Raw genomic sequence first — 288,358 nt, 5'->3', positions numbered from 1 at the left:
CTGTTTTAGAACGGCATTTAGCTCTTCTCAGGGCTTCGTCCGTGTAAGGTCTGGAGAGTATCTACGGCCTAGTTTGCAGGGCTCAATGCAAAATGAAAAGATGTGGCTCATTATTTAAAAATTATGAAGACTTCTCAGACGATGACAGCAACTCATTAAGCCAGTCTCATGGCCCTTCTAACCATGGGGTCCTGGGCTGCACAGGTCGCATATCCACAAGGCTGTTGAGATAGAAAGTGTGAGTCCACATTATACTGTGTGTCAAAATGCATTCACAGACTACACAAACGTTGTTTTTATGGGAATTGTCTTTGAAAATACTTTGCTTTTAAACTCAGGTGGCTGCAAGTCACGTGTTTATTTTGTGAGAGGCTCTGATAGAGCTATAAATAGCGTTCTGTGTGTGTTTTGGAATTCGTGGACAGTGAGAAAATCAGACCTTTCAAGTCACCTTCAAAGCTAACAAACTTTATGAGTACAACAATGGGCAATGAATGAGGCGTCATGCTACTTTGTGTAAGTATTTAGTCAAACAGCTATAATCCATGATTATGATTTTCTTTTGATATTTTGAAACTGACGCTTTATTGAATCCATGTATTTCCACTGGTATTTGAAACATTAATGGGGTCCGTGTGGTGTAATGAGAGCACTTACTGGGGGAAAACACAGCACTAAGCCACGTCTCCCATTCCGACGCATCCTCTCCCAAGAGAAGACAATGCCACTCGCCTGTCATACGAGGAAAGGGTCATTGACAAAGCACATCAGACCACCAAGCTCTGTTCAGTCAAGGGAGAATTTGGGTCTTGCTTTTTCTTCTTTTTATAACTGAAACTCAGAACTGAGTATCTTGGTATCTAGGGAAAGTTTGTTTCCTTTATGCTGTGAGCTATGACAGGCTGGAACCATCACAGATTCTAATGAGATATGGTACAGCATTACGTGGGTACAGATGGTTCAGTCAGCTTCCTCACCATCAGTCGGTCTCATTAGAATCTCAATCAGACTTGATCCGTGGAGTACAGACTTGTACACATGGCGTCTGTGATGGCTGAGACTCTGATGGTAAAGGAGAAGGTGGTGAGGCCTGTGATAAGAAGGGTTTAGTAGAAGAAAACTTCCCAAGCATCCCGTGGAAGGGGATACGGGGACTCTTGCTTCCTGCGGCCATGAAGCAGTAATATTTCCCCCACTGAGTACATCTCCAACAGACCCAAAAACAACAGGGCTGAGCAACATGAACTACAAACCTGAAACCCTGAGCCCAAACAAACATTTCCTCTGCTTAAGTTGCCTCAGCCTTTTGTCATAGTGAAGAAAACCAACAGGCCATCACGCTTGGGTTTCTAAACAGCAGTTCACAGCGGAGACGAAGACACGCGGAAGAGGGGAAGAATCACCTTTGAGCCAAGTGGACATGTGGGTATTTTTTTAAGATTTAATGTACATGTTTGTATGTATGCGTACCACATGCATGCCGGTGCCCTCAGAGGTCAAAAGAGGGCCACCATATGGGTGCTGGGAACCAAACTCAGATTCTCTGCAAGAGCAGCCAGTGCTCTTAACCACTGAGCCATCTTACCAGGTCAAGGGGACATGTCTTAATTTGAATTTAGACACTGTATTTGCTCTTTGTGGTTAAGTTCCTCTTTTAAAACATTTCCTTACTTGTCAAGTGGGGAATTAATATGTACTTTATAAAACTGTCATGAGAATTAAAAAAAATTAAATACATGTGTAGATATCTACACATATAATCGTGTATGTATAGCTACATGTGCACACACACACATGTAAAATTTGGCCCATTGACACTAAGTAAATGGCAGTTTTTAATAATATTTATTTGTTTATTTATTTAAAATTGTTCAGCACAGTCTCAGACTGTGTTCATGACAGTCACAGACTGGTCATGCTCCTGTCTCAGCTCCTCAAGTGCTAGGATTATAAGTATATATCATCATACCTAGCTATAATTTGTATTATTACTAACTATTCAAGCAAGAAATTTGCAAGACAGCCTCCTTGATAGGAAAAGAAACAAAGAAAACTCTACACAGCATTAAGTTACTTATAATATCTCTATAAAATTAGATTTGAGGACAAAGAGAAACATCTAAAAACAAGTAGAAAATAATAAGCTCCAGTGTGTGTCTGACTACTAATTAAATGTCATTAATTTGCATTCTGTTTTCTCTCTCTCTCTCTCTCTCTCTCTCTCTCTCTCTCTCTCTCTCTCTGTCTCTGTCTCGCCAGCCCTCCCTCCCTCTCCCTGTCTTTATCCTTCTCCCTCTTCTCCCACTCAGAGCTCTTATATCTGCTAAGCACAAGTTCTACCACTGAGCTATACCCCGGACTTCTATGATTTAATGAAGATGTTAACATAGACAGTTGTATAAAATAGGCACGCACACCACTCTGCTAAGGGAGTTTGTGGCTGCGGGGAAGGCTCAGCAATAGAACACTTACTTCACATACACAAGGTCTTAGGTTCAACGTCTAGCATTGTAAAAAAACAAAAGTACATGATTTTAGCAGCTTATTGAGCCCATTCCAAAGATGATTTTGTTTGTATCTACCAAACGGAGACAGTGAGGTGTGATGGTTTGAAAGAAAGTGGCCTCCATAGGGAGTGGCACTATTAGGAGGTGTGGCCTTTGAGGAAGTGTGTCACTGTGGGGGTGGGCTTTGAGGTCTCCTGTGCTCAAGCTACACCCAGCGTGAAACACAGCCTCCTTCTGCTGCCTGCAGATCCAGATGTAGAACTCTCAGCTCCTTCTCTAGCACCGTGTCTGTCTGTACTCTACCATGTCCCACCATGACAATAATGGACTAAACCTCTGAAACTGTAAGCCAGCCCCAATTAAATGTTTTCCTTTATAAGAGTTGTTGTGGTCATGATGTGTCTTTACAGCAATAAAAACCTTAAGATATGAATATCCTTGTATAAGATTGGTACTTTTGGCTACATATTACTCTATCTCAATTAATTGACCCTAACACAATAAAGTATATTCTCTCCAAAGGCATACTTATTATAAAGGTAGTTCAATTGTTGGGGATCCAGGTCCTTTCTATACATCTGCCCTGACATCTTTGGAATGTTAATCATTTTGTCTCCCAGTAATGATGTGGCTCAAAAGCTTCAAACACTGCATCCTCCCATAGAACCTATGAAAAGGCTGAAAATAATCAAAGAAAAGGAAAGAATAGAAAAACCCTATCTCTAACTTGTGGCTTAAGAACAAAAGAATAAACTTTCCTCAGAAGTGTCCTCATAACAGATTCATCATATCTCATTAGTTAAAGTCAGATCACATGTTCATTCCTAAGCCACTCACTGACAAGTAGTATAGATTCAGCTTTTGAAGAGGCTGGAGCTACCTCTGCAGAAACATAGGGCTCCATAGAGTTTAGATACTAGAAGAAAGTCAGAGATGGGACCAGGGGACAAGAAGGTGACATCTAGCAGTGTTTGCTTACCACTCTAGTCTTCCTGTGAAAATGAGTGAAATAATTCACTGGAAAAGCTTTAATCCCCTAACAATGGGCACTGCTCTGGACAGCTGCCATCAAACATAACATTTAATCAGAGGGATATGATTACGCACTGGAACTGTCAACAAGATTGGGCCTACTGATGCTGTCTCATGGAAGGGGGTGTGAGTGGAGCCATTGGGCACTCTCTGAAGCTGCAGTCACTTCCTCTTGTGCCTGCCTCTGCTACCATTGCTGGAGATCTGGCCAGATGTTTCCAGATTCTTGGCCTCTTATCCAAGGAACTGAAAGTAAGGGCTCACACAGATTTGCAAAAGAAGCAAAATCTCTTTATTTAAAGCAAAGAGATAGTACAGATTAAAGAGGGATACACTGTCAAGATTGATAGCAGGCCAGATGAGTGACAATACTTGAGGGCCTCAGCCTACAGCCTGGGATCTCTTTATGGGATATAAAGGAAGGAGTTGGTTACTATGGGGTGCACTTTCAGTGGTTCCCTGCTGTGATTGACAAGTGAGATCATGCATTCTTTTTTCCTACTGCCCATGTCCCTTCCCATAATGCATCTGATTTTAATAATATGCATGTCCAATTATGCATAGATGTAAGATAGTGTGATGGTCCAATTAGCAATGTTCCCCACAGGCTTGTGTATTTGAACTCTGGGTCCCCGGCTGTTTGGGATGTTATGGAACCTTTAGAAAGTGGAACCTTGGTAGAGGAAGTACATCACTGGAGGTGGGCTTTATAGCCTGGGTCCACTTCCTGTCCTCACTTTCTGCTTCCTGTGCACTGATGAAAAGTAGTTTCTCTGCTTCCTGACTACAAGACTGTCCTCACACCCTGCCGCCTTTTCTACCGTGATGGACTATGTCTCCTCCAGAACCGGAAGCTAGGATAACACCTTTCCTCCCATAAATTGCTTTTGGTCATTGTATTTTATCACAGCAACAGAAAAGTAAATGATGTGGATAATAAATGGGAAATTCTCCTAAAAATGTAGTAGACATAGTTTTGCCTCATTGCATATGCACCCCAAACCAGTTCAGGTTGGATGACCCTCTGTTCTTTATATCGTGATACATTGGGAATATACATGAATAGATACTGTCTAAATTTGAGTTGTTATTAGAAGTGGGAAACCTACACTCTTGCTCAGAGACGGGAGTAGCTCAATGTGGGGGCGAGGGGGGCATTGAGGGTGTTCTGAGGTTTTTCAGGTGTATTGTTTGGAGAGAAAGACATGTGTGCACAGTACATGCAGGTGAAGTAACTAGACAGCCAACAGCACTAATGGAAGAGAGGTTGTGAATAACCCCAAATAAGCAGAGTCATGCCTGCCTCTCCACCCCTCACCTGTACATAATTCTGTCCCTGCCGTACATGATCGTGGATGGCTGCTAGAGTACAGAGGATATGGAAAGTTACCTGAAGGGAGGTCTCTATCTGTGGAGAAGCCATCGTCCATTTGAGGGTGGAAGCTTTCCACAGTGTAGCAGTTTGGGGGTCACCCATATTGTTGTAAGTAACCACCATATTTATGTAAATAAACCCTATAGACTCATTGGTCCATCAAGCTGAGTTGGGTGGAATCATTCCTTTGGTCTTTCCTTGGTGCCATATCTAGGGTGAACATGCATTTGTTCAGGTTGCACCAGGAAAAATTAAAGTGACAGATACATGGAAATAGTCCTTCACTTTGAAAATTTGTAATTCCTAGCTGGGCAGTGGTGGCTCATGACTTTAACCCCAGCACTCAGGAGGCAGAGACCAGCCTGGTTTACAAAGTGAGTTCCAGAACAGCCAAGGCTACACAGAGAAATCCTGTCTCAAAAAACCAAAAGAGAAAGAAAGAGAGAGAGAGAGAGAGAGAGAGAGAGAGAGAGAGAGAGAGAGAGAGAGAGAGAGAGAGAAAAGAAAGTTTGTTATTGTAATTCCTGCATCCACACCAGGCAGTTCACAATTGCCTGTTACTCCAGTTCCAGAGGTAGCAGCAGTCATGAATACATACCCACACCCAGAAACATAATTAAAATAAACCTTTTTAAAAAGAAACCAATAAATCAAACAACATTCTCTCTCTCTCTCTCTCTCTCTCTCTCTCTCTCTCTCGCACGCACGCACGCGCACACACACACACACACACACACACACACCCCTAACCAGATTGACGCAAAGCCCAGAATTATCCTTCCATCTTGTCTTTCCCAGAGTTCCCATCAGCAGAGGCCTGTCTGTCCTCCCCCATGATGTAGGCGGCTCTGACATGGCCCTTGTGGTCCTGCCCCATCTCACTGCTTCCCTTGGCTGTAGGCTGGACTTGGTCATTTGTTTTTGTCAAACAGAACAGCAAATTTCTGGGATACAGTGTCCAAGCTGAGGTAATACAAGACCATGACTTTCATCTTGCTTGACTGCTTTGACTCATTTATTACATTTCAGTGAAGGAAGATACTGTGTGGGGAGAGGCCCCGTGGCAAGGAGCTGAGTGGCCTTCTGCCAAGCTGTGTGAGGAACTAAGTCCTTCCAACAACGACAAGAGGGTTTGGAAGTGCCTCATTCTCCCGCTGAGCTTTGAGAGAGACTGCTGTGCCAGCGGGTGCCTTGACAACAGCCCGTGAGAGGCCAAAAAGGTGAATGTTGGACCCAGCGCTGCTGGTTCCTGGTCCATGAGTATTATGGGATGAGACACGCTGTTTCAAGCTACTTCAGTTGGAAGTCATTGTGTGGGTTCGCTTTGTGAGCTAACATGAGTAGGTTAAAGGATACCTAGGTAGCCAGTAAATGCATTCTGAGTGTGTTTCCTGAAGAGATGAATGTGTGAAGATGTGTCTTTGGCTCTGTGAGCAGGTGTCATCCAATCTACCCTCAGACACAGACTGGGATGGCCCCTCCAGTTTCCCTGACTCTCTGGCTTGTGAGACCACTCAGCTTCCATAGTTGCGTGATCTGTGACATTTGATTTCTTTGATAAATCTCCATATATGCATATACATATGCAACCCACCCCCACCCCTGGTGCTAGAATTATAGACATGTGGACAATGTTATTCAGGGCTAAGTGTGGAACCCAGAGCTTCATGCATGCTAGGCACATACTACCAACTGAGATACATCTCCAAACCTCAACTATTACACTCTTTAAGAGAACAAAAAAAATCCAGCTGCATGTGACGGCACACAGCACTGATCCCAGCTGTGGCAAGAGGACTGAGAGTTCCAGACCAGCCTGGGCTGCAGAATGAGGCTCTGTCATGAAATTTCAGGAAGGGACAGAAGTACGATTGGACTCAGATGTGGCTTTACTTGAGAAGAACAGATACTAGCTGATCCTACTGTGTGCTGATTTTGTGCTGGGCGCTATTTGAAGTGCTGTAGATACAGCAGCTTGCTATAGCAACCTCACGAGATGGGTGCTGCATTCTCTCCACATAAATGAAATAACTGTAGCACCAACAGATTAGGGAATGTGTCTAATGTTACATATTGAGCTACAGGGTTTGACTCCTGTCCAGCTCCCTAATTATTCCTAGCTTTGTTGTTGTTATTGTTATTGTTGCTGTTTGTTGTTTTGTTTTGATATGTGATTTTTCTGTGTTGTCCAGGCTGGCCTCAAACTCCTGGATCTCAGTGATCCTCCCACCTCAGCCTGAAGAGTAGTTGAGCCTCTAGGTACATGCCACTGCGCTCACCTTATTGGTGTCGAGTGTGAACAAAGGAGCAAGAAATCTAAGCAAAGCACACAAGCACAGCACATAATTTAGGCTGGAATCCTATTTGGATTTGGTCATATACACCTAAGCCCCTTGTAACAGAGCACTTGGCATACCAATCCCTTCACCTGCATGTACTGTGTGCACACACCTCTCTCCAAAGCACTGCACCCAGCAACCTCAAAACCCGCTGGACCCCGTCCCCTACATCTGCATCGAGCTACATGTACTCCCATCTAAGCAATAGTGTGAGCTTTCTTATCCATAGTAACAACCAGATTTAGGCACTTTCTACTCAAGTACATTCCCAACATATTATGATTTAAAGAATAGAAGGGCAGATGTATAGTGAACTGGCTTTCTTTTGATTTTATTAGTAAATTTCGTTTTCTCAACATTTTACACATATACTGTAGTTTCTGGTTACACCCCCTATACCCTCTTGTGGTAGTTTGAAAGAAAACAGCCCCCAAAGGGAGTGGCACTAATAAGAGGTGTGGCCTTCTTGGGGAGGAAGTTTGTCATTGTAGAGGAGGGCTTTGAGGTCTCCTATATTCAAGCTATACCCAGTGAGACAGACCACTTCCTGTTGCCTTCGAGTCAAGATGTAGGACTCTCAGCTACTTCTCCAGCACCATGTCCACCTGCATGCCACCATGTTACACCATGGTAATGGACTGAACCTCTGTAAATGTAAGCCACCCCAATGAAATGTTTTACAAGAGTTGCTGTAATCATAGTGTCTCTTCACAGCAATAGAAACCCTAATTAAGACACCCTCCTATTTCCTTCCCACACTACAAGAACTCGTACTCCTTACAAATCTCTTTCCCACAAAATTTGAGCAGGGTCATCGGTTTGACCCCACATTTAGAAGTAACTATAACAGCCTGGTGAGCTCACCTGTGGGTACACAACTGAATACTATGCCTCCAGAACCTGTTGGTTGCCAGCAGATCAGCAGAAAATGACAGAGTCCTGGAAGTCCATTCCCTCTCATAGCTGACTATTAGGAGGTCCCAATTTCTATGAACCCAATGTCAGTATACACAGTGCTGTAAGTCTGTGGCTGCCATGACCTTATCATGCTTTGAAGATGGTATTTTACAGCCTCGATCCCCTACAGCTCTTACATCCTTTGCACACCCTTTTCATCAATGTTTCTTGAGCCTTAAATGATGGTGTAAATATTTTGTCTTAGGCTAAGCCTTGTCTGGAATCAACCATCCTTCTTGTACCATAATGGGTCTTTGCATTTATCTCTGTTCACTACAAGGAGAAATATCTCTGTGTAAGACTGAGAGTAGCCTTTGTCTGTGGGTATAAACAGATAGTTAAGAGGCGATTTAATGCTATGTCAATCTTGCTAATCAGACATTTGAGGTCCCCCTCACCTTCACCCCCAGGGCCTGAGACCTCTTCAAACACCAGCTTTGGACCAATTTTACAGAGTGAACCTTCAATCCAATTTGCAAGCAGTTGATTGTCCCCATAACAGTAATGCCACCATTGCACCAATGGGCACGTCTTTCTAGACAGCTGAGTCCTACAGTTTGTAGAGTTTCCATCTGTGTTGGACTATTGGTACTTTTACCTACAAAAGCCTCCATGGGACCATCTGGCACTATAAGAGCCAGCTGGCAAGAAGGAATCTTCCAACCCAGCTGAACTGGTTGGGATATGCACTGTATCCTTTAGTAAAGGTTTAGGTGAAACCCCTATTTACCATCTTAAGCTTATGAATAACTGGGCATGCATATGACTGAAGTCAGATGCATTAAGGGAAGAGATGTGTGCAATAAGAAAAATAAACATGACCTAATGTATCAAAGTGGGGAACTATCCAAACTATGCCTCTTAGTATCTAGCCACTGCTTTTGAATCTCATAAAAGAAGGCCCAAACAACAATTGGGGACCTTGAGTCCTCTTCCTCATGTGGCCCTCTTTCGATCTTGATGGCATATCTCTTTCTCTGAATAAAATTGTCTTGTTACTTTTGTAAATCTATGTGAGCCCTTAGTTCTAATTCTTTGGACATAGGGCCTGGAAACATCTGGCCCAACACCCAACCACCAGTACTATAGGAAATTCTTTCTTGGAGCAATGACCACAGCTCCAATGGACACTCTGGGTTAATCTCTGCAGCTAAGGGGTGCAGGCCATAAGATGTATGCTATATTTGTTCATGGCTACCATGTCATTCTGGCCTTTGGGAAAACACGGTTAAAGTTAGCATGCTTTTCCAAAAAATAGGATAAGATATACACAATCTAAAAATCTATCATTTTAAACCATTTTTCAGTGCTCATCTTGGTGGCATTAAGAGCACTCTCAGTGAAGGCTGGAGATGTAGCTGTTGGTAGAATGCTTGCTTAGCATGCATGGAGCCCTGGGCTTACTCCCCAACACTGAGGAAAACTGGGCTGTAAGGAAGATCAGAAGTTTAAGGTCATCTTTGGCTACATAGCAACTTTGAGGCCAGACTGGGATATGTGAGATCCTGTTCCCTACCTCTACTCCTCCCACCACCAAAGAAAGAGAGCTGGAGAGATGGCTGTGTCAGTAAAGTGCCTGCCATGCAAGCCTGAGGACCTGAGTTCAGATCCCCAGCACCTGTGTAGAAGTCAAGGGTATCAGCACACCTCACATCTGTCACCCTTAGCTGGGGAAGAACAGAGATGGGCAGATCCCTGGAGCTTCTGACCAGCCAGTCTAGTTATCAGTGATCTCTAGGTTGAGTGAGAGACCTTGTCTCACAACGAGCAGACCTCTGGCCTCCATAATTACATGTATATACATGCATGTTCCTTGCATGCACACACACATGAACATACACTTCAGGTACCCACACATACACAAAATTTTAGAAAGAATATTACTAATGTTATACAATTATCACCATCATCCATTACATAATTAAATATGCCAAGAAAGTGTGTCCAGTCCTCAAAATGCTGCCTGGAGCTTTCTGGCTAACTAATGTTAGGCTATTTTGAAAGGACTGCCAGGTGGTGGTGGCTTACACCTTTAATCCCAGCACATAGGAGGCAGAGGAAAGTGGATCAGAGAGTTCGAGGCCAGCCTGATTTACAGAGCGATTTCCAGGACAGCCAGAGCTACACAGAGAAATCCTGTCTTGAAAAAACAAAAATTAAAAAAAGAGGCAAAGAATCAAGTTGCTTTTTCTTGTAGTTAGAGACAGAGATTGAACATACCTACCCCAAAAAGGAGGCAATAGTTTGCCTTACCTTTATTCACTTGAGTGAGTGACAGGAACGGCTTTTGCTGTTCTGATTGGCCACTTAGCATCTGTCTTAGTTAGGGTTTCTATGTCTATGAAGAGGTCCCATGACCATGGCACTCTTTTAAAAGAAAACATTTAATTGAGGTGGTGGCTTACAGTTTCAGAGGTTCAGTACAGCATCATCATGGTGGGGAGCATGGTGGTATGCAGGCAGATGTGGTGCTGGAGGAGTAGCTGAGAGTCCTAAATCCTGCAGGCAACAGGAAGTCAACTGAGACAGTAGGCAGTATCCTGAGCATAGGAAACCTCAAATCCTGCCCCCACAGTGACACACTTCCTCCAACAAGGCCAAACCCACTCCAATAAAGCCACTCCTCTTAATGGTGCCACTCCCTATGAGATTATGGGGTCCAATTACCAAACTACCACAGCATTAAAGTCCATTATCCTGTGTAAAGGTCTGGGCTGAGGAGAAGCAGGGGCAGCCTTCCTAAATAGGAACTTGATGGATGCTCCCCTGACTCCAACTTCCTTTGCAGCTAAGACACACTCCTCCCCAGACTCTGCCATCTGGACTCACTCACATGGAGTTTTGACTCAGGATCTCACGATGCAAAGAGGCAATACTTGGCTGGAATCCAATCTAGTATAGGTAGCAAACACTAGGACAGCCATCTTCAGAGTATGGACTAGCATTTCTCACCATGGTGTTCTGAGAACAATCCCCAAAGACACAGCATCTGTGCTTATGACAGCAGCAAAGGACATCTCCACAGGCCCAGCTTGGTGGCAGAATCTTGGATGTTTTCCTGTAGGCATGACTTCCAATCCTGGCTTTCTCTGATTCTGAACATGCTGAGAATTACTCAAAGGCCTTTTGTAGACCTGGTGTTGTGACACATGCCATTAGTACCAGCACAGAGTCGGACTTTTGTAACCGAATTGATCATCACTCTATCCTTCTGACAGAGGTAAGGAACAGCATCTCACTGCTACCTGTGAGAAGGTCATGTAGAACTTAGGTGACCAGATGGGAACTTTATTTCCATGATACTATTTCATAGCTTGATAGACAGCTCTGACATCTGCTTGGGTCACCCAAAACTGAACTCAGAAGCCTCAACAGAGGAACTTTGATTTGACCCTGGAAAGGAGGAAGTGGCCTCTGGCTCTGAGCATGAATTCCTCCTGGATATGTAAATCCCTTACCTCTCCTTTGAGTGGCCTCAGGGATCTTTCCTGGGATGTGAGAGGTAGAGAGGTTCAGTACTGGAAGTGAATGTTCCTCAATGGCCAAGGGCAAAGATGAGCATTTCTTATTTCATAATACAGCCCAGTTCCCCACTCCACTTTTATCTACTCAGCAAAACTAAGATGAGTGACTGGAGATGGGGACTAGGCATTAGACAGACTCCCTGGTAGGCAGACAGAGAGGGAGAGGCAGACTGTGCACCTCCAAGGTGGCTGGCTTCTTCCTCTTCTTCAGACCTGAAACAAAGGCCTTGTGGGCTTTTTCTGCTGCTGATGGACTGACTGGCTCTACAAGCTCCAGACTGGATCAGGACATGTTTACACAGTTGTGGGTCAATCAACCATCCTGTCTTTCTTCAAATTGACTAACCCTAAATTAAGGGGAGGAAGACCCTTCAAAGACTTTTAAAATTCAGAGCCCTCAAATAGAAGCGGGACTTTGGCTCTCTGAGTACCACCACCACCACCACCACCACAACCACCACCACCACCACCACCACCACCACCACCATCACCACCACCACCACCACAACCACCACTACCACCACCACCACCACCACAACCACCTACTCCTCTGCTTTGTGGAGGGTCTTTACCTCTGTATGTCTGCTGTACATGTGTGTTTCCTTAACCCTAGTGAAAGCCTTTCTTCAACTGCTGACCCTGTTTGTTGTGTTTGAGATCTCCCTGGCTAGTACCTGTCACACTGGAGATTTTTTCCCTTTAAATTCTTTAACTAGCAGAGAAAACGAACCCAATCAAGACCCAGAACCATAACGGGAGCATCTCAGGATGTGATTAATTACTTTGGATGCTGTTGATGCAGGCTGAAGATAATGTTGTACTGATAACAGCAGTATGAAAGTCTACTGACTGATGGCATTCATCTTCAAGAATTATGAGTTACAGTCTTGTTCTCCAGTGATACTGAGTGACTGTCATGAGTATGACACAACCACTTACTACACCCATAAAGAGATGCCCATGTGGAATGGTCACATGGACCCCAAAAAATGCACAGAGCACCTAAACATTGTTGGCACCTGGAGGTGAATATGGAACATCCTGTGGTTATGCAGGGCAGGTGTGCTTGTACATGTTGTAAGGGCAGAGTCCTGGGTCTGCTTCTTTCCTAGACCAGTTCCCCATTACTGCTGCACTGTTTATCCATTGAAGTAACCCAAGCATGGCACAAATCCCCTACTCCTCTGTTGGCATGATGCCTGGTGCTCAGCGGCTGTGTCTTCTCCTGATCCACAGGAGCAGTGTGCAAAAACAGCTGTGAAACTGTAGAAGTCTCAGGCTCACTCCCTGAGTAAACTGTTTAAAGCTGCTGTCAAGTATGGACATGAGGCAAAGATTTATTTTGGAACTTGGAGTCCCAGAAGTGTTCTCATTCTTCATACAACCACTTTTAAAGCCATAACCAAGGAAGAACCACGGAACCACATCGGGGAAGTAAAGTCTAGCAAACCTGTGGCTAGCACTAATACATCCTTGACATCAGATGTAAGGCAGAGTGTTTGTTCTTTTGCTGATGAACTGGCAGAGAAGCTTAGAAATCTCCCTCTAAACTAGAAGCCATTTCCTTTCCCTTATATATTTATTGGTCTGCAGGGTGCAGATTGAACCCAGGTCTACCTGCACACAAAACAAGCGGGTCACTGTTCCACAGTACCCCAGACCCTTTCGTTTCTCACTCTATCAGGATGCGCAGGAACCGTGAACCCTTCCTGCTTCCCTTGTTCCCGTTCTAAATTCGCTTTCTACAGTCCCCAAGCAACGTGAGCCTGTGTCCTGGCGTCATGTGCCCGGCCAGCTGAGGGTGCCTTCAGAATCACTCTCTCATGGTTTATGATTGAGAGATTTTTATTTAACCGAAATTTTAGAATTCAAGGGTAGTGCTCATTTGTATTGCTTGTGATGTTCCAGAGAGTTCTAACAAATAATCATGTGAGATGAGAGATATCATCAGAATGAATAGGAACAAAAACAAAACAGAGTCAAGTTTGCATGGTAGCAGGTGTTCATAGCTCCAGCCATCTAGGGCCTGAGGCAAGAGGTTTTCATGAGCTCAGGAATTTGAAGCTAGCCTGAGTAATGAGACCAGGTGTAAAAAAATAAATTTGAGTTTCAGAGAAGATACTTAATTTGCTGGGGCCACACAGTAAGACAGGGATAGTGACAGAGCTGGGCATATGCCCACATTTTCTGACTCAATCCTCTTGGCTTTTGACCAGTCAATAGGCTCTTCTCCACTGATATGTGATTGCCTCAGTAGGGTGGGTTTCAAGACTACTCACAACTCCAACAGCCTTTTGTGAGTAGCTCTTTACATGTGCTGTTTCTTCTAGTTCACTGTTTTGGTGTTGTGATACAACGCACTGACCCAGTATCTGTGGACCATTGATGGCCCAGTTGGCAATGGTCTCTGTCATAACCCAGTGTCTATGGATCATCTATGACCTGACATCTTGGCCTCAGCCCGGCTTCTTCAATTTGTAGTGACATCCATGTCTTGAAATGCAGCTGTCATATGAGCAATGATGACATATAAAGCTAAAGATGCAGCTAATTACCAGAAACTATTTTGTTTTTCTGGAATGTACCCCACTCTCATGCACAGCAACCCTGCTTTCTTTTTAGTGTCAGAATAGCTTCTGACACTAAAGTTCTGTGTCTAGCTTACAGCCACCCACCCTCACCTTATGTAGCTTATTAAAGTTATAATTTTCCCACACCCCCACACCCTTATGCTACTCTCAAGTAATCTCAGAATTGTCATTTTTCTTCACATTGAACACTAGGAAACAAAAAAATGACCTGCCATTGATAATTCTTTCAATACAAATTAAAAGTATTTATCTAGAAGATATAAATTATATGAAATTCAAAACAAAAATTGTATTTGTTTCTTTGTGTGCTTACTTACATATTCAGTTATTTTGAGACAGGATCTTGTTCTACAGCCCTTGCTAGCCTAGAACTCACTCATGTAGAACAGGTCGACCTTCAACTTGCAGCAAATCCTCCTGCCTCAGCCTCCCAAGTGCTGGAATTGCAGGCCTATCTGAAATAGCTGCAGGGTCAGCGAGATCAGGTGTCTCAAAAAACAACATAAGGTGGCAGAGATTGAAAAAGACACCCAACATCACCCTCTGGTACACATGCGTACACACACACACACACACACATACACACACACACACACTATTAAATTTCTAATGGTAAGAAAATGATATTTTTTAAATTGCATTGAGCTTGACAGTTTTGAACACGTGCCTGGATTGTCTTGGTACCTTGTTACAACACTGGTCCAGATCTAGTGTGTCTGGAAATCTGTTTTCTTCCATTCTCCCCATGTTACTGGTCCACAGACCACATGCACTATGGATAACTTTGCCTACCTTTAAATGTTAGCCTAGCCAGGGTGTGGTGTTGAATGCTTTCAATCCCAGTACCCAGGAGGTAGAGGCAGACAGATCTCTGTGAGTTCAAGGCCAGCCTGAATTCACATAGTGAATTCCAGGAATAGCCAGGGCTGCATAGAGAGATTCTGTCTCAAAAAGCAAACAATAAAAATAAAAATTAATTAATTAATGTTATCTCAAATGATTTTTGTGAAACTCCAAAAATTAAAATAATGACTACCAATGTTTCCCCTTGCTAAGAGGTCTTATTTTGTTATACGTTAAATATTTTATTTTCTCTGCATAGTTATAATTTTAACTAATAGTACTTATTAGCATAGGAAAATGGGGATTTTTAGATGATGTGATGAAGAGAACCTTTGTTTACTTAATGTTCAGAAATCAGGACAGTGTCCAGCATTTCTAAAGTAGGGTTAGGTCTCCATGGAAATGTCATAGCATTGGCAGTCCTGCTGCTAGGCAGGCTAGGAAAACCCCAGAATGAATACACATGCCAGGCAACTTCTGGTTTTTGTTTTGTTTTTCTGTTCCTCCATGTCCAGCCTGGCAAGATGCAACAGCACACAAACACTGGGTTTGCATACTCATTGGCCGCATGTGTGTGTGTGTGTGTGTGTGTGTGTGTGTGTGTGTGTGTGTGTGATTCCTTCTCTCCCCTAACAGTTTCTGATGTGATTGTCTGCCCCCTTGAAGAACTCCTAAAGGTCTCAAGCCGTTGTCTGATCCCGTGTGTTACACACTGAGCTGTATCACACTATCACTCTTTTTCAAGCACGATGCGATTGCCCTGGTTCAGTGCTTCGTTGTTTACATAACAGCATCATGCCATTTTTCACGTCCCATGGATGACTTTCTTACCTGGTCACTCTTTCTCCTTTGCTCCTTGGCATGGAAGACGTAGAAGTCCATACTAAAGGGTAGGGCTCAGCGCTCGACTAGCAGTCATGAAGTCCTGGGTTCCATCGCCAGCATCACAAAACCTGTCACCCCCAAACCCAGAAGGTGGAGGCAGGAGGACCAGGAGTTTAAGGTCATCCCTGAAAACAGAACATAACACCAACCTGGGATACCTGAGATCCTATCTAAAAAAAAAAAAAAGTGCTGAAATGAAGAGGGGGTAGGATTCCTGGATATTCCTTTGAAAGGCAATGGTGTCAGCACATACAGTAAAGCTTTTAGCCAAGCAAATTTTCCTCCACAAGAGAAAATACTAAAACTTTCCCCAAATGGAGAAGAACATGGCATCTTCATTTGTGATTACAGTCCTCCAGGAGAGAAATAATCACTGGAACCTGAATGGTTGAGGTGGAGCTGGGCTTAAGTGTGTAGCATCTGAGCAATGCGGAGATAGCTGGAATGATTTATCTATGTGGGAGGGGCCATCACAACGGTCCAGACCTCAACTCTCCTCATAACTTCCCTCCTTCAACACTCTACCTGCTTAAAAAAACAGACAAAAACAACCAAACAAACAAAAACCTCATTCATTTTCACTCTTCTTGGCTTATTGATGCAACATTCATAAGAAGTCTAGTCAGTCTTACTGTGCTCTAGGTTACCATAAAAGTGTTAAGTTCACAGTTCAGAGAAGGATGGGATTGACTGAACGGCAGTTCTTTTCTTTGGGATCAGAATGTTGCCATCTTTCCACTGAAGAGCAGCCATTAGTTTTCAGGCTCATTTTGCATGAAAGAAATCTAGAGAATTGCAGAGCAAACCATCTGTGATGACTATAGAGAAGGACCTCTGGAATACACTCACCTAAAGTACTGCCCATGCGCCCTGTGCCATCCCCTCTCTGCAGAAGCTGGCTGGTTCTGCTCCATCAAAGAGTACCTTCTCTGGTTTATACAAAAAGAAGAATAATTCAGTATCCCCTGACTATCTGCAAGGAAGTATTGTAGAGAACTGTGAGTTCCCAACCCTAAAACACTTGGAATTCACCCAATGAAAGGTCCTGCCCTTATTTCTCCATCTACACTAGGGAATGCAGTTTTTGTAAGAAAGGAAAAAGGTTGTGTTCTCTGCCTGCCTATGAAAGAAAAATAGGGACTGTAGCTCCTTTCAAGTCAAAGTTTTATTCTTAGGTCAAAGGCACCTCAGGAGCCTCCTGCCAAATGCATTGAAAGGCTTTGTTTGGTTATCTGAAGCCATCAAAGGTCATGAAGGTCATCGTTTCACCCATGCTGGGTTTGAGAAATGTGGCCTTTCACCGCTTCTAATGTGCAGCAGAAATGAATGCTCAATGTTCACTTCATTACCCAGTCCTTGCTTTTTCTCTTCCGACTTGATGAATATCATCACCCAAAAGATAGTCGTGTTGTGGCCTCTAGCTTACCTTAAAAGTCTTGTTGTTAAGTCATGACAATGCAACCTTGTCCAGACTTAGAGAACAATGGGAGAAGCTGAAATGTTTTTCTCCAAGGTCAAGACACCTTTCCGGGGCCTGCTGGTTTCTCTCCTGGATAAAGGTGACCTCAAATCACAGACAGACCAGCCAGCCAGCAACAGGGAACCAGGGAGCCTGTTTTCAACAACACTCAGGAAACCCTTCTTTCTTCATGGTAAATACCAGTTAACGACTGAGAGGTAACAGAAAACTTAAAATTGCCTAAAGCAAACATCAGAAATAAAGATTGCAGACTGAGTGTAGATACAGACATTAGTGGATCAAAGTACAAAGAGGACATTATCATAGACTCAAAATGTATTCCACAAGGCTAAATCCAAAGGGGAAATATTAAATAGACAGTGGAGAAATCTGTGATGTAGCTGATATCACCATGATCAAAAGATGTCAACATTATCTATCTCCTTGCATGGTATGCCTGCCAAAGACATAGCATCATTTCTGTGGTTGGTTGTTCTCTTTTTGTTTGTTTGTTCCAGGGTGTCAGATGACCCAGGGTGGCCTCAAACTTACTGTGTAGTCAAGAACATGGCCTTGAACTGAACCTTCTGACCCTGCTTCCTGAGAACTGGCATTCCAGGTATAGACTGCTATGTCGGACAGTTCTGAAGTCTTGTCCAAAATGTATGACCTTGATTTTAATCATGAGAAAACATTAGACATGGCTTTGATGTCATCAATTTCAGCAGTCATTCCTCATTCTGGGTTACACTCAACCTGCCTGCTCAGTGTGATAGGCAACACGCCTGCTTAGTGTGACTTGAGCATCTATTCTTAACTCCTTTTTTTTTTTTTTTTTTTTGGTTTTTAGTTTTTTGAGACAGGGTCTCTCTGTGTAGCCTGGGCTATCCTGGAACTAGCTCTGTAGACAAGGCTGGCCTTAAACTCACAAAGATCTGATTGCTTCTGCCTCCCTGGATTAACGGTGTGCGTCACCACCCACCAGGATCCTAACTCTGTTCTTTTGTTCCCTGGGGCAGACTTTTCTTTTGACACTTTTACCTTACGGGATGTTTCTTCTTACCCATGTGCTGTGGGATGTTCTGTATGGCAAATGTGTTGCTGATTGGTCAATAAATAAAACACTGATTGGCCATTGGCTAGGCAGGAAGTATAGGCGGGACAAGGAGGAGAATAAAGCTGGGAAGTGGAAGGCTGAGTCAGAGAGACACTGCCAGCCGCCACGATGACAAACAGCATGTGAAGATGTCGGTAAGCCACGAGCCATGTGGCAAGGTATAGATTAATGGAAATGGATTAATTTAAGCTGTAAGAAAAGTTAGCAAGAAGCCTGCCATGGCCATACAGTTTGTAACCAGTATAAGTCTCTGTGTTTACTTGGTTGGGTCTGAGAGGCTGTGGGACTGGCGGGTGAGAGAGATTTGTCCTGACTGTGGACCAAGCAGGAAAACTCAAGCTACATGAGAGTGAGAGAGAAAGACATCCAGTGTCCTTCTCTGGCCTCCATATTCATGTCCACATACATGCACTCCCCCGCACACAAGAAGAAAGAACGGCTATGCATCACATTATCCTATGTCCAGTCATGCACCACTTTTTCTCTGGGTCCATCTGACTCCCTCCGTTGTTGCTTATTGTTTCCAGTGCCTGCTTTCTTTGTAACTTAGCACACAGTCAGCTCTCTTAGAGCTGAGAGTACCTATGCCATTGAATACTCACAACAGAATGTGAGTAGATCAGTGGGCCAGGCTGGGGGTGTAGCTCAGCTGGGAATGCAAGGAACCCCGGGGTTAGAACCGCAGTACCACAGAAGCTGCACATAGTAGCATACACCTGAAGTCACAGCACGTGGATGGTACAGGCAGGGGAATCATGAGTTCAAGGTCACGTGTGGCTACATGGTGAGTTTGAGGCCAGCAGGTGAAATAAGATTGACACGCTGATATTTAAGGTATGTGGTCTTGGGCCTTGGTGTTTTCCTAAGTTTCTGATTCCAACCCATAACCAAGAAGCAGAAGAGTGGGTGAGATCACTTTGGGGCACCACACAAATGATGGGAAGTGCCACAGCTGGGAAGATGGGAATAAAACTGAGGCATGGGTGTAGCTAGAGTTTTCCTGCCTGGCCCACAGTCAGGACAAATCTCTCTCACCTGCCAGTCCTACAGCCGCTCAGATCCGACCAAGTAAACACAGAGACTTATATTGGTTTCAAACTGTATGGCCGTGGCAGGCTTCTTGCTAACTGTTCTTACAGCTTAAATTAATCCATTTCTATAAGTCTGTACCTTGCCACATGGCTCGTGGCTTACCGACATCTTCACATGCTGTTTCTCATCATGGCGGCTGGCAGTGTCTCTCTGACTCAGCCTTCCACTTCCCAGCTTTATTCTCCTCCTTGTCCCGCCTATACTTCCTGCCTAGCCAATGGCCAATCAGTGTTTTATTTATTGACTAATTAGCAACACATTTGCCATACAGAACATCCCACAGCACTCTCACCCTTACCCTCTTGAGACAGGGCCGGTTACTGAACCGGAAGCTCATTGTTTCGGCTAGGCCTACTTCTAGCAAGTTCCTGGGATCTGCCCGTCTCTGCTCCATAGTGCTAGGGTTACAGACACATGTAGCCATGATCTGGTTTTGTTGTTGTTGTTTGTTTAGTGTAGGTGCCAGGGATTTGAACTCAGGTCCTCCTGCTTGAACAGAAAGCACTCTTACTTAACGAGCCATCTCCCCAGCTCTGTGATAGTTAAACTTGATTTTCTATACTAAACACACACAGAATAACAATAGAAACCAAACCTTTACTTATGTGTGCCCATATTTTTAGATAATAAAATTTAGGGAAAAAAGACTTAGAGAAGTGGGGTAAAGGTATCTCTTTACTGAAAAAAAAAAAAAAGCACAGAGCAATGAAGGAAATATCTTATTTTCCACTTTTATCTGATGATGTAATGGAATTGCAATAAAACCAGTAAGATACACATTAACAGAAGACTCAACTTTCATAAGTCAGGTGACTTTGCTCCATTTTACAAAGTATCATGAGTATCATGAGTACAAAGCTCATGCTGCTTTCTCAGTAAGTGCTTGACCATTGAATGGCGGAATCTAGACCATGGCTTACAGGTGTACAACCTAAGTGATCAGGCACTGGGTGCTTTCCAATTAGTACCTTAGAACATAAACCTCAGTGAATCAGCAGGAAGATGTTGTGCTTCTAAGTACTGTGGGCTAATCTGTCCCTCTTCCTCAGAAAAACTACTCCCTTCACTAATGAGGTCTAGGAGGGGAGTGCTTCTGTCAGTTTGAATCTGAGGAGACAGACACAGGCACCATCCATGCACCTTCTATAGAACTGTCAGTAGTAAAGTTAGGCTTTTGTGAATGACTTAGTTGATGTTTTTTAGTAGTATCCTGCATGTCCTAAGAAACAAAGTATTTTTTCTTTCTTACTAAATAAAAAAAGCTCCATAATATGTGTGGTGGTTTGAATGAAAATGGCTCCCATAGACTCATAGGAAGTGGCACTATCAGGAGGTGTGGCCTTGTTGGAGGAAGTGTGTCACTGGGAGTGGGCTTAGATGTTTCAAATGCTCAAGTCAGGCCCAGTGTCACTCTCTTGCCCTGCTGCCTGCTGATCAGGATGTAGAACTCTTGGCTCCTTCTCCAGGACCACATCTGCCTGTGTGCCACCATGCTTCCTGCCATGACAACAGTAGACTAGACCACTTACCTGTAAGCCAGCCCCCATTAAATGCTTTGCTTTATAAGAGTTGCCATGGTCGGGAGTTAAAGGGATTTTACACTCTTGAGGTTAGGCCTTGAGGAAAGTCAGAGGAATTTTTACAATCTTGAGTTTGGGGCTGGAGTTACAATACATTCCGAGATTTACAACTTTTGACTACAGAGTATTTGCGAAAGCCTGTGGCTATCTTGACACAGCTGCTTCCCCTGTAGCTGCAAGAAATGCAGGGCAAAGGGTCACCTAGAAGCAACTGTTAAAGGTTAACCTTTGTCTGAAACAGTTGTCAGCTCCAATATCCCTGGAATATGTGTGCAGGCTATGGGCATACTATTTTTCACATTCCCACCTTGAGGTATACCAGAATCAGTCTTTTTTTAATTTCTAGATTTTTTAAATTTTATTTTATAATTAATTTAATTTTACATTTCAGCCATGGATTCCTCTGTCCTCCCTCCTCCCACCCCCCAGCCTTCCCCCCAACCCACCCCTCCATCAAAGTCTTGATTCTTCTGAGTCTATATATGAACCCGAGTCTGAGTCTGAATTTTCAACAGTTGCATATTGTGAGCAAAGAATCAAGAGTTCTACTGAAGAAATGTGGTCTTTTACAAATCTAATCAGCACATTAAACACACATGGACCGATCATTTAAGAGTATCAAAAGAATAAGTCCATCAATGGAGGGCAATAGTGTTGTCAGCCGAAGGGACCAATTAAAGAGCTTATGGAACCAGGAAAGTGATTGCTGTCTTTCTTTTTGTCTTTCTAGGAGAATCACTTTGAGTTCTTGAGTGTTTTTTAACAACACCTGAGTGGTTAGCATAGAAACAACAGGATTCACCCAAGGCAGCACATAGCCCTCCTTGCTTCAAGAGTAGTAAGTCTTATTCCCTTCTGTTTTGTATAACCATTTCTGCTAAAGAGTCTACCTGATTTTCAAGGTATGCACTTGCTGCCTGGATGCAGAATAGGTCTTTTTCCATGGCCTCAGAGAGGCTATTGTAACTGACTCAGCTAATGATCAGTGCTGCTGCTCCTAGGGTGGCAGAACCCACAATCCCTACTCCCACCATTATGGGGACAAGAATTGGGTTTCCTCTTTAATGTCATAGCTCCAAGGAAGAGTCCAAATGCTGCCTGCCAGCCAGACAATCATAAAAATATATTTGTGGGACAGTTTGTACTAAGACACAGAGTTCAGGTTGGTTTCCCATGGTATAAAGGCTACTTAATATACAGGGACATAAATCCATGGGGCGGGCATACCAAAACCCTCATGGGGTGACCAGTTGATAAGAGTTGTTTAGGTTAAGAGTATTGGAAGGCCTTGAGAAAATATATTTTTTTGCATATTGATGAATAGGCAGTTTTGTCTAAGGGATAATTATATGAGCAGAAGCAGATGGCATCTCTTTGAATGTCTCCTAGGGTAAGAGGGACAAGCTGTTCTGTTGGTTAGGGACACAGTCCTAAGTGTTATAGATGGCTGTGTAACAAGAAGACCTAATCCTATATAAAAAGGCAATCTAGGATCTAGACACAACCAGTAGTCATAAGCGATATTGGTATTGGTAGAATTAAGGAGGAAGTAGGTGGCCAGGACCATTTCAAAGAATGTCCATAGGCACTGGTGGTTCAATCTGGTTTATTATTTTCTTAGTTATAGTTAACACGTTGATTGACATTCTGGACTATCTGGATGGTGCTGGGATGAGTTGTGAGGACCTGAATGGGAATCAGGAGAGACCTAAAGAGGTCATGTAAAGATTCTATGGGGACAACAGGAGTCCTAATCTGTGGTTGCTATATGATAAATGCAACCATGGTCATTACCACACTCCTATAGCTTAAATCCCCAAGATCTTCCTGAATCCTAGGAGCTACAAGTTTATGGGTGTGTAGTATCCCATCTCTTAACTTGGATAGTAATAAGGTTACAGAATATGGGTCTTGTGCAAGAACTATTAACAGAAGCTGATATTGTTACTAAGGGCTCATTGTCAACATTCCAAGAAGGAGCCCAAGTTTCACATCCCCAAAATGGACACCAGAACTTATTTTGACTGGAGAAGCCTGAGTAGAGATAGCCAGACAAACATTGTAGATTTTCCTTGAAATTTTCCTAAGAGACATTTAGTTAAGGTTAGAGATTTGCATGCTTTTCTAGGGTGAGAACCAAGTTGATCAGATCTCTCAGTTATCTGATTGAATACTAGGTCTGGCATTAGATGACATAAATCAGTCATAAAGATTGGGGCTGCCTCGAAATCTGTTTGGAACACCTCAGATGTTAGTCATCCTGTCCAGAATTCTGTAAGTCTCCAAATAAAAGTAACAGGAGAAGGTATTGGGAGGTTCCCAAGAGTCCCAGAAACTAGACATGAGTAAATCAGAAGAGTCATGATAGCTTGAGAGCTCTTAGTCTTATCTTTAACAGGTCCTCTGGGTGTGCGAAGGCTCTCCACTGGGCATCCGAATTGTCTGATCTTCCGTCAGGAACAGGCTTGAAATGAGAGTGGTGAATCCATGTCCTGATCCCATCAACTTTCACAGCAGTCGGGATAGTCAGGATCACTCTGTGTGGCCCCTTCCAGCGTGGTCCAAGGGGCTTTTTGTGATGTCTCCAGACGAGGTCTGCCAGTTTATGGTTATGTAGCTTGGCATGTGGCAGCTCATAGATATCTCTCAGAACTGGAAAAATGTTGTCCTGTACCACCTGGAGTGCCTGGATAGACTTAAGCAACTTGTATTCAAACATCTTTGTAGTCAGAAGTTTTCCTGTGTCCAACCCAGCTCTATGGTTCCTCAGCTACTTATAAAATAATCATTCAGAGGCTTAATATTATTTACAACTGTATGGCCTATGGCAGGCTTATTGCTAGCTAGCTCTTATAACTTAACCTATTTCTATTAATCTGTGTATCTCCACATGTTCCATGGCTTTACTGGTCTGCTGCATCTTGCTGCTCCTTCAGTGGCAGCTGGCCATGACTTCTGAAGGGGGCTTGGGAACCAGAGGAGGGAGCCTGCCAAATGTGGATTTCATAGGGAGTGTTCCATATCTGGAACAGGGCAAAGGGTAGGAGAGCTGTTCAGTCATCTCCAGTGTCTAGGGTTAATTTAGTTAAGGTCTCTTTTAGGGTCTGATTCATTCCTTCTGTCTGTCCTGAACTCTGGGGTTGGTATGTACAATGCAATTTCCAATTAATTCCCAATATTTAACTAAATCTTGTGTTACCTTAGAGATGAAAGTTGGTCTATTGTCTGACCCTATTACAGAAGTGTGGTGATACATTGTGTACCCTAATAAAATTTGCCTGAAGATTAGAGAGACAAAGGAACAAGCCACTGCCATGTCTTACCTCTAGGACTCCTCAGCCTGAAAAGCCTCCAGTTCCTGTCTCCTCATGCCTTATATACCGTTCTCCACCCAGTCATCACTTCCTGGGATTAAAGGTATATGTGCTTCCCAAGCAAAATCATGAGATCGTGACACCACTGCCTGGCTCTGTTTCTCTCCGAGACTGAGTCAATCTCATGTAGTCTAGGGTGGCTTTGAGATCCAAATGGATCTCTGCTTCCTGAGTGCTAGGATTAAAGCTATGTGCCACCACCACTGCCTGACATCTATGCTTAATCTAGTGACTTGTTCTGTTCTCTAATCTTCTAGCAAATTTTAATAGGGTACACAATGTACCACATAGAAGAAAGTCTATATCCTGGGATGAATTCATTGATGATCTTCTTGACTACTGTGGATGCTGTCTCTTTTGTAGTGGAGAGGGCTTTTGTCCAATCTGAAAAAGTACCTATAAAGACTAGGAGATATTTATACCCATATTTGCCTGGTTTACCTTGGTGAAATCTACCTCCCAGTGGACTTCGGGGAAGTTCCTCTTTCCTTCTTGCTTTGAGAGGGCTCTTTATTTTGTGGGTTAGTAGCCTGGCAGGGGAAGCATTCAGTCACACAGTCCTCCACTAACTGATTTATGTTGAAATTTTTGAATTTTGAGTGGCCTAGGAATTCTTTTAATTTTCTTTGGCCTAAATGTGTCCTGTGGATTTGGTAGATCAGGGACTTGGCCAGTGCAGTTGGCAGGATGAGTCTTTCATCTGTGGTGTACAACCATCTGTTTTTAACCTGGGTGTTTGCCATCTTGGGCAGAAGAATCTGGCATCTTGGACAACATGTTGTCTGGTATTGTTATCAGTAAATTGATGGTGGCCAGGGCAGCCTCCTTGGCTGCATGGTCTGCTCTCTATTGCCCTGGGCTTCACAAAAGTTTTCTTTCTGATATCCTGGGAAATGGATGATGGCCAGTCTTTTTGGGAGCCAGAGAGTAGACAGTAAGTCTAGTATCTCTTGTTTATTATTAATAGTTTTCCCTTCAACAGTTAGCAAGCCTCTTTCTCTGTAGATGACAATGGACATGTGCTGTGGTGTAGACATAAGTTTCTGTCCCACCCGGTCCCACAACTGTTCAGTCCCAAATAAACACACAGAGGCTTGTATTAATTATAAATTGTTTGGCCTATTGCTCAGTCTTATAACTAACTAACTCTCACACTTAAATTAACCCATAATTCTTGTCTAGGTTTAGCCACGTGGCTTGGTACCTTTTCTCAGGCCAGCATTCTCGTCTCACTTCTTCTGCTTCTGGCTGGTGACTCCCTCTCTGCCTTTCCTCTTCCCAGCCTTCTCCTCATCTGGTCACCCCACCTACACTTCCTGCCTGGCTACCAGTCAATCAGTGTTTTATTAAACCAATACGAGTGACAAGTCTTTACAGTGCACAAGAGCATTATCCCACAGCATTTTCCCTTTTTTTCTTTTCAAAACAAAAACCCTGAATCTAATCTTTGTTTAGCTTTTTCCTGATCATTATTCATAACAATTTGTAACCAACATTTTAAACAAAGACAAACATCCATAACCCACCAAATAACCAAAGACCACCCACACCCCCCAACTCTTGGGAATGTGGGCATAGTTTTCTCCATACTGCTTCCTGTTGGCCATATGCGAAGGCATCCCAGGAGTCCCTGAGAAAATTTTGAGGTAATGACCAAGTCCTCTGAAGACCATCAGTAATTTTTGTTGATAGGTATCACCTGTCAAGTTTCAGGAGGTCTCCCTTGACCATATCTGATCCATATTAACCTGGAACGAATCCACAACCTCTTGTTTCCTGTAGAAACAAAAGCAAAACCGCTTCTCCAAAGCAATGTATCTTTCAAGGATGCTGCAACCCGCCCAGAGGAGCAAGATGTAATAGAATACAAGTAAAGCCACAAGACACATGGCGATACATAGATTAATAGAAATAGGTTAATTTAAGATGAAAAACCTAGGTATCAAGAAGACTGAGCCATAGACCAAACAGTTTTATAACTAATATAAGTCTCTAAATAATTATTTTGTAAGTGGTTGTGGGACCACAAGTGGGAGAGATTCGTCTGGACTGCTGGGCTGGGCAGGACAGAGAAACTTCCACCTACACCATGGCAAAAGCATACAGCAGTCTGTTTAAGCACTGATAGTTTTGTCTTTTCCTAATTGTCTTGGTTAGGACAGTCAGTTCAGCCTTTTGTGCTGAGGTGAAAGAGGGCAAGTCTGTGGCCCAGATAGTCTCTGAGAATGCCACTATTACCACTCCTGCATACCTGGTTCCTTCCTGGATGAAACTGCTGCCATCCCTGAAGTATGTGAGGTCTGGATCCAGCCAGGGGATGTTAGTCAATTCTGGTCAGATTCCATGTACTTGCTGCAGTATCTCTGTGCAGTCATGGATGATGCCTGAATCTGGGTTAGGCAGCAAGGTCACTAGGTTGAGAGAAGTGCTTGGGAGAAACCTAATGCAACGGGGTTGAGGAGCAAGGCCTGGTAATAAGTCAACTGGGCATTGGTCATCCACCAGTCAGGGGTGTAGATGTAACCAACTGACTTATTAAATAAGAAACACAGAGCCAATTCAGAGATGAAAGCCAAGAGGTCAGAGCAATAGCTAAGAGCTAAAAACCTTACCCTTCACAGTCACTGTTGCCCTACCACTCCAAAAGAGACCTACTTCCTGTGTGTCTGTCTTTTTATAGTGTTTCTGTTCTGCCTTCTCATTGATTGTAAACCCAACCACATGACCTCCTAGTCACTGCCTGTCTGTACAGACCTCCAGGTCTTCTATGGCTGGTATTGAGATTAAAGGCTTGTGTCTCCATGCTGGCTGTATCCTTGAACACACACAGATCTGCCTAGCTCTGCCTCCCAAGAGTTGGGATTAAAGGCTCTTGGTGCACCACCACCACCCAGCTTCTGCTAAGGCTTGCTATTAGCTCTGACCCCCGGGCAACTTTATTTATTAACATACAAATAAAATCACATTTCAGTACAAATAAAATATCACCATACAGGGGGATTATTGAGAACCCCCTCTATCAAGTGGGGAGTAGTTATGGTTAGAGGTTGCCCCAGAGTCAATTTGTCAGCATCCTTGACCAAGAGGGTTGTAGCTGCGATGATACACAGGTGGCTGGGCCATCCAGAGGCCACAGGATCCAACCATTTGGATAAATAGGCCACAGGCTACTTCCAGGGTCCAAGGTACTGAGTCAGTACCCCACTGCTAGCCCCACTCTCTCATCTACAAATAGTTGGAAGTGCTTATTTATGTCTGGCATAACAAGGTAGGGGCCTTTAGCAGAGTTTTCCTTTATGGCTTTAAAAGCCCTTTCTTGAGCCTCAGTCTAGAGGAAGGATTCCTCTGTCCCACAAGGGGCCTCATATAGTGGTTTGACCATTTTAGCAAATCCTGGTATCCAGAGTTGGCAGAATCCAACTCTGAGCCTAGAAATTCTCAGATTTGCCTTCAGGTCTTAGGGGCTGGGATATCCAGGATAGTCTGCTTCCAGGCAGGTAATAGTTCTTACTTCTTTTAAAAAGAATGTATCCTAGGTACATGACTTCTGAGAGGCAGATTTGGGCCTTTTTAGCTGACACTTTATATCCTAGATTACCTAAGTCTTGCTTAAGTCTCTAGTTGCCTGTAAGCAAGAGTCCTGGTCCTTGGAAGCAATCAAGAGGTCATCTACATATTGAAGGGGGCTTACCTCAGGGTGTGAGGCCCACTATTCCTTCATATCTCAATGAAGGACCTCATCAAAGATGGTTGGGAGTTTTTGAATCCTTAGGGTAGGCAGGTCCTGGTGAGCTGCCCACTGAAGCCCTGGTCTGGGTCATGCCATTTGAAGGCAAAGATGGGCTGGCTCTTGGCCTCCAGGATTAGGCTGAAGAAGGCGTCTTTATGAACTAGGACCAAATAAACGTGGCGCTCTAGAGAGAGGGCGCTTAAGAGGGTATAGGGGTTGTATATAACTGGATGAATATCTTCAACCCATTTGTGGGTTTCCCTGAGGTTCTGCACTGGATGATAATCATTGATCCCTGGCTTTTTGACAAGCAGAAGTAGGGTGTTCCATGGTATCACAGTCTGGGGGAGGCCAGCTCTCGAGAACTGCTCCAGGGTTGTGAATAGAAGACCTCAGAGTAGCGAGGACTTAGGAAACTTTTTTAAAGGTATTTAGAAATAACTTTCTATCTATCTTACAGGTAAATAAGGAAACACACCTGCTCTCTGAAGGTAACTTTCTCTTTTACTTCATCTTAAAAATGTTCTCTCACTCTTTTCATCTCCACACAGTTACAAATCTCCATACAGCCATAGCTATGCATCTCATTTACACAGCTTTCTCACCGTATAATATTTTACACAGTTCCTTCACACTCTCATACAGCTCTTTACACAGTCCTTATACATAGCAGCAGCTCTTTCACACAGCTTTCTTTCTTACATATTCATTCACACACATATATTTCTTCTATATCATTCATTCACTCTTTGCTCATTCATTCTCTCACATTTTCCTCACCTTCTCTAATGCTTCTTCTTCTTCTTCTTCTTCATCTCTCACTCAGCACACATACATTTCACTCACATTCTGTATAGCTGCCTTCTCTACATTGCTATTGCTGCTGTCATAGCCAAACTCTGGACAATATATGTTACATTTTCAGGGGTCTGACACAATCTCATAATACATGATAAGATAAGTCACACAGGTTTTCTCAGGCCAGGAAGGTCATGCTGACTGGTGAGTTGTGCTTGGCTAAACACATAGCCCTTTCCCAGACAGAAAGTGACATTGAAATTTAGGACTTACAATAGCAGTAGCAGACTGAACCTTGAGTAGTAGGGGTATGTGCTGAAAGAGAATTATGGGAGTTATATCTACCAAAGTTGTTTCAGTTCTGACCTTGATTCATCAACAAACAACACCTGGGATCTTGTTTTTGTGTATTTTCTGCAGGAGTAGTTTAGTCTGCTTTGAATTTGTTCTAAAGTCTAAAATTAGCTGTTTTTTTGAGACTGAAAATACTGTAACTTTCTTGAGTTATTAAAGAAAAATAATCTGGTATTATTTCTATACATCAGAATTATACAGCTTAAACATAAATCATCTTCCTGACCATTCACAGCTAAGTGTGCCCAAAGATGTAAAACACACTACCAATGAGCTGTGGAAGGAACCCCACAGCTGTTCTTTTTAGGGAGTATAGTAGTGGCACATGAGAAAGTTATAGAGAGAAAACAACCATTTTCCATAGCCAGTGACCCCATGGCCTTGCCAGGTGGGGCTCCCCAACAGGAAGTTATACATCTGGTGAGTGGACTTGTCAAACACTAGCTGTCGCCTTCTGTATACCCCCACAGCCCTCAGCACCATGGAGACTGGCAAGGCACTAGAATTCCATGCTCCAGGAGCTGGTTCATATTCTCAGTGATGCCCAATTTGACTTGGGAGTCATGGGGTACTGCCTTACCCAGATTGGTTGGGCACTTGCTTCTAAGATAACTGAGACTGGGGGCTGCTGGATTGCTACCTCTGGGAGGTTGGTCTCTGTCCATATTCCAGGGATGGAATGTTGGAGTTTGAGCATCAAAGGAAACACACTTAAAGTAAGCATCTGTGGGAAAAGCCTGTATTATTCTTCTAGGTACAGACATAAGGCATAGACTTAGGGTCATGGGTAGATCATCACCCTTTTCCCAGTAAAATGAATTTGAACTTTCATCTTGGTCAACAAGTGTCTTCCCAAGAGGGGGTAGGGGCATTCAGGGATAACCATGAAGAAGCGTGTACCTTTTTCCTTTCCAGGTCCACAGTTTGTTTTGTAGTCCATGGATGTAGGCAGTCCCTGTAGTCCCTTGAGCGATGTTTGTTTGTTTGACAGAGGCCCTAGTGGGGTTTTTAACACGGAATGGTGAGTTCCGGTGTCGACTAGGAAGTCAGCAGTTTGCCACTCCACTTGTAGGGTTACCTAAGGCTCAAGGAAGGGCCTCAAGCCTCAACCCTTCAGTCATTTAGGCCTGCCAGTTTGAGAACCTTTTGGCCATTTTTTAGGTCTTTTTTGTCCTTTCTTTCTCTGGGGACATTCCCTCTCCCGTGGTCCATTTCCTTGTAGTATGCACATTGATTCTTTTTGAGACAGGGTGCTTGGGGTTCTCATTATATCCTTGCCCATTGTTTATTTGGAACAGCTGTTGGTCACTGAGTTCAGTGTACCACCAGCTCCTGTCTGCTGCCAATAAGAACTTAGCCAACCCTTAATGTTTGTCTATCTTTGGGTGCTCCTCTGTTACTATAAACTTTTGTGGCTATAGTTACTAATTCAGACAAATTTTTACCTTCGAATCCATCAAGCCACTGAAGTTTGCCTTTAATATCTGGAGCTGCTTGATTAATGAAAGCCTGATTGATTACCATCTGATTCTCTGGTACCTCAGGATCCAATGGAGTGTAGGTATGATAGGTGTTCAACAGGCATTCAAGAAATGCACCCAGTAGCTTATTCTTCTTCTGTACTACCTGACTCACCTTTGGCAAATTTGTGAGCTGTCTAGCAGCTGCTCAGAGGCCCCCCCATAAGAATCGGGTGACAGACCTTTAGGTGCTCCCTACCTTCAGCTGTGTTTTAGTCCCATCCCTTGTCATGTCAGGAAGTGGGGAAGGTGGTATTAATAGTTGTCTCATCATCCATGGGGCAACCATCTTGCCCTGGGACCAACTTGCAGCATTCTCATCAGACTCTATCTCTTATAGAACCTGGAGGAGCTGTTGGTAATTATCACAAGTCGGCTGATGGGTGAACAAAACAGAATCAAGAAGAACTATTAGCACTCATGGCTTCTCAGTAAAAGAGGGAGTTTGGAGCTTACGGCTGTATCAGTCACTAGTAGCAAAGAGAAAATAGGATAGGCAAGCTTTGCCATCCACACTGGGTGGCCCCCTGGTGCAGAGGGGAAGAGCAGTAGAGGCCTAACCTATTTTCTCTTTGTGGTGTTCCTGAGGGAGTATGGAGGTGTCTTGGCCCAGGTGGTGAATGGAAAGAGGGAGAGGAGAAGGAGGGGCTCTGGGAAGGGCAGAAGGTTTAGGAGAAGGTAAAGTAGTAGGGAAGCCAGTAGCCGTGCTATTCCCCATTTCAGAAGAATTCCACATTTGCCTATGGGGTCAGGGGTTATAAGGGGGTGGGGAGTCATCCAGCTCAGGATCAGAAGGGAAAGGTAAGTCTGCAGGAGTACTGGACAGGTTAGACTTTGTAGTGGGTAGCCATTCCAGCTTTGATCTGGAAGCTCCAACCCCCATTGAGACTTCGGCAACTGTCATGCCTACAAGGCGGGGCCAAGGGAGGCACCTGGGGACCTGAGAGCTGGATTGGCGGGTGCTCTCTCCATTCCGGGACCCTGGATAGTGGAGGTGGACCGAGCAGAACTCCAGAGAACACCGCTGGACTGTGATACACCTTCCCCAGACCCCGCGACCTACCTATCCCTTAATTTGTAAGTTATGCCATTAAATAAATCTCCTTTTAACTACGTGGAGTGGCCTTAATAATTTCACCAATAGACTTCCTTTTTGATTTCTTTGGTTGGATGGGAAGAATGGCAGTCTCATTCTCTGAGGAAAGAATCAGGGGTTTTAGCCAGGATGGGGTTTGACTAGGAGATAGCACCAGGCCACAATGTAGGGGACCTGGTCTGGGTAGCCTGGATGGCTAAAAATGATGTCCTGCACACTAAGAATAAGTTTAAGATCAAAAGAACCTTCAGGAGGCCATGCATCTCAGAAGGCTGGCAATTCTAGTGGAAAAAAAAGATTCTAAGAGACTGCTGCTGCATCCCCAAAGTCCTGGAAACGAGGAAGTACAAGGTCCAAGGGGACTAAGGTTTAGAGGATGCTGGGCCCGTGGTGGGAATTAATTCACAAGCAAGTACAGTGAGGAGACCAAACGCAAACAAGACAACAAGTAAACGAAAGCTGGGAGACAAGAACCTGGCAGACACAGACAGAAGAATGTTGCACAACGAGCCATGTGGTCCTGCACCAGTCCCGAAACGCCACAAATGAACAACCCAATGGCCAGAAGAGGGGTTGAGGCATCCCTCATTCCCCTCTGGATCAGAAGTCAACAGCATGTCCTCCTGCTCTTTATTGAGCCCCAGTTTGCCTGAACACCAGATACGGAAACCAGAGCAAAACTTACCAATCAGCCAGAACCAGGTTAAAATTGCCAGAGACTGGGGTGTCCTTGCAGAATCCTGCAATCCCAGATGATCTCCCAAAATGTTGGGTCCTAGGGTTGTGCAAATAATGGGGGCCAGACCACTGAAGTTCGTTAACCAGAAGCAAGGGTACCAAAACTTCTAGCTAGCTAGAGCCACAGGCAGAATTTGGGATTCTGATACTCTGACCATGAGAAGGTTCCACAAGTGTCTTTTTATAGTAAAAGACCACACAGCAGGTGGGAAATTAAAGGGATTTTACAGTCTTGAGGTTAGGCCTTGAGGAAAGTCAGAGGAATTTTTACAATCTTGAGTTTGGGCCTTGAGTCACAGTACATTCTGGGATCTACAACTTTTGATTACAGGGTTTTGGTGAAAGCCCAAGGCTATCTTGACACAGCTGCTTTCCCCCATAGCTGAAAGGAATGTAAGGCAAAGGGCCATGTAGAAGCAACTCTTAAAGGTTAACCTTTGTCTAAAGCAGCTGTCAGCTCCAAATTCCATAGAATATGTGTGTAGGCTACAGGTGTCATGATGCAGCAGGCAGGGCCTTTGGAGAGTTGGGAGCCAAGGTGCCCCATGGTGGGTGAGGCAGGCATGCCATGTAGATGTGGTGGTGGGCTGTAGACTGGCACGTTGGAAAATCACTCACACCCCAGGCACAGCATCTACATGCAAAGAGTTTATTATAGAAAAAGAGAGAGAGAGAGAGAAGAAGAGAGGAAAAGAGGGACAGAAGAGAAAGGGAGGGAAAGGGGAAGTGGAGATGTGTACACCTCATAGTGGAGAAGGGAGGACAGGAGGAAGCAGAGAAAGTGGAAGGGAGGGGTTTTCTTTTTTAAAGGGGACCTTATGTCAGGACGCAGGGTGGGTCCCCAAGGGGCAGGCCAGAATACCAACAATAGGCATACAATTTTTCACATTCCTGGGCTCTTCGCCATCTTGTGGAGTGGGTCTTAAGTCAAATCAGGTATTTATTTGCTACTCCCACGAGTTCTGTGCCACCCATTGCCTTAGCATATTTTACAGGCAGGAGAGATTGTAGGTCAAAGGTTTTGTGGCTGGGTTGGTGTTAACATTTCTCTTTTGGTAGCCTGCAGAGTATCTACCCACACCAAAGGCACTAGAATGTAAGGATGAAGGCTCGATGTAGGCACCAGCTTGACTTCTCCATCTTTGAGTTGTGAAGGTGTTGTCCTTGGCAATGGAGCCCTGAAGTCTGTTTTCAGAGAGCAACCCATTGCAACAGCCTGGGTGTTTCGAGGATTTCCCTAGGACCCCCTTGGCCAACAACTCAATTGAATGCCACCTAGTCCTGTTATTGGAAGCCTCATTTGGTGACAACAGATAGCCAGATGAGACTCCATACCTCCCATTATTAGGAGACCTCATTAGGATCATTGTCCTTCATGTATTTTAGGAAGTTTCCACTGCACTAGGTTTCCATATCATCTCTCAAATGCCCCTCAATTCCAGCTGGCTCTCCTTGAATTCCCTCCCTCAACCCTATCTCTCCTCCCCCTCCCTACCCAATCCTCCTGTTCCCATCCTCAACCGCCCCCAGTCCACCCATAAAATCTATTATTAGCTGCTGTTAAGTAAATGATAACCAAGTTATAATCCATAGACCCAGAGGTATTAGGTATAGAGGAAGCATCTGGGGTGGAGAGAATGACACATGGATCTCCCTAGGAGACTGACCTTGATTTTCAATTTGACAGGATTTAGAAACACCTAGAAAACAAACACTCAAGAGTGTGTTTCCAAAAGAGGAAACTGAGGTAGGAAGATCCACACAGGATATAAGTCATGGCACTCATCTCCCTCTGCTTCCTGAATACAGGTAGCATGTGACCAGCTGCCTCACATCCCAGATGCCATGCCTTTACCACCATGTTAGACTATGCCTTCAAACCACAAGCCGAACCAGTCCTCTCCCTCTTATGGGGCTTTTGTCCGGCATCATATGCCACAATACTGGGGAAAGCATCTGATGTCAATGGTAACTCTAACTATTACTATTTTAAGTAAGATCCATCTCTATGATAAGACCAGCATGCTGTTGTTCCTGAGCTGACTGGTTGGTTATCTCTCACCTAATCAACAGAAAACATAAAAGGCAGGGTCTTAGGTAGCCCAGGTTGGCCACAAATTCACTATGTAGAAAAGGGAGATCTTGAATTTCTGATCCTCCTGCCTCCACTTCTTGAAGTATTACAGACATGTACCACCATGACTTTCTGATGTAGTGCTTGGGCCAAAACCCAGGTCTCCTGAATGCTAAGAAACTGAGCTATGTCCCTAGCCCATGATTTGTTCTTAACTGACAAAGACATGTTTCCTTTTATAACTCAATAGAGGATGGCAAGTTTTTGGTGCCATGGTTTAGTCTGCAGAGACTTTTTATCCCCTCATGATATATGAGGTATTGGTCTGGTCCACCACACATATGTAATATTGTACTCACAGGACCCGGAGGAGAGGGAGAGTACGTTGTGCAAAGATTCTTCTATGGGAAGAAGTGAACTGCTGTGCTGCTATCAGCCACACCAGGGATAGAAATGAGAGAGTTCATAAGAAAGCTTCCTCATAGGGGCAGGAAGAAGAGTAAAAGCAAAGCATTCGCCATCTTTCCTAGAAAGCTTGGCCTAAGGCAAACACCTACGTCATTTCCTTCCCTCCTTCCTGTTCCTTCTTCCCTCCTCTCCCCCTTCTTTGTCTTTCTAGTTAGCCTCCTTGCCTCCATCAAGACTAGAATTTGAGCCAGATCATAGGACTTAATGTTTGAAAGATTTATAACAAATAATAGGGAAGAGATGGATGGATGGATGGATGGATGGATGGTCAGACACACCGGTAGGCATAGTCCCATAGTGAGACAATACCTTTGTCCCATATGAATAGTCACTCCTGCATTGTTGAGGATATTTTCAAATCAAGTATTCCCAAGCTACTTTGAGGCATGCACACTGATTTCAGAAATCAAGTTACAGTGATATCAGGGCTTGAAGCCATGTGTAGGCTCAGAGATGTCTGTTCTCTCAGATACTAACTAAGGCATCTGGGTGCTGTTACTACTGAGTATCCTGTTTGCCCATAGCAGCCCAGTCCTGAAGCCTGAGTATAGTACCACACTTTGAGGAACAGCCAGAAATTCTGCGGTATGTATTTGTGCTCAAAGGAAAAGATACGGTCTTCATTTGATTTGTGTTCCCTATGTCCTATATTTCTGTCAGCCCTGCCATCTCTGGAACTTACTGAATAACTATCAAGGCTCCTACTCTAGAATCTGTTCTGATCAGGAAACCACTGAGAGCAAAAGGAGTGACACAGAGTCATAACCAAGTGCTTCAGAGGAAATGGTGAAAAACAGCAGACATTTAGTTTCTCAAAATTCTGTATGAAAACCAAGTCTTTGGAAAACATCTCCCAACATCCTAGCTTTGTAGTTATCTACAAGCTTTTGGATTCTTCCTGTGTCTCTTTCACAGGTCCATCTTCTCTGAGAGTCTGTGGATTTCTTCATTGGATTTCTGACTATCCTAATCACATTGATCATACTGAAAAGACTTTGTTTCTGAATGAGGTCACAGTTACAGACAGTGTGAGGGAATTAGGACTTCAGCATCTTTGGTGGCCCTATAATTTCAGAACTCAGGAAGCTGAAGCAGGAGAAACATTTGAGCCCAGTAGTCTTAAACCAACCTTGGCAACATAATGAGGCAATCATTTCCTAAGAGAAAAAAATAAAAGACAATTCATCCCACAACAAAGACTGGGAAAGAGGTGTATCTGTAGATGATAGGGAAATTATAAGCCAAATGGTAAGCCAGATCACTCAATTCTATCATAGATCTAATGGGGTTCATAAACAACTCCAGGGTGAGCTAATACATTTTCACAGTCAAGAGAGAAACTTCTGTTTGGTACACCATGTGCTAGAAATTGACAAATCAATATTATTTAAGATGTGTGGACAGAAATATTTTGTACACAATATTGCACACATCCTGCAGACTACACCTCATAAGAATTGGGCATCAGCAAAATGTTGAAAGATGTCCATCTTCTTCTTTGGGGGTGGGTCTTGGAGTGTGGTTCTGAAAGGTCCTATATGTCTGTTTTTGATTTCTGCCTCTAAATGAACTGGTCTCACACCCACCTCACAAATGAGGGGTGGTCAGAGCCCATAGGAGTACAGAGAGCTTGTACTTCTTGGAGTTTGTAGACTAGGTCCTGGGAATGGTCTTCATGCCTGTTTGTTTGCTCATAAATACTTGCCTAACAAGCTGCTCTGTGTGTGGCAGAACTCCAAACGTAACACCCTGGTATAATCTACTAACTAGATTGTGGAGAGGCAGTTAGTTCCCTTCTATGTATTAACTTCCAGCATTCTTAGAAGCTACTGGGAAAGACCTAATTGTTGCCCATGAGCAAACTGCACTGGTCAGTTCTGTTCCATGGGAACACTGTAAACCACACAGCATGGATAGTCAATCACAGGGACTTCCCGGTCTCTGAGCCCAACCTCTATCCTTAATTCCCTTCTTCGCCTGGTCTGACCTTTGTTTCTGAGCTTACCCTGAACCAGATTTCCTACTTCTTCTGGATGTTTTGATCAATGCCTGAAGACTACACTGTCGTCCCTTCCGTCTACTTCAGTGTCCTTCCAGATGTTGCCTCTGGGCACATCCTTGGCTCCAGGTGCTACTGTTGAAATGTTGTCCTTACACCCAGTGGTCACCCAGGTCCCCAGAATTCTACCTGAGACTCATGCCTCAACTTCTCCACTCTGAACATTTTGATTTATTTTTTCTCTCAACAGAGCTTCAGGGACCAGTAAGTCTCCTCCATGCCCATTTGAGCAACTAGATATCCATGTCAGCACTGTAGCGTGACACCTATTTTCTTGTGTTTCAGCTTGCATGGAGAAAACCAAGACACTCTGCCCAAGCGTGCATGCTCCAGCCTAGCCCTCACCCTCATCCATTCAACTGCAGAAGTCCACACTTCCATGCTTTGACTTTGCCCTCCTTGGAATTTGGAAACAAACAGAGTTGGAGATAGTAGAAAAGGGCCTACTGCAGCAAAACCAACATTGGGTTCTCCTGGAAAAGTTCAATGTAAGAATGACTTAGCAAAATCTTTGTTTTTCGCCGGGCGGTGGTGGCGCACGCCTTTAATCCCAGCACTCGGGAGGCAGAGCCAGGCGGATCTCTGTGAGTTCGAGGCCAGCCTGGGCTACCAAGTGAGTTCCAGGAAAAGGTGCAAAGCTACACAGAGAAACCCTGTCTCGAAAAAAACAAAAAAAAAAAAATCTTTGTTTTTCTAGTTTATGGCCTCCTCCTCTTCCTCCTCCTCTCCTTCCTCCTCTTTTCTTCTGTTTGTAGCAGTGACCATGACATAGCACATTCACAGTTTTAAGTTAGTGTCCTTGAAAAATCTCAGCAAAAAGTCAATCTTACTTAAATCAGGATTTTTTCCCCTCTTTCTTCTTGTTTCTCTCTTTTGAGACACAGTCATTACAGCCCAGACTAGTCTATGACTCAATATATAGCCAAGGATGACTTTGGACTTCCAATTTTCTTGCCTCCACATCTGAAGTGCTAAGGATTACAAGCATGGACCATCATGCCCAGTTTTTATGATCCTGGGAATCAAACCCAGGACTTTAGGAATGCTAGACAAGCACTCCACAAACGGAGCTACATCCCTAGTTCCCTAGAGGAGGCAATTTCAAATATTCAGCTGGGGTTGCTTTCAAATACATACTTTCAAAAACTATAATATAAGATAGGAAGAGCATTGCCTGCTGCTCCCACTACCATGCTTTGCCATCGTGATGGACCATCCTGCCAAGTCACAACAAAGTCACCTTCCTCCTCCAAGCTGCTTCAGGTCAGACGCTTTGTCACCACAACAGGAAACATAACTACCACTTCTTCTATTAGGAGCTGGACCAAGGACAACAAAGCTTTCCTCGAGTGTCTAGATGCCATCACAGCACACCTGAGGGATGTCCCCGGTGTCAGCAGCTGTCTGTTGGCCACAGGAGGAGAGCCAATGTTGGAGTAAAGATGCTGCTGCCCTCGACACCCTCGGGAGCTTGGGGGCAAAGCAAGAGTTCCCCTGGTTTAACTGATGGGAGCTGGGTCAAGATAGCTACCTGGTTTCCTTGGCCTTACCACCAAGGGGATAGAACTTAAAAAACAAATCCTTCTTAGCTATGTGAGGCTTGAGTCCCTGGCTTGCTTTCTTCTCTCTCGGTTTCATTTTCTATCTCTACGGGGGAACCCATGGCTCTGTGGCAATAGGGCTCTAAGATTGGGGAAACTGGAGGAGCAGCTCTAAGAAGGCTGCAAGGGAACATGTCTCTATGGCTGGTCATGACACAATCCCTTCAGGAAAGCCAGAGATGAGGATGTGAATGAGATTAGCCTACCAGGAGATTCAGCTGTAGCTGTCAATTCCTTTGTATTTAAATCTGAACTACAGGGAGAATACTGGAGAGTCTCCTTGTCACAGATGTCTAATCCTAAAGTGTTTTTTTTTTTTTTTTACCATCAAACTGTAGGCCATTCTTCTCCCTCTGCTTTTTCCTCCTCCTCCTCCTCCTCCTTCTCTTCTTCTTTTGAATCAGGCAGGCCTTGAACTCAGTGTGTAGAGGATGACCTTCAGTGTCTGAACCTCCTGTCTCTATTCCTGAGTGCTGATTTTTACAGGCATGGGCCACCAGGCCCAGTTTATGGATGGGACCGAGGACTCCACGCAGGTTAGACAAGCACTCTACTGACTGACTTTTTACAACAGCCCCCGGGCCGTTCTTGACGAGACTTTTCTCTTTTCCTCTCTAGCCTGGGTCTTGAAGTAGGAGACTTTGACCCATATTCTCCCTTCTCCTTAGGTTCCTGGAGCATGTGGTTTATTTATTCCCTTTGCAAGTCCTTATATCATACTCTCACCACATCCTTCTCACTTGGTGTGCCATGTTCAGTGTGAAGGATGCTAGGAAACCATGAACCCACTCCCTATGATCCAGATGACACTGGTGGATAAACCTACGTGGTGTTGGTGACATTCACTGACTGACCTGGCTAGACAGTTTTTGCTTAGGCTTAATTTGGTTTGGTTTTTCTCTTAAGGCCAATGCTTTGATGGAATGCTACCAGACATTATCAGCCCTATTCTCAGTGAAGTAATCCCCAACAAGGATTCAAAATCTCTACAAACACACACCCATACTACAACTCAAGCAACAATCTAAGACCGTACAAAAATTAGCTCATGGGCTGTAGAATCAGTTCGTGGACTCGGTAACATAATGTTTGCCTCAAATGCACAAGGTCTTGGGTTTAGTCCCCAACATTGCAAAAGTAAAACAAGTAAAAAGGTTGCTTTGGTGGGCTGATTGCCCTTCCTTATAGCTCCAGAAGCAGAAACCTCAGCCACTCTCATCCACCACCCCCAGGAAGTGCCTGAGACCTCCACCACTGCCCAGTTGTGCAAAAATCAAGAGCAGGAGAATCCTGGGAGCTCAGAGATGCTCTGGCTTGGAGGACACTGTTAGCTTGACCTTGGCTGAGCTAATTCAGTTTTCTCTCATCTTCAGACACAAACCCAGATCTGCTTCATTGCATTGGTTTGAGAATAAAATATGCTGACACTTGAACTTAAAAATCTGTTTTCTTCTAAACACCTAAATCATTAATCTGTACTTTTAAGACTAATGGGTACTGGAGTGCTAAACCCTATCTCAAAGGTTAATATTAAACACTTGTATTGCTTTTGCCCTCTTAGAAGTTGAGCAATGGAAACTGTTCATGTGTTGACTTATCAAATGCAAGCAGAGCACTGGAAGACCAGCTGAACAACAATCATTATCAACAATAAATATAGAAAGCAGGCAAGGACTGAGGCGCTTCCTTCCCTAACAGAAAACTCTTATCATGGGACTTCAGTAATCCCATTACAGCTAATCTCTGCTAATCATTCACTATTGCATCATTCACTATTGCGTGACTTCTGCTCCTTTGGTTATTTTGAATAGAATTGCAGTTCTTTGAGGTGAAATGGGCTAGCCAATGAGGTGAATGATTTACCTTTTTGTTATCCCTTCAGGCATCACTGCCCTTTAAGGTTTAAGGCCTAGAAAACGAAGTAATACATACTTCTTGTTTTCAGAGTTTGAAATTCCATTGGGAGGAAAAGACAGTTTACGAGAAAAGCAAGCATGTTGGAGCTGAGAAGGTGGCCCAGTCAGTAAAATACCCGCCATCTGAGTTTGATGCCTAACATCTATGTATTAACGATGTGTGGGCAGTGTATGCCAGTCATCTCAACACTGGGGAGATGGAGCCAGGAGGATCCCTGGGGCGTGCTAGTTAACTAGTGTAGAAGAATCAGTGAGTTCCAGGTTCAGTGAGAGACCGTATCTCAAAAAAAATAGCATGTAAAGTGAGTGATTAAGGGACACACCTGGCCTCCACATTGATTTACACACCGACACATAAATGTGTTAAATACCAAGGGCTTGAAGAGACAGACGAGCAGAATAATTTGCATGAAGAAGCTCTCAGCTCTTAGTGTAGGAGACAAATAAAGCCATAAGGAGGACCTGTTTCCTGTAGTCAAAGCACAGAGGCAGTCATCTCAGCTCCATATGTCCAACAGAACATGTGACCGGCCACACACTCCACTAACTGAAGACCCAGTGTGCTCCCGCTTACTAGGGCATCTTCACACACTGTCCTGGCAGCTCCTGCTGAAGTGTATAAGAAGCCTGAGGTCTCAGTATCACTCAGTGCATGTGAATGGTTTGAAATATAGAGTCAGGTTTTCCTGGACTGAGTACTGACTGATGGTACCAAACATCAGAATGAAACAAAGAAGGACTCTTGAAATCCACTCTAAAGATCTGGGGAGAGATCTCAGCTGGTAGAGTACTTCTGATGCAAGCATGGGAACCTGAATTCTAGCCCAAGTATCCTCATAAAAGCCAGGTATGTGTGCTAATCCCTGAGAAAGGAGAGAAGGGAGGACTCCTAATTCTGATAGCCAGCCAGTCTAATCAGCTATATTGTCTTAGAAACAGGGTAGATGGCTCTACAGGAATGACAGTGTAGGCTGACCTCTGACCTCTACGGCATATGCACTTGCCCCCTATACACACATAAGATGGAAAATAAAGTTGGTCATCAAGTCTGGAATATATAAATATATAAGTATAAATAAAATCAGTCATCAGGCTGGAATATAGTGATAGCCTATTAGCAAATGAAAAAATGGTGTATGGAAAGTATATGGTATGTAGCAAACAATGGGTATCTAAATTATGGTCATAGTTCCTTAAAATGAAGTGCTTCTTGAAGACAAGGCTTTGGGACATCCAACATCTGCTCTAGTTAACATTTATGCTGGGAACGATGATCCAAAAATCACAAGGATGGTTGGTGCTTCTCACTACCTTCAAAGAACCTCACACAAAGAAGGAAAAACAACAATAACAACAAAAACCAACCACCATGTTGTAAAACAGCAGGAGAGAGGCTTTGGTGGGTGGAGCCAAGGTGCCTCATGTTGGGTGAGGGAGACATGCCATGCAGACAAGGCGGGCAGCAGGTAAGGAGGCACAGCGGAAATTCACTCACACCATGCAGACATGGCACCCACGTGGAAAGTTTTATTAAGAGGGAAAGGGAGAGGGGAAGAGAGAGAAAACAGGCAGGGTCTGAGGAGAGGAGAAGAAGAAGAGGAAAAGGTGGGAGGAGGTGTGTGCTGCCTCATGGCAAGAGAGGAAGGGAGAGAGAGAGAGAGAGAGGAGGGGGAGGGGTCTTCTTTTAAAGAGGACTTTATGTGAGATGACATTGTCAGGGCACTGGGCGGGCCAGGGGTGGGTCTGAATGCTAACACTTGTGGCTTTGATTAAGAACGCCTCGGGGCAATCCAGAAACCAGTAAACTACAGTTGTCCTAAAAGAGCCTGGTTTCTTTTAGCCATGGGATTGATAAAGTCCCTAATTTGGGGATTTGGGTTGCAGTATTGCAGGACAAGCTGCTTTAGAAGCTTCTCCGTTTCTTTTTTTTGTTTGTTTGTTTTTTTTGTTTTTCGAGACAGGGTTTCTCTGTGTAGCTTTGCGCCTTTCCTGGAACTCGCTTTGGAGACCAGGCTGGCCTCGAACTCACAGAGATCCGCCTGCCTCTGAGTGCTGGGATTAAAGGCGTGCGCCACCACCGCCCGGCAGCTTCTCCGTTTCTTACAGGGGTGTGAACTGGGAAGTGGAACCATGAGAACTGGAATGGGATGTGTGGATTGAGATGAATACAACAATCTTCAAACTCCAAGGCTTTTAGTCTCCATTGCAATGGAATCTCTCTCTCTCTCTCCTCACCTGCTGTTTTACAGATTTATGCTTTGAACCAGCAAGAGATAAGCCCCTCCCACGGATGCAGGGGTGAAGCAGGAGAGCACACAGTAACTCAACTCCTGTCATTCTAGACTCTGTAGTGCTGAATTTGCTACCTTTTACATCTGTGCTGACTTACAGGTCAGTCTTTACTTCTAAGAGAAGAGTGCTTCCCCTGGGGAATCCACCAATAGTTCCAAGGAAACTGACTATTGGCCATTTCTCTTGTCAATGAACAGATTACGGCAAAGGAAACTTGAATATTGAATATTACTAACTTGAATAACTCAATGATTAGGGGAAACAGGTTGTCACTACACAGAGTAACAAGGACAGACCAAGTCAAACAGAGCTCAGTTCTCTGGAGTGACTCTTCATACCTCCAAGTCTAGTACCAGTATTTTTAAAAATGACTGCATCAAGCCAATGAAGGCTGGATAAACAAGGACTCCGATCCTTCTTACATGGAGACGTTGGTCACTCTTTTAGGTAAACAATTGTGCTCACCAAGTATCCTGGAGAAGATCAAAGGGGAAATGGAAAAGGGAGTGGAAAAAAATTCAACTACAGCCTGATTGTGCTGCATCATAGAAATGAGGATTATGGGAGAGGAATCATTTCTACTTTGAATTATTATGACTTGACTAATATCTATCACTCTAATATAATACTCAAGATAATCAATGTGAAGAGGAATGGTTTATTTTAGTCAGGGTTCCAGAGGTGTCAGCTTAGTGGACTGGTCCCATGATTTTTGAGACTAGGACAAAGCCGTACGTTATGGTAAGAGTATGTAGCAGAGCAAGCTGCTCACCTCCCGGTGGTCAGAACGCAGAGAGAAAGGGAAAGAGAGGCAGAAAGGAGTTAAAGCTGAGAGGCGGGAAGAGAGAAGGAAGGGTATCTGGGTGCCAGTGTCCCCTTCAAGGTCATGTTCTGACTTCTTCTAAGCAGGTTCCACCATTTCCCAAGAGCCACAAGCGGAGGAGCAAGCCATAAACATTCAGGACATTCCAGATCCAAACTACAGCAGTATTCACTGTGTACATATGGTCAGCGTTCTAGTTTATGTTTAAAGACGTCCACTTAGGATTAGACCTTTTATGACCGTCTTCTGTCTCTCTTTCCTCTCTCTCCAGGTCTCCTGTAGCCAAGGCTGGCCTCAAATTCTCTATGGAGCTGAAAATGCCTTTCAACTATTTATCCTCCTAAACACCCTACTACTTGTACTTCCGTCTCCAGAATCTTGAGATTACAAGGAGGTCCCAGCTTGCCCAGCTTATGTGGTGCTGGGAACCGAACCCAGACTTAGTACACACACACACACACCCCACATTTAGAATTATCCAGTTGAAGTTTGTTTAGATGATGCTAATCTTGATGGTAACATCACAACTTACCAGGAGCTGATGGGGCTGGACCTGCCTCTTGCTGTCTGTGAACCAGGCTTCCCCAGGGTGCTGGCTGTTGCTCCTGTGTCACAGAGCTTCCTCCCCATCTGTTTCATCTAGCTCCTGTTGGCCTTGACCGCCACAGCGAGCAGCAGTGTGTTGTCATCGGTCTTCCTCGTGGTAGATTTGGTGATTAGGAGAACTTGACAGCAAAGTAGGGGCCGGGTTTCTTTCTCCTAGGGGCTCGGTTCCAAAATTATACAGGATCTGTCCAGAACCACAAGGTCTTTGGCTGCCAGAATGTAGGTGACGTGCAGGTCTTCCTTACTGGGGCTGTAGAAACCTCTAATGACTGTCCCCCTGATCTTCTTGACCTTTGGTTTAATCTTTGAGAAGGACAGGGATGCCCTATGCATTCAAAGCCATCTTGGTGGAAAGGGTGCTATAAGGATGGTAGATGGTGCTTTAATTTATAGTGCACACCTGTGTAAAGAACTGGAAAACAATTTACATGAATCGGTGATGTGCTGGGTTCTGGTAAATAAATTCAGAGTTTTTATTTCAACATCAAGATGAATAAGTTCAGAAGTGGTGTTGTGCCAAGAGCATTAAGTGCAACTTAGTGACACTAAACCAGCTCAATAAAATGGTAAATTTTATTTTAAGTGCATTTTACTGCAATGTTCTCTAATGAACAAAACTATTCTTACTGAAGGACCCCCCCCCCCCGCCCCCGTTTCCCATTGTGCTGTTCTCTAATACTTACGTCAATAAGCTTCAGGTGTGTAGAAACAGGACAAATTCCAAATATGCCTCCCAAAGGACAGGGTTGGGAGTGCTACAAGATTAAAAAACAGGTGACTAGCTGTGGTGATACATACGTGTAATCTCGACATTGGGAGGCTGAGGTGAAGGCTGAGGCAGAGGACCATAAGTTTGAGCCCAGCCTGAGCTATGTAGTGAAACCCTGTTTCCAAACACAGAATCTGGGAGGTTGTAGTTTACTGGTATAGCACGTGCCTACCATGTACAAAGCTCTGGGTTCAATCCCTAGCACAGCAAGAAGAAAGGTAATCTCAGGCATGAAGAAAGATGAAGGTCGGGGGTTGGGAGGGGGTGACACAATTGTTGGTCTGCACATGTAACTCAAACTGCACGGCTCTTCACAGGAAGCATTTTCAGAAAATGGAGGCATTGCAGAGATCTAGCAGTGAAGACCTCCTGCATCAAAAGTCACCCACGGGACATCTACCTGTACCCCAGTGAAGAGTCGGTGGTTATAGCCAGTTTGATAGACTAAGGCAGCCTTGAAGGTCTTGAAAAACAATTTGGTCACCATCACTACTGTGTCCCCTGTGTCAAAGGATGTCACAGCAGAAGTGGAGGTACCCTGCCAAGCTGTGTGGCCTCTAAACTTACTAACAAAAGCAAGTAGCTAATAGCCATGGCAGGAGAGGGTCTGTTCATGCTTCTCTCCATTGTCATTGTCGAGACCAGAGGTCCCTGCACACACAAGAGGGTACAGAGTAGCCACAGGAGCAGCAATGCACTTGGTCATCCATGTTGCCTGCCCCAAACACACCCTTTAGTAGGCTCTAGACTCCTGAGGCCAGGACTCTCTAGAGTACATATCCCAGATGAGCTTGCTGGCTTGTTTCCTGGGTGTTTTGTTTGTCAGCAGGGTGCACCATAGAAAGACTACAGAAGGTTCCAGGAGGGAAATGGAGAATTCACTCTGGCGTCCATCAGCCTTCCTCTGGCTTCTTGGGTCAAAGCCATTATCACCACCGTGCACCCTGCTAACACTAAGAGCAGCCAGCAGTTCCAGCCCAGGGGAGCTGACTCTTTGATTAGATCTCCTCAGGGGGTCTACGTAGCTCTTAGCCACCCACGTCCCTTCTCCCATGCTCTGGGCAGTGGTTGTGTGGAAACCTGGCTGGTGGCTAAGTCACTGCCAAGCTCTAAGTTGCTCCATGCTGGGTGACAGTGGTTCTCAGGCTGAGTCTTGCCCCGGGTGAGTCTGTTTCGAGTGAAAAATGCAGAGGCAGGATGACTCTACAGCTCTTTTGTACATGTAGACACCACCGCCCACCCAGCCCCAGCCATGAGCAAACTGATGAATAGCTTACTCCTGCAGATAAAAACGTATGGAGTGAGGGTCCGTAGGCACGAGGGCAGGATAGCTTTTGACACACCATGCTGCCCCTTCATATGATGGTTAATGCTCCTTCAAAATCAGTTTTTGTTGCAGCTTAAAATAATCCTCTGCCACCCCCGCAACCAGAATCATATAATGAACCAACCAAAATTGACAAGTAACTCTGACTCAGCTTTTTAGGTGACTTAGAATGAATTATCTGCAAGAAGCGTTTTGTTGTTCTTTTGTTTTGTTTTGCTTTTACATGTGGCCTATGACCTCAAATTGCACATGTTGGGAAATGTTGCCATCTCCCGAGATGATGATCAGTTTTCACAGTAGAGTAGGTCCTAATTTCCTTCATCAGACCTGCTATCTTAGTTCACAGAGCTCAGCTTTGCAAACCTGTGCAGTAACTCTTTACCTGCTCTAGGAAACATTCTCTCAGGCTTTATCTCCTGGTGGTGCATCCCAACTTGCTATCCATCAGGGGCGGGTGCCCATTGCATCTGAAGAGGACTGCTGATGAGAAGCCTGTCTCCACTGAAAACCATTACAATGCTCAGAATCTCAGTGACCAGATTAAATAGCACTTTGGACACAGCCAACAAGTGAATCAGAGCCTTGGAAAAGAAGAAAGGGACTGGTCTGTTTACACCACAGAGAAATGAAGGAATGGAAAATAGTGAAGACGATAGACAGAAATGGAGGGTGGAATGTACATGTCATGAGAAAGCTTTGCAAGAACAGATGAACACATGTGTGCCTTCCCATGACATCAAAATTTATTGAGTAACAGTAAAAGTGTGTTATGGCAGGTGAGCAGATGGACCTTAGTCTAGTATTCCCCATGTCCTTGGAAGCCCTGGCTAAGACCAGCACAGGCCCGTTCATTCTAATCGTTTTTTAATATTTAACCCACTTTTAATTGTGTGGGGGGGGATGGGGGGAGTTACAGAGTAGCTAAAAAGGGTTTAAAAGGCCACAGCAGAGTTCAAGAGGTTTCAGAGGCCTGATAGGCAAGAGCAGAAGTTGATGTAGATACAGAAACTGTCTTTGCAGAATAAGATAATAAACCAGCTGGAGGTCTAACTGCCACTATTGCCACCACCACCACCACCACCACCACCACCACCACCACCACCACCATCACCACCACCACCACCACCACCACCATCACCATCACCACCACCACCACCACCACCACCACCACCACCACCACCACCACCACCATCACCACCACCACCACCATCACTATTGCCACAACCACCAATGCCACCATCATCACCACCACCACCACCATTATCACTACCACTACAACCACCATCACCACTACCATCACCACAATCACCATCACCACCACCACCACCACCACCATCATCGCCATAGGGTCAAGCTGCATATCAGAGTTGAGTTCCAAGAGTGGGTTTCACTGGAGACTGAATGACAGCAGACAGATGGACAGCAAGTCCAGACAGATAAATGGACAGATGGGCAGATGGCATTTTAAGCAGGCTACATTAATGGGGGTGGGTCATGCTGAGCTGACCTCTTGGGTCAGTAGGGAGTTCCCTGATTGTTAGTGTCTTGACACACAAGCCAGGTGACACACGAGGAGCTTGAGAATTTGGTGGGAACTTTGCTACCACAGTGTCAAGTGCCCCTCTCTTTGTGGTCTAGGTGAGAAAACGGCACCCTTCCTCAGTCTGATGTGTCCAGTGAGTTCTTGGGCCTGGCTTCCCTGATGTCATTTTACTGTACTGTGTAAATTCACAGTCCCATTTACTTTGTACATTTATAGCATGGGTCTGCATGCGTGGGGCCCTTTCCACTTCCAGGAATGTGTTAGCTGTCAGCCTGGGTCAGCCTGGGTCTGCATGTGTCGGGCCCTTTCCACTTCCAGGAAAGTGTTAGCTGTCAGCCTGGGTCAGCCTGGGTCTGCATGTGTGGGGCCCTTTCCACTTCCAGGAAAGTGTTAGCTGTCAGCCTGGGTCAGCCTGGGTCTGCATGTGTGGGGCCCTTTCCACTTCCAGGAATGTGTTAGCTGTCAGCCTGGGTCTTTGGGGTGTGCAGGATAGATGGGTCTGTTCACCTGCCCACCAGGTGTGCAGGCATCCTCCATCTTCAGCATGGAGGCAAAAGCTACCCATAAAGGAGAGTCTCTCAGAGCAGGATACAACCTGATCACAGATGAAGAAAATTAGGAGCATACATCTCAAATAAGATTTAAAAACTGGCAATAAGTTATGAAAAATAGAAAATAAATGTGCACATAGACCTTGGTGGCTTGTCTTTGTGCAGTGCTGAGACCCGAACCCAGGGCCTCAAGCACTCTGTGTGCAAATCCTCTGTCACTGAGCTATGGCCCTCATCCTTTAGCATTTTCAAATATGATAAATACAAAATGCTGTGTATGGCATTGCCTTGCATATTATATATATATATATATACATATATATATATATATATTGCATAACAGGTTCTTAATTTTTAATTGCATAAAGTGCAATCTAAGTATGTTATTGCTAAGAAAGTCATACAAATGGAAACTTCAAAAAATCTTTAAATTGAATAAAAATGATATTTTAAGAAAAATATCTTTCTATAGAAAAGTGAGAGCAACAGGGTTGGACACTGTAAACTGGATATTTGCTGTCTGCTCCATTCAGATGTTGAAGCCCTAAACCTCAGTCTGACTGTGTTCTGCAATACGGTCATTGTAGAAAAAAGGACCATAAAATGAGAACACAAAAAATAGGCTCTGAAAACACGTCTTCTGGACATAACAGAACTGCCTCACTCACAAACTCATAATAGCTGCGGTTACCAGCACTAGATCAAGCCAGTCAGCATTCCAGCATGGAGTGGAGAGGACTCCTGTCCCTCACTGTGAACAGCTTCCTGGTGAGGGAAAGCCTGTCTTCCTTGGGATGTACTTCCTGGAGGGTGGACCACATCCCCCTGGATGACCTCACACCCAGAAGTGCACATGGACAGCACAAACAAACAGATACAGAATTGGGGGCAGTGTGGGTGACTCTGGGAGGACTTACGCAGAGGTGTTGGGGATGAGAATGATCAAAGCACATCGTGTGAAATTCTCAAAGAAGTGAATAAAGTGTTTAAAAGCGGAAGTGGGCTCAGTTTGATGGAATGCACTTACAATGCCTCTTCTTCCCTGTGAGCATGAGGCCAGTGCCATCCTCTCTCCCAGCTCCCGCCAAAAAGCCTTCTGAAAACATGGAAAGAGAACAAGCCGCTGTCGAAGCGGAAGGAAGGACTCCAGAATCGGGCGCTGACACACCCAGCCCAGATGTGGAATGAGAGGGCCAGGCAAATATCATGACAGGCCCCAATAACTCAGCCAAGAACTAGGCCTCAGTTCACAAGCAAAGGGCAATCAGTCACCGAGGCCCTGACAGTGGATGAGGAGAATTACACATATGCCTGTGTAATTCTCATGGGCCAACTCCCCTTTCCCCTCTGGGACTGGTCCTGACTTGTCCAAGAATGGAAAAGCTATAGCCTTAGCCCACCCCTGCTAGCCCTAACCAGTTGGAAACATACTAATATGATTGCCACCTGGGTAAGCCAATCCTGGTAGAATGATCACACTGCTTTTAGAATTCCTTCAGCTGTGCTTACAAGGAGGCTGCGAGCTTCCCCCAGGGTCACCATTTTGCCTTTTTGTTGGATGTGTGGCCCCAGTATACTGACTGGTACCTTTACTCTTGAGATAATAAATGCTCTTGTTGATTGCATCATGACTGGTGGTCTTTTATGGGACTTCTCATGGACCTAACACAGAAAACAGGCGATCTATGGTTCAAGCTGCCCCATGCTGGGGACTTTGTTACAGCAGCCCAAGCTGCCCAACATATTAATAATGGATAACATCTACTACATGATCAATAAAATAAAACATAGCTTGTTTAAATCACAGAGAGTTTAAACAACACCAAATTTGCACATAGTAATTTAGCATTGTGTAATCTGAAAGAACATGAAATCAAATGATCATTTCATAAATCAATAGTCATGAGAAATTTCACTGTGATTCACTTAGTAATACTAGATTAAATATAAAATCAATATAGATATAAAATCAGTAACTTTAGCCTGTCCCCTAGTATCCTGTGCCTAAGTGCAGATGAATCATTTTAATTTTTTCATTAATTTTTATTTGTGTGTTTGTGTGTGTGTGTGTGTGTGTGTGTGTGTGTGTGTGTGTGTGTGTGTGTACATGTGCATGTAAGTGTAAGCACCCATGGAGCCCAGAAGAAAGCATCAAATCCACTGGAACTGGAGTTACAGAGGGTGCTGAGAACCAAGCGCAGACCGGAAGAGTAACACACACTTTTAAGTGCTAAGGTGTCTCTCCAGCCACCAGATGGATAATTTTACTGAATTTATAAAACTGTAACATTTTTTGTCGCTTTTGAGACAAAAGTTAAAAATGAAACTCAACTGTGCCATGTATTGTGGTGGATACATGAGCTGACTTAATTACAGGACCATTTCACAATTTATGCAGACAGAAAAATCATCCTGGCCAGGCTGTGGTGGCCCACACCTTTAATCCCAGCACTTGGGAGACGGAGGTAGGCCCATCTCTGACTTTGAGTCTAGCCTGATCTACAGAGCTAGAGCTAGTTCCAGAAAGGCCAAGGCTGCACAGAGAAACCCTGTGTCAAAAAACAAAAAGAAAAAAACAGAAAAGAAAAAGGGGAGGTGGTGGTGGTCATGAAGTTTGGTAGCTAAAGAGGTGGGGGTGGGTCTGGGAGGAATTGGGGTAGGTAGCAGTGAATATGGTCAAAATATTTTGTATGAAATTCTCCAAAAATAAATAAAAAATATTTTATCCTGTTTGTATACATATATAATTTTTATTTGTCAATTACACCAATAAAATAATCCCAAAGACATATAGATATATATTTGGAAACTAGAGCTGATTTTTTGAAAAATATAATAGCATAGACAAAAATCTGGCAAAATTAATTAATGAGAGAGAGAAAGAGATTGAGAGAGATTATTAAATTTTAAGGTGGAAAGAGAATTTTTTAAGGTTATAATAGAGAGATTAAATTTTAAGGTGGAAAGGGAATTTTTTAATGTTATAACAGAACACTGAAAACAAATTGATGCTAATGAAACTCAATGATATATTTTAACACAAAATAGAAAGCAGCTTTCTTACCTCAACAATTCAAAGGTGGTTTGCTAAAAATTACAGGAGGCTGGAGTTGGGTAGCCTCCATGTTAAAGCACGGACTTAGCATTCTGGAGGCCCTGGGGTCAAGCCCTGGCACTAAAATAAACAAGTAAACAACAGATTACAAGAAGTCATTTTTGGGGATTAAGCTTTTGTAATGAGATCCAACAGGAAGTCAAAATGGAGTTATTTCTGTTTATCAGGATTGGAGCCACAGTTTGATTTCCACAGCAGGCCTGCCTTGAGGGGAATGATAATTTCCTTCTCCTGAACCATAGCGCTTTATTTTAAAGAAAGGAAGAAAGTAGTATTGACTCTGATGGCTTAACATTACACCTGTAGCTCAGTGCATCTCTCAGCCCTCATCAGAGAAGCTTCTTCCTGCAGTAGACGGTGATTTAAAATTTGTCAACACACAGAGGATAAGGACCTGCAGGGTGCTTAGCCCTAAATGGGACATCTGTGTCCCACCCCTTCCCCAAGGCTCAAGAATCATCAAGGAAGAGCGAGCAGAAAGTTTCTAAGACCCGAGATGGTGGATGGCCACAAGGAAAGAGTGCTTTCTGAACACAGAGAACAGTTCACGTGAACACAGTGCTGTGAAAGACCTGTTCAAGACCAAGCCAGGCATAACTTCAGCACCAAAAGGGTAAGTGGGCCCAAGTCCCACCTCTAACTGAGGAGCCATTGTGGATTGACCAGTGCTGGGAGAGGCAGGGTGTAATCCTGGTAGGCTGACCACACTCCAGGGGAGAGTCCACACCCAAGAGGATTTGGGCATCACAAATCGGACTCAGTGGCTTGCAAAGAAAAGAAGTGGGGGATCACGAAGTTTGGTAGCTAGGGATGCGGGGTGGATCGGGAGGAATCGGGGTAGGGGTGAATATGGTCAAAGCATTTTGTATGAAATTCTCAAAAATTAATAAAAATATATTTTAGGAAGGAAAGGGAGGAGGGGGGAGGGGGAGGAGGAAGGAAACATTAAGTGGCCTGACGTCGTCTGTCAGTTACTTTCAGCGCTCTCTCTGTCTTCGCCGTGTGAAGATGTAATTCGCAAGCGAACAGTGTGATTTCTGGTATTGTCTCTCTCTCTAACTCTTCCCGTTCTAAAACTTGTAAAATAGAGATAAAGCTTCATATATCAATAGATTGTAAAATCACTGAGCTATAATCAATATCAACCCACACTTCAGTCTCCCAACCACCTAAGAACATAGACTACAATTAAGAAGAAAAAAATCCCTTAACCTATTAAAAGGAACCTACAGGAAAAGTCCATCAAACATGAGAGGTGCTGGTTAAAATCAGGAGGCACCGTGGCAAAACCAGGAGCTGCTGGCATCCCAGGGTTCCTGTGTAGAGCCAAAGTCTCCGAGGTCTTTAACATAGAGAAGGCTTATTATTTCCTGAACACACACACACACACACACACACACACACACACACACACACACACACAGCTGAGACTGAACCACAAATACAATTTGATGAGAGAAAAAAAAATGGGTCCAAAAGGAAACCGTGGGATTCAAGAAGCAGCAATGGTCAATTTGGAAATGCAAATTTTTAGAAATTTTGGAAATGTGGTTGGGGACACACTCATACTACAATTTCAATGCTTAGGGGAATTATTTCAGGGTTTGTTTTTTTTTGTATTTGACAAATATTCGCTCATGTCCTATGATCTAAAGTATTTATTATTTATTATGGATATTTTCAAACAAATAGAGCCAGAAGCAGAGAGAGTGGGACCATCAACTTTTATGGTGTGAACTTTAGCATGTATATTTTATCCACTTTGTTTTATTGTCCACTTTTGCTGGAGTGACTCATAATTCACCCAGATACACACACTAGCGTCAGAGTGGGGTCCAGATGACATCTCATATGGCCAGGCTGGCCTCCACAGACTGTGTATTGAGGCTGGTCCTGAATTCCTGGCTTCCTGTCTCCACTTCCTGAATGCTGAGGTTACAGATGTGAACCACTATACCCTTCAATGTGGATCTCCAGGAAACAACTGAAACACACATCGTATCATTATCTCATCTAATAATCATTTTAACATCCTGGCGCTAAGGTGGGTGGAGACTGCTTGTATCTGTCTGCCTTTAACATGGAGATACTCCCATCGATCTTCAATGCGGTATTTCTGGAAAAATGCTTTACTTTTAGATGTCCAGGAAAACAACTTCAGTCTGATTTTGATACCACTCCGTTTGTCATTACTGGACAATAATTTAATCAAATATCCTTCCACCCAGCACTTGAAGTTAAACAGAAGTATTTTTGACTGCAAGTGTGAACCTACTGAATGCCTGAAGTGGGCAGTGTAGCCCACTAGATGCCTGCAGGGGTAGCGTGAGTTCCAAATGAAAGACTACCACAGAAGCAGCTCTTGAGCCTGTAACTGAATGGAATACGTTAGTATCTTGGTCAGTGCAAAGATACCAAACAAGCATGGCCAAGAAATTAAAGACTGGAGAGAGATGTATTACAGTATTACAGTAGACACTGTTTCCAAAGCAACGCCCTCCTTAAGCACAGGAACCCTGGGGATTTCATTTAGGGAGCCTATGCAGTCTCATTCAGGAAAACATGCTGGGGGATGGCGCATTCCTGAGCATGCTCAGTTTAAAGTCATAGTTCAAGAATGAAAGATGACAGAACTATCTGGGGACTTTCCGAGCGCAAGCTTACGGAGCTCTGGAATATTCAAAACGGGCAGGAACATGGGCATGCTAAGTTTTCATTGTAGAGTTGGCAGGCAGGAATTCTGGGCATGCACAGCTTTTATCGTGAAATTTTAGCTGTGGGAGAGGGTGGACAAAAGGATGTTTTGAAGGTACCGGAACATAAGCATTTGACTTTAAATTTGCCTACCTGTTCAGCCTCATACTAGCTGCCACACTGTGGGGCTCCTAGTTCTGGTGCAAATGCAGTGCTGTTTGTGTGTGCTGTGTGTGCTGTGCCCAGTGTAGCTCAGTTTAAAGGCAGAGAGGAGGTCAAACCTATCTCTGTTGGATTAGTGTATCCTCTTCATTTCTGCCTTCCTGCTTTCACTCGCACTTGTCTCTATAGTGGCTACTGCTCTGCTACTCTGATCTTTCAGCTTTTATTAAGACCAATCAGAATTCATGCTACAGAGACATCTGAAGAAAAGGGACAAATCATCCACAGAAAATGTCCCAAGAAAAAGAGTAAATTGGCCTAATGGTATATAGCACACTTCCAACAAGATAGAATTCTATGCATCTTCCCAAATGTTTGTTTCTGCTGTTCTCTACAGACATAAAAGGCAAATGGTCTTTTTGTAGTCCCAGTTCAATTAAAAATTAAAGCTGGCTTTGGAGTTGGAGCATGGCTCACTCCTTCTCTAAACCCAAGCATGCTTGTTAAAGGAAAATTGGAAGTCTCTGTCTCATGTCAGAAGAGCCACCTGATATGGGACAGAAGAAAAACCAAAATTAGGGACTGTTCTATTGCCACTAATCTCAAAATTCTTTGGTTTTATTTCGACACTAAAACTTTTCTTAAGGTATAAATATTATCTCAAAATTTATAAGATTATTATATATCTATATATTAACTTTCTATTGTGATATTAATAGTCATATAGAATACTAACTAATTCTAGAAATAAGCTTTATCTGGCTTCCTGTATGTGATTTCAGACTTGAGTCGGAAGCAGATAACTAGGAACTAAGTTTGTGTACCCTGGATGTCTTTAACAGAGTGTGGTCCTTTAACCTCTCAGACATCTGCTGCACATGACATTTACAATGTTTAAATTTTCTGCAGTGAACCATGAACATTCCTAGCAGTGACCTTTGAGGTCTCCAAGAAGATGATGGGGCCTGCAGTGAATCCGCCTGGGCTGTGATAATGCCACTAAGCTGACAAATACCATCCAAAGATCAGCTTCAGACTACAAACTGCTCAGGACAACTTCCAAGTGGTTAGCTAAGATGGTCCAGCCTCACAGACTACTCCAACCAGGACTTCAGATAAGCCCTGCACTTTCCCATTGCACACGAATGAACAACAGCCAGCTCTCCCAGAGCTTGACCATTGTCTCAATTTCCTCAGGGTCCCCTAAAGATGCCATTGACCCCAGACAGCAGGAAGTAATTTTAAGAACACAGCACCACATTCCCAAGAGGTGAGAGGGTGGGTTTTGGCCTTTCAGTGGATTATGGATGTTTATCATTGTTTAGCTGGGTTGGCTGCAAGCTGTCATTGGTCATGGTCAGGAAGAAAACTAAGCAAAGGAGGTTTGATTCAGGGATCTTCTTCTGAAAAGATAAAAAGGGGGATGTAGGAATGATAGGATAAAAGGGTAGATTATTGAATCTACTTTTAAACTAAAAAGTAACTACTAGTCTCAAATGTTTTATATTGGTATGGATTTTTGCATATTGATACAAATTTAAGGTTGTTTTTGTTGTAATATTTTATATATATATATAAAACATGTATGTATATATATATGTTTCTACTCTTGTTCAAGGTATTGTACCTATACAACTCATCTAACAATGTATTGTAAATCTCTAGTCCTTGAAAGTTATTATTACAAACTATTTAAGATAATTAAGAAATGCAGGTTAGTAGTTAGTCATCTATAACAATCAAACTTGTAGTCATGCTAGGTATGTTTTCAAGGTCAAACAGATATATTTTAGATAGACAGGTCATCTTAGAACACTTCAGAGATTTGCAGAATATGGCATTTAAGATGTTTTAATAACATAAGGCTTTTCATGACAGTGAGACATGTCTGCTCCTGGCAGCACCAATCTACTTCAGAGAAAATTATGAGCACCAAAGAAACTCCATATGGAGTTTGCTTTCACTTATGGCAAAGTTAGCCACTGGGCAAGAAACTGCCCTCACCTCAACTGCTGACAATATGCTGTTCAAATTGGACAAGCAGGACAAAAAGAAGACAACTGCCATACTTTGTCATGACAAGGTAGGACAGTCCTTCAAAAGTCCTGCTTCATGGAATGGAAGGCCTGGAGGCTAAAGATGGATGCCCCAGAGCTGCAGAGGGAACTTGGGTGACTGTCCAGGCAGCTAGATGCCGCTCATTTCCATAGTTTGGGAACTTGCTTCCTCTGCACTCCCTGTTTACTCAGGTAATATTTGTCCTTCTCAGGTCTCTGATAGGGCTGAGGATTAGAGAGTTATTTCGTTTTCTTTGTTACCAAATTCAGAAAAGAAACTTACAAAAGAAATGTAAAGTTCATAAGGTTGGGAGACATAAAAGTTTAAGTTATTCATATAGAAACTGTTTTAAGGTTTAAAATGATATTTTTAGGATGATAATACAAGTTAAGGCGGAAAGTGGTTTAGGTATAAAACTTTGGACTCATCAAGATAGGTTAGATAATAGAGTAATTTCTCCAAATCTGTCAAATACAAATGGACTGGACATTGTGAATGTAATTCTTAACTGATAATTGTTCTTATTGTATACAGTTTTACTGTGTTAGAGTTCAAACCTTTCCTTTTTATTCAGACAAAAAAGGTGGAAATGTTGTAGTATATTTGGTTGTACTGTAGCATTCCAAGGCTGTTAATAAAGTTAACCTTGAATCAGAGGGCAGAGTCAATGACTAGCTGACTGGAATTAGTCATAGAGATTTTGGAGGATCCAGGATGTGGTATGATAGAGAGGCACAGGAAAGAGTAGGGAGGGCCTTAGAAAGATTTGTGGGCCTTTCTGATCTGGGAAGGTAGAGAGAGAGGGTCAGCTGTTTGTTCCTCCACTGCTTTCTTGATCTATCAAGATTTTACCCCAAAATCTGACTCCTGAGTTTTTATTAATAATAGAACAATTTAGATGACTGCTTCTGCTCCCCACTCTTCCAGAGGCCCAGAGTTCAGTTCCTCGCACTCACATCAAGTGGATCACAAACTCCGGCTCAGGGGGACTCCAACCCCCTCCTCTGGCCCTAGACGGTTTAATCTCCAGAGTTACTCCCCTGAAATCTCTTTCTCTCAAGTTTTCAGATTCTTCCTTTTACCGAGATTCTCCCTATTAGCACACGGACGCACAGCTTTCCCTCTTAACAGACAGTAATAGTGCTCTCCGGTTGCTGCCTCACATTATTTGTTTGTTTTCTCAGAAGGCCTTTTAAAAAAAATTGTCTTCACTCACTTTTTCAAACCCACGCCTTTCTGTAAGCCACAGCAGGATGCATCCAGCTGTGACTCAGAGCATGATCAACACTATTCAGAGCCATGGTAGCCGAGGCCAGTTTCAGATTACCTTTAAAAGGTAAAAGATGATCGATCAATGAATGATCCATGCAGCAAGGCCCATCGCTTCTGTGTGTCTGTGAATATTTTAAAGGGAGCAAAACGCAGTGTCCCGCCGGGTGGGACGCGGGAACTCTTCTCCTTCGCCTCCCTCTTCTGCATGATCAACCTCTCGTTAGACTGATAGCTTGCTGTATAAAGCCGGGACAGATGGAGCAGCTGTCCTCAAGCAACCGCCTGTTCCTTTGCACAGAACCACCGAGAGGCACGCTGGCTGCGGGTGCGGGCAATGACCTGTCTTTAGGACACAGACTCATTTGTCATCTCGGCAGAACTGTTGCCTTTGATATTCCTGACCCTGGAAGGTCAGCCCACAAGCACAGAGAACTGGAGCTTTCTGTGAACGGGCTTTGTGTAAGTCTATGAAATGGCCGGTAAAGTTTTCAGTCTCCTTTCTACAAAACGAGGAACAGAGGTAACAGAGCTAAATGACCCTCGATGTGTAGAAGGCCTCGTTTGCAATTAATTCTCAACAACATGATATTAAGTTTCTATGGCGTTCCAGTGCCTCCAGAGTACTGTGTGCTTAGTGTTTATGTGGTGCTGTGCTTGGTGCTCAGTAACTTCCTTCCAATCAGATGACTCACATCTTTCTCTGTAAGAAAATTAAAACTAAACTGCATGAGACTGGGAAGCTAGAAGATTAGAAGAGCTAAGGTTGGAAGTAAGTAATCAGTCTTGCTCTACGTTTTCTGCCTTCATTTACGTCCTCGGGTTCATCACCGCGGGGTTCTAGTCTTCTGACCCTTCTACCTTCTGAGCAGGGCAGCCTCAAACAGTCGCCAGTGTCTCACTGGTGTGTGGCTGCCACCTGCTGGCAAAGTCATGCAACTGCAAGCGTGAACATGCTGTGTGGCCCGCCAGAAGCAGCCAAGTTCCCTAGCAAAGCACAGGTGTCCACAGCGATTCGGGTTCCTCGCTCTCCCAGGAAAGGCCACAAGAGGCCCGAATCATGGTAGGAGCAAAAAATGCTCAGGCTAAAAGATAAAGGAGTAAGAGAATGGTGGCAAAAGGTGACGGATTTCGACATCATTCAGAGGTCCTGGTGTGCAATCATGCACAGTGCACCGTGGCAGCACCACCCTCCACAAATACACAACGTTGTGAAAGCCGCCCTCCCCTGAATGGGAGTGTGAACGTCACACCCAAACCCTGCTACACATTTGCTGGCCCTTATTAATGTGTCTGTCAGTGCGCGGTGATTCCTGTGCAGCAGATATGTCATCTGTATGATTCTGGACAATGGTAAGGTGTTTTCTTTTTGTTTTCCCCGTAACTAAGTTATGAAATACAGTAAAACTAAGAGGGTGTGCTCAGCATAGCTAATAGGTGAGTCTTCCGTGGGCCATGTCGGGATAACGAGAATAAAGAGTGTAGGAGCCAGCGAGATGGGCGGGTGGGCAAGGGCGCTTGCCACCAAGCCTTACAACTCCTGGGACCCACGTAGTGGGAGGAGAGATTCCGTCCTTCAAGTTGTCCTCTGACCTCCACACACTGTGGTACATACTCCTCTCCCAAGGAAAAAAAATGTAATAATTTTTCAGAAGTTTAAAAATCTGGAGACATAAAGAGCAAGTAACAATGCTTTTCCATGAATAGGAAGGTGGAAACGGCAAGCTGGGTGGGGCGGTGGTGGCGTTTGCCTTTAATCCCAGCACTGAGGTGGGGGGGGGGGGAGGCGGATCTCTGTGAGTTTGAGGTCAGCCCGCTCTGCTCTGCTCTATAGAGTGAGTTCCAGGACAGCTAAAGCTACACAGAGAAACTCTGTCTCAATAAACAAAAAACCCCTAAACAAACAAAAGAGGAAAATCTCAAGTCCTCACCCTCCCATCATGGCACAATCAACCACACCTTAGTGACACCAGGACATCCACTTCTGGACCCAGACAAGGGGCTGAGCCTGAAGCTTCCCAGCAGGCAGCCCTGTGGTCTGTAGGCACCTGCCATCTCTTGACCAACCTTCAATCTCATGTTCAGGCTACCTTGAAGGCTGATGTGGCTGAGAGAATCAGAACATACAATCTCAGGGTGACTCAGGATTCAGGCCCTGTGACCCTTGTCTATCCTACATGTACTGTCTTCTAAGCCTGTGATCTGTACATCTTTCCTGCCCCGTGAACTGGGATGGCTCACCTCAGAGCTACCACTGCATCTGGTAAATACAGACAAACACAAATAATAGTTAAGTTGTTGGGGTGCCAGAATTTCTATGGCGGGGGGCTTAGGAACAGCAATTTGGTGGGAAAGAGGCTGGGGGCTGCCTTGTGGCCCCGTTTGCAATTTGGGCTCCCCTAACCAAGTCACCACTGGTTTCTCATGAGAGAGAGCAAGCAAGGGTGTGGATCTGAGTGGGTGGGGAGGAGTTAGCAGAGGAAAACCATAATTAGAGTATGCTGTATGAAAAACATCTTTTCCCAGTTAAAAAAAATTAAAAAACAAAAAACAAAATGACAACCACCACCACCACCACCACCACCACCACCACCACCACCACCACCACCACCCCCTCACACACACACACACACACACACACACACACACACACACACACACACACACACACACACGAGAGGCAGCGTAGGGCTGAAAAGTCAGCTTTGGCTCACAACTCCAGTCCGCAGTCCTTCATTAAAGGAAGTCAAGGCAGGAATTCAGGGGCAGGAACATGGAAGCAGGGTCGGTTGCTGTTCTACACAGCATTACCTACAACCAAGGAACTCGCTTCACAACCAGAGGAGTGCAGCAGGAGCCGTGGAGGATCCTGCTTGCTGTCTGGAAGGCTTATGCTCAGCTAGCTTTAAAAAGCTATTAATTATTTCTTTAATTTTTGAGATTATAACATAATTACATCAGTTCCTCTTTCCCTTTCCTCACTCTAAACCCTCCACATACCCCACCTTATCCTCTTTCAAATCCATGGCCTCTTTAAATTGTCGTTGCATACGTATGTGTATGTGTATGTGTGTGTGTATGTGTGTGTATATGCGTATGTGTGTGTGTATGTGTATGTGTATGTGTGTATGTGTATGTGTATGTGTATGTGTGTCTGTATGTGTATGTGTGTGTATGTGTATGTGTGTGTATGTGTATGTGTGTGTATGTGTATGTGTGTGTATGTGTATGTGTGTGTATGTGTGTGTATGTGTGTGTGTATGTGTGTGTATGTGTGTGTATGTGTGTGTATGTGTGTGTATGTGTGTGTGTGTGTGTGTATGTGTGTGGGATGGAATAGAAATGGCTTCCATGAACTCACATATTTGTGTGCATAGACCCCAGCTGGTAAAGAGTTAGGAGGGGTGACCTTGTTGGAGGAGGTGTATTACTGGGGTTGGGCTTTGACGTTTCAAAAGCCCACATCAGGCCCAGCGTCTGTCTGTCTGTCTGTCTGTCTGCCTGTGGATTGGGATCTAAAGCTCTCACCCACTCCTCCAGCACCATGCTTGCCTGCTTCCTGCTGTGATCATGGACTAAAGAGTTGCCTTGGTCATGGTGTCTCTTCACAACAGTAGAATCCTAACACAGTGTGGTGCGTATATTCTTAAATAAGAAAAGCCTGCTCAGTCTATATAAAGTTTTGTGTGTACGCACATTTTCAGGGCTGACCGTCTGATAGTGAATAACCAGTTGGTGTGCACTTCCCTGAGCAAGACTATCTCTCTCACTCTCAGTGTTCTTTACTTAGCTGTAGTTTTCTTTCTGTAGAGTTGAGGCCTTGTGGGCTTTTCCTGTCTGCTTCGGCATGTCCATTGGTGTTGTCTTTGTTCAGCTCCTGTTTATATAGTTGTGATAGTAAGACTTTATGGTTGTGGATTCCAGCATTACTAGGAGACACAATCTCCCAGCAAGCTCCCTGATCCTCTGGCTCCTACAGTCTTCCCACCCCATCTTCACAGTGATCCCTAAGCCTTTGGTAAGGGAGGGTTTGTAGATACACCCATTGACGCTAGCCTCCACAGCTCTGCATTTTGATTAACTGTGGTTTTCTGTAGTGGTCTCTATCTGTTGCAAGGAGAAGTTTCCTTGATGAAGAGTGAAGACTACGCCTATCTGTGATAATGTCGAGTATTTAGAATGTTAGTGATTGTGCTGGTTTAGGAAAGTGGCGATTGTAGGTTCTCCGTTACTAGCCCTGGGCAGTTGGCTAGTTTTCCTGTATCAGGCACAGTTTCCCTCTTGTTGATCAGGTCTTAAGTCCATTAAAGAGCTGTTGGTTACCACACAACGTGTGCCACTCTTACACCCTGGGCTCATGTGCTGTGCTGAGTGTTATTGTACTTCATGTGTCATGGCTAGGGAAGGGTTGTTGGTTGCTTCCCTGCTTTGGGAGTTTGCTTGGTACCTACTGATGCCATGAAAGATAGTCCCCAGGAAGGAGGTGTTCAGGTCAGTTCTAGATCAGGGATCTCTGAATCCTGTGTCTGAAAGTATGGTGACTTCAGTAGTAGGGATTTACTTTCCATTTCTAGGGGTAACCAACCCTAACCAACAGTTCAAAAGAGGGCTTCTCATGCCTGGTGTTGGGTTTTAATAGGTGATCTGGGGCTCCTGGAGAAAACACTGTCATCCCAGATGGGAAACTTTCATTTAAACTATATTGTATATTTATACACAGACTTAGGTATATTATAGGTATTTTTAGATAGACAGTTAATAGTATGGTTCCTTTTTTATCATTTTCTATAACACAAATTCTAAAATAGTCTTTTAATAACTAACCCATAGCCAGATATTGGAGGTAAGTGCTAAAAGATCAGAGAAACAAAGGAACAAGCCACTGCCACATCTTACCTCTAGGACTCCTCAGCCTGAAAAAGCCTTTAGTTCCTGTCTCTTTGAGCCTTATATACCTTTCTCTGCCCAGCCATCACTTCCTGGGATTAAAGGCACTATTAGGAGGTCTGGCCTTGTTGGAGTAGGTGTGGTCTTGTTGGAGGAAGTGTGTCACTGTGGAGGCAGGCTTTAAGGTCTCACATATGCCCATGCCATGCCTGGTGAGACAGACCACTTTCTTTTGCCTGTGACTCAGGATGCAAGGACTTTCAGCTCCAGCACCATGTCTGCCTGCATGCTGCCTTGCTTCCCACCATAAGAACAATGGGCTAAATCTCTGAACTGTAAGTGAGCCACCACAATTAAATGTTTTCCTTTATAAGAGTGGGTGTGATTATGGTATCTCTTCACAGCAATAGAAACCCTAAGGCAGAAGTTAATACCATGAGTGGGGTATTTCTGTGACAGGCCTGACCATGGTTTTGTTTGAAGGAATATGGACCTTGGGACTGTGGATTTGAAAAGCTATTGAATGCTTTAAGAGCTGCCAGGCATGTGTCCAGGGTGTCTCTGAATGGAGACCTTGAGAGATCATTTCATGAAGCTATGAGATTGAAGCCTGGATTGCCTTGGAGACCCCAAGATGCTAAAGATGCCAGAGTCATGGGATACCTGCCAAGGAGAGCTGCTGACAGGGAGTGGAACCAGCCCAAGAGAAAGAAGTGTGTTGCAGTCAACAAAGCTGAAAGGAGTTGAAGATCTGAAGAGCTTTTTGACATCAGACATGGAGACGTTGAGTTTGGAATTTTCTCAGCTGGTTTTCAGTCTTGCTTTGGTCCAGTATTTCATCACTATGCTCCCTTCCCTATATTTTGAAACAGTAATGCATATCCTGTGCTATTCATTATATGTTGGAAGTATGTGAACTATTTTTTTAAATTTGGATTTTATAGGGGATTACAGTTAAGAGATTGCATGATTCTCAGAAGAGACTTTAAACTTCAGACTTTAAAACATTGTTTAGACTGTGATAGACTATGGGGACCTTTAAAATTGGACTGAATGCACCTTTGCATTATGATTTGGCTACAAGTCTTTGGGAACCAGGGAGTAAAATATGGTGGTTTGAAAGAAAATAGCCCCCAAAGGGAGTGGCACTGTCAGGAGGTATGGCCTTGCTGGAGGAAGTGTGTTGCAGATATTTGATCACAGTGTGAACCCTGGGTGTGCATTATTTACTGGAAAAACCTATTTCTAGGTGTGGTGTGGCTCAGCCCTAGCACACATCTTTAATCCAAGAGCTTTCTGCTTGAATATTGTAAACAGGTTAAACAAAGTCAACCATAGGTCAAGAAGAGGTGAAAGCAACCAGTTGACAGTGAACATAATAAACCATAGAGAGTAAGAGGAAGTCACATAGATGGATAGAGACTCTCACAGGAAGTAGAGGGGTGGGACATTCAGTTTGGAAGTTCCTTTTGGTTTGAGATGTCACAGGAGGAGGAGGATGATTCTGGGATGATGGCAGGGGAGGAAGGTCAGCTGGGTGCTTTTCTCTGCCTCTCTGAGCTAGCGGGCTTTCGCCCCAGCATCTGGCTCCCGAGTCTTTATTGATAAAGTCTAATGACAGAGACTTAGTTAAAAACAACATTTAGTGCTCCAACCTGTGGCATGACCACATGGTCAGAGAAATCATGCCAGAGGTGAACAAACTAAGAAGTCATCAGATTTGGTAAGACATCTAGGAAGCTCTTAAGGAGAAAGTAATACAGTTAAGTAATATTAAAATGAAAAATCTTTCCCACATTAAGGATGAGAAATATCACAATGCAGAGAGTTAGGACCCTGTGTAGTGCTACTTTAGATGGCTTGAAAATAGAAGCAGAAAATGAAAAGATAAATGACTTAACTGAGATTGACAAAATACCACTTATATTTACTATCAGTCTGGTAATTCATATTTTATCCTTAGTAGTCACAGTGTTTTTTTTGTAGTTTGATAACTGTGCCAACTATAAAAAGTGGACTGATAAGACACAAGCCTTAGAAAGACTTATAAATGAAAATAAGAAAAATATTCAGACACAGACAGGAATTTAGACAGAGCTTACCATGCCACTACATGATGAAACTGAAGAGGGGTAGCCCAAGGTTGTGAGAAAACCAACCTTAGTTTATCCAGTTACTGTACAAGAACTACCAGGAGATGACAGATACCCTCAAGGTTATCAAGAAGTTAAATGGAATCCTATAGGAATATTAGATTTGAGGAGATTTAAGGAAGAGGTCATTTCACATGGTATGCATTCATCCTATATGAAGCAGATATTAAATTCATGGACGACTCAGAACAGAATTATCCCCCAAGACTGGAAAGATTCAGCTACAGCAATATTGGAAGCTGGTCTTCAGTTACAATGGAGGACATGGTGGAAAGAGGAAGCTAGGGTCATAGAACAATGAAATTGGGCTAGAGGGATTAATATTTTCCAAGATCAATTTCTGGGTGAATGCCATTATGCTGAATTACAAAGAAAGTGTGAATGTGATGATCACATCTTGGCCCTGTGTCATTTAGCGGCTTTAAATGCTTGGGATAAGGTTGAAGAAACAGGTCTGAGTCATTTACTAAAATTAGACAAGGCCCAAAAGAAGACTTCACTGATTTTTTTTTAACAAGATTGACTTCAGCTATAAATAGAATAGTATAAGATTAAGAAGTAAGACAAATATTAATTGAATCATTGGCTTTTGAAAATGCTAATTCAGAATGCAAAAGGGTGATTAGGTCTTTAAAGACAAGGTCAGCACCAGTAAATGAATGGATTAGAAATAAAGCTGACGTTGAAACTCACATTTATGATGCTGCTTTGATAGGAGAAGTAATTTCTAAAAGTTTTAAGAAAAATAAAAATGTCAGATGTTTTAATTGTGGTAAGCTAGGTCATTTGAAAAGGGATTGTAGTTCCTAGAAACAATGTTTTTTCTAGAGATAATCCAAAAAGAAGGCCCCAGCCTTCTGGGGTATGTAGAAGGTGTAACAAAGGTCTACACTGGACTAAAGAATGCAGACCAACAAGGGACAGTCAAGGCAACACTTTGCCATTGCCAAACACCTTATGAGGCCTCCCACAGACCCCAGTATCAAATTTGATTCAATCATTCCCTGTCAGTGTCGGAGAAACTCATCCACAGAGCAATTAAAAGATTTAATGACTGTTGTTAAAAACAACACTGCTCTGGATATAATCAAGGACAGAACAGTTTCAGTAAATAAAAACTTCAGGAGAGACCATAAAACAAGTATTTTGGCAAACTGCTATAAATGGTCATAGACCAAAGCTAAAAATACAAATAAATGGCAGTGAAATTGAAGGTTTAGTAGACACACAGGCATATGCAACAATAATTTCACCCAAATCTTGGCATCCACATTGGCCTCTTCAGGAGGCAAATATTCAGATAAAGATTTGAACTTTACCTCAGGTAAAACAAAGTGCAAGATGGATTGAGGATATAGGGCCAGAAGGACAAATAAGAAAATTAAAGCCACATGTGGTTAATATAGCCATGAATGTATGGAGATGTGATTTGTTGCAGCAATGGAAAACACAGATGAACACCCTCCAATCTCAGAACAAATCATAAAATAAAGAATGCTTCTAAGAAAAATATTAAAAGGTATTATTAAGAACAGCCACAGACCATTCAGGTTGTACATAAGCAGGACACAATAGCTGTTGGTTTTTTAAAGCTACCAACAGCCCTACCTTTAAAATGGTTAACTAACAAATACATGTGGGTGGAACAATGGCCTTTGACATTAAAAAAAAATTCAGGCCTTAGAACATCTGGTACAGGAGCAGCTAAATGCTCACCATATTGAAGAATCAACCAGTTCTTGGAGTTCTCCTACATTTGTCATTAAAAAGAAATCTGGGCCGGGCGGTGGTGGCGCACGCCTTTAATCCCAGCACTCGGGAGGCAGAGCCAGGCGGATCTCTGTGAGTTCGAGGCCATCCTGGTCTCCAAAGCGAGTTCCAGGAAAGGCGCAAAGCTACACAGAGAAACCCTGTCTCAAAAAACCAAAAAAAAAAAAAAGAAATCTGGAAAATGGAGAACGTTAACAGATTTAAGAGTCATAAATAAGGTGATGCAGTCAACGGGCTCTTTACAGCCTAGAATTCTCTTGCCTTCTTTATTACCTAAGGGATGCTCTATTATAATGATTAACTTAAAATACTGCTTTTTTACTACACCTTTACAAGAACAAGATTCTAACAGGAGAGACCTCTTGAATTAGGAGAGACGATAGTCCATCAGACAGCTTGGTCACTCAAACTAAATTATAAAGACTAACAAATGACATTCATTTGATCAGGCATGAAAACATAAAAATAAAAAATAATATTTTCATGATAATTTATCAAAGGCACACTTGCCTTACTGGCATGAAAGGAAAAGTGAGGTTTTTTACACCAATGTCTTAATTCCATGTTTGAATGTTAGTCTGTAGATTGTCACGTGGCCCAGGCCATTTGGAACATCAACTTTTTTTTTTTTTTTTTTTTTTTACATGTCAGGACTTAATTTATTTTGTGATTACCTTGAATTTTTTTGGTTCTGCATACATTTTTTTTATTTCTTTTTTTTTTATTAATTTATTTTGCAATACAATTCAGTTCTACATATCAACCACGGATTCCCTTGTTCTCCCCCCTCCCGTCCCCCTCACCTTCCCCCCAACCGCCCCCCCATTCCCATCTCCTCCAGGGCAAAGCCTGGAACATCAACTTTTGAGCTTTCTTCTTAAATATATAGGACATTTTTGTCATTTGATATTGAAAACATAGTTAAGACATTTAAAATGTTTTAAGTAAATTCAAAGTGTTACTGCAGTTCAAATTTGTTTTCTAAATCTCTAAGAGTTGGAGTGATATAGAGCTAAGATAAAATATTTGAGCAGGACAATGATAGTCCATGCCTTTGATCCCAGCAGAGACAGCTGGATTTCTATAAGTCAGCTGTTTTCCAAATCCTAGAGTTACATAAACAAGGTGGTGGTGGTACATGCCTTCAATCCCACCACCCTGGACAAAACTCAGACACAGCTTCTAACCAGTATGTTTGCATATCATATTTACAGGTCATTAAAAAAAAAAAAAAAAAAAAAAAAAAAAAAACCTCTACAGGGTTACTAGAAAGGCAGCTAATTTCCAACAGGGACAGGAAGGAAGAGCAACTTTTGCAACTGATGGTAAGCTCTTCTCCATGCATACAACCCTGACTAATATTGAACCAAAGAATATCCTAATTATGGATATAATATTTATTGGTAAATTGGCTTCATAAAAGCAAAAAAGAGTCCACCAACATTTGCCTGTTGGCGTCTATTGAAAAATGCTCTTCATACACAGAGAACAAATATTCTCTGAGAAACAAATCTGGACAATTTACGAGGCTTGGAGAACCTTACACTCAGTCATTGTCAATCACCCAAAGCCATGGAAGGAAAGGGATTAGAGTGGAACTGGTACCTGTCTGAATTCCTTCGTGACCAGGATGTGGTAGCAAAGGGGCCTGTGCCTTCCTGCACTGAGAAAATAGCTCATTTGTCTAAACCCCTCCCCCAAGAGAGGCACTATTGAACAGTGGAAACCAATGGAATGGTCACCGTATTTGGCTAATGCAAGGTTTACTGATGGTTCATCAACCACTGACGGAACCAAACTAGTGGAAAGCAGCAGGCTACAGACAAGGGGACGCAATGGCCAGTCCTGAGGGAGGAACCACAAAATCAGCGCAGCACTATCAACTATAAGACAAACAACTAGGAAAGCAAAAGGAAAATCTCTGTCACCTCCCGTTTGTTGTGCGTGTGCCGTGGTACAGCTACACGGTCATCGACATGGAAAACCACTGACTGGCAGACAAATGACAAAGATATCTGGTCGTAGGAGGCATGAACAGAAACGGCAAAACCCAGCAAAACTTAGCAAAGATGTCAAATTTTATGTATCTCGTACAGGCAAGACAGACAAAACGCCTGAAAATAATGAAATAGTGGACAAATTAGCTTCATGTTTAGTTAAGACTAGCATATTAAAACTTGCCAGGGAACAAATTCAGAATAAATCAGCAGGAATGATAGATTATACATTAGGAAAACTTGGAAGTTTACCCCAACACTAAAAAATAAGGGGAAATGGAGAACCAAATTAAACCAGCATAACCCTATGAGAAGAACTACTCTAGCAAGGAGGTGGTTCACACCTTTAATCTCAGCACTTGGGAGACAGAGGCAGGCACATAAGAATTACAGTGATTTAAACTTAAAAGCCTCTTGCAAAAGGCAGGCTGAAATTCAAAGTGAATGTCCTTTGTGATCTAAAAATAAATACACTTAAGCCTTGAATTTATATATATAAAGAGAAAGGAGAACATAGGTATATTACCCACACATACTAAGGTATATTTAGTTTCAAATTTTCAAAAGAATTTGAAAGAATATTTTTCTGTTGAAAGAATTGAAAAATTGAAAGAATACTTTTTCTGTTGCCAAAATACATTGTGCCCTAGGAAAGATATAACCTACCAAAAAAGGAACCCCCCAGAGTTAGGGTTTCAGCAGGGTTTTGCTTTTATCTTTCCAAGAGAATAAAAGCATCCAACTAAGGAATCCAGAGACCACTGGACAAGTTAAACATCTGAAGAAAAGGGATAGATCATCAAGAGAAAGTGTCCCAAGAAAAAGAGTAAATTGGCCAGGCGGTATCGCCCACTTCCCGATGACTGGCCTGAAATGCCAGCTCAGAGCCCCAGCCTAGTACCAGCTCCATGCCACCATCTTAACCAAGTGGCTGCCCCTTCCCACCAGGAACCCACCCGAGGTTCTCTGCAAACAGTGGACACCTTTGGGTTGACTGCCGTATTCTACGTAGCCAGGATTGCCACAAAATTGACAAACACCACCCAAAGGTCAGCTTCAGACTACCAACTGCTCAGGACATTCAAATTGCTGCATTCATATGAGACGGACACTAACATCTTACAGAACTTTGAACTCAAAAATACTTAATTCTAAAACTGCCAAATACAACCAAACTGGATGTCGTGGGAAACTAGGCAGGAATAGCTTCATTATTATAAATAGTTTTACTGAGTTAGAATTAAAACCTGTCCTTTTTAATTAGACAAAAAGGGGGAAATATTGCAGGATATTCGATCACACTGTGATCCCCTAGATTGTGTTATTTACTGGAAAAACCTCTTTCTAGTTGTGGATTGGCTCAGCCCTAGCATACACCTTTAGTCTAAGAGCTTTCTGCCTGAATATTGTAAACAAGATTAAATAAAGTCAATCATAGGTCAAGAGGCAGAGCAAGCAACCAGTCAGCAGGAAGTGGACAAGAAAAAAACAGAGACAGTAAGAGGAAGTCAGGAGAACAGAGAGAGACTCACAGGAAGTAGAAAGGAGGGGCATTCAGTTTGGGAGTTCCTTCTGGTTTGAGATGTCACAGGAGGAGGAGGCTTCTGGGATGATGGCAGGGGAGGAAGGTCAGCTGGGTGCTTTTCTCTGCCTCTCTGAGCTAGCGGGCATTCACCCCAGCATCTGGTTCTCGAGTCTTTATTGGCAAAACCGAATGATTAAGATTTTGTTAAAAACAACAGAAGTGTGTCACTGTGGAGGCGGGCTTTGAAGTCTCATATATGTTCGAGCCATGCTCAGTGAGACAGATCACTTCCTGTTGCCTGAAAGTCAAGATAGGACACTCAGCTACTTCTCTATCACCATGTCTGTCTGCACGCTGCCTTGCTTCCAGCCGTGACAATAATGGACTAAACCTCTGAAACTGTAAGCCACCATAATTAAATGTTTTCCTTAATAAGAGTTGCTGTGATCATGGTGTCTCTTCACAGCAACAGAAACCCTAACTAAGACAGCTAGTGTGCACAAGAAAATAACCATTTGGAGGTGAGGGGTCAAAGGAGATAAAGTCAAGTTACATAAAATGATAAGTAAGCTCTGGAAAACGGGGTTCCACAAGGGGCCTACAGCTAACAGTATGGTGTATAATTCAGCTTTGCTGAGAGGGTAGATCACATGTTGTTGTTCTTACCATAGTAATAATAATGCATGGGAGAAACCTCGGGGAGATGACAGATTCATTTACGGCCTTGATAGTGATATGTTTTCACGAGTATGTGCATACCCTCGAACTTAACAATTTGGATACATTAGTTGTGTCCATCCAGTTTATGCCACTTACATGCCAATAAATGGTTTTAAGTTTTTAAAAGAATTTTGTTATACTTATTTCTGTTTCTTGCATGCCTACATATGTGGTTGCATGTTCCATGACATGCATGTTGAGGTCAGAGGACAACTTGTAGGAGTCAGTGACTCCTCCGTGTGGGGCCCAAAGACAGAACTTAGGTTGCTAGGCTGAGCCGTTCTGCCAGCCTGCTTTTAAGGTTGTTTGTTTCTAAAAACAGTCTGGAACCCATTGTGGAACTGGAAGTCAAAGGCATACACAGAGCTGGCAGGGCAGTAGGTTGGGAATGTAGTACTAGTCATTAGACTACTGGGCAGTAGACTAGTGAAGGCTAGAACAAAGTGGGCCTCAGAGTGAGGACAGCCGGACTGCTCTCAGTGAACAGGACATCCACGCAGGGCAGTGTTGGACATTATGTCTCAGATATTCCCCCACACGTGTGCGATGTTTCACAACAAAGAAAGGATGTGTATTAGCCTGAGGAGCAGGCGCAGGAGGGTTTCTGGCTGCTTCCCACAGTTCGCCCTGCTGAGTCCGATCTCGACCATGCCGCAGTTTGGGAAGGTTAATTTGATTGTCAACTTGACAGGATTAGAATCATCTAAAAGACAAGCCTCTGATCACAGCTGTGAGGGAGTTCCCACAGTGGGTTAGACTGGGAAAGCTCACCCACTGAGACAGTGCCACGCCATGGGCTGAGTTTCCAGACGGAGCACAGGAGAAAGTGGGCAGCCAACACTGCTCATCTCTGTGTGTGTGTGCAGATGTAGTGTGTGCAGGTGCAGTGCGGCCGGATGCAGTGTGTGCAGGTGCAGTGTGTGCAGGTGCAGTGCGGCCGGATGCAGTGCGGCCGGATGCAGTGCGGCCGGATGCCACTCCAGTTCCCTCTGCTGCGATGTCCCCACCCTGAGGGACTGTGCGCTCAAATTGTGAGTTAAATAAATCTTTAAGTTGTTCCGTGTTTCACCGCAGCAGCAGGAGCTTAGGGTGAATGCTGGCTGCCAGCCTGTCACGCCTCCTCTGAATTTGCAGGTGGTGGTGTTGAAGCTGTGGTTTGCACACAGATACCTAATGTGTCAGCAAAGCTCCTGGCTCCCATCCACCCTGTGAACATACACGAAGAAATATACCCGAGTACGTGAAAAGGATGCCGCATCATGCATTCCAGGGCAGATTGGGCAACACCACACGTTGAGAGAACAGTGGAGTTCGCACTTGTCTGGGCCTCATGGAAGACCTTGCCTGACATTTTGGCTAACAAGACTGCTTAAAACAACTGTTTGTTTAAGTAGAAAGGCCCAAGGGGGTCTCAGGTAGCTGCTGTAATCCTAGACCTCAGAATTTCTGCAGTGAACGGAGCAAAGACAAAAATATGCTAGGTTGGCTTTAATCGCTTCCGCCACCAAATGAGTTTGGGGTTGTGCTGGTCTCACTACTTTGACCAAATGCCTGACTAAAGCAACTTAGGAAGGGAGCCGCTATTTGGGTCTGTGGTTCCAGGGAATCAGTTCTTCACAGTAGGGAGAGCAGGGGCAGCCGGCCTATGTCAATAATCAGGAAGTGAGACTGACGTGTGTTCTCTGCTCACTTTCTCCTTTTTATCCAGAGACCGGCTACAGGACAGTAGCCTGAACCATGGTGAGCCTGTGACCAGGTGCTGTCTGATTGGAAAACAGCAAAACAGTTTCCTTCACACCCCCGACCCCGCAAAACCCTGAAAAGGTGAGGGCCCGGTGCCTGCCTGTGGGAGGGGGTCCCCACTGCAGGCACTCAGCGGAAACCTGGACTGTCCTGGCCACACTGATCTCAGTGTCCTCATGGTGACACGTGGTATTTATTTAGCACATGTTCCATCCTCCACAGGCTGGTATGTATTTATAATTCATACTATAATATAAACGGATATTTGTGACATGATAAAGTGGTTTTTAATTTTTGAGGTGCTAGAGAGATGGCTTAGCAGTTAAGAGAGTATACTGCCTACAGAGAACCCAAGTTTGGATCCCAGCACCGACACAGGCAGCTCACAACCACCTGTAACTCCAGTTTCAGGGGGACTCCTTCCACATGTACCTGTACATACACACACACACACACACACACACACACACACACACACACACACACACACTCCCCAACACACACGCCTATATATGATTACAAAACAAAATAATTTTTTTTCTGAAAACGTTTTGTTGAGATGTCATCTCATGCAACCCAAACTGGTCTTGAACTCACAGCACACAAGGATGACTTCAAACTCCTCATCCTCCTGCCTCTACTTCCTGGGTGCTTGGATTACAAGTATGAAACCCCACCCCCACCCCAGTTTATTCATTGCTGGGGCTGAACACAAGGCTTCATTAGTTCCATGCAAGTAGTCTACCAACTCAGCTATAGCCCCTGCCCCTGAAATTGTGTGCGTGTGTGTGTGCACGTGTGCGTGTGTGTGCGTGTGTGTGTGTACACACATGTGCATGCATGTGTGTGCGTGTGCGTGCATGTGTCTGTGTGTGCGTGTGTGTGCGCGCGCGCGCGTGTGTGTGTGTGTGTGTGTGTGTGTGTGTGTGTGTGTGTATGTGTGTGTGTCCATGTCCGTGTGTGAGAGATGGGACCTTTCTTGCCATAGTTGTGACTGACCTAAGGACCTAAGATCCTGGACACTCCGAGTCACTGAAGATCAACCTGGGACAGTGCCTCTCAGGTTCACTGTCTCACACCAGAAAGAGTGAAAATGCACACACTTGTAGACATAACCAAACAGAAGCAAGCTTTGCTGGGGAGAACGATAAAAACTTCAGAGAACAGCAAGGCCTTCCAATAGAGGGAGGAGCCTTGGAACTTTCTTGTCTAGAGGTTTCTACATGGCTGTGGCAGAAACCAGAGAGGCGGAGGTGAGTGCCGTGAGACCGGTTCTTTCCCTGGGCTAACGGACCCAGCCACTGCAGGGCCCACACCCTCTATTCCTGCCTTCTTGCCCACCCAGGGAACCGGCATCCTCTGTCCACGTGCTGCCCTCCCGTCTGACTCTAGCTTTGTTAGTGATTGACTTCGACTGTCTGCTAGCTGTTAGTGACTCAGCCGGCCTCTGACCCGGCAAGTGTCTCCAGTGCTATTAATTAACTAAGTTGTCTTTGTTGTCACAGCTACTGAGAAGTAGCTTCAGTCTTCGTTAGTTAGCTCCTTGTCTGGGCATGCTCTGGGGTCTCTTTCCTAAAGTCGGAAAGCCGTCTTTACATTGTTTATGACTAGCAGCACCAGGAGCAAGGACGTATGAAGGAGACTGAGCCTCACACATGTGTGTTTGAGGGCTTTCGGGGGGCCCTGTCCTCTCATGTTTAGCTTGGCCGTCTTGGTTCTTTGTTATTCCCAATTGCTCCCAGCCTCCCCAGTTTAAACCTAACGTTCTCACTGCAACACATCTGAGCAGCTTGTAGCTCTCACCAGGGACGCCTCTCCATTATCACCTACGGAAGCTGCCTTCTGCCTCAGCTTCATGGAGCCCAGGCTGGCCTGAAGCTTGCTACAGCTGAAGATGACCTCAAACTGCTGCTCCTCCTGCCTCTACCTTCCAGGGGCTAGTACCGCAGGTGTGCGTCACCCCCCCACACACCCCCAGTGCTTCTTTTTATTTTAGCCAGCACGGCGTGATTGTATATATTTACCGGGCATGGTGTGATGATGTGGAAATTAGATTAGGTTAATTGGTACATCCTTCACCTCAGACATTCATTATTTCTTTGTTGTGATACAATAAAGTGTATTAACCCGGAAAAGCTCACCGATTTTCCCATCCTTCAGAGGAAGCCTGTAATTAAATTATGGTTCCCTCCAGCCCCCACTGCAAATTTAGAGCACTGTGTTCTGTAATTTAAACATTAAAATGTAATGTTCTTCCTGTGCTTAATTCTTTCCCTTTCATTTTATTTTATTTTTTTCTGTGATTAAAGACCAATTGATTGCCCCACATTTACCTTCTGAAATCCAGGAAACTGGATAGGGCATCAAAAATACATTTTAAATTTGATCTTTTAATAATTTTCACACTGAGATGGTGAACAAAGTTTGGCTGAATCCTACTGGAGAAGTGATTTCATCCCCCGACACTACCCCAGTAAAAGGTGAACAAAGAAAGTGGCCCTGGGCTTGGATGTTTGGAGACTCACCCACCGGGCACCTTTTCAGCTTTTTGTCTCAGTGTCTGAATCTTCACAAAAGAAATGAGCTTTTGGTGCTGGGGAAATGGTTTGGTAGGTCCCTGCCATACAAACACAAGGACTTGAGTTTGGGTCCCGGAGCACCCATGTAAAAGCAGAAGGTGGCGGTGTGTGGTCACGGCTGGAGTAACAGGCAATCCTGGGGGTGTGCTGGCCACCAGCCTAGCCCAAACTGCAAGGCGGTAGGCTATGAAGCTCTATGGATTCCTGGTCATGATCACAGATGGTCTGAGAACTCCTAAAGGAAGCATACCTGCAGAGTCGGGGCTGTACAGGGCTGGAGGCTGGAGCAAGACTTCATGCAGCTGCTTCATCACAGGACAAAGATCACAGTAGGAGGCATTGAAGTGAGGCTTTGTCGTCCCCATAACTATTGTCACCACTGTCCTTCTGAGTAAGGATAGGATTCCTGTCTCAGTCTTGGGTCTGAGAAGATAAGAGGTACCTGAGAATCCCCACCAGGAAGCAGACAGGTACTCTGGGTTAGGACCAGAATTCACATTAGTTACATGGTAGACAAAACTGAGGTTTTGTGGCTCAAGAGTCCCCCTACATATCAGGTATGTGGGTAAGTGTCTGAAACCCCAGCAACAGGAAACTTAGGATCATGAGTTCAAGGCCACCCTGGACTGCAGAGTGAGCCCCTTTCTCAAAACAAAACAGATCTGGGGGGAAATGTTACAACTTCAATCGCCAGCAGACTAAACATAGCTAAAAAGAAAATCAATACACTAGAATGTATATCTGAAAAACTTCCCAGAATGCTCCATGGAAAGACGAAGGATTGGAAAATACTGAAAAGGGGCTGAAGTGTAAGACCAGAGAACAGATCTTAGCAGAGTTACAGGAAAAGTTAGAGAGAGGCTAATGATTGTCACAAGTGAAAGACAGGAACCCTAAGTTAAGGGAGTACAATGAATTCCAAATAAACAAGCAAATCGACGCTTAGGAATGAAAGTGTAGCCAGACATGACGGCTCACATGCCTGCGATAGCGGCATCCGGAGGCTGAGGCAAGGACCGCAACCTGAAGGCCAGCCTGAGCTATGGAGAAAGACTTTAGGCTAGCCTGGGATACAAAGTAAAACTTTCAGAGAGAGACAGAGACAGAGACAGAGAATGAAGAAATGTAAATTTACCATTTTAAGGAAGTACTAAGAAGTTTCTGTGAATTAAACTGCAGGATTATTAAATGATGGAGCAATCTTGTTTCTAGGATTTGATTTTAAAAGTTGATTTTAGAGTTTCCATTCCAACAACTGGCCTCATTCACTCTAGCATGGAGTACATCTCTCCTATCAGTGAGTCACTAAGATCAGAGGGCATGAAATCAGTGAAAAAGATACATATTGGGATTTTCACCAAGGACCTTATAACTCTTGGAAGCTGCTTTTCCCAATTATTCAGGGCGCTTCAGTTAAACTGCATTTAAACACGCCCACAATTCCATCCCAGGTGGAAGAAGAGACCTGATTTCCAAAAAGTTGTCCTCTATCCTCTGTACAGACGCTGTGACATGAGCACACACCCTCACACACACACACACACACACACACACACACACACACACACACACACAGAGAGAGAGAGAGACACACACACACAAATACACATGTGCAAATATATAAATAGGAATACATCATTAAATAAAAAAGATGAGTTAAATAAACAGATGTGTATTGTTTATGAAAAAGTGATCCAATTTTACAGTATTTTCTTCGAATTGATGAACAGATACAGATAATCAACAAGTGTGCATAACTTGATATATCCACCTTAAGAAACAGGAGACTGGCAAAGAGTACTTGGAAAAAAAGAACAAGGTAAGATGCTCACCAGGAAACTCAAGCATATTTGTCAAATCTGAGTAGTTAGGGAGGGAGGCATAGCGAATGCTGGGGAACGACCAAGAAGAGAAAGGAGAAAAAGTGGAGACAAAAGCAGGCCATACAAACATTAGGACCAGAAATGACAGAGGTATGCTGCAATCCATGGTGAAGCAGGGACTGCTTGACAAAAAAAAACCTTTAGAATTCTCGTTCATTATCAAGAAGTAAAATACCTTGTAAACTACAAGACAGAAAGAAGCAATCAACTTTATTTAAGAATGCAGATGTGAAAACTAGAACTTTTTAAAGTATAGGAGAGGGAAACTCTACTCTCCAGGATCTACAACATAGCCTGATAGTGGGTCAATTAATGAGAGAAACCCTGAAGCTTTTTTAAGAGTGTGGAAGCACCATGCACAAAAAGGACGAATGTCCTAAGATCCACTGGGACCTAGATGAGTATAGACCTTCTCCATAGGAGAGAGAGCACACGGAAAATTTGGAGGAGAGTAAATTATTTGGAGAGAATGTGGATGGGACCTCAGAACACTAGACTGTACCCCTGTCCAGGGTGAATGTCCCAGGTGGTGAGTGCTGTGGTTCCTTTTCCTGTTGCTGTGAGAAAATACCCCGAACAAAGGCAACTTAAGGGAGAAATGTTCGTTTGGCTCATAATCTCAGGCGGCAGTCCATCATCGCAGGCGGCAGGAACATGGCACCCACAGCCAGGAACAGAGAGCAGTGAGCTAATGTGTGCTCGCTAGTGCTCAGCTTGCTTGCTCCACAACTGTACAATCTGGAGTCCCCTGCCTAGGGAGTGATGCCACTTACAGTGGGTGAGTCTTCCCACCACAGCTCAAGTAATGAAGGTAATTCCTCATACACGCACACACACACACACACACACACACACACACACACACACACACACGCACACACACACACAGGCGTTGAGGCAATCCTTCCTTCCTTCCTTCCTCCCTCCCTCCCTCCCTTCCTTCCCTGAGAACTGAATCCAGAACCCTGTGCATGGTAGACAAATACTCTACCACTGACCTACATCCCTAGCCCCTAAGATCTCAAAAGTACGATTTAAAAGAAATTTTGATTAAAGTGACCATATTAAGATGAAATTGCTAGGGAAATGGTGTACGGCTAAAATTCATGCCTGAGGACTGGAGTCATTATCCTCAGAACCCACATAGATGCCTAGTGGATGTGTGGTCTATCTGTAATTTCAGTGCTCAGTCCCCCAGGGAAGCTGGCTAGCCAGATTAGTCACGGCAGTGAGCTCTGGGGGAAGAACAACCTCGGAGAATTCTCAGTGTCAACTCTGGTCCTCCACACGCTTGCACATGTGTGTGTACAAACATAGATGCTCACACATATGCATGTACACCATACTTAAAAAATAAAGAAAATGAAATCTTTAGGGTTGAGGAGATGGCTCAGAGGGTAAAGGCATTTGCTGTGTAAGTGTGAAAACATGAATTTGAATCCCCAAAAGTCATGTAGAGCCTAGCACAAGACGGGAGACAGAAGCAGGAGCATCCAGATGAGCTCACAGGCAAGCTAGTCTGGTGTGTGCTGTAGCAAAGCAGCAACAGACCCACAAGGTGGAAAATGAAGACCGACACTACAGTTGCCCTCCACATACAGCACACACATACACACACACACACACACACACACACACACACACACACACACACACACAGATTTTAAAAGTAAAGACTTTCTCAAATGGCCACCTAAAGATAATCCACAAACCAGAAAGAAATTTATAGCATAACATTAAAAGACTATTATCCCAAACACATTACATTTATAGAATTAAAAATCAATTGAACAGCTCAAACAATGCAACAGATTAACAAGCAAACATTTCATGACAGACAAAAACCACGGTTAATCATTGATCTCACAAACGTGCTCCAGCCTCCTTCTTAGTGACAAATATAAATTAGTGATCATGTTTTTTAAATCTCCATCAAGTTGTCTAGAATTTTAAAATTCTCAGCTCCACAGTGTCAAGTATTAGGAACTAGAACAATGAGGACTTATTCATCGTGAGGACGACAGATGTGTGCTGGATTTACACAGGGAGTAATTCAGAATCATCTAGGAAGATGGTGTTCTAAGCTCTACCCTGGGGAGCCTCACTCAGGTTCACAGGGGAAAAGGTACAGTAGCATCAGTGCTTGGCTAACCATTACTGAGGAGGGAAATGGGAACGATATTCATCTCAAAGAGAGTGGATGAATTGTGGCCTATGCATTTATTGAAATAATATATCCAGCTGTCAGAGGAGTGATAGCTACACTCGTGGCCACCGATAAATCTCATATACACAATACTGTGCTTAAGAAGGTTACAGGAGAACCTGTATAGCATGTACATGTACATGGCTCCACATACGTAAAGGCTCAAAACCGTGTAAACTTAAAGAAATTGGTCAAATAAAGAGGTTTTAAATGTTACTGTATAATCTGTACTTTGTAATATCTGATCATTGCATGGTTCACTAACCTCCAAGCTAACAGAAAATTAAGCATTAACTTTGGTGCTAACAAAAAATATCTGCTGTACCAAAACCTTTAAAATTCATCTACAGAATTTTGGTATCTGAATAGAGAATTAGAAAGATTATTCTAGGCTGTCTCTGAGATGCCGTTAGTGAGTCATACTTTGTTCTAAGTTCCTGCACTTCCAGCCATTGGAGCATGAAGCACTGTCACCTACCCACACGGGCTGGCTGTAACTTTTGTGGAAGTTCTGTCCGGCGGCTGCATGCCTAGACCACCAAAGCATTCTGTCTGGGCTGTAACAGCAGGCAAGGCTGAGCGACATGTCCAGGGCGCAGATCTCGGCTCTGGTGTGCGGTGTTGGAGGGTTTGGTGCTCTTGTGGCTGCCACTACATCCAATGAGTGGAAAGTGACCACCCGTGCATCCTCTGTGATAACCGCCACTTGGGTTTACCAGGGTCTGTGGATGAACTGCGCAGGTAACGCCTTGGGCTCCTTCCACTGCCGGCCGCATTTTACTATCTTCAAAGTAGAAGGTAAATATTAGAGCTGTGTTTGGAGCTGGAGCAGAATGTTACCTTCAGAGCTGTGTCAGCCAGCTGTTGACAGCTGCCTGCTTGGTTGGATGCGTTCATGACGCATTTTGTGTATGGTAGATGGGGGCTCTATTGGCTAAAAGAATTAAATGATTGATTTAGACAAAGGAAAATTAAGAATAACCTTGTGGATCTTGTAGACCTGGCTGGTGTCAGGAATAGACTCCAACGGAAAGGGTGGAAACATCTGTGATGGCTTAAGACCTGGTTTTAACATCCGATGAGTCAGAGAGAAATCTTCACAGCAGTTCTATCCTGTGTTGAAAGATCTTTCATTGACTTAGAACCTCCCACCTGAAGGATAACACTGAATGAAGGAAACAATTCAAACGTCAGGATAGTTCCCATGTTTTCTTTTCTAGAACCATGTTTAGTGATAAAGCAACAATACCATAATGTTCATTAATTGGAAGAGCATGCCGTGAGTGACCCCTTTGGTTTTCATACGTGTGTAGTCTTCCCCTTCCAAACTCTGGATCTGAAAGAGGACAGTTTTGTTTGGTTGGCTCTTTGGTTTTAAAGACATTTTTGCACTCTACAAGCCTCCAGGGAAACAACTGTCATTTACTTTATAACTTTTTAATAATCTCCATCTGCCTCCCCCTTGCTGAAAAGTATATACTTCTGCAAATATGCTCATGATGTAAGCTCACTGTGTTAAAAACTCTGCCCAAGTTTTAAGATACAGACTTCACAATCAAGTGACAAACTTGACAACTGTACCTTGGCCTTGGTTAGAAAAAAAAAAGAAAAGAAAAAAAGATGGAAAAAATTAACTACAAGTTACTAAAGCATAATATTTTACAAGGCTTTGTGTCAGGTCTGCACATTATTAGTCCCAGTGAGTGTCAAGGGGTAAAGATAGACTACTTCAATAAAGCCAGGAGATCGCTTATGACAAGCCGTGGGTATGCCCAAGTGTGGTTAGCCCAGGCAAGCCCTTGGGTAGCATGTGCTTTCCTAGAATCTGTTAGAGGAATCACTATTGTCTTCCTAGCCAGTCCTGACTTCCTCGGTAGAAAACTTCCCTTGGAGCGGAGAGGAAAAGGAGAGTGTGTAGACGTGACTGCTCTGCACACCTCTGTGAACCATTCTTTTTCCAGACTTCTTAGCCAATCTCTACCTTGAGCAGCATGTGGGTAGCTCTGTTTCTTTGTTCTTAACTAAATATGTACTTTTAAAGAAACATTTCATCTTATTGTGCCTTATTCTATATGCCTAAATGAAATCTAGTTATTGAGAAAAATATATGCTCAATCTTGGCTCCAAAGTGGCTTAAAGAACCATGACAGATTTCTTTATGACTTCAGTGGCTCTTTCCCAAATGCACCTTAGAAAACACACAGCTAGGAATGTTATTACTAAGCAGGGTTGACAGTGATCCAAATAATAGTCTACACTTAAAACTTACTTTTAAATTTTTGAAACATTTATCATCATCATCATTGTGTATATACACAATGCGTGTGTATATGTGTGTGTGTGCACACACACACATATACACACACATACACAGCTACACACATGCCAAAGCACATGTGTGAGGTCAAAGAAATCTTTACCAAGTCAGTTCACTCAATCCTCCTTTACTTTGGTTTTGGGGACCTAAGATAGGGTGCCAGCCTTCTACAGCAAACAGCTTTACCTGCCAAGACTTCTCATGGGCCCCTGAAACTTTATTTTTAAGTTGCTCTTCTTCCTGATAATGAAAATAACATATTCTAGATCTGCTGTATTCCTTTTGCACAGAGGTGGTTTGAACTTTTGGCTCACAGTGTTCTCATCAGAATACATAAGGCGACAAGTGGGGTAACTCAGGCCTATAATCCCAGCACTCAGGAGGCTGAGGCAGGAAGATTATCATGAGCTACACCATGAGAGCTTGTCTCAAAAATTCAGTTCTTTATACCCATAGAATAGTGCATCTCTCAACTCTCAGAGGAGAAGCTCTTCCTGAGTCACAGGAAATGGTGACTAATTCAGAGACCAGCAACAGGTCAATGTCAAGAGAGTAAGTAGGACTTATGCCCAGCTCTAACAGGACCTCTATAGCACACCCACTCTACCTCAAGGCTCAGGGATCATGGCAGAAGAGGGAATTGAAAGGTTGTAAGGGCCTGAAGGAGTGAATGTATTGAAACAGTAGTTGCTGGATGTTGCAGCTCAGTGGTGCACATAAACACACAATGGCTGGGACTGTATGCACAAGATCAAGTCACTCAAAATGCCAGCATGGATGGGGAAAGGACCTGTGAAGTCCCACCCCTATCTGAGTGGCTATCAGTAGTTGATGTCTGCTGGGAAAGAGACTGTCAGTCTTCCTCAGGGATGCAGGCCTTGAGAGGATGCACATGTTCCAATAGATGGTCTCACAGCCATGAACATACAGGTCTCACTAAATGGACTCAGTGAGTATTAAATTGAGAGAGAGAGGGAGGGAGGGAGAGAGAGAGAGAGAGAGAGAGAGAGAGAGAGAGAGAGAGAGAGAGAGAGCCTGAGCCTACAAACCTACAAACACATATAGTTGGGGTGGAGAAGAGGGGATAGGGGAGAAACTGGAGGGGAAGGAATGGGGGTAGATAGGATCCAAACATGTGATTGTATGAACACTAAATAAATAAAAATTCAGTTACTGCAGAAAACTATTTTCAACATCAGGATTATTGTAATCTACCAGTGATTCGAGGTTCACAGGAAGATGCACATACATGTGCCATATGCAAATACTGTGCCCTTTATATAAGGGATCTGTGCATTCCCAGGTTGTAGTGTTGATTCCTATTTCTGAAGTGTCATCACAGTGTTTGAGGGAATTGTTTAGCTCTGTTGTGATTCCATCCTGTAAAAATGTAATGCAAAAATCTATAGCTTTGAAGGTGTGGCCAATCTTTGGATGTGGAGCATACATAGTTATTTTAAAGAGTATGGGCCATTTCCAACAACAGTCTTGAAAAAATACACACACATAATTAATATAAGCTTCCGAGTGATTATTTTATAAGTGGATGCGGGGTCCGTGGGGCTGGCCAAGACCAGAGAAAACTTCAGCTGCACTTGAGCAACAACCCTTTGAAACTCATCTATAATTTTCTCTTCCATAAATTGGGAGGACTGAACTCTGATAGTCTCTCAATGCAAATCTCAACCAAAGCCCAATTCAAGAGCGTCACAGCGCTTCATTGCTGGTGTCCTCCATCCTCTCTGGCTCTTATGCTCTTGCTGTTTTCTCTTCCACAGGGTTCCCTGACCTCTGAGGGGAGGGTTTTGATAAGACAGAATGGTAATTCAGGGCTGACTATTCCAAGGACTCTCTCTCCATGTAATGTCTGGCTGCAGGTCTCTGCATCTGTTTCTATCTGCTGCAGAGGGATCTTTTCTGCTGATGACTAATCTGTGAGTATAGCAGAATATCATTAGAAGTTATTTCATTGATGGTTTTTTTTCAAGACTGGTAGTGTTTGCTTTTACCCTGGGTCTCTTGGCTATCTAGTCTCTGGTTCTTGGTCACCTGAGCAGTGTCAAGTATGAGTTCCATCTTGTGGAGTGTGTAGCAGGAATCTTAGAGAGTCTTATTAATAAAATCAAACCTGAGGCCAGTTATTGGGGTCAATGCTGGTAGATCAGAGAGACAGAACAAGCCACAGCTATTTCACATTTCCAATTCCTCAGCTGGTCCTGTTTCCTCAGACTGGAAGCCTCTGAGTCCTCATCCAGAATGAATCTCAGCTGAACTGTGTTGCTCCAAAGCCTGAAAGCTTAACCAGCCAAATGCTTAACCAGGCCAAATGCTTAACCAGGCCATATGCTTCTAGTTTCTGGTCCTCACGCCTTATGTACCTTCCTGCTTTCTACCACCACTCCCTGGGATTAAAGGCTTGCTTTCTGGGATTAAAGGCATGATGAGTCACCATGCCTGTCTGTATCCTTGAACACATGGATTTCTGCCTCTGGAATGCTAGGATTAAAGGCGTGTGCTACCACTGCCTATCCTTTATGTTTAATATTGTGGCTGCTCTGTCTCTGACCCCAGATAAGTTTATTAGCATGCACAATATTTGGGGGAATACAATACCACATTTCCTCTCTTTTTGTCTAAAATTTAAAAAAGCTTATAACTAATACAAGAAAAATTATATCCAGTAAGTATATACAATATACACAGTCAAGATTACATTAACAATGTCTAGTCTGTTAACATTTGACAGATTCAGATAAAAACTCCATTATATATATTAACAATGTCCAGTCCCGTAACATCTGATAAACTCAGACCAAAAAATTTTCATTACTTATCTTATTTAAAACAAGTAGTTCCTTTTTAAAACTAGATTCCATAATCTCCCTTTTTATCTTATCATATCCATATTCTCTCTTTTTTCTTTTCATAATACATTCATTAGTCTACCTTTTGTCATTTTTATATCTTCCCCCTTTTCTTTTCAGTGTAGATTCAGTGATCTACCTATTTATCCTATTATTTCTTTATCATTTTTCTCAGAGTGGGCCTTAAGTCAAATCAGATACTGGTTGTCTACTCCCACAAGTTCTGTTTCACCATTGCCTTAGCATATTTCACAGGCAGGAGATTGTAGGTCAAAGGTTTTGTGGCTGGGTTGGTGTTTTCATTTCTCTTTTGGTAGCCCGCAGAGTACCTACCCACACTAAAGGCACTAGAATGTAAGGATGAAGGCTCCATGTAGGCACCAGCTTGACTTCTCCATCTTCAATGGCTTGTGTAAGTGTTGTCCTCAGCAATGGGACCCTACTGTCAGTTTGCAGAGAGCAACTTGTTGTCTTAGTAACAGCCTGGGTTGTTTGGAGATTTCCACTGGGTTCCCTTGGCCAAGAACTCAATTGAATGCAACCCAGTCCTGCTACTGGAAGCCTCATTTTGTGACAAGAGACGGCCAGTTGGCACTGAGTGAGATTTCCAACATTTAACCTATGTAGTAGCAATCTCTGTTCATGTCACCAAGCCTTGGCAAAGAGGCTGGAGTCCCAGGAAATGCTTAGGAAACAGAAGAACATGTGTAATGCAGGAGAAGGAAATCTACAGATTACTGATAATGAATCTATTTATTACGGGGTTGTCTGGGGCATCAACTCACTGATTCGGGATATGGCAATTTCAGCCACACAGTCCCTGAAAGGCTGAGAACCAGTATCACGCTGTTTCATGCTGCCTGGCCCGGTCTTTACCATCTAAGAGTGAGAGAGAGAAGGGGCCTGCGTATCTGCTCCTCAGGTCTTAAGCTAACCAAGAGGCTATGCCCTAGAGGCTGGTACACCAAGGTCACAGGTTGAATGAATACCCACTACATTTCCCCTTTTTGTCTAAATAAGAAAGTTCTAAACCTAATAGAAAACTATATACAATAAGAATGATTATCAAATATTGTCTAGGAGAAAGAAAAGGTAATAACAAACAAAAAACAAAACTGGAACTACAACTAACAAGAACAACGTCAAGTAAGAAATGCACTAAATGTCCATATCATAGGTAAATGGCAAATTGTGGAGATTACTCCAAAACCTGTCCTATTCAGAAGAATTTGAGTGTATTACCTAATATGCTCTTAGCTAACATATGAGAAGATTGTGACTATAACTATCTAGTCTTCAACCCCATCAAAGACCTGGGAAGGGAAATAATATTACCTGAGTAAACAGGAAGTACAGGTGAGAAACTTCCAAAAATTGCAAGAAATGACAGAGACAGCTGGCAGCCTGGACAGTCACCCAGTGGATAAACAGCACCTATATCCCCTGGGAACTTTCTAGGAATACACAATCTCAAGATCTAAAGGATCTCTGGGGCTCTTACACATTAGAAGTTTTAGAAAACCCCCGTTATCAGGGGTTTTTGTTTTTGTTTTGTGTGTGTGTGTGTGTGTGTGTGTGTGTGTGTGTGTGTGTGTGTGTGTATGTGCACGCATGCATGCATGTGTGTACACCCAAGCATGTGCATGCATTCTTGTGTGTGAGTGCAGGCATGCACATATGGCATGCATGTGGCGGTCAAAGGATAGGGCTGAGGTGTCAGTTCTCACCTCCTGCCTTGAGCAAAGCTCTCTTTGTGGGTTTTTTTTTTTCCTGCTGCATACACCAGGCAAGCTGCCTCCTGAGCTTCTGAGGAGCCTCCTGCCTCCATTTCCCAACTCCCTGTAGGAATGCTGGTATTACAGACACAAGCATGGCACCTCTGGCTTCTCCGTGAGTTCTGGGGATTCAAGCTCGGGTCTTTACACCTACACACAAGCACTTTTACTCACTGGCCCATCTTCCCAGCCTTCAGGATTCTTCTTATATGGTAATTACTTGACACAACTCAGGCAAGAGACACTGTTACTCTGCCTGACACCAAGACAGTTCCCCATAAGTAGCAGCAATTGCCTCTATGAATACCTCTTTAGTTCTTTGAAACTCCACATCTCAACTGGAAGAAGGTGTTTCCAACCAAGGCTTTAGTAGCTGATTTTTGGACCTCAAAGCCACAGGGAAGCATGCCTCTGGTTCCTGCAGCACGTCTTGTAGGGAAGACTGAGGCAAGGGTTCCTATTATATGACATAGTCACATAATGCAGTTTTAAATGTCCTGGGATTGTTTTAATCAGCCATGGTAAGACACTTGACACGCAAATGCCTGTGATGTGTAGTGGGAAGGCTTTTCATGCTCACAGACCTCAAGAATGCAGGAGGCAGGCATACCTGCAAGGCCTTATGGGGAAGTATGAGATTAATGAGCAGGCAGGAGAGGGGAGCCGTGTATGGACCTGTGTCTCCTCAGGAAAGAACTGTGCTGGACAGAGTCATTGGCTTGGACACATTTTATATTGACTAGTTTAAAAGATTTTAGCAAGCTCTCAGGGTGGGGGCTGTCTAGTTCCTGGCAATTAGGAGCTTGGGTGTGAGAGTTGGATGAGGAGCAACGGGGGATGGTTTTGACTGGCTGGTCTGTAAGGCATGCCTGCAGATTCATGCACTGTGTCTGAGAGTTAGCTAGCTCTGGGGAAGAGGGTTCTTCACCTAGCCAGTGGAGCTCTCAGGTCACTACAATATAGAGAACACAGAAACCGAGAAATACAGACAAAACTGTCAACACCAGACCCTGGGTCTTTGCACAGGTATCAGCTGGGTAGAGGCTCACTGTCCCATCCCACCTTGAGGATTAACACACACATCTCACTTGCAGCAGTTCTTTGCTGGCAAATTATTTTGTGTACGGAAAGCTCCTGTTTAACTTTCCTGGGGTTCCTCACTCCTTGTGCATTGACCGGTCACCTCGAATGAGTGTGTACTGCACAATCCTGCCACCTAACCCACCACAGACAAAGTCTCATCATAAAGAGAAGATACTCAAAAGATAACTTTTCAAAATATTTTTGTGTGTATGTGCCAGTATGTGTGTGCCTGCTCATGCATGTGTAAGAGCACATTTGTATGTAAGAGCAGATGTATGTGAGGGTCAGAGGTCAACAGCAAGTCCCAAGGATCCTCCTGCCTCTGTCTCCCAGCCCCAGGCTTACAAGTGCATGCTACCACACACTTACTCAGACACTGGGAGTCAGGCTCCGTCCTCACACCTGCACAGCAAGCATTCCTGGCTGAGCCATCTCCCCATCTCCTCAAAGGAAGTTTTCCAAGGAAACATTGCGTTCGTTCAGTCTCAGACTTCTCACGTCTATGCATTTTGAGATATGAGATACTTATTACAGAAAATTGCATCATTCTTAATTGAGCTTGAGGTAATTAGCCAGCTGGTCTACAATTAAGCTTTTGTTAGATTTTTTTTTGTATTATAGGTAAATTTGATTACCAAAGGTTGACAATTGGCAAGTGGCTATGTTGCCATGTTACAGATGCAAAACGATCTTATGGGATTTAATTTGTTGATTCGTCTTGACATCAAAGCAATCACTAGACCTGTCATAGACTGTTTACTCTCTTTCACTGGACAACAGGACATGGACCTGTCTGAGGATGTGTAGCACAGAGTGAGGTGGATATTCATCAAATATCAGCCTAGAATGGTTAGAGCTACAGGACAATTAGGTACAGGGGACACAGAATTCCCAGAAGAGCTGATGCTGGAATGGTCTGGAAAAAGGACAGAAGCCTGGGAGGGCAAGAGAGGAGGCATCTCAGGCTAAGGCACCTACCTACCCAGTCCCACAATTTATTAACTGCATGACTTGGGGCAGAATGCTGAGAACTTGAGCTCCCTGGTTTGTAGAATGGGAGTGTTATCTACTTCAGGGATGGCACTGAGTTCGTGTGTTGGTGACATGCAGAGCAATGCCTGGCACCTACAAGCAAAGGCCTAAAAACAGGAAAGAACCACATGTCCCAGAGAGCAGACCAGGCACATCTGTAAGACTGAAGACTGGGCTGTAGGCATAACTAAAGAGGAAACTGCCAGGGACATTTAAACTCTAAGAAGGAACAGACTTCACTCGGCATTGGAAGGCTATGAGAACTGGGCAAGCCTTGAATTCTTGATGGTATTTGGCTATGGGAAGATTGTCAGGGTTTCCTATTAGAGCCTGAACAAAAATAGCAGTGAGACTCTAGGCCGACTTCTGGAGGTAGAACTGATGTGTGATAGTGACTTCTGAGAAACTACAGGGTCTGTGAAGATTCCTGCTGGGAGTTTGGTGGCTGGTGAGAGAGAGAGAGAGAGAGAGAGAGAGAGAGAGAGAGAGAGAGAGAGAGAGAGAGAGAGCTGGTCACATAGCTCACCCCCAACCCAATCTCTTGTCGTTGACCTTGTACAGTTCTTCCTAGCACATGCCATGATTTCAAGTTCTCCAATTCTTTCTTCTTTTTAAAATACTCTAATTTATTCTTTGACAACTGCCTACATGTACAACATTACTTTGACTGCATTATTATAGATTAACTCCCCCATTAACCTCTCTTACCCGAGCCCATTCATCTTATATTAGTCACTTTTCTATTGCTGTGACAAAACACCATGACCAAGACCACTTTAAGAAGGAGGAGTTTGCTTCCTTCTTCAATAATCATCTCATATCTCAAAATGCATAGACGTGAGAAGTCTGAGACTGAATGAACGCAATGTTTCCTTGGAAAACTTCCTTTGAGGAGATGGGGGAGATGGCTCAGCCAGAAGAATGCTTGCTGTGCAGGTGTGAGGACGGAGCCTGACTCCCAGTGTCTGAGTAAGTGTGTGGTAGCATGCACTTGTAAGCCTGGGGCTGGGAGACAGAGGCAGGAGGATCCTTGGGACTTGCTGTTGACCTCTGACCCTCACATACATCTGCTCTTACAAATCAAACACTATGATGGCAGAGCAGAAGCACAGCCATGGAAACAGGAAGCTGAGGGCTCACAAGAGAGAGAAAACTAAACATAGCATGAGCAGCAAGGCCTGCCTCCAGTGACAGACCTCCCACAAGGCCACACCTCCTAAGTCTCCCCAAATAGCACCAAATGGGACCAAGTATTCAAATACCCAAGACTTTAGGTGGCACTTCATCCCAACCACCACACTCCTGGGCTCCTTCAAAATTCCTTCTACTTCCAATCCTGTTTTGTGTGTATGACCTACTGAGTTTAATTAGGACTGATTGTGTAACCACAGGAGGTTATTTACTGGGTCATAGCTCTACCACTGAAGAAAAGGACTCTCCCTACCCGGCAACTCTGAACTGCTCAGGGAGGATTGGGTGTCTCGAACCCCTTTCCCGTGGTGGTGGATGGCCGACTGGCCCTATCTTGTGTGGGTCTTGTGCAGGTACCTGCACTGCATTCCTGACGGCCACAGTCTGTCACATCCAGGCACGGCTCCTCCCCATCCTCCAGCTCTTCCGTTATTTCTGACCCCCTCATCTTCCACAATGTTCCTTGAGCCTTGAAGGACAAGGTATGGATGTTCTGTTTAGGACCACACTCACCAGCCAGCTATACTAAATACTTGGACAACTCGTGAGTCTCTGCACTTACCGCCACCCATCACAAAAAGACATTCCTAACTTCATGTTTAGTTTTGGGAAATCAGCTGTGTGGGATGAGACAGAATAGTCTGAGTGGATTTGATTTTTTATGTAAAAAACTGTACACTTTAGAAGTTTAGTGTAGACTGTGAGGAAAATGGAGTAGTAATAGAGATGAACGCAACCTTAGGCTGCCACTGTTAGCTGAGGAATTAGCAAAATAATGAGAGAAACGAAATAGCCCCGTGTTCTATAACAAATTATATTCTACTTCAATAGACATGAACATAAGTGATATTCACTCATCCAGAAGATCTAACCAGGAGCATGAGCTAGGCCTTGGAATAACCTCATTTAGTGTTTTATATGAGGAAAAGGAAAACATGTGAAAAATGTAAGGGGTGGAAAGAAGAAACATGGGATTTGGGGGTAGATGTTACAAAGAAGTTAGATTTAGGATTACCTGGAGAAGTAATTTCTACCAGAGTGCCCCTCCGTGGACTGGGTTACTACGAGGAAACGGCTGCAGGTGCCCTGAAAACACCATCTAGTGTAGCGTACATGGTGTGCCAATGTCCTGGTTAAGGCCAGATGTTAATGTATGTCAGCATCAATGTAAGAAGTAATAGTTCTCAAGGCATAATTTTGCATTTTGGGGTTCCTAAGAAACCCACAGTGTGTGCCACCTGACCTTTGCTGGGGAACAGAGACTGTCCCCAAATCCAGGCGCAGGACTAAGCCATGGGGCGGGGGATACAAACAGCTGAGTCCTGCTTTTTGATGAATTGCTGTTGGTTGACATTTATTTATATATAACAAATATAAAGCACGGATAAAACCAGACCGACTATCCTGTAAGGAGGATGATTTTCTCCAGAACATGAACTGTAGAGTTTGGGTGAAGCAGGCACTGGGGGTTGCTTTCTTCTTCGCCAATCAGCTGTTCTTTTACATGCCCAGCAATCCCAAGCGGTTCCTGTCTTGAGATTCCTGTCCCGACAGAACTGGCTCATCAGCGTGGTTAAGAACTGGAGATCAGCTGATGCCCATTCTCCTGTCTGAAGCTGGCCTCAGACTCTATGCTGTCTGTCTGGGTTTCAGGCAGGAGATCAATCACATGACTGTCAAATTGCCTGATGCCAGCCAGTCTGGTGGCCACCTCCTGACCCAGTACCTGCTCTGAATTCTATGATTAACCAACCTGCCTGGTCACCACATTTCTTCAGCCTGCTTAGTTCTCTCTCACACTACAATTTAATTTTTCTCGATGGTGCCATGGGAAGAGCTATTGGAGGGTATAAGTGGTGAGAATGTTGGGGGAGATGGGCATGGGTAGTCAGGACATTGTGAGAGAGAGAAGCAGAGAGAGGGAGGGAGAGAGAGAGAGAGAGAGAGAGAGAGAGAGAGAGAGAGAGAGAGAGAGGAGAGAGTGCGCGCACACACGCATGTGCTAGTCATTTATGTGATCCATTCATTTGAATAGTGCTCGTGAGCCTGTAGTGACCCCTACCACCCAGCTTGATCCTGGATGCCCGTGACAACAGTACTAGCGAGGTGCCCTGCTGAAGTGATCTTCCCAGGTCTGCTGCAATTCCAAAACTGACCCTCAGAGGTGGCTCACAAGTTCTCAGAGGCACGTCCTTAATTGCTCCTCTGCACCTCTGCTGTCTGTCCTTCAGAGACACCGACAGGGAGTGGCTGCCCTTACTCAGTGGTAATCTGACCAGCTTTCACTCCAAGTCTACTTAGAATTACGAACACACACAAATTCACTGTAGACTTTCCACATGGTGCATGAGCATCTCGTGCATTTTCTTACCATGCAGCACCCCCACACACACACACCACTTGTCTCGTAGCATGTCACATGTGTTATATAGTTAATCTCAGGTGGAAAGACAGAATTAGAAATCAAAGGTAACACTGGCGCTTGCTGCTCACCCTAGTCAGTGATCCACATGGAACAGGGATCAGAACGGAAAACACAGCTTCTTTGTGTTTTCAACCCGACCATCTTTGTCAACCCGACCATCCAGCACACCATCACCTTGATCTACCAGGACATACGAGGACATATTTGAAATCATTTTACCTGCCTCCAGGCCACCCAGATTCGTCAGTACTATCTTTGGTACAATCTGGCATCTGGCATACCCCACCCCTCTCTCCTTTCCCTCCTGGGTTACTAGCTGTATGACCCTTTCCCCCATTGCTTATGCTACTTCTTACAGGAGGATTGGGCCAATAACCGTCAGTTACCTTCCTTGCTGTTTGCTCCAACTCACAGTAGCCTTTCAGGACGCTTCCACACTTGGCCCATTCATCTTCATATCATCAGTTTAGGAGTGTGTAAGGCCTTCTACGTATTCCACATGGTCTCTGTGGGATTCTTCCAGCATCTCCACCTCTGTATCTTGATCTCCCAAGCCAGAAGTATGATGCCCATATCTCTCCTCGATGGCTTGCCCATCCTGCTGGTCCCAGGCTCCACCATACTGCCCTCTTTATCCTGGCCTCATCACTGTGTATCCTTCTCACAGCACTCCCCAGCTCCCCTACTTCTCAACTCCTCTGGTTATCCAGACCTGAATTCCCACAATGCCTCCTTCCTTTTCAGGCTGATATCTGACCTGCTACAGAATGAGCCTGAGAGTTCCTCTCACTCCCCTGGAAGATCCTCCATGTCTCAGGCATAGGTGACTGCTCATCCAGGCTCAGCCTCTGGGCTCTCTCTGCTGACCTAGATTTGGAAAAAAAATTGATTTTTCTACTCATTCTGAGCAAGGACATATGGCACAGTGAGGAATAACTTCCAAAGGCAGAGCTTCCTAGTTAAACTTCAGTCTTCCTTTGTGGAGAGCAGCCCCCCACACCCTGTTCCTATGTAATGTCCTTGTATACTGTAAAGATTTGTCACTCAAATTGGTTTAATAAAACACTAATTGGCCAGTAGCCAGGCAAAAACTACAGGCTGCCAACCAGACCAGGAGAATTCTGGGAAAAGGAAGAGCAGAGTCAGAAGTCATCAGCCACAGACAGAGGAAGCAAGATGAGAATGCTGCACTAAGAAAAGGTACCAAGCCACGTGGCTAAACATAGGTAAGAATTATGGGTTAATTTAAGTGTAAGAGCTAGTTAGTAATAAGCCTGAGCTACCAGCCAAGCATCTATAAGTAATATGGAGTCTCAGAGTCAGTTATTTGGGAAGTGGCTGCTGGGTATTTGGGAACAGGCAGGTGGGAGAAAAACTTGTGCCAACACCTTGTACCACTGCACAGATTCTCTCCCTGGTCCCCACACTGGCTTTTCAATATTGGATGCTATGATCATACTTGTTTTACAGACACAGTAGCTCGAGTTTGGTGAAGAGACATAATCTCATCACACACACAAAGGTGTGGTGGGACTGTTTTCATGACTGAGCTCAAGCCCTCCATGATCCACTCGTCAAGGGCTCCCCAACAGCAGCTAATTCTCAATAAGAAAGATCAGTCACCCTCTATCTCTCTCCTGCATCAGTCTCCACCCCCAATGCCACCTCCCAAGCACAGCCTTTTAATATCTTCCTGCATGACCCCATTCCTATATCACTTGGCACTTGCTTTATGGTTTTGCTAATCTGGCTCCTACTGTAGCTGCTTCCATATTTTCTGTCTCTTGGCACTGGATTTTTAGCTCCATTAGGATAACAATTTCTGCCTGGCCCTTGCCTAGACCATTCTGCACAAAATCCATGCTCTTCTGTTTTTGAGACAGGGACTAACTCTATAGATCTGGAGTAACTCATACTCACTATGCTGCCTGGGATGCCCTCAAATTTGCAGCAATCCTCTTGCCTCTGCCTCACAAGTGCTAGAATTACAGCCAAGTGCTAACCCAGCCAGATAAAATCCATGCTCTATAAGTGTTGAATTAATGAATGAAGGCAGGACCTGGATCATGGGGCATAGAGATTTCTTTTCCAACAAATGCTGTCTATTTTATTTCATTTTGTATTGCTGTAACAGAATACAGGATAGCTGTAATGTGTATACCACAATACAAAGAAAAGAGATTCAGTACCTCACAATTTGAGAAGCTAAAACCCAAGATAAGACAGATCCATTTTTTTTTTTCAATGTGTTGCCTACTCTGTCCTTAAACTTGGAGTGGTCCTCCTGTCTCAGCCTCTGGAGTACTGAAATTACAGTTGTGAGCCACCACACTTAGCTAGGAAGCCCAGCACATTCAGCCTCTGGTGAGGGCTACCTTGTAATTTGTGGGAAACCAGAAATGGAACCAGCTGTGGGCAGAGCAATTCCTACAGTGAGGACGGAAGTGAGAGGCCAGAGAGGGGCCTGGCTTACTCTTCTTATAACAACCGGCTTCCTCCTTTGAGGCCCAGCCCTCTCTACCAGTGATGAGGATGGACCCTCCAAAGACCTAATGACCTTTCACACACACTCTTAAAGGTGTCAGCACCACCCCATGGGAACCAAAGCATCTTTGGGGATACACTCAAACCTTATCCAAACCACAGCTCCTACAGTAGCATTATTGAACCTCTCCAGACAGGTGTAGTTCCACATCCACCCTCCTGTGCAAAAGCAGGACATGGTAGACGTGAGGCACTCAAGTTCACTTAGCAGAAGAGAAAGTGTCCTGTCCACACGTGCCTCAGTGGGACCTTTGCTTCTGGGCTCAGACGTCATTTCTGTAATCATCTATTGTGGAACACAACTGGGATTTGCTGCTGACAACAATCTCTGAAATGTAGCCTATAAGTACCTGTGACGCCTCATTGGCCCCTGGTCTCCTTTCAGGTCTTCATTTTATTGGACTTTTCATTCAGACATTAGCATGAAAATCTCAGATTGATCCACACTGTTCCTTCTGGGCAGCAGAAAACCCACTGAAAAAATCTAGATGTGATTCTAATGATAAAGACGGTAGCTAGCTAGACTAACTGATTACCTAGGCAGAATGAGTCTAAGCCCTTCTCTTCTGGAGGGACTCTGGACTAAGTCCCTCTCCTGGTAATTAATGGTTCTCAGATATGGACATGATGATTGGTCTCGTCCATAAATCATGCAGCCATGCATGACCACTATCAGCAGAAAATGGGCTCCCTGGCTTCTCTTCTGCGGGATTTCAGAGAGGCCAGGCCACGTGGACATTTCTATGAGGGCTCGAGTTCCTGAAGGCTAGGAGCACAACTGCAGAGTGCAAGGTAAACATCAGGTGCCATTCACTGCCCGCAGACCAATTTCTAGCTGTGGGTTTCTCCAGACAGATAGGACCAACTAGGTTATCTCTGTCACAGCACGTGGCTGAGCATGACTGGCTGGGAAATGGAATTCTTTCTTGCTTTCCAACTCTGGTGGGTGAGATGGGAAGGGGAAATAATTTTCCAACAATAAGCTGTTTCCTCTCTGGGGTTGCTTCCTCTCAGGATTTTTGTAACTACTCTTTTCCTTCCTTAATTACACAGACTCACCAACTCGCCTTCAGCTTTGTAGAAGACCTGTAAATAGCTTTCACTATTAATCTCAATTCATGGATCCTCCCCACCTGCTTACAAACGTTGGTTCTTAATCTGCCTGCAATGCTTTTTTGACCTTTTAACCTCTCTTACATGTCACTTTTCTTTCTCCTGTGTGCAAAAGTGTGCCATCAACTGAAGTAGTCTCCGGGGGCACTGCTGTCAGTTTTACATTTATGTCCAGGTTCTGATGGAGTCTTGGGGGAAGCTGCAGGCTTTCCCAGGGGTCCCCCCATCTCTGAGCTTCCCGGGCGATACCTCATGAACTCCCAGCTGCTACCTATCTATCGGGGGGAAGCCAGACTTTCTGCTCGGTTGGGCTATAGCTTGGCTTTCGTTCTAACAATGGTGCCACCAGGTCTGGTTAAACACACGAGAGTAAACACTTTGTTTTATGCATGTCCTGCATCTGGTCAGTCCCTGACATACCTCTCCCAGCAACACTGCTGTGTGCAAGCTCTTCCCACTGAGGATTTGCCACACTGTCCCCTCAAAGTCTTGTTTTACCCTGCTGGCCTCTGGTCGCCTCTCCATCCCTTGCCTCACCCCATCCCCTGCTCCCGCCATCTTCTCTTTCTTGTCCCTACCCCTCCCTTGTTCCTCCACTAGGTTGACTGCAGACAGACTTTTCTCAAGGGTCTTAAGAGTGGTAACGCATTTGATTCATCTGTGAGTAGGTGTTTGCTGTAAGGTATCATCCAAAGCCATGATGACTAAGTCAGGGCAAATGGGTAGGACGTTGGGCCAGAAGCCTATATCTGCCCTCCCCCCCCCCCCCCCAGCAACTGAGAGATTTCAGTGCGGGCCTGGGAATGATCACTAATGCAGGCTACTCTCCTCCCTCCCCACCTAATGTATTAGTCTGAAGAAAAGTATTGTCTACATTTTGACCTCAACTTGGAAGCTCATGGGGGATGGTGGTGATCAAGGTGCCACATTTGGGAAGGATGGATAGAGGCAGGAAGAAGGGAGAATGCCAACATCCTGGACCCTTTCAGGAAATGACTCATGAAAATGTGTGAATCTGAAGAGATACTAATGCAAAGTACTACTGAACTCCATGAGCAGCTTGTGATTTTTAGACACTGAAAAATATTCTGTGGAGGTGTGATGTGTGCTTCCAATCCTCTTCACATTTAGGTTCTCATTTGAAGGCTGTAAGACCAGTAAATTAAAGTTTTGTGCAGAAATTCCCTGGTGGTTGATCATATCTGTTAGGGGTATCTCTCTGTCCCCACTACGCTGGGTTCTGTAAGGGCCCAGATCCTGTCATCCTGCAGATCATTCCAATTCTGGAGGTTTTAAGGATTGCAAGTACTCTGAATGCTGAGCTATCGCTCCAACCCATCCCCACTTCTTACATCTAGGAAACAAAATGGGAAAACTATGTGCTGATGTACAGCATCTGCTAATTTCTGTGGTGTCAATAGTCCCTGAAGCTACCAGTGTTACATCACATGTCACTGAACTGGCATCAGGAGGAGATACACAGGAACAAATCAATGCACAGATATAATAAGCCCAGACTCCTTAGGAGTAGAGGTAAGAATTTAAGCAGCTATAAGTTCGTTTCTTTAAATGGCTGCATTTCAAAACTTAGCTGGGCCCAGCCAGGGCAAGCTAGTCCCAGCGCATCACTGGCTCTGGGTGCGCACATTGGATGTCCTCTGCTAGACCTCAGGTCTATGAGGACAGAATCCAACCTCTAGTTACATTTGTTTTCCCCACAGAATTTCACACACTTCACACACAACAATGTGGGAGGAAGGGGCTGAGCATGAGTGAACCCTCTCCTCTTCCATGTGCCCTTCCCGGAGCACTCTGCTTTCCCAGCAGACCCACTCACGTATCAGCTCCTTATAGCTCGGAACTCAGTCTTATTCACGTTATTCAATTCCATCCACTGAGGAGTCTGACTAGAACAGCCTGACCTTTTAACAGTGGACAATTGCCTTTGGTCAAGAAATAATTTACCTCATTTTTTCCCCTCTATAATTCCTGCCTATTCAGAAAAGTGGTGATTTTATTTTCCATATTTGAGATGGTTCTGTTCCCTTCTTCCTCCCTTTCCTCAGAACCCTGTCTGAGAACTGAGATCATGAGTTCCTCAGCAATGCATGCCTTACCCTTTTCTCTTTATATACCTAATAAATCGGAGTATCAGGCAAACAGGAGACATTCAGTGAAAGATGCTGGCTGGGTGGGTAGATGCAAGGCTGGGTGGGTAGATGCAGGGCTGGGTGGACAGATGCAGGGCTGGGTGGATAGATGCAGGGCTGGGTGGATAGATGCAGGGCTGGATGGATAGATGCAGGGCTGGGTGGATAGATGCAGGGTTGGGTGGGTAGATGCAGGGCTGGGTGGGTAGATGCAGGGCTGGGTGGACAGATACAGGGCTGGGTGGATAGATGCTGGCTGGTGGATAGATGCAGGGCTGGGTGGGTGGGTGGATGGGTTGGAGGGAAGTCAGGGGTTACAGCAGTCATTGATGGAGCAACATATTGCTTTCACTGGTCTTGAGCAGAAGACGCAGCATTTCTCCTACTGGGTGCATTATGATACCCATTTCATCTATTAAGAAAGCATACATTGAGACCACCCCCACAGTACTCAATACTCTAGGTGTGGGGCAGAAAACAAGTCACAGTTCCTGCCTCATCAAACTTAGGTTCTAGTGAGATCAGTAATGGTGAGGCAGGGATATTGGGAAAGGCCTTGTACGCAGCCAAGAGCAAGCATCAGCCCGTCTACATAAATGTTAATTAGCTTCCCTTTATCCCTGTTAGAAATACTCTATAATGGTACCCTGTCCATTTCCATACTTTGTTTCACTGAATCTTTTTTATTTGTCTGTCTGTTTGTTTTGGCTTTTCAAGACAGAGTTTCTCCGTGTAGCCTGGCTGCCCTGGAACCCACTCGCTCTGTAGACCAGGCTGGCCTAAAACCCAGAGATCTACCTGCCTCCGCCTCCTGAGTGCTGAGATTAAAGGTATAGGCCAGCTGGGCCTGGCTAGTTTCACTGAGTCACAAAGAATTAAAGTTTGACCACCAAAGAGTCAAAGCTGGGATATGGATAGACCACCAGGGAATATTCTCAACGTGTATGCTTCTTTCATCTGTGAAGGCTTGGTTTTTCTCATCAACTACTGTTGGTAGCTAATCTCTCCGAAACTACAAAAATTTATAGGCTGCTCAAGGAAAAAAGCACACATGATACAATGCATGGAAGTTTGTTTCCAATAACCCCAAACAGAAAATTTAATTTAAAAATTATTTTTTCTGCAGCCCAGTGGTTCTGGCCACAGGATTCTGTCTGACCCATAATTTTTTTAGTATTTTCCCAAAGAAAATATTTCATATCTTCTCTTTAAAAATATTTTAGCTGGGCACGGTGGCTCACAGCTTCAATCCCAGCAATTGGGAGGCAGAGGCAAGCTGATCTCTGTAGGTTCAAAGCAGTCCTGCTACAGAGCAAGTTCCAGGCCAGCCAGGGCCACATAGAGAGAGACCCTGTCTCAAGAAAACAAATAAGTTTAATTGCATATTTTTACTGTGTGTGCACATGCATGTGCATGCCCACATGCCATGTATGTGGAGGTCAGGGAACAACTTGGGGGAGTTAGTTCTCTCCTTCTACTGTGAGGATCTCTGGGATCGACTTCCTCAGGTCATCAGGCTTGGTGCAAATGTTTACCTGCTGAAGCACCTCACCAACCCTAGTCCATGTCTTCTGAAAGTGCAAAGAAACTGCTCTGGACTTACTTTAGAAGTTTTTGATGACATACATTGAATTTAAATTATTTAATTGGTATTTTATATAAAAATAAATTAAATTCAAAATTCTTCCAAAACAGAAACACTTACTTATGTTTCCTTCTATATTGCATAATAACCCAGTGACTAGCAAAAATAAGGGCTCTGTGAGTTCATTTGTTGGATGGATGAATTTATTTATTCATGAATATATTTTTTATTCATGAGTGAACATATTTATTCACTCATTACACTGCTTCCTCTTCTTGCATTTTATCTGCCATTTTCTTTATTCTTTGGACTTAGCAACACTTTTCATATCATTTTCAATAAAGGAGTTGAATAAATGCATATTGACTTGAATTGAAAAGAGAAATGGAAGCAGACAGAAAATCTCTAGCAAATTGGACCAAAAATCTCCCAGTGTGTTGCAAATTAATCCAGCCAATGCTCCGGATGTTTTGGATGAGGGAGTTCTACCCCAGACAGGTCACAGCGTCTTACTAACCTGGATTTGCTTGAAGGAAGATTCCTCTAATCCAAAGCTTCCTGGGGTTTAATTTAATTACTAAACAACACACAGTGCAAGCAAAGTTTGATTTCAAGATGACTTAGCAGGCAGTCTCTGGCGCGATCATAAAAACAGACACTGCATAGCCCAGTGAAGAGACTGCGATGGACCTAATGGGGATGGGTGCAAACGAGCTGGGGTAGGCTTTCACTTACTGTGGGAACAGAGCAATAAAATGTGTAAACTGGGGGTTACTTTTTTCTTTTAAAAAAAATGTGAGGGACTAGAGAGATGGCCCAGTGGTTAAGAGCAGCGGCTGTTCTTGCAAAGGACCCAGGTTCTGTTCTCAATACCAAATGGTGGTTCATACGGGTCTGTAACTCCAGTTCTAGGGGATCTCACGCTTTCTTCTGGCCTCCATAGGCACTGTACTCATGAGGCAATCTTAAGTACATGTAGGCAAATGTTCATAAACAGAAAAAGCTAACTAATTAAAATTTCAAAGTAGTTATTGTGTGGTGGGTGATGTGTGTGTGGATGCACAGACCAGGGCACATGCATGGAGGTCAGAGGACACGATTGTGTGGTTTGTTCTCTCCCCTCAAACTTGGGTCACCTGGCTTGTGTGGTAAGCACCTTTACCCATGGAGCCATCTCACCTTCCCTGGAGAGTTAAAGTTTAATTCTGCTCCCTTTAAATATAAACTGCACTTGCTGTTGCCACTCCAAGGAGATTAGCCTGGGTCTTTTTCTGCCCGTCCTTGTCTCTTCACTCAGCTTGCTGCAGGGATCTTCGCTGCCTCTGTCTATCTTTATCCCCACGCATCTGCCCACTCCTTTCCCCCTGCCTGCTCCTGCCCTGCTACAGTCCTCTAAGGAACCTCAGGAATGCCAGGGACATGAGCCCCTGAACAGCCATGCACCCACATACAGCACGGATTAAGCATCTTCTACATGCATTAAGGTTGTTCTTGATCCTGGGTGCAGATCAACAGAGAGAAAGCCACTGCTCCTGGGCTGTTGCTGTCTTGTTTTTAAGATTCAAATCTGAAGTCAGGATAGAAGCAGAGGGGTCAGAAGAAAGATAGAGTATGCCCATATATATGCACATATACCCACACTATATATGCACACTGTATATGTATGTATTATGCATATATGAGACAAATGGTGTCCCAACATCTCAGCATGGTTCAGCCACATAAACATCCCTTTTCCAAGGTGGTTAGGAGCCTTGCAAAGGAAGCACAGAGTGAATGTCTGTAGTTTTCTTTTTCTGTGATGTCCATACGATTTTCATTTCTGGACAACATTGGTCTGGGAACGTGGATTGAAAAGTATTTCTTGTCTTTTATTAATTGAAAGAGGGTCTGATGTTAGAGAAAGGACCTTGAGTGTGGTAGGCCCCAATTGTCAAAATGTGTAACTAAATATCTAGACAGCCCAAAGGCCCACTCAAACCGAGACAAATCTGGCACAGTACAGTGTATTTCCTTTGACCTCACAACTAAATACAGAGGCTTGTTGGACCAGATTTCAGTCTGCTGCTTTTTTTTTCCCACATGAATTGTTCATGTGTGACATGTACTTCCTAGTGCATCCCAGAAGAAGGCTTAGGAGGCCTGATTTCTTTTTTTCCATTAAAAATCATTGGTGGGTTGAGATGTCCTAGCTTGGATCATTCATTATAAAATTCCGTCAGTGTTTAATCCTCCAGCAGGCACTGAAACCCATTTGTGATCCAGTATTTTATTAGAAGTTGTAAAACAGTGCGAGTCTCATTCCATTGTTCCTTCTGCATTTCTTACCTTGAATTCTTCTAAAGAGAGAAATTTGTTTCATAAACTATTGACTAGCACTCAATAATAACTTCAGTGCAGTTCTGCAGAGGACAGGTGTTAACACATGATTATTTATGTTCATTTTCCAATTTTCAGAATACTGAAGTGGATCCTAGCTTCCTTTAAATGCCTAGGGTGATGTGAAGATCTAGGGAGCTAAGTGGATAAAACGTTTGCTGTGCAACCAGGAGGACCAGAGTTTGGGTTCCCCAGATCCCCACGAAAAGCCCTGTGAGCATGGTGGCCAGTCTGTATGCCAGTGCCTGCACGCAGAGGCAGGGCATCACCCAGGCTACACTGGGTGACAACATGCAATGCCAACCCGCCTCTTCATGTACATGCAGACATGTACACACACTCAAATCCACACATGTTCCAACACCCATACAATACATGCCATACACATATACACACATTTAAAAAGGTGTGTAAGTGTGTGTTGGGGGGGGTTAATTATTGGGAGAAAATGTAGGAACTCAGACTTTGTTTAGGGGTCTTTTTGTTTTCTTTTATTCTTTTTTTTAATTTTATAATTAATTTAATTTTACATATCAGCCACAGATTCCCCTATCCTCCCTCCTCCTGCCCCCGTCTCCCCAACCCACCCCCCCATTCCCATCTCCTCCAGGGCAAGGACTCCCCTGGGGATTCAGCTCAGCCTGGTAGATTCAGTTGAGGCAGGTCCAGTCCCCTCCTCCCTTCACCCAGGCTGAGCAAAGTGTCCCAGCATAGGCCCTAGGTTCCAAAAAGCCAGCTCATGAACTAAGAACAGGTCCCGGTCCCACTGCCTGGGGGCCTCCCAAACAGTTCAAGCTAATTGACTGTCTCACTTATCCAGAGGGCCTAGTCCAGTACCATGGGGGCTCCTCAGCCATTGGTTCATAGTTCATGTGTTTCCACTAGTTTGGCTATTTGTCCCTGTGCTTTTTCCAATCATGGTCTCAACATCTCTTGCTCATACAATCCCTCCTCTCTCTCATCGATTGGACTCCCAGAGCTCTGCCTGGGACCTGGCCATGGATCTCTGCATCTGCTTCCATCAGTCACTGGATGAGAGTTCTATCACGACAGTTAGGGTGTTCGGTCTTATTAATAAAAACAAGCTAGAACCAGGTATTGGGGTGAATGCTGCAAGATCAGAGAAGCAGAACAAGCTACAGCTACCTCACCTTGCCAATTCCTCAGCTGATCCTTTTTCTTCAGACTGGAAGCCTCTGAGTCCTCATCCAGATGGATCTCAGCTGAACTGCTGCTAAAAGTCTAAAAGCTTAACCAGGCTCTAGTTCCTGGTCCTCACGTCTTATATACCTTTTTGCTTTCTGCCATCATTTCCTGGGATTAAAGGCATGTGTCACCATACCTGGCTGTTTCCAGTGTGGCTTTGAACTCACAGAGATCGGATGGATCTCTGCCTTTGGAATGCTAGGATTAAAGATGTGTGTGCCACCATTTTCTGGCCTCTATATCTAATGGTTGTTCTGTTCTCTGACCCCAGATAAGTTTATTTGGGTGCACAATATATTGGGGAACACAATATTACCACATACTACCATAGTAGAGAGAAATTTTTAATATTTTTAATACATTTTAAAATAGTCTTTGCAGTTACTATTCATTTGTGTTCCTGTCGTTGATAAGTGGGTATATTGATTAGTTTTAAATGTCGACTTGCCACAATCTAGCGTTACCTGTGAAGAGAATCTTACCTGAGGAGTTCTCTAGATCAGGTGGGCCTGTCTTGGGGGATTGTTTTAATTGTGGATTCAGCCTACTATGGGCTGTACCGTTTCATGGACTGGGCTCTAAACTGTTTAAAAGTGAAGAAAGCTAGCTGAGTATAAGCAACTTACAATGTGTGTGTGTGTGTGTGTGTGTGTGCGTGTGCGTGTGCGCGTGCGTGTGCGTGTGCGTGTGCGTGTGCGTGTGACCAAGGATCCATCTGTTTATGTTCCTGGCTATGGGTGTGGTGTGATTAGCTGCCGGGGTTCTCTCCTTGGCTCGCCCTCAGTGATGGACTGTAACTTGGAAACTGCAATCCAGATAATCCAAAGACTTTCCTCCCCTGAGCTGTTTGCAGTCAGGTCACGTTACAGCAACAGCTTGTACATGTGACAAGGTGGTCCTGCCTCATCCCTCATATTGAAGCAGACGTTTCTGCATGGAGCCCTGCTCCTGATAGCGGGGAATAGTGTTTGTGAGACATTGTGGTGCAAGATGGGATGGGGTGTGTTCTTTGATGTGATGTTTTTATCTCTTTCTTGCACTGAAAATGTTGCTTTCTAAATGAGAGAATAACTTTTTCTGATAAAAATACTGTGGTTTCATGAACACTTTAAAATAAATCAGGGGGAAATCATGCAAAAAAGATAATTACTAAGAAAAAAGCTGATTTCTTTACAGCTTTTTAAGATTCATTTTCTTTTCTTTTATCCACCCCCCTGCCTTGGCATGAACCCCACTCTGACTGTCCAAAACCATTATGTGGTTTAAAAATAGAAGCACACCAAAAGTCCAGAGTCAGATGATCCATGGGAACTTTGGCCAACATTGAAAGCAGTGGTGATGTATCCTGCAAGGTCATGACCAACAGCAGCTGGCGTTATAGCCAACTATTCATTAACTCTCATCTCTGCTAATTCAGAGGAGGTTATATACATAGCTGCCCTGCAGTATGGGCTTCAGCTCAAACTTCTATATTTAGCGAGCGAGAGCTTCCCCCTTGCTAATGATCAATCACACAGCGGGCAGGGAGCGCATTTCACTCCTGAGGGTTGGATGTGTAAGAGGAAAGTGCAAAGTGCTGGAGTTATGGATGGGTAGAGGGGACCTGGACCTTGGAGGCCACCCGCTTTGGTCACCCCTGCTTGGTGTCAACACTGAAGGGCATGGCCTGGTTCAGTGGCAAGGGGGCAATTCTGACACATTGATCCCAAGACTCAGCTGACTTGGGAAATGCTTGTGGGGCATTTGGTCAGTCATGTGGGAAGTATTTGGTGATTGGCTGAGTGTATAGCAAGATATTTTTATTGTCTTTTTAAGTATCCAGATGAAATGTGAGCCAGGACATGTAACTGGGACAATATAAAAACTAGAGACTCTAAGATTTTAAGGAAATCATATTATCATCGCTCATTTAAAATAACAGCCATGCTCTCCTAATTGTTATGTCCTCTGTGTCCATTTCTCTAATTCAGTAAACTCCTGTCTCACACTAGGGACTGACCTACAGGATGTCCTTGTTAGGGTTTGCTGTGGTAAAACACCATGACAAAAAGCAACTTGGGGGAAAAAGGCTTATTTGGCTTCTGTATCCCAAATCATACATAGTCCACTGAGGGAGCCCAGGTAGGAACTCAGTCTAGGAGGGAACCTGGAGGCAGGAGCTGACAAAGAGGTCACGGAGGAGTGCTGCATGCTGGCTTGTTCCTCATGGCTTCCTCAGCCTGCTGTATCACACCCAGGACCACCTGCCCAAGGGTGACACCAATGGACTGGGCCCTCCCACATCAATCACTAATTAAGAAAATGCCCTACAGGCTTGCCTATTGCCTAGTCTTATAGAAGCAATTTCTCAGTTGCAGCTCCCTCCTCTCAGATGACTCTAGACTCTATCAAGCTGACATAAAACTAGCCAGCACAGGAGGTTTTCCAACAGTTATCTCCAATGGATACAGAGGTGACTGCCTCACAAGTTAGCAGAGGAGAACCGAAGGCTAGAGAATGCTGACCAAAATCCATCCAGGGGAATCCTGCAGAGGTTGAATGAGGAGCTCAAGGTCATTGCTGTGATTTGCAAGCCTGAGATTGGATGAGACGTTGGTTCCATTATTTGTGTGATGTACCAGTTAATGTGGCTTGTTTGGGGCAGAGTGGCCACCAAATATTCTTCTATGAAGATACATAACCTATAATCCATATGTCCTCCAAGTCAGGGTTTGGCTCCTACTTATAACATTGTCTGCAGAGGCTTGATGCAGCAGGCAATTAGCCAGAGCAAGCCCCGAGAGAAGTCTCCACAGTGTGCCATCTCAGGGATGCTCCTCCCCAGGGACACGCAGACTCTGTAGGAATTACAGCTTCCCATTGGCCATGCCCTTCTCCCTCTGTCATGTTCTTTGACTTTCCTTCCCCTTTTCTCTTTGTAGCCATCTTTTCTCTGAAATGTGCTCATCCCTTTTGTTGATACACTCTTCCCATTCAAGGTATTGAGTTCTTAGTCCATGCAGCCAAAGAAATGCAAGAGAACAAATTTGCAATTTGGAAAGTTGCTCACTTCAGTGTGGTGAGGTGGTTCATCCAAAGCTAGCTGACTGACACTCGAGCCCCATGTTGGCCAGCCTCTGAGAGGGGTGCTGGAGAGCAAAGGGGTCACAGAGAAGAAGGTGACCAAAGTCACAGGAAGGACAGGGTAAAGCCCCAACCTCAGGCAGAAGGGAAGTCTTCCCCACAAAGTGACACTTCCTGCAGACCTGCTGGATGAGTAAGTTAGACAGGAGAAGAGGGGATGGGAATTTTCAGGTCAGGGAAAGACAGGTCAAAGAGTCTAACTGAAAAGACAATTTGGTAAATTCAAGAGCAAGAAAGAGAAAGACATGCTGGAGCACAGGTTGAAGATAAGAATCTTAGATGAAGCAGGAGAGGAAGGTAGGAATCCAGGTGACTGGCTTGTCACAGCACTTGCAAGAACTTTTGATACGGCATAAGGGTATGTAGTTTCCAGTCCTAAAGGAAACAAACGAGGACTTCTTAAATGGCCTTTCACAGATTTTCTCTGAGTGAAGAGAACTCATCATTTGTTGAGTGCCAATGAAGACCAGGCATGGTAAAAAAGAAAATCCATCAATACCAAGTAGCCCTCCCACCAAATAAGGCTCTGTCGTCTTCTCCTCCTCCTCCTCCTCCTCCTCCTCCTATTCTTTTTAAGACAGGGGCATACTGAGTAGTCCTAGCTGCTCTGAAACTTACTACGTAGATGTGGAGGTTTAAAAGAAAATGGCCCCCAAGGGAGTGGCACTATTAGGAGGTGTGGCTTTGTTGGAGGAAGTCTGTCACTGTGGGCGCGGGCTTTGATGTTTCCTATGCTCAGGACACCACCCGTGTGTCAGTCAACTTCTTGTTGCCTGAAAGGTGTAGGACTCTCAGCTACCTCTCCTGCGTGTCTGCCTGCACACTGCCATGTTCCCCACCATGATAGACTGAATCTCTGAAACTGTGAGCCGTCCCAATTAAATGTTTTCATTTATAAGTGTTGCCATGGCCAGGTTGTCTCTTTACAGCAATAAAAACCTTAACTAAGACAATAGACCAGGCTGGCCTTGAACTCAGAGATCCATTTGCCTCTGCCTCTCAAGTGCTGGGGTTAAAGATATGTGCCACCATACTGTCTTTCTTTTTGAGACACTAGATCCCAATAGCAAGAAACATATCCAAGAGCTGAGGACTAAAAAAATCAACCAATCAAAGGCTCCCGAGATTCTCAACTTTAGAGGAGGACACTTCCCACTACAAGGAAGAAAATGACTCTTAAGCACTCAGGGGTTAATTCCCTTGGCAACTGTTCTCAACTTGAGACTGTGGGATGAGAAGCAGGTATCAGAACAACAGAGTTCATCCTGAATGCCCCAACTGTGGTACTTGGAAAATCAAGGTCTCTCTCTGCTCATTGGGTTTCTCCTCAGGTTATAAACTGAAACTTCCATATTAGGAATTATTCAATACCCCAGGAGCTAAGAGGGGCAGAGGGTGCACATCCCCCACAATCTGCATGCTGAGTGACAAGGTCAGGAGCCACACGAGGGCTCTATTCTCAGCAGATAATCAACCCAGCAATTCAGTCCGTGGCAAAGAACAGCAAATCCCATTATGTCATATTTATTTAGTTCTCATTTGTTTCTGTCAGCCAATCTTTGATTGAACATGCTTCAGGACTGTCTACAGTGCTTGAGAAAACAGTCTCTTGCTTTGTTCCTAGGGCTCTGACTAGGCGGGCTAGGCTGAGGCCATACATTTGGTGTGCCAAGTTTCCCAGGTGACGCCAACACTGGTGGTCCAGGGACTCAACTTGGAAAAGCACTGGTGAACCCAAAAGATGTTCAAGGGCCCGCCCATACCCTCCCCCTTGGTGAGAATGGAAACAAAAACTAAAGCATTAGAAAGCAATAGAACACGGGTTCTAAGCAGATAGAAGAGGTTGCTATAAGCATGGAGAACAGCCTAATTGCCCCCAACAGCTTAAGGCACATGAAAAATAGGAGGAATGAGGGGAACAGGCCCAAGAGGAAGGAGCCACATGCTCAGAACAGGCGGGAAGGCTCCTGTCTCTCTGGGACTGAGGAGGAAGTTACATGCAGCAAGTGACAGAGGGGGTAAGAGGACCAAAGAGCAGAGGATGACAAGGCGGTGGAAGCTGGTGTAATAAACCATTTGGATTTGTCTTTTGGATTGATCATTTAGGGATAGAGAGAACAATGGTTGGATGGATGGTGGGACCAGCAGTGACTCAAGTGAGAGCTGATATCACCTTGAGCTTGTCAGGGCCAGGCTGGTGGAGAAGGGGCGAGGCTTCAGAGACGGTGAAGGAGGTCCTATTTGCAAAGGAGTCAAGGCATACACCACTGCTGTCACACAGGGAGGGGGCACACACGAGCAGGGCAGCGGGAGCACACGTTTGATGACCAGCTTAGATCAGAACATAACTCTTCAGGCCCAGTGTTTACGAACCCTCTCTGACCCCTGATTCCCCGTGTTCTACACATTTGTAGGAATGAGAGGCAGGAAACAGTCTTGTGACTATGGAAGCTCTCTGGGAGGAGAAATGGCCGTCATTTAAAGGTAAAGCATGAGAACCCAGGATCTATAACAAGTGTATCTGGGGATGTGACCAGGGCAGCCTCTCAGTCAACCATGCTAGGGCCTGGTCCTCTTGTTTCCCCAGCTCCAAGGCCACCCATGCAGGCCAGAGTCCCCTAGAACCCTTTCAGCTTCTGCCCCTCAGGACTGGAACACTGTGGGCGTTCTGTGACGGGACCTGGAATGACAGCTTTCCCTGGAGCATGCCAACGGTCTCTGCTTGTCTCCAGTCTCTGCCCGTGTGTTCCATAGCATCCCTGAGATCACCTCTTTCCTCCCGCTGTGCCCTCCTCCTGCGAGCTGAAGGCAAGAGGAAAGACGAAGGAAATGGATGGCTTGGGAGGCGTGAGATGTGAGGAACCTGACTGCTGGCCTGTTAAATGTGACCTTGGATAGGTTGACAAGGTGGAGATGTCCTATAAGCATTTAGTCAGACTTATCTGGAGCTCAGGGGGGAGTCTCAGCTGGCTTTTTAGTCTGTTCAAACAAAATCCTAGAGTGGATAACTCACAAACAGAAATGCATCTCTCACAGTGTGGAAATCTAATCCAAGGCTAGCAGACTCAGCTTTCCCACTGCGTCCTGGTGTGGTAGAGAGATGAGGAAACTCTCTGGAGTGCTCTTCACAGGGATGCTGATCTTATTCATAAGAGTTCCAGCCTCATGATCTAATCAGTCCTAAGGTCCCATCTCACAGCATCATCCCTTTGACGTTGGGGTGGCAGCCTAAGCATTTTGGTGGGATATAAACATTCAGACCACAGAGGTTGGCACAGGAGATGTACAGTCTCCAAAGTAAATGGGACTCCATGGGGTGTGCGAGGAGCAGGGTGGGTCCCAGCACAGGTGACAAACTGATGGCAGAGGAAGGTGTTGCTGTGGTCATGAGAAGAATTTTCACTTACACTGGCTCATAGTGAAACTCCACAGGAGAGAAGCTGAGCCTCTGGCCTCATCATTGGGTCAAGTTCTCACAGTGGGAGGAGGCGGACCCAGGACAGGATTCCGAATTCGGAGCTTCCTCTCCACTTTCATTCATTTTCTCACTTATCAGTCCTTGGCCGAGCTCTCTTTTGTATGCAGCAGGCACTGGATGGGACCCGGATGCGAGTTGGGGTACAGGAGAGTCAGGGTACAGCCAGTCTTCCCATTGTGGTAGGAACGTTGTCTCTCCAGATTGCAGTGTTACTTGGGTGTGCCGAGGCTGACCCATTAGGAGATGACCGCCATTGAGATCTTGTTGTAGACCCCAGGTAGGCTGCATGTCATCACAGAGGCCACATGTAGAGGCACCAGCAAGGGCATGTAAAGACGCAGGTGACGTGACGACCAGAGCCATTACTGATTCCCACCGTATCCTGGGCTCCTTCCGTCACTGTGATGAAAATACCCTGACAGAAAGCGACTTAGCAGAAGGATTTATTGATCTCCAGTTCCAGGTTACAGCCCATTACTGCGGGAAAGTCAAGGTAGGAACCTAAGCATCGCATTCACAGTCAGAGCAGAGAGGCTCACGTGCACGCATGCTGCCTGCTTATGTTCTTGCTGGTGCTCATCACTAACACAGTTCAGGGCCCAGCATGAGGCAGGGGCTGCCCATGATGGGCTGGGTCTTCCCATAACAATTAACAGTCGAGATAATCCCCCACAGATACACCCATGGGCCAACCTGATCCAGATACTTCCTTATTGAAACTCTCTTCCCAGGTGATCCTGGGTTGTGTCAAGTTGTTAAAGCTAAGCAATGCATGTGGGAAGGAAGGGGTGAGACAGGATAGACATGTTTAGGATTGCCTAGTTTACATCATTTCGTCAGGCCTAGCCACCTGGCCCCTGAGGTTACTAAAGGCGGGACATTAGTGGTCCAGAATGAAAGAACAGGTAAAATATTGGGAGTGTGCAGTCGGGGTTGGTTGATGGTGTTTGAAAAGCAACCCTCAGGAGGGGGAGGGCTCCCAGAGAGAGAGAGGCCATGAAGATGGCAGGATGCCTGGGTACATAATGAAGGTATATTATTGCCAAGTTGTGCAGAGCAAGGTGTAGTTGGCATATGCCTTCAGGGCAGATGGTAAGGCTTTTTTTTTTTTTTCCAGCAGTTAGAAGAACAGTAATATTAAATAAGGAAAGAAATCCAAAGGAGCTAGAGAATGCAAAGGAAGCATAACACCTGCAATCTGCCGGTGTGACATCTGTGATCAAAATATGGTCACTTGCCCTGCCTCCGCCCATTAGTCAAACAGTGTCTTAGGAGTGCCACCAGGTGGGCTGAGTATGTCAACACAGGCAGAGAGCTGGGCGGAGGAAGAAGATGCTATCCGTGAGGGAGGCTTCTCGGAGGAACCATCCGCAATGAAATCCAGACTCAGTTTAGGGAGAAAAATGGCCTTTTCCCTAAAGCCTAAGTGGGAATCGCCTGTGTTGAGCCCTGCGGAACGGCGCAGGGGAGACAGACGCAGCCGAGTTTGAGAACACTGCATTTTGTCTTATGAGAAACTCCGGAACAAAGTAGAAGAACCAGGTTTGAGAGCAAGAGCGTGTGCACATGTGTGGGTGGGAGGCAGACAGGGAGGCTGCACATGGAGTCCCTCCTGCCTGATTTTTGGCTGGGGGAGCCACACAAGCAACTTTTTCTGCCAGTCTCTCAAGGATACTTGTATTCTGCTACCCCCTCGTGGCGAGTTTTGGTATGGCATGACTGTCACAGGAGGGACTTTTTTGTTTTGTTTTTCGAGTTTGGCTGTATGGTGGTGGTCCAGGTCGGGACACCCTTAGAAATGCGACAGGCACAGCTGGGGCTTGTGACTTCAGGAGTCTCTCCTTTGCAGATGCTCTCAGGGGAACTTAAAAGTCACTGGCCACACGTGGCTCTGGCACGGAGATGCAGCCGCCGCCTACGTGGCTTCCTGTGCCTGAGGGTTAAGGACACCCAGTTCGTCTCACTTCCCATGAGATCAAACACAAGATGTGTCACAGTAGACAGTGGCAAGGCGGCTATTGCTTGGTCCTCATTCTAACACAAGCTTAGACAGTAGCAGAAAACCCATTTTACTAATAAGATAACCACTCTTGAGGGTCTATCCCGTGATCAATAAGCTGGCTACCAAACCAAGTTTTAAACCCAGAGCCGTGAGGCCGCACAGTCTACACCCTCTGCAAGACTCCAGGGGTCTCACCTGCCCCAGGCTCTGCAGGAACTTTAGCCTGACCGCATATTGAGCGCCTGTGGTCCCTGCAGCTCCCCGGAGGTTTTTGCCCTCAATTTCACACTACTTGAACACACCCAATCTGAAGGGCAGCCCCAAAAAACCCCCACACTTGGTGGAAGGGTGCCTAAGTCCAGTTGCCCTATTATTGCCCAGGCAAAGAGTTTCCCTAAAGCCAATTCCCAGGCCCTGCCGAGCCCAGACGGTGCAGAAAGCTGCATTGCGTGTGTTCCCAGGCTCCTCCCCTATCCTAGCTGGCTCCCTTGTCTCTTTCCGGAAGATCCCGCCCACTGTGGAAAGCTTATTTCTGTCCACTCTACCTCCGTCTTTAGTTACTTTTCTTCTGATGTGATAAGACACCACGACTAAGGCAACTTATAAACGGAAGCGTTTACTTGGGGCTTACAGCTTCAGCGGGTCAGTTAGACTCCCCGATGGCAGAGCAAAGGTACGAAGAAGGGAAAGCCGAGAGTTCACGCGCGGATCCACCCACGGGAAGAAGCAGGGAGACACTGGGCACAGCACTCGTCTTTGGAAGCCGTCCCCAGTGGCACGCAAAGCCCAAACAGTCCCACCAACTGGGAATCAAATATTCAAACCTATGAGCCTGTGGGTTGAGAGTATTCTCATTCAAACCACCGTGCCCAGTTACAAGTGTTCCTGGAGTTCTGGTGTGGATCGAGACTGCCAGGAGAAACCCTGGACTGTGAATTCTGATTCCAAGAGATAGCCGGTGGGATATGTGGGACCTGCTGCTAACATTCATGAGCCTGGACCAAGACTGTGGATGAAGGCTCATACTCTGTGTTTAAACATTAAAAAGCTAAGAAGCGAGCAGTGAATGAATGGTCATATATACTCACAGGCCTAGCTGGCAGGTGAGGATCCCTGGCCTGTGGTACTTTGAGATGGAGAGAGCCGACCTCCTTGCTCCCTTCTCCTCCTTCTGCTGAGCCAGGGGATTAGCCATAATGGTCTCAGTGGCCTAGCCCCTCCCTCTTTTCTTACCTGTTCATCTCAGAATAGTTGTAAAATATGTGCAAAATCACTAAACAGCAAAATTGTCCCGGCCTCTGCTCCTGTCCCTTTCGGACAATGTGCAGCATGCTAACCCAGCCATCACCTGTGGTCCTGGGATGGAGAATTCCGAGAGGAGCAGTTTTCAGTGTACAGACAGGACTCTGTCTATCCTGGGCCTCTCTCCTGAGCCGGGAGAACGAGTTGTGGGAGTTGGTTCTCCCTTTTCACCTGGAGGGTCCTGGGGTTTGAACTCACTCTTCACTATCAGCAGCAAATGTGGCTTCACCCACTGAACCATTGCTCTGGCTGGAGAATTTTACAGATAGAAAAATAAGGACAAATATAAGTTCTGGGGTGTTTGTGACCACTCTTGTAATATCTGTACTCCAAGCCACTGTGGTTATAATTTTTCATTGCTATAGAATATACATAGCATTTCCCATTTTAGAGTGCATATTTCAGTAGCATTAAACACACACTCATAGTTTATAACCACCACCCTCACCCATCTCTAGGACTTGAAGTTTAAGACTCTGTACCTGGTAACAAGTGCAGCCCCCTGCTTCTCCAGATACCCAGATCCTAGCAGCTTCCATTCCACTATCTGTCTCCATGAATCTGACGCTGCCTGGTTCTTCATGCAAATGGGAATACTCAGTATCTGGCTCCCTGTGTCCAGTTATTTTGCTTAGTATGTGGCATCAAAGTTCATCTGTGCTGTAGTATGCACCCAAAACTGTCACTATAGATCCCTAAAACAGAAGGGCATATGTGGATTTACCACTGCTCTTCAACCTGGCTTGCCATGAAGCCTGATGGCCTGATTCCCGGGCCCCACAGGGTGAAAGGGAAGCGCCAACTCCCGCAATTTGTCCTCTCGCCGCCTTAATCGAACCATGCACGGCACAAAGACATAAACAACTAAGCGGAACAAAGGGAGGGGAAATTAACCTGTTCTCAACACTCTCCCTCCCCAAGGTAGCTGAATCTTGCCCACGACCAGTGTGACACTGTCATGCTACATTTTACCTATAGATGGCACTAGGGATCAACTGCTAAATTCACTTGGTGTTTAGAGAGCACCTTTTGTGTGCTGTTGGCAATTATAGGTCAGTGTAGAAACTCAGAAATGTGCTGTTTGCTCTGGGTAGCATGCGTAAAGCCTCATGCATTCCAATTCAAATCGATAATTATTGGCATCAGACAAGTTTGTAATGTTTACTAAATAGAAAGCATCCGAAGTTCGTTTCTCCATATGGAGGTTTTCCTATAAAAATTCACACTATTGTTGTTAAATGATTGAGGCTACTTATGCTTATGTATTCTTCTGCTTAACAAAAATAATTGTGCAAGTGATTTACGGGCTAAATGCCCACTGCTAATGTATTGTCTGAATAAAACAAAAAATTCCCCAAACTTCCTTCAGCATGAATGAAGACTCTTAAAGTGGCAGATGTGGCTGGGATCTTTCTTAAAGATTTATTTTTATCATTTTTAATTATGTGGGCATGTGTGTGAGAGATGTGTGTGTGTGTGTGTGTGTGTGTGTGTGTGCGCGTGCGCGCGCGCGCGCGCGCACGCGTGCACATGCACATATCAACACTGGTAACAGCAAAGCCAGCAAAGGGTGCTGGATCCTGTCCTCACTAGCTTTCTATCTATGTGGTAAGCACCATAACCAAAAGTAATTTGGAAAGGAAAGGGTTGATCTCATCTTACAACTTCTAGCCCATCAAAGTCAGGGCAGGAACAGAAGGCAGAACAGAAACAGAGACCATGAGAGATGCTGCTTCCTGGCTTGCTCTTGGGTTCACATTCAGCTGCTTTCTTACCTGTCTCAGTACCGCGCCCCGAGATGGGACGACCTCCTGTGAGCTGCTTCCCTCCCCATAGCGATCATCAATCAAGAAATGGCCCTTTCAGGCTTACCTACAGGGCAACCCGAGGGAGATTCTTTCTCAGTCGAGGTATCCTCTTCCCACGTGACCCTAACTTGACTAAAAGCTAACTCCTAGAGGTCCTCAGTTGTGAGCTGGAACCAAACTCTGTAAGAGCACCACGGGCTTCCAGCCCCAGAGCCATCTCTCCGTAGAGTCAACTCTTCCATCCACCCAGAACAAACCCCAAACCCTGCTCTTTAAAAGCTAACTCCCACCATACTTAGTCCAAGGACAGCCCCTGATAGCTTTCCCTTGACCTGTGTTCTCTGGCTGTTGAGTATTCCTGGGCTTTTCTCTTCCCTTTAACAGTGCTTGCCCCTAACCTTTTGAGACAGCTTATGCCTATCTTTCTCAGGATCTATATGCATTGCTCTCTCTCTCCTCTTGATCTCAGCTACCAAGCCTTCATATCTTCTACCTTCTCACTCTACGGGTATTTACACCCCACTAGAAAGCAAGCACTCAGTCACACAGAGTCACCCGTGTACATAGATGCTAACTACACTCAGGTGAAGCCCTGGAATCTGAATGCTAGAACCAAAAGCCAACAAACAAAAACCAGACTACCAAATGCAGCCCCCTGCTGCCCCTCTTCCAGCTCCCCTGTTTCTGCACGCCAGTTTCATTTTTTTCCTCAGCAGGAAAAATAGAATAATAAGAGTGCTGCACGCGCAGGGGCAGAGTACTACAAGGTAAGACAGAGCTAGCTCAAGTAGTGTTAGCTGTGATTATGAAACGTACGCATTTAATAACTGTGGAGTTAACTTGCAGATTCAGTTATTAGTAAACATATTCACCATGAGTAACAGTATCTGACAAGATTTACTTTCTGTGGCTGGCATAGTGGATGTCAGATTCATGTCAGTGTCCAGCCTGATTTTAAGTCACAGGCTCCTAGGCTAACATGAAGAGAAAACCCCAAAACAGACATAGCAAATGTGTACAAGAATTGGAAGCAGTGTGGCCAAACTGAAGGGACAAGGGGTTACTGACCTCAGGACTCCATGCCAGCCCCACAGCCCAGGCCAAGAGCAGAGCTGGTATTTTGGAAGACCTGCACAAGGAGAGGAGCTGGCTGTCCATCTCCCCTGTGCTGTCCTCACATTGAGACTCATGGCAGATGTCATGAGTGAGCATGGCAATGACACTCCCATGTCTGCCTCACCAACAACTCCCAGAGCAATGAAAGCTGCATGAAATGTCCCCCGCAAGTTCTGGGGTTTGAGGGCTCCCTTTGTTTAACCAGCAAGGGACTGGGGCCAGCCAGGAAATCCAACAGATTTCTGTTTGGTACTTTCACAACCAAAGAATAAGTTGCCAGTTTTCTCTCAAAAGAAAGCAGTCAGTTAAGTACTAGAAAGAGAAATTCAGAAAAAAAGCAAACAGGAGGGAAGGAAATCTTAAAAAAAAAATGCTGCTGTGACTCCTCAAGATTAAGAAAATGGAGGTGATGTCAAATGTGAATGGGTGTGCTTTTAAAACCAGGAGAGAAAAGACCAGAATTCAAGATGATTTTCAAAATGCCATCCAGGGCCCAATTTTTCCAGCCTATTAACTTCAATGGAGGGGGAACAAAAACCACAGCTCCTTTGTTGCAGGTCCTGGAGCACTTGAAGAGTGATGGAGGCAGGTCTTTTCTGAGAAATTGTCTGAAAGGTCAAAGCCATGGCCAGAGGCAGCCCTTCCGAGAAGTGCTCTTGACCCTGGCATCACCAGTGCCTTCTTGTTACGATTTCATGGAATTCACCTGGGAGCCACAGTGCCAAACTCCACCTGCTCATTACCTCACATACTCAGTATCCTCATTACCTCAAATTCCCTTCAAGCAACAATTCAGTAGAAAATACTTCAGGAGAATAAGAACTTAGGAGCTTCCTGAATAGATGGAGACATAGTATAAAAGGGGGACATGAATTCTTTTCTTTGTATAAAAAAATTAATTGTAATGAAATTAAAAACAAGTAATGTAAAATTTACCATTTAGGGCCTTAGCTTCACTGTGAACTTGACTGCATTTGGAGTCACCTAGAAGACATACGTAGGAGTGCACATATGGGGGTGTCTCCAGAAATGTTTAGCTGAAGAGGGGAGACCCACCCCAAATGGAAGCAGTAGCACCCCATGGGTTGGGGTCTTAAACTGAATGAACAGGAGGAAGTGAGCTGAGCACCTTCTTTCATCTGTCTCTGCTTCCTGGTGACAGGCATATGACCAGCCTCCTTACATCCTGGAGCCTTCCCTGCCATGATAAACTGTACCCCTTGAACTTCTTAAGTTGCTGCTACTCAGGTCTTTGGTTACAGCAACAAGCAAGGTAACTAATGCATCATAGCAACCAGTTTGGGCTTTAGAGCGTGAAGGATTTCACACTTCTGTGCAACCAATCTCCAGAAGATTTTACCTCACAAAACAGAAACTCTGATCCCATGAAAACCTCCCCAGATCCACTGCCATTTTTCTTTCTGCCTCCATGACTTTGCCTAGTCTACTTATGCCATAACAATGGGACCACACACTATTTGTCCTGCTGTGAATGACTTTTCCCATAGCATAATGTCCTCAAGGGTCATTCAACTTCTATTAGATGTCAGAACTTTTTTTCCTCTTTAAAGTCCATGATATGCAAATGCCACATTTGGTCTACCCTTCATCTATGGGTGCTGGGTGGAACATTTTAAGAAGTCTTTGGTAGAGGCTGGAGAGATAGCTTAGTGGTTAAGAGCACTGGCTACTCTTCCAGAGGTCCCAGGTTCAATTCCCAGCATCCAAATGGCATCTCATAACTGTCTGTAACTCTAATTCCAAAGGACCCAACACCTGATTTGGTCTTCATGGGCACCAGGCATACAAGTTGGTACACAGATACATGCAAGCAAAATATCCACACATATTAATTTAAATTAAAGTTTAAAAATAAGTCTTTGGAAATGTGTGGGGTGTGTATGAAAGGATGTCACCAATCACAATTAACAATTATTGAGGCCTTCTGTTTGGCCAGCACTGAAAATAGGATCTGCATAATCACTGCTAACCATTGGAAATTCTTACTAGTCAAGGCCCCCAAAACTAGATTTTCATCTGCTTTGTTAGTACTATTTTTATTGTCATTTTAAAATAGATAAACCTATTTTACTGAATAATGGTAAAAATTGTGTAAGATTGCAAGTGTGAAGTGTCTAGCACATCCTGAACTAACGAATGTTTATCAGCTTTAGTGGCAGCTTCCTGTCTCTCTGTACTAGCCATGTTGCTTTCCTGAAGAGCCTGATCTGTGGCCACCCTTAGCATCCTTGTCAAGTGTAGCCACCTTCACTCTGCATCACCTCTCCTCACCAGCAGTGTTGTTAAGATGGCCTGCCCCAAACTATTTCATCTTCATCTTTCAAGTCCCTACACCTTTGAGACACACAGTAAAAAGACAAATACATGCTATATTACTTTCCATAATATATGCAATGCCTGTGTTCTTAAGCTATAGCAGACCCCAGCTATAAAGGACAATCACTACACAGCAAACAACTGTTCAAATATTAACATACATCAAGCTTCGATGAAATGATATGCGAAGGAGACAGAGGATCAAAGAGGGCGCTGTTTCTGCTCTATAGTGAGGGAAGCAGATGGGTACCCAACTGTATGCCCAAGTTGTAATTGACATTCACTGAGGAGCAACTGGAGCAAATGAAGGAGAGAAGAGGGAGGATGTCTGCATTGACTTTGTGCCATGGGAGACTTCCTTTCAAAGTTGATTTGGAGCTGAATTCCAAGAGCTGACAAGGAACAACCAGGTCGTAGAGGTGGGCAGTTAGAGGGGACAGGTGAGATCCCAGTCTGTGGGCACAGAGTACACAAATGCATCAAAGCATGACTTGTCTGGTCTCTCAAAGGGCTGGGGGCTAGGGAAGACCAAAAATCCAGAGAGTTCCGTGTCATGAGGACTTGTAGACTGAGGTGAAGAGCATGAAATTTATCATGTAAATTTTGGACAAATTTTGATAGAACAGGGAAGGGACACAACCACATTTGTGGTTTTAAAGGGACTCTAATATGAAACATATATTAAAGGATGGTGAAGCTAAAGGCACAAACCTGAGATAATATGGATGTTTTGCAGGAATCTAGAGGGAAAATGTTGAGTACCTAATTCATGGCACTACAATGACAACTAGGGATACACACTAAAGATGTGGAGTTGAGTGATCACATGGGAGTGAAAAAAGTAGAGAAACCAGAGATGGTTCCCATTTTTAAATTCTTGGTAAGAACTTAGAGGATGGACAAGATTTGGGATGGAGAGGAAAAGCATTGAGTGACAAGATCATGAACACTGTAGGCTCCAGATTGTCTCCCAATGACAAGTATATGAAGTTCAGCCTCCAGTCAAGGCTGAGTCTACATACTTTAACAGGGGACTGTGCCAGGAGGCTGGACCTGGCACCTTGCATGGAAATTTATTATAAAGAGGTCATCATTGATATTCTAATTCTGAAGTAAAAAGTAGGAGTGTCTGCCAGCTGGTCCAAAATTCTACAAGTGTCATTTTGAACATGCTCCAAGAACAGAGAATTAAGATTGATCAAATAGCAAAAGTATGATCATTTTGGTTTGATAATGTAAAGGGGGAACCAGATTTTTTTAAATTATTTTATGTATATGAATATGCATCATGAGTGCTTGGGGATGTCAGATGGTTGTGTGGTACTGGGACTCAAACCCAGGTCCTCTGTAAGTGCAACAAGTACTCTCAGCCTCTGAACCATCTCTCCAGCTCCAATAACCAGATGTTTAGTATCTTAATTTGAGACTCAGATAGCTCTAAGCAACACTACTTTCTCCTAAAGATACAAATGAGGTGATTTGGGGTATCTCTACAAATCTCCTTCACATAGGGTCCTGGATGACTGCGGGCCCTTCTTGACGGTCAGAGCTGTTTCCTGCATTGTCTCTGCTGATTTATCTGTAGTTACCTGTCCTTTTTCCACACGTACAGTCAACCTTTCTCACATGCAAACTATCACCATGGTTCCATTAGTATCCAGTGCCAATCTTCCAGGTGAGCTGATAAACGTTTTGTGACTAGTAAGTGGGTAACCATGGGGGGACATGTTTGTCTCAGGTGATTCCAAACTGCCAACATACTTTTAATTGCATCTCAAAACTGACAGTGGGGAAAAGTTTAAGCTTTTCTGTATGCAGGTTGTGGCGTGATGGAGATTAGCCTCATTTGATGACATGCCCCCCCTTCCCCTGGCTTACATCCTGTTGTTGGTCGGTCTTTGGTCTTTTGGGGGGCCCGCCACCCAGCTCCCAAATAAATCACACACAGAGGCTTATTCTTAATTATGAATGCCTGGCCTTAGCTTGGCTTGCTTCTTGCCAGCTTTCTTTAAATTATCTCATTTACCTTTTCCCTCCGGGCTTTTTCCTTTTTTCACTTCTGTCTAGGTTACTCTTACTCCACAACTCTCTGTGTAGGTGTGTGGCAGGCTCCTTCTCCTCCTTTTTTCACAGACTTCTCCCTCTATATATTTTCTCTGTCTGCCAGCCCTGCCTGTCCTTTCTCCTGTCTTGCTATTGGCCAGTTCTTTATTAGACCATCAGGTGTTTTACACAGGCACAGTAACACAGCTTCACAGAGTTAAACAAAAGTAATACACCTTAAAATAACATTTCCCAACACATCCTAGGATACTTTACAGAGGAGGAAATTGGGCATCTCTACCTGTGAGATTTGCCTGGTCACTCTTCCCCTTACCTGTCAACACACACAGCCACCAGCATCAGACTTAACATACCTCCTCTCAGGAAGCCTGTGACGGTCCTGAGTCCTCTGAGCTCACTTTAGTATTTGTGAACTCATTTCTTACTTCCCCTTTTTGTACACCTTTATACTTGGGCATGACCTCTAGACTAGTGCAAATTACACTGCTCTGTTAAGAATCTTGTCTCAATTCTCTCTCTCTCTCTCTCTCTCTCTCTCTCTCTCTCTCTCTCTCTCTCTCTCTCCCCCCCCCCCCTCACTATGTAGCCCTGACTGGCCTGGAGCACACTATGAAGACCCAGCTGGCCTGGAGCTTGGGGCAACCTCCCCACTTCTGCCTCCCTAGTACATCACGGGCATGCATCACCATGACTTGATTCTTGAGTATTTGATTGTCTGTCTATTCATTAAACTCTTACTCAGTTTTCCTTGACAACAAAGCAATCTTTCAGGGCAGGTAACTCATAAAATGTATTGTCTCCCATCCAAGTACTAACCAGGCCTGATGCTGCTCAGCTTCCAAGATCAGACAAGATTAGTTCAGGGTGGTGTGGCCATAGACCTAAAATGTACTGTAAACTGTGTAAGTGGCTCATGGGAGACTACCTCCGTTTTTTACTTCCCTGCTATCTGAAGCCAATTATTCAGGCCTCAGTCCCCCAGGTATGAACCAATGGCAATAAGACCCAAAGAATTTAAAGTACCTAAACATTAAAAAATACTCTGAGTAAATATACTTGTCAGGTATAGGAATTTTCTAGAAAATAAACATTCATTACATTGCTGTAACCTTTTTTTTTTTTTTTTAATCTCAAAGGTTCTTGGAACATCTACAGAATTTAAGATTTGACAACCAGTTTTACAAGAACCTTGTCCAATCTTCTCATATATCCAACAGTCGGACAGCTCTAAGAACCAAAGCCTGCAGTCAGTAGAGGCAACACTATAAACACAGATTAGTATCATTTACCGAAGCTTTTGTGGGATTTCCTTTAGGTGAAAAGCAAACTCTATGATAGAATGGCAGAGAGCAAATGAAAGAGATACACAGTGCCAGAGCCGAACCTATGCCTGCTCCCAACAGCAGCCGTGGCAGGTCCCGGGTGACCCCAACAGCAGCCGTGGCAGGTCCTGGGTGACGTGAATGGAGCTGGTTCCATACAAGTGCTGCTTTGTGAAGAAATGTTCCACAGTGGGCGGAAGGGAGGGGAAGGGGTGGAGGCCTCCTCTTAACACTTCAGACTGAGACCAACATGCAGCTAGGAAAAGGCTTATGTCAAGACCACTCTTCAGGCCAGGGAGACAGTCAGCTCAGCTGGTAAAGTGCTTGCTATACAAGCAGACAGGCCTGAGTTCAACCCCAGGAATCTATTTTGAAAAAAATCTGGGCTGGGCCTGATTGCTTATATTCCCAGCCCTGTGGATATGGAGACATGGGGATATTTGGGGCTTGATGATGTCAGCTTGAGTTGGTTAGCTTGTAAAAATGAGAGACTGTTAAAAAAAAAAAAAAGAAAGCCCGTGCAGGGTGGGGGAGGGGTTAGATGGTCCCTGAGAACTCTGGTCTTTACATTAGCATAGAAGGCACCTACCTGGCTGATCTGTTTCCCTAGATCCACTTCGGATTTCTAAATTAATACTTCTCAGTCTTAGGGCTTCTGTCGCTCCAGTGACACACCAGGACCAGAAGCGAGTTGGGAAGGGAAGGGTTTATTCGGCTCACACTTCCACAGCAGTGATCATCATCAAAGGAAGTCAAGACAGGAACTCAAACAGGGCAGGAACCTGAGGCAGGAGCTGATGCAGAGGCTACGGAGGGGTTACCTCCCCTCCATGCTTACTGGCATGCTCCCCATGGCTTGTTCAGCCTGCTTTTTCTATAGAACCCAGGACCACCAACCCAGGGATGGCCCCACCCACAATGGTTTGGCCCCCATTGAAGACTAATTAAGAAAATGCTAATTACAGGCATGCCTACAGCCAGATCTTATGGAGGCATTTTCTCAGTTGAGGTTCCTTCCTTTCAGATAAACCTGGCTCGTGTCAAGTTGACATTGAACTATGCAGCACAATTAACCCCTTGTCACCTTGACACACAAACACATCACTTAAACCACAACCTTTCCTTTCTTGTTCATCCCAAGATTATATATTAATAGCCATCTCAACATAAAACATTTTATAAACTTAAAAAGTCCCACATCCTTACAAATTCAAACACTTTAAAAGTTGCCTCTTTAAGAATATTGTTTCTTTTAAAATCCAAATGCTCTGTAAAACCCCAAAATCTTTTTTAAAAGTTTGAAGTCTCTCAACTATGGGATCCTGTAAAACCAAAAATAAATTAAGTACTTTCTTAGTTTAAGAAGGAAGAGCCAGAGCAGTCACAATCTGACAAAAGCAAAACAAAGTATAAATAAGTTAATGCCTTGTATCTGGAATTCACTCACCGTCTTCTGGACTCCTCCAAAGGGTTTGGGTCGCTTCTCTGGCTCCGCCCTCTGCAGCACACACAGCTTGTCTTCCAGGCTCCAGCTGGCTCCACGCCACTGCTGCTGCTGTTCTTGGTGGTCATCCCATGGCATCACCAAAACTGCTAAGGGTCTTCTCCTGCAACAGGGCTGCACTTTCACCCACAGCCTCTCATAGGCTGTGTTCATGGTGCTAAGCCTCAACTTCTTTGCATGACTCCCTCATTCCTGGGCCTTCAACTGCCACTGAGGCTGCACCCTCACCACTGGCCTCTCCTGACCTCTCACAGTGCCAAGGCTCAGCTGCTCTCCATGACCCTGTCATGCTTTCAAAACCAGCACCACCTGGGTGACTCTGACACACTATCAAGTCCAGCTGTCAGCACGAGGTACAGCCTTAGCTGTCTCTGGAACATAGCTTCTCTGTGCTCTCAGGAAACACTTCCCAGAAGATATCACCTCAGTGATGCTGGTCTCCTCATAAGCACCACTAATTTCTTAGCTCCAGCCAACCAGCATCAGGTATCCCAGCAAAACAAAGGTTTCACTTTAGTAGTTCTGGTATCTTGTTGATCACAGCTGATTCTTCAGCTCCAGCTAACCAGAACCACAGAATCTTAATTCAAAATAACTTGTGGCCCCGATAGAGTTTAAATTTCACTCTGAAACTTCACAGGCCAGGCCTCCATCATCTGCATTGCTTCCAATATTTTTCCCTTCCAAGCTCCTTCAGAACAGCTCACCAAGCATGGAATACTCAATGTATTTTGAGTATTTTCTTGTATTTGAATACTTTCTTGCACAAAGTTCCAAAGTCTTTCCACAGTCCTCCCCAAAACAACATGGTCAGGTCTATCAATGCAATCCCCCACTATCCTGGTACCGATTTGTCTTATTTAGGGTTTCTGTCCCTCCAGTGAAACGCCATGACCAAAAGCAAGTTGTGAAGGGGAGGGTTTATTTGGCTTACATTTCCACAGCACTGTTCATCACTGAACAAAGTCAGGATAGGAACTCGAGAAGGGCAGGAACCTGGTGGCAGGAGCTGATGCAGAGGCCATGGAGGGTGCTGCTTAGTGGCTTGCTCAGCCTCCTTTCTTGTAAAATCCTGGACCACCAGACCAGGGATGGCACCACCCACCATGGGCTGGGTCCCCCATCAAACACTAATTAAGAAAATGCCCTGCATCTGGATCTTATGGAGGCATTTTCTCAATTGAGGTTCCCTCCTTTCAGATAACTCCAGCTTGTGTCAAGTTGAAATAAAAATATCCAGCACACTCATATGTATCTGATGTTTATAAACTTGAATTTGGAGCTATGATGACATTTTAGAATGACCTTTATAATTCACAATCAAGATCTTCTCCGCTACTTTTACTCACCAAATGATCTGTGTTCTTACTCTCTGTCAGGCTTAGGGATGAAGGAGGGATTTTACACTTTGTTTAGCAAAAGTCAGGATGTGTGCTGGGATGAATAAAGATACATAAAATTTCTCTTGCGGGATTCAAACTACACGTGCACTCCACTTCCCAGCATATGATGCCTCACATACTTCTAGTACACTTTCCTTCCATGCCTTTCTTACAAGATGCCCACCCTCCTTGCTTGACTTTCTGGCTTTTTATTTATTTATTTATTTATTTATTTATTTATTTATTTATTTATTTATTTTTTTGGTTTTTTCAAGACAGGGTTTCTCTGTGTAGCTTTGCGCCTTTCCTGGAACTCGCTTTGGAGACCAGGCTGGCCTCGAACTCACAGAGATCCGCCTGCCTCTGCCTCCCGAGTGCTGGGATTAAAGGCGTGCGCCACCACCGCCCGGCGACTTTCTGGCTTTTAAAAGCAGTAAAATACGGGAGTCTCCCTTCATCCCCCACCCACCCCCCTCCTCACTGCCAAAATAAGATTTTTTTCCCCCATTTAAGGAGGCTAAGAAAATGAAAAGGCTGTTCTTGGAATAAACTGTTAACATTAATAGGTAAATGTTTACTGGATAACTACTGTGTTGATTAGAAATAACCTTCCCACTTATGTGCACTAAAGACAAGGGCCTAAATACACAGATGGACAGCATCCATGGGAGCCGCAGAGAGAGAGAGTTGCACATGAATTCGGGCTCTGTCTTGCATTAGGTCTCAGGAGCTGGTGGTCATACTTCAGAAACCCTGCCAAGCAGTGGGCTTCAGTTTGGAAGCTTCTTTACCTCACAGAAATAAGCTCATGTAAGCAACCTCTACCTACTCTACCCCCTAATCCTATCCCCAAAAGCCAGTGGCCAAAACAATCTATCGGCACACCACTGATAAAGGGGCCCAAGACTTGAGCCACTGTGCCTGGATATTTACTTCGGTGTTGAGGGTTGAACTTAGTACTCTTGGTCTTGGGCAGGAATTCAAGGATCAGCTATGTCCTATCATTTTAATAACATGTTAGGAGGAGACCAGAGTAAACACATGTCTGAAGTCCATCTTCTCTTTGGGGTTGCAGCCTAAGAAACAAGTCTGTGATGGATGCACATCAGCTTGTGGCCAGTTGTACTCTGTGTACCCAGGGGCAATGCAAGCTTCAGTCAGTGTTAGCTCCAGCCACTCATTCCAACGGAATGGTGGCCTTTGTGGGGGAAGTGGCTAATTCATGCTGCAGTGGAATTGGATGTGTCCTGAGCTACTGACCCTTGAAGTCCACAGCCACCCGGAGATGATATGATTGCAATATCTACCTGCTGCTGGAATCTGGAAGAACGCTTCCTAGTGAATTTACAGCCGATCCCATATTTTGACCAAGCCATTTCCTTTCTCTGTGTGACTGTATCTCTGCAACACCAAGATTTACAAGTGGATCACGTACTGCGGTGTTGAGTAGTGTTGGCTTTCACATGCAATACAGCAAACAAAGATCAGTATTGGCTGGAGGAAGCAAGAACTAGGTAAATCAACTAACCGCCTCCCCCAAAAAAATTTCAAATGAGATACTAATAATAGGTAAAGTCAACTATAGAGGCTTTCCAAAAGACTGACAGTGATATTGAACGATGCTAACTGAAGACAGGACCATCCCCACCCATCCAGGGTAGAGCTCATGGTAGCAGAATCAAGGGCAGATGCCATAAGAAAGCCACAGGGGCTGTGAACCTGTACTAATAGCACATTTTATTAAATGGGTGGTTGACAAGAAAAATGAGTTTGTTTAATGCACTATCAGCACTGAGTTAGAGACAACACTAAGACACCACCCTCAGTGACATGTCGAGCCAGAACACAGCACAGAGGGATTTGCTCAGGGATGCGGACACGCTGCCAGCACATGGAAACAGTGAAGGGTCACCAAAGGCGGCTGGTTTCTTTTTGAAACAAAACTGCACATGAAGGGTTTTATTTGTTTGTTTGTTTGCCTGTTTGTTTTTAAGGGTAGAACTAGTCAGGTGTGTAGGACACTACTTCCTACAACTAGGTTTTGTTTTTCCTTATTATTATGTGATTAGTAGATGAATGCCATCATCTATAAATTTTTAAATTAAAAAAGGTAAGTCCACAAAATAACGAGGAAGGGCTGGGGATGTGGGTCAGTCAGTAGAGCACTTGCCCAGCCTGATATAAAACTGGCCATGGTGACACACCTGGAATCCCACCACTGAGAGACGGAGGCAGAGGAGCCAGGAGTGTGGAGTCACCGTTGCCTGGGCAGGAGGTTGGAGGTGCGCATGGCTTATATGAGACCCTTGTCTTGAAAAAGGTCAGAAGAAAAATTCACAGAAACTCCCCAGCTCCCGTCTTGCTGTGCTGACTGACTTCTCTTGGGCCAGAAAGTTAACAATGCTTTCTTTCCCTCGATAAACAGTTTCTACCAGGTCTCATGGAATATTTCTCACAGGAAGTGAGATTTCCAGCTAACTGAAATGACTAAACATGCTTTCTTCAAAAGAATGTGCCATGTAACATAGAAAACAGGGTTTGGGAGGAATTCTGCGTCGCTGGCCTTATTAAGATGCGATTCTGTGTGTGCAGTCAAGGGCATCGGGAACTCCAGTCCTTCCAAGTCTTTAACATCCACACAAGTCTGCCTCCAGGCTGGAATAACTTAGTCACCTGACTTTCCCGTAACTTTTATTATGTTTGGCTTCATGAGGTGCATTCATGCACACATGGGTCCTTTTCCATTTTCCAAAAGCCTTTTGTAGGACACCAATAACCCCCTTTCTTACCCAGCTCCTCTCTGACACCACACTAATCCTCTTCGAAGAAAGCACAGGGCATCTCCAGAGTTTATAGACAAACTCAGTTTATGTCCACTCCGATTACAATTCACTTCTACAATAATTTCAACTGACCCCAAGTTTAATATTATTGCTTGGCTTGGTAGTTTATAGTTTTCCCTCAAAACTAACTTAGAGATACAATTGATTTGGGACAGCAAAATGGCTCAGTAGAAGTCACGTGCCAGCAGTTCCTTGCCATTGAGTCCAACCCTGGGACCCCACAAGGTGGAAAGAGAACGCTGACCCCTGCATGCTGTTCTATGACCTACATACATGTGCTGTGGTGAGTGTGTGCACACATAAATTTGCAAATAAATCAATTTTTTAAAGATCTGGATGGTTGGTATTGCTTTTAATAATAATGGCGGATCACAAGTTTGAGGCCAGGTTGGACTGTAAAGAGGGTACTCCAGGGAAAAAAAAGATAGTGAAGAAAATCTTGTTAATTATCCTAGCCGCAAACTCAATGCTGCTGTTATGGAAGGTCACTTTTCATTATTTAAAACATAGAGTTGGGGGTTGGAGAGATGGCTCAGCGGTTAAGAACACTGGCTGCTCTTCCAGAGGACCGGGGTTCAGTTCCCAGCACCCACATGGCAGCTCACAACTGTCTGTAACTCAAGTTTCAGGGGATCTGACACCTTCACACCGATGCACATAAAATAAAGTTAAATAAATTATTTAAAACAGAGTTGACCACCATTGACTTGGTATTAGTGGTCAATAAATCCTGCGTACTAGACATTCAGCGATTTGCACATAATGATTTTTAGTGCTCACCCACACCAACCAGAAAGTGTGCAATCAGGTTCACAATTCCAGGTAACCTGTTGTTCTTTCTTCTGTTTGTGGGATGAGGGGGGGGGGGGGGGGGGGCTGCCGGAAGTTGCCACAGAGAAAGGAATGAATGGTTGCAGTCGGTTTCACAGAACCCACGTCCTGTGCTCTGAATTCTCTTTGACATTTCCGAAGCTGCTGTTTATTTGGGGATACGAGAGAGATGTGAAAGCTCTTTGTTTAAATCACGGTATTTGTGAGTGGCATGAGACAAAGACGCAGGGCACCTCTTAGGCGGTCATGCGATCTCTACCGGAAGGAAATAGAGTGTTGAATTACGGAGAGTCAAGCAGGCAAATTCACCCAAGAGGGCCAGCTTGGGGAAGCTGCCAGGATGGACCCATAGCCACTTTCCCCCATCTGCCTGAGTACACCCAGGCCAAAGGAAGGCACACTGCTCTCTGGCTTCATTCTAGCAAAGGGAACACAGAAATTGCATGAAAGATAATGGGATTTTACACAGAAGTTGACAGCTGCTACACACATTAAAAACAAACAAACAAAATCCTTGGGTATACCAACTGTCTCCTGCAAGTGTTTTCTTTATTTGTTTATCCACTGAAGTATTTCCCTAACATACACCGAGTTTTACAATGGCCTATTATAATAGGAAGAGCCAAAGAATTATTTTTCTGTTTTCTCAAATGAAACATACAGGAAGCTAAGTTCATATACTAAATCCTTAGAAAAGGTCTTTGCTTACTCAGCTGTACTAGAAACCAGTAAGAGGAAATGGACCATCATTCTTAAACAACAATTATAACAACGAAATATAGAGGATTTAACTTGGGATTCAATAGCAGTGGTGCAGTTATTTTGCGATTTAGGCCCCTCCTTAACTTTCAGTTGAGGGTTGCGGTGTGTTTAGTTAACAATATGGAAGTTGAATCCCTGGAATAGAAAATGTTTCATATTTTAAGGGCTCAGACTCTTGATTTTCCCAGGAAACAGACAGTCGCTCCCGCCTTGTGCTGTGGGGTGAGGTGTGAGCTCTCCACATTCTGCTCCAGCTGCTGTCACATCTGTTTGCTGCCATGCCTCCTCGCCATCACAGACTCACCTTGGGAACCATAAGCCCAAATAAACTCCTTTTGCCTATAAGTAGCCTTGGCCATGATGTTTTATCAAAGTAACAGAAAAGTGCTTCATTCAGAGAAGAATGGCAGAGGTTTAGTTTGTTTCTGTTTTCTTTTCTTTTTTTTTTTTTTTTTTAGGTTTTTCGAGACAGGGTTTCTCTGTGCAGCTTTGCGCCTTTCCTGGATCTCGCTCTCTAGACCAGGCTGGCCTCGAACTCACAAAGATCCGCCTGCCTCTGCCTCCCAAGTGCTGGGATTAAAGGCGTGCGCCACCACAGCCCGGCTCTGTTTTCTTTTTAAAGAGAAATAACTGTTTTTTTGGATTACATAACTCTCTGTGCAGTACTCAAAATTGCTTTAGACTGAGGCTTGACAGCAAATCCTGAATTTATTGTTTTCATTGAAGGATACATTAAGCTAGTGTTCTTCTTCTAGTAATTGTAGCAGCATAAGAAGGTAGAGAAAACAATCCTTGGGTCATATGAATTACACAGTCCCTGTATGTGCTCGGTTCGCCTGTAGGCGATAAAGACATTCCAGCCTTAGGTTTTACAGGAGAGACCACACTTCTCATTGAATAGCCGCCAAAGACAGACAGAGAACTGAAGCATGGTTCAGGCTCGTGGGTGAGGCGCCCACAGTGCAAGCAGCTACCCTGGCCTAACCTCTCCCCAACTCTTTTCTCTTACTTTCTGCATAGGTCCCTCCCTCATTACTGATTCTACTTACCAGGCAGGCTCTCTTCTGCACTACGCTGAAGTAGGAGCCGCAACTTGCGTCTGTTTCTGAAAGGACGTACACACGGAACAAGAGCAGATAGGGTTCTTTGTTCCACACCTTCAGAGGACAGTAGCTCTATTCTGTGAGAGCAGTAGATCCAGCCCATAATTACCTGGTCAACCAGACGGGTCATTTGGGTACTGGGCCTCTTGGGTAGGATTTAGTCAGTAGGTTCTATTTAATTTTCCTAGTCTTGGTTTCCTTTTACATGCCTTGCCTCATCTGTTCATGCCAATGCTAAAATAGCATTTGTAGAGCTGGCTGGTGGCACACACCTGTAACTATCAGTGGGAGGTGGAGGTAGGAGGTTCAGGAGCTCAAGGACATTCTAGAATACATAAAATAGCAAGTTTGAGGCCAGCCTCAGTTAATAGAACCCCATCCCCCAAAAATGAAAGTGAAAATACATAAAATAAAAAGTTCAAGCATTTGAAAGACTATGAAGTTAGAAAATATATACAGAATATAAAGGGAAATAAAAATAAAGGACCATAGAAGCTTCATGGAAGTATTTCATGAAGGAGGAATGGAGTAGCTGGATCAAAAAGGTGCAGCAAGGACACCCAAGAGACAAGGAAGAGCCCACTGAGCAAGAACACAAGCCACTGCGTGGTTGGTGTCACCGGGCGGTGTCCTGATGGGAGAGCAGCCAGGAGCCCGACAGGCTGTGGGAGAGCCTGCTGGCAGACAATGCCATTGTGCTTGGAAAAGAACACTAAAGAACTTTCTTTGCAGCGTGCCCCAGGATGTTCTAAATGCATTTGTGTAGTCTCCTAAGCCCCCAAACCAGCCCATACCATGTGCTGTACACAAGCAGAAAGATCAGCCAAGGCAGTCCCCTCGCTACCGTGACAAAAGTTACAGCCTTGAGGTGAAGGTTCGTTTGGGGTATTTTATTGCTTTCTTTTTAAGCCATCGTTTTCTAGAGACCATTGACCCCGGCAAACACTATCATTTAACACTGGATACAATTCCCTAAACCCGTTTAGTCAGCACCTCCGAACTGTGATTCGAGACCCTTCACCTCGCTCTTTTTGCTTTGTCAGCGTCTTCGCCCATCAGCCCTGCGAACCCGGTCTTACGTCACTCACACCTGTTCTTTCTCCTCCTTTCCCACGGCTTTACAGTAAACAGTGTTTATCTTCAGCCATTGAGTTCATTTTTTAAAACCACATTTAAATGTCTTAGCATTCTTTAGCCAATAGAGGGCATAAATATCTCATGAGAAAAATAGTAACAGCATTTCACAAAATTTTGTTGCTCTTGACAGTGTTTAAACTCTGTAGCTGCTATAATTCAGTGCAGTCGTGTGCGGCACATGCATGAAAACTCATTCCTGTATGTGAGTGAGAGTTAAAAGCCCTTCACTTCTTTAGAATGGATTCAGAAGGAACTGGGATAGAGATACAGGGTGAAGTTTAGGGGTTTCTGTTTGGGACAACCAATGCAAACTAAGATAAACTGCTTTAACATGAAACACTAAACGGGAAAACAAAAGCAAAAACAAAAACCAGAAAAACCAGTTGTGTACTATCTCCTGACTTCTGGCTGTTTCCACTGTAGCACAACTTACATGAAGTGATCAAGTTTAGACTTTGTATAAGATAGTTAGAGCTAAATCAGGTATTTTCAGGGGTGGGCTTGCTGGTATCTCCCCCCAACACACGACTGTGTGTGTGTGTGTGTGTGTGTGTGTGTGTGTGTGTGTGTGTGTGTGTGTATCATCACTAGGATTGTTCATATCTCAGGGAAAATACAGGAAGTAGTGTGACTGGTACAAAGGAGGAAATTTGGATTCCATGCTCAGCTGTGCTTCATGACTTGTACACATTTTGTCAGGGTGATGTCACGACATAAGTGCAGCTCACGGACCTGGGAGGACATACAAAGGGAAACCATGCTTCACGACAGCAATGCACTATAACCATCCCTTACTCAGCAGAAATTCATCTTACCAAATCCTGTACACAAGTCTACGAATTAAGGTAAAAATTTACTCCACAGAACAGCAGTTCCAAATCCAAAGGTCCTGGGTTTCTGTTGTTCTTTTTGTTTTGTTTTGTTTTTTTGTTTGTTGGTTTGGTTTGACTTGGCTTTTTTTTTTTTTAACCTGATTCTCCCTTCTTTCTGTAACTGGTTTGAATTCTGAATTCAGGCTTCTCCACCTAGTATGCATGCCTGGCTGGCATAGGAACACAATGGACACTCATCCAGGGGAGTAAACCGTTTTGATTGGCTTCCCACTCCAGTGAATGAAACCAACTGCATGTAGGGTTTCACTGAAACATTATCTGTTGACTGGCGCTGCCGCCCTCAACTCAGACCCAAACAACCCTCTTCAGCAAGAGAATAGAATGCTTGCTTCTTCTTAATGTACAGGTCTATGAATATGGATACAGTTTGGGTGGGAATTAACAGGACAGCAATCTAGAGACGTGACTCTATTGAGACATTTCACAGTCAAACCGCATTCTCTGAAATATAAGAAAAAAGGTAAAACAAATGCGACATGCTGGCCAGTGACTGATAGGTGAGAAAGGATGCTGGGTGTGGTGGCACACAGCTGTAGTCCCCACACACAGCTGCAGTCCCCCACACACAGCTGCAGTACCCTCACTCAGGAGGCCCAGGCAGGAAGACTGTCATGAGTTTGAGGTCTGCTTGAGCTACATAAGGAGGACCATCCCAGACAGGACTACAGAGTAAGACCCTGCCTCTAAAAATGAAAATTAAAAAGAACAAAAGTAAAGGGCTGAGAGTGGAGCTCTTGGTTGGTGCTACCAGGCATAGTGTCTCAACACTCAGACCATCCTTAACTAAATAGCGAGTTTGACCTGTGTGAGACCCTGTCTAAAGAGAAAGAGGAGAGGGAGGTGGGGGGGAGGGAGGTGTTCTTAAAGGGGGTGCTTTTCTTATCTGCGAAACCCGATCCTGCCACGGCTGTAGTCTTAACACCCACTGTTCCGTGTGTGGCTGGGTCGCTTGCTTTAGAATACGAATGCATGTACTTTAGATATGGTGAGAGCGGGGCGAATTTTGATTGGCAGCAGGGGTGGGGTGGATATTGTTTTTTCTGCTGACGTCAACACCACCGACTTCTTACTCCTCTGTGACACTCTTTTGATTATAACTAAGAGGGTTGGGTAGTAGTTTTTAAGTTGCAAGGCTTGGGTGTTTGGTTCTTTTGTACGTGTCATGCTTAATAAAACTTCTTCACAACAATGGACTTAGGAAGGTCCCTGCCATTGACAAGTGTGTGATTTGGAACACCAGGCACATTGGCCACGTGGCCGGTAGCCCAGGGCCAGCCACACTGAGAAGTCAGCAGCTGTGCATGCTAAATCGAGCTCTGCCATTAACCCGCTGAGGGACCTTCTAAAAAGTGCTTAATTCCAACCATGAAAATCAAGAGAGGTGCCAGGGCCCTAGAATAAAGTAAAGAAAACTGGGCCGCATGCATAAAGTAACCCACTCCCTCCACTCTGCATCTCCTTCTTGTTAGAGGGCAGGGGACTTGAGTGACAGGTTGCGTTCCTGCTCTAAACTTTAAACACTGTACGGAGCTGTGAGGTTTCTCCAGGACTCCAGCTCTTGTGCCTGTTCGTGTGTGCTCAGACACCATCATTCTCTGACCAGCCTCTCTCCCCTCCCTTCTCCTTGTCTTCCCCCATCCTGTCCTGTTTTCCTTTGTTGGCACCGAGGAGGAGAGGAAGCAGTCTGCTCTCACAGTTTACTTCCTCCCTCACTTAAGCTCGCTGGAGTTGTAGACTCCGTTCAGTTCACTCTGTCTCTCCTCCCACTCCTGCTTAGGAAAGGGAACACGGGCCCAAGCAGCTGTGGGTTCATAACAAGGCAGGGAAAGGGGTGGATAGATTTCAGGTCCATTAAATTCCAGTCCTGCGAAGGACTGTCTAGATTAAGTTTAGCATCTGATAATGATTTTGAGTGATTGCCCTGATTAAGTTAATTGATGCAAGACGACCCAATTAATTGTGGTTAGGACCACTCTCTGAGCAGGGGAGCCTGGAGTATATAGAAGGAGAGGTCAAACTGAGCTAGCACACGCCAATTCACTGCTCTTCTTACTTTGGACTTAATGGAACTGAGACCAGCTCCCTCAAATTCCTGCCACCTGACCCCCTGTCGTGAGTGGCTGGTACTCTGACTCACTGTTGTGATTGACTGGAACCAGACTGACTCCCTGTCGTGATTGGCTGTAACCTGACTGACTCTTGTCGTGATTGGCTGCAACCTGATTGACTCCCTGTCATGATTGGCTGTAGCGTGGATTGTGAGTCACACAAACCCTTTCTCTGGTAAATTGCTTTTGTCAGGTATTTACAGGAACAAGAAAAAAACTAGGAGAGCACACAAGCACAAGGACTTGAGTTCAGATCCCTACGCCCCTCTCAAATGCCGGGTGCTATCATCTGAATGCATCCCAGAGCCGAAGGATAGAGACACGCGGATCCCTAGAGCTCAGTGGCCAGCCACTGGAGCCAAACTAATGAGTTCCAGGTTCAGTGAGAGACCCTATCTCAAAAAATAAGATGGAGAGCAATCTAGGAAGATGCCTAGATGGACCTCTGTCCACCACACATGTCCATACACGTGCATACCCATGTGCACATTTGCATACACGAATGTGTACAACACACACACACACACACACACACCCCTAAACTAAAAATAATTCCAGTTCAGTGCTGTTTCCACTCATTATGCCAAAGTTTAATTAGTTTTAAAATAATCCTTTAAAATAATTATTTGTATTGTTTATTTATTTTACATCCCACTGGCAGTTTCTCCTCCCTCCTCTCCTTCCAGTCCCTCCCCCATCCCCCAAAGTTTAATTATGTAAAAATACTCCCATTTATCTTATTTTTTTCATGTGTCAAAATGGGATTGATGGTTGTTTCTTTACTACAGGAGCACATGAAAGATGTCTGCATATTACACTCCACTGTTTTCATGCATGCAAGGATCATTTGCATTAGAATATGAATGCACACACTTCAAAAATCAGTGTGATTTTGAAACATAGTCAAGTGTGGTTCATCTTCACCCTAGTTTTACTAGAATTTAAATATTGTACTGGAAGTATGTATGCTGCACTCATTAAATAATACAAAGAAACTAGAGGCCATGGTCACAGTCATAGTCATGGCCGTTAAAATAAGAAAGCATGGTTGTAAGGAATCATATTCATGTTTGTCCAGGAGTGGCAAAGCAAACATTCACATGCATGGGACTCTGAAAGCCATTGTCTCAGGAAATCCTCTGCAGGGCTGGGATGCACTCAGTCTGTAGAGCACTTGCCTAGCATTCACAAAGCCCTGGGTTCAGTCCCCAGCACTGTAGAAGTGACTGTCTTATTAAATAAGAAACACAGAGCCAATGCAGAGATGAAAGCCCAAGAGGTCAGAGCTAAGAGCCTTACCCTTCACTCTGCAGCTCTCCTCTTCAGCCAAGAGATCTACTTCCTGTGTGTTTGTCTTTATATAGAATTTCTGTTCTGCCTTCTCATTGGTTGTAAACCCAACCACATGACCGCCTCATCACTGCCTGTCTGTACAGACTTCCAGGTCTTCTATGGTTGGTATTGAGATTAAAGGCGTGTGTCTCCATGCTGGCTGTATCCTTGAACACACAGAGATCCGCCTAGCTCTGCCTCCCAAGAGCTGAGATTAAAGGCGTGCACCACCACTGCCCAGCTTCTGCTATGGCTTGCTATTAGCTCTGACCCCCAGGCAACTTTATTTATTAACACACAGGGCTGGAGAGATGGCTCAGCCGTTAAAGGCTAGGCTCACAACCAAAAATATTTATTAACACACAAATAAAATCACATTTCAGTACAAATAAAATATCACCACACAGCACCGCATAGGTCAGGTGTGGTTGTGCATGCCCATAACCCTAGTGCTTGGAGGATCAGAGGTGTAAGGTTATCTTCAGCTACATAGCGAGTTTGAGGCCAGCCTGAGCTATGTGAGACCCTGACCCCCCAAACCCTCTCCTCCTAAAAACCAAAACCAAAACAAAACCAAAAACTTCTGCCTCGAGACCAAGAGTCATCCAGGACTTTCCAGGTGCTCTGGAGAGCAGGTCAATGACATTACTGCTTAGGTGTAATTGTGGACATGCATAATACTGGCCACTTAGCTTGATTTTTTCTTACACAAATGGAGTATTACATAAGTGTCTTGAAAGCTAAAAAATCACTAGGAAAGGATGTACAAGAAGCTGCAACCCCAATACTCACAACCCTAATCTGTAAGGGAAGGTCCCACATAGCTGTTTCTGACAGATTCTAAGTAGCAATTTCCAAAAATACCTCCCTGTCTTCCTAATTTCATACTATGTGATTCCAAGACATCACCAGAGAACACAAGGCTCTCTCCTGCAGGATCTCAGTCTTGTGACTAAAAGAATTAAAAATAAAACAACAACAGCAATAAAAAAGACTCAAGGACAATCTCATTGGACTGACAGAGCAGGCATGCTGGAGCTCTCAGCAGGCAGGAGGAGGAGAAGGCCATGCTCTCTAGGTAGAGGTAAGGCAGACTCAACAAGGAAAGTCTGCAGGTAACTATGTGTGTGTGTCGGGGGACATGGGGGTGTCTTCTGGAGAAGAGGTCAGAGAGAAAATTCCCAGAGATCAGGGCGAGCAGGTTTAGAACTTAGATCCATGTTGGAAACACAGAGATACAAAGAGGAAAAAGAACAAGTTACCTTTCCGGCCTGGCAAGATGGTTACTGCGCTTGCTGCCCAGCATGGCCGTCTAGTTTCCATCCATGGGAAACACCACATGGCTGACAGAGAGAAATGACTCCCACAAGCTGTTTTCTGAACTCCCAACTCTGTGCCATGGCATGTATGTGCCCCCAATAAATAAATAAGCAAATAAATGTAAGTAATTTTTTTCAAGAGAAAAGAAAAGCTATACTTTCTGAGTTAGAAGTATATTTGAAGTATAAATGATAAAACATCATTTTCACAATAAGATTATAGATTAAAGATGGTTATTCATAGAAGATTTATTTACAAAGAATAAAGAGGAGACAATTACAGGAGTTTTTTGAGAGTTTACACTTAATGCTCCATCCAATATTTTGTCATTTGTCCTTTTGATTAATACATTAAGTTCAGCAACTATTTATCAAATGCTATAATATGCCCATTTATCTAGTATCCATATGTGGCGATATTTTATTTGTGCACTCCAATAAAGCATATCTGGGGATCAGAGGACAAAGACAGCCACTATAGTAAACACAGAGGTCAGGCAATGGTAGCATATACCTTTAATCCTAGCATTCAGGAGGCAGAGATCCTTGTGAATTCAAGGCCACACTGGGAACAGAGCCAGGCACACACCTTTAATCCCAGCACTAGTTAACCATAGAGGTCTGGAGGTTTGTACAGAGAGACAGGAAGTGATAGAGCTGGCCGGAAAGAGGAAGTGATGTAGCTGGGAGGAGAGAGGAAGTAAAATGACAGGGCATAGAAAGGTTTATAGGCGTGAGTATACAGGAAGCAGCTCTCTCTTGGGCTGAGGATTTCCTATTGGTAAGAACTTGGTGGCTTCTTTCTACTTCTGTGATCTCTCAGTTTTCACCCCAATATCTGGCTCTGGGTTTTATTTTTTTATTTTTATTATTTTTGTTTGTTTGTCTTTTTCGAGACAGAGTTTCTTTGCATAGCTTTGGAGCCTATCCTGGAACTCGCTCTGTAGTGCAGGCTGGCCTCGAACTCAGAGATTCGTCTGCCTCTGCCTTCCAAGTGCTGGGATTGAAGGCGTGAGCCACCACCGACTGGCTTGGCTCTGTTTTTTTTTTTAATTAATAAGACCATTTAGCAATTTGTCTTACATCCATATTTTGATTTTTTTTTTACTCCTCTGGAAGTGGACATGAAATAGCAGAATTCTGTTCTATGCTTTTCTTCTGTATAGTATGGAAACTCTAGAAATTGGAGGGCAAACAGAACGTCATACAGGCTGCTTAACCAACTTTCCTGGGCTACTGTATTGGCTGTGCCAAAAGAATTACAATATAATCTTTCATATAGTGTTCTTAGTGGTGCAAAAAAGCCATTGTAAACAACAGAGGGTTACACAGACGGACAAACTTCATGTCAGGAAGTTGCTGGCACAGGACGTATTTGTTGGGAGGACTAATCCCCCCGTGTCCTAGGGGTGTGGTGCTCATAATAACCACCGGTAAAAACATGACATCAGCTTTGTTCTTTAGATCTTTTCCTTAACACTTCACAGAAACAGCCATTGATGGAACCACGGAGGGAGGAGTGTCTCTTCGCTACTGTGTTTTTATTGATGTTATTTCCCTTTCCCTTTCCCTTTCAAAGTCACTCACCGAGTCAGCTCTGAGTCTACACGAAGGAGCCACACATCCTCCTATGGACCTCTGGGGTAGGTCCTCACCTCTTTGAAACAGTCTCTGTTCACTGCTGTGTGTGCTAGGCTAACCAGAGCACGAGCTTCCCAGGGTTCCAGTCTCTGCCTCCTGTTTTGACTTAGATACTGTCTTAGTTAAGGTTACTATTACTGTGATAAAACACCATGACCAAAGCAACCTGGGGAGGGAAGGGTTTATTTGACTTATGCTTTCACATCACTGTTCATCACGGAAGGAAGTCAGGACAGTATTGCAGCTTCTTTTATTGTTTTGTTAATAAACAAAGCTCGGGAGTCAAATATTAGGGAATAAACCTGATTGATCCAAGGAACGATGGAGAAACCATCACCTGACCCTCTTCTCCACCTTCCCCAATGGAAAAGACTGAGCATCTTTAAGCCCCTCCTTATTATCTCTGTGCTCCTCTATCTTCCTCTGAGTCAGCCAGAAAACTCTATGCTCCACTCCATTGGCGGTCTCATAGCAACAACACAAACAAATCTCCCCAAACAGGACAGGAACTCAAAACAAGGCAGGATCCTGGAGGCAGGAGCTGATGCAGAGGCCATGGAAGGGCAATGCTTACTGGTTTGCTCAGCCTGCTTTCTTATAGAACCCAGGACCACCAACCCAGGGATGGCCTCACCTACAGTGGGCTATGCCCTCCCCATCAACCACACATTAAGAAAATGCCCTACAGTCCAATCTTATGGAGGCATCTTCTCAATTGAGGTTCCCTCCTCTCAGATGACTTTAGTTTATGTCACGGTGACATAAAACTAACCAGGACAGGTGAGATCACAGGCTACATCTTGCTTTACTTACGGTCTGCGGATCCAAACTGAGATCCTCACACTTATACCATAAGTGCTCTACTCACTGAACCGTTTCTTAACCCCATGCTCATAAATATTTTATCAGCAGAATTATATTTGGGAGAAGTATGATAGCTTTCAACTTTTAAATGTTACTCAAGTCTTGCTTATGGTGATTCTAATTTTTTTAGCGTTGAACTCAGAGAAGTTTTCAAATCATGCCTTTTGAAAGAACAGACATATATAAATGTTGCTCAAATTGATATAATATTCCAATATATATTTTATGATATAATACACATTAAGAAGTTGCTTTTAGATTCTAGTTTCCTCATCTGAAAATACTAAATTAAGAGTATTTTCTAACCCTAGCATTCTAGAACAATAAAATGTATGTCTTATTATTTTTAAATGACATCAAATTAAAGTATCCTAGTGCAAAGTTAAGTGAACAAAATTTTAGAAGAAAAAGCGGTGTCTGAACTATTTTCCACCAGGAGCTAAAGTGTGTGTCAGTTTTCTGTAGGAGACAGATGGAGCAGTTCCAGGGTCATGGCCAACAGTGGTCCCTGCCCTTAGGAGCCTGACCTCCTGTCTCCAGGCTATACGCTCTCGGGTAGGAGATAAAAGACATCTTTTTAAAAATTAATACAAAGACATTATTGAATAGCAGAGGCCCTCACCTATTTCTTACACACACACACACACACACACACACACACACACACACACACACACACACACACACAGTAGGGGGGGTGTCTTACTTTGGGGTTTCTATTGCTGTGAAGAGACATCATGAACACGGTAACTCTTATAAGGAAAACATTTAATTGGGGCTTGCTTACAGTTTTAGAGGTTCAGTCCATTTTCATCACGGCAGGGTGCATGGCAGCACGCAGGCAGATGTGGTGCTGCAGAAGTAGCTGAGAGTCCTACATTTTGTAGGACAGGAAATTGACCATGGCACTGAGTAAAAGAGAACCCAAAGCCCACCTTCACAGTGACACACTTCCTACAACAAGGCCACACCCACTCTATCAAGACCACACCTTTCAATACCACCACTGCCTTTGGGGGCCATTTTCTTTCAAGCCAACACACACACACACACACACACACACACACACACACACACGCACAAGCTTTCCACAACCCCACTGTACCTTCCACACTCCAAATCTTTTTTTTTGTTTCCAGACAGGGTTTCTCTATGTAACAGCGTTGGCTGTCCTAGAACTCACTCTGTAGACCATGCTGGCCTTGAACTTAGAGATCCTCCTGTCTCTGCCCAAAGTGCTGAGATTAAGGGCATGCATCCCCACCACCTGGCCACATTGCAAATCTTTTACTTCTCCCCTTTAAAAAGAGTCATTTCCTCCTGTAGCCAGAAGTTTCTCCATGTCCAGTCCTGCGGTCAGGACGTATCTCTCCTACCTGCGTCCTGCAGCCACTTATAAAATAATCACTCAGAGGCTTAATATTAATTGCAAATTATATGGCCTGTGGGTCAGGCTTCTTGTTAGCTAGCTCTTACAATTTAACTCAACCCATTTCTATTAATCTATGTTGCTGCCTGGCCGTGGCATTACTGGTCTACTGACATCTTGTTGCTCCTTGGGTGGTGGACTGGTGTCTCCTGTCACTCTCCTTTCTTCTCCTGTCTCTTCAGTTTGAATGTCCCACCTGACCTCATTCTGCCCTGCCATTGGCCAAAGAGCTTTATTTATCAACCAGTCAAAGAAACACATATTCACAGTGTACAGAAAGACATCCCACAGCATCCTCCTTCCACGTGCTCTATTTCTGTGAGCTATTCACAGAGGGACCACCCCAGCCTCTCTCTTGAGACAGCTTTCGTCAAGGTCAGTTGTGAACTGTATGGTATTCTCTTCCTTCACAGATGTGTGTCCCTCTCCATGGAGCTAGGCACAACAATGGTCCCACATGTCCTTAGACTTTGTTCCTCACATGGTCCCAGGATTCCTACCCTGGGCTTTCTCCTGCCCAGATACTCTGCCCCCTCACTGTTTTCTGCCAGTTCCTCCTGTCTTCTTGGCTGTGAGATGGGAGATGGACGTGGGCCTTCTCTTCTCTACTTCATCCAGCCCTGGAATATCTGGCTTGCCAGGGATTCACACCAACCACAGGCATCCCGAATGTGCCTTTCTAACCTGTGTTCTTTTTCCAGTTGTTCACTTGGAGGTTCACCCTACACCTCGGCGTTTCCTCTCATGTCTCCCAGGAGCTCACACTCTGTTGGTCTGAAGCTCACCTCCTCTGATGTCACTGAGACCTGCTCCTCTAGAGGACTTACCCTCTTCAAAACAGTGCCATCCCTCCCAAGGCTGACACCAAACTCTATGGTCTTTCTTCACTCATCTCAAATGTCACAGCTACTGGCAAATCTTGTCAGCTCTACCCTCAAAACACCCAAAGTCAAACCTAGACCTTTTCCTCCCCACCCCACTATCCAGCTGATAAGTTTTAGTTGGATTATTGCAGCAGGCTCTCTGTCCCTTTGTCTGTAAGTCTATACTACCCCCCTTCAGGGAACTTTTGGGTAGTTGCAAAACACACCAGACATCCCCCCATCTCAAAAGTTGTCAAAGTCTCTCTGTCACACTCCGAATGAGAGATAAAGGTGTGTTTAGGGTTTACAGGGCTGTGTATAAGCTGCTCAAGCTTGTATATACACACACCATACACGTGCACAGACATGAACACATAGACAGACATACAGGCAGACACCACATGACATATGCACAGAGACATATGGTAACAGGTAAACAACACAAGAACAGTACCGATATGGACACACAGACATATAGATACAAGCAGATGCACAGACGTGATGCATGCTTATACACATACAAACACAGACACATAGACAGATCATCAGTACGCAGACACACATACATACTGCAACCACCTCGTTTTTGTTTCTTCTCTGTCCCCATCTCGCACACTACCATTCATTCTCCGTTATACTCTAGTCCCTTCAGTGGAAACTCCTGTATCGTTCACACAAGTGCAATATGCCCCTTCTCTAGAATGCTCTGCCTGAAGAGATCTATGGACATTTGGCCTTCATTTCTTTCAGTCTTTACCCAAAGTCATCTGGGATGGCTTCCGCAGCCACTGGAGATTTTAAAGCCACCACGCTCCTTCTCCACACACATGCGTCATAGCTCTGTGCCCACCAGTTTTTTCTCTCTTTAGCATATATGAACTAATAGTTCATGAATAGTTCTGAATTTTTGTTATTTTAGCTGTTCCTTCTTTTCCCCAGCGGAATGGGAGCTGCATTTAGGCAGGGGGTTGTCTGTTTTCCTCACCTCTAATGTGGAAGGATGCTGGAGCTGTAGACACACAATGAACACATGTTGGGTTGGTTCAATGGATGACTGGTGCTGTTTCAAATGTGGGAGCCAAAGTCAAACAAAATTCAGGGTTTTTTAAATGTTGTCCTCACAGAGAGGAATCCCAACATCTTCAGCCTCCAGAAGTCACCACCAGACTACAAATTTCATGCCATTGTCCTCTTCTGCCTGGTCAGTCTCCCCACCTCCCAGTCCCACTGTGGCTCAGCAGTCTCTGGTTGCCTGTCTTCTCCATCAACCATTTCTGTACACACCTCTAGCACATGTGGGACAGCTGCAGCTGTCTGCAAGGACACAGCTGACCAGACACAAGCAGAATCAAGTGGGCCAAGAGACTGGCATTGAACTTCTGAATGTGTCCATTCTTGTTTGGTTTTGGTATGTCTCAGTCAGCTAATATAAGTCAAAATTTCAGCTGGGTGTGATGGCACATGCCTTTAGTCTAGCATTAGGGAGGCAGAGGCAGGCAGATCTCTGAGTTCTAGGCCAGCCTGGGCTACACAGAGAAACTCTGTCTTGGAAAAAAAAATCCCCTGTAGCCAGCCCCCATATAATGACATGGAGACTTATTATTACTTATGAAAGCTTGGCCTTTGCTTAGACTTGTTCCCAACTAGCTCTTAAAGCTTAAATTAACCCATTTCTATTCATCTATGTTCTGCCAGGTGGCTCTTTACCTCTCCTCCATTCTATATGTCTGACTACCTCGAGTCTGGCTGGCTAATTCTGCCTCTCTTCTTCCCAGAGTTTCTCTCTCTCCCTAATCTCACCTATTCCCTCCTACCTAACTACTGGCCATTCAGATCTTCATTAAACCAATCAGAAGGCACCTTGGCAAAGGCATGTACAAAAAGATATCCACAACTATCCTCAGGAAGCAACATGAGAAGGAGAGTTCATAGCATAGTGAACAAGACCCACTACAGAATGGTACCTTCCAGATAGCAGGTAGGAGGGCAGGTCTCACGGGCTAAGCAGCCCACTTCATGTCAGCTGTGTTAGCTGAGAGAGTGGCCAGAACTCAAAGCAGGAAGACACAGAATAGCTGAAAGAACTTCTAGCATGCGTGCGTGCGTGCATGCATGCATGTGTGTACACTCACAAGAGTGTTCCCACTCTGAACTCTGACATAGTAGGGAAGCATAGGGAACTCATGATGAAGTACACTAGTGAACTTCAGTTCACCTGTTGCAAAATCTACTCAATGTGCTGAAATTAAGTAGGGATACTGGGCACCTGTTCAAATACTTATGAAAACAGTTTTCCTGAAAAATAAGTCTAAGCCCAGTTAGCTGGGATTGATTTAATTCGGGTTCTGTGTGTTTGCTTGTTTGTTTGTTTGTTCTTACACTTAGTACGTGTAGAATGAACTACTCAATATGAGTTAGAGAGTTGTCTTGGTAGGAGGCAATTTCTCAGTAACAAGAGTAAACTATAGAACTGAGCTGGCCATGAATAGCTTCTCTCTCTCTCTCTCTCTCTCTCTCTCTCTCTCTCTCTCTCTCTCTCTCTCTCTCTCTCACACACACACACACACACACACACACACACACACACACACACACACACTCACACACCCCTATCACTTCAAAAGAATTAATTATAACATGGAAAACCCAGGGCTGTGAAAATACTCTCCTCTCTTCCCATTAACTCCCACCCACAGGATTTCCACTCTCCTTTGAACTGCTTTTCTGCCTCACTTCACCTTACTTCCTTCAGCTCCTCCCTTGGCCCCACCCACTTGCTTCCTGGGTCTCTTTCTTCTCTAGCTCTGGGCACTAACCTCTTCTTTATTGGCAGTTCAACACTTTTTGCATTTCAGTTTAGAATTTTCAAAAGATTTCATCCATATTCACTTACTGTCAGTCTACTTTCAATCAATACCATTTTTTTTCCATTTTTTGACCAGGGTCTGGTGGGTGACTCGGCCATCATGCCAGGGTTTTTTTTGTTTTTTTGTTTTTTGATGCTACGGATTGACTCCAGGGATCCAGGCAAACACTCCACCCACTGAGCCTCAACTCCAGCTCTGAGCAGCACTGTTTTTATAGAAAATTTACTCCTATACTTTCAGAGAGGAAAGCCTATGAAACCATCCAGACAAGATCAGGCACATTCGGATGCTATGGCCATACTCATGCATGCATCCATTATTTGTGTCTATAACACCCCAGACCTTTGTGTAGATTGTGTTTAATCTTCACAAGCCTCTGAAAGAAATCATTTTTCATTCCCGTTATATAGTTTAAAAAGTGTTGCTGAGCAAGATAAAGTGAGAGATGGAATTTCCACTTAGGTTCATAATCTGTCCTCTGTTCACCACATCACCTACTTTTATAAGTGCTTATTACCATGCTTTCTTGTATATCCAATTTTAAGAAAAGAGAACCTAAGACTAGATATATAGTTTTTTAAAAACATTTTCCTCATGCATCTCCATCTATAAACACAGCTTCCTTTAAGTATATGGGTGGGGGGCCAGAAAACGAAGTGCTGAGGATGCCAATAGGAGCTCTGGGTCCTTTTCCTGTTGATTTTGTCCAGATATAATCAGATCAAAGCCTGGGAGGCTTGTAGACTTGGAAGTGGTCCTGGGAGTGATCCTAGAAAAAATCCTTTGCTTTATAAATGAAGAGGTTGTAACTCAGAAAAATAAAATAACTTGTGCAGAAAAATAAACACTGATTTGAGTATGCACCCAACCTGGGTAAGTGGATTGAGCTAAAACTCGGCTGATGCTCACAGACCGACAGAACTCATCTTGTCCACCTACATGTTTAGGAGTTTCTAGTATCCCAGAATGAGAGGCATTTCCAGCTGGAAGTGTATTGAGCTATGAGCTGCTGAATCCAAATGTTCCCAAGGTGTCTCATAATTGGGAATGAGGGTTTCAAGTGAAGGCCTGAAGAGCAGCTCTCAGGGTAAAGGCAACACCTTCAGCAGGCCCATGGAAACATCTGATGAGTGGGTCCACCCTCGGAGATTGAAAACAAAGTAAGGCAACTGTTGGTGTGCTTACAACTTGCAACAAAGTAAAAATGAGTGCAGATGTATATGTGCAATCGTATATGTACCTGAATGTACAGTGATGGACACATACGTATGTATAGTGATGTGTCGATAAAAGTGTTCATTCCCTGGGTACTCTTGCCACTTTGTAGTTTTTATACTAAGTAGATTCCATATGTCATAGAACTTGCGTAGAATACTGAGAGTGACTAGCATTAGGGAGAAGAACACAGATATGCTATTTTAATGACAAGTTTTGGCATTAGTGCCTTTGTTAACAGATACTTGTAACAATATTTGGTTGCTAAGTGGTTGTTTTGATAACACCGTCTTATTTAGGGCTTCCATTCTGCCCAGCTGATTAACAGCATGCTACCTCACTGGAATCTAGGAAGGAGCTAATGCATACTGAAACCAAACGTGATGCTTAGAAAATCCGTGAGCTGTGTTGAAAGGCACACCTGTGTTCTTTGGCAGGTGAACTGAATCTCAAGTAAAGAATTTCTGCAAATCTTCCGTTCAGTTGGCCAAACTGGTTTTCACTCCTATTGAACACCTGGGGCTGGGGCTGGGGATGAGAGTGGAGGGGGTCCTTTGTTTTTCCTTAATGACCACAGTAATACCACACAAATAACTTTTAATGCTAACGTGTCAGAAGTGGAAAGGATGACGCATTTCAGGGCATAAAGTATTTTCCAGCAGATTTGTGATTTCTCCATTGATTAGTGCTTCTCATAGTAGGAAAGGGTCCTTTGTAATGAACAAGTCATGATTAAGATGTTACAGTGGATAAATTAGAAAAGACTATTTTCTTGATGGTTTTGTTTTTACACTTAAGAATAGTGTGTTATGAATAGTTAAGTGAAAGTGTCGACGAGCTGAGTCCTAAGGAAAATAAGGAAGTGTTTATCAGTTGGAAGCACTCTGTAAACTGCTTTGCAGATTAACTGCAAAGGTTATTTGGGACTACATAATCTCAAATCGAAACAAGACATTTATCTTCCTTTTTAAATATCCTCTGTGTGGTCCCTTTTCATTTTCTGCACATCTTTTATGTTAGATGACACAGTACTTTGTAATATCTTCAGCATTCTTCTGACTACATTGTTTTTAAGCTTTCAAAACAAAAGACATCTAAACTGAATGCTTGATTCATTCCATACTTGTCTTTAGACATTAAAGAAAGCATTTTTTTCCATTCTTGTAGGCTCAAAAATATAACTTCTTACAATACACATGTAATGTGGTCTAGGGAGCTTAACATTGTCAAACTTCAAAGAAAGGGCAGAGAATAGAAGAGAAAGAAAGGTCAATGAAGTCCACAGGTGTGAGGACCCTGGCTAAGGCACTAACAGCACCGCCATCCAGGCCTCAAGTGATGTTTGCTTCACTCCCACTTGTTGTAAGTTGAAACTATGTGTTACAATCTCTACAATAATAGAATATTTCTATTTTTACCTTTTCAACACTGAGATTCATCTTTCTCTCGCTAGTTCACACCATCTGTTATGTTACACTGTCTGTGTACATATTCATGAGTCTCTGCCCTCTGGAGCTGCAGTCTCAAGAGTGCCTCACACTGGGAGCTTGGAAAGTCCTGCTGCCTGGCTGGCCACCCTGGAGAATTTGGCTTCATTAGTGGGTGATACCGTAAAGCAGGGCCAGAGGCTACATGGAGTTCTTCCTTAGAATTCAGAATGTCTTGCTTCTGGAAGCTATGATTGCATAGCTCATGGCCAGGGGATCGTCCCCCACCCCCCGAAAATGTACATTACATAGGAAGAAGTACATTATACTTTACACTTTTAGAGAGAAAACAAAGAGCCTTTTTTTCACAGTTATGTCTTTAAAACAGTGTGCCTTGGGATCCAAAGAGTGGGATTTACAACCATTCACTTGGTAAGCATAAACCTACTGGAGGTCTAATGACCACAACTCCAAACGTATTTTTGTATCAAAAGTCAGTATTCTATCAAGTAAAAACAAGAAATAGTTAACAAATTAGCAAGACACAGCAAAGAGCCTGTGAACAAGGACAAAGTAATAATTTGGATAATACTATTTCACCAACTTCATAGAGAGTGTGCAGGCCTAAAATACGAAATTAAAATTAGATCAGGAATGGGGTTCAGAATTTTGACATGAAACTCTGACAAAAGATGGGAGTACTTCATGGCAGGTGATAGAAAAGAACAAGAAGACACGTTGCAGTCACTACTTGGGGGGAGCTGATGTGAGTAGATGGGAGATGACAAGGAATGGACTCCCCAAACTTTGCTATTAGGTTTGACCCACCAGCGACCCCATACTGACACACAGGATAAGTTAGGATCAAGACCAGAGCAGGAGGTAACCGTGTCTGCCTCTCACTGGCCAAGTGGTGCTCACCCTCAGGTCCGTTTCCACCACTACCCAGTCACTTCAGACTTGAATGTGTTTCATGTGGTTAAAAAATAAAAAATGGAGGGGAAAAAAAAGGTAACAAGGTGGTTACATTCTTCACAATGGGCCAGAAGTAGCTCTGGTGGAGATTGTGAAACTCAGCTAGAAACTTGCTTGTCTGCAGCTGACGGATTTTATGTTTTAGACCTTTGGTTACTTTTGGCAAGAGTTGGATCCTGAAAGGTCACATGAAGAACTACAAGAACTTTTAGTGGACAATAATAAGCCCATAATGGAGCCAGTGTCTTTGTCCTCTCATTTATGCCCAGATTTGCGACCTCAGGAGCTGGAAGGACGCCTTGGTCTTTGTGTTTATCTTGAGACAGTGGAGAAAAGATGAATGAATGCGTTCATTCTTCAATTCAGGCGGGAAAGGTGGAGGAGCTGGTGGGGGTTGGGGAGAGGGCTCAGTCGGAGCAGGAGGCCCTGAGTTCCGATCTTAGCACCCCTGTAAGAGCTGAGCATAATGATGTGCATCTTAAACCCCAGCACTCGGGTGGGGGAGCAGAGAACTGGCTGCTCAGAGCTCACCGGCCAACCAGTTTACAAAACGGTGAGCAGGAGTTTAGTGACGGACCCTGTCTCAGAAAATAAGGTGGACAGCCATAGAAGCTGATATCTAGTGTCCACCTCTGGCCTACATGCACTCACATGCAAGCACACACAGGTGCACACACACACATACAGGTGCACACATGCACACACGCGCACATGCACACATGCATACACACACACACACACACACACACACACACACACACACACAAGCAAGACGGAAACAAAAGTTGACGAGGACGATAGCACAATCAGCAAAGCCGTTGCTATCCAAACCTGAGGACCTGAGTTCAGACCCCCAGTCTCTACCTAAGAGGCTGAGGGTGGTGTGGGGCTGCGGAGAGAGGCAGACAAAAGTGGATCCCTGAGCCTCATTGGTCAGCCGCCTAGCACAATCTGAAAGCCTTGGGCCCTTGTGAGAGAGATCCTGTCTCAAAAAACAAAGTAGACAGCACCCAGGGGTTGCTCTCTGGCTACCACACTCATAGACGTGTACACACACACACACACACACACACACACACACACAGTTGAGCAAGATGCATAGACGTCTCTCCCTTGTTTCAGAACCCTCACTTTACAGACTGGACTCCCCAACCTGAGAGCCGGTAGCTCTGGGGGAAATGAGTCCAGTGGCGACCCCGCCTCGCGCCTTAGTTAGCACAGACCCTCCCTGGGCTCTCTGGTCATCTGCTGGCTTGGAACTGAGCCGGAGCTACAGACTCTTGATTATTACTTTCCGCATACCACTAGGCCAAAAAGAACTGCAGAATTTTGAGGGCAAGGCCAGTTTCAGTCTCCGTCCTCCCTCCTTAACTAGCCAAACAGGGTCACTCAAACAAGCGTGGCACACTGGCCTTTAGCGTTCAGCAAAGCGAGGCTGCGTTACCGTACCGTGTCCTTTCAGGGCACACCAAAGCTGTTGCTGCTCTGCTTTTACAAGGTACCCAGTGAGCCAAGCTATTTGCCATGGGTAGGGCTGGGTCGGGGGTGGCTCGGTGGGAGGCGCCGCAGGCTGTCCACATCTGGTTGTCCCTGGACAGCTCCAATAAAAGAGCCGTTTTCCGCGGCTGGTCTGTGGGAGATTTGGGGACCTCGGGCCCAGGAGCGCGCTGGCTTGAGTGCTTTACAAGTGCGGGCAACCAAGCCAGCTGCTGGGAGGAACCCAGGAGGTCGAGCCCAAAATCGCCCTGCGCGCCCTGGGTGCCCAGGCAGGCGGTGGTGTGAGTGCGGGTCCGCTCGCGCCCCCTAGTGCCCAGTGGGCGGGGCGGAGGCGGTGACGGGGGCGGAGCCTCGGGGCTGGGTGCGCGGGGGTCGCCAAGCCGAGTAGGAGCCAGCGCGAGAGCGGCTGCAGGCGGCGGTATGGCAAGCACGGCCTTGGAGATCATCGCCTTCACCGTCTCCATCTCGGGCTGGGTACTGGTGTCCTCCACACTGCCCACCGACTACTGGAAGGTGTCCACCATCGACGGCACTGTCATCACCACCGCCACCTATTTTGCCAACCTATGGAAGATGTGCGTTACTGATTCCACCGGTGTCGCCAACTGCAAGGACTTCCCCTCCATGCTGGCGCTGGATGGTCTGCATCCCTTCGAGCCCCCATCCCCATTTCTGCCCCTCACTGGCTTTCCTGGCTGGCGCGTCCTCTTAGGAACCCGCCGTGGGACCCCCGGGAGGGAGGCCGGGCCCCACTCTGTCCCCGGGAGGGTCTGCGATACCCGCTGTCCGGTGGGGCGCCTTCTGAACCTGGGAACTCTTGGTAGGGACGCATAGGATCATTTCAGGCGGTTGGCGAGCGACAAGGCTATTCCCGAGTCTGTCTGGGACTTTTGGGACGTAGAAGCTTGCCACCTCACCACCAAAATCTGATTCTCATTAAAATGACACCACTGAGATCCATGAATGAATGGCCATGAGATCCCTTTAGCCGGTTCATTGAGTCTTTGTAAAGCCAGGCACTGAGGAGGGGAGAAAGAACCATAGTGAAGTTTTTTGTTCTTTTTCTTAAAATCCCTCCTACATACTTGATGGCTTGAGGTTAATGCTTCCTCTAAGTTTCAGGAAAATAAATAGCCCTTGTGGCTGCAGCTGGCAGGAGGTGTTGGCCAGCACGAGTCCACAGGACAAGTGAGCACACTTCCAAGCTTTGTGCGTGCATTCTGGGTCTTCCTTGCTTGGTTTGTTTTGTTTTGAGATAGATATTGACGTAGAATTGATTCAGCACCAGCACAATGCTTGCTCAAGTTCTAGGCTCTTCCCAGGATTTTACAAGCGACTAAAAGGACTCTGGCAGAAATTTAAGAAGAGCCGTTTGCATTGCTTCTAGGTTCTTGAGGTGTTTTCCTTTCCTTTATTATTCCTCTTGCAATTTTTATTTGCATAGCTGGGTAAATAGAAGACTTGATTCCCCTAAGACAGTGCTTGCCACAAAAAGCAAACTGTTGCTTAATTCAGTGTTTGATGGAAGCTGTAGAAGGGTGGCACCAGGGGCTGGGCCCTGGTGTCTAAAATAAGTAGCTGGAACACTGTTTATTGCATGCATTGCCGTTGAGTTTCCTGTGCTCAGGAGAGCACACATTCAGGAGACAACAGGCAGGCTCTTGTTTCTGTGGTTTACATTCAGGAACACGGGAATCACAATATGTTCTAGGACTATTCTGCTTGTAACTCTGTTGTTGCCTGAGATAGCCTGCTAGATAAGTATGCTTCCTTCTTCGGGGCAGTTGGGGGGCAAGGAAGAGGAAAGAAATACTCCTTCAAGCTTGGAGTATAGAACAGTGGGATTTCCCTGTTGTGTGTCTGCTGTGAAGGTGGAGATGCTCTGTGGTGTAGGGTGGGTACTGAGGAGGACGCGAGACTCAGTCCTCATTATCAAGAACTTGAGTTGGGCAGGCGTTGAGTAAAGGGAGTTATATGCCACCCATATAGGTGTAAATGCAAAATGGGCATGCTCATGTGATAGAAAATGATATTTTAAAAAAGCAGAAGTGACATGTCCCACAATGTTTTTAAATTAACAACATCTTTGAAGTTGGTACAGATAGAAAAAACTTTTGAGCTGCTGCATGGTTCACTTAAGCCATTGACCCCTGGTGGACACTGGACCCTTTCCAACTTTCCCCTGCTATTAGTGCCTTACTGAAATTCTTTATATTCACCTCTTCGTGTGCATGTATATTTCTGTACACTGTTCCATCGCCAGATCAGAAGAGCGTGCATTTTAATACCCAGCTCACACGGCCAGATTGCATTCCACTAAGAGTGCAAGGACAGCTGCTGTGCTTCTCGCCGCTGTTCCCACCGGAGTCAGACATCACAGCTGCGTCTCACCGCCATTTTACACGGCGTTCTCAGCATGACTCTGACCACTTAACTGACCTACTGACCATTGCCTTTTCCTTTTTTCTATTTGCAGTTTATGACAGTAGTTGTATTGTTTCTTCAGGTTTTTTGTATGGGAATCCTTGATTCCTTGGTGCTTGCTATCTGAACCCACTGCTTGTCTAAATTTATTATATCATTTTTCCGCACTGAACTTTGAAAATGATGACGTAATCACAACTATCAGTCTTTCCTTTGGTGACGTCACCCTCTGTGGTGCACTAGGACATTTTCAACTGTAAAAGACACACATAACTTCTGCATCTCCCAGGAGGGTTCAGCCACAGCTAGTTTTTCAAGTGAAAGGGAGTTGATCTCCCCTCCCCCAGACTCAAGTGGAACTTTCCAGAACAGCACCCTCCCCCCAAACTCCAACCCTGCCTTCTCTCTATCTTGGATTTCCAGGGCAGTTATGTTGGGTGCTGGGCCTGATATCTGAAGTGGAAGGAGAAAGCCACCTGACTGTTGTCTCTAGTGTCTACAGACCGGAACAGCCCTGTTTCCCCTGCTTAAGCCAGGCATAGGCTCCTGTGGGAAACACCAAGAGAGAAGGCCGGAGACTCTGGCTGTCTTGTGTTATGGTAAATAGAATTTCCTATTTGAAGTCAGATCTCTGATTTCTCGTCCTCTGGAGGAATCTCTGTTACTCCTATATTTCCCTTTGGGAAACACGAGGTGTGGCAAACCTAGCATCCCGTGAGGGCTCTGTCCTGTTGGCAGGCACTCACATCTGCCTACAATCAGTCTTCGGTGGTAGAAGGAATTCTTTGGTGGTTTCTTACTCGCGTGCCATTCACCTGTGACTGTTCCTGTTTTCCAGATGAGAAACGGAGATGCAGAGAGAGCCTTAGGTAATGAAGGTCGCCCTGTATGTGAATGGGAGTGTGAGAGTTGACAGTCAGTGTCCTGCCTGCCCTCGTCACTCTTCTTTGCACAAATACGCCACGCTCCTAGTACTGCAAAAGCTTGCGTTCTTTCCAATTAAACACAGCAACTAACTATGCTGCCGATTTGAAACTGGAAGTAAAAGACATATCATTAAGAAGACACTTATCTTTTAAGGGTTACCTGGAAGGTTTTCCGCCACAGAATTCATTTGGTCCAAGTTACCATTTGAAAATTTCGCAGTGGAAGGAACTGGTGATTCCTGTTTATTGCTAACCCGTATTCCTTTCAAAGGGCACTTGAACTTCTTTTCACTTGTTTTACCATGTGCCATCCATTTTTGCTAATGGGGTGTTTGCCATTTCTTGCAGGAGAACTATAAATTATACCTTGAGAACTTCTAAGTAAATACATTCATGCCTCAGCACTTTAATGTGTTAATTAGCTATTAACGGTGTCAGTAAATTAGACCTGTCAGAAATAATGGCCTCCTTGACCAGGTTTTTACTACCACCTCCCTGGATGGTGAACTTCTAAGTCTGCCCTCGGGAGCTGTTAAAAAGCTAGGGTGTAGAGCTCTGCCCTGCAGAAAGATAAACTCTGAAAGTCTGCTGGAACTCACTACAGCCTGAGATTCTGAGTGCTCACAAACCTCAGGCTAATTAACGAACACCACAACCAGTTCCTTTCATGGCTGGTAGGGGAGTTTTCCCTTGTCTTGGCTCCCCATTACAGAAAAATCAGGCCAACTATTGTCTTTAGTGCATGTAGAAAGTTAGCAAGTTATTGTTAGTGTTCTGGAGCCAGGGTGAAGTGCTCTGGACACCAGCTTTCTGGGTAGCACTGAAGAAGGAACACAGCTAGATAGGATGAGAACCTCCTTGTTCCCCTTCTCTCTGGCGTCTGTGCCTAGTGGTCAGGGAAGGTCAGAGAGAGGGGACTTTAGAATGAGAGATTCTGGAAAAATGATTGTTTCTGAAGAGTAATGACTACTGTTATTTTCCCTGCCTTGCAAGCTGACTGGGTTGGACTGGCATTCTAACCACTGTTTACCACGCACAGAAACTCACTCCCTGTTCTAGACTGTAGAACTTAGCCGTTGGTATATTCCAGACCATCTCTCTGCCTGTGATAAAGCCAGTAAGGTAGAGGATGCAACCGCAGATTATGGTTCACAATAAAGGAATGCTTGATTCTGTCTTTTTCTAAATATACATTACACACAGAAGTCTCCCATTTCCCATGGTTTTTCTTTCTTGGGTTCCAATGGCCTATGGTCAACTATAGCCCAAAAATATTAAATGAAAAATTCCAAAATTAAATAATCTAGAAGTTTTGAATATGTTTTATTCAAATAAGCTGTTAATTATTCTGTTTTACCTAATTGTTTTTCTTCTTTTTTTGAAACAGTGTCTCACTCTGGAGCCCAGGCTAATTTTGAACTTACCACCCTCCTAGCTCATCATCAGAGTTCTGGGATTATAGGCCTGTGATTCCCAAGCCCAGCTTTATAGTTGCTATTAATTTTTTCTGTACTTAATCTGTAATTTTTTCATGTATTTACAGCAAAATTGGTGTATATATAGAGTTCAGTATTTGTGGTTTCATGAGAGTTTTGAAACAAAACATATCCCACACTGATAAAGGATATTACTGCATTTGTTTGTGCGTGTCTGTGTCGGGGTGTGTGTGTGTGTGTGTGTGTGTGTGTGTGTGTGTGTGTGTGTGTGTGTGTGTATCCTTCTACTTCTGTTGTTCATTGCTTGCATTCAGAGCAAGCTAAATGCGACCTTCTTTGCTGCCTGTGGTGAACAGGGGACCACTTCTGATTATCCTTGCAGACACTTTGACTTTGTAAGGGGTGATGAGAGCTCTTGCTTCTGCTCGCGCAGTGGCTAGAGGACTCATGGGCTAGAGTTTAAAATAGAGTTGATTCAGTATTTAGTATCAGAGACCCAGCCAGCTCTGAAGCACCATTATCGTTAACAAAAGAATTCGCCATTATCCCAAATCACTAAAAATAAGTTTCTTTTCTGGTTTTGGTAACCTCCACATCAGTGAAATTAATTTCACACCATAAAATTGAAAGACATTGTCGTGGCAGTCTGTGTTTCCGGGGTTCAGGGTGTTTTACCTTGAGTAGAAAGAACAGCCCCCTTCTGCTTTGCAACATGGATCTTAGTAACTGTATTCACACTTTAAACTCCATTCTTCTCCAGAGACATATGGGACTGGAGGCCACCAACACTTACTCCACAAATTTATAACTATTAGCTTACAACTATTAATTATCCTTGACTTTGCTTAAATACTAAATAATGATAGATGACTGTTCCTTATGTTGGCACTTAAGCAGGTGTTTTTTGTTCTTTTGTTTTTATTAGAAGGCTCACATCCCAAAGTGAACCTTGTGTGTGTTCATTTGTTTATTGTATTTGCCTACAAGTGGTGACGCCCCTCTCGCCGCATCAGACCGAAATGTGCTGTTTCAAATGCCATGAGGTGGCTTGTATGGGAATGGTGTATCACTTTGAATTCTGTCCATTTAGAGCGGGTCGGTGCCTGGCCAAAAGCCCTGCTGAAGTTTATTATCACCCCAGCTATGCAAATAAGATACGTGCCTGTGAACACGAGTGGTTCAGTAAGAACAAGCTCACTGACACAAGGCACTCATTTACATGCAAACAGTTGACTTCATTATAAATTATTCTTCTTTTTTATATGCACCTGAACAATGGCACGGTGTCACTAAAATAATTCTTAGACTCACTGTGGGTCCCTCACTCATGCCAGTTAGACTCACTTATAAACTTCCATTGATATCAGGAGACATCTTGCTTCCCAGTTATAAACATCCTAATTTCATAGTTCCAGACTCGCCTCAGTGTCTGTTGAGAAGGTGGGTGCACTAAGGAGTTAGAATGAGAAGCTGTGAGGCATGAACTTAACAAACCTTTCCAGGGTGGGATCCTCTCTACCATGTACTAACTCATCTGCAGCAAATCACAGCACCTCTGCATGCCTCAGTTTCCTCCTCAGTAAACACAGGGATAACTTAAAGATCTACTCAGAGGCTATGCATAAGGTTAACCTTAAAGTGTATGACATAGAATAGGCATTGAGATAGACTTACTTGCTTTCCTGGTCTGCTTTATCACATGAGTTAACCATTGTGTCGCCCCCACCCCAGGACAGTATAATGCCCTTCCCAAGTGGCAATGCAAAGTGAGGTTTTCTCTCTGGAGAGCTGCACATCCAATGTTAACATGAATGACCTGCTCTAATTACAGGTTATATCCAGGCATGTAGAGGACTCATGATTGCTGCTGTCAGCCTGGGCTTTTTTGGGTCCATTTTTGCGCTCTTTGGAATGAAGTGTACCAAAGTCGGAGGCTCAGATAAAGCCAAAGCTAAAATTGCCTGCTTGGCTGGGATTGTATTCATATTGTCAGGTAAATAGTAACTTCTACCAAACATGGTACTTCGGGGTGCTAATAACACGGAGCTGACTGCAGTACTTGCCTGCTGGTATTTTTCAGGTCTGTGTTCCATGACAGGCTGTTCCCTGTATGCAAACAAAATCACAACAGAATTCTTTGATCCTCTCTTTATGGAGCAAAAGTAAGTGTTGTTTTTAGTCTATATGTTTCTAGCTCACAGAAAAATTATACAAATAAATATCTTAGATGAGGACATAGATTTCCCGTATCGCTTTTGAAAATGAAGTTTGTTGGTAAGTGGTACTCTCTGTCATCAAGTTTATGGGTTGTCTTGATAAAAGATGCATTCAGACTTCACTAGCATTGTATATTATCTTTAAATACCTCAAAGCATAGGATTTAGAACAAAAAACTCATCCATTTTCCATCACAAAACTGAAGGGAAATTCAGGAGAAGTTGGAGTGAAGTAAGATGGGAGGAGAGAGTGTTCAGTTGTAAAGATGGAACATCAAAAGGCCTGGACTGTTCGTTCAGAACACTGTTTGCTAAATATTGGGCCTTCTGTGTCTGCTCCGCCTAGCCAGCCTTTATGAAGAAACTGCACACAGTGAAGTTTCTCAACAATGCTGTAGGAGCAAGGTACCCGTCCCTCCCTCCCATCACCACCCCACCCACCCACCCACCCACCCACCCACCCCATCAGTGTGGCTGCTCCTATCCACAGGTGAGTGCCTTGGGACTAACATCATTTGGTTGGTTATTGTTTCTAAGTTGCTGCTTTTTATAGTGGCCCTAGGCTTATTTCCTTGAATTGGGAAAATCCCAGGGATACCAAATGAAAAACAGTCAAGCATATATCAAATCTATTTTTTTTGTCTTCATGAAACTATGCTTACATACTTCTATAGGAAGTTGTGTGTGTACGTGTATGCATGTGCGTGCGTGTGTTCATGCGTGTGTGTGTGTGTGTGTGTGTGTGTGTGTGTGTGTGTGTGTGTGTAGGTGTTTTTGCTATCAAATAGGCTGACAATTGTATTTTAGACTTGAGATAAGTATTATAAATTTTTTTAAAGGTCTAGTATAGAAATAATTGGTCAAGTGGGCATGGCTTTTTCCTAGTGCATTAAGAAGTCTTCAGGCCAGCGGTGGTGGCGCACGCCTTTAATCCCAGCACTCGGGAGGCAGAGGCAGGCGGATCTCTGTGAGTTCGAGGCCAGCCTGGGCTACAGAGTGAGTTCCAGGAAAGGCACCAAAGCTACACAGAGAAACCCTGTCTTGAAAGAAAAAAAAAAAAGATGTCTTCAAAAAATTGCTTTCCTGAGTCTCTCTTTAATATAGTTAATGCATATGGCAGAATAGGTGGAGCTGTAATATTTAGTGGAAATTATGTTAACACATGTCAGTCCCTTCATGGGCCAAGCACAGCATAGCACGGATTCTATCGAATTATTTTACTTCTTCAATGCCCTCATGAAGCAGGATTCTCTCTTGAGATTCTCTTTCTTGGATTGAGGCAAGAAGGGCAAGTCAATGCTGACAGAAACTTGAGCTAAACTCCTCTACACTTCAAACAGGTGGAGTTCTGTACAACACATGCCTCAAAATGTGCAGCTTATAATAATAATTTCATAATTTTTGAAACTAGATGCTACATGTGCTTTTTTATTACAGAGTTTCTGTCATACATTTATTTTACAATAGCTTCCACTAAGAAATTTTATTAAGTAGGAAACAAAAAAAATTGTCCTTGGACCCAATATAATTTTTAACTCTTCTATCCATGTTAGAAAAACATATCTTGATTTTTTAATGTTCTCACTTTTTTTCTGTTGTGTTTTGTGTTTTTGAGATACAGTCTTGTTCTGTAGCCCAAGCTAGTCATAACCTATAATCCTCCTGCCTCAGTGTCCTGAATGCCAGGATTATAAGGGCTTAGCTTCTTGTTTAATTTTGAAAATTCGATTTGCACAGATGTACATGATACCAAACACCGAGGTGAAGATTGGGCCCTCATAATCTCAATGAGGCTAGTTAGCTCAAGGAATGATTAGATCTGAGAATTACAAATTACCATCACATTCTAATTAAAGAGGGGTGACAGGAATCCAGTCTTCATTGAAACAGTGTGTTTTCAAACACTAACCAGTTGAGGATCATGATTTCATCTGGTGTTTTATTTTTTAATCAGCACTTTCTTGGAGGGGGGGGCATTGACTCCCAACACAGAATTAAACTGGTTCATTCCACAGGTCTTGAAAAGTCATCTTTAAAGCAAGACTTTGACCTGGTTTCTTGAGGGAACAGAACATTCTCAGTTGGCTTTGCTAGAATTTAGTAATTCCTGTGTGGGGGTTGGGGATTTAGCTCAGTGGTAGAGCGCTTGTCTAGCAAGCGCAAGGCCCTGGGTTTGGTCCTCAGGTCTGGAAAATAATAATAATAATAATAATAATAATAATAATAATAATAATAATAATAATAATAATAATTCCTGTCTAATTTCAAGTTTATTTGTACTTGAATATGTGTGGGAGTCACAGCTCCTGGCTCTGCCCACATGGGTGAACAGAGGTTTGGAGGAGGCCACTATAGGAAGGTTCTAGCTGTTTCTGATGTCTTAATAGACTGGATTATGTAAGTTTCTTGAGGTCAGAAAGCATCTCTTTCAATTCCACCTACCACAGTGCCTCCAAGTGACCTTCACTGGAGAGAACTGGTCCTTTCAGACCTGTGAAAAGCCTCCTGCTGTGTCTGCAGTATGAGGAGGCAAGATTCTGAGGATGGAGGTGGGAGGCACTAACAAGTTCCTCTTCCCATAAATGCCACACACGGAGCTATACAGCTATCTGTAGTCAGAAAGTTTCTCAGGTCCCACTCAGCCCTGCAGCCACTTATAAAATAATCACTCAGAGGCTTAATATTATTTTCAGACTGTACGGCCCATGGCAGGCCTCTTGCTAGCTAGCTCTTTCATCTTAAATTAACTCATTTCTGCTGGCATCTTGCTGCTCCTTCTTCCACGGCTGGCATCTCCCCCTCCTCTCTTTTCTTCTCTCCGTATCTCTGCTTTGATTTCCTGCCTGCCTCTAAACTGCCCTGCCATAGGCCAATGCAACTTTATTTATCAACCAATCAGAGCAACACATATTCACAGCAAACAGAAAGACATCCACAGCAGTTATCACCAAGTGCCTTCTCCCCAGGGGTTGCCCCAAAAGGTGTGACAGTAAATAGTGTGACTCCCGAGTTCAGTCCTTGGGCAAAGCACAGGAAGACAGCTGTTGGCCACAGGTTCTGGTTTGAATTGTACTCTTGGTACTCTTGTACCCAAACCCCAAAATGTGCTAGAAGCCAGGTCAGGCCTTGGAATGTGGTTCCCTCTTACTGGTTTGTTGATGCTGTTGACTTTCACAGTACTTCTCTCCAGCGTTAGACCTTTGCAGATCTCCACACCATCCCTCTTTCATGTACACCTTGGCTGCCTAAGTTAGGAAAAGCAAATAAGCTCACCAACAAATTCCCACTGTGTGCAAGGAACCCAGTTGCAGCTTTATGCATGATGAAAACATGAGTGGCTTCACGTCTAGAGCTGGGGTCGAGAATCTAGTAGCCTCATGGCCGAGCAGTCTAGTCAGTGCTGGCTGGTCTAGAACACCAGCCTGCACAGTGTCCTTCCACCTGACTTTGGACAGAGGCACAGCACTCACCAGCTCCCTGGCGCTGGTGCCGGTTCCCCTTTCTGTCTTTTTCATCCATGTGAAGATTCTGTTCGGACAACTCCAACATGGGCATTTACGGAGCCGTGAAAACAACCCCTTCTCTTTCCTTTAGGATATTTCAAACCAACTTCCCTCCTTTTATTAAAACAAAATGTAATAAATCCAAAAGAAAGAAAAAAAACCTGCCCTCCTACAAGCTTATGCTAATAGATAACCCAAGGCAAGATTCACAGCCCACATGATGACATTATTCTTACCCTTGCTTTGTTGTCCAAACCATTAACTTCCTGAATGTCTTGTTTTATTTTCTTAAACTGTTCCGAGTTACAACTGATCAGCAGAAAGAAACTGCTTTTCAAATCATTCCTGTAGCCTGTAACCATGACCCATGCAAAGAAACAGAAGAGCGTGCTCTGAGACTCTCTGCTATGTGAGATGTGTCTCTGATGCTTGGCCTCTGAGTCTCATGCTTGGGTCTTGCCCTGGAGGCTTTTCTGTTTTCAGTGTCACTGTGGAATACTCCTCATTCCTGGCATATCTGATTTGATACTTTAGGATTTAGACCATATGAAGGTAAAATCTTTTCACTATTGTGTCTATTCAGTAGTTAGAAATTAATGCTTGCCAGGCTGGGGATATGGCTCAATGGTAGATCCTGTGCTTAATATGAAAATGGTCTAGCTTCAACCCCCAGCAGAGAAGAGAAAGGCATGGGGTGGGGGGTGGAAAGAAAGGAGAGGGGAGGGGAAGAGGGTGGGAGAGAAGGAGGGAGGAGAGAAGAGCTACTTTCAGATAAAGTCTCTCGTTCTGGTTTCTGGTTGAATACCAGCCTTACAGGTACACAAGTGACCTTGCCAGGCTGTTTAACATGTCTTCCACCTTCATCATCAAGTACCGCTGTATGGATGCTCACAAGGTTATTTGGAAAGTGAACTGACGTTGATAAAGAGCCCACAGAGTTCTGGGTAGGAGACATTGTGGAAGTGTTAAGTACTGAGAACAAAACAAACGGTTACATATTAAGAAGGCGTGATTCTGTGACTTCACTTTGTTCAGAGTGACACAGGTCACCTCTGCTTACTGGAATCCCCCGGATGCTTTTGTTAGGCTAGCAAGCCTTTAAACAGCAACCAGGATAGCAAATGTTTGCCAGCTCCTATTTCATTTTACTGACTAGCCTGTGGTGTAATTGTCAGCTTACCCTGAGCTCTGGCAATTCAGTTCCTATCCCTCCATACTCCGGTCAGCCTTCCCAACTTGCCTCCTGACAGAGGTACACCTCTGGGGGATTCCCTCTGCTATGTGCCCACATTCTAGCCCTACTGGTAGCTCCTGCTTGCTGGTTTATTAATTTGTCTCCTAGACCAGACAGGGAGCATCATGAAACAGAATGCAGGCTAATTGTTGGACTTCTTATAGCTAGTCTGAGTTGCAGAACAGCGAGGGTGACAATACAGTGAGGGTCTGTGTCTCTGCATAAGGGACGGACATTTGCTTATGAGATAAGGGTAAGCAGGTGAGGAGAGAGAGGATCCCGGGACTGGAGAGACGACTTGTCTTTAAAGGCTAGGCTCACAACCAAAATGTCAGGAAGGGTCCTGAGTCCAAGCTGCCTGGTGTAGACTCAGCTCTGCTTCCTGATGGCCATCCTTGAAGTTTCACAGCATTCCTGTGTTTTTGTGCTTTGAATCTATAGAACGAGGATAAGACGTTGCAATGGTTAGGTGTGATGGCATAGTTCAGCTGTTTACAATTCTATCTGATGGTGCATATCAAATACTACAAAATGTTAGCTCTTGTTTTGAAAGGTAGTGGTCCTCACATGTATGTTCACACAGCAGAACATCTTCTCTTACAGCATTTTGAGATTAGCAGTAGAGAAACGTTTGCTGGAATGTTAGAGCCCTAATAAAAAAGACAATTGCCTCATCACAGTAACACAGATGGACAGTGTTATAAAGATTAAGGAAAATAACATGATATGATGATACTTGGCCTTCAAGTAAGAGGAAGGTTGAAAAGGGATCTAATGTCAGTCTTTAGGAGAACCCACACAAGGAAGGCAGAATAATGCCCAGTAGTTTCTGGCCCCCTGTGTCACCGCCCTGAGACATGCAGCACCGTATCACACACAGTAAGATGTTACAGGACACTGTCAATTGGACAGGGACTGTGAGACTCTTCTACTAGAACATATCCCACGAGTCTCCTGAAACACCTGCTTTGGCTCTCCATTGTTTTCCAGCACGCTGCTGAGGATTCTGAATGAATGTTAGACGCATTTTAATTGTTGAAGTTTTTTTTTTCTCCTGCTGGTCCGTCTGTTCCTATTCACTTCAGTACAAATGAACTCACCTGCTGGTGCCCACAGAGACTTCAGCACAGGCTCAGCCGTACAGTCGACCCTGAAGGGTCTCAGGGCAGTATTTGCTGTTAGGAATTTCCAAATTTAAAGGACAGCCCTGTCCACAGGGTCAGTTTATTCAGACTTCAGAGTTGCTTGTAAACATGTCACTGAACTTTCTGTGAGCACCGTGACTCAGCACACCATTCCCACTTCAGAGCAGGTAAACCCCAATTATCCACACTGCTGGAGGAGATCAATGGCACTGATGTTACTAAGTAATGGATTTGTTATTGAAATGAATGGTGTAACTCAAGACATGAGATATTTCTACTAAATTATAATTTACCTTGGCTAACATGACATTTAGTTCCACAGTAGATGGCTTCTAAGTTTCCATGAGTAACTGGCAAGTGTCTTGAAAGACACACACTGATCACCTGGTGCAGTGTGAGCCATAAAAGCACTCGGAGACAGGTCGGTCTTGAGAGTCTGGAGCCTGAAAAATCTCGACTCTTTGGGATCTTAGATTAATTCAACTGCCTCATCACAGTAACACAGATGGACAGTGTTATAAAGATTAAGGAAAATAACATACTGGGAAAATGTTAGTCAAAGCTACCAAATTTTATTCATTTTACATCTATTGGTGAATTCACATCGGCATTCTTGACTGCTTATTTTTTTTTTTAACAATACCTTGGAATAATTTCTAACACTCATCTGCTTTCTTATTTTTTTAATGAGTTAAAGAAAATCTTTGCAATGTGTTTTTATCTTTAAAAAAAATGGAGGTGGAAGCAGTTGCCGCCGCACACAGGAAGAAATCAAACAAGGTTCCTGCCGTTACCACCGTTCGGAGGGTTCTAAACTACCTAGTGGCAAGTCACAACACGCTGTAATAATGTGTACTTCATACCTGTCATGATCCACAACTCAGAACTGACACCAGAGGAAGAAAATTAAAAAGTCCATTTTTGTTTTAGTTTTTCAAATTTGAGAATTCCCCATGAAGTCGTCATGACATGGAATTTAAATTTTCTTGTCCTGTTCTTGCTGATGGTTGGGTGCTGCCACTGTTCTGTAAATGTTGGGGATGCCAGACCGTGGGAGGGAACTGTTAACAGAAGAGATGGCATCTTACAGAAGGGAGGTGGACTGTGGCAACCACAGGGTGGGCGGGCGCTAAACATCCCACTCTACATCAGCAACTTGGAGTGTGCAGTATTGGGAGTAAACGTACTTATGCATAATCCCTAGAGAGTACCCATTTACACAAATGTATCCTTGCATTTTTATGGACCTTAGAATATATAGAGGTGTTTACATCAGACAATCATGCCGAAAAGGCTGACTTAGCAATGGAATTCAGTTTTGAAGTATCCATGTGGATAACATGTAAATGTACTTTCTAAATTTTTAACATTTTTTCCTAAAACATATTGTTTTGCATTAAGGCAGCTGGCATATTTATTTTGGTTATTACCAGTCTTAATTAAAACAAGGGCATTGTACTCTCAAATGACCTGTGACCTTCATTAAGGTCACTTCAGTTTTCTGTGGGCCCTGAAAGGATGATCTGTTTTCATTTGTTACAGCCACTTTATTTTTGGAGGGGCTGCTCAGCATGCCCTGGTTAATGACTCCTCACCTTTTGTGGGGGTTGGAGGAAAAGACAGCCCCAGGGCATTTGGAAAAAATTCCACACCCCACAGTTCTGGAGCCACTGAGAACTTAATGAGCCAGGGAGGGAGAGAACCTTTCTGAAATGGGAACTAAAAGCAGGTTTCACTGACTGGATTTAAAAATATTCATAAACTCATTTACAGTGGGAGCAACGGTTAAGAGCCCAGGTTTGGAATCACAGTTCAAGGTTTTAAATATGGGTTCTACCATTTGCTTAGCTGAAATATGGGACAAGTAATCTAATCTTGCGGAGCCTCAATTTCCTCGTTTGCAAAATGAAGATATTTATACCCATACCTCGGAATTGTATGAGGGTAGAGTGGCAGTGTGTGTTAAGAAGAAAAGCACAAGCCCTGAGAGAAAGGGCATGCTGCTTCCGTGTCCTTACTCAAACCACATGTGTTTGTATCTGGGAGGGCTGAGGTCACCTGTGTTTGCACAGACATGCTCTTTGGATTCCATTGTTAGATTCATCACGCTGTACCATAATTATTTGCTTAATGTCTCACCAGCCCCACTACACCACAGGGTCTGTGGGAGGAGCTGCTGGGCTGATTCCCATCATGAACATGCTGAGTAGTGCAGGATGTGGCTTGGATGTCTGTGGAGGAAAGGAAGGAGATCCCCAAGAATCCTTCGTCAAATCAAGTCAGAAATGGAGAGTTGGGTGCAATGTCAGGATGTGAAAATAAGTGGTCCCAGTCCCTTTCCTTAGGGGGGCTGTGTAGGTTAAAGGGCTAAACTATGACCAGAAGTGTGCATTGTGCTCAGTCAGCGTCACCACGGGACTCCAACCCTCTCATGGAATGAAGGCCACAAGCGCAAGCCTTATATAGCTTGAGACACACCAGGGAGAGGATAGGAATTTTTGATTTTTAATTTTTCTGATAGAAGTAAATTCATCTCCTAGTCTCGGTTTGCTAAAGTCACATTCTCTGATAGAAATGTGTTTAAGCTCCACAGGGGCAACAGTCAGATAAGTACTGTCATTGGGCATACACTAAAAACAGTTCATCGCTAAACCAGCTTCTGGCCTCACCCTGGCAGTTATGGATGTGTCTGGAGTGGAGCGTATTTATTCTTCCAGAATAAGGAGGAAACTGTGGTGATGTGAACAAAGAGGCCACACTGTGAGTGAAAGAACTGGCTTGGGGACAAGAGGACACTGCTAACAAAAAACATTCAGCAGATAATTTGAAATTTGGATAATCTTCCTGAAGTGTTGAAATCAGTTTCTTAGCATTACCAAAAGTCAAGAAATACTTCCAGGCAGAGGTGAGGGAGACGTGCCTTGGAAACAGATCCTGGTGGGTGTTGTACTGTCCTTTCTCTCAATGCTGCCTTTGAATGATCCCAGTCAGTGTTTGCCAGATGACATGCACTGATAGGTGTGAACTGAAGTCACTGTTGAGGGAGACTGGGACATGTGTCTCTCGACAGAACGAAGAAAAAATCTTAGGAAGAATCAATCACAAAAACCATCACATCAGAATTGTTTTAAAAAAATAATAATAAGGGTGATGTAGGGTCTCTAAAGACAACTCCAGATACTGCTTTGATGTGTTTGGCAAGATTTACAATGGAAGCCAAGTGGGAAAAATTCTCTTGAAAGTGATCCTACATACATGAACAGTAAAATATATTAAAGAAATGGAATGAGGGTCTAGGGATGTAGACCTCAGTTTGTAGAGTGCTGGTGTAGCATGCATGAGGCCCTGGGTTCTATCCAGGATAATACATAAGCCATCCAAGGTGGTCCACTTGTAATCCCATCACTCTAGAGGTTGAGAGTCAAAAGTTCAAGGTCATCCTCTGCTACACAGCAAATGTGAAGTCCTCCTGAGACCCATTAGTCCTGTCCCTGTCTCAAAATTTAAAAAATGGAATAAAAGAGCCAGTTATTGTTATACACTAAGATCATCATCCCCAAATCCCTTTGGTAAGTTTCCAGATGGTTTGAGTTAATGAAGATACAACGCTGAGGTTTGCTACACAGTTTGTGCTTGTCATGTTCCTTTTGGGAAGGTCATGTCTCGGAATGTGTGGCTCATGGCCTCTATGAAATTTGTTCCTCACTGACCAACCATTCTTAAGAGCTGGAGACGCTTGCCTAATCACCAAGGCAGCTGGAACTGACATCCTCCTTCAGTAAAACCCACGACTGAAAGGAGGCCGGGGGCTCTTTGAGGGTGTATGTCCACTACGCGGTTGAAGGAGAGATGACCTCCAGGGGTAGAGAAAGACGGGTGATGAGGTTTGGTCCCTGTGGGAATGGCCTCCACGGGACGTGTTGTCCTGAGCTGGCCCCTTCCTCTGTGCAGCTGCCACAGGGTGAGTCTGGAAGGATCTGAAGCCAGTTCACTCCTGGACCTCAGGAGTTTAAAGGGGTCAAATGCCATGCACCTGCAATGAGGCACATCTCTGCATCTTTGCATCTCACGAAAACAATAGAAAAGGGGGCAGACATGAGAATCTTCAGACGTGAAATTTTCAGATGTACAGCATGAGGATTTGTCAGTTTCTTTTCTAAGGAATGCCACGCCCCCCCTCGCCGCCATTGCTCCTGATCTGGCCATATCTCTTCTCTGATGTGCGCTTCACTCTTGGTCCTCTGGTGCATGTGTGCACACGTGCAGCCGCGCTCTTCTCCATTTACACCGACTTTCTGTTTCTGCCATTGCCACCCCAGAAGCCTCGAGGTCTGTGGGCTTCCTGAAGCAGATGAAGGGTTAACCCCTACCTGTTCTGTCACAGCTGTTCCTTGCCCCAATCTGTCCCCTGATTCCCCAAGGATGTAAGTACAAGAGAGAAGAGAAAGGATCACATGACAAAGTATGCTTAACTCCATCCCAGATGGGGGGAAAAAGTCCCTGATGCTTTGTAAGCATCATTTCCTACCTGCTAGTGGTCCAGGCTCCAGTAACTCCTACAACTACACAGACCACCATGGAAAGCCTGTATTGGGGTATAAGGGTGCAGAGATCCCCCCTACACAGCTCCTGCCAGCTGCTCTCCACAGCTGTGTGGCTTCCACACCAAGCCAAAGGCAGGCTCTCTCACTTTATGTCTTGTCCATGTCAGAAGCAAGTGGTAATCTGGAACCCCGTCTTCTCTTGACATTGGACTCTCCTGAGATTATCTCTGCGTGGATCTGTGTGACCAAAACACACTCTGGGTTCGTTTTATACTGAAATGCACCAGTAGAGCTTTTTTCCAGTCTTGCAGTGTGTGTGTGTGTGTGTGTGTGTGTGTGTGTGTGTGTGTGTGTGTGTGTGTGTGTGTATGGAGCAAAAGTGAGATGCCTTTTCATAGAAGAAAACAATTCTGCAGGAAGAGGGAATAGGCACACACAACACGAAAGCCCCTGAGGTTTTACAATCCTCATTCCTTTGGGGGGGGGGGCTGTGACTGTTCCTCACCTGTCTAACAAGTGACTTCATTTTCGAAGGCCCTACCTTTAAGATGGTGGCCTTTTCATCTGGGGAAAGGCCTGTCTCATTTATGTCTGCATTCACTTTGGTCATGTAGGGAGTACTGTGGCCTGCTATCTAGAAGCTTGGTCACGGGTTACCTCTAAATGTCCCCACTAGACCGCAGTGATGATGCTCTTGTCTGTCCCTTGCCCTTTTTGCACAGACATCTTTCACCTTCATTTATTTGCACACCAGCAGGTATCTGACATATACTGAACTAACTGGAACAGACGTAGAGGGAGACTTCCTTTTCCTAACTGTGGAGTATCTAAACAATTTGGCCCGTGGAACAAAAGAGATGAATGGAAAGTTTGGAAAGTGAAGGCAGAGAATGGAAGAAAAGTGCTCATGAGTCAGTCAGGTGACCCCGTCTTTGACCTGGCCCGGCCTCCGCACCCTTGCTTCCTGTCAGGAAGTTGGAGAGGCTAAAAACACTTCGAGAAGAGTTCAAAGCACTGACACAAACATGTTACTACTTCCTTTAAAAGTTTACAGAAAGAAAGTGTGAGCATTTAGTAAACCTTGGTCAGCAGGGCTGCGCGGCCCCAGGTGAGCTGGCTGTAACGCCCATGTCATTTTCTCACAGGTATGAACTGGGAGCGGCTCTCTTTATCGGATGGGCAGGGGCCTCTCTGTGCATCATTGGCGGCGTCATATTTTGCTTTTCAATATCTGACAACAACAAAACACCCAGGTAGGAAAGAGAGACAAAAACACCCTGTTGGAAAAAGCGCTCTACCTGTGCCTCTCAGCCTTCCTGAGGCTGCCTCCCTTTACACAGCTGCTCATGCTGTGTGACCCCCAAACTTAAAAGTATTTCATTCCTACTCCATAACTGTAATTCGGCTGTTTATGAATCATAGTGTAAATATTTTTTGGAGACAGAGGTTTGCCAAAGGGGTCTCAACCCACTGCACTCTATTATTCCAAATCATTACACGTGGGACAAGTCACACACAATTCGTGTGACTCTTAGAAATTGGAAGTAACAATGGAAAAGGGTTAGGGACAATTATTATCTTGAAAGATCTCACTGCTGTGTTCTAAAGCTGTTTCTGTAACTGGGAGGCCAAGCCCAAGGGTAAAGGCGCGTTTTCCATGTCGACTTTACTGTGATTTTCACATAGGCAGGAATCCGTGACGGTCTCTACTAAACCCCAGTTTCAGGAAAACAAGCATTAGAAACTAGTTGTGAGAAAGAATATTAGAACAAATAATGAGTTCCCTCGACAGAGAGTCTTTCACCACGCAGGCTATGTGGACAGAGAGGGATGAGCGCTAACCGGCGGAGGAGGAGGAGTCAACCACTGACGGCAATGGTTCCGTCCATTTCTCCTTTGCCCTGCGTGTAGAACAGAATCAACCCAGTATGTTTTACCTTTCAGAATGGGCTACACATACAATGGACCCACGTCCGTCATGTCTTCTCGGACCAAGTATCACGGTGGAGAAGGAGATTTTAAAACCACAAGCCCTTCCAAACAGTTTGATAAAAATGCTTATGTCTAAGAGAGCTCCTGGCAAGCTGTGTCTTGAGTGTGCTGTGAAATTGAACTGTTCACACAACGACCCTTCCAAGGCCCTCCTGTAACTACCGCTTCAGCTTGTTTTTTAAAATACGAATTTGAAGACTGTTGATTGGACGGATGTAAATGTTCTTATAAAGGTTATATACTGATCACTTTCTGTTGTGCCTTCCTATAAGGAAAATAAACAGGTTATTTACAGGATCTGTATTTTTATACACATAGAACACATGGACGCTCTTAGTTCAAAGGCTCAGGAAATGTTGGGGTGACAGTCACTTTGATCTTCAGTATGCGGAGAGCTCCCCTCATTTCATGCACGTGTTAGACAGAAGTGTGTAGGCAATGATGTCTTGTGAATGGGAACGGGGGTAGTTTGAGACTATTCCTCACCAGGTGTGCAAGCTAAACATTCCCATTGTTATCTGCCATGTGGAGTTGCCGTCTAGTTTCTTAGACCTGCCTGACAGGACTGTCACTCACGATGACGGCTCAAGAAAAAGGTGACGTGGCCCTGTATGTGGATCATAAGCCACACAGGTTTGTCTGACTCAGAACGCTCATTACCATCAGGTGAGCTGGGCAATGGCAGTGACCGACTCCAAAGCCAGCTAAGGAAGTTCTGGGGCCTGCGTGGTGCCTCTGCTGCATTTGCTGGGTGACTCAGGGGGTCTGCGCATAGAACTCTCCAGGTCACTGCGACACTGGCCATTTTTCAAGACATGGAACTTGATGAGGTGACTTCTGAACAAAGATGCAGATTTATTCCTGAGGCTGGCCCTGCACATCACTCTCCCACAGAGGCAGTAACTGTTTCCACTACCACACAACTCTGTGCCCCAGCTCATTCATTCTTACCGTGCCCTTGATGGTAGGCAGGGACTTTCCTGTATGTACAGCAAAGAATGTGGAGAGTTGAAGTAACCAGCCCTTTAGTGACGGTGCCAGGACACAAGCTGGGAGGGTCTAGGGTAAAATATATACGGTATCAGTTGTAAGAATCCGTACCTGTGGCAAGTGCTACAAATTGTCCGGGATGAATCACATGGGTGACTACATGACTTTCCCCAAGAGTGAATGGCTGAAAAGGAAAAATACCTTTTTGCAGGTACTTAATGGAAAGAAAAAGAAATTTAAAAAATGTTTTTAAAAATACAATTAAAAATTTAAAAATACCATACCTTGTTAATACTTGAATTTTTTTTTTTTTAAAATAAAGGTGGGTTAAGAGGCAGAGTGCTGGGGAGGCCCTCAGGAATCCACAAGAATGACCCCACCTTGATCTGCTGGCAGTGGTCCAGAGGGTACCTGGACCGGTCTACTCTGGTGACCAGCCTAGCAAACAACCTAGCTGTCATCATACAGCCTTTGTCCAGTGACAGATGGAGGCAGATACAGAGATCCACGGCCAGGCTGAGCTCTGGGAATCCAATTGATGAGAGAGAGGAGGGATTCTGCAGGCGAGGGGCATCGAGATCATGATGGGAGGACATGCAGAGATGACGGACCATACTAATGGAAGCCCATGAACTGTGGACTGGTGACTGTGGAGCCCCCATGGGACTGGACTAGGCCCTCTGGACACGGAAGATGGTTGTTTGGCTCGAACTGTTTGGGGGGCACCCAGGCAGGGGGATCGGGATCTGTCCCTGGTCTATGGGCAGGCTTCTGGAACCCGGTGCCTATGGTTTGACACCTTGCACAGTCTTGGTGCAGTGGAAAGGGGTTGGACCTGCCTAGGCTCAGTGTGCTGGGCTCTGCTGACTCCCCATAGGAGACCTCGATTTGGGGGATGTGGGGATGTAGGGTGGCTTGGGAAAGAGGGCTAGGAGGTGGGAGGAGGGAGGAGGGGGGGTCTGTGGATAGCATGAGGAGTGAGTAGAAAATTTCTTAATAAAGAAAAATAAAGTAAGCCGGGCGGTGGTGGCGCACGCCTTTAATCCCAGCACTCGGGAGGCAGAGCCAGGCGGATCTCTGTGAGTTCGAGGCCAGCCTGGTCTACAAAGCGAGTTCCAGGAAAGGCGCAAAGCTACACAGAGAAACCCTGTCTCGAAAAACCAAAAAAAAAAAAAAAAAGAAAAATAAAGTAAATAAATAAATTAAAAAAAATAATAAAGGTGGGTTAAGTACCGCAGACCAGTGTGGAAACAGCATTGTGTAGGCAAACATTTTTTTGTTTGTTTGTTTTTGTTTTTTTCGAGACAGGGTTTCTCAGTGTAGCTTTGCACCTTTCCTGGAACTCACTTGGTAGCCCAGGCTGGCCTCGAACTCAGAGATCTGCCATAGGCAAACATTTAAAATGATTGTTTTTCTTCAACTGAACTGGTGAAGACAGCAGTCAGACAGGATGTAGGGAGAGCAGGGGATGAGGGTATGGACGGCATCAGGGAGGGGCCATCTACGGTCTGTCTACAGAAGAAGATTCTGTCTACAGTCAAACAGAGTGGGGAAAGGAGAAAACCCAAACGGATAAGTTAAAGGACTGAGTTTTGTGACGCACATATACCAACTTAATTCATCCGCTGGGTTTAAGCAGAGGACACTTCCCCAGTCCCAGACAGGAAACTGTGCACAGGACCTGGGGCAGGCTTACTGTAAAGCTGGCTTTTGTTACGTTCTGGTTGTTTGTTACGTTCTGGTTGTGCATCCTTCGGCCAGAGACTTAACTCTTGATTCCTAATATCTTCATGATCACAAAAAGAGCATATCTCAAAACTCTAACTGAACGAAGGCCTGAGTCACACCCAGCCCAGAAGGGAGGCCAGATGGCTCAGCCAGGGCGTGGTGCACCCCTTTAATCTCAGCCCTTGGGAGGGAGAGGCAGGTGGATCTCTGAGTTCAAGGCTGGGGTCTGTAACAGGTTGAGTTTCAAGTCAGCTGCAGCTACATAGTTGAGAAAAACAAAACAAAGAAACAAAACAAAACACCACGTGGCTCGATAAAAATCTGCTGAGGAAGTGAGTGATGTGTAGGGTGTTTATCTCTGTCCACACATCGTAGTCTGACTGTCCCACACTGAGTTTTAGAAGCCTACATACAAAGTGAGCTTTTTTGCACACAGTGGCCCCTGTGGGAAGGTGGAAGGATTTTTTGTTCATGGTTTGGAATGGGTACACATAGGTTTTGGGATGGTAGCCACAGTAACCACAGAGATTTATTCCAAGATCAGGGTGTTAGAAGCCATGGCTTTGTAAAAGCCCCTTCATAAACTCAGCCAAGACATCATCTCTAATGATCAGGCACACTCACAGGGTGTAATGGAGGACTTTACTGGCATTGTTGATGGTTGACAGGAGACCCCAAATCACAAGCTATTAAAATGTTACCTTTTCTTTTTTTTGAGATAGAGTCCTAATAGTACCACAAAGTGTAAAAACTACTTTTAAAAAAAAAAGGAAAAAAATTTAAAAAGAAACGAAAAACAAACAGTTTATATATAAATTTTCTGATCATTGCCGAGATCATTGTTCAAGAATATAAATTAGTTCTGAGGTATTTTATAATGGGCTGAGCACTGAAAAACAGAGGAACTACACACGTGTGACTCGGGAATGGCTCATCTTCTTCTAATGATCATCTCATAAAACTCAATTGGCATTTAGAACAGTTGCACATTATTCATAAAATATCCAAGATAAAGATTACACTGCACAAAAGCACTGGTCAGTAACAACATGCTAACAGGGCCTCGCAGCTCAGGGGACAGAGGTACTCCAGGAGAGTGCGTTTACCACGGCCTGGCTAATTGTCACCATTCTAGACTTACTTCTAGATGGAAAACAACTGAAGTCACTGAGGTCACTAATTCAAATTTGAAGAGACTTAACAGAATTTTATAACATAGAAACTACCAATGTGACAGTACATACTTATTTTAAAAAGCTACAATGACTCAAACCAAAGCCTACTATCAGTCAAAAAAAAAAAAAAAACACTTAAAAGTCAGTTGAAAAAAAATACATTTAACACTAGAGTACCGTTGTGAAGAAAACTTTTTATGACTGAAAGGACATCTTGTTGTACACAGTGGGCCAGCTGACAGATTTCAGTACTGTGTTCCGAGTTGTTAGAGACGCCCTTGCTCTGAGTGGGCTTCCTTGTGAGCTGGGAAACACTAGGGAACGTTAGAACCCGATAGGCTGCTGGCCGAAATGCTGCTGGAACAGTTCTCTTGTAACTTGTAGTTACACATCCAAATCGTCACTCCAGTCAGTCACCGTTACCAAGCTGCTTTTCAGTGTGCTCGATTCGTTTTCTTGAAGTCCTGGACAGGGAGCAGGAGGAAGAGAGGGGACCTGTGGTTAATCACAGTCCCCAGACTACAGTCTTTGCTCACCCAACATCTGAATCTTCCAGGCTTTCGGGGAGGTTGTTAGAAAACGCAGCCACAGGTGGGGAACGTTTCTCCATGTCCTCACAGGACATGTCCCAGAAGCTCCTAGGCAGCAGGGCCTGTATCCTGCTTCTCCTCCCTGTGGTGTTCAGCGTGGTGCCTGGATGTTGAGTTCTCAGTGTGTTTGTGCTGTGTTATTAACTATGAGCAAATAGAAACCGGGCAAGAAAGGAACGTAAACCCTACACATCAATGCAAATCTAGTTTAATATTTAGAGGTAAGTGTTAAACATGGATTTGCTGGGGTAGAAGAACTTAAATTCGAAGTTAATTAAAAAGAGCCATGATTTTGAGCCATGGGAATAGCACACTGTGGAGAGTTCCACTCTAGTTTGACTCTAGAATGTTCTCCAAGGAACGCAGGGTCCTGGCATTGAAGCACCCTCTCAGTTCCTTACGAGGCAATGTTTCTCAAACATTGTCTTTGGTTTTTATGAATCCTTAGCAGAGATAACTTCATAATGGCTATGTTACAGCCATGTTATCATGTCACAGTAAGTGCACAGCTGACATATTGGAAGGGAGAAAAGGGACAGAGCTGAGAATGCCCAGAGCGGGGACAAGAAGACCTGCTGAAGCCAGGGGACAGGACAATGGAATCTATAGGCACAAATTCATGCAAAGGAGCGCAAGAGGTGCAGAGCATGATGGAGAGGATCCTCCACCCCCACTTCCGCCATCTCAGAAGAGCATCGGTAGCTAACATCTGAAGTTGTCAAATCAAGAAGCAGGGTTGAGGGGGCTGGAGAGATGGCTCAGGGGTTAAGAACACCGACTGCTCTTCCAGAGGACACGGGTTCAATTCCCAGCACCCACATGGCAGCTGACAACTGTCTGTAACTCCAAGACCTGACACCTTCACATAGACATAGATGCAGGCAAAAGTACCAATGCAAATAAAATAAAAATAAATTATTAAAAAAAAAGAAAAAAAAAAGAAGCAGGGTTGAGTCCATTACTGAGAGATGCGGGAACGGTTCACCAGATACTAAAGACGGTGAGACGTATCATGGAGGAGCCCTTACATCTTCTCATTTACCATGTACAAGGATTACTTTGATTTAAAACATATAAATAAATTATAGATGGGCATGGTGGTGTAACTGGTGTGGAAGAAGTGAAGATATTCTCAAGAGATACTTGTGTCATTCAATACGACTATCAGGCCTTTGAAACAATGGATTTCAAAGAAATGAGAATTCCCCCAGGAATCTCATGGTGGGAGAAGGAAAAGGCCCTACCCCAGAATGAGATGTTACAGTTCTTACAAGTCAGATCATCTTACAGGCTAAGACTAAATCCCAAGCAATGATGGCTCAGGGTGGGCGGGACCGACTGCTCAGCTGTAGATATTCTTGGCCCTCTCAACTTTGACTTGGGGTGGTCACTGAACATCTTTGTTCCTCTTCCCAATGCAGCCACATTGAATAAATCTCCTTTGTCTGCTTCCCACTGTCAATTTGGCTCTTTTAATTGGGGATGGGTGGCTGGATCTGACTTGGTACACAAGTTGTGACCACCCCAAATTTGATAACAGCTGGCACATCTGTAATCTTGGTACTCAAAATGCTGATGTGAAAAGACTGAATGTTCAGGGCCAGCCCTGGGCCACACAGTAACACAGTTGAAATCTTGTCTCAAAAAGCCAAATAAGCAAAATAAACAAAATATACATATGTACACACACACACACACAATGATTGTGAATTTAGAAATTAGGCCTATTGAGAGTTCCATGACTCCCTGAGTTCCATCCAGGTTCTCGGGTGGACAGGAAGTGTTCCAACGTACAATGTCACTTATGATCCGTTCCACTGACTATAATGCTATTAAGAAAAAAACCTCCCTTGGAAGAAAGCAAAGGAAAATACTTATTAGGCAATAAAGGAGTACTGGAAGGTTGCAAAAAGAATGTTCTCATCCATGTTTAAGCCCAGAGAGTTTAATATCTGGGGGCATCTATGTGAAGAGAATATCTCCGTGGCCATTATAAGAAATAACATTAAAATGTTGAATGAAACACTACAGCAAAAATTAAAATGATTTATACATATGCGAAGTAAGTTATCAATATTCACATATGCCTTATAATAATGAAATCAAGGTCTTGGGTATAACGGTTGTGCTATTTGGTTTTGGCTAAGTGCTCTACCACTGAGCTACGACCCTCGCTTCTGCCTGATCGTATAAAAGTGTGACTAAAAGCAGATATTTACAAAGTTGAAACACTTGGGACTGAAGAGCTAGTTTGATTGGTGCAGTGCTTGCAGATCAGTCATGAGGAATTTGATCCCCAGAACTCACACTTTAAAAAGGCCACGAGTTAGGGCACCCACTGTTTCCCCGGCACTGAGAAAGCAGGAACAGACCTGGGACTCTGGCCGGCCAGCCAGCCAGTCTAACGGGCTTGGTGAGCACCAGGCCAGTGAGAGACCCTGACTCAAAACACAGGGTAGTCTGCTTCTCAGGAACGATACCAATGACTTCTGCCTCCACATGCATGTACATAAATGTGCACCCATATGAACACACACACACACACACACACACACACACACACACACACACGCCTCCACATGCATGTACATAAATGTGCACCCATATCAACACACACACACACACTCCAGAAACACAACCCATCAATATATAAGAGTGAAAACTGCTGAATGGACAACTTTCAGAAAAAAAAGGAAAAGAAAACAAAACAAGCCATTCAAAAAAAGGACACTATAGATTAATTTAACTGGGAAAATGGGTGATTGACAGAGACCATTTCCCTGACACTGTATTATACACATGCTAATACTTTAACTTAATTTTTTTTTTTTTTACTTCTACATTTTATCAAATGAGACCTGTGTTGTTGATTTCTAATTCAGTATGTTCTGCATACAGGAAATATGCAGCCAAATCCATCAAATCAAACCATTTTATCTGGAGTTTGGTACAGGTTTTAATTCTCAATTCTGTATAAAAAAATAAATACTATTGAACTTCCAAAAAAAAAAGAGTGAAAACTTCGAACCTTCTTCCTTGAATTCCCGAGGGTTCACTGGGCCCCAGGCCCTTGGCACGTGACTGGAATTTAGATCTCTCTTCCCAGGTGGAGGAGCTTCCCTCAGCTCTATCTTTTTCTCCAGTGACTTATCTTCCTCTAAGGATGATATGTCCCAGTCATCAGCATCTGCATCTGCGCACTAAGAGAAACCCAGAGAATAACTTGCATTTCCTAAAGAAACGGTGCGTCCGGTTCACTTTGTGGCGCAGGTTGAGCACATGACACTGAGGCCTCGAGGAGGCTGGAATGACTCAGGGGACCCAAAAGGAGCCTTCTTTGCAGAGCTGCGAAGCGAATCTGAAAACCCGCATCTTGAAATTTACAGATTTTGTTTTTTCACGATGTGGATTTTTTTCTTTATCAATTGTGAATTTAGAAAATTCTAGAACAGAAGGATCACAGGTGGAGGAAACTCTAAAAGTCAGGGTGAGATATGTCACCCGGGAGCCCTGCAGAATGAGCCCCCCTAGAAGGAGCACATTCCCATCAAGTCTTTTCCAAAGAGAGCCATGTCATCTTGAACTGACACAGCATTTTGACATTCTGTTTGTTTGTTTGTGTTAACACAAAAAAGCAATAACTAATGAAGAAAGCTCAACGGGATGCTTTGAGTCCCGTGGATGACTGGAGGGTGGGAGGTGGTTAGGTGGGAGGCTATCTACAGAACTGAAAAGAAGGACTAGTGCTGGAGGGCGCAGTCTACACAACCAGCTGACCGGAACCTTCCAGGCCTCTCCAATGACTCTGACCCTCAGGTGGGGCCAACCCTTAAAAGTCCCGATTTTACTTCCAGGTATCAGAAAAGTCCTTGTAGCAGATGTGGAAGCTCCAGTTCTAGCTCACTGCACTGCTGTGGTCAAAGCATCTGATGTCTGCAGGTGTGACGGACGGAATTGTGAACATCTGTGCAATGTGATACCCAAATATCAATGCACTGTAGGTTTAATAGCCATAACTGAAAAGACTGGGCCAGACAGAACTGTTTCAGATTAGATAGATAGGGTTTGGGGCTTGGGAACTGTTTCAAATTAGATAGGGTTTGGGGCCAGACAGAACTGTTTCAAATTAGATAGGGTTTGGGGCTTGGGAATATTTTCAGACATTTTATTGGGTGTCAATATCTCTAATCTGAACATTCCAAATCCAGTATGACCCAAAATCAGAAACTTTGAGATTGAACCTAGGGCCTCCTGCAGGCTCCACTACGCTACATCTCAGATCTCAAAATCTGAGAATTTTTGAGTCGATGCCAATGTTTAAAAAGTTTAGCACTTTGGGACGTTTCAGATTTCAGACCGTTCGATCCATACCTCCTCTCAGACAGCAGCAGATCATCTATGGAATGGTTAAAAAATGCAATACTAAGAACAAATCAAGACAAAACATCAGCCTTTACTATATTAACTAGTCACATCTGACTTACATTTCACTATAAAATACATTTACTAATGACTTCATGGAGAGATGAATTAGTTAGCAAGCGGCCTCACCTTTAACTCTTGCAGTTCTTCCTTTCTGATGAGTGTCTCAACAGTGTTCATCCCCGTAACTGGTTTATCCCCAATCCCCTGCTGTGAGACCACGTTCTCAACAGTGTCGGTTTGGATCTGAATGGAGGTTCCTATGGGAGCAACAGAACACAGTCAAGAAAAGGGTTGGAAAAACTGTATCACCATCAGTTCCAAATAACTCCACTGTCAGCTTTGAAGGAGTTTTAGCTTCACACATAACTATTTATCACTCAAATAAAACTAATTGAGATGTTTTGGGTTTGGGGAAAAAATGGGTTTGGAGAGACGATGGCTCAGGGGTCCACAGGCCCTGCTGTTCCTCCAGATAACAGGTTCAGTTCCTAGTACCCACAACACAAAGCTCACACACACCTGGAACTCCAGTTCCGGGGGATCTGATGCCCTCTTCTGGCCTCCATAGGCATCTGAACACACACACACACACACACACACACACACACACACACACACACACACAGTTTAAAAAAATTTAAAAAGCTAAATACTTATAATTCCCTTAAAAGAAGAAATCATAGTTTCCCAGGCATAAAGCTACATAGTTTTCACTCACAATAACAAGTGGGTGGTCTCATTCAAGTACGTGATATTTAATGGATATTTACAAAATAGTGTGAGTTATTTTTAAATGTACTCATTTCATTTTCCTAAACTATATAATTACATATTATATACAAATTATATGTAATATAGTTAAACCAGATATATTTAAAATCTATAATTTTAAAATTACACTAAAACATCTATTGGCTCCCCTTCCTTTGGCAAGTTACAGGAAATCTCACACAGGAGGCTTGTCTGTCCTTCAAATCACCCTGTGAAAAGCACAGTGATTAGGACAGCTGTTCTCAGTCATCCAAGATGAATGGATTGAGGTTTGTCCCTTCAGACCCACATGCTGGGGTTCTCACCCCTGCTGTCTTAGAACTTAATTCTAGTTGGAGGTAAAGAGATAATTAAGTTAAAGGGAGGTCCTTAAGAGTGGACCCATGGGGCTATGGAGACGGCTTAGTCAGACAGATGCTTGCACACAGCATGAGGACCTGAGTTCAATCCCCGGCAGCTACATAAACCCCCAGGTAGGCCGGCATGTGCTTATAATCACAGTGCTGGGGAGGTGGAGACGAGAACATTCCTCGAGCTGGACAGCCAGCTAGTCTTGCCAAAGCAGTGAGCTCTGGGTTGAGTAAGAGACCTTGTCTTAAAAAAAGAAAAAAAAGAAAAAAGATACCCAACATCGACCTCTGTCCTTTATACATGTGCACGCGCGCGCACGCACACACACACACACACACACACACACACACACACACACACACACATTTAAAGAGCGGTCCATGATCTATGTGAACAGTCCTTATAAAAGCTGGAAACCAGGACTGAAATGAACTCACAGGGGTAAGATGACATGAGGATAGACAGGGAGAGGAGAACCAGCCCAGAGACGCAGAACACATCTTCCCTTCCTCTTAAGGAAAGGACCTGGCCAACACCTTGAATTTGTTCATCCAGCTTACAGAAGATTGACACAAACAATTTCTGTTGCTTCAGGTATTCAGCTTACAGTATTTTATTAAAGCAGCTGCAGGAAGCCCACACACTCAGGATCCTCAACCGGTTCTTCCCCTTCTGTTTGAAGATGGGCGGGTCTCTGGCAGCCCTCGGACGAGCCCCATAATCCTCACACACAATACCAGCTCAGACGTCTGGTGCCTGGTGCCCCTGGGTGGGGGACCACTGTCCTAAATCAACCTGAATGGGGTTTTCAGAGGTCGAAGCTCACCTGTGGGCCTTGGGGAGACATCTGAGTCCTCCATCTCACTTCCCCCTGTCCAGTCCGGCTCACTTTTGACAGCGCTCTTTCCGAAGTTACCCATGATATTTTTAGATGGCTGTAGGGTAAATAAGTCTGGGGATACGTATGTCTGGATGAAGTCCTCTTCCTCAAGATCCTCCTCTGAGCTGAAGGGAGGCGTCCTGTGTAAGTCAGAACCAAAACAGGGCTGTAGGGGTCATCAGGACCAAAATGGGGGAACGGGGTAGAACGAGAACGGGGCTGTAAGGTGCCGTCAGAACCAGAACGGGGTGTACGGTTGCTGTCAGAAAAAAACAGGGGTAAAGGGGTGTGGTTTCTCCATTTCAGAATTTACTAACCAGGTGTGTCTTCTTTTTTCTTTTTAAAAATCAGTTCTTTTAATTAGCACACAATTGGCTTTATTCTGAATTTTCATACATTGTTTTCGCTGCTTTCTCCCTCCTCTCCTTCCACCTCCTCTCCCTCCCCCTCCTCCTCTTCCTCCACCTCCTCCTCTTCCTCCACCTCCTCTTCCTCCCCCTCCTCCTCTCCCTCCCCCTCCTCCTCTTCCTCCCCCTCCTCCTCTCCCTCCCCCTCCTCTCCCTCCCCCTCCACCTCCTCTCCCTCCTCCCTCCCCACACTGGACTTCTGTTTTCTTGTCACATACATCCTGTTCCCCTCTTTTTATTTCTCTATTTTCCTTAATCCTCTTTTCCCATTCATGGACCCCTCTAGTTTTATGACTAATGTATCACCCCCACATATATACATAAAAATTAAAACCTAGGCTCTACATATGAGAGAAAACATTTAATGTTTGTCTTTCTGAGTATGGAATATTTTGCTTAAAAGTAATTTCTAGTTCTACGCATTTTCCTGAATAAAATGGCAATTTGTACATGTACCACATTTCCTTCTCCAGTCATCTCTTGATGGACATTTCTTAGCTATGTTGAAGAGTGAAGAAAGAAACATGTATATGTGGATATCTCTCTATGATGATACTTAGAGTCCTTTGGGAGCATGCCCAGAAGTGGGACAGCTGGGTTCTATGGAAGTTCTATTTTTAGTTTCTTGAGAATCCTCCATATTAACTTCATGTGTTTGCCTTATAAGGTGATACAGGTAATTCCCAGAAGTATAACAAAGGTCACTCCCCTGTACCCACAGACAAGGACGCAGTGAAGCCATAGCCATGCGCAAAACTGAGGGGTCCTAAAGACTCAGATCTGCCAATCATGACACAGTTACAAAAACGGACTAAAGTTCCCCTAAACCTGGATGTGTACCATCCCAGTATTCTTAAAACCCTTCTCAGCGAATGAAAAACATATCTACACTCAAACTGCTCTATCTTTTAAAATCCTGTTACTTCTGACTCATGGATTGCCACCCCAAGTTAGGGACAGCACTGTCCATTTGAAAAACACCTTTAGAAAGCCTGAGTTCCATGTACATGGGCCTGTACACACTTGTTCAGTCACACATGAGACAGCTCTTCTCGTGAGGTGTGCTCACGAGAAGAGGAAACATTATGTGTCTCTACACGATGGTGTTATCTCTAGACTCAGGCAACGACAATAACATTCAACCGAGAGAAAATGAGTATCATTTAGAACAAATAACAAAAACAGACAGGTAATTTACTGAGTGCCCACAAGTGCCAAAACTCTTATGTATGTTCTCATTTAATTTGTAAAATGACCCAAAGCCTTTGGTACCCCACGCCTTTAATCCCAGTACTTAGGAGGCAGGGGCAGGAGCATCTCTGTGACGTCAAGGCCAGTGTAGCCAGAACGTGTTCCAGGCCAGCCTGAGCTACACAGTAAGACCTCGTCTGAAAAACAGACCATCATCAAAAACAGTATTCTATGAACAAGAAAGCGTCACATTTACAGAAAAAAATTTTTTCAATTAGGCTCAGAAGAAGCACATGATGAATGTCAGCTGATGCATGAACAAAGATTCTTATCTCCTGAGGCACCCCAGCGGAAGGCAGTCTAGTCTTCATCAGCCCTGACGAGGGGTCACAGTGCCCAAACATCACCTGACACCTGTGTGATCATGGACCCAGGCACCGAAACACCATCCGTCCTATTGAAATGTGCTTGTTAAAAATATCTCACTGGGAAGGCTGTATAAGAACCACTCAGGGGTGGTCCTTTTTCTTAATGGAGGCCATGTTGTGGTGAAATGCTAATGAGTGACAGGGTAACTGAAGAAGACATGTCACAAATAATAAGCCACAAAGGACTCAAAAAGTAATCCTGATGAATAACCACTGAGTCTTTACTTAATCACAGTGAGTCCCCACTTCACCACGAGAGGAATGCCCAGAAACTTTATATCCATTCCACTCACCCCCAGAACCTCTCCAGTACTCACTTGGTAGATGAAAACTTTCTGAGAAAATGACTTTCTTTGGTATTTTTCTTAAATCTAAAAAAAAAAATTAGAGGAAGACAAAAAATATTTCTAAAGCACATAAGTAAATAACATAGTTGACGCAATGTCTGTGGAAAACACAAGAGTCTTGGTTATCACCAGAGACTACATGGAAGTTGTGAATATGATTCGCTGCTCCTGACTCAATGTTTGTAAGCCACCAGACCTGTAGTGTGGTGACATCTGGAGGCAGGACTTTAGAGAGTTCTGGACTAAATGGAGTCAAAGGGTCGGGTCCCCATGATGGAATTACTGCCTGTGGTGGTCTGAATGAAAATGGCTCCTGTAAGCTCAAATGTTTGACATGGTCCCCACTGGGCCTGTTTGGGAAGACTAGGAGGTGTGAGATATGGCCTTCTTGGAGGAGGTATGTCATTGGAGACAGGCTTTGAGGTTTCAATGACCCATCTTTTTTCAGTTAGCTCTCTCTGCCTTGTGCTTGTGGATTGAGATGTTAGCTCTCGATTACAGCTCCATGGCTGCCTGGCTGCTGCCATGCTCCCACCATGATGGTCTTTGACTCTAACCCTCCGGAACCATGAGCCCCCAGGTTAAATGCTTTCTTTTATAAGTTGCTTTGGTCATAGTGCTTTGTGACAGCAACTGAAAAGCAGCTAAGACTTCCTTTAAAAGAGGAAGAGACCAGGGCTTGTTCGCTGTGTGAACTGTGACAAGAGAACTTGACCTTTGACACCTTGATTCTGAACTTCCAGCCTCCAAAATAAATTCCTGCTCTCTCAGTGACCCAGTCTGTTGCTGTGGAATGGTCTGTATGTCAAATGTGTTGCTCTGATTGATCAATAAATAAAACACTGATTGGCCAGTGGCCAGGCAGGAAGTATAGGTGGGACTAAGAGAGAGGAGAACTGAGAGAACAGGAAGGTGGGAGGAGACACTGCCAGCCGTCGCCATGACAAGCAGCATGTGAAGATGCCGGTAAGCCACAAGCCACGTGGCAAAGTATAGATTTATGGAAATGGATAAATTTAAGCTATAAGAGCAGTTAGCAAGAAGCCTGCCACGGCCATACAGTTTGTAAATAATATAAGCGTCTGTGTGTTTATATTATAAGTGGGCTGTCGGACTGCCGGGGCTTGGTGGGAGCTGGAGAGAAATTCTCCAGCCACAGTCTGTGATGTATTGTTATAGCAACTTCAGTTGGCTAAGACAAACAATACTTTTTTTTTTTTTAAGTTGAAAATACTCACTTTGGGACAGCCACCTTATCAGTAAACACAGTCCTCTGTCTGACCAATGGCCTGCTTTGTGGGGGAAGTTGGGTGGCTTTGGGTACTTCTTCAGCTGGGAAGGTGGTCATGGGAGGGATATTGTGCCTATCTGGAAGGGAAACATCATTCATGAGTCTCCATTGCCTCTGTGGTAAAGTGAAAAGTCAAAGTAAATGGCACAATGCTTTCCAGGGTGTCACCAAAAGGAACAAGCCTCCCAGGCTGGGATCCTGACTCAGGGCTTCTTATTATTGTTTGTTTGTTCTTGGGTTTTTTTTTTTTTTTTTTTGAGACAGAATCTCTTGTAGCCCAGGTGGCCTTGAATATGCTATATAGCTAAGAAGGATTCTGAACTCCTGTTCCAACTGCCCTTACCTCCTGAGTGCTAGGATTATAGGTATATATCCACCCCAAAGTGTGAGTTAGGGCTTCTCAAAATAAAAGTATAACCCAAGGCCCAGCATTTCAAGTAAGACAGTAAGAAAGTTGCCAGGGCCCAAGTTTGCAAACATTTAAAATTATAAAAAGGCTGTTAAATTTAGCTCCCATTTGTAGCAATGAAATACCAGGAGGTGGCAGCAGCTTACCCGAAGACAGCGACACTTTCTCCTCCATTTTACAGATGAGCTGATGTTCAAGGGATTCTCGAATTTGCTGAATGTCAGGCATTTGTTTTGCCAGATCATGTCTGGCTAATTGCATGGCTTTAAGTGAACTATTCAAGACGTCACATGGAATACCATGTATATCCTGAAGGAATAAGATGTTGTATCACTCTGTTATCATTATCCTTGGATGGTTTTCATTTGTAGACATATGTCGGCATTAACTCTGTTCTACTGGTCTACCAAGTGAGTTCCAGGACAACCAGGGCTACACAGAGTAACCCTGTCTTGAAAAAACTAAAAACTAACTAACCAGCTAACTAACTAACTAACCAATAAACATAGTAAAGTAACTGAAGGTCCAAAGCAGATCCAAATACACACAAGCAGTTTCCACATAATAAAAGCACTATTTCAAATGAATGGGAAAGGTGGATCACAGGACCAACGGTATCAGAACAACTGCTTCAAATGGAAATAAAGTTAAGCTTTTCTAATTCTGAACACACACCCCAAAACCCCCAAACTAGGAAACAAACAAAAATGTCTCCAAACACTAGGAGAAAAATCATAGATGAGGCTCTGATTAAAATTAAAATCCCCGAAACTCATAGAGACAGCAAACATGAAAATCTAGTCTCAGGAGCATCTGCATGGGAACCGTGGACACTGCATGGATGTTTCTTGGTTTCCACCGCCCCAGTGCAGCTAAAAACCCACACAGAGAGTCTAAGGAGTCACACACAGAGAGTCTAAGGAGTTACACACAGAGAGTCAGGGTGCGTGGGGATCAGAACACTTGAGAAAACACTCAGGAGCAGCTATGAGATAAACGTGTCTGCCTCTTGACCCAGCAACGTCATTCCTGGATACACCTCCAGAAGAAAGACACCTATCTTGATGTTCTAGGCTCACATCAAGGAACACGCACAAAACTCAGCTAAAGAGCGCATGCGGGAACCTTGCACATTTATCCATTTTCAGGAGAGATAAAACTGCACGGTATTCAGACAACTCGATGCCACAGTAGAGTAAATAAAGAACAAACTACTGGTGTGTGAGACAGACACGAACCCCACAGACTAGAGCATCATCAAAAGAGGCAAGCTGCAGAACAGCACACAGCACATGACTCCACTTCTCTGGGGCCCAAGAACGAGGAAAATTCAGTCACAACACCCGTCACCCCTCGTTGGAGAGCAGCTGTGACAGGCAGGCACGAAGTCAAGGGGACCTTATAGGGCACTAGAAATGTTCAATGTTACCACCGGATGCTGGTTGCAATTCTCTCACACAAACCCATCCACATACCTATAAATACACACATATATAAACATACAAACATGGAGGTACACAGTGTATCCATATGCTTACTCAAATATATGTGTATACATGTACATGTATGAACAAATAGTTGCATGCAAATGTGTATGTACATAAACACACAGCTATATCCATACATATGTCTACCCACAAACACCTGAGACATGCAGCAATATACACATGTGCACATCTACATACACATACATACTGTACCCATCTATCACGCAGAAGCATGCCTCTGGGTATAATGTACATTCATGCTTACATACATGTGTTCACATGTGTATATGTTTACATGCATTTGCATATAATACATACATACATTCATACATATATAGCCATGTATTTACCAGCACACAAATAAATTCATCAAATTGTTAGGATTTATATACTTACTGTATTCTAATAAAGAATTTTAAAAGCACAAAGGGTTTATATGTAAGATGTGATACTAAGATAATTCAATTTGGCTTCAAAATGAAACCTAATTCAGCTGCCCATTTACTCAACATTTACGAAGTGCTGATTCTGTAATGAGCAGTGGTATGAGGTGAATATCAAAATGTATTATTCTGAATGTATCAATGCACTATAACCACCCAGACAGACTCTGGCTCTCTCATTACTACCTATGTAATCTAGTCAAGTCACCTACTCTTTATATAAAACAAGTAATAATGCATTTTAGCCCACATTTTATTCCCGTTTATAAATAAGTTTGTATTTGTTAATATCTTAGCAAATGCTACCCAGAGTTCTGCTAATCCAAGTTTAATCAGCATCCAATCTTTAAATTCGGAGACTTTCTTCTCCTCTCTCATGGGTCCTGATACAGGAAATGGGACATAACAAGGAAATGAGTCAACGTACTTCGTCAATCCCAAAGCTCCTCAGTTTCCTTCCCAGCGCCTTCTCCAAGTTCGTCCTCAGCCCCTTAGAGGAGGAGCTGCCCTTCAAAGCCTTCCTTACATACGTCTTCTTATTTAATTTCTGTTCATTTTCTCGTCCTGAATTAAGGTTTTATGAAAAAGCAGATTTAAAGAGAATTATAGAAATACATTCGGAGTGGAAAACAGCAACATACAACTTTAAGACAAAGTAAACATCTGTGAGAGTTTAAAGTTTGGAGATTTTATAAGCATATCTTAACTTCTAAAACTGATTTAAGTCTGCCTCCGAACTTAGTGACTTCTAAGACTACTGACTGCTTACCCAAATTGCAGTTAGTCAACTTAAGAAATAGGTTATATATTTCTTTAATGTTTAATGTTTTATCAGTGGGAGTATTTCCCCAAAAGTTCATCTCTAAGCCTAGTTAGAATTTATCTTATGAAGAGAAAAAGTCCAGTTTATTTAAATTTTAAGCACTGCACTCACATGCATACCCCCACTTACATACACACATAATTACAATTTTAAAAAAAAAAGAACATTTTTTGAAGTTTACATATTGGAATACATATTTTTCACCTCTCTTCATGACAGAAATAGTTAATAATGGAACCCTTATATTTATTACCAAATAGTTTTCCACTTAAGAAATGACGCATGGGGGCTGGAGTGTTGGCTCAGCAGGTAAGAGCATTGACAGCTCTTCCAGAGGAAAAGTTCAATTTCCAGTACCCACGTGGTAGCTCACAACTATCTGTAACTCCAGTTCCAGGGGATCTGACAGCTTCACACAGACATACATGCAGGCAAAACACCAATGCACATAACAAATAAAAATAAATTTTAAAAAAATTTATAAGAAAAAAGGAGTGATACATGGTGAAGCATTGTTATTGATAAGGAAAAATCACAAGAAACTGATTGAAGCAAGTTTTCAGAATGTATGTCTGACATTAGAAAAGACTCCTTATGAAGCTGAGTGTTCCCAGCACTCGGGAGGTAGAGGCGGGAGGATCTCTGTGAGTTCAAGGCCAGCCTGGTCTAGAGAGAGAGGACAGCCAGGGCTACACAGAGAAACCTTGTCTTGAAAAACACAAAAACCAAACCAACCCCCTCCCCGAGCATTATGGCACACAGTCACAGTCACTGCACTTGGGAGGGAAGGGCAGGGAGACCCAGACTTGAAGCCCAGCTGGACTATGTGAAATCCTGCCTCAAATGCACATTTTTAAAAAGAAAAGACAATTACACAATTTTTCATAAACTTCAGAAATATGTAAAAGCAATTTTTAGAAATGCCAAATGGAATATATTAGCAATAATGATTTACCAGCTCCACTGTAACAGCTCCCACATCCTACCACGGAGTCCTATTTTTCTCTAACTATTTCATATCCAGTGCTTAGATTCTGGTTTCTTTTTTGACATTGAGAGTAATTTGGGGACTGGGGCTATGGTTCCCAGGCAGAACCCTTGCTGAGCATGTGCAAGGCCCTGAGTTTGATCCCCAGCACTGGAAAACACAGTAATTTGGAAATGGACACTTTACTCATTCATTTCAGGCTAACACTGTGAGAAACCACTGTGACACAAACATACTGTTTTGCTATTTCATCTGGTCAGCATATCTGTACTGAAATAAAAAATTTTTGTTTTTAAGTTTCCCGACATAGAAAATTTCTTATTAATTTCCCTGCAGGAAGAAAAAAAAAACCACAATAAAGCAGAGGCTATAGGAACGTTAGGGGAACTAGATAACAAATGCTGATATCCTATCAGTGGAAATGGCATTCAAATCTAGACGCCTTTCTTGTTTTCGATACGGCATGGTACGCAGCACGGACTTGGACTCTCAGCTCCAGATTTGAGCAAATGAGGAATGCTGGTGCTTTGTTACCTTTTTCTTCCTCTGAAGAAAGTTCTTCTATCGGCTCCAGGACGTGTGACGAGAACGCCTGCTCTGTTCCTGAGGACAGAGAGGAGTAATGCGAATGTTTGCTTCCTCCCAAATAGTTTACAGACGTACATATGTATATACAAACCACTGTGTGTGTGTGTGTGTGTGTGTGTGTGTGTGTGTGTGTGTGTGTGCATACATACATACATACACATATCCACAGACATATTCTGCCAAAATAGCAAAGATCTACTGGGATAATATTGAGGGAGACACTTTTGATTTTATTATTTTATTTATATATTCTTTTTTTTTAAAAAGTAGGGTCTTATGTAGCTGAGGCTAGCCTTGAACTCTCTATGTAGCAAACAATGACCTTGAACCTTGATCTTGATTCCACCTCCTAAATGACTGAATTATAAGGATTGAGCTACCATGCCTGGCTGAGGCAACTACAATTGGTCACTTTCCCAGGAACTCTTCAATTTCTAGGTATTTTCTATTAACTTCAAATATAATTTTAAAACTATATATTTTAAGTACTTAAATGAAAACTTCTCATTCATTAATCTCTTGCCTGACACCTGGGGTATAACGTCAAAAAGCCTTTCCAATGAGCCATCTATCTAAAATAGAATACCAGAAATAAATAGAGTACCCTTAAATAAAACAGAAGCCAGACCTTCCAAGGGGATGTATTGGGCCTGGATAGCTTGCACCCATGCCTGGCCACCTGTCAACCCTCTGAACTGTTGGCTAGCAGTGCGCCAAGATGAAGAACTAGCAAAGCATGAGCGTGAGACAGAGGCGGGTAAGCAACAATAAGGAGACCCATTCTTAAAGACATCCACATCCCCAGACTCCCGTTCTATGCTTGAGAGCCCCAGGTGAGGCTACAGGCTAGAGAAGAGCCCCGCCCATTGCTGGGTGAGGTGAAGTTTACCCCAGAACTCAGATGGAGACTGGGAAATGACATCTCTGGTTGACTTTTAGCCGGGACGTGCTATCCACCTGCACCAAGAAATCTGCCAGGAGCTCAATCAAACCAAGCCCCGTCCTGGGAAAGAAGGAAAACGCTTTCATGGGGAAGGTGCAGTGTTAGCATTCAGGATGTAGGCATGGCAACACCCAACCATCAACGCTGGCTTACACGATGCATGGCTCAAACACCTGCAGCTCAGAGATGACAAAGAGCACTTCTCCACTTCACACTTTCACCTTGAGGGGAAAGCCATTTCTTTCTGTCTTAGCCTCCAGAATGGTGTTGTGTAACAGTTTCCTCCAAGATTGAAACATTCTATCCTGCAGGAATCTCCTTAAGCAGGAAGGTAAACAATTAAAATAGCTCCAGGAAGTCCCTGAAGCTGAGCAGACTCACTAGGCCCCTCCCTGCCAGAGTAAATAAAAGCTGAGTCCCTCTCAGACAGAGTTAAGTTGCAAAGAAGACTCTCAGATAAGCCAAAGTCGCAAAGACTCAGAGCAGACCAGCTGCCTGGGAGAAGCAGAAACCAGCTTCCTGGAAGAGGGGCAGTCTCTAACCTGATGAGCTGCCTGCAGGCTGTGCAGTGTGCTCCAGGGTCCCAGTAAGCCATCACCCATGCTGGGGCGGGCCTTGGTGATGCAGCTGACTCGGCCATTTCTGCTCCTGGACGTGACCCTTCCCCCATATCCTTGTAAGTGACCCCAATGAAACCCACTGGTTCACCAAGTAGGAGTTTTGAGTTTGGTGGTGTCGGTACTTTGATCTGTTGTGGGCTCCCTACAGAGGGTGAGCAGACATGTATGTTGCATCTCTCCCCAAGAAAAGTCTGTCTCACAACACACAGGGAGTGGGCCACCAGTTACTGAGTGTTCACCAGGCAGCCAGGCAAGGATCTGAGTTGTTACACACCTAACACTTGGGAAGTCTGGCTTTTATTAATGGGTATTTCCAGGACACTAATTTGAATGGATGTGTGGCTGCGTGAACAAATGAACTTACACATGTATATATACTATGTATATATGTATGTGTATATATATATATATATATATATATATATATATATGAGAAAAAAATATAAGAATCAACTCTTGTTGCTTTGCCAGAAAGCCAGTCAATCTACTGCCTGTCATCTTTTTTTTTTCTTTTTTGGTTTTTCAAGACAGGGTCTTTCTGTGTAGCCCTGGCTGTCTTGGAGCTCGCTTTATAGACTAGGCTGGCCTTGAACTCACAGAGATCTGTCTGCCTCCAGAGTGCTGGGATTAAAGGTGTGCCACCACCACCACCCAGCTTTAAATGATATTCAAATAAACTTTGGAACACAGTCTATTTCTAGGTAGGGTACAGGAGGGTACAACTTTAAATTTGAAATGGACCCACAGCTCCTTGGAGGGGAATTTAAGTTCATCAGGTACCACAAAAATTTTTCAAAATTGTGATTCAGCATTGATATTTTAAGATTATTTCTAGCTTCAAATACAGAAATGAAAGACCTAAGGATGACAACTAATTTCATAGTTAAAAAATAAGTTTTTTTCCATTTTGTTTTTCTGTATATAGAGGTTTTGACTGCCATGTATGTCTGTGTACTCTGTGTGCAGTGCCCACAGAAGCCAGAAGAGGGCACCAGATCCCCAGGAAAGGAGTTGTGCATTGCCCACGTGGGTGCAGGGAATTGAACCTGGGTCCTCTGGAACAACAGCTAGTGCTGTTAATATCTCAGCCATCTCTCCAGTCTCAATTTAAGTTTTTAAAAAGTTACACAGTAGCCAGGTGAGTCTCCTAGCCAAGGGGCCACCCCCCTGGGGAGGCAGGCTCACCTTAAACCATGCTAATGCAATAGATGGGGTGACTGACTCCTTCTACTGAGGGCTAACTCAGGATCATTGAGTCAGCAGCTGCTAATGGGCACTCCCTCTTTTTGCAGTTTCCTACTCCAAAACAGGGCAGAAAAAGTTTGAAGAAAAGACTGTTTTAAAAGAACAGGGATTTGTAAGACAAATTACACATGAGCCTTTTCTATCAAATGCTAAAAAACTTGAGCATAGGACAAGGAATTCAAGACCCATACCACCACACCCATGTCTACTTTTCTTTCAATGAAAAACAAAAACACTGATTCATTGATTGATCAATTGGCTCACGTGCGTGCATGCATGTGTGCGTGCGTGCGTCAGTGTGGGTCTGGGAGCACCATGGCATGCATATGAAGTCGGTGGAACATGAGTCTCAGTCCTCGTCGCCCACTGTGCTCACGGCTTTGTGTGCGGGGCTGCTGGCTTGGATTTCCCGGGACTCTCATGTTTCTGCCTCCCATTCACCTCAGTAGCACTGGGATTCCAGATGTGGGTTCTGGGGATCCAAACTCTAATCCCCATACTTGTGTGGCAAGTGCTATATCTACTGAGCCGTATAGGCTACTACTCAGCCAACGTCTGTTCTTTTAAGGGTCAAAACCCAAAGTGGAAGGAGGTAATCATTAGATTCTAAATCATCTGTAGACAGGACAGGAATGAAGCAGTCCCCCTGCCTTAATTCTTTGTAACACACAGCAGCTGTGTTTTGTTAGCTATCACATACGCATGTTTCCTGTAACATACAGGAAAACACATAACGAGCAGGGGATAGACACTGAAAGAACCCCAATTCCATAGACGAGAAATACAGCTGCAAATAGTCATCCATCTACCCGACAGATGTCCTGTTCGCACCCACTGTCCTGTCTGAGGAGTCGGTTCTGGCAGAGATTTCCTCCCTAGCGCCTTGTGCAGTTTATTGCCTTTGGTTTCTCTTTTTTCTACATCTTCCTGACCAATCGTTGAGACCATTTGTTTAAAAGAGGTGACTAGCCACCACACTGAAAGTTATAAAAACAAACAGAAATGCCCTGGGGCATGTGCTGGTTGGCTGGCCTTCCTCGGGACCTATCCCTCCGCCAAGATCATAAATAAATGAAGTACCAAAGTTAAAAGTGCTGTGGGTAGGCCCAACAACACACCCACACACTGCACGCTTTATGGTGTCGGCAGCATGTTTGGTTTTCAGTCATGTAATCTGTGAAGACACAGGTTTTACTAACTGCTTTGTAGTTACTAAAGTGTTTCCTGTTTTATATAATCGAACCCCGCTGGCAATCTGGGTTAATGAATTATCTAACTCGGGGTGAAAACTGCACCCCAAACATCAAGGCTGTTGTTGAAACCTACCATGTACCATGGTCAGGCTGGGTGGGCCATCCAGAGTCTGTGTGGCTGAGGCACTCACTGAAACAGAACAAAAGGACAAGCTCACTGGCCTGGCCGTGACGGCCTAAGCATCTGACCACACACCCTCCAAAAAGATACAGACAGCCCACAGGAAGCACATGCCGCAGACAACAGGTGCTAGCCGGCTGGCTTAATTTGATTTTTTACAATATTTTTTTAAATTATTATAAGCCTTCGAAAATAACTTTACCAAGAAATAATTACTTGTGTGTGTGTGTGTGTGTGTGTGTGTGTGTGTGTGTGTGTGTGTGTGTGTGTGTGAGAGAGAGAGAGAGAGAGAGAGAGAGAGAGAGAGAGAGAGAGAGAGAGTAGTTTTTAGGATATTCACAGAACTATGTGACCACAATCACTACCTAATCTTAGAGCTTTATGAATCTTCCTTAAATGCCGATATCTGTTAGCTGTTGTGGCTCCCTTCCTACCCACCTCTTCAGCCTCTAGAACAAGTACTGCCATCTGTGTGTCTGTGACTTGACTGAGTATTTCACACATACAGAACTACACACTGTGTTCTGGCTTCCTCCAGTCAGCGTGTTTTCACTGTGTAATATGTCACAATCAGCATTATTTTTATGCACTGTGTAATATGTCACAGTTAGCATTATTTTTATGGTCCAGTATATAACTAGACCCCAACTGTCTATTACTTAATGGACATTTATATTGTTTCCATTTAGGAAGAATGAGTTCTGAAAAATATCCCAAGCATGAGGCTAGATGTGAAGGAATTATTAATTCAGGCACAACTTGAGACAGAGGGAACCTGACTCAGTCAACACTAAATGCTATTTTTAATTTCCCTAGAAAGGTAAATCCTTCAGCCTCCTTTCTAAGATTTCACAAGTCCTATCTGAGAGTCCTTGGAGTATCTAATTACTCAGGATTTTTTCTCCCCATTAAACAACTTACCTACTAGTTTACTATTTCTTTCTCTAGTTCATCTTTAGTCCTAACTCTACCTTAAAAATATTGGTCATAACCTTGTTACCGCTGTATGCTTACTTTTTTTTTTTTTTAACAAAAAATACTGGCAAAAGCATTCCACTCATAACTGTCCTTAAGTTACTAGAAAAGTAGAAAATAGGACTTCTGGACTCTTGGCAACTTGTGTAGTCTAGATCAAGTTTTTGCCAACTACAGTCTGTGAGAAATATGGAGCCTGCTGATGTTTCTGTAAATAAAGTTTTATTGAAACATGGCCAAGTTCATTGTTTTACTGTCTACAGCTAGTTTTGTAATGTTACACAACTATATAGTTTTAGAAGAGCATCTTGCCATGTAACTTCAAGTAGTTACTCTCTCAATATACTCTTTACAGGAAAAAAAACACCGAAAAAACAAAAACAAAAACTGATCTAGGTGTTATTCCAGCTTTAAAGTCAAAAGATGCTGCTGTGTTAGAACTGATCTTCTCCCAGTGCACCTCGGAGGAGAGTCACAGAGCACTCTCCTCCATGATGGAAGGCACTAACGGGACTGAAATGAAGAAGGTCAAACCTCATCACACCAGACTCTTCCTGAGCTCCACACCAGACTCCTCCTGAGCTCCACACCAGACTCCTCCTGAGCTCCACACCAGACTCCTCCTGAGCTCTCCACACCAGACTCTTCCTGAGCTCCACACCAGACTCCTCTTGAGCTCTCCACACCAGACTCCTCCTGAGCTCTCCACACCAGACTCCTCCTGAGCTCCACACCAGACTCCTCCTGAGCTCCACACCAGACTCCTCCTGAGCTCCACACCAGACTCCTCCTGAGCTCTCCACACCAGACTCTTCCTGAGCTCCACACCAGACTCTTCCTGAGCTCTCCACACCAGACTCTTCCTGAGCTCCACACCAGACTCCTCCTGAGCTCTCCACACCAGACTCCTCCTGAGCTCCACACCAGACTCCTCCTGAGCTCTCCACACCAGGCTCCTCCTGAGCTCCACACCAGACTCCTCCTGAGCTCCACACCAGACTCCTCCTGAGCTCTCCACACCAGACTCCTCCTGAGCTCCACACCAGACTCTTCCTGAGCTCCACACCAGACTCCTCCTGAGCTCTCCACACCAGGCTCCTCCTGAGCTCCACACCAGACTCTTCCTGAGCTCTCCACACCAGACTCCTCCTGAGCTCCACACCAGACTCCTCCTGAGCTCCACACCAGACTCCTCCTGAGCTCCACACCAGACTCCTCCTGAGCTCCACACCAGGCTCCTCCTGAGCTCTCCACACCAGACTCCTCCTGAGCTCTCCACACCAGGCTCCTCCTGAGCTCCACACCAGACTCCTCCTGAGCTCCACACCAGACTCCTCCTGAGCTCTCCACACCAGACTCCTCCTGAGCTCTCCACACCAGGCTCTTCCTGAGCTCCACACCAGACTCTTCCTGAGCTCTCCACACCAGGCTCCTCCTGAGCTCTCCACACCAGGCTCCTCCTGAGCTCCACACCAGGTTCCTCCTGAGCTCCACACCAGGCTCCTCCTGAGCTCCACACCAGACTCCTCCTGAGCTCCACACCAGACTCCTCCTGAGCTCTCCACACCAGACTCCTCCTGAGCTCTCCACACCAGACTCTTCCTGAGCTCCACACCAGACTCTTCCTGAGCTCCACACCAGACTCCTCCTGAGCTCTCCACACCAGACTCCTCCTGAGCTCCACACCAGGCTCCTCCTGAGCTCTCCACACCAGACTCCTCCTGAGCTCTCCACACCAGACTCCTCCTGAGCTCCACACCAGGCTCCTCCTGAGCTCTCCACACCAGACTCCTCCTGAGCTCTCCACACCAGACTCCTCCTGAGCTCCACACCAGACTCCTCCTGAGCTCTCCACACCAGGCTCCTCCTGAGCTCCACACCAGGCTCCTCCTGAGCTCTCCACACCAGGCTCCTCCTGAGCTCCACACCAGGCTCTTCCTGAGCTCTCCACACCAGGCTCTTCCTGAGCTCTCCACACCAGGCTCCTCCTGAGCTCTCCACACCAGACTCCTCCTGAGCTCTCCACACCAGACTCCTCCTGAGCTCCACACCAGGCTCCTCCTGAGCTCTCCACACCAGGCTCCTCCTGAGCTCCACACCAGGCTCTTCCTGAGCTCCACACCAGGCTCTTCCTGAGCTCCACACCAGACTCCACCTGAGCTCTCCACACCAGGCTCCTCCTGAGCTCTCCACACCAGGCTCCTCCTGAGCTCTCCACACCAGGCTCCTCCTGAGCTCCACACCAGACTCCTCCTGAGCTCTCCACACCAGGCTCCTCCTGAGCTCCACACCAGGCTCCTCCTGAGCTCCACACCAGACTCCTCCTGAGCTCCACACCAGACTCTTCCTGAGCTCTCCACACCAGACTCTTCCTGAGCTCTCCACACCAGACTCTTCCTGAGCTCTCCACACCAGACTCCTCCTGAGCTCCACACCAGGCTCCTCCTGAGCTCTCCACACCAGACTCTTCCTGAGCTCCACACCAGGCTCCTCCTGAGCTCTCCACACCAGACTCCTCCTGAGCTCTCCACACCAGACTCCTCCTGAGCTCTCCACACCAGACTCCTCCTGAGCTCTCCACACCAGACTCTTCCTGAGCTCCACACCAGGCTCTTCCTGAGCTCTCCACACCAGGCTCTTCCTGAGAAGAGCTGCACACTTCACTCCCAGATGGCAGCGGCAAAGTCAGTCCATCCCAGATGACTGACCTCAGTCTGCATCGCTAAGAAGCACACTGGCAGTCCACAGGTTTGACCACGTCCACCGTATGCACTGGGCACTAGAAAGCCTCCATCTTGCCAGGAATGGATCAGATTTATTGATCATGTCACTCCAGTGCTGACCTTTCCATTAGTATTTGGATCTTTCTATCTGAAACTTGAGGGTAAGTTCTCGAAGAGAACTTCCCTGTCATCCCTAGAACCTGGGACTTTTAGATCTTTCTCCAAGCCAGAGGAGGGGTTGGGGATTGGGGATGAGTAAACCGCCCTTAAGGGACCCCTAAATATGGGCTATGGACTTGCCTCCACCTCCCCTAACCCCAGTGACATCAGTACTTTTTCTTACCATATGTACCACAGGGGCAATTTACACATTCTTCTTTATGTTAATTTGCACAAACAACCATACAAACATCATGTACATTTTAAAACATAAAAATATTTGAAAAACTGAAGAATGAATTATTTACTATATCAAAATCTTAATAACTGATTTCTCATATCCCATTAGATCTGGTTGCCTACCCCAGACCGTCTGGACAGTCCACTTGGAGAAAATCACTCCCAACACAGCTTGCTGCTGGTTTTTCTTTTCTTCACTGTTTCTCTATTCGGTGATATTTCCTTTGTTAGTTTTCTTTTAACGTTCCCCGCTTCCCTGAAGTGTGTTTTTTATTTCCCGAATCCGGGTCCTCCTCTTAGCACTGAGCACGGCTGCCCCTCCCCCTGCCCCCCCCACTTCTAATCTCTCTGGCTTTAAGAGGCAACTGAGGCTTCACAAGAAGCGCCCCCGCAAAGACAGCGATGGAAACTATCAGTAGATTTCCCAGACACACCACTAACAACGTGCTTCGTCACTCCGCAGTCCTGGTGCCGGCCCGGTGAGTGGTGTCAGTACCGTGCCGTCTCAGGCCTGAGCCCACTAGTGCTCCAAAGCCCTGTGTACACAGCGCACCTGACTGTCCCTCACAAGTATCACCTGCTTTCCGACTTCCTCTACCCAGAGTTCTTTTCTTCTCCTTTCAGAAATAAAACATATTTAAATTATTTGAAAAAAAAAAGTATGAGACAACCACATCTTTGTTTGTGTGTGCACACATGTCCGTGTGTGTGTGTGTGTGTGTGTGTGTGTGTGTGTGTGTGTGTGCAACTATGGAAGGTGAGGATCATTGTCAGGTGTCTTCCTCAATTGATCTCCGTTTTATTATTACCAGATTTATTTTATTTATTTATGTCTGTATGTATTTGTGTCTGGGAATAGGTGTGACAAGGGTATGCATACTTGTGTATGCAGGGGCCAGATGAGGGCAATTGATCTCTCAGAGCTCAAATAACAGGTGTTTATAGAATGCCTGGCTTCTTACGTAAGTGTCTGGATCTGAATTCCAGTCCTCATAACTGCTCTTAACCTCTGAGCTAGCTCTCTGGCTTATCTTTGGTTTGTTTTTTGAGACAGGGTTTCTCTGTGTAGTCCTGCCTGTCCTGGAACTCATTCTGTAGACCAGGCTGGCCTCAAACTCAGAGATCCCCTGCCTCTGTTTCCCGAGTGCTGGGATTAAAGGCATGCACCACCACGCCAGCTATCCACTGTATCTTTTAAGAAAGATTTCTGACTGAACCCAGAGCTTGCAGATTTGGCTAGACTGGCTACTAACAAGTCCCAGAGATTCCTGTCTCCACCTCCTAGTACGGGGATTATAGACATGTGCTACTGGGCCCAGCTTATATCTTGCTTGTCCCTGAGTGCTGGGGACCAAACTCAGGTCCCCACACTTGCATAGCAAAGATTTTTACTGCCTCAGCACTCTCCCCGTCCCCAGATTTGATCTTGCTGGTTTACAACTGCATCTTGACAAATCCAGGCCCCAGATCAGATGCCCATGCTGAACACAAGGGACAGGGGACCTGTTAAAGCCCTCAGCATGGAGACTCAGTCATGTCAGTGGCCTTGGCCACTAACCATGCTCTTCCCAGGGTCCCTCGGGAAATCTCAAAATGTGAACTTGCGTGATGCCAAAATTTTTACTCATTCCTTTATAAATCAAATTGCCAAATAATAACTAAGCAAAATCTACAAGATCTACAGCCTTGGATTACAGAGCTAAGTCAAAGCCAGAACCAAAATGGATCACATGTCATCACCAAATATATTGTCTCCAAGAAAAAAAGTCTCTAAAAAATTAAGTAAGCAAGAAAAAGTGAGCAAAAAGCTATTTTAGACCTTGAATCTACACAGATACTTACTGGGTGCAGCAGGGCCAGCTGATCTAGAGTCCAGTGCTTGCCAGGTTAGAGAATTCCCTGAAATGACAAAAATATAAGTTAAAAATGAAAACCGTAAGACAGAAGCAAGTTTTGGCAGCAAATCATCCTAAATTCTGCCACCAGTAAAACAACCAAAGAACCTCTGCAACACAGAGTGAGGGCTGAGGGCTCTGTGGAGTATGCTTGACTCAAGTTCTTTTAAAGCTCATTTTTTTTTTTTTTGGAATGACGTCAACTGCCTATATTTAAATAAGCATTAATTTATATCTCTTCTCCCTTGAACTCTTATTATTCTAAGAGGGAGTCATGAACTTAGTCCCTCTTCTTTGCCAAACATTTATGCCATAAAAAGATGGAAGGGAATCCAGCTTGTGTGTCCCATTACCAGTCCAGCTAGTGTCCCTCAAGTAAGCAAAATTCCTTAACGGTCTGAGCTGCCCCGGCCAAGCCTGGGATCTCTGGGCAGAAGTCTAGCTTTTAGCTCCACTTTCCCTTCTGATTCAGATCGCGAGTGGTGGAGATGGCCAGGCCACTGCTGCAGTCGGTCGTAAGTACTGCCAGCACGCCTAGAATCAGGCTCTAACCCTCGACAGCTGCAGGGAGGGATGCAGGCACCCCTACGGTGTTTTAGGACTGTCTGATGTCGGTCCTAACAGCCAGCGCCAGGAGTGCCACTGCTGTACTTCCAGTGAGTTCTTCCATTCCATCCTTGTGTCAAAGCTTTAGCTAAGTTACTACTGGATCCCCAGTGTTAGAGATGAAGAAACTGAACGCAGACTCACAAAGACATGCCGTGCCAGAGACGGGGGTTGAACTCAAACTCTTGCTAGGCCCTGTGTTTTTAACTCTGTCTTATGTGTACGAACCGAGAGATAAAGGGCAGGACTGGAAAGATGGTTCAGTGGTTAGGAGTATTTGCTGCTCTTGCAGAGGACCTGGGTTTAGTTCCCAGCACTCACATGGCAGCTCACAACTATCTGTCACTCCAGTACTGTCCAGAGGATCTGATGCCCTCTTCTGGCCTCCACATTGGTCTTGCATGCTCATGGTACACATACATACATGCAGGCAAAAACACTCATACACATAACAATTTGAAAAATTTTAAAGAGGCAAATGACCACTCACCAGCACTGTGCACACAATTGCTGACTGAGTTATATATAAGATAGTAAATGGGAGTTTAGATTTTTTTAGTTCTTCAACAGATCTCTCAAATATTAAAAATAACATGAGGACATATATCCCAAATAAAAATACCAAGTAGAATGGTGCTTTAGTAGACACAAATCAGCAGGCCCAGATTTTCTGTACCCAATGCTGTCAAGCAAGGCACTCTGCTCTATCACAGGGATCCTGTGCACTTACCTTTCAGCTCACCAACACTGATGTATGGTTTACTGGTAAATTCTCTGATCTATGAAAGAGAAAACAGTCGGCTAGCCATTCGTATTCTAAACTAGAGACGGACAGATCGAACAAAGCCCGTTACGGTCATTGGTACATTAACTTTTTCACTGAATCACCCCACATGTGCTTCCTGACAGAGGAAGGAGTTGTAGAAAGGTAACACTCACGGATCTGGCTATTTCTCCAAGTGATCATGGGCAAAGGCTCACCTACCTTCAAATGTACAGTCTGAGGCATTTCTGTGTCTAAAGTAGCTTTGGGGACAATTTACTTTAATGCATTTACTGTTGCAAGCAATCTCAGGGAGCAAAGAGTCGACTTCTATCATCTTCAACCTAAGATGCCATAACCGAAACCACTGTCCTCAGACCAACTGTGCGGCTCCTCCAGGCATACCTGCTGCCTCTGGCTGAGGATCAGCTCATTCTGCTCCTGCACTTTCTGGCCTAGTTCTTCTATCCGCCTCTTGTAGAAAACGTTATGTGCACTTAGATCGTCCATCATCGAGGTTCGAAGCTTCTCGATATTCGACAGGAGCTGGAACAACAATTGGGAAGCGTGTTAGTCTGCAAGGTACATGCACGATCTCTTTTTTTGCAGATTTTATGTGCTTGTCTTGACTTCTCTGCTGGCTTTTTGCAGTCTCTCTGCATTGAGTCATTCAGAAAATCTTCATTCCATGCATGCCAAGGCCCTGGCTGTGCTAGACTTCATCCCTTCCCAGGAGTTTATGGTCTGAGACAGAAAAAGCTGATCAGGCGGGCAATGAGTCAACTTGAGCATATTCTATCAAGTAACACACAGCTGCTTGGTGACTGAGGACAAGGGTCTTTCCTGGGGGTCTCACCTCCAGGATGAACTTTACATACAGCCCTGTGCCCTGCCCTCATATCCACACGTAACATGCCAGCTCAATTGGGCTGTCATGGGCCAGAGAGTTCATTTGATTCATTTTATACCCCAGCGATCAGCATAATCACTGGTCCATACATGTAGGAGCTTCAGGAACAGAGGGAGAAGGGAGGTGTGAATGGAGGGAAAGGGAGGCAAAATGCACACAGATTCATCTTTAGAGACTATGACGGTTAATCTCTCCTTTTTACTTGTATATACATATGGTCTCAGTGTGTATGTGTGTGGGTGCACATGCACGCGAGTACACACACGTGTACCCATGTCCATGTGGAAGTCCAAGGTTAACATTGACATCCTCCTCAATCACTCCTTATCTTCCTCAGGCAGAACCTCTCAATCCAACCCCAAACTGGCTGATATGGCTAATCCTGATTGCCTTCTGAGGCTGAAATTATAGATGGGCTACCAAGTCCGCTAAGCATTTTCACAGGGTGTGGGAACCTGATCGCTTGTCCTCTTGTTTGTGTGGCAAGCTTTTTAACTGCTGAGCCAACTCCTCAGCCCATGTGATGGTTAATCTTGTCAACTTAATGGAATTTAGAGTCACCGCAGAAATGAACTTCTAAGCTTGTCTGTGAAGGATTTTCTAAATGGAGTTCACTGAAGTGGGAAGACCCACCTTGAACGTGGCCATCATTCTACGGGATAGGTCCTGGACTGAATACGAAGCAGAAGGGGACCTGAGCAGTGACATTCACTTCTTTGTTTCTTGACAGTACGCTCCTGCCTCCCTGATTTCCACTGGGGTGGACTGTATCCTCCGACTGTGAACCAGTGAGCCCTTCTTTAAGCTGCTTCTGCCAAGCATTTCCTCACAGTCGTCCATAAACCAACACAGAAACTTGATGCCAGGGGAGATTACAGACTGGACCAAAAAAAATCGCTTCTGATAATCTAGGGAATGCCACTCAAGCAGTCTCAGTGGTTGACAAAACAGAAGGGTAACGAAAAACAACACAAACCAGCTGGTAACTGGTACTCAGGACACTGCATCTCACTCCCGATACAGAGAGGGGGTGGGCTGACCAAACTGGGCATTTCGTCACGGTCGCCCACAAACTGGCACAGAAACTTTAATGCCAGGGGAGAGTTTCTCTCATGAGAGGGTATGAGTGTCCAGATGGGCATTTTCCATTATTTTTTTGAAAGATTTAATGTTAACTTGTATATATGTGTATGCATGTGTGGATATGTGCACATGAGTGTGGGTACCTAAGGAGGCTAGAAATGTCTGGAGCTGGGCACAGGCAGTTGTGTGCTGCCTGATATGGGAGCTGAGACCTGAACTTAAGTCCCCTGGAAGAGCAGTATGTACTTTTGGGCTTTTTTTGTTTTGTTTTGCTCTGTTTTTTTATTTATTTGATTATTTATTTAATTACACTCATGATATTTATTAACTACACTCACGATACTAATTACATTTGTAGAAAAAAAAAAAAAAAAGGTGTAGCCCAGGCTGGCCTCGAACTCGTGATCCTCCTGCCTCCGCCTCCTTCAGCAAATCGTACCAGTGTTGCCACCACTATTGAACTATATCTCTTCAGCCTGGTTGTGTGTTTTTAAATCAACACTCACTATGTACTCCAGATCTTGTTTATTCCATGGCGCTACAGAAATGCAGTCGAGACTCATGGTACAATGTGGAGACTCAGGTCTGGAGAGGTAACATAAATGACTCAAATCCAGAGAGCTGCGACAGAGTCTGACCTTGAACTCCCACATCTGGCTTCAGAGTCAAGGCTCCACACATGGCATGGTCTTGCCTGTGAAGTTCTCTGTGTTTCCAAAAGTGCGTGTAGAAACACTGAGCCTGAAGCATGTGGGAAGCCAGAAGAGAACCCCTCAGAGCCTGGTGGATTCTAAGTATTTCTCCAAGAAACAAAGCGTTAAGAACTTTCAGACATAGTAGTGCATGACTTTCATCCCAGCACTTGGGGGGCAAGAGGCAGGCAGATCTCTGTGAGTTCAAAGCCAGTTTCAACTACTTGTGAGTTCTAAAACAGCCAGGGCTACTTAGTGAGACCCTGTCTCAAGACAAAACAAAAACCAACTTTCTCAACACTTCTAGATGGTCGGAAGGGCATGTCCCCGTGACCCACAGAAGTCTTCTGAGAAATGCTTAGCTAGAAATCAGAAAGAAACTCTAGTAAAAATGCTCAGGGTTTGGGGTGGAGGTTTAGGACCTTAGACCAGATCCCCAAATTGAGGAGCTATGCCAGCCACCAAGAAGCAAGGGAACCCAGGGAAAAAATCAGGGGGTGACATCATTGTGGTACCTCAATCAAGAATGGTTACAAAGGTACAGACAGGAATATGAGAGGGGGATTCAGAGAGCTTAAACAAGATAGTCAAGATACTGCCTCACGAAGCCGTGTGCGCGCGTGTGTGTGTGTGTGTGTGTGCATGTGTGTGTGTGTGCGTGCACATGTGCGTGTGTGTGTGCACGCGCGTGTGCGTGTGGCACTATTTCAAGCTCTCTGCTGTCTTTCCTAGCCTTACTCATAACACCAGCCTCCTCTGTCACTGTGTGACCATAACACACCTCCTGGGCTCTCAGGCTGGGTCAGAAGGTCACACCGTGGATTATCTGTGACTCCCTTTGAATTCCTGCCAAGGCTATTTCAAAAAGAAAAAAGACTGCCAAGAGCCTAGGTAAAGAAATAACAAATTGGCACAGGCAACTTCTCCTAAACAGAGAAACACAGTGTGTGCATTGTGGGGAGAGCAGGCGCCAATCATGTGGAATAATTAATAGGTCTCAGGCGGAGATGACTGCATTTGATTGAATTCACCTCTCTGTTAGGGTATCAGTGAGACAGGGAAGCAAGCAGCTTCTAAACAACTGAACCAGCAGACAAAGGAACAGCGTACCCTGGGCAGGCATGAGTCTGTGCACACAGACTATGCACAACCCAGTCTTAGGTTTGGATGGAACATCTAGGCTGTGCTTCTAGCAGAATGCAGTGAAACTCACAGGCAGAGCTAAAGTCCACATCTGCTGACTTCCAGCTTATGATCGGGGAAGCTATCCTGTGTCGGCTTGTCTTGCTCCATGAGACCTTTAAAAGAAGTTCCAGACCCGTCCCAAAGAGGAAGATAGAAATAAGTGGCACTCCCAGAGGGCCTTGAGGTCAGTGACCATGCTGGGGACTTCTGTGGAGGGATGCAGCTTCTGGAAGCTAACCCAGGCTAACCATGAAGAGCTCCACAGGAGAACACAGCTTAGGTCATGTTCTGAGTACAGCTTGTGGATTCATGAGCTGTGGTCCCAGCCAAGTCGTGCCTAAGACTCCTGTCCCACAGACAGCGGGAGATGACTAACGTGGATTATTTGAGCCTAAATGTGTGACAGTCTGCCCCGGGGAGTAGAAAGCTGATAGAGGGGGAAGCAGCCATGAGAAGAACAAGTGAGGCTTTCCATGTGTTTAAAATAAAAAAGCCCAGGGTGAGGCTGGAAAGACCGGTGGGTAAAGAACATGCACACAAGCATTAGTTCAGATACCCAGCACCAAGTAAAAGCTGAGCAGGCTGCTGCACTTGGAAGGTGGTGACCATGAATCGCCAGGGCCAGTCAACTGCCTGAACTAACTCTCCACATCACTAAGCTCCAGCTCAGCAAGAGATCCTGCCTCAGGAAATAAACTGGACAGTGAAGACACACTCAATATCAACCTGTGCCCATGCATACAGTGCACATATGACCACATGGCATGTGAACACACATACATGCACACACACTATATATATCAAATCATTGGTAATATGATATTCTGCTTAATACTGTATGAAAGAAGTACTTAGTACTAAATATAAAAAGGAACATCCTTTTAGGGAATGTGTGGATGAGGAAACAGTGTGCTCTATGCAGAAAAGATCTGTTAGCAATACAGAGGGCACAAAAGAAAATATTACTTAAAAAAATAAACAAGATTTCCTATCTTAAGATATTCTCAAATACACCTACTTTAGATGCTTTGTCCCAGTGGAAACATTAACAATGAATTTTCTGATGTACTCAGTGAACAGGAATCACTTTTATAATAAAGTTTTCTTTTCATTAGACTCTTAATGTTAAAAGTCTTTTATTTATATTCCAGTTCAGAAATGTGGAAACAAAAACAGATATATAAATTCAATAACATAGAAATGATGAACATATGAAACATCTAAGTAAGATTATCACATAGCCAATAAAATGATGTTGAAGGATATTTTTTAGCATAAAGCATTTGTTATCTAGAAAGTGCAAATGCAAATTTTGTAAGGCTATATCTGTATGTGGGGGGTTATATTTCTGGAAATGGAACCTTTAGATACGCATATTGATGCAATTGTGGCATGAACGTTATGGGGTGACCAACCCCTCTATGATCAGATCAAAGGCCTGCTCCACAGGAAGAAGCTCATGCCTGGGGCTGTAAATTAGGTCACAAAACTGTGGTTGGAGAGGTCACAGGCAAAAGGGGAAAACATAGTACTATGATTTTGCTAATGGGCAGGGTATCAAATGCTTCTAAATACCTTCTTTATACCTTTAGATTGACAGAGCTCTCAACCCTCATTGAGAAGCTCTGTCTGCAGTGGGCCGTGGTTAACACAAAAAGATTCACAACTGATCAAAGTACAGAGAATAAGTGATTTTGGAGTGTCCATCCCTGATAGGACATTTACCCCTGCCACACACACCCTACCCAAGGCTCAGGGAAGAGAGGGCAGGAAAACTGTAAGAGCCAGAGATGATGGGCCCCATCTATAAAACAGCTGGGCATGATCTGTTACCCAGGAAACTGGTCTCCTCTTTGGGTTTAGTCTTGTTAATAAAAGAATTTAAAATCATACTCAGAAGGAAGCTTGAGGACAATTTTATCAGAGTTTAAGAGAAAACAAACAGGTCAGAAAGCTGTAAGTTTTGGCAGCAGCCTGGAGGGAAAACATGGAAAAAAGGAAAAGAGAAAACGAGGCCATTTGCAAGCAGCCCCATGGTGAAGGTACAGAGCTTTAGACAAAGAGTGAGGGAGCGGTCTACAAGAGAAACGAGAAAGCTGTGCTTCTCTGATGTGGACTAGAGAAGGGGCAGGCTCCAGTGCCATCTGGATATGACAAAGCTGGTACACTCACAAGCTCAAGGAGGCTGTGGCTGCCTACCTAAGAAAAAGCCAGTCAACAATCCAGCATGGACAGAGGAGGAGCTCATGAAGCCCCACCTGGGGCTGCCTGGGGGACAGAGCCATTTTTTGTCACGGATGTGGCCTCTGGTAGGTTGCCCAGGCCCAGGGGACGGCTCTACACCCGTGTGCATATGGGCAACGCTAACTGGAAGCAATGGCTATTTCTTAAACAGATTTTAGAAAGCAGACATGAAGTTGGCAGGAAGAGGGGACACGGTGGTGAATGAAGTCCAAGTACAGAATGAGCTGGGGGCGGAGCGTTGGGAATGGGTAAGATCAAAACACACGGCACAGGTGTGTGAAACTCTCCAAAGACAAACAAAATAGTTCAAAAAATTGAAAGATAAATATAGAAAGAGAATTAAAGAGAAACTTACAAAGGAGTAGCAGTGGTTAATTTTGTATGAAAGCCATAAATAATTCTAGTTTTGTTACACATTTCTCCAGAAACGTTAAATAGGAAAATACTACCATCATTATTGAGTAAATTAGAAATTCCTTTCAAAAATGGCCAACGTGTGTGTGTGTGTGTGTGTGTGTGTGTGTGTGTGTGTGTGTGTGTGTGTGTGTAGCTTAGAAGTACAGCACTTGCCTGAGCTCAAGGCCCTGGGCTCCATCCTCAGCACGGGAGGGAACGGGGCGGGGGTGTCTGACGGGAGGGAACGGGGCGGGGGTGTCTGACGGGAGGGAACGGGGCGGGGGTCTGACGGGAGGGAACGGGGCGGGGGTCTGACGGGAGGGAGGTCTCAACCCTCAGCCTCACCTGTCCCTTCTCCTTGCTGTGTTCCTGGCTGAGAACCTGAAATCGATCTGACCACTTGTTTGCCTGGAGGAGAGAAGACAAGTGATCTGTCTGTAACCGTGACACAGCAGAAACTCGCTCCACACTGGAGCTTGCTTTTCGCTGGGTACCTATGAAACCCAACGACCTAGTAAAATGTTAGCTGGCATTCTCAGATATTTCTGTTACAGAGTAGTCAGTATTTTAGGTTAGAAAGTGGGTCAGGGGAGTCTGTCACAACTATGGAGACGGGGATGACACAGTCGGGGTCACTACTGCTGTGAAGAAACACCATGACCAAACCCTTGGGAAGGAAAGGGTTTGTTTATTGGCTTACACTTCCACATCACAGCTCATCACAGTTCACTGTCAAAGGAGGTCAGAACAGGAAATCCAGCAGGGCAGGAACCTGGAGGCAGGAGCTGATGTAGAGGCCATGGAGGGCTGCTGCTGACTGGCTTGCTTCGCAGTGGCTTGCTCAGTCTGCTTTCTTATTGAAGCCAGGACCACCAGCCGAGGGAGGGCACCACCCCCATTGATTACTAATTAAGAAAATGCCCTGCAGGTTTGTCTACAGCTGGATCTCATGGAGGCATTTTCTCAATTGAGGTTCTCTCCTCTCCAGTGACTCTGGGGAGTGAGGCAAAGCACTGAGGTTTCTGGGTCTAAGGTTCTAAACAGGCAACTCCGTTCACGGGAGACACTACAGTCTGTGGGAAGTAAATGTCAAGAGTATGAGCCAACTTGTAGTTTCCTTCATGCCAGGCACCTGGCTGAGCAACCAGCGGCAGCTCGGGAGAGGATTCGAAGGACACCCTGATCTGTGCGGGAAAGGGGTGGACACAAGGCTGAGAGAACTACTGACCGTGTGTAACTGAGATCTGACCGAACAAATGGTATACAGAGTCTAGAGGAGTTTGGGAAAGCCTTGTGGAGGTGGTGTTCCAGCGATACTGCGGAATGAGTGTGAGGCGGATCCTGAAAACAGAGCTCACTGCCAGCAGAGAAAGCAGCAGGGCCGTGGTAGGGAAGGAACAAGGAGCCATGTTTTAGAACAGTGGTTCTCAACCTTCCTAGTGCTGCGACGCTTTAATACAGTTCCTCATGTTGTGGTGACCACCAACCATAAAATCATATTCATTGCCACTTCATAACTGTGATTTTGCTACTTATAAATCATAATGTAAATATCTGATATGCTGATGGTCTTAGTCGACCCCTGTGAAAAGGTCATTGGCAACCAAAGGGCTTGCAACCCACAAGCTGAGAAAAACCATTCCAGTAAGAGGACGCTGGGGCAGAGGGGACCTCATCACCGTAAGTTACAGTCTGGTGAGAACAAGGCCTTGCTGTTGGTTGAATGGTCTGAAAGTGTATGTGTGTGGGGGGGGGGGGGGGGGGAAGTGTCACTGAAAGACTAAGACAGGATGATGACATGTGCACCCAACTGTAATGAGAAGGCACATTTAAGGGAGCCAGGCAAGACGTAGCATTAAAACAAGAAACAGCAACCACGTTTCAAAATGCCCTTACCATTTAAAAATTTCACAGGTTTATTTTTATTAATATTTTATTATACTTATTTATTATGTGTGTACATGCATGCATCTGTGTGTGTGCAAGTAAGGTCAAGCATTGACACTGCACACATGTGGAGGTCCGAGGACAACCTGCGGTGTTGGTTCATTCCTTCTACCCTGTGGGTCCCAGGAGTTGAACCTGGGCCATGAAGCTTGGTGGCCAAAGCCTTTACCCTGTGAGGAATCTCAGTGACTCAAAGGCTTTTAAACGTGGTATTATTGAATCCGTGGGTTACATCCCCCCCCCACACACACACCATAGAGTGGAGACTGGATGTGAGGCCTCACACAGGCTACACCACCGACCTACACCTTAGTCTTTTTGATTTCTAATGGCTTTCCATGAACCACTGTGATAAAATAGCTTTTATAGAGGGATTATGGAGCCTGACTTCCAGATGAGAATAAAATATATAAAAGGTATCAGTTTGCCAAGATAGTGCTATATGTAATAATAAGTCTGACGCTTCGCTAAGCATGTTTTAAAAGTAAGATCTACATCTAAAACAGGAAAAACATTAAATAATAATGTGAACTGACGAAGGACACTGACTAGTTCTGACTGACATTTTGTCAGTGAAAACTGAAAACTTTAACTACTATTTTGTATTCACAGCGATGAATCAGTACCTATTGTGAATTAGGCCTGTGTAGAGAGACAAGGGAAAATAAGTGAAACCAACACATTGGTGTGAATGAACTCATTGAGAAAAGACTCAAGGGGGTGGAGACCCGGCTCTTGCATAAAGTATCCCCTTTACGGATCAAAACCACCTGGAACTCCGGTTCCATGGGATCCAATGCCCTCCTTCTGGCCCGCATGGGCACTGCATATATGTCTTACACTGCACACATAACTTCATGCAGATGCACACATAAATAACTCAATGAATGTTATAAGCCGCGGCTGTGGCCATCACCCATATCGTACCTGGCTGTCAAGGAGCTGCAGCATGTTTTGGAAATCCTGGGGATGCGGCAGATGGTCTTCTTTAAACTCGTTAACGTCTTGTAAGGTGCCTATGTTGGACTTGATCTGCATGTTGGACTTCTGAATTTCTAACAATTGCTATAAATGAAGAAAACATCACCAGTAGAAATGTTAGACATGTGTCCAACTGACACAGCAAAAAAGCTGGAGAGCCCAAAGCCCTGTTCAGCTCTTCCTGCCCTTCCAAACCGACCCTCCTTGCACGCTTCCTCCTGCCTCTCTCACGGCTTCGCTCTTGTCCCTACCTCTCTTTGATGTTTCCATCAGAATGTATACAGGACAGAAATGGGAAGGAAAACTAACTTTTAAAAAGTGATTTATGATTGGGGGTAGGACATGGCACAGTGTATGTGTGGTCGCCAGAGGACAACGGTTAGTCTGTTCTCTCTTCCTAACTTCATGTGGATTTGGGGGACTGAACTCGGGACACCAGGCTTACACACAAGTACTTTACTCACTGAACGACTTCTCTGGCCCCAAGTCAACTTTCTGGCCTTTGACAATGTGTCTTTAAATTTTTAACAGGCACATAAAATTTGTGAGAGGAACTGGGTATGTCTGTCTCTTTCTGTTTTTTGTTTGTTTGTTTGTTTGTTTTTATTTTGAGGCAGGTCTTGCTCTGCTGCCCAAGCTGGCCTTGAACTCTTGCTGATCCTGTCTCAGCCTCTTGGGTGCTAGATTACCGGGGCATATCACCATGCTGTGTGACAGCTAGTCCTAAGAAGTTAAGACACTGTAATGGAAAGCCAACACCATCCAGGGGCCATCCCGGTAAATCCAGTAGGGGCACAAATGTTTTAAGTTCCTCAGGGTTAACTGTGGCAATCAATCAATCAATCAATCAATCACAATCCCACACAGCAACAGTTAACATCAACAACAATCAAGTTAACATCAACAACAGAAGGGGGGGAGCCTACTCACTGTGTGCTCACAGTGACCACTCATGTGCAAAGCAGCTTTTCAGTTAAGAAGCACTTAACTGAAAGGATTTGGGTGTCCTTCTACAGAAGCCTTTAGTTTTGTTTCTAAAACTTGTCGGCCTCTAGAGGGAGCCCGAGGATCGCCCTCGGGTCTCTCTTCCTTTTCTCCAGTTTTCAGATCAAAAGGAACTAGATTGTCAGGCACTGAAGGGTCCAGCCCCAGTAAGTGAATCTTCTATGACACACCTCTATGGACCACAGCTGTTCCCACCCAGCACAGAGCCTGCTCGCCATATCCTGCTTACTTCAGAGACCCAATCCTCTTCATACGACAGGTGTGGAGTGAGGAGGGGCTACGCAAGGACTCTTCTCTCTCCCCCGCCCCTCTCCTCCTCCTCCTCCTCCTCCTCCTCCTCCTCCTCCTCCTCCTCCTCCTCCTCCTCCTCCTCCTCCTCCTCCTCCTCCTCTCCTCTCATCTTGGTAATCTGTGTCAGCCTTTCCATTCACTACTTGGAACATTCTAGAATCTGGGGAAGGGTTTGTAGTTTAAACCTACAAACCTATTAAACCTATTTAAACCTAACCAAATAAGGAAAGAGCAAATTTCTTCTGGGAGCTGAGCAAATGCATCCAACAGGTGTTCTGTACTAGAGTCTGTACAGACCGCCCACTCATAACAAAATCATTTCTCTCACCTGCTCTGCCTCCTATGTGCCTCAGTCTCCCTGGTAGGAGAGGCCGTGTGTACTGGGCATGGTGAAATATCTGAACCTTGGGTCATGGGGTCATGCTAACACTGTATCTCAAAGCAATAATACCATGAGAACTTCTAAGATAGATACTCACATATTCTAATGCTGAGTTCTTAGAAGTTAAGTCTTTAAACTCCTTCATGAACATCTCCTTAACCTTTTCCATTTCATCCAGTAACTTCTCCTTTTCTTCCTCTTTCCATCTATCAAATAACTTCAGAAAGTCGTCTTCCTTCATTTTCTGCATTTCATATTCCTGGAATTATTTTAATATGTGTCATTAAAGGCTCTGGGATAAAACAGGCAAATTTCAAAACAAACTGTAGCTTCATCCTAACTCTGTTAGTATTTTTTCCTTGGAGTAGACCAGTAAGAACTCTTCTTAAAAACAGTAGGTCTATACACAATCATTCTTCCAAATTGAAAGCTAGCTGGGGAATTGGCACGATGACTCATGGGGTAAGCGTACTTGGCGTACTGACAGCTTGAATTTGATCCTAGGACTCACAAGGTGGAGGTAAAGAATCAATTCTAGCAGGGTCCTCTGACTTCCACATGCCCACCACATATGTGTACTTGTGGTGATATATTGTGTAACCTAATAAAATTTACCTGAAGGTCAGAGGACAGAACAAGCCACTAGATTAAACATAGAGGCCAGACAGTGGTGGCACACACCTTCACTCCTAGTGCTGGAGAGGCAGAGATCCATCTGGATCTTTGTGAGTTCAAAGCCACCCTGGACTACATGAGACTGACTCGGTCTAGGAGAGAAAACAGAATCAGGCAACGGTGGCACACACCTTTAAGTCCAGTACTGGGAAGCACACACGCCTTTAATCCCAGGAAGTGATGGCTGGGTGGAGAAAGGTATATAAGGCATGAGGAGACAGGAACTAAAGGCTTTCGGCTAAAGAACCCCTTTCAGCTAGAGGCTTTTGGCTAGAAAGTTTTCAGGCTGAGGAGTCCTAGAGGTAAGAGGTGGCTTGTTCCTTTGTCTCTCTGATCTTTAGCATTTACCCCAATATCTGGCTTTGGGTTTTTTAGTAAGACCATTTAAGAATTTGTGTTACATGTACTCAATAAATAGGTATAAATTAGAAAAATAAACAAACCCACATTTGGAGACGGGAGACATGGCTTGGTGGTTAACAGTGTTGGCTGTGTAAGCATGAGGTTCCGTGTTCAAATCCCTAACACCCATGTATAAAGCCAGGATGGCCACACATAAGCCTGTGACCCCAGTGCTGCGGGAATGAGAAAGGGGGAGGATTGCTGAGGCTTGAGGGCATCCAGCCTTGCTCCAGGCTCAGAGAGAGATCCTGTCTCAAAGGAATAAGGGCCCTGGCCTACATGTCCATGCATACATACATACACACATTATGCACAAAACACACACATACCATACACATACGTATCACACACACACACACACACACACACACACACACACACACACACACACACACACACCCCAAAGCCAGCATCCCCATTTCTCTGCATCTTTTAAAGTACTAGTAATTGCATCGTCTCCAGTACAGAAACTCTGTGCCCTACCTTAGAGAACCGGACTGCGTGGGCATGCTGGGCAGACTCTAGCTGAGACCTGGTGAGCTGCAGCTGTTCCTTCAACATGTCTATCTCCTTCTGGAGCCTGTCAGTCTGGGCCTTTGTATTATACTCTGTTGCAACAGAAAACCTAGTTAGAATCTTGAAAATCTAGTTTCTTATGAACTCGCCTAAAAAAACCTTACAGGGCATCCGTAGCTCTATGGATAAGATGAAAGAGATGCTCTCACTCGGGACATTATTACTTATTTTATGCTTTGAGCCCTGTCCCGTGTGATCTGGAGCCCTTCATGTGACCAGACATTTCATTAATTTTAGTGACCTCTTTCAGCCACTCACTGTACTAAGGTTGGTTATTCAACAGGGACAGTGTAAGAGCCCTGTTCGGGGAGCAATCCTGGTTGTTATGACCACTGGTACTCTGGACTCTTTCAGAGGTATCCATCTCACTCAAAAACAGAGAAGCAAAGGCTTCACCTACACGTATCACAATACTGAAATCATACGCGTTGTTTGGGCTCCCACCCAACTTTCCTAAAGTCCCTGTCATGGATCGTACAGAGGGCAGGGGACTCAAGACACAGATTTGGGCGGTCATCTGTCAACTAGGGCCAAAGCGAAGAACTGAAAAGGTGTCAGAGGAGGCAACAAGTGAAGGGGGGGGTACTTATTATGTCCATGTACTTACATGAGGATGTACACATGACTGAATGGGTATACATGTGCTGTGAGTGTAGACATGAAAGGGATGGAAACCAAAGCAGAGAGTCAGAATCTCAAAGATGACCTGAAGAAGTAATACTCATTTCAGAGTCTGACGTGCTCTCTGACACGAGTATGAGATAGAATGGGAAACTGAAACAGAGAGACAGAGGTCAGTTTCACACTGAAGAATGTAGGTCAGTTCCAAACACTTCAACATTTCCCTGTTTCCGTAAGACTGCTTACTTGTCTCAGCAGTCTATGGCTTAGAATGAAAACTTCCGCTGTCTGTTTTGCTTCTACTACAAAGCACAATGGGCAGGAGGAGAAACAGACCAGCCCCAAAGGAAGGAAAGCAGCCCTTCTCTTGAAAACACTTCCGTAGGTTACAATGGCACGAGACTGCCCGCCGGAGGAGGACCTTGCATTCCTTGAGAACACTCCGACAGTGGGAAGACTGACTCCTTGAGAACCCACAGAACCCTTCGCCCATGTCTGTCCTTATTTCTCCCTGTACTTTCCGGTTACTTCCCATCAGCACCCACACATACTAATTCCTGTATACGATCATCTTCTCTTGTCTCACATTTCAATCGAGGTGAAGTCTCAGGTCCCTTGCCGTCCTTCCCAGCACACACTGATAACATGTATACCCGTTCGTTAAGAGCATTTCCTCACTGACTCCCAACTTAGCTACTCAAACTGACCTGTTGTCTTAGGAGTTCTTTGAAGCTGCTGTGTCAAGGCCAACTACTATGTGGCAACGCTAAATTCGCCATCTGCACCCCACTCTTTGCTTCTGGAACATTTGATAGATCTGACCACTGCCACCTTCTAGGAACACTTTTCCCCTTGCTGTTCACAACAGGACACTCCCTAGGTCACCCCATGGTACTTCCTACCTGCCTTTCTTGAGGAACAATGTTGGGAGGCCTAGTATTGGCCTTGGGTCTTCTGACCTCTAACCAAATGGCTTCAGCCAGGCCAGTCTTCCAGTGACTTCCAGATCCCTCTACCCTGGGCCTCCATCTGCAAACATCAGCTGTGACTTGCCTGTCTCTTGTATGTGTGATGTAAATGTATGCATGGCTAACACAAACTCTCCTGTCTCCACTTTCTTTTAAATTCTTCCCGCCACTAACCCTCTATCACAAAAAAAATTCATCTAAACAAGAGTAGGTCTTTGTTTTATCTCTCGCTTTCACCCTAAGTCATAGCTCTGTAGTCTCTGTGTCCAACCCATGCTCTTTCTATCTCCCTCTGCCCTGGAACTGTCCCAGTCTAGGCTTCCTTGACTCACTTGGACTTCTAGGCACCTCCTCATTCTTCTATCAGCTTCCACTCTGGCCCTTGCAGACTATCATCTGCAGCTAGAATGTTCTCTTTAAGGTACAAATTACATCATCATTCTCCACGAAAACGTCACCCCGTGGCTCCCCATTGTACTCACCCATAGGCCAGGGCCTTCATCACCACCTGAGATCAGTCCCCCAACCCTCGGGCCTTCCCACACACCACTCCTCCAGTCTCCTTTCTGTCCTCTCCCCTGCCCTCACTATCAGCAGTCCTTGTACCTGGGATGCTCTAGTCCCTGACTCTCACCAGACTATCACTTCTTCATTACTCTGCTCTCCAGGCAGACACAGCCTCCTCAGAGAGGCCTTCAAAGGTCACCTGGGATGATTCTCCCTGTCTTTGTCCTTCACAGCTTTTGACATTTTCTTTGCATTTGGCACTTGGAAACTATTGCATTGGTTTAAGCGTCTCTTAAGCCAAGCAAGACTTGAAGTGGGACTTCTGCAGCCTGCTCAGGGCTGTGTGCTCAGCAGTCAGGGTACCATGAATATACACAGAAGGGTTCAACATCTACTCACTGGATAAGCACAGCCCATAAGGCTTCCTTTCAAGAGGACTGAGAAATGCACCGGAGCACGTCTCATTGAGAAAGGAAAAAGGGAGCAGAAAGAAAATAACTCCGATACAGACAGAGTTCATGCCTTACCAAGGTGAGACTCGGAAGTGTGGCGGCGTTGAATGTGGCTTTGCAGGAAAGCTTGGTTCATAAAGGCCTTGTCACAGAAATGGCACTGAAAAGAAAGCGACAGATTCAAGTGTCTACAGTGAGTTTCCCATCTACTTGAAGTACAAACTGGGGATCTGAAGCATCTTCCTAAAAGATGCAGATGTCGGCTGGTGATAGTAGTTCGAAGGGCAAACGTACGGTAGGAATGCCCTTCTGGAGACAAGTCAGTGAAACGTATCCTTTGACAGCTGGAGTATCCCTTCTGGTAACTTCTGGAAATGATGTTTCTATACATCGGTTTCCATCTTAATACCACCAATTTGTTCATGGCAGGAGGAGAGACGGTAGCAGAACCAGTCCTGCTAAAACCTCGATGTAGGATTTCCAGCTTCCCAGTAGTGTGAAAATACATTTCCGTTACTTAAGCCATCTAATTGATGGTATTTGTTATGGCAGACCTAGTAGCTAATATAGGTGAATACACATATGTGTATGTGCTTGAGTGTGAAGTGTTTTAAAGCTAAAAAACATTCTCTTACGACTATACACACCCATAAAAACTTTCAAAGGTGTACGGCATACAACGAACACACAGGAGAATACAAGGACACAAGGATTTCCTCTGGAAATGGATGGAGGGAAAATTCTACTAAAACAAAATAAGGATATGACCTCTGAGAGTTGGTCATATTCCAGGGATGGCCCCACACCCAAGAATATGTGGATAGCACAAACCGGACTCCATAGCTTTTGTCATTTTACAGAGAACATGAAGTAGGGTGGCGGTAGATCTGGTAGGAGCTGGGAGAGGTAAATATGATAAAAAATGCTATGAAGTTCTCAAAGTTAGTAAAATTTTATATGAAAACAATGGAAAATATACCTTTTTTTTAATCTTAAAGTTTCCCCAAAATAGAGGATGGAAATACACAGCAGAACCCTAGCACACACTACGCTGTCAGCTACACTGTTCAATGTGCTCTTTCTATGCTCCTTACTAGTCAGTCCATTGCTCATTCTTACTGATTTTTCTGTTAAAATCTTCCAAATATGGATATTCAGCATATGGTTCTTTTGATTTTTCTGTACACTATAAGTTTTACATAAAACATATTGAGACAAAAGACAGCATTGCCATTATAACCCTTTTGTAGATTTTGGCTGCATACAACACATGTCACACCCACACTCTCAATGGGAAAAAGACTTCAAGAAGTGGACATCCTTAAATATTTAATTTTTACTACATGGTTACTGTGATTTCTTGAATCAAAAGGAAATGGAGACAGAGAAGTGATATAGGAATGAGATTAGGATTTCTGAAGATGAACTTGATCACATGGTCTGCCCAATCATTTTGCAAAGAGTCCAGGGCCTCTGGACTTCGTCTGCAGAGGTAAAGGAAAATTAAAATTTGGTAGTCACGTGACTTTTCTCATCTTGTAGTAAATTGGCTCTGGTGTTTTTTTTGTCTGCCACTAGGCTTCCCCACCTCACTCTCAGGTTTTAGCTAAAACAACAAACAACAACTAACTAACTAAATGTTAAGTATGGCCACACAAACCTCATCAACAATGACTACGATGTAGGGGTGATGACCTTTCCATTTCACAGAGCAGACACTAATGTACACAAGAGTTGAGAGATTTGCTAAGGTCTAGCAGTTGAGACAGTAGTAGAGATGTGTTGTGGAATATTCCTTTACACTGTGTGAGGATGTATCACTGTGGTTGGTTTATTAAGAAGCCAAACAGCCAACAGCTAGGCAGGAGGTAGGACTTCTGAACAGAGAGAGCTCTGGGAAGAAGGTGGAGTCACCAGCCAGACGGACAGGATGGGGAGTACGAAGTAAAGGTGACCGAGCCACATAAAATAATTTACATTAAAAGATATGGGTTAATTTAAGTTATAAGAGCTAGTGGGATAAGCCTAAGCTATAGGCCAAGCTTTCATAATTAACAATAAGTTTCCATGTCATTTTTTGTGAGCTAGTGGCCCAGAGAAAAATCCGTTTGGAATTTGAGCCCACATGGTTGCTGTGGGATGGTCTGTATGTCAAATGTGTTGCTCTGATTGGTCAATAAATAAAACACTGATTGGCCAGTGGCCAGGCAGGAAGTATAGGCAGGACTAACAGAGAGGAGAACTGAGAGAACAGGAAGGCAGAGGGAGACACTGCCAGCCGCCGCCATGACAAGCCGCATGTGAAGATGCCGGTAAGCCACGAGCCACGTGACAAGGTATAGATTTATAGAAATGGGTTAATTTAAGATGTAAGAACTAGATAGCTAGAAGCCTGAGCCATTAGGCCAAACAGTTTAAATAATATAAGCATCTGTGTGTTGATTTTATAAGTGGGCTGTAGGACTGCCGGGGCTTGGCGGGACCCGGAGAGAAAACTCTCCAGCTACACACAGTTCCTAGAGAGCTTCCCTATTACTGTTCTCTGTGGAAGTAGAAGCATGTGACCTGATTCCGCAGCATGACTAGGATGCAGTCACACATTTTTCAATTTATATCAGTCTGCCAGTCAAGCCAGAAGAAAGAGGCCACAGGACGGAATATATCCATCAGTAGATAAATGATTCACACACTCTTGTCTCTTTTAGTCCTGACAGCACCCTTCTAAGTCATAGAATTTCTTATAATCTGAAAATGCAAACAGGTCCTCAACAAATTTATCTTAGACTGAAGGTAGGGTAGAATGTGAGAGAAAGAGAGAGCGGGGAGGGAGGAAGAGGGGAGAGACAGAGAGAGACACAGAGAGAAAACCAGTCCACCTGGAGCTAAGTTTCCTTTTGAAGCCTGAGGACAGACAGACTCATTTAACTCACATTTTCCAGCAGAATACTGATTCTGTTGACTCCTCCCCCAAACCACCAGCATCAAAAAGGTGTGGCTATTCCCTAACAAGGGAGTTGCTCATTCCATACCTCTGGAATCAGAACCTCCAAAGCATCACAATCCTGGTGGGTCAGGGAAGGCCTTGAGGAGTGCTTGGCCATGAAAAGACATCTCTAAATTTAAAAAAAAAAAATAAGTGTGTGCGTGTGTGTGCACACGTGTATGCTATAAAGGTGGCTCAGTAGTTAAAAGCACTGGCTGTTCTTATAAAGGACTCAAGTTTAATGCCCAGCACCCACATGGCAGCTCACAACCGTAACTCCAATTCCAGGAGATGTGACTTCCCTCTTCTGGCCTGTACAGGTACTGTATGTGGTTCATGGACATACATGCAGGCAAAAGGCCCACGCACAAAAAATCAAAAAAAAAGTTTTTAAGAACGTGTGTGTGTGTGTGTGTGTGTGTGTGTGTGTGTGTGTGTGTGTCGGGGGAGGGATCCCAGAAACCCACAAAACAATACAGTATGTTACCAGTGCTCTTGGTTACCTATTAGAACATGACTCAAAGACCTACACTTTGATTACAGGACATGAGTAAACCAAGCTGGTACTAATCTGGAAGTTTCTTCCCTACTGACTGGCTTTCACGGTGCCGTAAGGGGCTATGAAGGCTGCTGAGGGAGAAAAGTCATCAACAGTGTTACCCAGCTGTAAGTCATAATGATAATCACCCTGACAAGATGTGCCAATTAGTGCAATCATGGCATGAAAGATATGGGGTAACCACAGCTCAGGAAACATCATGGAAGAGACGGCAGAAAGATTGTAAAAGCCAGATATGAGGAAGATTCCTTAGAAACAATGTCTCCCAGACATGATGAGGCCACTCATGAACTCCCAACAGCCATGGCTGCCAGCACAAGACCAGCACAAGATCAAGCCAGTCAGCATTGCAGTTTGGTAAGGAACAGGCTCCTGAACACTAGCTGAGAAGCTGTGACAGTTTCCTTCTGTGGTGTAGTTTGCCCATGCTCCAGTAGAGGGCTCCCTACACACAGGACAAAACCCTAAATTGGATTATTTTTCTGGCAATAGATTAATTAAATTTAACTAATTGATTAAAACGCCCAACTGTATCCTACAGTCAAATGACTAAACAAAATCAAATCTCTTCCTCTAAATTGTTTTACTGACCAAATATAACCTACAGTTTCAACAATTTTGCTACTCACTCTCCATTCACGCTGTGGTCTTTGGGCACCTGACTCGCCCTGCGGCTTTCCCAGCTGAGCCCTGGCCTTCTTTACCTCCACCCGTCACTGAGGTCCTAACGTGGTCTAAGGATTTACAAACAGATAACAGGAAGCATAACTCATCACCAGAGAGTCGCCCGCGTGTCCACCGAGCCCTCACCCACGCTTCCCCCCTAACAGGCAGCTGCTACTCATGTCCCCGCTCTCCAGGGAGGAACTCCAGGTTAGAGATGAAGTGACTTGTAATTACACTCAAACCCGTGCGGTCTAACTGTGACACTGTCATCCTGAAGTCTTCATAAGCAACGGTGTGCTTAACAGGACAGAGCACCTGCACACCTAAGTAGGAAAAGATGATGTAGTCACTTCTGCCTTACTGTCCCACACCCAACACAGCCAGCACTGGCATTCAGAGTCTGCCAAGTGCTAAGAGACGAAAGGTGTCATTGGTTTAATAAAGTCCTTCGCTTTATCTATGTACACAGCATTCATATTTCATTTGTTAGTTTTCAGCTACACCCCCCATTCATGATTCATGTTTGAAAAGCTTCACTAACAATTATTTCTAAGGTGGTTGAGAGAATGAAAGATATAACTTTTTGCTAGATGTATTAATAATTAATAATTACTACCCAAACTAGAGAACGATACACTTACTTTAAATGTTTAAGAAGAACTGATTCCATTCATTGTACAAAAAAAGTAATTGTAGCATTATTTCTAGGTATGTAATTTTTGAACAGCATTTGTAAAACAAGTCCCTGAGGACATCAAGTGTCATTTGAAGAGAGTGCCTCCAGGTGGTCTACCCAAGGCCACTCACTCCCTGGTCTCCCTCACAGCATTCTTTACCAACTGCTCTGCAAGCTGAAATACACTTCTCTCAGGATTTCTGTAAGATGTGTCTTACACACTATGAATTGCATCACTTCTCTGCTCTAGACCATGTCTGCCACACTGCAGCCTGCTCAGGTCCCCTATTCTGAAGACCACCTGAAGCCACTTAAGGAGTATCCAAATGTGTGAGAAGTAAATTAATTCTGTCAGCCTGTTGTTTACTATTTTTTAATCAGAGTTGGTCCTTCTTTCAATTAAGCACAAATTGAGCCTAATCTGAAAATCTCAAATCCCAAATGCTCCAAAGCCTTGACATCTCCCCCCAAGTATAAAATTCCATACCCAACTCCATGTGATGGGTCTCAGTCAAAACATAGGCAAGCCAAAAATATTATATAAAACCAACTCCAGGCCATCACTCTAAGTGGTATTTAAAATATCAATTAAATTTAAATTTAGATTTGTGTCTCATAGGCTGGAGAGCCTTTACTGTTCTTGCAGAGGACCCAGGTTAAAGTCTCAGCATCCGTATCAGGTGGCTCACCTGACACTCTCTGGCCTCCCTGGGCAACCTGCACGTGATCATGCAGGCTCAGACACAGGCACAGACGACACATAAATATTTAGATTTGAGTACCAACCCCAAGAAACCTCACTAGATGAATGCAAATATTCCAAACTCCAAAACATATCTGGTCCTAAGCATTTCAAAACAGAGATGCTCAACCTGTACACTGATTTCAACATTGCAATATGTATCCTGGGTTCAATGTCTAATTCAAACAGACAGATTATGATTAAGTTCAAAAGGTGCTGAATTCTTTAAGTGCTAACTACATCTAACTACATTTAACTACATTCTTTAAATGGTAACTACACACATTAAATCTTCGGGAGTCTGTAACTCACTGTGAGATGGTTCCTATGTTGGAACAAAACAAGGGTAGAGGAGAAGTGTGGACCCATAGAGAAGTGTGGCAAACGTAGGTCATAGGGTCTGGGTGATGGGTCCATTAAGGTTCTCGGTTCTACTTTAGCGCGTCTCTGTTATTTGGAAAACACTTCAAATTAAGGGGGGGGGGTTGTTTCACATATTGAATCATATTCCAGGTCATCTGGGGGCCAACCTCAATAGCAATTTGTACACAACTGATTTTTTTTTCACAACATCTGTTACAAGGAGGAAACAGGTTCAACAACCAACATTTGGGTAACTTCATAAGCCCTGCAGACAACAGTAGATAATTACCAATTCCTTTGGTGGCTGCAGAAAGAAGGCAATGGAACACTTTCTCTGTTGATTAAAATGAGTGTTTTCTCTGAGGAACAAATCTCTGGGAAGAACGGAAAGGCTAGTTCTCCTAAAGAGAACTGGCCCGGCACAGTGTCCCACCTGGTAATAGCTGGCTTTGGCCTCTATCATCAGTTGCTGCGTGGACAGCATCTTCTTCCTGCGTTTACACTCGTCCTTCAGAAGCTTGATCTCGCTAGCCTGTTTGTTGAGCAGCTGCTTGCTCTGCTCGTAGTCGATCAGGCTCAGGCGCAGCCTCTCCTCCACCAGGCTTAGCTGCGAGGTGAGGAACTCCTGCGAATGCATTAGGTATTCGATGGTGAGCTGCGCCAGGCGGATCAGCTTCAGCAGCACTGGGTCTACCCCCGACTGGCAGTGTGGGCACTTCTCGTCCTCCAGCTTGCAGAAGGTGATGTTCATGATGTTCTCCTGCAGCGTCAGGACGTCCACAGCGCCGGCCACCTTGTCCACGTCGATGGCGCTCAGCCGCCTCCAGTCCACGCTCTCCAGGCGCGGTCGGAACTGGAAGAAGGGCAGGGGGCCCGAGGCCGCTCTGGGGGGGACAAAGGCCATGGGGGCCGCGCCTGCGGCAGAGGCGTCGGGCCCCTCGGGGCTGTTGGCCAGAGGGTAATAGACGTGCTTCTGGAAGGGCTGCGGAGGAAGAGAGAGCGCGGCGGGAGGCGGGAGAGCTCAGAGTCCCAGCGAACCCCAGCGTCCCCGCCCTGCATCCCGGACAGGCACCTCAGGCCTCGTGCATCTTACCATGCTTGCAAGCCAGTCCGCCGCCTAGGCTTGCGCTGGAGGGGCGGGGCAGTGTAGTCTACCTGGTCCGGGCCGCCTCGGGGCCGCCGCCGCCACACCCCTCGTGAGCCGGTGATGGCCCAGACCCCCGCTGCGGCGGCGGCGGCGGCCTAAGATCTAGGCGTCCAGGACGTTGCTATGGCAGCGCCCAGCCCCGACCTGGAGCACAGGGCGTGTCCGCCCACGCGCGTTCAGCATGCGCCCAGGTACCTGCGGGACCAGAAGGACGAGAGAAGACCTCTTGGACCAGCTGGAGACCCACACTCCTCATCCACCCGGAGCGGGCATCTCTTGTCGGCCACCTCCCCTGACACCACCCTCCCTGGTCTCAAAAGATTACGGCCCAGAAAGCCTCTGAAACATGCGAGGGGTCATGTCTCCAGGATCTTCACTCCAGCTGTGGCCTTCTAACTATCCACCCCGACGCTAGCGTTAGGTTTTGAGGTGAGACATACACATTTGTCTTTATCTTTTCCACACATATGGGAAATGTGTAGCAACAGAAGTATAAAGTTAATTGAGAGCGTAAGAGCAGGAGGAAAATCTGGGGCAGGACGTACTGCATGTTGACTGCGGTGTTAAATATCTGGATGTATACGTTTGCCAATTTTAGCGGAATTGTACGTTTAAAAAAATTAAAATTAAAATTAAAAGGAGTGTGTTTTTTGTATTACACCCCAGCAGAGTTAAACCTATCAGCCTTTTCAAATTAGTCTTACAATTCAACATACTTTTTAAAGGGATTGTTCTTCCTCTGAGGATTGGCAGCTTAACTTTGACATCTTGTTAAAACACAAACCAAGTAACTAGCCCAGGATACGCACTAGTTTGTCATTCCAAAAGCATTTCTCAAAATGTTGAAGTTAAAAATGGATGGGAACTTCAACCGTCAGCGTTCTACCGAGTTTACCAGGTACAGTTATTTACCTTACAAATTTGTGTCGGTGCTGCATTCTTTAAAAATCTAGCAGTGACCTGCAGACCCCAGGCCTCTCATTGTGGGGGTCCTCTGGAGGCTGCCAGTGGTTAACACCTCGGAGATCAAGGAGCTGAGGAAAAGCCAGGCATTCCTCAATCCACCAGGGAGGCCCTGCTTGGACCAACCAGCAGGAAATGTTTTTTCTTTCCTAACAACCAAATACGTGAATAGAAGAAAGGAAAATACAATTCACAGTAACTAACTTGAAGTTAAGATGTAACAACTATTATGAGCACTTTCCCTATAAGTAAAACCATAGGAAAGTGTCCAGGAAATAAAACATCCACTTACTTCATATAAGCCATGCACTCAGAAGATTCTGGAGCTATATGAAAAACGGATTTTACTGCAACCTAGCATAAAAGCCCCAAGCACACAAACAGCTTAAAGACTGAGTCTGCCACGTCCTTGATGCCTGACCCAGAACACATCTGCTCACCCTGGCCCTCAGTTTCCCCATCTGTTGAAGCTGGGGATACCGACCTGGCAGGTTTGTGGATTCTGGGCTCCATCCACTGGGCTGGCGGGATCAGCAGGAACAGGAGAGGTGTGCTGCTCACCGCTGTATTTCCAGCACCTCGTGCAGCAAGAAAAAGGAAAGGTCATTTGGAATGTGCTAGGATTTAAAATTAAAAAAAAAAAAAGCAAAAAAACAAAAACAAACAACAAAAAACCCGACTGAGTGAGTTAGGTGCTTCTCTTAGGAGATAATGCCTCCAGGCCCATATCCCTCCCATTTTCTTTGCCTTTGGCCGGTTAAAGGGATGAACCCTTGCTCTGTTCCAAAGACCCGCTAGCTGAACGCGGGGGAGGCTAGCGCGCTCCCCCTGCACACCCAGCACGGACGCGCGCCGGCCAGGCTACCGTCTTGGCGGTCACCACAGGAGCGTAGGGTATCTGTGGTTAGCCATCCTCACCCCCTGGGTCGAATCTCGACCACAAGATGGCCGGAACAGGAAGGCAGGGGGCATACTTTCCTGTTCCCCCTGCTCCCCATCCCAGGCTGGCTTCCCGACCCTGTGCGGCGACTACTGCGCTGGGCACACCGCATTGTGCGGCAGGCCTGATGAACCCGAGAAGACAAAGGTTCGGGAAGCCGAATCCTAGAAAGCAAAAGATGGTTGGGGGGCCGCGGCGGATCTGCAGCGCTGCGGATCTCAGCAGGCAGAGTGGGGAAGAAGGCCCGACTTAGCCCGCAGAGAGGCGAGATGCTCTGTGCTGTAGAAGCCCGCGGGCGCCTGGAGCATCCCAGACCTCGGCTCACCCCAGCTGCGCGCTCCTGGGCCAAAAGCCGGGCGCTGCAAGCCACGAGGCGTCACCGGGGCCTCGGATCCCGGGATTGCTGTTGGCGCAGAGGCGGGGCTCGCGGAGGGCGAGGAGCAACCGAGCAGGGAGAGGCAGGCCGGCGTCTTCTTCCAGGGTGCAAGATGAAGCGTGTCTTGTCTGGGCAAGTTGTGACGAGGCGGGTAGCCTGGCGTCGCTCCTAGTCCTCCCAGGCTCCGGGCCGTGGGTGGCTAAGGCTGCCCCACCCCCCTCCCGCCCCCTCCCCTGCACGGTCTTCTGGTGGCTTCTTCTCTCCGCTACCCGGCTCCTCTGGCAGCTGGGCGGGACCGTCCGTGCCTAGACCGCAGCGCTAAAATGTGCTCCTCCAATCCTGCAGCGGCTGCAGACACGTGATGCGACGCTGAGCTCCGTTGCTGGCTCTGGGTGCTAGCCCGGGAAGACTTTTCAAAAAGAATCCAAATTCACTTCTGCCTGACAGCTAATTCTCTCTCTCAGCTCGCTGCTTCCTCTGAAGGGCCAGTGTCTTAGAAAATTCATTTTAACTGCAAATATATGCCGATGAAAGAGACAAACCTTCAAGAGTCTAATGAAGGATGTGCTCTAGAGCCAAGAGAAGGGTGAATATTCCTTAAACCCGAAGTTGGAACCGTGATCCTGCAAAGAGGAGAGGAGGGATCTGCATATGCTCGCATAGCGCTATTCATTCATGAGGAACGTTGGATTCTATAACTAACAAGATTACAGAGCAGAGTGACGGCAGGAACTGGGATTTAACACACTGGATGGAAGATCGCATTATTTCTTAAATCTATCCTACACGTGGACTTTCAGTTAATTGAGATAAAACTAATACAATTTGAGGAATCTGAAGCAATTACAAATGTGGAAGATATTAGTACAAAATAATGTGCTGGTTAGTTTTTATCAACTTGACATTAACTATAGTCACCTGGGAAGACGGAACCTCAATTAAAAAATTGGCTCCATCAGATTGGCCTGAAGGCATGTTTGGGGGCATTTTCTGTATTACTGTTTGATACTGAGGGTGGTTCCACTCTTAGGCAGATGAGACTGAGTTGTCAGAATAAAAAAGGAAACCGAGCAAGCAAGTCAGTAAGCAGAGCTCCAGCATGGTCTCTGCTTCCGCTTCTGGGTCTGCCCCAGGCTCCTTAAGCTCCCACCCTGGCTTCCCTTGACCACGACTGCGTTTGAACTAAGCCCTTTCCTTCCCAAGTTTGTTTTGGTCATGGCAATTATCACAGCAACAAGAAAGTAAGTACATGTTGTGTAACGGTTTCCCCTGAGAATGAAATATTCCAACCTGCAGGGAAACTGTCAGCAGGAAGTTAAACAACTCAAGATAGCTGCAGGAAGTTCCTGAAACGGACCAGACCCATTAGGCTCCCCTCTGCCAGAGTACGCGATCAAAGCTGAGAGTCCCTCTCAGACTCAGTGAAGCTGAGCAGCAAAGAAGGCACTGAGACCAGACCAGCTGCCTGGGAGAAGCAGAAACCAGCCGAGCTTCCCGGAAGAGGCTGAGAACAGTCACTTGGAAAGGACAGTCTCTAACCTCACGAGCTGCCTGCAGGCTGTGCAGTGTGCTCCAGGGTTCCAGTAAGCCCTCACCCATGCTGGGGTGGGCCTTGGTGATGCAGCTGACTCAGCCGTTTCTGCTCCTGTAAGTGACCTCAGTAAAACTCATTGGTTCACCAAGTTGGATTTTTGTGGTATCTATACGTTTGTCTGTTGTGGGATTCTGATCTGGGGCGAATAGACGTGTGTTGCATCTCCTCAGGGAAAGTTTTGTCACACAATGCCAGGACATCTATCAAAATTATTTTAAAATTAACTGTCCAAATAAACATATTAAAGGAGAATTTCAAAGTGGATAGCTGTTATATATAAGAAATATCCATTATATGTTATCTATAATAATTCTACTTTAGCTAGACATGATGGTGCACAATTTTAATCCCAGCACCCAGGATACAGAGGCAGGAGGATCTCTGTGAGTTCAAGGTCAGCCTAGTCTACATCCATTTTTACAGTATTGGTTTTGCTTATCTTTCTTAGGAATTGAGTGTTCTGAAATAACAGAGCAAGCTTAGACTATTCAAGTACAATAGGTTTTCTTTCTCAGCATTAGCTGGTGGGTAAGAAGTATTTAAAATGACTGGCGTTTTGAACTCAGCACTCAAGTAAACTTTAGAGCAGAGGTTCTCAACCTTCCTTCGCTGTGACCCTTTAATAGAGTTCCTCATGTTGTAGTGACCCCCGACCATAAAGTTATTTTCATTGTTACTTCATAACTGCAATTTTGCTGCTGTTATTAATTGTAAATCTCTATGTTTTCTGTGAAAGGGTCACTTGACACCCTCAAAGAGGTTGCGATTCACTTGTTGAGAAGCATTGTCGTGTAGCTAGAGTTTTCCCCAGTCCTGCTTGGCCCACGGTCAGGACAAATCTCTCTCACCTGCCAGGCCCACAGCTGCTCAGACCCAAATAAACACACACAGAGACTTATATTTCTTATTAACTGTATGGCCGTGGCAGGCTTCTTGCTAACTGTTCTTATACCTTAAATCAACCCATTTCTATTAATCTATAAGTTGCCACGTGCCTTGTGGCTTACTAGTACCTTACATCTTGCTTTTCATGGCAGCAGCTGGCAGTGTCTCTCTGCCTCAGCCTTCCACTTCCTACAATTCTTTTCTCTCTTTGTCCTGCCTATACTTCCTGCCTGGTTACTGGCCAATCAGTGTTTTATTTATTAACCAATCAGAGCAACACATTTGCCATACAGAACATCCCACAGCAATTGTCATAGTGAGTTCCAGGATAGTCAGGGCTGCATAGTGAGACTCTTTCTCAAAGAAAGAAAAGTCCACTTTAAGTATAAAGATTATGTAGATTAAATGTGTCAGTGTTATCAGTCATCCTAGGTTAAGGTATAGGGCTGTTTTGTTTTGAGACAGGGTCTCACGTATGCCAGGCTGACCTCAAACTCGCTGGCATGTGCCACCATCCAGTCTATGTGGTGCCGGGTACTGAAGCCAAGACATTCCACCAACTATTTCCTTTGTCCAGGAGTTAGGGTTCCTGAGGGAAATCACGATGATGCAGGTAATACCAAACCAGTTTTTACTGGAGTTTATGCTCTAACACAGTGCCTGGGGAAGGCTTCATAGGTAGGCTGGCAGAGAATATGGCAGACTGTAGCCACATGTGGATGTTGCTTGCCACTCAGATGTCTGTTTTCTGATTGTAGCTTGTGTTTGTGTCTGACAATGACTCTAGGTTCTGGCTCTCTGTACTAGCTTTCCAAAGGATGGTGAGCGTCACTGTACCCCAGAAAAGTTAAACCGCCTTCAAATTTGGCCACTGTGCACATATGGGTTTGCAGGAAAGTCTCCCACAAATCAGAAGGAAGTTAGTGGTTATCTAGTGAGTGTGACCTCCTAAAGCAGTGACATCAAGAAAGACAACTCCGTGGCCCATCTGGACCTCCCTACTCCCTCTCAAGGGGGTGAGGCTTAAGTCATAGGGGACATTGTTTCAAAGTTTTGCTTAAAAATCATTTAGAGTGTGTGTGTGTGTGTGTGTGTGTGTGTGTGTGTGTGTGTGTGTGTGTGTGTGTGTTTACACTTGTGCTCATGTGTGTGATGTGTGAATGAGTGTGGGCACTTGTGCTTGTATATGTGATACGTGTGTGAATATAGGCAATTGTGTGCCACAGCTGGTGTGTGGAAGTCAGAGGACAGTTTTTGGAATTTTTCTCCTTCTGCTATGGGCATGAGTCCCCAGGGCTGAACTTACCAGGCTTTGCCCAGGAAGCATCTTTTCATACAGAACCATACTGCTGGTCTCATGGGGGTCATTTAAAAAATCATTTAAAATTTTTATTTATATGTCTGTGTTTGTATGCATGCCACATATGTTCAGGTGCCTGCAGAGGCTAGAAAGGGGAGCATTGGATCTGCTGGAGCTGGAGTTACAAGTAGTCGTGAGTCATACAATGTGGGTGCTGAGAACTGAACTCAGGTCCTCTGGAAGCAAATGTTGTTAACCAGTGAGCCATCTTTCTAGCTCCAAGATATTTTGTAAGGATATAAATTAGCAAGTTCCTACATCTTCTTTGAGTTACTAACTCTTCGATACCCTATCTAACCAAGCTAGAGGTGTATTCCGGTTGCCATAGCAACACTGGGGCTTGTTTCTTGAGAGGGGAATTGTTGGTTCTCCCTTGCAAAATTGGCAAACTTTCCTTTGCTCCAGAAGGCAGAGTGAGGATAAAATCTGTACTAGTGTGAGCACTTCAACCCCTTCAGTGAGCTGCTATCATGCTTTCTCTGGGCTGCTGGTAGACTTTATAAATAGAGATGTGCCCTTACCTGGAATCTCGATATAGAAGAGCTGAATTTGAGGGAAAAAGAAAAAAGCAGTGCAGTCGGTGTCCAGGTGATGCTGATGTCCAGATGATGCTGACGCCAGGGGCCTGGGGGCCACATTTTAAGAAGCACTGAGCTAAGAGGTCTCATCATCTTAGGCATTGCCATTTCTTCTGGTCAGTTCTCCAAACTCTGTAGGAAAGATGGGAAGATTGTGAGCCGAAGTCACAAGTCAGTTTCTGCATTAACTATTCTATGTCCTTAGTCTTAGAGCTTAAATGGAAATTGGTTTATCCATCAAAGTTACAGAAAGAATCAGATGCTACTGAGGTGAATTTTTGACATTTGATCACTGGTATCATACAAAATTTCTAAGCATTTTTGGATCCGTTTACATGTCAATGGGAACAACTGCTTAGTTCCCAGAGGCCCAGCTTTAGGCATTGAACCCATCCTGTCTTAATATTAATAGAAGTCTCCTATTCTTTTGTCTCCATGTGGGTTTATTGAGGGGTAGGAGGAAGCGTTAACCAAAATGAAGTGATCAGGAAGACATTGCATTAAACTTACGATCTTACAACGCAAAAAAATAACAACATAAACATCAAGCAGGGGAGCCTAGCCAGCATCTCAGCCCCGATAACCACATCCATGGACTCAGGAGCAGGGGTAGGGGTCGGGATGTGAAGGACTGCCACTTCTCATTCTGTGTGTTCTTGTTGGCTACAGTGCCATGGACAGGTCCTTCCAGCACAAGACTTTTGTTACCAACCACCACCAGCATGAGGTCCATCAGGAGCATTACACCAGGCAGATCTGTCCATTGTTTTTCACAGGAATCTGAACCTTGGGCAGAAGTTCAAAGGATGAAAGGTATATCTGTCAGGGCTGGAGAGATGGTTCAGCAGTTAAGAGCACTGACTATTCTTCCAGAGGACCTGGGTTCAATTCCCAGCACCCACATTGCAGCTCACAACTGTCTGTAATTCCAGTTCCAGGGGACCTGACACCCTCCCACAGATGTACATGAAAGCAGAACATCAATGCACATAAAATAAAAGTGAAATATATATGTAGTCCTCAACTGTTTCCCCACACCACTATTTCCCTAAGGATGTTTATTCTCAGGCGTCAGTCTTATTAGCTAAGCTTGATGCCTGGGTTCTTTTAGTTTACATATTATTGCTATTAATTTGTAATATGAATCTTTTGTGCTCCCAAGAACTTGACAAAAATCATTCCACTGGGAAAAGTAGTGTAACAGCTTGAGAAATTGGATTTTTCAATGGCCTGTACTTCCTTTCTTCTGTAATGGAACATACTGCTGTGGATATCGCTCTGTATAAATAAAACACTGATTGACCAGTAGTCAGACAGGAAGTATAGGCAGGACTAACAGAGAGGAGAATAGAGGGAACAGGAAGGCAGAGAAAGAAACTGCAGCTGCCAGGACAAGGAAGATGTAAGGTACCAGTAAGCCACGAGCCACGTGGCAAAGCATAGATTAATAGAAATGGGCTGAATATAAGAGTAAGAGCTAGACAATGACAGGCCTGAGCTAATGGCCAAGCAGTTTAAGTAATATAAGTGTCTGTGTGTTTACTTTATAAATGGCCTAAGGGACTGCCAGGGCTTGGCAGGACCCGGAGAGAAAACTCTCCAGCAACAACATACACTTTAAATTGTTTTTTGATTTGTGTCCATTTTCAATCTTGTATTTAAAACATTAAGGCAGAGAATTACAGATTCCAGATAAAATTTGCATGCTAAAGTTATAATGAGAGAGAGCAACAAGTAACAGGTATGTCAATATCCAAGTTATGTTCCAGCTGTTTGATAATGTAACAAAATTAACTTTCTCTGAAAATGTGTTTTCTACAGATTTCCTACATATACACTTTCCACTTATATATCATATTGTGAGATCATTACTTGGAGAACAAGGCAATAAAATATATAATACATGATTCAGTAGTTTTATGACAATTATCATGCTGAGGAACAATCTTAGCACACTGCAAATATGTAGTACTCTCATTGGTTAATAAAGAGCTGACTGGCTTATCGCTGGCAAGTAAAGCCTCCTTTTTTAAGGAGTAAAAAGTAAAACAAATAAAAAAAATAAGCCATGTAAAGATGGGAAATACACAGAGAGTCTGGATCCTGTATGTTATTGTATTGTCTTTAGATTTTCTGATTGCTAATGAAGGAAGAATGTCTTGACTTCAACATGGAAGTCAAAAGATATGTTGCTTTGGGGAAGAGGTTATGTTTTTATTTCTGCAGGTAATGAGAGGCTGTGGATTCATTTCAAGTTGATATGGATCAGGTTTGATCAGGGAAGACCCCCTGAAAATCCTGGGTATAGACATAAAGAAATAAACCTAGGAAAACTACAAAATGCATAACGTATATTTTACCTGCTTAAACATAAAACAAAAAAATTATCGTTGGCTGACTTGTGTACAAAACACAGTCTATACTTGTGTCAATACAGATATGTATGTTACCTTTAAAAGTTTATGTATTTTCAGAACAAGGGGACCAGAGACCAATAAAAACAGATGATCCAACACCTTAGAGCATCTCTGTTGCAGTTTCCTGAGAGTTCCGCATCCAGAACAGCTGCTGACTGCTGACTCAGGTGGTCCAGCCTCACAGACTACTCCAGCCAGGACTTAACAATTATCCTGATTTTCTTAAGGTTCCCCCAAAGATGCCAGCACCCACAGACAGCAGGAAGTAGTCTGGATAATGACACCCACATTCCCAAGAGATGGGGTATGGGTGGGTTTTAGCTATTCAATGGAATATGGATGTTTGTCATTGTTTAGGGGGGTTGGTTACAAGTTGTTATTGATCATAGTAACAAACAAAAAAGCTAAACAAAAGAGTTAAATTCAAAATCTCTTTCTAAAGGAAAAAGGGGGAATATAGAAATGATGAGATAAAAGGGTAGATTATTGAACCTACTTTAATCCAAAAAGCAACTATTAATCTCAAAATATTTTACATTGGTATGGATTTTAGTTTATTGATACCTATTTAAAGTTACTTTGTTACACTGTGTGTATGTTTCTAGTCTTGCTTGGGGTATTGTGCTTATGCAGCTCATTTAAAAATGTAATGTATAATTAAGAAACACAGGTTAGTAGTTAGTCATCTATAATCATCAAACTTGTAGTCATCTTAGATATGTTTTCAAGATTAAACAGATATATTTAGATAGATAGTCTTCAAACACTTCAAAGACCTATAGACTATGGCATTTAACATGTTTAATAACCTAAGGCTTTTCATGACAGTGAGACATACCTACTCCCAACAGCACCAATTTGCTTCAAAAGAGAATGATGGGCATCAAAGAAAATCCATATGGAGCTTGCGTTCTTTATGGCAAAGCTAGCCACAAGGACAAATAAACTGCCCTTGCCCCAACTGCTGACAATATACTGTCCAAATTGGACCATCAGGACACCAAAAAAGTGACTGCCAAATGTTGCCAAGACAATGTAGGACAGTCCTTCAAAATTCCCTGCTTCTCAAAAATGTTTGTCAGATATATTAGGCCTGTAGGTCAAAGCTGGCTGCCCCAATGCTATAGAAGAACTTTGGGTGACTGTCCAGGCAACTAGATGTCCCTGTTGTTAGGTAACTTTATGCCTTTCTGGGGACTTTGATGGAGTTGAAGACTAAATAACTAGATGTAAAGTTTTCCTTAATTATGATAAAAGGCATAAGACTTTAGACTCACAAATATAAATAATAGAGTATTTTCTCTAATTTTGCTGACTACAAATGGACTGGATATTGTAACTGTAATTCTTACATAACTGTTTTTGTTGTATATAATTTTACTATGTTAAAGTTAAAACTTTCCTTTTTAATTAGACAAAAGGGGGATATGCTGTAGAACAATCTTTGTACACTGTAAATATGCATTACTCTCATTGGTTAATAAAGAACTGACTGGCTTATAGCCGGACAGGAAGAGATTGGGTGGGAAAGCCAGACTAGGAGAATGCTGGGAAGAAGGACAGAGTCTGAGGAATCATCAGCAGACACAGAGGAAGCAGGAGATGAATATGCTGTGCTGAAAAAGGTACTGCCATGTGGTAGAGCGTAGATAAGAAATATGGGTTAATTTAAGTTTTAAGAGCTAGTTAGTAACAAGCCCAAGCTATCAACTGAACATTTATAATTAATATTAAGTCTATGTGTGGTTATTTGGGAGCAGCTGCTGGGACACAGAAAATCTCTGCCTATCACGTTCCTATTTTAATTTGAATTTCTTGAGGGGTAAGAGGTAGAGTTAACCAAATGAAGTGTCAATGAAAATGCTACATTGAACTTACTTTACAAATCAAATAAAAATTATAGTAAGAGGAGACAGAACACATGTGATATGAAAGAATGTGAGAAGAATGTGAGGAAGGAAATACTAGGAGCTAAAAGTTTAAATGGGGATGATCGGGATGCTGGGAATCAAGGAACAGGGATGAGTTTCCTAAAACTGAGGCTATGTGAAGAAGCCTTATGAAAAGCCATGTGTTTTAAACTAACAAAAATATAGTAATACAAAGAGGAGTTAGAGCAGAGACGCACACCGCATGGGTGGACAACGCTGCTCTCAGAAGACAGGGATTATTAAATGAGTCTCAGTATAAAGCTTGGGCTACCTCCCTACAAGTTACTGGTCAAGAAAGTCCCGGAGTCCTTCAAAGACAGTACAGCTACTGCCATTGCTCTTGGCTGCCTTAGCTGCATGTGAGACACTGTTGCTCAGGACCCCACACACTTTCCTTGTGGTGAGAGGTCAATCTTGAATTGACTAGGAAACAGTCTCCCCATGGCTGCCTTTCATATTGCTGGAAGGTGCTGTTCAGGCTGCTGAGGGAGAAGACATCCATGGTCTTACCCAGCTCTGGACCCTGCATGCTCTATCGATGATCTATCAGGAAAGATGTGCCCATTGACACAATACTGCCAAGAATGTTTACTGGAGTGTCATAGTTAGCTTCAGCTGTCAACTTCATAACAAACTAGATTCATTTGTGAAGAGGGAACCTCAACTGAAGGATTCCTCAGATCAAACTGGCCTTCGGCCATGTCTGTGAGCTATTTTCTTTTTCTTTTCTTCTCAAGAGCAGATCCCACTATGTAGCTCTGGCTCTCCTGGACTCAATTTGTAGACCAGGCTAGCCTCTAACTCACAGAGGTCTACCTGACTGTGCTTCCAGGGTGCTGGGATTAAAGGCAGGCATGCGCCACCACTCCCATGTGGGGTGTTTTCTTAATTGCTAATTGATGTAGCAGGGGCCTAACACAGTGTGGGCTTTGAGTTTCTGTCTTTGTTTTCCTTGATGGTAGATTAAAACCTGCATGCCAGAATAAGCTCTTTCCTGCCCAAATTGCTTTATCACAGTAATAGAAATTATATTAGAGCATGGAGGAACTACTGTCTTGATTGGACTTAAGGCCAGCTTCCCAGGGGGAACTCCATGCCTGGTCCTGCAATCATAGTCAAAACCGTCGCCTAGGGAAGTCTAGGCCTCAGGAGAGAACCTGTTGGTATTGTTTTATGAAGTGGTCACGCTATTAAACTGACATGTTTATGTGTCTATTCATAGATTTGTGCTCCTCTTAACCTTGGTCACAGCAGCTTCTTATTGCAGTGGGCAGTGTTTGATGCAAAAACTCATACAGCGCTGAGAATACGGGATTGTGAGCACTCTGCCATGGACATCACACACACACACACACACACACACACACACACACACACACACACAGCAGGGAACATCATGGAACAAGGGCCAGACAGAATGTAAGAGCCCAAGGCTGAGGAGGAGTGCTGTGAAAAGTTGTGCTTTGGATGTGGCATTGCTGTCACACACGAGAACTCACAGCAGCTGTGGCTACATGCACAACTTGCCAAAACTGAGCCAGTAAAAGTTCCATTATGGAGTGGGGTGAGTCCCCACCCTCTAGTTGAGGGATGTTGGCAGTTGATGACTATTGGAAAAGCGACAGTTACTTTTCTTTGGGGTTGTGGCCCAGTGGATAACCTAACACCCATGTCCTTTCGGGCGTCATTAACTGGACTCAGTGGTTATGAAAAAAAAAAAAAAAAAAAAAGACATGACGTGTGAGGGCATGTGTTGTGGGAGCCAGGAACAGGGGATGTTGGAGGGAGTCAGTGGAGACGGTCAAGATGCTTTGTATTCAGGTATGGAATTTCTTCTTTCTTTCTTTTTTTTTTTTTCTTGAGACAGGACTCTCTGTGTAGCCCTGGTTATCCTGGAACTCTCTCTGTAGAGCAGGCTGGCCTAAATGCACAGAGACCCACTTGCCTCTGCCTCTCCAGTGCTGGGATTAAAGGCATGTGCCACCACTGCTTGGTGGAGAAATTTTCAACAATTAAAAAAAAATTGGTTTTGCCTTATCAAAAGGCAGAATTGGCCTCCAGTGACCTCTGGTGGTTACAGCATGTAATTTTTTGCTTCCCTTTCCCCCCTCCCCCCTTTCTTTTCTTTTCTTTTCTTTCTTTTTGTTGTTTTGGTTTCTCAAGACAGGACTTCTCTCTATAGCAGCCCTGGCTGTCTTGGAACTCTGGACCAGGCTGGCCTCAGACTCACAGAGATCCACCTGCCTTTGCCTCCCGAGTACTGGGATGAAGGTGTGCGCCACCCCCCCCCCACCCCCCCCGGCTGTCACCCTTTTTCTAATGTGTGATAAATGTGGAAGTGTACAGAACAAAGTGGTGACTATGGAGGTCAAGAGTCATTGCTCTGGCTAGGATTAAATGGATAACCATGGAAGGTGAGACCCAGAGTTAGGTTCTGGATTTTATATATCACCCTCTCCTATTTCTCTCCACTCCTGGTGGCCCTTTTCTTCTTCACATCCTTCCCTGCTGCTTTCCTGTCTCTTTGTGCGTAAACATCCATGGGTGTGTGTTTACTTGAGCGATGGTAACTTACCTGTGGCTACACCATTGAGGAATATGACTCTCCCTTCCCCAGCAATCATTAACTTCCCTCATCAGGAGCCCCTCCAAGGATCAACTCTTTAAAAAAGTTATATTTGTCCTCTACCTCTGAGAATCCTTATTGGAGAGATCATAGCCACTGTAAAATATACAATCTACTGCAAAAAAGATTTTTTTCCCTTGACTCTCACCCTCTCTCAAGATAGCCTCATTGCTTATTCACTTTTAAAGCAGTGCTCTTTAAACAAGGATTTTATTATGGAAAGATTCAGATTTACAACTGTCAACACTTTGCCAGTGTTAAATGTGACGCTGAAGAGGCCTGTTTGCTGTTTATCTGTCGCTTGCCTTGTGTCCCCCACCCTTTTTTGTTCCCCCGACGCCTGTCTCGGTCTCCAGTCCTCAGTCTCGCTTTCCCTCCCTCGTCGTAGCCTCTCAACTCAATTCCTCCTCTTTGCAGACCTACCTTTTAACTTTCCAGGTTGGGGGCCATGCTCTCCTTGTTTTCCTTCTCCCTCTGGGTCAGTCTTGCAGTTTTCCCGCCTTCGGCTCTCCCAGTGTCTAGGTACTCCCCCCACCCACCCCGCCCCCCATTTTTGTTTGGTTCTCTTTATACCTTGTGATCTCATTCACTCACATAGCTTCTGATTTTAGAATCCCTCTTCTCCATTTTCTTCTCTCAGCTCCAAATGCAGACATCCAACCACCTGTTTTATATCTCTACTTTGATGTTTAAGAAGCATTTCAAACATAACATGGCTGAAAAAGGGTAACTCTGACTTTTCATTTTGTCTTCCCTTACCCAAACCCGATGTGAGCACATGATACCATCTAGTTACCTGGACCATTGCAGGCACTGTTCCTGATCCTTTCAACGGTCCTGATCCCCATCTAACCTATTTGTTACCATCCTGTTCTGTGTAAGATCTACAATTAGCTGGCTTCTGTCTCCATCCCCGCTGTTATCTCCATCTTCATCTGCTCTGCTTAGCGCAATCTCCTGATCACATCTAACCTCTAAGATGTTTGCCAACGAACAGTCCAATAAGTTCTCTCCTTAAAACCCACCTGTTTCCTGTTTTCAATAGAGTAAGATTAAAACCTGCTTCTAAGAGCCTAAAGTTCACAGTTACTGACAAGATAGTCCCTGACTTAAAATGGTCCAGTTGAACATGGTTTTTTGTTTATGATAGTGAAAAATAGAAAGCACGTTCTGAGTTCTGACTTTGTTTCAGTACTAGCTTTAGGCACGATGTTCTTGTGTCACTGAGCAGGAGCAGTGCAGTGAGCTGCAGTTTCCATTCGGCCTCATCTGCTCACCCTTCCTCCTCAGCATACTGGGTTGCTAAATTGTGGTGTTCAGTAAGTTTCATGTATTGATAGCATCTTCCACTGCCGGGACTTTGAACTAAGGGCCTATCAGGAGGTGACCTCGCCTTAGGTAGCAGAGCATTCTACCTCCCTTCATCATGTTCTAGCACTGTGGTTCAAGTTCATTATATTGTAACCCGCTAACTTTAAAACACACCAAGACTGTCTCCATTCCAAAGCTTTCATACTTTCTATGTCCTCTGTCCAGCTCCTAAGGGACTATACTTCTGTCTAGATTCATGCTACTTTGTGGTTTCAACATGAAGTGTCACCCACAGTGCTTTGATCACTTGATCTCTTGCTAGTGGTGCCGATGGGAGGTTGTGGAGCCTCTGGTACATGGGCCCTAGCTGGCTAATGCAGGCTACTAGGGCTGGGCCTCTGTACCCGTCTCTGCCCTGATTCAACATGTTTCCCGAGGACAGTATTCCATAGGCTCCCATTACTGCCGCTGCCACGATTTCCCTGCCATGATGCGCTGATATCCTCAACTGTGAGCTAAAACCAATCCTTCCTTCCTTGTCAGGTCACAGCCACAGAGAATCTGTAGACATTCTTTGTAAAATCACCTTTTTCAAGGGATACTTTGTGCACTGTAGTTCTCATACTACAGGACTGTTAGATGTTTACTCAACAAATGTTTCGAGTCACTCAGCATGGAAGACCCTTGTTATTCTCAGTCTGTAATACAAATATATTGCTTTAAAGATAATTTCTCTCTCATTAGGACTTTTTTCAGTTCTTTTTTTCCTTAAGGCCAGAATCATAAGCAACATCCAGGGACAATACACAGGTTTTTTTTTCTTCTTCAAAATATGTCAACATTTCGTGGGGTCCCTTGGCCAGAAGTGCCTCATTTGTGTGGTATCTTTGAGGACAATGAAATCATCTCTCATGTTTTTACTTTACCTTGTGAGATATGTGTGTAACTGTGTGTAGCTCAACAAACAAACCTTAACAGAGCCTTAAAGTGTCTTCATTATTTTGTTCCTGTTAGAACAGAGCAGCATCTGCACAACATTACAGTTCACCGGAACTTTTACCTGCTTCATAAAACCTCAAACTATTGAGGTTTCAGGATCCTACTCAATTTACAGAATAGGATAACATATAATAGCTCTGTTTCCCTGAATCTAAACCTTGTGCTTTTCACTGCCCTGTTCCCCACAGCTCCTAATTGACTCATTTCTTTCAACCACGAACTATTTCCTTTACATTCTATTTCCTTGAAATAGAAACCTTTTTTTTTTCCATCCTTTACAGTGTATCTTCTGGAAATCACAAATTTGTTAGGTCCCAAACTCTGGAACAAAGGACTGAAGTACCTATTTAACATACCAAAGAAGACCTAGGGCCAGGTTCTCCCAGCATCCCTCAGTCCCTACCTGTTACAGGGTATGGCTTGAATACTCAGCCTTCTACCCTGACAGCCTAGGGGTTGGGCCGCCCTTCCCTCAGAGGCCCTTCCCTATACAATCCAGCCATTCTCCTTACCCCCCCATCCACCCCCCTCTTTTTTTTTTTTTACCTTTTGCCCTCCTGGCTGCTGTACCTGGTCCCCCCCCTCTTCCCTCCCCTCATGTGGCTCAGTCTGGTCATGTCCACTCTGGACTCTCCCAGATATCTCGGCCTCTGGCTATGCTCTCTTCTCTCCTCTACCATACCTAGGAGCAGTTATGTCCTTCCTTTTTATTTCTTTTTTTTTTTTTTCATTCAAAATTTACCATAATTCATGAGTTCTTCCAAAGCACGAAGTAATACTACGGTATCAAAAGCACTGAATGATAAACCCACATTGTTTAATTATGTGTAAAACATTGCTGGTGTTTAGAGCGCGTTCAAAACAGAAGAAACAGCTAAACCAAAGGCTAACAGTAATTTGAACTCGATCTTGTTCAAGTTCTATCTCTTTGAAAGAAACAGGCACAGTAAGGAAACCCAAACGGCAGCTCCAGTGGGTGAAAAAGGGGAAAGTTTACTCCAAACTGCCAAGTTGTCTCTTGGGAAAGTACAAAGTAAATACTGAAGACTGAGCAAGAAATGGGCTATGGTTTTATATCGAAGCATTTGAAGGACACACCAGTACATAACCGGCCTAGGGCAGGTTAGAGCCTGGAAACGTGGAAGCCTTCCACAGCTAGCCAACCTACCCCAATAAAAGAGAGGAGTGATTCTGAAAGTTTCCTTGGAGAGACTAGGAAGGGGCTAGGGGCTTTAAAAGAGTGCCGCCCAGACCCGCTGGGAGACTCGGATGGCTCCTGCTTGCATCTCTGACTCATTGGAATAACTCAGAAGTGCCAGGTCCCCCAAGAAATTCCTTTTCCCAAGATGGGGCATCTAGACAGAAGCAGCATCCCCTACGGGGCTTGAAGCTATTTCCTCCTTGCTAAGAGGGCCACAGGACTCTTCCATTAGCACGTCAAGGCCGACGCCAGCCTCTCTCAGTCCCTGCTCGCTCACAGGCCCCCTTCCTCCCAGGTACCCGTTCCCGTACGACCCAGGAGACACGTGCCCACCCCACCCCACCCCCCGCCACGTTCGCGCTCCTCGGCTTCGCCCGGAGACAACCTCGGCTGTTTGGAATAAACTTTTGCCCTTCACCCGCGGAGAGCGGCTACGTGGGTTCCTTCAGTTGGCCCGTGTCATTGAAGAAGTCAATGCCAGGCGGCCCCGACGTCCCCGGGGACTTCCTGGGGCCGTGTGTGCCTTTCCAGCGCGGCCGGCGGCCGCACCTTCCTTCCCAGCCCCACCCGGGCGGCCCCGGGATCGCTCTTGCCAACCGGGCCGCCAGGCCGGCCCCAGAGCGTCCTCGCGGCCTGCGCATGCGGGCTGGGCGGCCGCAGCCCGGCCTCCCCAGCCGCTTCCCCCCCGGCCCTGGGTGACGGTTTGGAGCCCGCTGACAGCTCCACGACCTGCGGACGCAGCCTCGTCTTGTGCTTCCACGTTACCCTATCAGAGCCGGGGCGGGGCGTCAGCCTCCTCAGCCAATCGGCGCCAACCACGACCCAGGCGAGCCGGGCCGCGCCGCGGCCAGGGGGAAGGCGATTGGGCGGCGGCGGCGCTCGGGGCGTGGCGTCTCCGGGCCCCGCCCACCGCTGTTTTCCGCCGCCGGGCGCCAGCCGCCGCCGAGGCCCGAGTGACTGGAGTCACCGAGCGGACGGCGGGCGCTGGGCTGCGGGCTGTGCGCCGCGCGGGCTGCTGGGCCGCGCACCTTCCTGCTCTTCGGCCTCGGCGCCCTCGGACATGGTGGCCCCCGGCTCGGTGGGCAGCCGGCTGGGCGCGGTGTTCCCGTTCCTGCTGGTCCTGGTGGACCTGCAGTACGAAGGTGAGTCCCGCCCTGCCCCGGGGCGGGCTTGGGGTCCTGGGGCCGGCCGGCCGGGAGCGGCGCTCCGGGGCGCGAGGCTGGGCGCCGGGCTGGCCCACACGGGCGGAGGCCCGGCCCGAGCCGAGCAGAGGGGGCCGGGCGGGCCGCGAGGCCGGGACGGCGGCCTGGGACGCCGCCGGGAGCCCGGCGCCCCGGCGGGGAGGAAGGATAACGGCGGCTCGCACCGGACAGGTCCGGCTGGCAGGAGTCGGGGGTGCGGACGGAGCGGGGGAGCCAGAGGCCGGCGAGGGCCGGTCCAGAGTGAGTCCCGTCCCCTGAGCACCCCGCGTCGGGTGCACAACTTAGGCTGGTGCCTGGAGAAGTCCGCGCTGGGCTTGCGGCTCCCAGCTCCTAAGTTGCCGGGCTCTGAGTGTGTGGTTTACAGTTCCCAGCATGGCGTCATTCAACTTTTTCTTTTTTTCCTCTTCATGCTGGTGCTACTTTTTCTAGTCCTCGGTGTGTGTGTGTGTGTGTGTGTGTGTGTGTGTGTGTGTGTGTGTGTGTGTGTGTGTGTGTGTGTGTGTGTGTGTGTGTGTGTGTGTGTGTGTGTGTAGTGGTGGTGGTGGGGTCTTCTTAAAAAGATAGGAGCGCTCACATTTCAGCCTGGCCTCCAGACTGGAATGTTGGCTACTCCCAACAGAATAGCAAAACAAGAGGCCTGTCCCATCTTGGCTGTAAGCGGGGAGGACTTAGAAGCCCCAAATGCCCATTGAATAATGCTTCCCAGCTTGGTTACTGTGCTGTAGTGACATATCTGTCCTGGGCACTGATCCCGTACTCATTCCCAAAACGCAGGTCGTGGGGCAGGAGGGGATAGTTGTTAAGGAAAGTGAACAGTTGAATATTCCAAGGGGGTGAGGTGGGGATTGAGGAACTGAAATTGGGGATAGTTCATGGTGAAACCCTCATAAAGGTGCATGTGGATTTCTTTCTTTGTTAAAAAGTCATACTATGTAGTTTTTACATCTCCATTAAAGGTAGGATTGTTTGTTTTGGCTTCTTGATGACCATATGTTCTTTGTACCTCAAATCAGATTTTGTGCTGTGACAGTACTGAGATCAAAAATTTGACATTGAAACCAGCCGCAAAGTGGAGGGGACTGGAATATTTGAAGGCCTGGACCACTTTAATATATAGGTCATTTTATTCTAATTCTCTCGAATTTTCTAATTCGTTCTATCCTTTCACTAATCATGCTCAGTTATTATTAATGTCTTGGATATTTAAGAGAAGGGTGTCTGTTATGTTTAGAATCTATTTTTTTCATTACAGACATGCTTTTGTTTGTTTTACCTTTTCCAGTAGTTTGTGGATCAGTCACCTCTTTCAAATTACTATTCTCTGTATGATTCCTAAGACTTTTAGCACTTCATTTATCTACTGTGGTATTTCTGTAAGAAAAACTTTGAATTTTTCTGTCTGGGAAGCACTCACTAATGGCTCCTCTCAGGGGAAAGCCGGAGTGTTGCTTTTTCAGGAGTATTACCTGTGTAAAATAGCAGGTGATGGAGAGGGAAAGAGCCTTTTTGTAAGCCAGCTCTTATTCCGTGAAGATTTGTGATAGTCTGTTTTACACACGTGGGAACTGGTGTTCTAAGAGCTTAATGAAAACTTATCTTGGGGCTGGAGCGATGGTAAGAGTGCTTGATGGTCCTGCAGAAGACAGCTGGGTTCCCAGCACCACATCAGGCTGCTCACATTGTAATTCCAACTCCCGGTGTCCCCTTCTGGTTCCACAGGGACTGAACACACACACACACACACACACACACACACACACACACACACACACACACACACACACACAAGTAAATAAAATCTTTAAAAATAAACTTTACCTTCTGTATGAACTGGACACAGGAAAATTATTGATAGCATCGTTTTCAAGCATTTCTAAGTTGTGGCAGCTGAGAAAAATAAGCATTTTAAGTTACCAATAGAAAGTGGCCGGACGGTGGTGGCGCACGCCTTTAATCCCAGCACTCGGGAGGGCAGAGCCAGGCGGATCTCTGTGAGTTCAAGGCCAGCCTGGTCTCCAAAGCGAGTTCCAGGAAAGGCGCAAAGCTGCACAGAGAAACCCTGTCTCGAAAAACAAAACAAAACAAAAAAAAAAAAAAAAAAAAGAAAGTGACAGGAAGGTGGTTTCCTGGCAGGTTCAGTACAATGTTTCTTCCCAGGTGTGCTGGCTCATATTTGTGATCTCAGCACTCAAGAGGCTGAGGCAGGAGGATTGTCATGAATTTAAGACCAGCCTGAGTTATATATCATGAGTTCTAGGCCAGTCTGAGCTACAGTGTGATATTTTGTCCAAAAAAAAAAGGAAGAAAAAGAAAACATGCTGTCTCCCCCAAAACAGTGGTCCTCCAGCTGTATATCAGAATCTCACGTGGAGGATTTTTAAGAGTTCTAGGAACACTTACAGAACTTCTGATTTGGTAGGTCTTGGTGGAACCTGAAAATTTGCATTTCTAAAAGGATCCCAGATGACCACATTTTGAGAGCCACTGGTGTACTAATTATATGTAGGAATTAAATCAGGGGTCTGCTATTTATTAGACTCTAGAGTTGGTGATAGAGTTATCAAGGCAAAGTAGCCAACGATCGGCTTACATTTTCTTGAATAAGTTTTATCTGGGTTCATTAACTTCAGCTTTGAGGGAGGCATGCAGGTCAAGTGGTGCCATACTGCACTTAAGACTTGGAGAGAGTTTCATGTGAACAGGGAATGTGAAGCACAGTTTCATACTATAGATAATATTATTAATGATTAGCCTAACTGATTTGTTTTTGTTTTTTTTCTGACTTAAAAATACCCCTTTAAACTAGGTTTTCTCTTGTAATCCATAGAAGGAGAGCACATATCATGAATTGAAAGACTGACTCTTAGCATTCTCTTCCTAAGAGCCTTTGAAAAGAAATCTAGAGCATTAAAAATATAATTTTTGAGTAGAAAGAAAATTTTAGGGACTAGAGAGGTGGCTCAGTGGTTAGAGTGCTGGCTGCCCTTGCAGAGGGTGGGACTTCAACCACTTGTAACTCCTCCTCCAGGGAGTTGAGGCGCTGGAGTGGAAACTGTCTGTTTCTTACACAGAGATAGATAGATAGATAGATAGATAGAGAGAACATTAGTATCTACTTTAGCATTCTCACAGTACAAATAAGATATTTCAGTTTGTTGCTATGACTTATTTAGTGGTTTGAGTATGAGTACAGACTGAAAAAACTAACATTTTATGTTGCCATAGCTTTATCTTTATTTTCTTGAATTGTATCAGGAACTCATTTTTTTAATTCCACTGAATTAATCTGATTAATCCATATATTTTGGCCATCATGGGAAAAGACTCGAAAATCTATTCATACAAAAGGTTGAGATATGTTTTACTTAAACTGATAAATTGAGTGTATTTTACCTTTTGTAGAATCTCTGATACAAGTTAAATGTGAAGAGAATTTTTTAAATGAATGATTTTAAACAGTTTATATAATCAGATGGTTTGAATTATTCAGCAAGCTAGATTATAGAGTTAGTAGTGTTTGAGTTCATCTCTCCAGCCAGCCTTTGCTGAGAGAATGCCTGGAGTTGGCTGAGATGAGAGCGGCCTAGGACTGCTCTCCATTATTCCGACAACACAGTGAATGCCTGGAGTTGCAGTTGCTTCCATTCTTTTGGACAAGGTGGTTCTGAGATGAGATCCCTGGAGGAGTAAGGTTTATTTTCCATGTGAAGTTAATTGTGGTTAAGTTTAGTTTCTCTTTTAATTAATTGATTGGTTGATTGATTTTTGTCTGTCTGTGTGTGTTATTTTGATTTGTTTTTGTGTTTTGTTTTGTTTGACAGTCTCACTCTGGAGCCCAGGCTGGTCTGGATGGACTCTGGAATTTGATATGTAGATCACAATGGGCCCAAACTTGTGATGATCCTCTCACCTCTGCCTTCTGAGTGTTGGGATTACGAGCATGCCCCATCACACCTGCCTTCTTTTGAGTTATTAATCAGCAACTTACCCCTGTTTATGTAGAAATATCCCAGGGAAACTGTAGCTAGAGTTTTCCTGCCTGGCCCACAGTCAGGACAAATCTCTATCACCTGCCAGTCCCACAGTCGCTCAGACCCGACCAAGTAAACACAGAGACTTATATTGGTTACAAACTGTATGGCCGTGGCAGGCTTCTTGCTAACTGTTCTTACAGCTTAAATTAATCCATCTCCATTAATCTATACCTTGCCACATGGCTCGTGGCTTACCGGCATCTTCACATGCTGTTTGTCATCTTGGCGGCTGGCAGTGTCTCTCTGACTCAGCCTTCCACTTCCCAGCTTTATTCTCCTCCTTGTCCCGCCTACACTTCCTGCCTAGCCAACGGCCAATCAGTGTTTTAATTATTGACTAATCAGCAACACATTTGACATACAGAACATCCCACAGCACTTCCCCCATTTTTTTTTTTTTTTTTTTTGAAAACGGAAGGTTTTAACCTTAACAAAGTAAAATTACATATAATTTGGGAATTTGGGCGTAGCTTCTCTTACTACTTCCTGCTGGAGGGGGGCGCTGTATCTTATGGGGATACAAAGAAAATTTTAGGATTATGGAATAGTCCATGAGGGTGTGTTGTCTGAGCCAGTTGCCTTCAAATCGTTCTGGATGTTGGATCATCTGGGCCATGGTGTCATCGGAGACCTTTCAGGGGGTCTTGGCTGGTCAAACCTGATGTATCTTAATCTGGAACAAATCCATATCCTTTGGCTTTCTGTGGGAACAAAAGCAGAGTCTCCTTTCCAAAGTAACATATCCTTACATCCAAATTTTGAAGTCAAGGTACCTTTAAAATATACATATTGGCATAACTCAACAGCTTTTACAATCAAATGTTTTTCTGCAGTTAAAAGTCCCAAAGACAACACAATGCAGATTCTCTGTGTAATATCCATTTTTACGTGGCTTATTTTTTATACTACCTTTACTGTCTCTTTAAAGACTTTATTTATTTTATTTTTTTTAAAACTATGTTTCTATAACTCTATATATCATCTTTTTTGTCTCTTTCAAGCCTACGTATCTTTTACACACATTGTAAACTATTACATCTGAATCTGTCTTATTGTGAATCTATTGCCTTAAACTGCAGCAGCTGTGGCTGCTGGCTCCACCCACCTCAGCTTCCCAACATGGCCATGGTTTACCGCCAGCTCTGGGAGCTATCGTGGGTCTATGCTTTTAGCCAAGCAGCATGTAGCCCAGAAACCTCCCCTTTTGCTCTGCACCAGCAAAGGCTAAATCCACTATGCAGCTCAAAGTGCCACTTGCAAAGGCCTCATTCCCGCCATAGGCAGGTCGAGCACGCACGCTAGGAACCCACCAGTAGCTCAAACCAGCAGCTGCCGCTCATTTGAGAGAGACAATTAGGAACTGCTTTTAGCTCCGTTTTAGAATCTTTTCTCAGGTTTTTAGGTGGAAACTCTTGCCCCACGTTGGGCGCCATTTGTTGCTAGAGTTTTCCTGCCTGGCCCACAGTCAGGACAAATCTCTATCACCTGCCAGTCCCACAGTCGCTCAGACCCGACCAAGTAAACACAGAGACTTATATTGGTTACAAACTGTATGGCCGTGGCAGGCTTCTTGCTAACTGTTCTTACAGCTTAAATTAATCCATCTCCATTAATCTATACCTTGCCACATGGCTCGTGGCTTACCGGCATCTTCACATGCTGTTTGTCATCGTGGCGGCTGGCAGTGTCTCTCTGACTCAGCCTTCCACTTCCCAGCTTTATTCTCCTCCTTGTCCCGCCTACACTTCCTGCCTAGCCAACGGCCAATCAGTGTTTTAATTATTGACTAATCAGCAACACATTTGACATACAGAACATCCCACAGCAGGAAACCTAGTCACCTGCCCTTCAGAACTCATACGTTTATTTTCAACCATAAGTTTATTTTTCTGTCCATGTCTTTAGAAACTGGCTCTTTTAAAAATAAATATGATGGGTTTGTTGCTTGGAGTTTTGGAATCAGCAAAGGTTATGATATATGGCTCTGTGATGAGGTATATATGGTATAACATTAATTGTCTACCTTAGAGTTCACAGAATAGGGCACTTAAGACATGCATTTGGGAAGTATCAATATCTTATCTATTTTCTCCAAGTGTAATTGCCCGTTACTGCGGCCACTGTATTACAGATCCTCTTCCGTTTCTCTGCTCTTGTGTTCTTTGGCTCTCCTTACCTGGCATACCTCCAAACCCATGAAGTTCAAGCTTGGCATCTTGTTTGTTGTACATAAGAGCTAAACACAGATGGAGAAGAACAACTGTTAGTTAGTTTACTGTTAGTCTCATTCTAGACACACAGTCTTGATCTCAACTGCACACACAATGTTGCTAATATTCTTACAGTTCTTCAGTATGTCTGTTCTTGAAAAATGTTATTTTAAACTCTTTCCCTTAAATAGCCAAGTCCAGTTTAAATTCTCCTTCTCTCACTCCCTGACCTTATTCTTAACAACAACAGAACCGGGGGCGGGGGGGGGGGGGGGGGGAGAGCGGAGAGTTGGGCTGTGTGATAGCACATGTGTGGAGGCCAGAGGAAAACTTCTAGGAGGTGGTTCTCGTCTTCTTCCACATGGTGTGGGCTCCAGAATCAAGTTCAAGTCCACCAGGCTTGGTGGCAAAGCTTTACCCACTGAGCCAGCCTGAAGACCTCCACTTGCCTCATTCTTTTAGATAGTATTTTGTTGAAGATGAGAGCAAAATAGGACTGCTTTATTTCCACAACACAATTACCTAGTTTATCTACATCTCTGTCCATATTGCTACCCAGTCTAAGTATTTTCAGCTTGATTGTAGTTTTGATTATGAGAAGTCCTACATCACTTGATAACCTGTGTTGGTCTTTAAAAATAGAAGTTGTTCAGGCTGGTTATGAACTTGCTGTGTTTTCCAGGCAGGCTTCAAACTCAGTGTCCTGTCTTAGATTCTCTTCTGTTGGGATTCTAGGCATGTGAAAAGGCCTTCTTGAATCCTCACACTGACGAAAGGCTGACTGCTGTGGCTCACATGGCAAAGGTCTAAGGGCAAAAGGACCAGCTTCTTCCCTGTAGCCTTTGATGAGGCACTAGTACATGTCTGACAGCACAGACTAATGACTTACTTCCCAAATGTTGCAATCCCACCACAGTGAATTAAGTTTACACCAGTGAATTTCAGGGATAGTCAGAGCAAGTGTTCCTCTCCCTGGTCATCACTTCCTTCCCCTCCACTAGATGGCTCCCCTTAGCAGCACTCCAACATACCTTTGTACCTTAACTGTTCTCTAATATTAATCATTTGTCCCTGAAGCTACTGGATTATATATTTTGGTTCTCTTGGTAACAGAATTTTATTTATTTATTTGAGAGACTTTATGTATTTTTATTTTATGTGTATGGATGTTTTGCCTGCATATACGTATGTCTATGTACCGTGTACATATCTTGTACCCACAGAGGTCAGAAGAAGAGTTACATCCCTTGGAACTGGAGGTGATTGTGAACCATCATGTAGGTGCTGGTCCTCTGCAAGAGCAAAAAGTAGTCAGGAGCAACTGCTCTTAACTCCTGAGCCATTTCTCAACCTTAGTAACACAGTTTTAAAGAGTGATTGGTAGTATTTATTCTGCTTTTTTTCTTATACATTATTTTAGCAACAATCATAAACATTTACATATCTGTCTCTTATTTGCTTCCACCATTTTGTTTCACCCCAGTCTTCCCTCATGAAGCTTATATCAGCTTTCTTGACTTCTAAATGGCTGACGACCCATTTCTGATTAAGGGTTTGGTTTTTTTTCCCCACAGTCTTGAGTGAATGACATGATTAGTTATTCCATTTCCCCCACTCTTCCTGTTTTCATTGTTGAACCATGATTGATAGTTATCTAGGAGAAACCTGTTGAGTGCTGATTTGGAAATTGCATGGTATTTAGTTGCTTTGTCTCTTGGAGAATAGTACTCACATAGTGTGCAGCAATGGAATAAAACTTGTGGCTCAAAATAGAGTTTAGATGTTGCAAGACAGCCAACAATCTACAAGTGAGGCGGCTACTTATTTTGTCCTGTTATTATCGGGGTGAAAACTTGATTGATCAGAGAAGAGGGGGAGAAGTGACCAATGACCTCTCTCTTTCCTTCTGAGATCCAAAAAGGGCCTGCAGATCTTTCTAAGTCCCTTCCTACTACTTCCTGTGTCTCTCTATATGTCCTGTCTCCTCCAAAAAAACCTCTGTGGCTAATTCTGGTCAGCTAGTAGCTAGCTCCATCCTCTGATTCAAGGTAAACTTTATTGGCAGTCTCAGGAGTGTCAGAGTGTGATCAAAATATCCCCTAACATATAAAGTAACCTTTTTTTTTTTTTTTTGACATTAGTGCCTGAGCAGTTTGATTTGATAATTGTATGTGTTCTAGACTGTTATTCTGAAGACTTGTAATATATTCAAGTAGGAAGGCCAATAATTCCTTTAATAAATATTCAGTGTTCACCGTCTGTAATTTACTGAACTCTGATGTAAGGGGAAAAGTGACAGAGTCTGCTCTCAGACTTGATTCATTAGTGCTGGGATAAGGGTGGGAATCAAAGTTGTGAGAGACAGGTTAAACTGAAAAGCAGTATGTTGATGGTGGTACTACAAAGCAGATGTGCATTTGTGAGTGTGGGAATGCAAAGTATGGTAGGAGGTAGAAGGACAGGTAGGCAGCAAAGGTTCGCCGAGGAGCCAGCATTTGTGGGCAGGATCTGTTTTGTCTGTTTGCTTGTTCCTGTGGTGTTGAGGATAGAACCCAGCACCTTTCACCATTAAGCTACATCCCTAGTCCAGGGACAGCATCTTGATGAGTGACTAAGAATTTCCTAGGTGAGTAGTTGGGGAAGGCTGTTCCATGGAACAGCAAATATAAAAGCATGAGGCATGAGGACATAACATATTTAGGGAAGTATAACCAATTCATTTTGCTATAAGAGTAGAAAGTAGGTAGTAGAGGAGAGGTGGATGATTAAGAGCCTGGAGCAGTATCAGGGAACGTAGGCCTGAAGTGTGCTATCTGCCTTTAAACTTGAAAGGATCTGGTAGTATGAAAATATTGCAGATAAAATATTGTTTTAGAAGAAAGGTTGTAGCATGGACTCAGGATTTGGAGGAAGGTTAAGATAGGATTTGGAGACCTTTGGGGAGTAAAAGGGATCATCACTCCCCAACTCTTAGACTATGGCATGTTCTATTGTAGAAATGTGACTGAAGTACACCAAAGGAATAATAATTTTCTCTGCATTGTTAGAGGGTGGATCATGGGAATTTTCATAGAGATAGTGGTGTTATAACCAAATAGAAATTTGATTGAATAAAATTATAAATACAGATCAAAATTTGATTCGGAAGGAACAGATAAATGCAAAATGTGTCTTTCAAATGTGCTTAGACTTGTTCAGGTGGTATGGCCATAACTAAATGCTTCTTTCAATCCTAGAAAGCAAATGGAATTTAATTGGAAGAGTATCTCAATATTTGGGGGGAGAGTGTGCTATCATGTGACATAGCAGTTCAGAGAACATTACAAATGCATTCTTCGCTCCCACTGAACTTTAGAATCAACCTACAATGTTGAAATAGTGCTAAATGAGAAGGATCATACATTTTGTGGAAAATAAAGATGGGCTTTGGAATCTATTTGGAAATAGATTGTTTGGAAGTCATTCTGCACTTGATCTTAGCCAAAAGGCCGAGAAGCGATTGGAAGTCATTCTGAATCTTTGGGTAGAACTGACAATTTATATGAGCCTCAGGTTTTTGTTTTTTAATTAGTTATAAAAGTATCAAAGAAAATTTTAGACTTTTCAATGAACTAGACACACAGAAGTATCTAGCACACGGCCAGTTTTTAGTTCTTCACATGTTATTTTTCCTTCTTGACCATTGATATGGATGGATCAGGAAATATTTTCCTTTTTTTTGGAGACAGACTCTTGATGTATAGCCCAAGAGGGCCTTGAACTCATGGCAGTCCCCCTGACTCAGCCATCCAAGTGCTGGGATTACAAGTATGCACCATTATGCCTGGTTTCATTTTCCTGGGTTTATCTCAGACTTTAACTCTTCTTATTTGAGAAATTGAGAACATTGATTTGGTTGTGTCTCTGAGAAAATGTAAAAAGGAAATGTTTGAAATCTTCACGCTGTTTCAAAGATTCCTCTCCCTGATGACACCAGGATACTGATCAACATGTCCCGAACATTGTCCTCACTGTTCACGTTAGTGTTCTAATTTGGAGACGGAAGGCAGGGTTGTTCTGTAGCTCAGTCACAGTGCTTTGACCCTTCTTTGACCACTGGTTCATTTCCTAGTAGAATTCTACCACAGTTTTTGTGCATGTCATTCTCCTGAATTAATGATGTGTAATCTTCTTTATTTTATATAGGAAGTACAAATGCTGTGGGCACAATTTATATTAGAAATTACCTTTTAAAGATACAAATTTATTGCCTGTGCCTATTTTCCTCTCTCCAACCCGATCCCTTTAAAGATTTAGAACAAACTATTTTGAGAAATTTTAGACAGTTTTAAGTTGGGGATGGTTTACTACACCCCTATGTATTCATCCTGCAGCTTCAACAATTACTAACTCATTCATTGCTGATCTTATTGTGTCTGTAATTATAGAATATTTTGAAACACATCAGAAATATTATTGTATCATCTATACATATTTAACTACATACAAAAGAAATAAAGACTAGGCTAGGGGGGAGTTTAGTGGTACAGTTGCCTAGTGTGTATGAGGACTGAGTTTGATCCCTAGGACTACACAACAGAGAAGACTTACCACTTTAAAAACTGTGTTACCCACATGCTTTGTATTAATTACCTGATCATTATTTTATACCTCAAAACTATAGTTCAGCAATGTTTCATGACTTTTAAACAATTCAAAATACTTATTTTCACTGGTGTATTTTTGGGAATGGTTGTGCATGTGCCCTGGTACCCCTCTCGTGGTCAGAGAACAACTTGTAGGAGCCAGTTTTCTCTTTCCAGGGATCAAACTTAGGTAACCACAGTTTGTGGCAAGTGCCTTTTACTCAAGTGAGCCACCTCATCAACGATTTACAACTGCAATAATTTTGAACAAAACATATTCCTGAGTTTACTTTGCTAATTTAAAAAATATAAATAGTGTATTAATATATTCTTGTTGGAAAAAGTGATCAGTACAACAAGATAGATTATCTTTTGAAAGCATATATGAAATCAGTCTACGTAATATATCCAACATACTGAGTTCACATCACTACAGTTCTTTCTAATTCATATCTGGCTCCAATCTGTCTTCCACACTGCAGCCAAAGTAATCTTTTAAAAATATAAATTAGACCTTCAGTTCTTGCTAAAGCCCATCCTAGAGGCTTCTTTCATTACTCACATGAACATCTAAAGTTCGTCGTTCCGGGGCTTGCAGTTTGATCTGGCTTGTGCATGTGCTCTGTCTGTCCCCACTTTTCTTACTGTCTGTAACCTCATCTGGTTTCCTTGGAGCTGAGCTTGGTCAGAGCAGGCTTGCTGCAGGTACTGTGGCCTGGATGTGATTGTGGCATGTGTCACTGAGCACCACTCTCCAGCCCTTGTTACTCTGGTTCTATCAGCCATGACTGACTTAGGGAGGCCTTACTGACATCTGTATTCATCACTCCTTTCCCCGGGCGCTTTCTCACCTCGCAGCAGATTGGCACTTAGGAAATTATCTTGTTTACTTCTTGTTCTCCATTGTGTCCTTGGTGCCACAGCTGGGTTGAAATAGATGTTGCAACCTTTTGAATCTGTAAGATTATTAGGTATATTCATTTTCAACAATTTTTAAAATGTGTGCTACTAATTTTGTTTTATTTTCTTTTTTAGTGTTAGGCTGTTTAAGAATTGGCCCTTAGAGCGAGGTGGTGGTGGCACTCAAGAGGCAGAGGCAGGCAGAGGCAGGAGGATCTCTATGAGTTCGAGGTCAGCCTGGTCTACAGAATGAGTTCCAGGATTGCCAAGGCTACACAGAGAAATTGTGTCTCAAAAACACAAAAAACAAAACAAAAATAATTGATTTCATGAACTTCTTTGTGTTTCAGAAGTACTCATTTCCAGTCTGAGTAATGACTTTGGAAGGGTGATTGCCTGGCTGTGGTCCTTGTGTTTGTTTGATCAGAGTTTGGAACACTCAGAATGCTTGGAGTCCATCCATGGCACAATTCAGAGAGTGCGTTTGAATGTGGTTTCTCAAAGTCCACTAAGCTAAGGTTCCTCGGGTTGCCAGGATATGAAATTCCTTACTTGTATATATGTGAAGCAACTATGTTAGGCAACTGCGTATATAAGGTACCAACCCAGTTACCATATGCCTCCTCTGTACTCCACAGCCCAGATTTGTATTCACTACATAAAGTCATAGTTTCTTTTCTTTGTCATTGCATATGCTATAGCTGTATGCGTCATATTCCAGTTAGATTTCTAGTCAGGTTGTTAGTGACTGTTTCAACACTTACCAATGATATATTCCTATAAGAATATTGTTCTTGACCCTATATAAGTAGCTACGTTGCTATAAAATCAGAAGGCCCACTGTACTTTTGGCGTTTTTGAAGGTCAAATAGGGAGAACAGAGATGAGTGTTCTAATTCTGTTTACACAGACACGCTGTATCAGATTGCTTATATGCTCTAGATAACTAGAAGAGAAGAAAAATGCTTTATAGTTTTTAAACACTGCAGACAGCTTCCTTAGATAAGGGGAAGCTGCTTCAAGTAAGGTTGATAAGAGTAGTTGCTGGAGAGTTTTCTCTCTGGGTCCCGCCAAGCCCCAGCAGTCCGACAGCCCACTTATAAAATAAACACACAGATGCTTATATTATTTAAACTGTTTGGCCTAATGGCTCAGGCTTCTTGTTAACTGTTCTTATATCTTAAATTAACCCATTTCTATTAATGTATACTTTGCCACGTGGCTTGTGGCTTACTGGTACCTTACATCTTCCTTGTCATGGTGGCGGCTGGCAGTGTCTCTCTGACTCAGCCTTCCACTTCCCAGAATTCTTCTCCTTGTCCCGCCTATATTTCCTCCTGCCTGGCTACTGGCCAATCAGTGTTTTATTTATTAACCAATCAGAGCAACACATTTGACATACATAACATCCCACAGCAAAGAGTCAATTTTGACTGCATCCAAACATATGTTCCCACTACAGAATACTAGGGTCCAGTTATTTATTTATCTGTGCCCCAGTGTTTACAGGAGAAACATGGTGAGACTTGATGGGACATTGGATTCAACTATAATTTTAATTTTGCAGTCCTCACAATTTTACAGCTGGTTTTAGCTAGACCAGCTTTGTGACTACTGAGGCACAGGAGTGGGGTGATTATTTTGGAGTTGTTATGGAAACTCCCAGGTTGACTTCAGCTGAGAATTAGTCCTGAGCTTGACATTCTTCTCAAATACTTCAGTGCATTGAAAAGAATCCATCCCTTATCCTAGTCCTTGTTTTCCTCATTTCTGCCATTATGGTCAAGTGTAGGGAAGGTACTTGGCCTTCTAAGATGTATCTGAGTACGTTGTTATGTTAGCCCATAGTGGTAGCGGAACCAATTCTAGTGCTTGAATTGATTACTAGCATTTCACTTCCCCCTGGCAAGTAGCTCTGTACTCACTCAGGGTCAAGGTATGAGCAAAAACCTCAAAGCACCTTTTTGTGGGTCTTTCTCCTTGAACATTTCCAGGGACAGTTTGGGCCCATTCAGGAAACAGCACATAGCAGTTTTAAAAGGAGGGATTGCTGAGGAGATGGCTCAGTTGGTATAGTGCTTGATGTACAAGTGTGAGGACCAGGGTGTGAAGAAAAAGTCGAGCAGGATGGTGTATACTTGTGATCTCTACACTAGGAATGCAGAGCAGGTGAATCTCTGGGTTTGTACACTAGCCAGCCTCGCCAGGTTAACCAAGCTTCCGGTTCAACGAGAGATCCTGTCTTCAAAAATAAGGTGGAGAGTAATTGAAGAGACTACTTGATGTCGACCCTCACACATGGTACAGATGCATACATAATATACACACCACATCAAAAATTTTTAGAGGGTGAGTTTAATAGAATCTTTTTTCTATAGTACGTCAGTAACTACAGATGTAAAAAAGAACAGTGAAACATATTCTAGGACTGAGAGACAATCTCAAGAGCTCTCTTCTCAGGACTAGGGTCAGACTTGATTGGTTGAGCTGTAGTTGTAGCTCAGGTTTGCTAACGGTGAGACCCTGAGACCAGCCAGAGTGGTCTACAGTTAACGGGAGAACAGAAACCAGCTGCACCAGGTGTGGATCAGCCCTTGTGGATCCGTTTTCTCCATGGACATGTGGACGACGCCGTGAGTTGTGAGGTTAGAACGTGAGTCGCACCAGGTGTGGATCAGCCCGCGTGGATCCGTTTTCTCCCTGGACATGTGGACGACGCCGTGAGTTGTGAGGTTAGAACGTGAGTCGCACCAGGTGTGGATCAGCCCGCGTGGATCCGTTTTCTCCATGGACATGTGGACGACGCCGTGAGTTGTGAGGTTAGAAGGTGACTGCGCAGTGCCCTTCCTGGGCCCAGGCTGCCGCATTGCTGCGGGCTGGGCATGTGGCTGGGGCAGAGCACCACACGTACTCACTCTGTAGCTGAAGCCAGAAAAACAAACAAACAGACAGGCACCAGCAAACAGAACCAGGAGGCATCCTTCCTGCGGTTCTCTCCAGCGCCCTTTCTAACGAACAACACTGTCCTCACTGTGAAGGAGGAATGCCTGAACACTCTAGTGCATTATGATGTCAGGACGACCGCTGAAGGAGGGATTCAGAGTAAGAGAGTTTATAGATGATTGGCCTACTTATTCAGATTATTCTACTTAAAATGTCTCACTAGCTCTATTTTTCACAGGGTAAAATTCAAAACAGGACATAACAAGACTTTCTAGTCTTTGATTTCATACTGCTTTATTCTGTGGCTCTGCTACAGTCATCCAGGTCTTCTTGTCATTTCTGGAGCATATCTGGACACCATGGACTTAAAGCCTTTGCCTTAGCTGCTGCTTCTTGGAAAGGCTCTTTTCCATGCCTGCATGATGGGTTGCTTACTTCCTCTAAGTTTTGCTCAGATGTCAGCTTTTCAAGGAAGGATGCTTTGGACCATTTATTTACTTCTATAAGAGGCCTCTTACTGTTGACCCTTTCACATCACTTGACTTACTCCACAGTAAGTTTTATCTGATTATGCAATTCACTGTTTATTATGTCTGTTTCCTCCCACTGTAATGTCTGGTACTGGGAGGATTCAAAGAGCAGGGCTCACTTATTCCAGATAACTAGAGCAGTGCCTGGTATGTTGTAGGTGCTCAGTAAATACTTGGATATCATAGCAGACTGTCTGATAGTCATTCATTAAGGTGAAGTTCTAGCTTAGTGAAGCAGTTCTTTTTAAAAAAATGTGTGGTCTGTGCCCGTGTTCATAAGTGTGCATGAACATCATGTGTGCAGGTGCACATGCATGTGTGGTGGGTGTCTGTATGTATGTGTACTCATGTGTGGGCATGTGTGTTCATGTGCATGTGGGAGCCAGGTTAGTATCAGGTGTCTTCCTTAACCATGCTTCTTCAGTTTTCATTTACTGAGGCTGAGTCTTCCTGAATCTAGAGCCTTCAGTTTGGTTTGCTAGCTGGCCATTGTGGTGGTATTGTGTTCCCCAAAATATTGTGCACTCTAATAAACTTATCTGGGGTCAGAGAACAGAACAGCCACAATATTAAACATAGAGGTTAGGCAGTGGTAGCACACGCCTTTAATCCTAGCATTCCAGAGGCAGAGATCTACCTGAATCTCTGTGAGTTCAAGGCCACACTGGAAACAGCCAAGCATGGTGACTCACACCTTTAATCCCAGGAAGTGATGGCAGGAAGCAGAAAGTTATATAAGGCGTGAGGATGAGGAACTATAGCCTGGTTAAGCTTTTAGACTTTTGAGCAGCACAGTTCAGCTGAGAGGCATCCAGTCTGAGGAAACAGGATCAGCTGAGGAATTGGCAAGGTGAGGTGGCTGTGGCTTGTTCTGCTTCTCTGATCTTCCAGCATTCACCCCAATACCTGGCTCCAGGTTTGTTTTTATTAATAAGACCTTTAAGATTCGTGCTACAGGCCATCTTGCCCTGAGGTCCTATTTCTGCATTGGACTGCCATGCCCTCCTGGCATGTCTGTGGGTGCTGGGAATCCATATCTGGTCTTCATGCTTACATAACAAGCATCTTATCAACTGAGCCATCTTCCCAGCTTTAGCAAAGGGAAGGAGTACTAATTGTTCCGAATAACTTTATCAATCTTGTAATCTACTTCTCTTTTATTTAGGCTGCTTTTATTCTTTGGGTTGGTTAAATTGAATATAGGTATATTTTGGGAGCTTTTTATACTCTATAAAATGAAACTTTTTTACTCTCTGTCATTTTCAGTTTCTGTGACTTTTCTCATTTTAGTAGATGACTGAGACAGATAAATGGTATCTTTAACTTTTTATTTATTAGGGTTAAATTTTGCTTAACCTAGTGGAAAGTTAACTCATTATTCTCTGTTACTTTTAGGTGCTGAATGTGGAGTAAATGCAGATGTGGAGAAACATCTTGAATTGGGAAAGAAATTACTTGCAGCTGGACAGCTGGCTGATGCTTTATCCCAGTTTCATGCTGCAGTAGGTCGGTACCCTAACCCTGACCACTCGCTCTCTCCCATTTTGGATAACACTTCAAGCATTATTACATGTTAAATAAACCATTGAACATATTTTCAGGATTCTGGGTGAGTTAGATTAATAAACACACAACACATGAATGCATATGTATCTGACAGAAGAAGTAACTGAAGAGGCTGGAGGGAAGGCTCAGTGGTTAAGAACATGTACTCCTCTTCCATAGGACCTAAGGTTAATTCCCAGCACCCAGTCTGTTGGCTTAAACCACCTGAAACTCCATCTCCAGGAGATCTGATACATCTGGCCTCAAGCACCTGTACTCACATGCGTGTACCTCCACAGACACACACACACATGCACACACACTCTTTAGAACAAATCTTTAAAAAAACAGAGGTCACTAAGGCTTATTCATATATGTATTAAGAATAACTCAAGATTTTGTCATTCTGAGAAACTCCATGCTGCAGTGAGCAGTAGTAATCCCAGAGACTCATAGAGAGTAAGGAACTGTTGAATGCTCAGCTGTAAGTGGAACTCCCTTATCCAGCCCCTCAGGAGCTCAGCTCCCTCAAGCTCAGGAATGTAAGGAAGATGGTGGAAAGAGTGTGAGAGGCAGAAGGAGTGGAGGGTTATTGGCATAAGACCTGTGCAAGATTGGGCCTGTCAGCATCCTGTCATGGAGTGGGAGGTGAAAGAACCATTTCTCCACCTACAGGCAGATTACCGGGGGGAGCATCATGAGGTGCCCTGTCTTTCTGAGTATTGAGGGGCATTTAATGGTTGCTAGGGGAGGGAGAGACATTTTCTTCAGTGCTATTTCCACTGGCTAAGGAGTCTATTCTCCTGTAAATAATCCCTTACCTAAACCAGGACCCTATAAACAACCCTTGTGAGACTCATTGGGCCACCAAAACAAACAAACAAACAGACAAGAAAGACATGAAACTAGAAGAGGGACCATGGGGAGATGAGAGAGCTCAGCAGGGACGGGAAGTAACAGGAACGAGTGAATGTTGTTGAATTTAGTAAAAATTCAACATATCCGTGTGGGAAAATGTCATAATGAAAGTCACCATTGTGTTTAGTCAACATCCAGTGAAAGCCAGAAGATTCTGGTGGAAACGTCGTCTGTCCCTAGCAAACCTCACCCAGTGTACTATGCTTTCCTTTGGTTGGGTTGTCAATGTCGTCATGCCTCTGATGATTTTTCAGAGTTGAGATTTTCTGGTTCACTGATTCTTCATTATTGGTCAGATTCCAGCTCCCCTATGGTTTTTCTTTGGGGTGACTCATATCTTTCTGTACCATCAGCTGTCACTGTGATGTCTAAAGAAAAGAGGTGACAGAATTAGAGCTTCTGAGGACCTAATGCATGTCCTCATTCTGTCTTTGAGACAGAATCTCAGTATGCAGTCTTTGCTAGCCTAGAACTCAAGTGGACCAAACTGGCCTTGAACTCCCAGAGCTCCTCCTGCCTCTGCCTTCTGAATGCTGGGATTAAACATGGTCTACAACCATGCCCAGCTCTACAGCATCTTTCTGTAAGTTACTGCCTACATTTTAACCTAGGTCTTTTGACACAGACTTTTCTGAGGTCCTCATTTATTTCTCACCTTGATTTGTGGTGCAGAGTGGTTTAGTCAACACCTGACAAGTAAAGAGGCAGTTTATTTTTCAATAAAATACAGCGTGTGATAATGTGACAAGCTTTAAATGGGCTTTGGGTGTATGAACTCAGGTCCTTGTATTTGTGTGGCGGTGGTTTACCCACTGAACCACCCACCCCGCCGTAATTGCTATTTTTAAGATGAAGTGAAAGGAAGTAAGGTACCATGCAAGTGACCCCAGAGCTCTAAGCAAGGTGATTCTTTTCATTTCTATGTTGAACCATTGTCATTTGATGCTCTGAGGGCATAGGTAGAAGCAAACTCAGTTTCAACTTCTGTACTTACCCAACATACAATACTTTTTTGACTTCCGTCTACCCATATGTATAGAGACTTCTTCCTGTTGAGTAGTCCTAAAGGTTCTCTTTGGGTTTGAGTTAGGTTCAGTTGAATTCTGACACTGTATGCTTAGATGTAGCAGCCTAAAAACCCATAGGTTTGGAGCAAAACTGCTGCCCACTTTAGATGCCAGTCCGAAGTCCCAGATCTACCAGGTATAAATCAGGGGTCCCATGAACCTCTTCTTAAGTTCAGTTAGTTTGGTAGAACGACCCTAAGAATTTCAGGAAGCATCTTTCCTGGGTTAGGATAGAGAGAAACATTACAGAGCATACAGACGCACATCCAGAGAGAGGGGGTACACAGGGCAAGGCGAAGGGGAAGACTGGGAGCTTTTGTATTCTTTCTGGGTGTACCACCCTTCAGGAACTGCCCTGTGTTCCACTGACCTAAGCACAGTGTCACTCGACTGTGTACCAAGCTCTTAATGCCATTGATTGATTGATTGATTGATTGTTTTTGCAGAGAGGCTGTGTAACCCCTGGCTTGACTTGAGTTCGCTATATAAACTAGGCTGTCCTAAAACTCAGCCTGCCTCTGCCTCCCAAGTGCTGGGGTTAAAGTTGTGCACTATCATGCCTGTTTTGTAAACTGTAATTTTCTCAGCTGACTTCGTCAGAAATAAATTACAAGAGCTAATGTTTATTACTTTAATTTTCAGATGGCGACCCTGATAACTATATTGCATACTACAGGCGAGCTACTGTCTTCTTAGCGATGGGAAAATCCAAAGCAGCACTGCCTGATTTAACTAAAGTGATTGAATTGAAGATGGATTTCACTGCAGTAAGTGTACCTAACTTGCTCAATGGGGAGCTTAAGGGAAATGGGAAGAGGCAATCTGTTTCCTGTAGTGAGTATTGGCACCATAGGCATCACTGGAGGACATGGACACTGTCCTGGGTGGAGTGGCAAATGAGAAATTCAGACTTCTCATGCTTGCTCTTCACAGTGGCCCATTACTCTAGTTCCAGCCAGTGAGGAGGCGAAGGCAGGAGAGTCCCTTGAGCTCAGGGTCCTGAGGTCTGCCATAGCCAGATTTTGTCTCAGTAACAACGGCAATAACAGCAGAGTTCTTGGAATTAGCAGTCTGTATGGAGGCTGGGCATGGCTGTGTATGCCTTTAATCCCAGTACATGGTAGGCAGAGGTCTGTAGGAGGCAGAGGCATGCGTATGTCTGAGTTCGAGGATAGCCTGGTCTACATAATGAGTTCCAGGATAGTCAGGGCTCTGTAGAGGGCCCGCCTCAACAAAACAAAAGAAGGTTTGTATGGAAGAGTAACAGAGGGTAGATTAGGTGATGGTTTTCAGAAGCTTGACAGTAGTTTAGAAAGATAAATCTGTATGAAGGATGGAATGTAGGACACGATGGGAGAGAGACCTGAGGCTGAAAGGACAGGATTTCTGCAGACTGACAGCATTTCCATTTCAATTGAGGCAGGAGGAGTGAAGAGAGTGGCCCATTTGGGGGCGGGGGTTGTGGAGTGCAAGCAGTGTTGATGTGCTTCTCCCTGGAGTCAGTCTACGCTTCGGAGGTACAGAAGCTTACAGTCTCCTAGCCTCAAGACTGGCACATCACTTTAGGGAGGTCACAGGTTGGACGGGGATACCTTTGGTGGTGCATAGTTTTATCAATGTGATGTCATAGCTAACCTAAACGACTTCAGAGAGATTCATTGTACTTCATGGTTTCAGAGCTTTCAGGATTCAGTGCACGGTCCTTGGCTCCGTGATTGTGGCCCTGTGATGAGATAGGCCCCCAGAGCAGTGGGAGCCTAGGGCAGAGGAAGTACTTAGTTCATGGCAAACAGGAAGCAGAGGAGAATATAGATTAGCCAGGATAAGATATGGTCCCCAACCCAAGGATACACCCCTTGTATCCTGCTTCCTTTAGGTAGGCCCCACCTCCTGAAGTTTTCACCAGTTCCCAAAGTGGCAGCACCAACTGAGGATCTCATATTCAACACGTGAACCTGTGTGGAATATTTCACATTTAAGACTGTCATCAGCAGAATGCATATATGGGCCATTCAGATTAACTAACTAATTAATTAATTAATTAATTTTGTGACCGTTATTTATAACTTGCTATATTCCCAAAAGGATTTGAGCCTATTGACTAGCTATGTAGTACACATTTGATTTGAAATATTGCTGTATTATTATTTTAAGATGGAATTTCCAACTGTTACATTTTTGTTGACTTTATTACTTGACACAGCTAAGTACAACCTTTCACAAAGGGTAAGTAACTCATTTTCTTAGCATTATGATTAGTCATTAGCTAGCTGAAATGGTCTGAATCGTCCTTTTTGTGTGTATTGATGTATTTAATAGAGGATTAGGGAAATTTTATGTTCTGTAAAAGTAGCACATAAATCAAGTGGAATGTCAGTGTGGTTTCCGTGTTTTAGAAGAAGTTAGTCATCAGAGAGAGGGATGCATTGAAGAGCTAGGACTATACATATTAGAAGAAGGACATCAGACATGAAGGAGGAAGAGACACTGTTGTTGTGGTTATAGTAAATATTTATTCTAAAGAGTTAATGAAAAGCAAACCTACTTCTGGAGCTTTGATAGTCTCACTGCAACTTCTAGTGGAAAAAAGGATGGTGTCAGAAAGTATTTTTTAAAATTAATATACAGCCTGGAAAGTTACTTGAAGGTAGAGCCCTGTATCACTTGCCTTTGTGGGTCTTTGTGTTTGATACCCAGCACATTTAAAACAAAGGTATATAATTATGTACCATACAATTTTTGTATTTTGAAGTATTCAATGAGTCTTAGTATATTTTTAGCTTGTACAATCATTGCCATTGTCTAGTTCCAGGACATTCTTATCACTCTCATAAGGAACCTTATATCTTAAACAAACAACCCCCCTCCCCCACCCCCCCAAAAAACCCCAAAACCAAGCCTTGTTTATGATTTCTTTGGGTTGAGCAAAATATGTTTTTAGAGAAAACATACTTTGATAAAAATTGTACACATTCTGAAGCTATAGGAATTGTCTCAGTGCTAAGTCAAACCAATATTGGAAAAATGAATATTAGTAACTTGATTACATTTTTAGTTTTATTCTTTATATTTAAAGAAAATTTAGAAATCCACAGTACTCAGGATAGCCCCTCTTTTACCTCCTAGGCAAGATTACAGAGAGGCCACTTACTACTCAAACAAGGAAAACTTGATGAAGCAGAAGATGATTTTAAGAAAGTGGTAAGTACCTAGCTCCAAGAGGATATTATTGAGAGACACGCAGAATTTATTATTTTTTTTGTAATAAGGTGTTTAATAGTAATTTTATAGCTAAAAAAGAAAAAATATATATAGGAATCATAGTTCTGGCATCAAAGAATCATATTAACAGAAGATAAAAATGCACACAATCAGTATATGTCTTTATTCATTTATAGGCTCACTTCGTTTAACTTAGCCTACATGAGAATCTAGAAAGGTCAGCTGAAACATGCTTCACAGTCTCTAAGTTGAAGCTTCTTGAGTACTTTGCACTTGTGACTCTTTGACTCAAAAGCTTTTGACATGATCCTGGGTATGTGTACATAAAATAGGCATACAAACAAACATCTACTGACAGTGAGTCGTGGATTTATTTTCAAACAGTTCTGTGGTGTCCATATCATTTCACCATGTACTCAAGAGGAAGGCAGATTTGTACACTTTGTGGTGGAGGTGCTTGCTTCCTTTACATAGAGAATGAACTCGTGGGGCTGAGAAGATGGTTCCAATGGGTAAAGTGCTTGTTGTCTAAGCACCCCTGTAAAAGCTTGGATGACATCCTACATGATCCCAGAGCTGGGAGAGCAGACAAAGGCTGATCTTAGGACCGACCTTCTGGCCAGCCAGTCTACATAACATGTAGTCAGTGTTTCCATCCAGTTTTCCTGCAAATAGCGTGGTTTCATTCTTTATGACCGAGTAATACTCCATTGTGTATGTATACCATTTATTTTTAATCTGTTCATCTATTGATCAGTATCTGTGCTGACTCTGTTGGCCTTTGTGAATAGTGTCACAGCAGACATGTGTATGTAGGTATCTCTGTATGTTGACTTCTTGTCCTTCAAATATATACTCAGGTAGTACAGCTGAATTATATATAGGCCTATATTTTTAGCCTTTGGAAGACCTCCATACTATTTTCCACAGAGGCTGTACTAATTTGCATTCTTACCAACAGTATATGCATTTTGATTATGGTAAAAATTAGGTATTTGGTAAATAACTGTCAAATGCAATTTAATTTTAAAATCAAGTATAAATCTTTGAATTATTTATTAAACTCTCCATTAGTACTGACTAAGAACATATGTATCAATTGGAAGGAACTCAAACTTATGAAAATTATAATGAACGTCATAGTGGGGACTTCCCAGGGTTACACTAGTAATAAGTTGTTTCTGTATTTTGCTTGTGAATAGAGCTGCACTGAACATTATAGTGTAGGTAACTTTACAAAGGGATGATTTCACTTCCTTACTATCCAGGGAGATTACTAGGTCATATAGTAGTTGTATTTTTAACTGTTTTCAAAACTTACATACTGTTTCCTAAAATTACATTTCTGCAGTAGGGTTCCTTTCTGTGTACAACAGACACCCCACTTTCTGCTTGCTGGGTTTTCTCTGACTATAACAAAATACATGGGGTAACTTAAGAAGAAGAGTGGCTTGTTTTGTCTCATACTTCCAGAAGTTCCAGGCCATGGCATTTGTCCCCTGCCCTTACCTCTGTTGTGATGTAGTCCATCGTGGTGGGGGAGACCTGTGCGGGACACGGGTGTCTTACAGTCCTGCCTTGCAGTGTGTGTCCAGTGACCGAAAATACGCCCTTACCTCTTAAGACTTCCAGTACTTTCTAAGAGTATCAAGCTAAGGATTAATCAAAAGTCCCTTTAACATATGGGCCTTTGTGTGGAGGGCATGAGTGGTACGCACAGATAAGTATTGGAGAAACCAAATGTTAATCGCTCAGGGTTGTCTCCTTAATGGAAGAAATGAATACCTGTTTTCCACCCAGAAATTTGGCAATGGATATTGTTAAGTACCTGGTGACCTTTGCTATCTGTAGAACCAGACCTCACCCAGATCACCCAGAGTGTTGTCCCAAGACCTTCATCTTTAGCTTTGTTTCTCAGTCAACAGAACAAACGCATCCTTAGGGGAGATGTCACATGTACTTAATAGCCTGCTTTCTAGTGTCTCAGTCAGAGACTACACCAGATCCTAGGCTCTTAAGCTATAGAACCCATCTTTATGGTAGAAGTCACATGTACTTTGCAAAAAGCTTTATTGTGTACATGGGATTGGGATAATTGTTACCAAGAAACATTTCCTCAAAATTGTACCTTATTTCAATATGTCTAAAATAAACTGGCCTGGTGTCAGACTCAGAAGTTTGAACCAGCTCTATGTTGGGCCGAACAGTTTTCCTCCCTCCCTCCCTGCAGATTGTTTGGCTGCAGGCCGTGATGTTTGCAGGGACCCCCCACCCCCCACCTTTGGGGTAACATTCTAGATCCCAACCCCTGCAGTGTGTTCCTAGTCAGTGTAAGATGGTAGGCACCTCTGTGGTTTGATTAGCCTCTCCCTGGTGATAGTGGTGTGGGATGTGTTTCTGTTCCTGCTTGCAGTGTCTTCATTTTCAGGTACTCTGCCTGTGTACTTGTGGGGTTCTTGTTTTTGTTTCTGTAAGTGATTGGTTTAACTTGGGTATTCTCCCTTATCTGAGAATATAGCTCATACTTCTCCCCAGTATGTCACTTGTCTTTTACTTTGTGTGTGCATAACCTAACAATTCAGATTATGCACATAAGTGTAGCTAGAGTTTTCCTGCCTGGCCCACAGTCAGGACAAATCTCTCTCACCTGCCAGTCCCACAGCTGCTCAGACCCGACTAAGCAAACACAGAGACTTATATTGGTTACAAACTGTATGGCCATGGCTTCTTGCTAACTGTTCTTACAGCTTAAATTAATCCATTTCCATTAATCCATACCTTGCCACATGGCTCGTGGCTTACCGGCATCTTTACATGCTGTTTCTCATCTTGGCGGCTGGCAGTGTCTCTCTGACTCAGCCTTCCACTTCCCAGCTTTATTCTCCTCCTTGTCCCGCCTACACTTCCTGCCTAGCCAATGGCCAATCAGTGTTTTATATATTGACTAATCAGCAACACATTTGCCATACAGAACATCCCACAGCACTCCCCCCCCCTTTTTTTTTTTTTTTTCAAAAAGGAAGGTTTTAACCTTAACAAAGTAAAATTACATATAATTTGGGAATTTGGGCGTAGCTTCTCTTATTACTTCCTGCTGGAGGGGGGCGCTGTATCTTCTGGGGACACAAAGAAAATTTTAGGATTATGGAGTAGTCCGTGAGGGTATATCATCTGAGCCAGTTGCCTTTAAACCATTCTGGATGTTGGATCATCTGGGCCATGGTGTCATCGGAGACCTTTCAGGGGGTCTTGGCTGGCCAAACCTGATGTATCTTAATCTGGAACAAATCCATAGCCTCTGGCTTTCTGTGGGAACAAAAGCAGAAACTCTTTTCCAAAGCAACATATCCTTATATCCAAATTTTGAAGTCAAGGTACCTTTAAAATATACATTTTGGCATAACTCAACAGCTTTTACAATCAAATGTTTTTTTGCAGTTAAAAATCCCAAAGACAACACAATCCAGATTCTCTGTGTAATATTCATCTTTTAGTGGCTTATTTTTTATATTAATTTTATTGTCTCTTTAAAGACTTTATTTTTTAAAACAATGTATTTATTTCTATAACTGTATATATCACCTTTTTTGTCTCTTTCAAGCCTACATATCTTTTACACACATTGTAAACTATTACATCTGAATCTGTCTTATTGTGAATCTATTGCTTTAAACTGCAGCAGCTGTGGCGGCTGGCTCTGCCCACCTCAGCTTCCCAACATGGCGGTGGTTTACCACCAGCTCTGGGAGCTATCGTGGGTCTATGCTTTTATCCAAGCAGCGTGTAGCCCAGAAACCTCTTTTTTTTTGTTTTGTACTAGCAAAGTCTAAATCCACCATGCAGCTTAATGTGCCACTTACAGAGGCCTCATTACCACCATACTGCAGGTCGAGTGCACACACTAGGAACCCACCAGTAGCTCAAACCAGCAGCTGCAGCTCATTTGAGAGAGACAATTAGGAAGCTGTTTTAGCTCCGTTTTAGAATCTTTTTTCTCAGGTTTTAGGTGGAAACTCTTGCCACCACGTTGGACGCCACATAAGCCTGTGGGACTCCAGTAAATCATAATTTCATTCTGGGTCAAGTTTAGGTACTTTAATTGCTGTCACTAACTTTAATAGAGAATGTCCACATTTTAAAGTTGGCTGATGTGTAATTCAAGGGGACAGGAATTTCTTCTGAAAGTAGGTATTATATCTTTTGTAACCTGTCCTCATTGTGTATTTAGTTGTTTCCATTGCTGGGGAGTTGGAGAAAAGAATTTTATCACTGAGCTACAGCTCCCCTCATGTGAATTTGTATTTACAGCAGAGCAGTCACAGAGGGTGAGGGATATGATTCAGTGGTAGAGCACATGCTCAGCATGAGGGAGGCCCTGGTTTAGCCCCCAGCACTGAAAGGGAGCTTGCACTTTAATAATGCCTACCGATAGTTACACTTACCATACCCAGATCTGTGTTACTCTCTTTTCGTTGTCAAAGAAAATGCACACAGCATGTAGAAAAGCAAATAATTCAGGATTTGGGGAGTAACTTGTGCATTTAGACTTTATTTTAAAGTAATCATAAAAGGGCTGATGAGATGGCTCAGTGGGTGGAGCCACACGGTGTCAAGCCTGACCAGGTTCAGCCCCTGGAACCCAGATGCTGGAAGGAGAGCATGGACTTGGGTCTGCATTTGTACTGTGACGTGCAGGCCACCACAAATGTAATACATAAATAGTGTTAAAACCAAGTAGTCATAGAATATGGATGACTTTGTCATAACTTTGTCACTGAGAAATAGCAAAACTCGTACCCCTGTTATTCCTTTGTTTGTTACCTGCTGCTGTATAATGAACAACCCAAAGTACACAACCCTTTGTATTATCTCAGTTTATGGGGTTAGAAATTTGGACATGCTGTGACTGATTCTTCTGGGCAGTAGCTGCGCTATGGTATTTAGAATGATCAGATTTTTGTGTATATTACAGGTACTGGATTTAAGAGATTAAAAGTTTATTTTGTTGTTTTGTAGCTCAAATCTAATCCAAGTGAAAATGAAGAGAAGGAAGCCCAGTCTCAGCTTATAAAATCTGATGAGATGCAGCGTTTACGCTCACAAGCGCTTGATGCTTTCCAAAGTGCCCACTATACTGCTGCTATAACCTTCCTTGATAAGATTTTAGAGGTAAGTCTCTTAAACCTTGTAGCTGAGGCATCTGGCACTGCTTTTGGAATAAGGCCTGTTTATATACTGCCTGGTCCTTGGGCTTTTAGCTCTTCAGGACTGGCCATGTACATTTGCAGATGAACTGTTTAGTAAAAAGGTGGGTATGCTGTCAAGTGAGAATTCCATTTTATGTTGTTTTTTTGACACAGAATCTGTCTGTGTAGCTCTGGCTGACCTGGAGCTCTCTACGCAGACCAGGCTGGCCTCAAACTCACAGAGATCTGAATTACTCTGCTTGCCAAGGGTTCAGATTAAAGGTGTGCACCACTACGCCTCGCTGAGAATTACATATTTTTACCACTGCTTGCTTTACTCTTTTTATTAATTTTTAATTTTGGAGAATACTATGCTAGATAATGGGTAAAAGATGAATTACTCAAAGAGGAAGGAAAGATGGTGTTTGGAAAGAAAGAGAAATGCTTAAAATGAGAAGCTTCTAGAAGAGAAAGAGTGCTAGGATACAGAGGATTCCAATAAGTGTAAAGTTTAAGGGTCTCCTTGCCTCAGGAGGATTTAATAGCAGATGATTTCAGAAGAAAGTCTAAGTAGAAATATATTTACCTATAATTATATAATTTATAATATAATTATCAATATAATTACCCTTTTCAAAGCTCTTTGACTTAATATTGGCAATAAATATATGATATATAGAAAATAGGAATTAACTTGGTAATTAAAAATTTTTAATTTTGTGTGTGTGTGTGTGTATGATGATGTGTGTATGTGTGGTTGTGTGTACTGTGATACACTTATAGAGGCCAGAGGTTAATTCTATGGAGTCAGCTCTCTTCCACATTTATGTGGGTTCTGTGAATTAAACTCAAGTCTCTAGGTTTGTATGCAAACATCTTTACCCACTAAAACATCTTGCCAGCCCTTATAATTTATAGAGGAAATCTTATAATATGGCACAGAGGAGTTCTTGCTTTACTAAATTATTTTATTGATACTTTATTAAGGAAACAAAACTATAATTTTCACTTTCTTGCTGCTAGACTGTCCATTTGGGCCTATCTCATTGTCAGTATTTAATTTATATTTAATATTGATTTCAATTTCCTCATATATATATATGTATATATATATATATATATACACACACATATATATGAAAAGTTGAGAAAAACATAACGTACAGGCTCTATTGGTGAACTTGGGTATCTTTTTGGAAGAATCTACTGTGTTTAGTGAGTGTAATGGGCTTCTCATCAAACAGGAATGATGAAGTCTTCCATGTTATTTATTTATTTTTTTCTTTTGAAGTCTTCCATGTTATTTATTTATTTTTTCTTTTTTAAAATGAGGATTTAATATCAAGGAAGCAAGGATGTAACAGTTTACAAAAAATAATTTAATTTAGTAATCAATGTAGTGTGTGTATTTTGCTAATTGAGAACCAATGTTTTAGGCTCAGTTGGTAGAGCTTTTGCCCAGCATTCATTCATATAGCCTTGGGTTTGACACCTGGTACAGCATTAACTGGGCATGGTGATAAACACCTGAAATCGCTACACTCAGGAAGTAGGGCAGGAGGAGGATCAAGAGTTCAAAGTCATCCTGAGCTAATGGTATTGGAGGCCAGCTTGGTATATACATGATATCCTGTCTCAAAAAAAAAAAAAAAAAAAAACCAAAGTAAGAATTACAAAAAAGAACCTAGATTTTCTTTCTTATAGAAATTATAACTGTTTGAGTAAAAAGAATCTGATTATTGAATATTCTGTCCAAATGTTTGAGTGGGAATAGCCCTCTACTAGTAAATGCCAGTTTTGATTTTTTTTTTTTTTGATAAAGGGTTTCATTGTGCATCTCAAGCTTGGCTGGAACTCAATGTGCAAATATTTTCGTATATTCATAGTTTTAAAGTTCTATAATTTCTATAATCTGGTGAAGAAAAAGCCCCCTTTTGTTGTATATGTATCTTCTCCCTCAGAATTTTAAGGCGCACTCAAGAAATTATCACATTCTATTTGTCACATCAGGGTTTTAAACACTATTTATACAATACTGACTTTAATCACATGAATTGAGGGTGTTTGATGTTTGTAAATATGGATGAAATGTGTGGGATGCAAGAATCAATGTATATACTTTGTTTCTTAAAGTCTAGTTCTTTTGTTTCTCAAGGTTTGTGTTTGGGATGCAGAATTACGTGAACTTCGAGCTGAGTGTTTTATAAAGGAAGGAGAACCTAGGAAAGCCATCAGTGACTTAAAGGCTGCTTCAAAATTGAGGAATGATAACACGGAGGCATTTTACAAAATCAGCACACTCTACTATCAACTAGGAGACCATGAATTATCCCTCAGGTCAGTTCCTGTGACATTCATATCTAATCTTTCTACAATTTTCATATTATGTTAATAGAAATACTAAGGTTTTAAAAAAATATCCATTCAAGTAAATTATGTTATTCCTAATATTATATATATATGAGGAATTATATAATTATTAGTATTATATAAATTCTACAGCTTATTTTCAAGAACTAGTCTTACTAAAGTAAGTGAGAATTCTGTTTTACTTACCAAAACAAAATAGTGTTTAATGTATAACTTCATGCCATTTGAATTGTTGTGTTTATGATATAATGTCATACATAAATGTGTATAGCAAATGATGAAGTCAGCATGTTTTTGTTACAAAAATACGTTAATGGTGATTTCTCTACTTAATGCAGAGAAGTAGTCAATAATTATTTTGACTTGGAGTATTTTTTTTAAAATTACATGAGCAGCGAAGTCCGTGAATGTCTGAAACTTGACCAGGATCACAAAAGATGTTTTGCACACTATAAACAAGTGAAGAAGCTTAACAAGCTGATTGAGTCAGCTGAAGAGCTGATCAGAGACGGCAGGTAAGAGTCCTTATGTATCAGGTGACGGTCTAGATAGCATTGAGCCTTGGCAACACTACCAGGATTATATATTGTTGAAGCAGGCAAAATTGCTGTGTACTCCCATGGCCCCAACTAAGAGTTATACGTCTGGTGGGTTGACTTGTCAAACACTAGCTGTCTGTCATCTGCTGTATACTCCCATGGCCCTCAGCACAAAATATAAGTAGTAGGAACTGCATAGTATCCTTACTAGCCGCTGTATGCTATTTCAGGATTTTCTTATTTTGTGTGTCAGGCACTGGACTATATACTGAGAGTACAAAAATGTGACTGCTGGTTTTAGCCTTAAAAGGTTTATACTTAATGTGGGAGGTCACTGTAAGTGCTAGTGTAGAGTTGTCAGCAAAGATCTCGAGTGCAGCATAATGGGAGAAGCACAGAAGAGAGCCCTTCATCCAGTCTATAGCAGCGAAGGCCAGGAGTTCTCATCTGAAAACAGGAGTCACTTGACTTGGGCTGTGTGTGTGCAGACTGGGGTGTAGGGTTGACAGGCTGGGGAGGAGAGGTGAAGACTTTGCAGACAGTACTGCTTAGTGTGAGGTCGACGCCGAGTTCCTACTCACCCTCTCTAACACTGCTTCACCCAGTTTCCCGCAGTGACTTGCAGACTGTAACATCTTCGAGTGCCATAATCAAGATGTTGATTAATTCCATCACCACATCAGTACCTCCTGTGTTGCCCCTTTCCAGCTACAACTACTTTCCTGTCCCTCGCCTTCCTTAAATCCTAACAACCATGAGTATAGTCTTTGTTTCTGTAGTTTTGTCATTTCAAGAGTACTGAAGAAATGGAAACAAAACTATAAACTTTGGAGATTAGCCTTATCCTCTTTAGCAAAGTTCTGGATATTTATTAGCTTGTTGTGTCAGTATTTCCTATTTATTGGTTAATGCTTCCCATGGTGTTAATAGCCACTATGATTTTTTTAGCCATCGTTCACTGAAGCTCACCCATTGAATAATATTGCTTTCACGTGTAATCTTTAGAGATGGAACTACAGCTCAGTTGTAGAGGAACTGCCATAAGCAAGGCCCTGGGTTTGATCTCCAGTGCTGTCCCCTATGCCCCAAGTACACACACACACACACACACACCTCTCTCTTGTGTACTTTTTCTGGGGAGACATGAAAAGGTGTTTGCCAGTGACAGAACACTCAAGTCAGAATGGTAAACTAGTAAGTTTATTGGGTTTCCAGGCACAAGAATGACCCTAAAGCAGCTCCATCTGTGATTTTGCCTCAGTGTGGTGATGAGTTCCTCGAAGCTGCATAGAGTCTCTTCATTTACCTTTTAACTTTCAACCCCTACATGCCCTAGCCACATGCTTTAAATTGTTATTCTGTTTATTTGTGTGTACAGACAAGTGCATGTCCTGGAGAATATGTATGGGTTCTCTCCACCATGTGAGTCTTAGGGACTAAACTCAGGTCATCAGTCTTGTTGACAAACACCTTTACCTGCTGAGTCATCTGGCCACCTCCACCCACCCCAGCCCCAGCCACATGCTTTAAAGACTGTCTCTGGATTGAACAGGTCACTTTGGATTAAAGTTAGAGGAATTGTATTTGAAGGCAGATGTGGTGCTCATTCTGCTGTTTATTAAGCAATACATAGTGAAAGGAGAGGGTTGTTTCTACAGCTTTGGAAATAGTTTCTTTGTTACCCTTGGATTGCTCATTTCATAGATACACAGATGCAACCAGCAAATATGAATCTGTCATGAAAACAGAGCCCAGTGTTGCTGAGTACACAATCCGCTCCAAAGAAAGGATCTGTCACTGCTTCTCTAAGGTAACAGTGGGCTTGTTCCTACATATGTGAGTACTTCACATGGGATAACAGCCAGTTTTAACTTACTTAGAATTCTTTTTCCATTCACTGTGTGCTCACACTCACCGAGCCCGTTCACTGTGTGCTCACACTCACCGAGCCCGTTCACTGTGTGCTCACACTCACCGAGCCCGTTCACTGTGTGCTCACACCCACCGAGCCCGTTCACTGTGTGCTCACACCCACCGAACCCGTTCACTGTGTGCTCACACCCACTGAGCCATCTCTCTGGCCCCCGATGTTTGTTTATTTATTTTTATTCTTTGGTACTTAGGATGGAACTTGGGAACTTGTGCATGATAGGCAAGCACTTGATCACTGGGGTGCAGCCCCACCCATATTTTCTTGTCTTCCATTGACTTTCAGGATGAGAAGCCTGTTGAAGCCATTAGAATATGTTCTGAAGTTTTACAGATGGAACCCGACAATGTAAATGCTCTGAAAGATCGAGCAGAGGCCTATTTAATAGAAGAAATGTATGATGAAGGTAAATCTTAGAGGAATTTGACTGGCACTATCTAAAGGTCAAATTGTATGAAATCAACACATGTTCATTTGCGTTTTATTTTGAATACAATTATCTGCAAATGACTAAGAATTTGAAAAATTGGTAGTTATTCTTTCTTAGTGGACCATAACAGGTATAGCATCTGAGGAAAGAGTTCTGTGAAACTGAGTGGAATATAACCCAGTTTTAGTGTTTTAGTAGCCAGTTCAGTTAGAGACAAACTGCAGGTTAGAAAATTATAGATTTCCAGTCATTGTTCATTTATTTTTCCAGACATGTCTATGTACATCCATGACTCTCTTAGGCATATAAATATACAGTATGTATATACATATGTGCATAAAGTGTGCATATACACTTGTCTGACAAGCAATCCTGTGACCTCCCAACTTTAGCAATGGTAGGACAGCTGCTGACCTTACTTACTATGAGCGGTTACGAGGACCTTCAAAAGGCAGTGCTGGAGCACACACAGGAGTTCATTTAATGAAAGGTAGAATTCATTACATGTATTTTTTAACACATTTTTGATAGTACTTTATGAACATTTAAATAGGGATGTTTGCTAATTTTTTAATTTATTTGATGACTTCACATGGGTTTTAATCAGAATCATCCCCCATTCTCCTCTCTCGAGTCTGTCTAGAATCTTTCCTCCCAACACATTCCCCCCTCATTTCATATCATTTTAATTTTAATTTTTAATAGCACATTGACTTTAAGGTTGCTTGTATGAGCAGGTGGATATGCCTGGGCGTGTGGCTACAGACCTGAAAACAAATGACTCTCCTCCAGATGCCACTAGCGGTCAATAGCTCAGACCGGTCAATAGCGGTCAATAGTGGGGGGGGGGCTTGTGAGCCTTTCCCTCATGCATGCTGGAGTGCTGACTGCCGTGATTTTGTGTGGGTCACTGTGTTCTGTTGAGTTGGTGAGTACAACAGCTGTGTCATGTTGAGGAGACAGCATTTTATAGCACTCCTTCCTAGCCTCTGGAGGGGTGACAGCAGATGTCCAGTTTTAAGGCTGAGAACTTAACGGTCACTTATTTTCAATTTCAGTTAGTTATGAATCCTCATTAACCCTGAACTATAAGAAGCAGCATCTCTGACCAAGGTTAGGAGCATCATTCATCTATAGGTGTAAACAAATATTCAGAAGGCAGTTCATCAACATGTCCATTCAGCACAACAATCTTTTGTATGCTATTGTTCTTTCATATCACATGTAATTTCTCTTCCAATTATGTTTTTATTTGAGTTGCTATATCATAGGTTCCCATGTAGCTTCATATGTTCCTTTTTGGGTCACCTTAAGTTTCTTTGCTAGAGTATGACTTCTCTAGCATTGGGCTTTTGACCAGGTTTACAATCCCAGGCATGAATTCCCTCCTGTGAACCAGTCAGAGTGATTGTTTTCCTCCATAGTATTCACACCACTATTGTACCATTGAGTACATGCCTGGTTGATCAGTACTCCAACAGGTGGAGTCCAGTTGGGTGAGACAACTGATATGACTGTTTTCTCCTGGTGGCTAGTAAAGTACCTTCAGGCACTAGGAAAGCCAACAGGGAGAAGTTTCCAGGTTGGTTCCAGTTTGATTTCTCTCTGTCCCACAACAAAAGTATTTGGGATCTTTAGGCATGGGGTCCTAATCTGCAGGTTCCAGTGGGTAACCAAGGGATGGCAGTAGCTTATACTGTTTTGGGGGTCTCCCTGACCAACAACTTAGAGGAGGTTGCATTTGTATGCATATGTAAAGACTATTGGGGACTGGGAAGCCTTCTTTTTTTTAAAATTCATTTTACATACCAACCACAGATCCCCTTTCATCCCTCCTCTTGCCCCTCCAGCCTCGCCCACCCATTCCATCTTCTGAAAGGTTAAGGCCTCCTATGGGGAGTCAGCAAAGCCTGGTACATTCAGTTGGGGCAGGACCAAGGCCGCTGCCTCCCCCGACCCCTCTGCATCAAGGCTGGTTCAGTTGTCTCTGTAGGTTTCCCCATCATGATCTTGACCCCCCCTTGCTGATAGAATCCCTCTACTTTTCTTCAACTGGACTCCCGGAGCTTGGCCTGGTGCTTGGTTGTGGATTTCTGTATCTGCTTCTATCAGTTACTGGATGGAGACTCTGGATGACAGGGTATTCACCAATCTGATCACTGGGGTAGCTAGTTCAGGCATCCTCTCCACTATTGCTAGTAATCTAAACTGGCGTCATCCCTGTGAATTCCTGGAATTTCCCTAGCAACAGGTTTCTCTCTAACTCCATAATGTCTCTGGTAAGCCTTAACAGTGGCAATGGTCTGTGCTTCACTATTTGCACAGACACCCTGCATCTGGTTAAATGACTTTTCTGTATATTCCTGCTTTCTGCTTTTCTGAACCGCTCTATATCCAGGAAGTCACATGCTGCCAGCCCTGCTCACTCCTTTGCCTCTTCCCTGTGCTACCAAAAGGGGCAAATCTTGTACGCTTTAGGTTCAGCACTTAAGGGAGCATGTAGTGGATATCATGAGAGACATGTACATGTATATTTTGCTGGTCTTTTCTCCTGTTCTTTACCTCTGCCCCCCCCCCCCCCCATAAACTTTTTTCTACTATGTCTGCTTTAGATTTTCTGGTTTTTTTTTTACAACATGTAAAGGATGTTGCTTTAGGGTTAGCCCATATTCATGTTAAGTGTGGTGCTGGCATTTTTTGTGATCCTTTGCTCTGGTGCTATTTGCTTTCTCTTCTCATCTTGGATTTGTGTATGGTGTCAGTAACTTTTCAGCAGCCCTTGTAATTCCTTTCTTTTGCTGGAAATTCCTCGTGTGGGATCTCACTACCTATTTTCTTGTATGCCATCTAGGAAGAGATCATATATTCCTTTATGGGCCACCTACATGCTGGCCAATTGGTAACCTTGTTCAAAGATTTCTGAGGTTCCATGTATTGAGAACAGGCTTGTAGAGGTATGGGGTGAAAGCTGGTAATACCCACAGAACAGTCATTCTCAACCTGTGGATTATGACCTCTTTTTAGGTCCAGCGACCCTTTCACTGGGGTCACATCAGATACCTTGCATACCAAATATTTATATTATGATTCATAACAGTAGCAAAATTAGTTATGAAGTAGCAACAAAAAAATTTTATGGTTAGGGGTCACCACAACATGAGGAACTGTATTAAAGGGCCACAGCTAGGAAGGTTGAGAACCACTGCTCTAGAAGGTCTTTGTAGCAATCAGGTATTCATGGTGGATTGTCTCAGTGGTAGCTGGGAAGTGCTTCAACTCTGGCTGTACTTTGGTACTTGTTAATAGGTTGGTGTTGAGGAGCATCACTTGCCAGCTGTGTGTCTTTCAATCCTTTTCTCCTGGTGATTCCCAGGGCAGGCCTTAAGTTTGTAGGACCTGTTCTCTGGAAGAAATACCCTACATTCCTGCCATAGTCCGCAGCACTTTATTTACTCTTCAAGGTGTGACGTGCTTCTGAGTGTGATGGGCTGTTCTTTCCTTTTTGTGTTTTCAGGTCTGTTGTAGCCATCACAAGTGCCTTTGTGCTCTGCTCTGGCTTTCTTGGTTCCAGTAGCCACACTGGGCCTTCCACATGCATGTTTCATTCATAGAGGTCCTGTCGAGGTGAATGCTGTAGCCAGGTGCTCCATGTAAAGGCTGAGTGCTTTCCCAGCTTTTGTCTTCTTACTGACTGTTCTGATAGTTGCCTTAAAAATTTTCTAGCTTGCCAAACAAAAAGTCCAAGGCTACACTAATGGCTTCCAAGTCTGCTGGGACCTCCAGTGTAGGTGATTGTGCATCTCTCCACTTCCGGTTATTTTTTGTTAAGAATCTGCTTTTTTCTTTTCTAGAAGTTTGCCAAAATTTCTGTCTTTTCAACTCTGTGATGGTCATTTTTTATTTTTGTCACTGTGCTGGGAAGAGGGCAAACAAACTGGACTATGTCTGTCATTTTGATCAGTTTGTTAGCACTGTTCCTTAAGACTGAGAGGGTGGAGTAGGGATTTGTAGCTCAGTGGTAGAGCAATTGTCTAGCATGCACAGACCCTGGGTTTACTGTCACCTACCATATCCATACACATGAAAAAAAAAAGGTCTGGATGAGATTTTGTTTATGTTGAAGTTAGAAAATAATTGCTAATAGTACATCTAGAATCATAATATTTGTCTTTTATTTTTCATGGCTGTTCATTTATGGCTGTGAGGTAGACTTGTATTATTTAATTTCCAGAGTGTGGAATCTGAGGAAATGGACCAAAAATTACTTAGCTACTGTATGTTTTGAGAAGTATTTTATGTTCTAATTAGTTTCTACTTGCAATCAGATGAATATAGGAAACAATAATTCTACACTTTTTATAATAAGAAAAGCATGCATACTATAACTTAGTATGATTTAAAAGACGTGGCAGTTGGGGCTGGTGAGGTGGCTCAGTTGGTAAAGGTGCCTGTTGCCAAGCCTGACAACTCTAGACTTGGTAGAACAGATTGGACTCCATGTGTATTTTAGCTCAGGAGCTAAGATGTACTCCAGTGAGGAGAAAAGTGCCACGCACCAAATTCTGGAGGAAACTTTTTAGATTCTGAATCTTTTTTCCTATAACCTGACACAAGTCAAACTTATTCTGTAACTGGGCCTCATCAGAGACCCATCACCCAGGGCGGTTGTTGAAGGCTAGTCACTGTTCAGTCATACCCGGATTTCTGACTTCCAGGCCTTGTGAGCCTGTTACCAAGGAATGTTCCTGAAATCCAGCATCCCGAACCCAGCCATGAATATTCTTCATCAGCAGGACTTTCAAAGGATGGATCTCGGGCTTGCTACACTAATTCATTTTGCATATTAGATACCTAAATACTCCAAAATAAAGCATGTATTGTAGATTTCCTCCAGACTTTTCATACTAGGTCTTTATGTATTTTGGTTTTGGTTAACACTGCAATCACATTGGCAGTACTGAGCTGATGGTTCCGCCAGCTCCCTTTGTACCCTTTGCTTCTTCCATACTATCAAACATAGATATTAATGCTGATTTTCTTTTCCAGTATTTTACTTTCTTTGCTATGCAGTGGTCATTTATGTCTTAGTGGTGTTAAGATTGCTTTGTATAATATTAAAATACCTTGAAGGAGGTGTGGGGAGATAATGTGAGAGGGTGGATAAGTAAACCAACCACGGTGAGTTCTGTTGAACAGGAGTGAGAGCTTCAGCCTTTATTATGAATTATGTTTGAACAAAATTATGAAAGTGGTACCATTTAGGCTCCTAGAAGCAACATTTCGTGAAGGGGCTGTTACCCTTCATGAGGACTTGGTACCAAGTTGTTAGAATACATAAAGGCACTGAATCTCAATTTTCCCCTAACAGCATTTTCCTAAACATATTTTGACAGCCATTCAGGATTATGAAGCTGCTCAGGAACACAACGAAAATGATCAGCAGATTCGGGAAGGTTTAGAGAAAGCCCAGCGGTTACTGAAACAGTCACAGAAACGAGATTATTATAAAATCTTGGGAGTAAAAAGGTGAATTATTGAAATTTGCCTGTGCTATTTAATCAACTGCTTTAAAGCTAATTGTAGCTCCTTTTGTCTTAACCTGGTTCATTTCATTTACTCATGTTATTTCAGTCATATATTACTCTAACAGCCTTTAACATCATAAACTGTGTTCATTATGCTGCAGGCCAATTTGTTTTATAAAGACCATTAACAGAGATGTTGATAATGAAGGCTCTGGCATAAATAGGTCCTAGGCTTAGACTTTTTGGGAAGAATTAAGAAAGTAGAGTTGTACTTTATTTTCATTGGGGTAGGAGGAAGGAAAAGAAAGCCTCCCCCTGAGCCTGAGGTTAAAGTTGTACAGGCTGGAAAGATGGCTCTGTGGTTAATAGCACTAGCTCTCAGCACCCACATGATGGCTCACAACCATCTCTAACTCCAGTTCTGACCTCCTCTGCTTTCTGTCATTACACACACATGATGGTCATACATTCAAGCAAACACCCATACACAAAAATAAATCCTAAAAATTTTGTCTACAAAAAGACTCATTTTCTCTGACCATGTAGACTGTCAGCTTCTGTTCCAAAGTTTAAAGCTTTGGTCTTATTAGTATTAAGTAAACTCAGCCTAAACGGGTTCACAGAGGTTTTTGTATGTGTATGTTTTATTTTTATTGATTGACAGAATCTCCCTGTGTAGCCCTGGCTAGCCTGAAGACTATATATACACCTAGCTGGCCTTAAACTCACAGAGATCTGTCTGCCTCTGCCTCTAGAGTACTGCTGGGATTAAAGGTGAGCGCTACCATCCCGATGTGAGAATATCTTTTTAATGCCCAGAAAGAATTAAATCATGGTAGTGTGGAAATTCAGCAAGGGACAGTTGTGAAGACCTGTACTGTATTCTGAGGTGCTTATTGAGCAAGCTTCTGGAGAGGCCTTGGGTCAGCTCAGTGTTAGTGGGTTTGCCTTGCATCAGTAGGTTCAGTCCCCAGTGTTTGCTCCCACCAGCCCCATGGCTCAAAAAGGAAAGAAAAACAAAGTAGACTGCCCAGAACAGTATGTTAAATCTTTGCTCTCTGGAATTTCGAGAACAAAGCTGTATGTCATCAGTTGACACTCTCCTGTATCCCTTACACACCTAGAGCTTACAGTATTTGTTTGTAGTGCTGTGATAAACCTAAGGTTTTATGTATGTGAGGCAAGCCTCTACCACTGAGTGTTCAAAGAGGACTACCAACACAGCTCTTCTGATTTCTTCTTAAAATAAAACCCAGTTAGGGCCGTTATGACAGTTGCTAAGTAGTTTTTTTCATCCTTCAGAAATGCCAAAAAACAAGAAATCATTAAAGCATACCGAAAATTAGCACTTCAGTGGCATCCAGATAATTTCCAGAATGAAGAAGAAAAGAAAAAAGCAGAGAAAAAGTTTATTGACATAGCAGCTGCTAAAGAAGTCCTCTCAGACCCAGGTACCTCCTGCTTCCGTGTCTTTCTGCTGCTTTTGGAATAGCGAAGTTGGTGACGAAGTAGCTGCTGTTCCTTTTCCCACCCCAGCAGGGGCAAAGTGAGATGTAGAGCAGGGTGGGTGAGGGAGGACTGTGGTTGGTTGTCAGTCCTGCATTGTCACCAGTTTCTTCCCACCTGAGTCTGGGGACCCGCAGGTAAATGGTAAGTACTATACCAGTGTATAGTGAAAGGATACTGAGTGTGGAATACTTTCTCCCCACTTGAACAAGTTCCTGTCATTTCTTAGCCTTGTTTTTTTTTTTTTTTTTTTTTTTTTAGCAATTACATGAAAGCACAACACTGAGCATATCACACGTATCTCTTAGACCCCTGCTAGCCTCCTAGTTCAGTGATGGATGATTCTTGGTACCAAATTCCCAGATGTCTCAGGAGCTTGGTGAGGAAACCAGTGTGTCGAGCTGGCTTACGAAAAGAGGAGATCTCTAGCCATGCTTGTTGTGCCCATGGATGTTAGCAGCTATCTCGCCCTAAGTCACATAAACAGATGTGCTGGTTGATATATATATAGTGTGTGTGTGTGAGTCTAGTCTGGAAAGTAAGAGGACAGGTTAAGAATGTGTACACACTGCTTTTTGTGGCTTTCTGTATGTGTAGGAATGAGTGTTCTAATTTGAGCTAGGAAGGTTCAACAAAGAGGAAATCTTGTTGCCCCTTGAGCAAATCTTTTTGTGCATCCACTTGTACTACAGAATTGAAATAGTCCTTTGTCTTAAGTAATTTGTAGTCTAGTAAGGAAGGCAGGTGCACTTCGTTATTGAACACAGTAGGTACAGTTCACCTGTTCTGTTATTGAATGCAAAATGCTTCACTGTCCCTCAAATGTGGTGTAATGGGTGGGCCAGAGTCAGGGGTCTTGAGGCATTTGGTGGTTAGAGGAGCCCCTCATCCTCTCCTGTTACTCACTGGGTTCTCCATGTGTCTGCATTACATTTTGGGAGGAAAATGAACCTTATGGAGTGTTCTGTGTCACCTGTTGGGCAAAGTAGCTTCTTAGATGCTTTATGGAGGGGACTCAATGAGGTTCTTGCCTGATGGACTTCATTTGAGGGAGGATAGTAGTGACAAGCTGTTTTATAAAGAGCATGACTTTGGGAGTTCCCTTTGCAATCATTTTCTTCAGGATGGTGATGGCAAAGTATAGATTTGAGTATCAAAGCCTTGTACCTATACCTTAGGTTAATATGTGGCTCTTAATTTGCTGGTTTCTTTTCTAGAAATGAGAAAGAAGTTTGATGATGGAGAAGATCCTCTTGATGCAGAGAGTCAGCAAGGAGGTGGTGGCAACCCCTTCCACAGAAGTTGGAACTCATGGCAAGGGTTCAATCCCTTCAGCTCAGGCGGACCGTTTAGATTTAAATTCCACTTCAATTAAACCAGCTCTTTTACTGCTCCTCTTCTTTACTATTATTTTTTTAATATTAAAAACAAAGAAACTTTGTTTGGAATTCGAATGGAAACAAAACAAAACTTTTAGTTTGTCGGTGACCAAAGAGTTGTTCTAAGGAAAAAAGCTGTTCTTACTGTAGACTTGATGGGCCTGCCAAGGTGGGGGGCAAGGAGTCATACTTCTGATAAAGCAACCTGTACTCATCTTGTGACTGCCTGGGGAAGTGCTCTGAGGCTTTTACCCTGTGGAGGTGTTTAAATAGCATTAAATATAGATATTCAACCCAGAGCAGACAGACGCTGTACAGCCTTGCATAGAAACCGTGAGGAGGAGCTGTATGTAATCTTCAGGAGAATGGATTGTGTCTCAGTATTCTTGAGAGAATATGAACAACTGAGCTGTATTTTCTTAGGGACAGTTACGCTTAGATTTTGGTCAGTCCAGTCACTTGCAAGTATTTACTCCTGTACCAGTGTCATCATGGCTATCACTGCAGGAAGGGTGGAGACCATCTTTTAGGAACATACTCTCATGTAGTGGTGATATGTCTAGGTGTTGAATGGGTTGAAGTTGAGCATATATTTTTGTTGTTGTTTTGTATCTATAGGAGAATACCAATTTCACTTGAATTTAATTATAAAAACTCACAGATCCTCTTTTAAATGTTAAACAGAACAAGTTAAAATACGTAAAAAAGAGGCTCAGTGGTATTTTAGACAACACTGTTGGAGGTCAGTTTGAAATACTTTTTAAACAAGTGAAGTTCCAAGTTGTTTGCTGGAAATGAAGAGTTGCCCTGCCAGCATAAGCAGAGCATTAGGACTCCCACTTGAAGCAGCATCTCAGTGTCTCTTCTCTTTTTCTTACATTTAGCCCAACTGTCTTGGTTGTACTGGTTGTTGGTTTTTGGTCCGTAGATCTGCCTCACTAGGATTGGATGTTCCCAGGTTTGTTATTCTGCTTAGAAGAAAGTATAGGCTTGCAAATCTATTCAACTCCATGTACTTGCTAACATTTCACTTAATAAGATGACATTTCCTGTTTCCTCCTGAGATCCCCCTCTTGCTTTTTAAGCAGATACCTCTTTAAGAAATATACTATTCAGGATTTGTATACTGGATAATTTTTGCCCTAAAAATCTATTGCTAAATCAAGAACATTGAGTATTTATGAACTACTGATGTTACATTGAAAATCTAAAAGAATTACTTTGGTAAGAATTATTACCTTTATTCTAGAAAGTTTTTTTTTTCTTTCTTGAAACATTGTTAAATATTTTAAGTATAAAGGTTTAATATATTGATTTTATGAAGTTAAGCATTTTAGTTAATTGTGGGAGGCATGAATGTAGCATCCAAGCACAAATAATTTTCTTAACCTACAGCCATATCCCATATCCTTGAGCATCTATAGAAAAAGACTTTTTTAATGGAAGAACATAAATCACCTAGTTGAGTTGGGCAAACCATGTAAGTGCTTTTTGCCTGTACTTAGGAGCCTCTTTCTCACCAGTAATCTTCACAGTGCATTTCAGATGCCTTCCAGCTTTCATTTTGCTTCAGTGTCCCCAAATTCCAATCAGACCAGGTGTGGTCACACACCTTTTATCCTGGCACTAGAGACAAGGAGAAGCAGGCCAGCCTGGTTTACACAGTGAGTGCCTTACCAGGCCCCCACCAAAATCGTACATAAAATCAATTCAATCCAGTGTGAAACAGTGCATGAAAAATGTTTTTCAAATCTTAGTAATCTTATGTTAACTACTATGTCACAATTGTTTGTCAGTCTGACTCCATTTGTGGGTGACGTCACTGACACTTCTGAACTACATTGATGGCATCTGTGTACATTCCAAAGTGCACTTTTTCACTTACAGAACCAAGGAAGCATCAAGTTGCTTACTCTCCCATTTAGAGCAGATGGAAAGATGCCAGTAGCATGGAGCCAGAGGGATAGTGACATGGTTGAAAATTGGGCTGCATGGACCTGTGTCCCAGATCTAGTGCCTCCTAATTTGCTTCCCAGAGAGTTTCAAGGTGTTTTTGTTTTTGTCTCCTACTTGTAACTACCCAAGGTAACAGGATTAGTTTTGCTCACTGCAAACTTTGGTGCCAAAGGCAGATGCCATGGAGGGAGATGAAAGATGAAGGTAGATCTCAGTGCTGATTAGTAAGATAGGGATGACCTGTAAATTCCTGCCTGGATGCTGTTGGCAGCCTCCTGGTGTCCAGCCTATCCCAGATGAGTAACAGATTAGTGTTCCTTCTACCTGCCTGACATAGTATACCATGCAGTGTAAAACCACATTATTGAAGAAACATTCTCCACTTTCCCTTTATCCTTTTTGCAGGGCTACTTCCACATTCCAGTTTCTGTTTTGAGGAACTACAGACCCTTTGTGGTAATTCTGGGGAAAACAGGATCAACGCTCACCTTGGCTGAGCTCTATTCTGTTTCTAGCCTTTCCTTCCACAGTGCAGCACCACTGGGCTGCATCCAGTGCTCATCACTGCAGGGAGAAGGAAAAAATCTGCTACCTGAGGGCAACTTCTTTTACTTCACTTCTCAGTTCTGTAAGTTTACTCTTTCTGACCATGAGTAGAAGAAAACCTGGAAAAAAAAAAAACTCAGTAGTTTAATTAATGTGCATTAGATATAACATCTTAATTTTAAAATACCCTTAGTAGTGTTTTAAATAGCAGTGTGGAGATTGGTCATTGGAGTTCTGATAATGAATGGAATTAAAAATGTTTTTTCAAATGTAAGCAGGCATGCTGGCTTGTGACTAATCTCAGAATGTGGGGGCTGCAATAAGAAGTCACTGTGACTTTGAGGCCCCCCTTTAAAAGGACCAAACTTATGCACACAACAGAAGTGTGAGAAAGAATTATTGATAACCAAGTAGAGAAATGTCAGTTGTCACTATTATTTATTCCTGGAAGATAACATTCACATGTAAAGGCTTTAACTTGGTCAGAAGTTGTCACTTACCATGAAGAGAGAAGTAAGATGTACTGGTTTAAAATCACTCCTCAGGCCATTGTGGGTGCCAACCTGCCTCATATATACAGGCACTGGTGATGGCCTTTACAGTGTTTTTAGTCAGTACACATCACTGAGGTAGGACGAAGTCAGGGCTATTTTCCTGAGTGTATTTGATGTTTCTGTAGTGATCAAGGGAGGAGAAGGCAAGTGACAATTTTTAAGAATGAATCTCTTTTTCCAGATCATAGCGTTCCTTTTCTGTTAGTAGCAGTTTACTCTGTAATTTCAAATGATGCTAGGAGGGGGAGATAATTTTTTTTTTAACAGATGATCTCATTTGCTGAATGATTTGAGTAAAATTAGCCACTGCGTGGCTTTGTGTACAGTAACAACAGGCTTATTGCACTCGTCTGTGGATGAAATATTTACCTGTGCAAAAGAATACAGGGCACAGGGGAAGTAAAAAATTAGAGATGTTTGATAAGTTAAATTATTACTCCTAAGCTTATATTTGTTTTAAATGGGACAGACCTAATAATCCATCTCAATTTAGTGTTTTAATAAAAAAAAGGAACTAAAATTATTTCAACTGGGCTCATACATGTCTATGAATATGGGCAATATTTTTATGCCCGTGTATTTTCACATTTAATAAAAATATTTATGGTCATATCCACTACTTTCTTGCTTCTGATTCATGTTTAACCTTTGAGTTAAAATTCTAAGAAAGTCCATCTTAAGTCTATTTCCAACTTTACTTCACACAAAATCAGTGACTTGAGTTGACAAAAAGGCTTTCCTACATTATGTGAGTTTACAGGGAAGGTCAGAACACAGAATGTAGATATGTTTACAAATCTTCTAACTCACCAATCCTAGGAAATTGGGACTTAAAATAGTGGACTATTCTTCTATTTTAATATTAAAGTCTAAGAGGTAGACCTTCATCTTAACTCTATGCATTTCTGTTGTCTTCTGGTTACAGGAAGGTACCATAGCACAGCTCAGGTAAGTTTCTAGCAACAGCAAAGCCTGCTTTTGATTTCAGTTATATATTCTGTATTGAAGGAAAAATGCATTTATATAAAACTTTTAGAGAAAGATTAGAAACTTTCCAAATCCCTAGTAGTAATCTTGATATCATGACAGTATAGAAGTGGTCAGCCCTATTCTGAAGGAGTCAGCAGGTGATGAAAGAGGCCAGTGCTGCCTGGCAGCCGCAAGCACAGGGACATTGTCATTTTTTTTCCCTCAGGGCCTCTGGCTTTCCTTTAGCAGACACAAGCTCCTGTTACTACTGTTTTGGGCTTCATAGTCTGGTGAAAGTATACAACAATTATCTTAAAGCCTACAGTTTATATCCCAGTGACTCTAGAACCCATACCTTTTCCCTATTTTTGAGCAAATCTTTCAATGGAGATGGGTACACGACACACAGAATCAACATGCAGTTACTGCTTTTGGCCAGTTTCTACAGTAAAAATGGCCCTAAAGAAACAACAAACCAAAGTCACAAGGGAGTTTGGTGACTTTGCTCTATTGGAAATCCCTCTCCCTATTGGAGTTTATTTTCTCACTTTTCTTCAGTTTCTCAGTTTTCTGTAATCATTCTTTAAAAAAAAATCCTGCTTCTTCTCCCTTGAGAGTCTGCATCATTAATCTCAAGCCACTATCCCAGATTGATCTTTGATGACTGAGACTTATTATTAATTATAAATGGTCTGTCAGTAGCTTAGGCTTATGACTGACTAACTAGCTCTTACATCTTAAGTTAACATATTTCTTGTCTACACTCTACCACATGGTGGTACCTTTTTTCAGCATGGCATGTTCATTTCCTGCTCCCTCTGCGTCAGGCTGGTGACTCCCAGTGACTGCCTCCTCCTTCCCCCAGGCTCTCTTTTTTACTGTCTGAGCGTCCTGCTTAACTTTCTCCTGCCTAGCTATTGCCCATTAGCTCTTTATTAATCCAATGAGAATACATAGTCACAGTGTAAAAAAAAAAGATTGTTTCATAGCAAACAATCTTACAAATTCAAACACTTAAAAAATTCAGTCTTTAAAAACAAAAAAACCAAAGTCTTTTAAAGTCAAAAGTCTCTCAAGTGTGGGACACTCCTATAAAGTAAAAAGTAAGTTAAATACTTTATTTCAAGAGGGAAGAACCAGGGCTCAATCAGATAAAAGTAAACCAAATTTCAACAGTATAACTCACTCAATGTCCAGTATTTGGGATTCACTCTCAATCTCAGGGGCTCTTCCAAGGGCTTGGGTCACTTCTCTGGATCTGCAGCACACAGCTTGTCCTCTAGGCTGAGGCTGGCCTCACTGCATAGCTGCTGCTGCTGCTGGTGGTGGTTGTCCCATGGGACTGGCATGTCCAAAATGCAAGGATTTTCTGCTGCAACTGGGCTGCACTTTCACCAGGAGTGTCTCCTGGGCCCACTTAATGGTGCCAAGCCTCAACTTCTCTGCATGACCTCTTCAATCCAGAGACTTCAAGTGCTACTGAGGTTGCACCTTTATGAGTGGCTTCGCCTGGCTCTCAGTACCAAGCCTTAGCTGTTCTCCATGACCCCTTCATGCTTCAAAGCCAGTACAGCCTGGGAGTCTTCCACATTATCAAGTTTGACTGCCAGCACTTGGTGCAGCCCAGGCCACCTCTAGGACACAGCTTGTGTACTGACTCTCAGGAAACACTTCACCTCTTTGATGCTGGTCTCTCTTTTTTTTTTTTTTTGGTTTTTCGAGACAGGGTTTCTCTGTGTAGCTTTGCGCCTTTCCTGGAACTCGCTTTGGAGCCCAGGCTGGCCTCGAACTCACAGAGATCCGCCTGGCTCTGCCTCCCGAGTGCTGGGATTAAAGGCGTGCACCACCACCGCCCGGCTAATGCTGGTCTCTTCTTAACCACAGCTGGTTCTTCATCCCCAGCTGACCAGCATCCATTGTTCCAGTAAAACAAAGGTTCTACTTTAGTGGTTCTGGTCTCTTGTTCATCATAGCTAATTCTTCAGCTCCAATTGACCAAACACCACAGATTCTTCACATAAATGCCCCAGTAGAGTCTTTGCTTCACCTGAAACATCATAAACCAGGCTTCCGACCCTTTGTACCACTCTCAAGATTCTTATCTTCCATGCTCCTACAGAATAGCCCATTGAGCTCTCAACACTTAATGGCTTTTCTAGATCAGAGTTCCAAAGTCCTTCCATAATCCTCCCTAAGACAATATGATCAGGTCTATTATAGCATTAACTTACTCCTGGTACCAATTTCTGTCCTAGTTAGTTAGGGTTATCATTGCTGTGCTGAAATACCATGGCCAAAGCAGCTTGGGGAAGAAAGGGTTTATTTGGCTTACACTTTCACATTACTGTTCATTGATGGAAGTCAGGATAGGAACTCAATCAGGGTAGGAATCTGGAGGCAGGAGCTGATGCAGAGGCCATGGAAGGGTGCTGATTTGTTCCAGGATATTTGATC

At 44.0% G+C, this 288,358-nt stretch overlaps 3 protein-coding genes across 10 annotated transcripts; 2 read left to right on the top strand and 1 right to left on the bottom strand.

The window, feature by feature from the left end:
* Positions 1–80,285: 80,285 nt before the first annotated feature.
* Positions 80,286–169,623, top strand: Cldn10 (claudin 10). 4 transcript variants are annotated; one of them, XM_052732475.1, is made up of 5 exons: positions 80,286–80,499; positions 156,527–156,688; positions 156,776–156,857; positions 168,483–168,590; positions 169,282–169,623. In XM_052732475.1, the coding sequence occupies exons 1-5, from the start codon at positions 80,286–80,288 to the stop codon at positions 169,403–169,405; spliced, it is 690 nt and encodes a 229-aa protein (XP_052588435.1). In that variant the 3' UTR covers positions 169,406–169,623. The 4 variants fall into 4 exon arrangements, with proteins under 4 accessions (XP_052588435.1, XP_052588437.1, XP_052588436.1 ...); XM_052732474.1 differs by lacking the exon at positions 80,286–80,499 and adding an exon at positions 150,272–150,549; XM_052732477.1 differs by lacking the exon at positions 168,483–168,590 and having other exon boundaries at positions 80,286–80,442.
* Positions 169,624–172,670: 3,047 nt separating this feature from the next.
* Positions 172,671–225,156, bottom strand: Dzip1 (DAZ interacting zinc finger protein 1). Of its 5 annotated transcripts, none has more exons than XM_052732468.1 (23): positions 224,866–225,155; positions 224,085–224,178; positions 223,550–223,749; positions 222,584–222,832; positions 221,924–222,472; positions 215,577–215,661; positions 212,861–212,985; positions 211,398–211,559; positions 209,569–209,706; positions 207,040–207,102; positions 200,590–200,730; positions 200,152–200,200; positions 198,763–198,819; positions 192,776–192,832; positions 188,588–188,656; positions 186,670–186,806; positions 184,459–184,621; positions 183,851–183,980; positions 182,583–182,636; positions 180,186–180,379; positions 178,364–178,494; positions 176,841–177,012; positions 172,671–173,686 (listed from the first exon to the last, which is right to left on the bottom strand). In XM_052732468.1, the coding sequence occupies exons 4-23, from the start codon at positions 222,584–222,586 to the stop codon at positions 173,607–173,609; spliced, it is 2,559 nt and encodes an 852-aa protein (XP_052588428.1). In that variant the 5' UTR covers positions 222,587–222,832; positions 223,550–223,749; positions 224,085–224,178; positions 224,866–225,155; the 3' UTR covers positions 172,671–173,606. The 5 variants fall into 5 exon arrangements, with proteins under 5 accessions (XP_052588428.1, XP_052588429.1, XP_052588430.1 ...); XM_052732469.1 differs by having other exon boundaries at positions 223,550–223,671; XM_052732470.1 differs by lacking the exon at positions 192,776–192,832 and having other exon boundaries at positions 224,866–225,156.
* Positions 225,157–240,733: 15,577 nt separating this feature from the next.
* Positions 240,734–285,554, top strand: Dnajc3 (DnaJ heat shock protein family (Hsp40) member C3). Its single transcript, XM_052732467.1, has 12 exons — positions 240,734–240,960; positions 257,658–257,768; positions 260,435–260,559; positions 262,919–262,993; positions 268,031–268,183; positions 270,356–270,537; positions 270,966–271,085; positions 272,814–272,919; positions 273,325–273,445; positions 278,863–278,995; positions 280,297–280,445; positions 281,718–285,554. The coding sequence occupies exons 1-12, from the start codon at positions 240,879–240,881 to the stop codon at positions 281,873–281,875; spliced, it is 1,515 nt and encodes a 504-aa protein (XP_052588427.1). The 5' UTR covers positions 240,734–240,878; the 3' UTR covers positions 281,876–285,554.
* Positions 285,555–288,358: the final 2,804 nt, after the last annotated feature.

The sequence above is a fragment of the Peromyscus californicus genome, unplaced genomic scaffold (assembly GCF_007827085.1).
Source record: "Peromyscus californicus insignis strain IS unplaced genomic scaffold, ASM782708v3 Scaffold_12__1_contigs__length_115047231, whole genome shotgun sequence".
NCBI classification, from domain to species: Eukaryota; Metazoa; Chordata; class Mammalia; order Rodentia; family Cricetidae; genus Peromyscus; species Peromyscus californicus.
Note: the sequence above shows the minus strand (reverse complement) of the source record. Positions and strands in the feature narration are given on the sequence as shown.

What these genes read in the sequence shown, in the direction of transcription:
- Cldn10 (XM_052732474.1), top strand. Translation starts at nt 150,330, where the DNA reads ATGGCAAGCACGGCCTTGGAGATCATCGCCTTCACCGTCTCCATCTCG. An exon ending in GATTGTATTCATATTGTCAG is followed by an intron (nt 156,689 to 156,775) that starts GTAAATAGTAAC and finishes GGTATTTTTCAG; the next exon opens with GTCTGTGTTCCATGACAGGC. An exon ending in GACAACAACAAAACACCCAG is followed by an intron (nt 168,591 to 169,281) that starts GTAGGAAAGAGA and finishes TTTACCTTTCAG; the next exon opens with AATGGGCTACACATACAATG.
- Dzip1 (XM_052732468.1), bottom strand. An exon ending in CAGCCTGACCATGGTACATG is followed by an intron (nt 188,657 to 192,775) that starts GTAGGTTTCAAC and finishes CTCTGTCCTCAG; the next exon opens with GAACAGAGCAGGCGTTCTCG. An exon ending in AGAAAGTTTTCATCTACCAA is followed by an intron (nt 180,380 to 182,582) that starts GTGAGTACTGGA and finishes TGACTTACACAG; the next exon opens with GACGCCTCCCTTCAGCTCAG.
- Dnajc3 (XM_052732467.1), top strand. Translation starts at nt 240,879, where the DNA reads ATGGTGGCCCCCGGCTCGGTGGGCAGCCGGCTGGGCGCGGTGTTCCCG. An exon ending in GGTGGACCTGCAGTACGAAG is followed by an intron (nt 240,961 to 257,657) that starts GTGAGTCCCGCC and finishes TGTTACTTTTAG; the next exon opens with GTGCTGAATGTGGAGTAAAT. An exon ending in TGAAGATGGATTTCACTGCA is followed by an intron (nt 260,560 to 262,918) that starts GTAAGTGTACCT and finishes TTTACCTCCTAG; the next exon opens with GCAAGATTACAGAGAGGCCA.